General features: G+C 39.6%; 4 protein-coding genes and 1 long non-coding RNA gene across 21 annotated transcripts; 2 read left to right on the plus strand and 3 right to left on the minus strand.

The window, feature by feature from the left end:
- The first annotated feature begins 9,993 nt into the window (after positions 1-9,993).
- Positions 9,994-80,814, plus strand: HHIP (hedgehog interacting protein). The gene is made up of 13 exons (XM_040065726.2): positions 9,994-10,260; positions 17,310-17,505; positions 24,599-24,755; positions 25,590-25,791; positions 58,888-59,039; positions 59,489-59,662; positions 60,489-60,632; positions 61,500-61,621; positions 63,680-63,803; positions 64,606-64,736; positions 65,327-65,408; positions 75,539-75,687; positions 77,959-80,814. Exons 1-13 carry the CDS (start codon positions 9,994-9,996, stop codon positions 78,150-78,152), a joined length of 2,094 nt encoding a protein of 697 aa, XP_039921660.1. The 3' UTR covers positions 78,153-80,814.
- A 27,931-nt stretch (positions 80,815-108,745) lies between these two features.
- LOC120753468 (uncharacterized) lies at positions 108,746-132,874 on the minus strand. 2 transcript variants are annotated; one of them, XR_005701102.2, is made up of 4 exons: positions 132,714-132,874; positions 132,357-132,486; positions 117,682-117,803; positions 108,746-108,851 (listed from the first exon to the last, which is right to left on the minus strand). It is a non-coding gene; the product is annotated as an uncharacterized LOC120753468 (long non-coding RNA). The 2 variants fall into 2 exon arrangements; XR_005701103.2 differs by lacking the exon at positions 132,357-132,486.
- A 3,745-nt stretch (positions 132,875-136,619) lies between these two features.
- On the minus strand, positions 136,620-169,543 carry ANAPC10 (anaphase promoting complex subunit 10). Of its 7 annotated transcripts, none has more exons than XM_040065016.1 (5): positions 169,412-169,543; positions 163,088-163,204; positions 161,229-161,319; positions 160,378-160,498; positions 136,620-137,006 (listed from the first exon to the last, which is right to left on the minus strand). In XM_040065016.1, the coding sequence occupies exons 2-5, from the start codon at positions 163,200-163,202 to the stop codon at positions 136,776-136,778; spliced, it is 558 nt and encodes a 185-aa protein (XP_039920950.1). In that variant the 5' UTR covers positions 163,203-163,204; positions 169,412-169,543; the 3' UTR covers positions 136,620-136,775. The 7 variants fall into 7 exon arrangements, with proteins under 7 accessions (XP_039920950.1, XP_039920946.1, XP_039920945.1 ...); XM_040065012.2 differs by lacking the exon at positions 169,412-169,543 and adding an exon at positions 169,264-169,404; XM_040065011.2 differs by lacking the exon at positions 169,412-169,543 and adding an exon at positions 168,928-168,994.
- ABCE1 (ATP binding cassette subfamily E member 1) lies at positions 169,040-186,712 on the plus strand. Of its 4 annotated transcripts, none has more exons than XM_040065007.1 (18): positions 169,040-169,230; positions 175,819-175,987; positions 176,306-176,391; positions 176,896-176,993; positions 177,381-177,498; positions 179,356-179,493; positions 179,638-179,707; positions 180,783-180,879; positions 181,842-181,931; positions 182,509-182,630; positions 183,263-183,484; positions 183,921-183,980; positions 184,065-184,123; positions 184,303-184,413; positions 184,503-184,645; positions 184,734-184,856; positions 185,821-185,932; positions 186,177-186,712. In XM_040065007.1, exons 2-18 carry the CDS (start codon positions 175,885-175,887, stop codon positions 186,222-186,224), a joined length of 1,800 nt encoding a protein of 599 aa, XP_039920941.1. In that variant the 5' UTR covers positions 169,040-169,230; positions 175,819-175,884; the 3' UTR covers positions 186,225-186,712. The 4 variants fall into 4 exon arrangements, with proteins under 4 accessions (XP_039920941.1, XP_039920943.1, XP_039920940.1 ...); XM_040065009.2 differs by having other exon boundaries at positions 169,067-169,522; XM_040065006.2 differs by lacking the exon at positions 169,040-169,230 and adding an exon at positions 169,667-169,790.
- Positions 186,713-188,417: 1,705 nt separating this feature from the next.
- OTUD4 (OTU deubiquitinase 4) lies at positions 188,418-213,704 on the minus strand. Of its 7 annotated transcripts, none has more exons than XM_040065004.2 (22): positions 213,248-213,694; positions 211,629-211,712; positions 208,735-208,785; positions 208,381-208,427; positions 206,625-206,697; positions 206,069-206,150; positions 205,714-205,858; positions 203,753-203,810; positions 203,251-203,368; positions 202,960-203,024; positions 201,167-201,267; positions 199,785-199,909; positions 199,491-199,671; positions 198,758-198,923; positions 197,816-197,933; positions 196,088-196,143; positions 195,463-195,546; positions 194,734-194,872; positions 193,636-193,715; positions 193,446-193,560; positions 192,696-192,736; positions 188,418-191,050 (listed from the first exon to the last, which is right to left on the minus strand). In XM_040065004.2, the coding sequence occupies exons 1-22, from the start codon at positions 213,410-213,412 to the stop codon at positions 189,824-189,826; spliced, it is 3,321 nt and encodes a 1,106-aa protein (XP_039920938.1). In that variant the 5' UTR covers positions 213,413-213,694; the 3' UTR covers positions 188,418-189,823. The 7 variants fall into 7 exon arrangements, with proteins under 7 accessions (XP_039920938.1, XP_039920934.1, XP_039920936.1 ...); XM_040065000.1 differs by having other exon boundaries at positions 195,388-195,546; XM_040065002.2 differs by lacking the exon at positions 195,463-195,546 and adding an exon at positions 195,388-195,435 and having other exon boundaries at positions 193,446-193,715.
- Positions 213,705-242,267: the final 28,563 nt, after the last annotated feature.

Raw genomic sequence — 242,267 nt, forward strand, 5'->3', positions numbered from 1 at the left:
TCTAAGAAAGATTTAAAAAGAGCTGTTTTCTCAAGTAAGAATCAGAATACCCTGCAATGGTTTCTGTTTCAGAGCAAACCAGAACCCATGGCTTCCCCATGGCTCAAAAGTTAAGCGGTACATGAAACAATTTTATTGTCCCATCAATGCATGACTGAAAATATTCCATATTAATGCAACACTAACGAGTATAAAAATAAATGTAAGTATGTAAGTAAACAAATACTGTATAGATAGCTAACATCCTTGCACTCACAAGAAACAAAGTGCCAGCTGAAGTTCAGGTCCAGAAGAGAAGGAACTCCACAGTGAGGGGAGGATCAAGAGAGAACAAGGGGTTATGACTTTAAACTGACACAGGACAGGTTTAGATTGGATACAAGGAAGAAATTCTTTACTGCGAGGGTGGTGTGGCCCTGGCACAGGTTGCCCAGAGAAGCTGAGGCTGCCCTGTCCCTGGAAGGGGTCAAAGACAGGCTGGATGGGGCACTGAGCAACCTGATCTGGTGAAAGGTGTCCCTGCCCATGGCAGGGGGCTAGAACTGGATGATCTTCAAGGACCCTCCCAACCCAAACCGTTCCACGATCCTGTGATATGAATTTCAGGGGAACCTGTTGAATGGGCTCTGGATCAAGCCACAAAGGAGAGGATAACGCATATATGAAGGAACCTTGATTTCATTACTCGTTTTCCTTCTCTATTTTATCATTAATTGTCTTTTCCTTTTTTCTTTAGTATTTTTTTCAGTTAAAGCCAAATTTTATTATTATTCATAAATCTTAACATTCTAAAAAAAAAAAAAAAAAAAAGGTGTTTTACCTAGTTCTACCCATCAGTGAGTGAATTGGTGAAAGGATGAGAGACAGGATATAAAAAAATTCATAATTAACCCATTTAAATGCTACACCTTTTCAAAATTCTCTCATGCTACTGTGTGGATCTCAAGATACAGTGCAGAATACTATTCCAAAAATCTCTAAATTAAGGATTGGTAAGAAGGAAGCACAGGACTGAATCCCCATCAGGTTATTTTTCTAGAGGTGTTCTATTAATGTCCTACGACTCCCACCCTGTAGAAAAGCAGAAAGATAAATAACTCATAATTACTATGTCATTTGGTTGAAATTACATTTTTAACATTGTGTTCAAATCAGCTTTAAAACTCTGTCTCGAATCCAAAAATACTGGAAAATTTAGAATTATTACCTGCCCACTCAGCTCTGTCAAAACAATTTGACTGTGCAGACTTCCAGACCAGTTCACTGATTTCTTGGTACAACAGCACTCTCAGGGAACATGCAGCTGTCACTTAGAAGTGTTTCCCAAAGTTTTGTCTATACAGATTACCTCCTCCTGAGACATGCAAGTGCCCCTGGTGTTAAAGTTCAAACCCTTTGGAAAGCCACGCTTGGCAGAGCGATACACAAGCCTCCCAGAAGAACTGAACATTTGGTGTGAGGCTCTACTAAAAAAAACACAGGTCCAGAGAGAACAACCCACACAGTCCCTCTGCTCCTTCAAGCTGCCAGAGGCACAGGATTCAAACGTCCTCAGAGCCTTCCTCCCTTACATATATTCAGATAAGTTTATCATAAACAGTTCCACAGAAGTACATCTCAGACTGTATTAGAAAAAAATGACTGCTGGAATGAAGAATTCCCTCGTGAACATCCAGCTGACCCCTGAGCTTACAAAAAATATTGAGTGGCAATAGAAACTTATCGGACTCCCACTGATACTTGACTGATTTGCTGATAAGATTCAACAACTCATCCATGACATAGACTTTGTCCTGAAAACAATGCATTTCCATATTAAAAATCACTGAGTATCATTATTCCACTGCATAGGTCTCAAAAAATTCATCCCTCATTCAGTCAATACTGTATCTGAGTGGTGACCTATACCTACCAATCTTGTCCCAAACATAGAAAGTAGTCTATAACTTTGTATAGTCCCTGGAATGCTATGACTCTGTTTTACAGTTTAAGCCCTATTCTAAAAGTTAAAAAACTGGAATAGTGATGACTTTAAATCATCTTTTTACCCAAATTAAAGCCAAATCTCTGCCGTAAGGGTTAAGTACAGTCTGTTTACCTCATTCAGACAACATCTAGTCTGCAGTGACCATTCCTTGGGAAATTAGGGATTCCCTCACATCTGCAATAAATTATATGCAGAAGTACAGCTCATCCTTAAAGTTCGTTTGATAGTGATTGTAATACATGCCTTAGGTTAGGATGGAGTGCTTAACTCAATCACTTGATTATATGAAGAATTTCAGACGCTGCAGAAGCCAGGCTGCATATGGAAGTTCTGGGATCGAGGACAACTCACCTGGAAATCAGGGCTGCTATTGTTCATATCCTACCACGGGCAGACAACGTTCATAGGGAGAACGCTACTATCTAATGGAGAAAGAAACATGCAACAGACTAGAAGGAGTTTTCTATTAGAGCTGTCCAGGAACAGATGGTTCCAGCATCTGCTATTGTCTCTCCTTATCCTGGGTAATTTATTTATTTTTTAAAATGTGGTTCGGCCTTAAGTTCAGTCAAAGTTCATCTGGCATCCACATCAGTTTACATCTTTATCCAAAGATCTTCTTTGTTCATGCATCTTACAGTCAAATGAAAGAAATTACTCACACACTGCCACCTGTGTGAGAACCTACCACCTACTTAGATTTATTTCTCACCAAAGTTAATGGACTCTTTACCTCAAGGTTTGAAGACTTTAGACAGTCCAATCTATCTTTGGAGACCACATTCCTGGCAGAATAGTATCAGGCTGCAGAACCAGGGAGTCCCAAAACCTGATGGTTTGAAAGTACTCTGTGCAGCTGAAGCATCTTTATGGCCACATCCCAAGCTATGGCCAAACGAGTGCTGGCATTCCCTTTTAATTACTGTGAACCTGAGGATTTTTTTTTTGCTAAAGGTTCACTATTGTACATAATCAAAGATCCGTATGCTTGAAATTTGCTGTGCATCACAGGAGTGGGGGGGGGGGGGGGGTGGGCAAGCATGTCAAACTGAGTGACTTCAGTGATGCATTCCCAAAGAACACCCTCTGTAAGAATTAGCTTTTTACAAAATCACCTGCTTCCACCAGCTTTTTCCTTACATGACTGGGACTCAGCCTACAGCTTTTATTCTCTCCAGACTGATCTCTGGTAACACAATGTTCCCAATGCTCTTTCAGGGAAACAAGATGGAAAATCTTGTTCTAAAGAAAAAAGAGGGTAAAATATGCAGCCACAGGTCAGGGGAGGCTGGACAGGCACTTGGAAATGATGGCCTGATGTATGTAGGACACTGCACAGAAGTGCACTCTAGGCTGCAGAGCTCATGCGTGATGCCAGAAACGTGAGGCAACGTTCGGCACCACTCGGAATCGCTTAATGTGGCAGAATGACGGACTTGGGGCAGGCCGTGAGCACAGGGCTGAGGATGAGTGTCAGGTGAAGTGCTTGCCCCATGTGCCAGGGCTCTGAGTAGCTGTGAGAACAGTGCACCAAAGAGCAATTGTAATAGCGCTGAACTCCTTACTTCCCAAAAGAGAAATTATGGTACTGAACTAGAGACATCTTTCTGAAAGCTGCATCACACATACGAATTGGACACATGCTGTTCCAGAAAAATACGTGGCAATGGCTGCTGACTCCACTGTTATTTTCCACCTGTGTGAGAACAGGGTTTTTTTATTGTTTGAAAAGTAGCCTCAAGTTAATGTAGCATATATGCCTGATATGCACCAATGCTGTACACAGTGCCTTAGCAAGTATTATACAAAAGCTACTACAAAGAACTTCCCCAAGCTTCCATGTCTAATAGGAATTGACTCACACTGATCTATGGAACAAAGGGAAATGTACATGCACTGCATCAACACAGGGAAAACCTGTGGGATCCTGTCTGACATCCCAGTCATTGGGCAGCTCACAGCAGAGCCTCATGACCACTTACTTTTAACACTGCCAGGGAAAAATTTCCATCCCCACAGTCAGCAGGCTACAAAGAATACTAAGCATAAATGTTTAGGTCCATTATTTAGTTCTGGCATGCACAGTATCACTTATTCAGAAAGACTTTTACTACTTTGGTAAGTATTACAAGTGTTTCAGAGTTCCCCTGTTGACATCTTAAGCAAATTGTTCCTACAGCAAGTTATGGATACTTCAAATACTGGAGCAATGCACAGCATGCACGTGGCTTGTAAACTGCAGTACGGAGTGGGATTACCACAGTCCCTGGCAGGAAAGAAAGATTTTTCCCACAGCAGCTTCCTTTGTCTCTTTGTAACACACATAAATAGAGACTCGCTGTTGAGGTGAATTACAGCAGGTAGTGAAAGTATGCCGGCTCAGGAGGGCCTCTTGAGTCTTCATTCCCTCACAAAATGCTTTGCTTTATCTGCCTCCTAGTTAGACCAGCCCTCACTGCAAAACTGAACACACGTAATTGAAGGTTTGTGCTAGCAGCTGACGTGATGTGCTAAAACAATCTGCAGGTCTTAATCCCTGATGAGCCAATCAAGTGGAGTTAACATCAGTCCAATGCTGCTTTTGTACACAGACGGGAATCAGGGTTTTTTGAAGTCTCGTGTAGAGAGAAGACCCATTAGTTTACAGACTCAAATGATCCAGGTGGCCTCAGCTAGGTTAGGAGATTTCTAAGAGCCATGGGGAAATCCGTAGTAAAGGCATACCCTAAAAACCTTTCTGTGACTGTCTGGGCACCTATTTCCCATAAAAAATATCCTAACAAGTCCTGTTCATTCATGCCACACCAGCTTTCACACCTTATATTTGTGGTATGCAAAGACAAGCAACATGTTATTCTGAACCCCATGAAATGATGTGGGCTATAGTATAGGGTGGGGAGAAACAACCAGAAATGTTTTGACCAACTGAAAAAATTCTCTTACATCACAAACAGAAATATAAGCAAAAATATAATGGTTTTATAAACTTCTGACTAACCACAAGACACTTCAATGAAACCATTCCAGCAATTTTCCTTCTTCATTACCGGAGGAGCTGCTGCAGCAAGTGGACTTGTGGAGTTCACAGCTGTGGGGAACTCCTGCCATTAACACTGTCCCAGAGTCAGAGTTTCCTGACATTTCAGTTCTCTGCCCTGAAGCCACAGGAACCCCAGCCCCAGTGATGCAGCCCAGAGCCAGAAAAAACTCTCAACTTCTCTTCTAATGGGACTCTCAGGACAGTTGGGCATTCACCCAAAAAAAAGCCAGAAGCACAGGGGCCCAGACAGCCAAACCTTGAAACTCATGCCCAAGTCCTCATTCCAAATTTCCAGATTCCGGTGTTTCTGTCCATCTAGCTGACAGAAAACAGGGAGATGGGAACTTGAAGTTTCAGGAGCCACAGCTGAGGCAGAAGCCCCAGAGCTTGGGCTCTCAAGCTTGGTGTTGTTTCAAAGCAATTTAAACAAAGATTTTCTGCTTTTCTCTCTAAATGAGACATTAAAATTTTCAAATAAAAGGCTTGCCTTTTTTTTTTTTTAGAATTAAATCTGGAAATGGAACTCTGGTTTTGAGCATCTACAGCACAGAATCCATGACCGAATGTTTCTTACTGATCTGATACAGAGTAATCCAAATAAGACCCCAGAATTTTAGAATATTTTAAGTTGGAAGGGACCCATTAGGATCATCAAGCCCAGCTCCCTGCTCTTCATAGAACTACCTAGACTGAAAAGGAATCATTGGCTTCGCAAAATACCCTATAATTTATACAAGGACTCAGTGAAAAGTGTAATGGTAATGAGATATGGAGATATTTCAGCCCCAAGTAAGTGGTTCTGGACAAAAAAAAAAAAAAAAAAAAAAAAAAAAGGCTTTTTTCTCTTTAGAAAATAAATATGCTTCAGAAGTTCAACTCAAATCTCAAATTCCAGCTAAAACAAGAGCAGAGTCACTCTCCCAAGAACTGAGGTCCACCTGCTTTATCTAGTTGTGTTCTTGATGCACAGGGGGGATGCTCCCCTACTAGCATCTGAAATACCGTAATTTCTCAAAATCTCCTAATTTCATAACATCACAATTTCCAAGCCTGCTTCAACACTGCAATATTCATCCTCATGGCATGCCAGGTATTTGGCACCAGCGTGGAAGGTTGGAATTTAGCCCTGATGAAAACACATCTCACACTACATGGGAAGTTAGGTGACCACATGGAAAGTTTCCCTGTGAATCACAAGAATATGTAAATCTGTGCCATCAAACAACATCTGTTGGAAGTTTAGGGATAATTTGATGCTACTGTTTGTTTCTATCAAACCTGGTGCCATGGAATCACTTTGCCCAGCTTCTGCTCCTATCTGCAAACTCCTGTGGCAACTGTACTTCCCAAAACTGACTCTAGCTGCTACACGTAACTACACATTTCCTCTTTTGTTCGAACCGCTGGGGAGTTCATGGACCTAGAATCATCGAATCATTAAGGCTGGAAAAGGCCTCCAAGATCATCATGTCCAACCTTTGACTGAGCACCACCACACCAACTAAACGACAGCACTAAATGCCACTTCCAGTTGTTTCTTGAACACTCCACAGACAGTGAGTTCACCCCTCCCTGGACAGTCTGTTCCAAAGCTTTAACCATCTTTTCACTGAAAAAAATTCTTCCTGATGTCCAACAGGTCTTCAAACCTGAAAGCAAGTTTCTTGGTGCAGCTGAATTCCCTTGAAATATACGTATAACATAGAATAATTTGAGAAACAGTAAGTTCAAGTGCCTGCCACAGTCAGCCTTACACTCTGTCACATTCGATCCACACGATACAGGTACCCAAGGAGGTATCATTAGACACATAATAAAACCAATTAATTAAAGTAATGGTGTAGCTAAGCACAGTCTATTTATCTTCCAGGGAAAACGAGAAGAAAATCTAGCTACATTCTAACAGTGTGGCAGAAACAGCTTCCCTTTTTAAAACTTTCTACCCCTTTCACACATAATTGCACAGTAACCCAAAGATTCTCACTTATATCCTACAAAGATTCTCATCTACATCTGAAGACATAACAGAATTTATTCAGCTCACTTATGGCATCATCGTGTTTAATTATTTCTAGTAATGAGCTTCACGTGACAGAATCCAGGTTGCCTTAAAAAACTGACGTGCTTATTATGCTTATTTCCTATGTGTATGTTTTCACCTTGTAAGTATTCCCTTATCTCTGTTTATCAGAGGCTGGAAGCCACCTGAAGTTAACACTCTGAACTGGCATATACTAACACTGATCTTAACTTTGCATTATTACAATTAAAATTAAATTCTGTGTCAACCAAGAAAAATACTTCATTAGAAAATAAGCCAACTTGTACTTTTAAAGAGTGGAAAGGAACATTAGATTTAATCAGGTCTTCCTGCACAGAACCCTGAGAATTGGCAATTTTTCTATGCAGAGGTTTTAAAGAACATTCAAGCTTATTCAAGTCTTGCTTATAAATCTTTACATCACCCCATCACTATAGAGCTTGAAATCTTGAGCACTTTATATTATACAAGGTCAACAGTACATTCCACAGAATCTCTGGGAAATGTCTCCATCATAGATCCACGTAAAACTTCTGTGTAGAAACAGCTGTTCACAAACTGTCAGTTCTTTCTTAGTTTAGCAGCTTGATCTAAAGCCCATTTTGGGAAATATTTCTCCGTCTAATTAATAGACCTCAACCTCACCTCCTCTGAGAACTGGTAGAGATACTTATGCCTACACAGGGCAAGAGACACATAGACCTCCTGCTCTGTCCTTAGGGCACAGTTCTGCCAGTGTAACCCCTTGTGAGGGATCTGCCTGTGAATAAAGGTGATGTTATTATGATGCTATTATTCTGCTGTATAACAGAATCACTTTCATTTCAGAATAATCTACGAGTACCCCAGAGTAATGGAAAGGGCACAATTGTTGTAGAATTGTACTGCTACACTGCTCATGGAACAAGTTTGTGTATCGCAAAGCAGAACTCTTCTCTAAAACTACAAAGCGAGGATACTGTATCACAGGAATACACCTTTATTTCACTCACCAGCACGAGCGATGAAGCCCAAGGTGCACCACAGGCCTTCCTTACTCGTGTGGATGTGGCTCAAGCCTTGGCTGGGAAAACCTTCGGTCAAATGAGAGTCAGGGGCAAGACAAGAGGTAGTCATGAGTTGCCTTCAAAAATGCGCTTGAAGGGAGAGGAAAGAGTCTTTGTGTCTACTCAGTAATTTATCTGATGTGCTATTTATCCATGTTAAAGTCCTATTCAGTTCAGTGTGGCTGTTTAAGAGCTCAAGTGTAAATATGAAGAGATCTGCTTTGTTTGGCGATAAACAGGAACAGGGCCTAGTCGGTTTAGAAACACCACTGCACACGAGGAACTCAATGCAATAGTTCTTTCCCTTTCTCCCTTAAGGAAGCTCTTTGGGTACACCCCAATTTTCCTTCAATTTCTGGGATGAGCAGCCACTTCCTGGTAAACACGCCTCTGACTTTGTTTATGCAGCCGCCCTTCACCTCCAAGTCAGCGGCTGTGGCTGCACCTGCACCTCAGCCACCTCTGAGGGCTTATCATGGGCTGGGGTTCCCTGGGCTTCCACCTTTTTCCTCCATTTCACCCGTCGGCCTTCCCTTTCTGGATGGCTCACGGCCCCACAGGCGCTTTCTCGCCACCAGGCGCCAGGCACTTGGATCCTCCTGCTCTTCCCGCGCACCGGTCTCCCGCTCTGGGCACACCGTGAGGACGCCCACCGCTCCGCGCGCCACTCCCTCACACCACCGGAGATGGCCGCCGCGCTGCCCTCGCCGACGCGCTGCACCTCGGACACCGCGCCCGCACACACCAAGGCTCTGCCAGCTCTCGGCACCTCCGGGACAGCCGCCGTGCCAAAGGCCCGCTGGGAAAAGCCACCGGGAGCCGAGGGCAGCTCCCGCCGTCGACGCCCGCCCCGCGCTTGGCCCCCCGCCTCTGGAACCTTCCGCGGCGTTGGGGACGAGCTGTGGGGGCAATGGGCGGGAGCGGGCGAGCGGACCCCGCGCCGAACGCCGAGGGAGCCCCGCTCGGCCGTCGGGGGCGCAGGACCCACCTACGGCGCCGGCCTTCCGCCGGGCACCGCCGCCATCCCGCCGGCTGCCGCCGAGACGGGGGGAGCGGGAAGCCGCCCGCCCCCTCCCTCTCTCCGCCGGCCCTCCGGGAGTCCCGGCTCCCGGTCCCCCGGGGGAAGGGGGGCGGCCGGACCCCCCGACGGCGGGGATCTCCTCGGGGCGGGGCCCGCCGCCGCTCCCTCCCGCCGGGCGCGGCCCCCGCGCCGCTCCCGCTTCCCGGCGGGCCCCCACGGGCGGCACGCGCGGCCGGTGGATGCCGCCGGGTGACGTGCAGGGCGCGCGGTGGCAGCACCTCCCCGCGCGCCGCTTAAAAAGAAGAAGAAAAGAGGGAGCGAAACATGAGAGCCCGGACGAGCCGCAGCCGCCGCCGGCAGCAGCAGCAGCAGCAGCAGCAGCAGCGGAGGGGGCATCTCCCGGCCCGGCCGCCGCCGCAGTCCCGCCGCGGGGACACCCTTCCTATGGGACGACAAGTGAAGGGCTGCCGCCGCCGCCCGCTGCCCGGCCCGCCCCGAGCCTCGGCGCTTCGGCGCGGCAGCGGCAGCTGCTAAAACCTGTGCCGCTCGCACAACTTCGCCGGCTTCGAGCATCCTCCCGCCGGGGGCTCGGGGGCTCGGGTCCCCCCCGTTCCTGCCTCCGAGCGTCCGCCTTTTTGGAAGAAGCCGGGGTGGCCGAGGTGCCGTTCCTCCGTCGGCGCTTTAACCGCTACTGTTATTATTCTCCTCCAGACTTTCCCCTTCTGGGGGAGGGAGGTGGTTTCCTGATCTGAAGTGCAAAGAAAAGTCAGTGGGATTCCCCTCCTTCCTTCTCCCCCCACCCACCCCCCCCCCCCCCCCCCACCCCCGGTTTGGGTGCATTCACACGCTCCCTCAGGCATGATGCTCAAGATGCTGCCGTTTAAGCTGCTGCTGGTGGCCGTGGTCCTGTGCTTCTTCGAGGGGGATGCCAAGTTTGGGGAGAGCGGCGCCCGGAGGAGAAGGTGCCTCAACGGGACCCCGCCGCGGCGGCTGAAGAAGCGGGACCGGCGGGTGCTGTCCCCGGAGGCCCCGGGCGGCGGGGAGGCGATGTGCCGCGGCCTCTACCCCCGCCTGTCCTGCTGCTCCCGCTCCGAGGCGCAGGGGCTGCCCCACGCCGAGGCCAAGGTAGGCACCACCTGGGGCTGCGCCGGGCTTCGGGGGAGCTTTTCGGTGTTGCGTTTTGTTTCAGTTTTATTTTATTTCTGCGCCGAGCCGCGCACCGGCCGCGGACCTGCCGCGTTCCCACGCGGGTGGGGGCGATGCCGCGGCGGGGGGCGGCCGCTCCCGCCCGGGGGGCGAGGGCGCGGCGGGAGGGAGCGGGATCCGAGTGCGGGTCTGGCGCTGCCTCGGCGGGCGCGGGGAGCCGGCGCAGGTCCGCGCCCGGAGGGGACGCGGGCGCCCCGCGGGGGGAGCGCGGTGCCGGCTCTACCGCCGGCTCTGCCTCCGAGTCACTTTTTGTCCGCAGCGCCCGAGTTTCTGGCGGCGGCCCCGGCGCCGGTCCCGTCCCCGTGCAGCGGGGCCGAGCCGCCCGCAGGTACCGCCGGTGCCCGGGCGCGGCTGCGGGGAAGGGCGGGGGAGCCGGGCGGGCTCCCGGCAGCGGCAGCGGAGGGGCTGTGCGCTCGGCCGGCCGTGCCATCCGGCTTGGGTTTTTTTTTTCCTGGGGTGAAAAATCGTGTCCGGTTTGCTCCACACGCTTACTTCGGGAGGGGGTTTGGATAGCGGCTCGATGCCGGTGCGTACCAACATTCCGTGATCTCCGGCCGCCTCGGGGCCCGTGTGCTACTCACGGTTCCGCGTGTCGGCGCCGAAAGCCCCCCGAAGTGTCCGCGGTGGAACCCCGGCCTCCCGGCTCTGGCCCAGGGCCGGTGTCTCACCAGGTGCCGTGAGGTACTCTGCCTTTGCACATTACCTGGCAGCCTCTCTGCCCAATTTCGAGCTGCGGTCATGTGAAGGGAAGCACCTCCTCTGCTCACCGATTTCTTGAAATTGTCGAGTTCTCTGCATCCTTTAGCAAGTTAAATTCTGCTTATCAGCCTGTTGCTTAGATTATCAAACGGCTGGGTACCTAACCAGGCAGGACCCTGTTTGATAAGCTAAGCTGTGCTGTGCTGGCCAGTGATGCATCCAGGGGTACGCACAGGGAGGGAAGTTGCTGAATAGTGTCATTAAGAATCACTGCACATGAAATAAACAATCAGGTGTCTTTTTTTTTTTAAATTATTATTACTTTTCCCTTTCTTTCCTTTTTTCTTTTTCTTTTTATTTTTTAAACATTTCATCCTCCTTTAGGTTTAATTAAGAATTCCTCAGTTACAGCTCTCTAGTTGTCAAGGTCTGAGAGACTCTTGGAAAACTTGTGTTTCAGTCTTGCTGGCCCAAGCATAATAAAAAAAAAATACCCAGCCTGAATCGAATTTTTATGCTCAGTTCACGGTAGATTTCACTCCATTCTCATGTAAACAGCTTCTACGAATCAACATATGTGTCTGGGTGGTATCTCTCACTTTGTTTTGTAACAAAAAGCCATATTGCATCATTTAATTTGCTCAAGTCATGCAAATAGGAAAAAATCAATAGGACAAAAAGGGGTCGACTTATCCTCCTCCCCACTAAACTGCTGCCCACACACAGAGTCCTGTTGCTTATGGCAAAAGAATAACAACAACACCATTGTGTTTGTTAGTTGGTTCACTAATGGGTGAAACTGGAGAACATCATTCTCCTTCAGTCCCCAGCTCTGTCCAAATGTTCATGCCTTTTGAGGGAGCATTTGTCCTACCCCCTCTATTCCCAGATGATTGAGAACTGTCTTACTGCAGGTTTTCAGCTGCAGATCTCTCTTTATTCATACCATATGCAGCAGCAGTTTGAGATTCAAGGCAGATATATTTCTTCATGTTGTCTAGAGACAGTGTCATTAGGCTCCTGTGTGATGATTGAATTAAACTATAACCACACACAGATAACCTGAAAGATCTAGCTGGGTAAAAAAAAAAGAAAAAAAAAATAGAGAGAAAAAAAAAAAAAAAAAAAACAGAGGAAAAATAATAAGGACTGGGAAATGTGTCCTTAATTCACCCTGTTTGCAATGTCCCGGTGGCATATATGCTACTGAGATTATTCAGTGCTTGGAGACTCTTGTGGTAGTTGGTTGAATGCAATAAACTGGAAGTTCAATTTTGGTTAGTTTTCCATCCCCAGGCAGTTGAAGTGTTTATTCTCTTCTTACTATTACTTTAAAAGATCTTTTAATTCCTTTTCAATGTGTTTTTTTCTTACTGACGGTACTAAAAATCTGATATAAATGTGAGGAAGTGACCATATATGCCACAGTACCTACTTCTGAGCTGTTGAACCAGTTTTGTATTTTCTTTAAAACATAAATTACATTTTTAAAGGAATGCTATTTTACAGGGTTGTAAAATCAGACTTTTTCACCAAAGATTAATTTTTATGAAACTCACAAATCTGCTTTATCATATCTGATAAAAATATATGTTAAAAAAAAAAAGGTCAAAATATATGTCATTTATACTTGACAGAATGGGGTGGTCATTCTGTAAAAGACATGGCAAAGTGTTATGGTATACGTTTGAATGTAACTTTTCTAAAAGCACATTTTTAAAACTCTGTTCTACTACAGTTCCCAAACCAGCTCTTTTAAGCTCCATCATCTACCTCCATGATGGAGTGGCCATGCCACTAGCAGAAATCTGGGCACTGCCATCTTAAAGAAAAAGAAATTAATTGGCAATGCTCAGTAGCCATTACAATAAAAGCTTCTTGGTTAAGATGCTGGGTCTGTGAGAATTTTGGACCAAATTATTGATCTGTGCTTATAAATGAAAACACCACCTGCAGTTTTGGGAACAACAATGGAGCTACCGTAAAGAGCAGATACAACATTGCACTGGCTCAAGTAAAATATCTGTGTCCTGTTGTTGTTATTTAACTCTTCTATTCTTCTGGCAGTATCCCTTTGTTTATGAAGGGCTACTACATGCCAGCCAAACATCATAATACCGATTTTTCTAAAAGTTTGCTTACAGCCTGACAGGCAAAGAAGTCCTCTCTACCTTGGATGGTTTCACAGCCAAGGCTGTCAAGGAATGGGTGAAAAGTAATTGTTTTCAAGTGTGCCCTTTTACAATCATTTGTTTGCTCAGGCTCTTTCATGAACAAAGGCTATTGTTGAACACATCCAACTAAACAAATAACTCATCTTGGGGTCCCTTTAACAGCTGCCTTAGTACAATGATCTATTTAAATATTACCCTAAAATTGAAACTGAACTCTTTAATGACATAATCCAGCACTATAATACAGAAGAGGCATATGTTCAACTCAACAGCTGAGCAATCTCGTCAGCACATGATTTTTAGACGTAAATGCTTGTATATCAAATATGGCTTAATGCAATCACTTATTTCACTGGTTTTTTCCCCTTCTGTTAGTATAAAATTCTATTGCCTTTCTCTAACTAGGTAGGACAGAGTACACAAAACAGATGACAATATTAGCCGTAAGGAATTTATGCCTATGGTGTCATCTTCTGTTTCTTCTTCTTTGCACTCTTCCTTCTGTTGATAAACCAATTTAGTATGCTGTGCTTTCCTGTACGTTCCAGGATTTATCTTACCTTTAGTCTACCCATTTTACTTTCATGTGGCTAGAGATTAAAGGCTGATCTTACAGATGTTGTAAATTAGTCAGCAGCAGGCATAATCATTATTAGGCATGTTGCAATAAATGTTTGGAAGTTTTACATATTTTCCAGAGCGCAGTTAGTTTAAACCACTGTAGTTTGATGGTTTCACATACGACTTTAAAAATTAAAGCAGGAAATTAGTTTACGTTTCTTCAAAAGACCAAAGCCATTGTCAACTTTAAGGTCATTTTCAAAGTAGACATCCAACAGAAAAAGCTTCATTTAAATAAGTATTTCAGAATCTGCTTAGAACTGGTTTAGTAGACTCCAGGATAAATACATTATCAATTTACTGAAATTCAGAATAGAGACTTGTCCTATCTCCAAGCCAGTACAGAGTTACACATCAGACCTCACACAGAGCAAATGTTACCACCCTATTTTGCTTGAGCATTCTCAAAGTTAAGTAACATTGTACTTGATTTTCAGATAATTGATTGACTCCCATTCCTTAATCTTCCGATTAGCTATTATATGACCAAGATTCATTCCAGAAATTACATGAGGGGGTGAATTCCTGTGGTTAATTCCTGGATAGCAGCTGCTCAGGGGGATTAGGATCCTTTTGTCTTAACTTTGAGGACTGAAATGTTGGCAAGCCTGTATCACCAGGCAACGTCAATTACGTTTTCCACAAGAAACAGTAAATTAGCTTTGCCATCCTGTAATTTATTTTCCCCCACTCCCTGTTCACAATGTGTTCTGGAGTCTTCCAGTAGAAGTAGAGTTTTCCATCTGTATCTCTGTGGAGTTAATTCAATAAACACACTGAATATTTACCTAGTAATACCTTGTGTTTACTTGTACTTCTAAACACACCATCACAGTGTTACCACAAGAAAGCCCGAGATGAACTCCCTGATGAAAACTTCTGAGACTTCTGCAAACCAGGTGGTACTGCTGCATGTAGGCAGGTCCTGTGAAGGGTCTGCACTCACAGTCCTTTGATGGGAGCACCAAAACGGGTCATTTCATCCGTACTTCAAGAGACAAGTGGCACCATGTTCTTAAAAAGTGGCATTTATGGATAGCAGTTTTGGTCATCCCCCACTGGCTTCAGACTTTGTCCTGTTTGGCAGCCAATGACCTGACTGCATTATACAGGCCCCCTCCCTCTATCACAATCTCAGCATCCCTTAGGAAAGTCCAGCTAGTGCAGAATGTTGCCTCAGCACCATGAATTGCATGAATTGCAAGTATGTCAAATCTCTTCTCTACTACCTGGACTGTAACCCTAGGCAGTATTCAAGTTCAACATTTTAGTTGTTATGTACTTTGGTTATCGTTTATAGTAGTTATCATTATATTTTTAGCTCCCATCTTCAAGATTTACCATATCTAGAACAACATCTGAAACTCAAGAAAGAAGACTAAGGTTAAGAATTCTATGAATATTACGATGGCCCAAATGGGCAATCTAGCAAAAGGAATCTAAACTTTTTCAGGAGAGAAGATTCTGTGGCCACAGAAAAAATTCCTGAAAGAGTTCAGGACTAATGCAAATCTTTTGCCATACATGCAACATGCAATTAATTGATTACTGTCTTAAAGTTTTTAAAAAATAAAGACAAACCCTTTACAAAACATGTGAGACAATTATGTGCTAAAGAAAGGTTTGAGGAAAGAGAATAAGCTATATGTGGCAGATATTACTTGCCTGCAGGTGCTATGAAGCTTAGGATAGCTTGACAGCAGATAGTCTGAAGAACAGAACATTTAACGCGTTTAGTGATCCTGGCAAACCCGGAGGAATTCTTTTTGAAGCCAGTGGCAGCACATCCAGAATAACAGTAGAAGCCAAATGGTGTTCTTCTAATCAGGGGTCCAACTTCCAACATTAAACTTTAGTGCACATTTCAGATGGTCTTTTGACAATATATATATGGTAAGACTAAATTTTCCTGGATAGTTTGCCTTCTAAATTAAGGTTATTTTGAAAAGGATGTTGTTTAAATGTGTGGGCCATATATTGTATAATATTTTGAATACATATCTGTTTGAAACAGTTGAAAGTGCATTTCTCTCAAGAATTTGAGGTCTATGTAATTATGCCCCATAAATAAAAAAGCTAAGTTCAGACCTGTGTTATCGAAGTACAGCATCCTAGAAGAGAACTGACCTATGAGACAGCAGACTTAAGCATATCCAGAGTGTTCTGCACTAGATAACGTATTTATCAAAAGTAAATTAGATAATTCCCTTTAACGTTACATGGTGAGGGAATGACATTGGAAAATCCGTCTGTAAATCAGCTCAGAGATACAAACTATAGAAAAACTAGCAATGTTTTCAAATGTGTGATTTGCAAATATTTACAAATTTCATACATGTATTTACCACATCAATATTTCTTAACATAAATGTCCTACAGTCTCTGTTTATAAGTGCATTATATAAATAGCAGAAAGAACCTGAGCTTTGTTTTTGCTCTGGATCAGATTCAGACCCTCTCGACAGAGAGAACACATTTCCCACTGCCCACCATTGGGATGAATGATCAAAAAACAATCCATGTGGTTAACAATAGATTAACAAAGTGCACTGCATTCAAAAGCTAATAAAGACAACTACGCTGTTTTCCATTATTTTTCATGATTTGATGACATTGCACTCCTTAGGCTCCTGTGTTTACTTCAACACATCATTAGTTGTGGTTTCATGCCTCTTTAACTGCTATGCATACATTATATATATATATATTTTTTTTTTTTTTTTTTCAGGACAAAGTTACAGTTTCCATATTGACACAAACAAGACATTACAAATTCTACTTTTACACTTATAATAGAAAAATATGTCTGAAAACATATAGGGTTTCCCACCTCCAAATAGTGTGCATTAGAGAGAGCAAAAAAGCAGAATAGCATTTAAAGCATAAAAAAATCCATGGCACCTGCTGAATTCCACATCAGTCATTTCAGCAGCCAGGCTGTGGTGTCGTTCAAGATACACCTATTTTACAAATACCTAGACATGATTTTCCTGATGTGCTCTGATGGGAGAATTTTAATTTTTTAGTCCCTAAACACTTGGGTAGGCCACCTTACAAGTTAGGATTTTAGGTATTACTTGTAAGAGAAGTGGGTAGGCCTGCTGCTATAACTCCCTCATATAAATGATTCCTCTAGTTCATCTAGTGTGATGGCAGGCACGGGTCCTTAAAATAACTTGGGTACTATTATTCTTATCTGAGAAGCAAGCTCAGATAGGAAATCTTATGGAAGATTCTGTAACAACCCTCTATAAGAAATCAGAGAAATTAAGATCTCCTTGTACCAATGGCATATTGTACATTTCATAGTAATAACTTTTGCACCTCCAAAACGGTGACATGAAAATTGATGCACTGATAGTAACTGTATTGGTTCCACTAGCATTGTTCATGGCATTAGGCCATGCTATCTTTCTTTGTGTGAGATGGGGACACAGGTCACAGGTTTACTTGTCTCTGGTTTGTGGCTTGCAGGTCCTTTCTGTTACCAACAACACAGAATGTGCGAAGCTACTGGAGGAAATCAAGTGTGCACACTGCTCACCTCACGCTCAGAACCTATTCCACTCACCTGAGAAAGGGGAAACTCCTGAAAAAGAACTAATGCTTCCCTACCTGTGCAAAGACTATTGTAAAGAATTCTATTATACCTGCAGAGCTCACATACCAGGTAAAACTCACAACAAAATATGGGGCTAAAGGATGTCCTCATATGTTCATATTGCCTGGGCAGTTTACGTCCAGCTTTTACCCAGGAAAAATCCCCACTGATATCCAGGGGAACTTACCCAAGCAGGGACAGAATGTCTTCGCAGCAGATCTTGTGTGGGGAGGTAAATATTTCGAGGGCTTTCTTGCCACCCTCTTGTTAAACTCGCCATGAAACACACATGGTTTGATTGTTGTCAAAGGCACCTGAAACTATTACCTTTGCTCAAATACTAGTGTGTTCATTCTAATCATGCAAACAAGCAGCTGGCCATCCAGAAAGCTATTCTAAATGATAGATTGCTTTAAAATGCAAGAAATAAAAGGTCCTGGCTGTTTGCTGTAGCCTCTAAAAGCTGATGAGTAGAGTGTTTTTTCTGGTTTTGTTACCCTAGAAACTGATGTTTTTTCCACAGAGTTTAAAGCCCATTGAAATCAAAGGGTCTTATTTGATAGACTTCTGTGATCTTTGAATCAATTCCAGTGTGCTGTTAACAACCAAATTCTTAACTTACCCAACACTTCCTCACTGTATTCAGTGGAGTTCGCTGGACGTAACCAAAAGCAGAGTTTGCCCTGTGTTGTCTGAGGCAGTCACCAAATGTGTGCTATCACTTGTAACTATATCAACAAAATAACCGCAGAAGATGGCTCTTCTAGAAACGCTCTCTAAAGACACTATTATGTTAAATAACATCTTTGGTATTCCCAATAGTAAATTATTTATATGTTTAAGACTGTCATTTTTAAACTATGCTTTTTTCCCCATCCAAACACTACTTATAAACAATGCCACACAGGAGAAAATAATTAAATTGGTTAAGATTGCTTTTTTCTTCTTCTTCTTCTTCAAACTAGCAACACAGACTGGAAAAAAGGACTTGATAATGACATGAAAAATGAATTTGTGAATAGTCACTTTTAACATATGAACACAGCTTTGTAATATAATATAAACATATCTGAGTAAAGGGGATAGTTTAAGTGGATGGGATTTGGAGGACGGTTTTTTAATTGCATGTGTACAGTGTGTACTTGTTTTCTCTGAAACCCCAAGAGTGCAGGCATTTTTTTGCAGTGTTTTCTTTATTGACTTGAGAAAACATTTTGAATTGACTTACTTTTTCCCTTTACTGTGGTTTAACATGTATCTCAACCCATTCAAATATGAAAATATTATTATTGTCTTTATAAACTAAGAGATGTTTCTAAGGCTTTCTTAAACCAGCTGTTTCTTGCTCTTTATCACATTCCCCAAAGCAAAGCAGAATAGATCATAGTTGCCAAGACTGCCTGCTGAAGAGCGATAACAGATTAGATATTCTAAATGTTTGGCCCATATAAGAAGTTGGCACAAAGACATTTTTGACATGAGTTTGTAGCTAGCACAAATGATTTTCATATTCTGCAGAGCGAGACCCTCAGAGTTGTTTTGCGAAATTCTGTGTTTACAAGGAAACAATTTGTTTAATTGAAAAAAGTGAAAGAGGGAAAAGGGGGAAAGAAGGAGGAGGAGGAGGGAGGGAAGGAGGGAGAATGAGAAAGGGCTGAGCAGCACAGGAGCTACAGCCACAGGAACCTCGCTCTCCTCAGATCAACATATGTGGTGACGAATGACAAATTTATTTTTCTACAAAGTTTGTGTATATGTAAAACTGCTGAAGTGCATCAAGATGTCAAGTGCTTTTTGTGACCACCCAGGTTGCCTTGAAAGATAACCAGATGAAAGCATAACTTTAGCACTGGGCAGAGCAATGTGCTTTGCAGGAAAAGGGCTTACATACTTTAGCATCAGTTAAAATAGGATTTTTCCTACATCAATCAGATGCTAATAATTGTTCTAAATACTTGTCCTGAAAGTAGGTTGTACTAACAAAAACTTGTTGCATGCTTACATCCACCATCAGGATTAATTTGGTGAGCTGGCCAGTACTCGTGGTCGTTGATACCTATTCTAGGATTTCCCAAAGGTATTCATTAAGATTCAGGTTTCTCTTTTTGAGAAGATGGCCTGTAGGATTTTAATAGTTTCACAGTCTTGTTCATTCTGAAGTATAAGTAATTAAAGTGACTTATTTGGGGGTTCTGTTTTCCCTGTGAGACCTGGATATCCGTAATATTATTTATTGCAAAAGAAAAAAAAAAAAATAGTAAATGTGGAAGCTATATTTTCAGCTTAGCCTGGAGGATTTTACAAAGAGTTGAAAATTAACAGGCCCCCAAACCCAAGGTCTCTGGCAATGATTCACTGTGCATTTGTAAAAATGTCAAATAATTACTCTTACTCCATTAGGGAGTGCTAATTGTTTCTGAACACCAATACAACGGAGTTTAAGGAAATTGCTGACTACAAAAATAATTTTATCCCTTAAGTCCTGTGTAAATGAGAAATATTTTTAACATTTTAAGACAGCAAGCATATTTTCTAGGATTGAAATGTTGACAGTACCTATTAACCAAGAAGGCTGAGAAATTACGTATCATTTTTTTTTCATGAGTTATCTTCAAAAATTCATTTATTGTCCTGTCTCCTGCAAAGATGAAAACTCTTGCAGATCCTTGGTCAGCTCTTTTGAAGACAGCAGTTTTCCTGCCAGTTATGGCTGTATCAGAACTTCCACTGACTTCTTTAGGAATATTGAGAGAAAAAGTGGACCCTATTCTTTATTCAAGCAGAATAGTATCAGAAGCTGTTCGGATTGTATAGATGAGCGGGAGGGTGTAATGCTTCATGAAGACTTTGAGATTAGAGCTTCTCTGCTTCATTCCAGATAACTATTCTGATTATTTTTCATCTAATCTTTACTGCATGCCTCAGTTTAAGGGTTGATTGAGACACTGGAGTTAAGTGATTTAATGAAGTGTCTTCAGTCAATATGAATTTAAAGTTTTCTGTTTCCACAAGGGAAGACTGTCTAATATTTATTACTAATATAGCTAGTAAAGGAAAGCACAGCTGGTTCTGCCTTTAGACATAAGCAGAAACTTGATCCGTGCCGTTGCATGTGGCATATTCTAAGGAACAAACCTGTGCTACAGCCATGATGCCATCCAAGGACGTGGGAGAGATTTTGAGCTATCTGGCCTCCATTATTTTCATTGGAAGAAATGGGTTCCAGATGATTGTGGGTGAATTCAGATCCAGGCCCAGATAGACATTACCAGAACAGATGTCTGATAGGATTTTTCAAGCACCAAACAGGGTGTTCCAAAATGCTGGAATTCTAGCCTGAAATATTGGAGATCTAAGAAATTCTACAACTCACAGAGCACTTCCAGAAGTTCTAACATGGCTGATTTATAGTCACAGTCAACATAGTCAACCTGCAGAAAAAATAGTAGTGGCTGGTAAATTTGCTGCTGGTAACAAGAGCGTGAAGGGGATCAACCCTGGCCCTGCCTGTGTGCAGGAACCTGCGGTGTCCAAGCAGGACAAGAGGGTCACCAGTCCCTTGAAAACCAGTTGGACATGATGTCACCCACCAGTGGACTTGGTCCATTTTGAAACAATCACGTCTTTGGTTTGGTTTTTACTGGCAGTTGAGAAGAGAGGAGAACGTGGGGGTTTTGCGAACAAATTCACATCTAGCTGTCAAAGGTGCAAATCAGATAAAAACCCCCAAAGGTAAAAACTGCTTTGACACAATGTTGAACTGTATGCTCAAGGTCACAGCAGAAATAAAGCAGGTGAGCCTGACTTCCAGATGTCCTCAAAGGCAGTGCAGGTTTTCTCAGATGAGTGGATGATACTCCATCCTGTGCACAGTGCAAGCTGGACTTGCTGCAAAGACTGAGACGTGCTATCATGGCACTGGAGCTGTGTGTCAAAGAGAAGAGACAAGGGAATGGCTAATCAGGGAATCTGGCAAAGTGGAATTTGCTGAAGGTGGGATAGGAAGAGAGATACAGTGTGAGGAACAACTGGCTGCAAATACAAGTGGAGAGAGGAGGTGGGGATCAGCTGGGAGCAGTTTTCTTTTGAAAAGGCTTTTAATCTTGCAATTTATTCCCACAGTGTTTTATAAAGGCGAACACAGAAAGCCTTCACTGTAGCTGCCTTAACTGAAAAGCCTGTCGTTGGATTCTTGTTTGCAAGACAGAAAGTTTAGCATAGAAATGCAAGCCTGTGCAAAATCTGACACTTAAACATGATGTTTAATCATCCTTTGTGATTTCAATTTTCCTTGTTAACACAGGCATTGCTCTGTCAACACGTACACAGCTGGTAGGAAATTTGTAATAATATGTATGAGTCTTTTAAAATAAATTAGTAAGTACAGGAATTCACACAGGACCAAGGGTTGCAGTCCCCATTACTTTTTTTTTTTCTCTTTTCTCCAAACAATTCTAGTGCTTAGGGGCACTTGTCAGGGACCATTCTTCTGGACACTGTACAAACTCTGAACAAAATGGAAAACTGTACACTAAAGAACTTACAATCTAAGCATGAGAAAGAAGATAATAAATGGCTACAAGCAGATAGGAGAGTAGAAGAAAATGTTTCTCTAAATGTCCTCAGTGAAGCTGTTAGTATGTTAAATGGAGCATATATAACACATGGAGATTTTTTTCTTCCTGAATTACTATGGTTTTATAGAACAAAATAGCAAAATTCCACCCTTAAAGCACAGGTGAAACTGTATTTACTGAGGTTACATTCCTTCCAGTAATGCAACATTTTTCATAGTTTAATTCTTCTAACTCCACTCTTTTACAAGCATTTCTAATGAAAGTGGTTCATAAGCCTTATCCTTTCTTAGAATCTGCTGCTGGCTTTGCTCAACAGCAAAAGGCAACTGCAGTGCACCATCCACTTTAGTGCATGATAAAATATTTCACGAGGCAAAGGGATTGATCTTACATATAAGAAAAGGCATTGTACTGGTCAAGTGAGTTTGCATCTGATTGTTATTTGAAATGGACAAGTACCAAGTGAACCACCTAATCACAACCTGCTCTGGGTTTCCCTGACTAAGATGACACTCAAGCCAAGAGAAGTTTATCTTTAGTAAATAGTAAATGGTATACTTGGAAAATTCTAGAAATTCTTAGTAATCATACCCCTCTAATTTGCTATTGCATTTTTTCGAATGACCCACTGTGCCTAGATAAATAAATTATTAAGGACAAACCCCTGTATTCTTAAGTCAAATATTTCAACAGCAAGATCTTAGATTACCTTTGATTTTGGCATTATATTTACAAGCCTTGGAATACTACTCTATGATTATATCAGAGTTCCCCTTCAGTTGTTCCACTTGAAATGACATTTCCCATTTTCTCCAAATAACTACTATAAATTAAAAGCAGCTCCTCAGAGATGAAATTTACTGAAGCTCCAAATCACGGTAATTAAACTTTTACACCACAGCACACTACCCTGTGTTTCCAGATATTATTTCATAGAAATCAAAGGCATGCTTTCTCGTGTCATTTTTCCAATATTTTTAAAGGAAGATGTATATGAAAAGAAGTATAGTTGGGTGGGAAAGTCTTTTCACTCCACAAGAATTCCGGGATCCAAAAATTTTCCTATTCCACATAAGGAAGAAATTGAACTCTTTCGAAATTTTCCATGAAGAAAGCCACAGAGAGACCACCCCAGGATAGCTAATAAAGTCGTTGTTAGGACATTTACTTGGGAAATGGGAGACTTAGGGTCAAACTCTTGCCTGACAGATGAGGGGCATTGACCTGAATATTCCTCTTCCTAATGAAACACCCTAATTACAAGACATTGGAGTATAGTGATACAAGGTTTGCTGTCTGGCCTGTCTTTTTCATTTAGACCAGAAGTTTGAGCTTGGACCAGAAACATTATGTTAAGTAAAATTTTGTCAAAACTGATAATGTTTCTGAAAAAGCTTTGCTTGTAAGGAATTGGCATTTTCCAACGAAATACATCTGTCCCCGATCAGTTCTCGTACGTTGTGAGCCAGAGTTTTATGGCCAAGATCTGTGGATTACTGCATCATTCACAAGTGGTAAAGCCATGCATAAATTAGGCCTCTAATTCCAATTAAGTGCTAATTCCTTGTGTCCTGTGAGTTATGTCCTGGACTATAGTACATCCTAAGACAGTTGCCAGTAATGCAAACAGGCACGAAGGTAACTTAAAACGTATTATCTTAACAATGTTCTGGTAAAATAGTACATGTATAACTAGCTAGATTCTGTCCTCTTAGATTTAATACTCCTGATTAAAATCTGGGTAGAAATGACTAGAAATAGGTCTGTGAACAGAAGTGGATATTTTTTTTTAATGTCCTTAAACATAATGCAAGATAGTAATAGCAGTAGTGGCAGGGGTTTTTTTCAAAAGCTCTCATTTTATCAACTTTGTGTTTCTCTGGGTCTTCAAAGACCTTCCCATTTTAACCTAAACCCAAAGGACCACCATTCATCCAACGCAGCATGAGACATATCCCCCTTTTCAGGGGATGGGGCCGAGGAAGTAGGCTTCACCATGGGACACTGCTCAGCTCCTTTAATGCTGGGAGTCAACCAGAGGCCAGCTGGATGCCAACACAGTGCAGTTTCCAGCACTGCTTCCCACTCTCACCTCTCCAACCAATGTCCTTTGCTGGCAGCATTCCACAGAATTTTTACTGCATGTCTTTTACCAGTCTTCACTGAGATTTTGACTAAAATTAATCATTATTTTAAAAAAGTTAAACAGAAGCTGGTCAGGCTATTTTACAGCAGCTACTACACTTGATTTATAGGGTTAAAACTAGGGAGAAGTGCGTCACAGCCTCAACTCTGAACTTTGCCTCTTAATTTTTTAGTGAGTGAACTGTTGTGTCATTTTGAATGAAACTTAAGCACACTGAAAATGAGGTTTAATACAAATACAGATGAATAAACTGTAAATGGCAATGCTTAGTTTGTGTTTATACATTCGTGTTTACTCAGAGCAGACTATTTCTGCAGATAGCCCTTTGTTTAAAATGACCCCTTTTTCCACTATAATCTATTTAAAGATGAGTTTGATGACACAAAACTGCAGACATGACAACACACTAAATATTTGTATGCTCTTTTGCATTTTTAAGGTTTCCTCCAAACAACAGCTGATGAGTTTTGCTATTACTATGCAAGAAAAGATGGTGGTGTGTGCTTTCCAGACTTTCCAAGAAAACAAGTGCGAGGGCCAGCTTCTAACTCCCTGGACCACATGGAAGAATACGACAAAGAGGAAGAGATCAGCAGGTTCATAAAAATAAATGCTGTTTAATCTGAAAAAAAAAAAAAAAAAAACCAACCTAGCAAAGCCTGTGGTTTTCAGAGTGAAACAGCTCAGTGTGTGCTTATGCTGAGCAGCTGTGTTTTCCAGATGTGACTTTCTTTTGCTGCTGCTAGTGTACGTCAAAAGAGAAAGTTACACGAGCTTCAGCGCTTCAGTACCATTTGATATTTGCCTGCTGAAAAGGTGTTAGAATCCTGCTCTGATCCACCCTGTGGGTCTTGGTTATTGTCCAGCCCATGGATCATTTGTAGTTCTGGGCAGTAATCTGTACCTAAATTTAATATTACTAAACAACTAGGTTATTAGTAAAATATTTATGTCCCAATCTTCAATTTATTTCATTTGAGGGTGGGGTTTTTTTTGCAAAAATAATTAAATTAGATTATTCCATCATAAGTCATCATTTTAAAATGGATTTTAGAAGCCAAATTTTATCCAAGTGATGAAATTTACTGTGTTTATTTTATAGTAGAAATTCTGTATTTCTAAATTATTCTCTTCTTTTGCCATTTTTCCCCCCTCCCATTGCTCTACATATTGGATCTAAGTTTATTTAATGTTCTTTTTTTTGTATGCAGACCAAATTTTCTTCAAGTGAAGCTCAAGCTGATTTTCTGTATTATGTGCTTGCATACATTCAAGAAAATAATTTATATACATTAATATATAAAAAATGTTTTATTAGACACCTGTTTTTAATATCATTGCAGAGCAGTAATTTAATCTTTTAGGGACACTGTTGTGTCAACAGTTACGAGAAAGAAGAAATGTCTCACTATTTCTTTAAATTTCTTTAGAAAACACAAGCACAACTGCTTCTGTATTCAGGAGGTTGTGAGTGGACTGAGGCAGCCCGTTGGAGCAGTTCATTGTGGGGATGGATCCCATCGCCTCTTTATTCTTGAGAAAGAAGGATACGTGAAGATTTTCACTCCCGAAGGAGACATACTCAAGGAACCTTTTTTGGATATACACAAGCTTGTTCAAAGTGGAATAAAGGTTGGATTTTATACTTACCTCTACTTTTTTATATTTCAGCATGTATATGGGAGAAATGGGAAGAATATTTTTTAGATATTAATTAAATTTAAATAACAAAAAAGAGTAATGACAAGAGACACCACAGTTTTTTTCTGGCAAAGAAGTGAAAACTCATAGTGGGAAGGGAAGACAGCAAACTCTCATCAAACTTTTTTCTTTCCCTTCATTTTTTCCTCATCTTAAATTCAAATGAAACTATTCAGCACCAGCATTCCACAGCAATATCTTTGTATGTTCATCCTTTGGGCTCATTTCCACCCCACTGAATTAAGAAGAGTTTTGCTGTGATGCCAGTGGGAGCAAGTTTGGCTTAGGGCCTCCCCTGCCCTCTGGGTGCTGGGTGATGCCTGGGGAGAGCTGGACACAGGAGAGGCCTGGGAATGCTCAGGGATGCCCTGGAGAGGAGCAGAGTGCTCATTCCCTCTTGTCTCGATCCCAAATGTAGCACAAGCTTCCCTGGGTGGGAGGCTGCTTTAAAACTGCATGTATTGGAGGGGCACGTAAAAGTGACTGACCTGTAAATTCAGACATGAGGGTTGGTGGGATGAACAGCTTCCACCCTGTTCACTGGGAACACTTTCATAGTCAGGGCAGTGAGTGGGGAATGGGCACTGATGGGAATATGTTGGAAGGTGCAGGTGAAAATTTACGTCTAATTATGGGGTAAGTACCAATGGAAAACTCATAATTCTGTTGGAAGATATTTTACTTCTGGCATGCTGTCAAATGTTCTTCCACGTTGATTCCCTATCACAATTCAGAGTGGTAATGCAAGTAAAATTCAGATATATAAAGAAGTTTTAAGTTGTAATCAGCAAAACATAATCGTTATGCCTAGAATAGTCAGGACTATGTACCAAAAAGCCTTCATGGATGAAAGTTATATTGACATGCTCTTGATAGAGGGATCTAAATAATAATTGTGACAAACTAGATCGATTTGAAATGCATAACACATGGTAACTGATAATTTTGTTTCAGCTATAAGGGCAAGAGGCCAATTAAGATAGAATTTTTTGAGAGAAAAATCTCAGAGGTTTTTAGTGTCTGTTGAAAAAGAGAGCAATAAACATTGCACCTTTTTCAGGAAAAAAAACCCACTTTATATGATTATGTATGTTGCTGAATGCTTCCCTTTCTGCCCCTGCAGATAACCATTCTGTTCAAGATATCCAAACAACAGGGACTTATCAGGGATGTTTTTGAACAATCATCTGTTTCATATTTCTTAACCAAAAGTTCTGATCATTTGTGGAAAACTAACAGTGAAATTTCCACAGAACTCTTATTGGTCCCAAAGAAACCTCTCTCAAGGAAACTTCTACAGCTGCAACTTAGAGACAAGGCTAAATGGAAAACTGATTTTCCATGCTTCTGGACAGGCACTAACCTGCTTGATATGATTCGACAGGTACCCTTAGGATCAGATTCAACTTTCAGTTCTGTCTTAAATCCATGACGTGATCTTTTTAATCTATTCTAACCATCACATAATGCTCTACACTGGATCTGTTTCAACTGTAACATTTTGTGTAAATAATTTGATGTTCTAAGCTAGAAAGTCTAATTCAATTCCCTGAGATAACAGTCCAGTGACTGAGGATAATTGTACTGCAGCATTGAATGCAGACTGGCAAGAACAGAGGCTTTATGTACTTTGCAGGTAAGGAGAAAGGGAATGTGCCTAAGAGCCCAGCTCTTAAACAGAAGGAGTAAAGAATTTGTGGAATGAGTACATTACTTAAAATAATAAATAGATCAAAAACCCCAAACCCCATATAACCAAAACAGTAGTTTTAAAACAAGGCTTCTAAACATTTTCACATTTATCTTCTGCAGTCTGATTCCTATAATCGTTGTCCATGGTCCCTTACCCACAAGGATGGGAGAACATTGTGGCAATGGCAGCATTGTCACTGCTTGATGGCGTATTTGGTTTTACTTACCTGTTGCACACTTCAATACTAGAAATCAGTAATGGAGAATACTCTGTGGATAGATGATTTTCCAGCAGGCAGTGCAGAACAGTCAGCAGTTTAAAAAACCCCTCAACAAACCGCTATGTAAAACACTGCATCCACTCGCACAGTGCAAACAACATGGAATGTGTCCTCTATGTTCACTCAAGAAACATGTGTAGTGCCAGAATTTGAATGTGCACACTTTAAATGAAGCAAAAACTGCTCACCTGTTTTCCAGCCTCAGAACAATAATAGCAAGAAAAGGCAAACAAATTTTTTCCCTAAAAAGAAGTGTAAAAATTTTCTCTCTTATACTCAAGTGTCTGAGAACAGCAGCTTCTGCTATTTTCTTTCTGTACAGAAATACAAACAAATACTTAACTCCAGTGACAGTAAAACCAGCAAAAATACTTTTTCAGACTTTTAGAGACATATGTTGTACTCAGTAAATAATTAGAATAACGATAATGACAATGTTAATGCTAATAATGCAGCTGTGGTTGAATCAAGGGTAATATAAATTTATGCCTCTGAGAATAATTTTGGACAGCTATTCCAGTAAGATATTTTTAATGCCAATAGATGGAATAATATAGTGAAGGTTGATTTTGTCTTCTTTTTTTAGTGTCAAGAGGAAATTTAGCAGTAATAAAATCAGATTAACTCTGATCTTGCTAACATATTTCACTCATTACAGCACTGGCGGTCAGATAAGGAGGAAAACATTATACAAAAACAGAGGAAGAGAGGTGATTGCATTGTATATAAGTCATGCTTCCTTCCTAAAAAGATGCCTTTTTGTTCCTCTAATGGATCTATTGGTCCCTGTGTTGATGAAATTCATTTGGAGCCCCTAACATTGCTGTGAGAGAGTTTGTAGGGTTTCTTCACGGACACTGCTGCCCTAAGCACATCAACAGGATTGTCTGCACTTGCTTCTTGTCCATCACTCCTGGGAAGGTCTGTGATTACAAATAGAAAGTATGAAGAGTGGTACAACTCTTTGCCTAAGTTTTACTGGCCCATTGGCTTTTAATGCTCATTGAAGTCAGTGAGGTTCTCTGTTTGAAAATTATTGCTGCAGTGCAATTACTGACAGTTACATGATTTAATTTTAAGGAGTTCAAATTAAAAAGGAGCAGCAATGACTTTATCTGCTGCCAGTATCTCAGAAGGAATTAGCACAAATGTGCAGAAGTATTTTGTAACAGAGATAGATTCCATGAATGGATGATGGTGACTTGTGCTTCTTGGTGGCCCTACTCAAGAGAATATTAGATGCAGGATTCCTGAAGATTAGGGGGAAAAAGAAAAAAAAAAAAAAAAAAAAGCTTAAGAACCAATTTTTCTTTGCACATCTCCTAATTTCTAAAACTTTTTGACAGCACAGTTAGCAGGAATGCTTTTCTGATCTTCTATTTTTTAACTTAGTTGTTGGAAGCCGTGAATGGATATTAATCAAGAATTTGCTAATTCTACCTCTGTGGCCTTCTCCCATGCATTTTATGTTACCCTGGCTACATAAATATTGTAGTGTGTGTGCATGGATTGGGCACTTGGCCAACCCCCTCCTGTCACCCCCTCCCCTATGTTAGGAATGTGGTGACAAGAAAAAGCCACGTACCTCGGTCTTGTCTCAAAGCTGAGCAAGAACATGAGTGAGACATGGACCTGTAACTCATATCTAAGCCATGCACCTGGCTCAACTATTCAGGAATATCTAGCCCAGTGTAGTGGAGAAAATACCGATTCTATCTCCTTATATATTAACGTACCCATTGATACTGCGAACTATCCTGAGTGTACACAGAAGAATGAACCTTTTACCAAAAAAAAAAAAAAAAAACCCAAACCCCCATATAACACCCAAACTAAAAGTCTGCTTCCCTGTTTTGGTGATTTACTGCTCCATTATGTTGCGGTGAAGAGAGTTGTTAGTTGCAGAGTAACATTTTACAGTTCTTCCTTCAAAGTTATGTTGCAAAGACAAATTTTTAATGAAAATATTAGAACTCATTTTTCCTTTCAGTCTGATTTTCACTACTGTTATTTTTTTTTTTTTTTCTGTTTTAAGTTATTGCCAAGCGGAAAAGAGGCAGAAAGTTGAAATGAGAAGCGATTGAAATAATAATGGTGACACTTTAACTGGCAATTAAGGAGATCTTAATCAATTATCTAGAAAATTTAGACCTGATGTGTCTGAATCTATTGTCAAAATTTAGGCAAAATAATTAAAGGCTCCAAAAGTACCATGCAAATCTGATTTTATCCCATAATGCACACAGCAGGGGGGGAAAAAAGTGTCAAAACCTTCCAAGCACTTGGATTTAATGATTTCCTGGGATGCAACAATGCTGAATATGCTGTTATTACAAGATCAGTCCAGTCACCTTGTACTCAAGATTGTATCTAACTTACAGAAAAATGGTCAATGTTGTAGCAGTTTAACTTTTTATACTCCTGTGACTGTATTTTATCTTACTACCTGTATTATTTCATAGATTTGGAAACCTTTAGGTTAGCAGCAGTCACCATAAAATGTAGCACAACCTATTACATCAATTTTCACTTATTTTCTTCTCTCCTGAGCCCAAAAACCTGTATTGGTGTAAAATATATTGGTCTAAAATATATTGTTCAGAGGGGAAGGCATCAAGGTACGGTTTGGCAACAACAAAAAAATTAGGAGCTTACCACTTCTCTTGGGAATTAAATGCTATAATCACCTTTCAGGATACTTTCTGAAAAGCTAAGCTGCAACTGTTAGTCCTTAAATCATTTTTGTGGTCCTTTCTCTATAATCATTCAACTTCCCCAAATCCTTTTAAAACTAAGGACCTCAGAACTGTACAAAGTAGCCAAGTTTACATCTTACTGCTGCCAATGGTAAAATCAAGTCCCTGTAGTTAGAAGGTCGTTTCCTACTTATAAATCCATCGACTGAATGAGCTCTTTAGGTGTGGAATTGTAGCGGGACTTCAGGTTCAGTTGTTTGTCATCTCTGATCCTTAGGTTATTTTCAGTTTAGTTCTTCTTTTTTGTTTGTTTGTTTTCTTTTCTTTTCTTTTTGATTGTGACTAAGCTCTGGTGCAGCTCTGGTGTGTATCTGCTGGCTACAGGGTCATAAATTGTGCAGCCAGTAAGAACGGCTGCACTCTGCTGCCCTTTGCCTCACACAGTGCTGAGAGCAGAAACCCCTGCAAAATGGGTGTTCTGAAATTGGCCATTATGCAATTACCACTTGCACTTGTGTAGAGATTCAGTTATTTTTATATTTTTAGCTAGTAACGAAATACTTCTCCTGCATCTCATAGGAATACCATGATAAAGGGCAAAGTCTCCGAGGAAGGAAAGGGCAGGGCAGGGGAGGGAAGGGAAAAGGGACAGAAAATCTCCATTAAATGCTATCAGAGATCACTGCAGAGAACATATGAGTTAAACTCAACCTCTATCACCTTCTTCTCTGATCTAAGACTGCAGTTTTCCTTGTCAGAAACACTTAAACAGAAACTTCCCCTAAATACTAAGCCATAGTCACCTTCTTAGTTCATCTTGCTTTCAAATTAATATCAGTAAGACTACATCATGTGAGTTTTTTAATTACCAAGGGGTTTTTTTAATGCTGTATTCCTATTTAATTCCTTACAAATATTTTAAGAGTCAGTTCTCTTTGCAGGGAAAAAAAACTCCATAGAAATATCTGACAATCGTTTTAAGTGTATGCTCAGCAAATTTCCAAGTAATAGCCTCTAGATGAGTTAAAAGTTAGATATGTCTCTTACTGTGCTTTGGTAGTTTTTATACCAGAACACAAATGCTTTCAGTCCCCCAGAATCTTATTAATGAGTGATCCAGTGATTCAAGTAGGAACTTTCTGTGATGCCATGAAGACTGCTGTGGAACACAGCAATTCATATGCTCAGTGTAAGATTATGGAAGTAGACTGTCAGGCATCAAATATGTTAACTGTGCTGCTCTGAGCCAATTATTCACGAGTTTCTCAGGATCAAATGAGCACCTGGTTGCCACAGGCATCCTTTTGACGGAATGCATGATTAGTAGTGAAACATCCACTGTGCCTTCACATTTGTGTCAAGATACTGGAACAGAGTGCCCAGGGAAGTGGTGGAATCACCACCCCTGGAAGTGTTCAAAAGGCAGGTGGATGTGGCACTTGAGGATGAAGTTTAGTGGTGAACATGGTGGTGCTGGGTTAATGATCATAGAGGTCTTTGCCAAAGTTAATGATTCCATGATTCTGTAACTTTTAATCACATGAATATGTATTACTCAGGTCATTCAACATATAATCAAATAATTTTTTTTTTTTTTTTTTTAAATTGCTACTACCTCCAGCACTGGAAAAGCTTGTTCCAAGAAGCTTGTAAGAGGTTGTGCTGACTTTGCAGTGAGTGGCGGCTACAGAAAAGTGCAGTAAGCCAGGGATAAAACCCATTTAAGACTTAGTGTGGAAATCAGATTTTGTTATTTGCTGAATTGCTCAGTTCTGTCACTTACAAAATTTCTCACATACTCCTCTTGACTGGATGTGTACATTTCTTCTTGCATCTTGTTGATGCACAGACAGATCTAAGTTAATAAATACACTGTCCATTGATACCCACAGGATTTATGTTACTGACAGAATACCCACAATTCACATAATTAATGCTAATCCTTCCATCTAAGTCCAGCAATTTCAATTTATTTTCCTCTGAACACCTACATGGAAATGGAGGCTGAAATCAATGAACCTTTCTTGAACTTTTTGCCCTGACATCACAACAAGCTGTGCTCTCCCTCACTAAGCACTAGCTTGTACTCTCCAACAAAGGTTATTTGCTCTCTGCTGCCTTGAAAGCCAAACTTTTAGTGGCTACTAAATTCGGGACCAATTAGTCCCAAAAGACATTATTTTGATGTATGGAGAGAAACGGGAGCAGTGGAAGGTTGTATTTCTCTCCGGGCTGCACTGGAAGGACAATTAAGAGATCCTATTTGAATTTCTTCCTTCTTCAACCCAATGGGCCTGCAATTCTTCAGAGTTATTCAGAAACAAACTATGAAAACTCTGGAAAGTAAATCCCCATTGTTCTACCAGAGCAAGCTCTCTTCTCTATATGAAGAATAGGGATAGTCCTCTAAAAGAAAAACATTGAGGCACAGAACATAAGTATGACCTATATTCTATGATGAACAAACAAAGAGTTCATTTTAATTCCATTCTACAGTGCTGCACTCTATTTGCTGTCCTGTTCCTGTACTTCTAAGAGTAATGAAATGGTAAATCCATGCAAGATATGTGCATAGGCCCAGGCAGGGGGGAAAGGTGAATAAAATCATTGGCATATAACAGTGATACATTTTGGGGTATTCTTGGGTGTCCTCACCTGTCTTTGGTGAGAAACTGAAACACTACATTGCCTTTGTTGCTGCAAAAATGACAGACCTTGGATTTCTTCTGGAGACTGCAGAGGGAAGTGATGAAGACTATTTTTCAGCAGGTGAAGTGCGGGTGAAGTGAGGTCAGGTCACAGGACATGGCGGTTTCTCAGTCATCCGAGAGGTCAGGAGAGCAGCAGTCAGACCTGTGGCACAACAGACATCATTTTTGAGGCCACAGCTCACCTGTGACCTGCCCACTAGGCACCACAAATAATTGCTTCTAAATGTCTTGACATAATTGGAGCAGAAAACTCAGAAGGAAATAATGGATAAGGTGTGCAAATGGCCAAATGTGAAAAAATAAGGATGTTTTAAAGATTGACCACATAGAATATCATTGGTTATAGTGACCTTAAACAGTAACAATACAGACACAATGCACACAGCACAACAGCCTGCATGAGAATTCAGCTTTCATTATGAAAAGGAAGACCTTTTTTTTTTCTTAATCAGGGATAGGTTCTTTGTAATTTTCGAGAGGGTGATATTACTGTTGTGAGGACTTAAAATCTGTGTTCGGAAACTGTAAAATACTGGTTTTAACCAAAGATTGTATAATGACAGTGAAATGTGCCTGGATTTCTCATTAACCGTTTGCAAATTTTGGTTCTAATCCTAAGAGGGGCACAACAGGCCTTTGAAAGAGATTGTATCTTAGCACCACCTAGTTTTGTTGAAAATAAAGTTTCTTGCCATCTAAAATGCATGTGCCAAAAGCTCTAGAGACCTCTATTTTTGTGTGAGAGACTGCACCAGATAACCATACTCGAGCTAGCAATTGTGGAACAGTGCAGTGGCTGTCAGGTTGTAAGCTGACCAGATGAAGAATTGCCAGTTTATTCTAAGGAAATTTGAATCAACAAAACATAATCGTTTCTGTTGATTTTGGGCAGTGTGTCTCAGATTTGAGGAGCTGAGAGGGGAAAGAAGATAATACTTTATCATTTTACATGCACATGTGTAGATTTTAATGTTCTGTGTTTCCTTGAGAGGAATCCCATGGTGCCAATTAACCTAACTTATTCCAAAACAATTCTCTGTTTGGAAAGAATAATTTTCATTGTGGGTGTTCCATGAAATTGTATGCCTCATACCCTGTTATTACTGAGATGTGTGCAGTGCAATTGAGAATGCCAGTTTCTTTTCCATGCTCTGTATAGATTATAGCTGTATCCCACACACAGTGCTAGATAATCCCTACTTTAATTTTGTTATGTGTACAAATCCTTTTTGAACATTTAGCGGTTTAAAAAATGTAAAAATCCATCATCTTCTGAAACTACATTTGTTAAAACCAAAAGCTGAATTTAGAAGTGATCAAAACCAATGAATAACATGGCAATTATCTAATTAAAAGGAAATTATTGCGTTTGCTGAAATATAACAGGCAGATCATGATAGCCAACACAAAATGGCAAAGAAGGAATAAAGTTACGCAGAAAATTCCATGGTTTTTAGCCAACACAGTTTCAACCACATGTTTTTCTTTAATGGGAGGAGGTTTAACAGTCCACTTAGGCTCCAGGATTCATCATCCCTTTAAGCCCTTGGACACCCCGAAAACTGTAATGAGGTCCTGAGAATCCTTCAGGGAATCCATGGTGAACTGGAGCGCTCAAAACCAGTCCCGTGTCCTTGGGACTTCTCTGCACTTTCCTGTCCCTCAGAGCTATGGTTTCCTTTTGTTATGTCCCTTGCACTGTGCCACACGGAAAAAGGGTCCTGTGTTTGTCTTGAAAGAGGTGAAAAATTGAGTAACACATTTACTTTCATAGTTGATACAGCCCAACTGCTATTTCTATATATATTTCCCCCAGATGCCATAGAACAATTTTCCTTTATATCCTCTTACACACATTTTCTCACAAGCTCTTAAGTCTTATTCCTTAGACAGGATCAGCAAGTTGGGTTGAGGGAGGAACACTTCCTCCAAGGAGCACCAGTATATTATCATGTTTTCCACCCATTTTATCCCCTCTGCAGTAAAAGTTGGACAAATGATCTGCCCCTAATTAATGGTTTATATATAATTTTAGCTTTAAAAAGCAGTCAGAACTAATTTTTCCCATTACCAAAAACATAAAAAGCTCCGAAAGATGAAACCACTTAGTAGCTGACACTTATTTTTCTTCATTGTCAGTGTCTGCCTACATTCTCATATTGCTGGAATTTTTAAAGAAATTATTCCATAAATCTCAATAAAGTAATATTCTCTCTTAGATTTAATTTGGAAAATGGAATATACAATCTGTGGGAGAGAGGTCTGCAAAATACTTTCAACCATTTGTTCTTAATTTATAGCAGATACTTTTTAAAACCTTGATCTATCTTCACTGGCTTTGGATTGCAATCCCTACAGCTGAATTGCAACAACTTTAATTTATGTAATAATCATTATTTTTATGCTAACTGAATGCCTTGAAAAGAAATGAAAGAGGGAGCAAATTGCCCAAAAACTTTTATACTTTGGCATTCTTGAAATGTTGGTGAATCTCCATCAGCTGTATTCTCAATCACTGTAACAGCCCAGAGACAACACACAAGTGGTGGTAGATGCATGGATCTGAGGGACATTGTTGTGTAAATGAGAAGAGGGTTTTTTAAAAGCAAACCACATAAGAAAAGTACTTACTTGAGCTCTTCCTTAGAGAAAATACATACCTGTCCATAACAAACGGGATGCTTAATTGTTAGCAATGCATGTAAAATGATGTTGTGCACCTCACAGAGGCCTGGTCGATGATGTGACCAAGCGCTATTGACTCTCTTTATCAAGGAGTTGACCATGTCTGGGCCCTTAAAACCTTGAGCACTTTAAAGATCTCATCAAGTCAATAGAATCTCAGAGCAGAAGAGAGGCGATGTGAAACGGTGGCAGCTTCCACTGCTGCTGTTTTCTTTCCCCATAATGGCCTTCCAAGATACGACAGGACAATATTATCAGGACAGGATCGCTCCAGTGACATTTTGAGGGAAGGAGCAAGAAGTCAGCGCTCTCATGTAACAAGCAGGTGTGTGCCTGTGTAAATAAGGCAGAAGATCAAATAAACCTTAACAAGCCACGTACGAGATTACTCTGCTTTGCCCCTACAGTGACTTACTGATCACAGTCCTGCCAAACCCAGGGTAGTTCCAAACTTCGTGTCCAAAGTCTGAAGCAGCAGATAAATCCAAAAGTAGGGAATATTAGGGAACTGCCTCACAGAAAACAGTCCCTCTGGGATTTTACCACTCTGCCAGTTCTCCCTCACTGGGGAAAATCAAAACTATTTCACGGACAGGATCCATGTTTCTCCAAAGGCCTGTGGGGCTGGGAAAAATTTACCGTAGGTAAAAATTGGATCAAACCCTTTATTTACAAATGTTTGGTAAAGAAATGTGTAATGGATTACTTAATTTAAGAGTAATGTCATCCTTGAAGCAGAAGCATTGAAATTTGAGGGTTTTCTGTAGTTTAGTGAGTCAGCGTTTTGTAACTTGCAGCATTTTACAGTTCTTGCAGAGATACATTCTCCTTACAAATTATATGGTCCATTAATTTTTTTTTTTGTTTTAAAATGTTATATTAAACTTATATGGTACAAATAAAAAAACAAAAGTAACATAGTTCTATGCCATTCATATAATCCCCTTTTTTGTATAAAATGCATGTACATTTCATCAATGTATATACATTTTATTTTATTTTACCATCTGCATAAATATTTCAGCTTCCAGGACCAAGTGTTCTAAGGGAAAAAAAGGTAACAAATGACTAAGTGAACTTCATTTGCTCCTTACTAATCTGGTAACTTCTGAAATCACTTTATATGAATGGTCAACCCCCCCCCCGCCCAAACAAAATGCATGAAAGAGAATTACTCTCAATCTGAGCAGAACTAAAGTTACTTTTAATAAGGCCTGAAAATTCCTTTATTCGATAAAACAAAAATGTGACATTGACAACCCATGAATAATTTAGGTGAATTGAAACTTAATGAACTTAATGAATGATCTTTGGTACTGACTTTCATTTATTTGATTTCCTTAAGTGTTGCAGTTCATCAAAGCAGAAATTACAGGTGATTTCATGAAAGTGAAGAGAATGTGTTATGCGTGTGTTAGAAGTTCTAAATACGCAGCGAAGGGGAGGTTTTGTGGGGGAAAAAAAAAAAAAGAAAAAACAAAAAAAACAACAACAAAACCCACAACCAAACAAAACAGCTTCAAAACTGAAGCACTGCTTTTTAAAACAGAATCCGCAATGTGCTGATTTGGTTAGCAAATGTGTATGGCCACTGAGCAGTAAGCAGTGATAAAGCAGCAAGTGCAAAGGGTGCTGCTGTGTTAGAGTATCACTCTGTCTGGAGTATTCAGAGAAGCTCCCAAGGCTAGGCTGCACAAAACTTGCACTTCTTCCATTATGTCTCCTTGTTTTCTGTGTGAATTCTGCCCATTTACAAAAAGGTAGAATAGTGTTTTCTTAATGCTGTCCTCAAGCACACAGTTCTTCATTTGATGAAAAACTAGTGGAATTAGGATTTGTGTTCAACTGATTAAAGGTCTGGGTCCATGATACTTTGTTTCAGTTCTAGCTGTTTGAAACTTTATCGTCTTAATTTTGAGACTGAACATACACTGTGTTGTTCTAATTGCACTGGCTTTTTGCAAAGAACTTTGTACTGTATTCAGCCAAGTTACAGGGTTTCCAAGATCATGGTCTTGGCTCAGGATAAATGGAGCCAATGAGCTAAACAAATTCCTGCTTTCTTGGTTCTTATAGTACGAGAAAAATGGAAAGAGCAGGATACTTTTACTGCTTTGTACTAGAGAAACAGTCCTGGAAACTGCAAAAATGTAAGTTAGCTGTGTTTATGTCAGAAAGACACACTATTTTAAAAATTATTTTTAGCTGTCTTTCAGAGTGTGAACCACAACTTATAACATTAATGAAGCAAACATTTCTTTCTTGGAAAATTTAAGAAAAGTTTGATTTAAGATAATCAGTTTGGGATTTAAAATAAAGAAGAAATTGAGTCTAGTACAGACCAAATACTGTGTTCTCATAACATGTAACATGTAACAGCTCTATGTTGAACGAGGATACACACGTCTATATTTGTTTCAACTTCTATTATTGAAAATGCTTTTGTAATGAGATAGATTTTAAAACTGAGGTTGAAATAAATGAGTAATGGGAAAAAAAAAAAAAAAAAGAGAAGGGATTTCTAATCAGGAAAACAGTGTACATTCTTTCAAAGTCATGTTTATAAGTTCAGAGAAGCAGTGGATCTAGTTCAAAGACAAGCCACATTTCAATCTGCTTTTCAGAACCACCATATAGTTCACTACTAAGTTTGTTTTCAGCTGAATCTTGGCCCAACAACAACAACTGATTACTTGAGCTACATTACTGGGCATCATCATGGGCTTTCAGTTGTAAGGTATCACAATTTCTATGGAATACTGAAAGGGCAAACCTAGTCTTGATGCAGATCTTGAGCAAAACATATGAGTTGATTCAGGAAGTTAACGTGGTTGAGCCACTAACTAAAAGCGACCATAATATAATTAAGCTCAACATCCTCCCGTGGGAACCTGCCATAAGGTAATAATATTACAGTACTTTTCAAAAAAGGAAGATTTTTATATTGAGGAAGTTAGAAATAGCCTGAAGGGGAAAGTTAGGAAATTAAAATCCATAGAAGCAGCATGGAGGTTCTTTAAAAGTACCTTATTAGACTCGGGGAAAATATGTATATACTGGAACAATCAGGAATCAAGAAGGTGAGAAATATTATGAGGTACAAGGGAATGTTCAGGCCCCCCAAAAATAATAATCCTATCATAAAATGGAAATCCAACTCAAGTGGCACTAATAGAGCAGAATATAAATTCAGAACACCAGAGTAAGGGTTATATCCTGCCATTGTTTCACTGACAGAGTAAGTAGGAGTTTCCCATAAATATTCATGGTAAAACAACATTCTGAGGTTTGGGAGGAAATTGAAAGGACAAATAGGGAAAAATACAGAGAATTTTTAAAGACATCATGATAGAAGAACTTCCTCAAGCTAGGTGATGATCTTTGGCAGAGGCTGGTTAGGTGGACCAATGGAGTATAAAAGCAAAAGATACAACTTGATTTCTTTCCATAAGAGAAACTGAAAAAAGCAAATCCTGTAGTTGGTGTTTAACATCTGCTTCTTCACCTGTAGGATAAGAAGGGAGGGGAAAAATGGAGGGAGAAGAGAAATCGTGGAAAGCACCAGCATAAATTACCCTGAAAATAAGTGCTCTAAAGCACAAACTGAAAATTTGCGTAGTTAAGGTAATAAAGCTGTGCTATTTGTTTTTACAAAATTTTATCTTTGAGTCTGGCTTTAAAAGGGCTCTGAAGGTCATGCTGCAAATAACAAAGAAGGGAGGACAAAAAATCCTAGATGAAAAATTAGGAGAATTGTGAAATTAGGGCCAAAAAAGCATCTTGTCTAGATGTTAATTTCTTGCTACAAACACAATGCTGTCAAAGAATCTGTAAGATAATGAAGAAAAAGTAGTTTATATTTCTAGAAGTTTTTATTTGGTGTTTCTGAAGAAAGTGGTATGAGAGATTGCTGCTCATGCAATAAAAACACCCTGTTGTGGTTCTGACTGCACTCAGGCCAGAGCTGCACTATACCAAAGCCTCTGGACGTATCTCCAGTACACTTCTAAATTAGGAGTGAAAAACAAGTAGAAGAAATAAATAATACATATCTTTAAAATAATTTTAAAATGTGTAATCTTGTATTGCTTCCAGAAAATCAGCTGTTATTTTGAAAAGTTCATAACTAAGTGTCAGAATTTGCTGGTGATACAAGATTGAGTGTGTTGGAAGGAAGTCCAGAGAAATTTTTTTAAATATAAGTAATGAAATGGCATTGTAATTCAATATAACATAAAGAATCTTTCAACACACAAAGAGCTCTCTCACCTTATTCTGTTCTGTCCTGGAAAAAATATAAGAAGTCTCAGCAACAGCTCCAAAAATCTAACCAACTACAAAAAAACAGGTATTGAGCAGTGTGTAAAAGAGATACTTGGGTAATGAACACTATCACTATTTAACTCAGCAGCATCCTCAGCAGCACAGCATGATACAATTGAATAAAATTGTACTGAAAAGGGTTTTGATGGCATCTAAAAACAAGATCTAGCAGAAATAGGTGGAGTAATATATTTCAGAGAAGGCAATATTGCCTTTTCATTCTGTTTCTTCTTTGATGAAAAAGTTTAACAAATTGAATTGTCACACTTGAAAGGAATGACATTTGAGCAACATAATCACTTGTCTGTTACATGCTGCTGCTTAGATGGTTTCGATTCAGCACCAGCTAATGAAGTATTCGCCTGCAGCTTTCCTGCTACTGTAATTTATTATCCAATTGTTTACAAAAAATACAGTGGCCATGTAGCTGTCCTGATAGGGAATTGGGCCATCTGTCAATAAAACTGGATGCAGGTAGGTCCTGTGTCTACTGGTGTGTAGCCTATAGAACAATCACTTTTAATCTTTGCTTCAGAGTCCTTGTCCAGAAATAATGTAGTGTTAGTGTTTGTTTTCTGTGTGGGACAGAACCAAGCATCTCAAAATTAGCTTTTATGTGAAACTTGAGGTATGCTGCAAATCTTGCTGACTTGATAACTCATTTAGGCTACCAGATTCACATGTACAGGCGGGTTTCTATCAGGGCTGGATGAAATAGAGAGCATTTCCAAGAGTAACTAGGAATTGTCAAGGTACACTTCTGGGGAAGCTTATAAAATTACAAAATATTGGACACATTATACAATATTACAACTAAATTTAGAGAGGCATCTTTAAAGGCACATATAAAGTCGATGGTCCTTGCTCACGGAGACCTGGTATGCTACTGCATGAAATTAAATATTGTTTGGTAAAAGGGACTCATTGCTCTGTATAGCTCAAGGATATTATCCAAGATATGCAAATTACAGATTCTAATCCCTGTCATGAATCAAATTCAGAATTCCGCTCCTCATTTTTAGGAAGGTTGTTTGGGAACCTTCTCAGGTCAAGAGTAGAAATTCTAGTGAAAACAGAACAAGAAAAAGAGAAAAGGACCGTAACAACAGAACAAGTAGCTTGATCAGTTAACTCTTTAGATTTGATGCCTGAATTGTTTTGCTTTTTTTACCAAGTAGGGTTTTCCAACAATACCTACCACAGAAATGTTTTATCAAAAACCCTAGAGAGTCACAGACAATGATGACATTGGGGATGTGATTCCCTAATTTCATTGGCACACTTAACTACCCCATTTCAGAACAAGGTCCCGAAGCCGCCTTCTCCCTGGGCTGAACAAGCCCCACTCTGGAGGCCTCTCAGCAGAGGGCAAGTGCTCCAATCCCCAGCCCCCCTTCACTGGACTCACTGCGGTACAGTGACACCACTCTGGTGCTGAGGGGCTGTAGAACTCAGAGCTACAGGTGCAGTGTTCTCCCTGCAGCCTCCCGAGTGCAGAGAGGAGGGGGGAGGACGGGTTTCTCTGCTGCCTGTGCTCTTGTTAAACAGCCCAGTCTGAGGCTGGTTTTCTCTGCTGCCAGGGCACTCTGCTGGCTCGTGTTCAATTTGCTGTCTGCCGAGACCCCACACTCCCTTTCAGCAGATCTGTCCCCAGCCAGTCAGTTCCCTGCCTGCATTGTTGCAAATGTAATGGGATTTGGAAAAGAAAAAGTCTGCAGGAATCTCTATCTGTAGTTCTGATTCATTCCTTCTGGCTTGTGCTGTCCAGTCAGAGGTAGTTCTTCCCCAACACAACGAAGATCAAGGTTTCTGTTTAAAAAGTAGAATCTAGAGATAGCCCCCCTGAGATATCTCTTATCCTTCAGTCCCTCTTCCCACCATAAAACCCATCAAGCTGCTTTAAACACTGTAAGGTTTAGAACTTCATATCAGGCTGGCTCCTCTCTGTCTTAAGAATTCCTTTAATTCCTCTAACAGCAGTATTCAAACGAAATTTGCCAAGTGTATGGATGTGCATTAGAGTTCAGGAATAATAGATGCTGTGATGCTGCTGACTTAATGGCTGTGAACTGCAGATGTGCATAGAAGGGTGTGAAAGAAGCCTCACCACTCACACTATTTGCACTGAAGACTGTCCTTTAAGGGGTTGATTTTCAGAACCCTTAATCACTGCTGTAACCAGATACTTAGACTTGAATATTTATTATATACGTAAGGCATTAAATACTTATTGTGATTTATAGCTTGGGTTAGGATGTTATTTTTAAATAAGCCATGTAAAGTACCTTCAATCCTGTCCATTCACACACGCATGAGGCAGACTCCAAAATCATGAAATTGGCTTAAAAAGTCCATTTGAAAACAGGGGGAGTGGAAATTCACTGCCTCCTTACATTTTAGTTTGATTTGTGTTCTCAGACTTCTTCCTGCAATCAAGAAGTCTGAAGGTTTCAAATTAAAAAGCTGAAAACCTACTTGCAGTGCTTTATTCTACTAATTTCAGCTTTCAATACACCTCTTATACTTCGCAAGGCTTGTAATTTAATTGCACGCATTGGCTACACGACATACTAAGATGTGTGCACACAGCTATGTAGCTGAAAATTCCGCAACATAATGAAATATTAGTTGTAATTAACAAGAGACTGGATTGCTGACGCTATTTGGCGTGCCTGCAAACGTTTGAGCCCACATTCCTTCCATACAGTCAGCTCTGACAAGGGTCGTAAGTCCCTCGTGCAGTGGGACTGTGGGAAGAGCACATATGGGCAGAGAGCAGGGGAACCTGCTGGTGTTCTGGAGAGTGTCTGCTTTGTTTCAATCTTCAGAGCAGAAAGGGCAATTTTCATATTACACTTATTGCATTTTGTGTGTCTCTGGGAGATTTTCCTCTATCAGTTCCAAGAACAATTGCAAGGAAATATTTCTTAGTTTATTAATTTGTAGAGGAAGTGAATTTACCACTTTTAAATATGTTTAAGCAGTTACATTTTTATTCCTCAGATATAGCAAACTGTGTATAGCCTGTCATTTTTTCAGAAATTTCTGTTCTTTTTCTCCTAGGGGTATATGGTTTCTGTAGCTTTAGTGAGGCTCTACTAATTGTTATATACCTCATATTTCTAAAGAAGAAATTATGTTTATGTCAGCTATTTTTCTTTCAGGAATTGTTCCATTCAGTACTCAAGTATAGATTGCAAATGCGTGAATTTCCTATTCTTTGTTGGTGGGGAGGGTGGGTAAAAGAAAATGTAGGCATTTATCAAGGAATAATATATCAGTGTATTACAATATTCTGACAACTCTAGTAATTTTTTCTACTCTGAATTTGAATAACTTTCACATTTAGCTAATGTCCATTCAAATGCAAAAGTGTAAATAATGACATCATTTGAAACAGATGCCCGAGTCTTCCAACAACAACAACGAAATCAGGAATAATGAATAATATTTACTTAAATTTCAAGTTTATATTAAATAATGCAATGGACTATTTGAAAAAGGTGTCAGGGGCCTTTGGATTAAATTGGTTCACATCATTTGTGTACTGCATATCTTTGAAAGACAACTTGAAAGATATAATCCCAGTTGATAACTCTGTTACAAATTAACTCAGCTGGTGGATATTTGTCTAAGGACAAGGATGCTGATGAGCCAGTCATGCTGAAGCAACCAAAAATGAGTCCATGAGTCCTCTAAAACATTTTTTGAGTTTGATTCCAAGAGACCAACTGTGATAAATGTGTATTTGTCACATGGAAGGGAAAATTGTTTCCTATGTAAAACAATTATGATGATGCTTATTTCTTTGAGAAGAGAGCAATGCCAAAGAGCGTGGTTCCTTTCTTCACATGAGCCCTAAGACTCGGGACTGAAACTTTGGTTCTTACAGATGATCACATTTTTGAGAAATTGCTACTGCTGTACTCCTATCATTCCTGGACTGTTTGGGGTTTGGCTTTGTTTTGTTTCAAACAAGCTACAAGGATGTCTTAACTTCAGAGAAATTTTCTTAATGAAATCCATTCCACCCACAAGGTGTTCTCTCTAACAAATGGGAAACATCACTAAATTTAACCCAAAGTCTGAGCATATGGAAAGCTACATAGATGATGTCAGACATTACAAATATTATTTGTACTTGCTAGTTTACTTCAAGGGAAATTATGAGAATGACATCATAATGATGACTGACTAATTTTTATTAGTGTTTTCTCTCTGAAACTCTAGACTTAGAGTTATAAAGAAAAACAGCTTTTAAAATGCCGTATCTGTTATTCTTTTCTAACACTTTGTGATTTTCTTATTTATAAAAGATATTCATATTTTAAAATACCATAGATACTATCAGTTCTTATTCTACTCCTTTGACATGTCAAATATTTCTTGTCAAAAAGAAAAAAAATTATTATTTAATGCTCATAAAAGATAGGAAATGATCACATCTTCTTTTAAATTAATTGCTGCTTGGGTTGGCCTACGAACCTATAAACTCTGCTGGAAGAGTCGTAGCTAATTTCTATACAACAGTTTCTTACTCTGGGAATGAATTATGCTGATGAAGGGGTGATGACCAGCTTAGGAACAGCGATATGTTCCTGCAGTCAGCAAAGACAAATCACAGGGTGCCACAACTTTGGAGACATCCAAAATCCACAGAACTCGTAGAGCTCTATTGTACAGCAAGAAAGCCGGTGGTGCAGGGAGGGTTACATAAGTACTTTTTGTAAAGTTCTGTCGGGTAATTTTGCTGAGGACCTCTTACAGAATTAGCTCCAGCTCTGCAGGGCTGCTCAGGCACTCTGTTCTCTTCAGAGCTGCAGACGGCAGCAGCCAAGGACCCCAACAAAACCGTGTCTCCCACAGCAAGGCAAGAAACATTCCTCAAGCCCAAAGGACACCCCTACAGGAATACTGTGAGAGTCATCAAGGGATGAGATACGATGATTCCAGTCAGTAGGGACTCCACAACTAAAACCTGGCGGGTGGCACAGCAAGCCAGAGAATTGTGGAGAATACCCCTCCCTATTTTTAAGAACTTAGTACCACCAGACTGCAGTCCCAGGCTCTTTACTGAGGATAAGATTAGGCCACAACACCACAAATCTCCATGACCATATTAGCATCTTTCTCCAAATGCTCTTGGCCCATTCAGCACCGTGTTTATGGTTGACCTCAAAGGCAATGGTCTTATCAATGTGTTCATAGATGTTATACACATTAGGACCTTTGTTGATCTGTGAAGACTTGTTTTCACGAGAAATTAATATTTATGGCATCACAGTGCTTATGCACTTTAGGATACTTCAAATGCTGTGCCCCAATGGAGCCACCGCATTCATGAATTAATTTAATATGCAAAATTCAAGGATGAATTTAGCATCAATAATCCCTGCCAGAACTGCATATTTGGCTCTGACTTCTGGCATAAAGTGATGCATCGTCAGTCCCAACCCCTATGTAGTTATATTAACATTAGGTGTGCAAAGGCAAGGTTCACGTGACTCCCATGGCTGAGTTAAAGTCCCACTGGTAAAGCTTTTGAGAAATTGCCCCCTCTCAGTCTCTGTCACCCTCTTGCCTTAGCAATGCCGAGTGAGTGTCTAACTGCTCTTATTTCACTCCAGTGCAAAGCAAATAAAGTTCAGCCAATAACTAAGGCTTGGTACCATCATAGAGTGTTACAAATTTTTACTTCCAGAAAATTCAGCAACATCTTCCATAAATGATGCGTATGTGAGTTCAAAGATATCCCAAAACAAGAGGTCTAGGTCGTATCAATGGCATCATTCAGCTCAGCACAAAAGGAAAGTTAGTTCTGGGACTGATTTGCAGAGCAGTTCTAAAGAGAGCTACACCACCATGTAATGGGCCTATGCTCCAAGGAATGCTCCCCTAACCAGCCCCATTTGCAAATGATTTTCAGGATAAAAATGAATAAATGATCTGTAATAGATAATAAACAGCTAATCATTACATCACACATACCACATCAGTTAATATAGATACATTTATTAAACCTCTTTTATATATGACTTAGGTTAAAGCATTCTATTTTATCAAGGATTCAAAGGGATTAGAATTTAATTTGTTATTTTAGTATACTATACCTTTAAATTGTTGACATATAAGTTGTATAAATAGAAACACCATAAATCTCTTAAAAAATGTACCATAAATTTTTTATGTACGACCTTTAAGTAACAGCAGTCTGTTGCATAACTCTGCAGGGGAAGTCACATGGTGGAAACCTCATATTTCCTTAAATTTATGGTTGTTTCTTGGTGGTCTAAAAGACTTCTTTCTTTTTTTTCTTTTTTTTTTTTTTTTCCTCTAAAGTTGTAATCTTAGTAAATTGTTTAATGTTTGGCCTAATGCAGGTCAATGTAAGTTCTTATTTAGATTTATAATAGGAAATATATAATGTCAGATACCAATGAAGCCTAGCTAATAAAGTCAAGGATACCAGTGTTATGTTTCATTATAATGATGTGAAGATAATGCCTTTAGCTGCATAACCACCACATTAGCTACAGACCATAAAATAATCTTTATGAAATCTCAGGGTAAGATTAATTAAGAGAAAATTCTCCATTTTTTCCTCCTCAATCAGAAGCAATTTTGATTGATAAATCCCCTCATTAACATTGTATCAGATCTCATTTACTGACACCAAAAATCAAGTAAACACTGAAGGGGAGAGAATTGGCTGCCTCATGTTATCCTGTTTTGCCCTAGAAAAAAAAAATCAGTGGAGTTTGGGCATGTGCCTAAATTCTTGCTGAATTAGGGCCTTATGAAACAAAATTTTATATTAAGGTAATGATCATTGCCATTACTTAGAGGAAATTTTACACTTTCCAACTCCAAAGGAGTTTCGTTTGCACTCAGAGCAGTGTTATCAGCGTCAATAGAAAAGGTCTGCCTCAAGTTAAAACATACAAGTGAATATAAGTTGCGTGAACAAGAAGAAATTATTAGTGGTTTTCCACCTCCACTGAAATCCTCAGAATCCAAAACAGGAATTTACAACACTTGGCAGAATAAAAATTAAACCCCACTCAGAAATGTCAATATTTAAAATACGTAGTACAACCATAATTTAATGAGTTCTTTAAAAATACACGCGGTACATACACGAAATGCAGTTTTCAAACCCCTTTTTCCCCAACAGTGGAACTGAATGTTGCAGGCATAACAACATTAGTTTATTCTTTACTATAAAATAAATCCTTCTAGATAGATCAAAGACCATTTATTTAAGCCTTAAGTTATGCAAATCAAACGTGTGCACTGTTTATATCCACTCGTGTTCCACTTTTGGGGCTACAAAAACAATTACATTTGATGAGAGTTTAACCTACAAGGCCAAGGAAAACTGTGTTCACCTAAATGCTGGATGCAAGCGTGAATATGTGCATAACGCATAAGCATAAACAGCTTGGAAAATCCAAGCCCTGCAGAGCCATAAATCCTCCTCTGAGAAGCAGATGTGCAAGGCAGATGTGCACGTTCCACAGGAGATGCAAGTGAAAGCAGTGCTTTGTGTGCCCAGCCTGGCAAAGGATGAGCGCAGGTTTAGACTGGATATGAGGAAGAAATTCTTGACTGTGAGGGTGAAGAGACACTGGCACAGGTTGCCCATCAAGCAAAGATACCCAACAGTGTGCCTTCAGTGTCTTAGTAAAGTTTGGTCCAACAGACTTTGGTCATCCTGTCTAAAGGTCTCAGGTGCTATGCAAATTCAATGCCTACTGAAAAAGAATGGAACATAAAAGAATGAAAATTCTCTTTTTCTCTTTTTTGTGTTCAGACTTCTGGATAAGCACTAAAACAATTAATACATTTAAATAAATATCTCCAGGAGTGCTTAACAGTTAGAAATCAGATATGTCAAGAATCTGCTGAAAACCAAATTAAGACCAAGATACAATAACAGCCATTTTATGGTCATTGTGTGAGCATTGCTCAGTTAAGGAACAGGCAATTTGTAAAATTAGTGTCTTTGAGTCTGGAACAGGGTTAATCCAGAATCTTGACAGACATGAAAGACTAGCAAACCTTTTATTATCTCAATACTTTCCTTCAAAAAGAGCATTTAGAGCATGAATTTAGAGGAAGGACCATAGTACTCAAAGCTAGTCTGGAGCAGAAGGCAAATGTGCACCAAAAAGAGAGTCTGGAAGTTTTTCCTATCCATGCAAGGCATTCATTATCCTCACAAATAACAGAAAAATCAGCACTGCTGGGGCTTTCACAAGTAGATGAGGGTGTCAAGGGAGAGGCAAAAATCCATCCCGCAGGCAGCGAGTCTTAGGAACCTCAGAATGCTGGCAATGGCCTCGTTAGAAACCAGAGAGCCTTCCTATGCCAAGAACAGACACTAAAATCTCAGACAGTTAATGCAAGAACAGGATAGAGAGGAGTGAGAATATTCTGAGATTTTGAAAACATACTCTCACCAAGTGTGGACTGAAAGGTTCTCAGAAAGGGCCAAATGAAATATTTCATTTCAGTGTTGACATTTTTTTAACTAAAACTAATTTCTAAACTGAAAACAACTCACTGAAATAATCAAAATTCCTACTTTTACACGTACTAGAACTGGATGTTTCAAGAATTTCAGAACTATTTCACTTTTTGCCCCTCAAATACAACATGTGTGACAAGCAAACCTCCCTTTCCATCAGGGAAAGTGGGGGCTTGGACAAATCAGCATTTTCCAACGCTGTCTTTATTCAGAGAGCTTCCAGCCATTTGCACTGAAGATATTTTTCATAGTGCTTTACTGGTTGTCTTAGGACAAATGAGTTCTGAAGTTCTATGTCTGCATCAGCTATTGACGCACACAAACATATTCCTCCAATTATTCCATATGCATGCAGTGCCTCACCCTATTTCATTTTTATAACTGTGCATGCTTAACACATTCCTTCTTTGCAATGTCCAAAACTATCTTTGCATTCTCAACAAGAAACATATTTCTCATTCACACATCTTGGGCCAAACCCAGATGGTATTAGTTTCCTACAAGGGTATTTCCTGTATGTCTGAATTGTCAACACGGCTGTGGATTGCCATCATTCTCCTCTTATATACAGATTCTAGTCATGGAGAGCAAACCGTATATCCTCCACCACCCTGGTTTTTCCACTTGGCACATTTCATACAAAATATTCACGTCTCCCTTCAAAATATTAATATTTTTCTCACTATTTTAGTTGAGAGGTAAAGACAAGACCTATACGAGGGATCCACAAAAAATGCTCGATTATTTTACCTTCCTGAGGTGTTCGCAAAACATCTGTGGAAAATATCTGGATATCTCTGGATTTATTTACTCCTCGTTTTCAGGTAGCTGGCAAAATACATCTATTTTTTTTAAGACTTACTGAAAGAACTAAAATAATTTGATTGCTTAAGGCAACCTTTAAAGCCAAGCTTAACTGCAGCAGGGCCTTTCTGCCCTTGAGCTGCTCAGCTCCTGGGGCACCAGGAGGTTGATGGGACTGGCAAAAAAACAGGGAGAAAAATCCTTGGGCAGTATCAGAGAATTCAAATGCATTTTTCTTCACAGCTTCTATTCAGTGCCTTTTCAGAAATGTGAGGGTTCAATGCTTAAATGTGTTTCTGACCCAGGTAAAAAATATGAGGCACATGCATGATTTTTGTTCAAGAAATGCAATCATGGCCTTTTTTGAATTATTTCTGGCTGCATTTTTACCAGGACTCCAAAAAGCACTGTCCTTATATTTGAAGGAGTTTAATTTTATATAATTAATTTATATAATTTATATAATTTTAATTTTAAATACAGTTCCAATGCTCACACTCACACGTGGAAGCTTAAAACTCAGTAGCAGATGCTGGACATCTAAATGGCTTTTCTGTTTGCATTTGTGCCAATACAACAAGAACATTTACTTTTTGGAAGAGCTGAATGGCCAAAGAACGTAGGTATAAACAATTTCAATACTGAAAGCATTGTGATAGCACGGTGGCCTAGCCTTCACCCAGTAGTGCTGTTGTATATCTACTGGTAAAATCCTGAAGAATGCTTACAGAGCTTCTAAATACGAAGTCTGACTTTGCCCATTATGTTTAGCTTAATAATTACTGAGAAAAACAGCAACACATGCAGCCAGCATTTGCTTTGAAGATATGACACGTTATTATCAAAACTATGCTGAATGCTGTTGCTAAATATAGGCTGAAATATGCCTCTCCATGCATCCAGATTTCAGAGTCCTAAAGTTCCTTGGATGTTACAGAGCAGAACAGCATTTGCTTTATCGCTAGGATTTGCTCACATATTATTTGGCAGCTGAAAAACAGTGCTATGTTCCCATCTTTTGGGGCCTTCAGGCAAAGCCTCACATTCTATGTGAGGTCTCTGCCCCCAGGAGAGAACCTCAGACAGTATCATAGGTGGAATATAAGCAGCAAATGCAGTGAGACTTTTCTTACCCTTTCCGTCTCTCTCCTGTGTTTTTATGCTGCTTGAACTTCTATCCTTCAAATTGTCTCTCACTCCCCTACTAAAAACCATTCAGATAATGCAATTCTCCAGTTTCTTACAATAATAAGAAAAGGAGATCTGAAATATCATGCAGAAATCACTTTAAGGCCTTTCTTAAGTACCTTCAGAGATTTAGTGACTAAAGCCAGAAACTTGCTTAAGAAATAACCTTCAATGAAGAAGATTACTTTTATATTTACACAGAAGATGAGCATCATTTTGATAAGCCACGGAACTCGCTCCTCTCTCCAAACAGTGACAGAGCTCACAAAGGCCACAGTTTAATCCAGGTTATGCTGCAAACGTGAATGACTATCATGGTAAGACTTGGCAAAGGAATACAAACGGTTTGGATTGAAAGAAGCGCCTCTAGCCCTTTATCAATCTCTGGCTAAAGCTATCCTATTGAAGGTTGTTTTGTTTTGGTTTTTTTTAATTCTTTTAACCATTTCTTTTGCAAGATGCAGACTGCTAGCAACTTCTGGCACTTGCTGAGCAAGTTTTAACATCCATTAGCATGCAGACAACAGTAAGGACATGGAGACCAATCTAAGCAGAAATCTAAAGCTTTTTTCCTTCAAGCTGCTTGTGGTTTTCTGTGTTCTCCCCCAGCCCCACAATATTTAAGTACATAGCTCATGTGAATGTACTGTTCCTTTTGCAACCAGACAAAGCAAATATCTGCTCTAATAGGTGACACTTCAGCACTGAGAGCCAAAGGAGAAAGGCAGAATTGTTTGAAAGAGTAATGTCATCATGGCATATTCCCATTTGCATCCCTCTTTTTTGAAACTAGCTATTTTTAATGCCTACAATTAGACAGATCAACATTTCTGGTTTTAATTTAATGCAGAGAGTATGATAATTACTGTTATTCTGTTCTGAATTATAACCCTAAATTTCCATATAAAGTGGTCACGGTAAAACAGCATGAATTTGTTTTCGATTATCGGAGTATAGAATTTGTTGTAGGTTCGTTCATTTTACATAAGCACTGTCAAATTTGCTCTGTGTCACCATACATCCTTTTTTTCCCCCTCTCTCAGCAGAAAAGGAAATAAATCTTATAGCTCATTTAAAGTGCTGTAGACTTTTTTGTGGACATTTATTAAAATTAGCAGCTCAGGAAGATCTTTGCATGGTAGTAGGATTTTTATTTTTCCATGGCATATTTTATCCATAGGAAGGACAAAAGTGACAGCAGTGATTGGCTGAAATGACATGCCATAAAAAAAAGCAACTTACGTATTGAATTGTAATTTTTAAGAGTCTTTTGACAACTCTCTGGAATTAATGTGTATTTTAAACAAAATGAAATATTGTACAGAATGTGCTACTGAAAAATAAAGATAAGTTCTATATACATAGTGAGGGAAGGAGAGCACAGCCAGAATAGATGGCTGAAAGGATCATAGTCAAATAAGAGCATTGGTAGAGCAGCAAGTCACTAATAAGACTAATTTGTATTGCTTGCGTGTTTACAGAAAAATAAAGTCAGATAGCATCAAAACAGGATGTACATTTTAGAAAGTCATTCTTGATTGGAAGAGGTAAAGCCACAGTTTTGGTGACTGGAAAAAAGGATTATTAGTGTCATCGTGTCATGCATTTGTGAATGTTAATGGAACATAGTCTGTTCTCTGTGGGGCATCATCTGAGCCAATTTTATTGGGCTGCCCGCCGAAAGAGAGTTGTAAAATTTGCCTTTATCACAGAAGTGGCGTGGAAAGGTGGGTAAAGCTTCAGAGCAACAGAAAGGAGGAGGAAAAGATACAAAGGTCATCAAGCCTATTCTCCCCTATTAATGAAGGATTTTAATGGTCAGTAAATTTCTGAACACTTACTGCTTTCTCATTCACTGGAAGGAAGCTTTCTGGCTTTCCTGGAAGGGTAATTCTGCAGCACAATAGACCTCAAACCAATGCAGCAGAAAACCTGTCAGGGAAAGACAGTCTGTAGTGGAAGAATGCTGAAGAGGAAAAGTGTAGGAGAGCAGATATGCCAAATAAATAAATAAAAGACCAGAAAGTGGAGGCGTGCCAGGGAACTGAGAAGGAGCATGCTTATTTTTTACCTTCCCATAGTGGCCTCCGCTGGTGAACCACTCACTGAGTTGCTGGTGGAATGTAAAGCTTCCTTGAAAATAAATCCAGCTGGGGACAGAGGTGGAATCACCACCTGTGTTCCCAGAGGATAAATGCTGCTTACAGCTCAAGAGGCCTCTGTGGTGCAGGAAAGTGTGTAATTCACACCTTCCTGAGCCAGCTTTACTGAATGCAATAATCATCTGGTCTTTATTTGAATCTCCCTCTTCCGGGACTGATTTCCACTGTCTTCTGTTATTCCAATTCTCCTAAAGCAGTGCAGTACATAAAGTTTCTCAGTCCAGATGCAGACCTCACATGGGCTCATGGCCACCTCCTTGCAAGCACACTCGCAGCCGTGTGTCACTCTGCCCAAAACCTCTCAATTACTGGCTGGCTCTGGGCAGTCTCAAAGCTTTCAGCTGCTCCCAACCAATAACTGGGAGAGTTGCACAAGCAGGATTCCTGTTGTACCAGAAGAGTGTGAAGGAGGCAAGCTGTGGGTTTGTGTTGGGTTGGCATCTGCATTTATAAGTTTCATGTACTTTCCTTAGGAGGACGGGAAGAAAGAATTGTATTATCATTTGGATTAAACTAAAGACTTGCCCAGCAGAACAGCAAAATCTGGAGTTGAGGAATTAAAAAAAAATAAGTACAGAGGACTAGGACTAGAAGTGAAAGGTCCTGCATTTAGTGACTGGTATCTTCAAAGGACTGTGAAGGTAAGGAAAAGAAAAAAAATTATCCCCCCCATGTCAAAGTTTTATCTTTGCTGCAACAGAAGAAGAAAAAAAGAATTAGGCTTTAAGTTCTAGTGCTATCAAACATCAGAACACAAAACTTTGTGATGGATGCACTTTGGCCATTTTCAGCTAAATCCTGCCCTGCACCTAACTGAATAAAAAGCATCTCTAACTTCAGTAGAATTTGTGCGCAAATTCCAAGCCAGAGTACAGCCCTTAAAGTATTTCTCATGTATAAATTTAATTGTAAAGCGTTCCTGTTACCTCAAGTTTATTTTAAAGTCAAGTATTAAAATAGTGCATTTGTTGAAACCAGTAAAAACTAATGAAAATGTTTTTTAAAAAATCCTTAGATAACTGCAAAGCCCTTTATAAACAAGGAAAAAAGTGAAGCTCTGCAACACAAGAGGAAAAAGGAAATGCTTTGGAGATAGGGTCTAGTATGTAGACCATACTGAGCCATGACATCAGTGTAATTATTTTCCCCTGAGGTAAATGTCTTATGTTACAAATCCTTCCCTTGCCAGAGGCCTCAGGCCCCACAGATAGCAAAGCACTGGAGTCCTCAACACCCAAGAGGTCTCATAGGAGCTCTGCTCCTGCAGCCTGCCTGCAGCCCAGACAACCTCTGCTCCTTTCTTTTCTGTGTTTGCTGTATTTCCACCAGTCAGGGGCAATTCCCTCTTGGGGAGCTCAGAATAGGTGGTGCAGCTTGAAGGGCAGGGTGTACCTCTGCAACAGACCTTGGCAGGCTTCTGCTTCTGCTGGAGTCACGTTTCTGTCCTGTGCCGGGGCCAAATTTCCAAAACATGGCAATTAAGCAAACACTTCCCACTGAGAAGAATACCTGACATTGATCTTCAGCCCTCCTGAATCTCATTCTGAAGAGTTCAGATGGTGCTGCCTGATAAGAGATTGTACCCTTCACCCATGTTTTTTACAAATAAAACTCCTTAAGATTACTTGCTAAGGCATATTGGTTATGCTATTTATTACATAGGAAATAAACTAAATTAAAGGTGATTATATTACTTCAACAACTTATGCAGCATTTGTGCTGTAAGAATAGATGGAAAAAAAGATATAAAGATGTTGGAGTTAAAATATTAAGTCAGTGTTGAATTTGCATATTTTAGGCACAGCCCCTTTATAAAAGGTTGTTACTCCATTCTAACATGAGAGTGAGTTTGTCCAGACAAAAAAGTCAAGTATAAATACCATTCTATACCATATATATATAAAAATACCATTCTATACCATATATATATACACATCATAATAGTACTGTTAAGTATAAATACTGTTATTTTATAAGTATTATATAAAAGAGTGCATTTCAAAACCAATTTTAAAGGAAAACTTGGAATATGCTGCCTACATTGTTTACTATTAAGCCACACAGAGCAATGGAAATAAATGGTCATGTCTGGTTTTGCTTACTAGCATTAATTACTACTAAGGATATGTAATTAAGGGTCATACTTACAATATGATCTATTTAAATTAAATAATTTAAAATACCAGTTAAACTGTTCCTGTGTATTTCTCTGTATTTACTATATGTAATAACACATATATTGACATAATTAAACGGCAGAAGGTCTTAAAAACAAGTGCAGCGTATGTTTTACAGAAAAAGTATAATATCTTAATAATATAATAAAACATTTGTCTATAATATCAGAGGTATACCAGAATACATTTGAAAGCACCCAAATTGGAAGCAGAGCCCACTTCTAATTAGTGCTTACATGAAAATAGCAACATTCCATAAAAATCCAGTATTCACATGCCTCACTTCCACTATTCAGGTGCAGGTTACTTCTAGTGTTAGGTCAAAATACAAAATGCATCATTTTGTGCTGTTGTTTAAGATTTTTACAAGTGTAAATATCTTGTAGCAGAAATTACAACACAAAAAGAAGTATCCGAAATATCCTTCAGTTGAGAACACATACTTCTGCAATATACTTTCAGAACTGACATAATGTACCTAAACAGCCCTTTAAAAATTAAAAAAACAAGGAAACACTTTGTTTTAATGTTTACTTGGCTTTGTACTGACTTTATGGAATTCTGATTAAATTATTTTCATGACTGTGTTCTTACACTAGACCAAACTGGGGTTTAAAGGTCCAAGGTTCCTGACCCAAGGAAATCAGTTTTGAAAGAAGTGTGGAAGGTGTCACAGCCATGAACAGGAGAGGGGAGCGTTCAAGCTACAGAGCAGCACAGGCAGACATCGAGAGTGGGAGCTGCCAGACTTAGTTACAACACAAATTTCTCATTGGCCCCAGTCCACAGTATGTTTAAGTAATTAATACTCATTTCAGCCAACCATCATTCTTTGTCTTCAACAGACATCCCAATGGAATACAAAGATTTGTCTCATTCTTCTTACCCTTCCTTATACAACTGACAAACATTAATGGTTATTCCATCAAATAGTGCTGAGCAGAATCTCATGCAAGCTGCTTTGTCATCTACAGTTTGTTGGTGTTGGTTTCATCTAAAGGGAAACTTTCAAAAAAAATATTCAATAACCTTTTGAGCTGCCAAGAAGAAGATACAGATGTTTGACACATTCTATCCACAGGAAAGACTGTGAAACCTGGGATACTGGTTTCACATCAAAAGTCCATTGACAAAAAAATGAAAGTGAGGAATATTCTATTGAAAGTCTGAGATTTTGTACATAATTATTCTGTTTGATAGCACTAAAATAGCTACTCCTAAGGGATTTTGCTGGATATCTCTCCATTTACCACACAGCGTTATAAGACAACACTACAGAAAACTATATACTTTCTAGCACATGGAGGGCACTTCAAAAGATATGGAAATTGTGGCAGGGATTTGGTTGGGAAGAACAGGTTTGCCAGTTAGTGATGAAGTTGAAAATACACATGAAGAATCAGTTTCCAAAACCAGGAAAACTAAATATGGGAAAACTCTGGATTTCTAGTTGAACATGAGCCAACTACTGGCTTGATCCTGCACTGATTTCAGTATCTTGGAGGGATATTCACAAAGTTTTAATTAACTGCATGAGTAAATAGACTTTTTAGAACAAAATGTGTCTGACTTTGAAAAACAGCAGTGTGAAAACAGCACTTTTCAAGAAGCAATAGAAAAAATCCATGAAGTGATACTCTGCTCTCTAACAATCATGCAAGACAGCAATGAGTAAAAGTCACAGCCTGATCCTACAAATGCAACTTGCCATAGTTACTACCTTGCAGGTCCCGTGTTTCATTCATTTTTCAAATTCTTGCTTCATGTGTCCTTCATTAAAAGCTCTTAATTTAATTTTCACCTGTTTATGCTTTCAACAGCTTCACTTTCACAATGAGACGACTGCCATGGCATCAAGCACTACATAAAATCTTCAAGCTCAGTAACAAAAAGATCTTTTCTTACTAATACTTTCAATAACTCACCTTGCATGGCAGACCTAGTGTGACTCACTGACATTCCTGGGCCCTTAAATGAGTTGAACTCATCTCTCAGGAGAAGAAATAGGACTGTCTTTGTCTGGGCACAACAGATAGAATCATTCATCAGGAATCTTTGAAATATGCCTTTCTGTTCCCAAAGCAACTGATTTGCCTCCCTTTGCTTCAGACTTTATCAGAGCAACTTGGTCAAAACTCTTAGAAACTCAAACAATAATATCTACAATCAGTTCAGACTCAGCTGCAGAATTATTTTTGGCTCATAAGGGAGAAAGAGCTGGATTGGCAGTCCCTTCATCCATGATGACTGCAACTGATTTGGCAGCTCTGACTAGACTTTCAAAACTAACCTCTCTGATAACCCCCTGAAACTAAATTTTTCCAGCAAACAAACTAGCAAATTTTGTCTGCCTCTAAATTAGCAGGATCCAGATTTCATTGTACAAATCTGTTTGTATGGAAATCTCTTGACCTATTTACATCTCCGTTTCTGACTCAGGTTTCTCTTTGGTGGTTGTGATTAAAAAGGAAGTACGGCAATCACGTTGAATTAAAATAAATTAAAGCTGTGCACTTTCCCAATTAGGCCCTTTGTGGGATGACTTTCAACAGGAAGAAGTGCCCATCCATCACTCTGAAGTGCAAATACATTCTAAAAGCTTCATTCTCTCTTATACTTTCAAATTTCATAATTAGTTATCTTGGGTGTGGTTAGAGTTGCAAAACGTTGTCTCCTTATGGGTGCAAAGCTGGAGCAGTTGAATCTACAGCAGAGTCACTGGTTCTAGTTTTGGAGGTCTGTCCTGAGTCAAACCCCAAAACATCTGTCACCTTGATATTAATTGAAATTTTAATTGAATATTAATTGAATTTGAATTGTTTGCTGTGTTTATTTCTGTGCCTCAGCTTCGCACCCTGTATTGCCTCAGCAACAAATGAATCTAAGTTTTATTCTTCATTTATACAAATACAGATTTAGGCATAGTAATAGTACCTACATTTTTTAGAAGCTTTTTAGTAGCCAAAAAGAAAATAGCCTTCAATTTAAGTTCACAGGGTATTTGCATTGTCACAGTACATTACATGGATTGGATGCTTAACGTATAACTGTACTAATCTTCATGGCAAACATAATAACAAAAGAAAGTTATTCTGAGATTTTTCTATTTTTATTTTTTAAAAAAATAACAAAAAACCTTTCCAGTGAGGGACCACATGTAAAACTATGGTTTCTCTGCACACAGACCAAGGCTGCTTATTACCTACAGTACACCAGCTATGATGAACAGACCACCATAGTTGTGACAACTGATGTTGCTGCCTCCAGGGTAAAACAAAGGTTTACATATTACACAAGCAATTTAACTGTTTTCTAAACATATTGCCAAGACAGTGGGAGTTGGCAGCCAGCACTATGTTTTAGGTTTTGGATACTTGGATTAGAAGTGACTGCTGATTATAGACCTTTTTATTCGTCTTCTACGAATTACAAGCAACCTAGTAACCCAGCAAAGAATCCTTCACAGCACTTAAACTTGTCTTCATGGCTTCCCAAAGATTACATACACAAATCACTCCACAAAAGTGGCGTAACAGTCTTGTGCATAGATAACTACAGAAGGCAATTGTCTTGTTCTAACTCTTAAAGACTTCCCCAAAGTGAAATGTTTTATAATCCTTTTTGTGCAGTAGTCAGGAAAGAAAGAAAAGAGTTTGGGCAAAGATTATCCACAAGAAAGAAACTTTTTTTTTTTTTTTTTTTTTTTTGGGTTCCAGCTGAAACACAATAAAGAACATAATTAACTTCACAATTCTTTGTGTTTTTCATTTGACTGCAGGGAGGAGATGAAAGAGGACTGTTAAGCCTTGCATTCCACCCCAATTACAAGAAAAATGGAAAGCTGTATGTGTCTTATACCACCAACCAAGAACGGTGGGCTATTGGACCTCATGACCACATCCTTAGGGTTGTAGAGTACACAGTATCCAGGTACCAGTAGAAGTCTAAAATTAACAAACTCTGTATTTCTCAGCAACCTCTGCACTTTAGTATTTCTGATTTCTAAAATGAATATGAGGTTTACAATGTATAAACTTGGGCACCTGCAGAAAAACTATTGCGAATTTTATTTCAAATGATAGTTTTGGAATGACAGTAAATTCACTGGTTGTGTTTTTTTTTTTCTTGTAAGACTTTTTTTTCAGTTATTCTGTAATTTTTCAATTACAATTACTTCCTACTTATTGTGTATACGCAGCAAAGTAATTGTTTGCGAATGCTAGAAATTTGAAATTTCTCAGAAATAACTGTTAGGCATTTTCCCACCAAGTTACAACATCCACATCTCAAAGTATTATTTGAACGAGTCAAGTGTATTTTCAGAAAGAAGAAGAACGATAGTGAACTGTGAAAACTGTGTTCATATCTTTAACTTGCAGGAAAAATCCACACCAAGTTGACATGAGGACAGCAAGAGTGTTTTTAGAAGTAGCAGAACTACATCGAAAACATCTAGGAGGACAGCTGCTGTTTGGCCCAGATGGTTTCCTATACATTTTTCTCGGAGATGGCATGATCACTCTAGATGACATGGAGGAGATGGATGGTTTAAGGTACAAAAGCTACCAGTGGATAGACTTCTATTATTGTGCTCAAAGGCCTCTTTGGCTCAGCAGAATTGCAGGTGCTCCTGTGGTTTTTAAAGTATTTTTTAAGTATAAGGATATACTCAAAACCCAGACCAGAGGGCAATTGTAGTACTTGGTTTTAAATTAATGGAATGGAATTAATTTTAACATCACATCTTTTCATGCTTATGAAGAGAATTTTGGTGATCTTCTTCTACTTCTCCTTTCCTCCATCACAATCACAAATATAAGTTAAAACATTTTAGTTTCTCCTGTTTCATATAACGAGAAAATTCTGATCCTCACAAAAAAGCATCAACATCTCCATTCAAACAATACGTTTTTTTTCTCACTTGCTTTCTATATAATTAGTTTTTAGATTGTATTGTGACTAGAAATCATTGAATTCAAGAGAAGGATCCAAAGTGTGAGCAAAAAGCACTTTGTAATTACAAGGTGATTATATCCATAGTTACTCTAGATGACACACAGCATAAAAGAGTTAGTAACCTTATATTTGAGGCCCTAATCTTGGTGTTTGGAAAGTCGTTCTTATGATCAAGTTGCTTCCCAACAACATGGTCAGGGGCATTTTAGTCTGCACTTAACAAGGCACGATATTTGCCAAACTGAATCTTTGACAGCTCTGCTAGTCTTCTTCGGACTTGCATCCACCATGAAATCAATCTCTATGTGATTAATCAGTAAAGTGGGTCGTTTATTTTGCTGGTTCACTCTAGTACTATATGGATTAAATCTCCCAGTAAAATACTTTCAAAAACCCAATTATTTTACCCTCCAACTCTCTCAGTGATTTTACAGGTTCTGTATTGCGCCTCGATGTCAATACTGACCTGTGCAATGTCCCTTATTCCATCCCACGGAGCAACCCACACTTCAATAGCACAAACCAACCTCCTGAGATTTTTGCACATGGACTTCACAATCCAGGCCGGTAAGTAAGTCTCAATTAAACTGAAATTACTCTGGAGCAGACACTGTTTTCAACCAGGCAGCAATATTTCAATAGTAAAAGCACTCGTGAACTTTTTGAGTCTTTCACTCCTCCATCTCCACACATATGTCACAGTTAGAAATAAATGTACATTGGCAAAGGGGAAAGAGAAGGGCATGCACAACTACTACAAGTCAAGACCAAAATGACAGAATCAAAGTATAGGATTTTTACTTTTAATTAGTAATAAAATTACTACCTTTGTGAAAGAAAAGAGCTTAAAGCAGAGAAGTGGTAAAGTGCAGCTGAGATGGGAATCTTGACTGGGGAAAAAAAGGCACGTGGAAAACAAATGAGAACATCTGGTGATATCTAAACAATAGCAAGGAGGAGAACAATGCTTTAACTAAACAACACATAATTCAGCAAATTAGGTGGGTGGTAGTACTGAAGTGACATTTAAAGTCATGCTTTGAAAAAAATCAGAAAGTCAAGTTGTTCAGATAAGGACTGGATTCTTGGACTTTTTAATACTCCAAAATTCTTACACCATATAAGTTCATTTAGCTTAAGGCACTATACTTTTCAGGTGCTATGGTGCAGACTACATGATATCACTATGGAAATATAGGTTTTTATTCACATGATATAGAAATGGTGTAGAAATGGGAAAGTTGTATTATCTCCTGTGTACAAATCTAACACATTTCTCAGGTATTTTGGCTCAGCATGAAATAGGACCCCCAAATAAGTAGGCACCACAAAGAAGCAATAACACTTTAAAATTTAATGCTTCGTATTGATAATTATATGTTAGGAACTCACCTTTCTCATGGATTTTCTCTTTTTGTTGTTGTTGTTTTAAAGGTGTGCTGTGGACCGGCACCCAACAGATGTAAACATCAATTTAACTATACTTTGTTCAGATTCAAATGGAAAGAACAGATCTTCGGCAAGGATCTTACAAATAATAAAGGGCAAAGACTATGGTAAGTTCTATCCAGGGTAAAGCTGCTGGCAACAGTCAGGTCCATGGAATAATAAGCAGAAAGAAGAGAATACGTAAAGGCCTGTATGGCCATGATAAGAAACTTACAGCATAGATAGGATAGACATCTGAGAAAGAAGTGAAAAGTTCTGTCTTTACAAGAGAAAACTTCCATGTAGAAGCGGATGAAAGACGCAGGCCAAAACCAAATTGAAATGACTCAACTTTGTTCTTGTTGGTGTAGAATATCATGTAAATGAGATTTAACAAATTTGACAGTTGCTAGTCTGTCAAAGATCTCACTGTTGCTGTATATTTTGGCTCATAAAGAGAATATTTTGGAATATCAGGAAATGATGAAAATGTATTCTTAGTCTCTCACAAATAACCTTTTAAGACAGAGAATGGAAACCTCATGTAATGTGCCTCTTATAATGGAAAAAGTGAGATAGACAACAACAGACCACAACCAAACAGGGAAATGACTGAGCTCTGTTTAAATGTTACTAAAAATAAAAAACTTAGGAAAAGGCACTATGCTACTAGTTCATAATGAATGACTAGTTTAGATTAGATTACAAAGAGATAAATACACTCAATTAGGGACTTTAAAATATTGAAGTGCTTCATGCTCTCTCTGAATCAGTATGAATGCCAGTCACAATTTGTTTGATGTTTAACTGATACTCACCAAGGTCCCTTGCTAGTTCAGGCAAGCCAGGTAACACTTCCTCTGAGCTATCACCTGCCTTGACTGCCCATTTAGTAGCTTGTAAATGCCTGATGGTAACATGTGATAAATGCCAAAATGTGTAAAGGCATTGAGAACTGGCCTGTCTCCTGGAATGTAGCATTTCCCTTTCTAACTCACATCCCTAGGTTCTCCCACCTGTACTTCTCTTAAAAGCAACGCAGCTGCGCTGGCTGGCACAACAGTACACAATAGCATAATGCAATTGTACTTCTTCAGTTATTGCATGGATTTTCTGTGTCCATTTTATAAAAGCCAAACCAAAGAATAATATTTGGTTAACCACTGCTCCAATGGAATTTTGACTGCATCCTTACTGCAGAGTAAACTAAGCAATATTGTGTCTCTCCAGAGAAGCTTGCCAATATTAATACTAGGCTGTGGGTCAATGGCTTCAATAAAAAGAGTTCGCCATCCTTTTCTCCCCCATAAAATTTCAGCTGTAACTCATGTAGAACAGTCTGGGAAATGCATTTATCAAAGACTTGCAGATAGCCCTCTGACTAAAAAAAAAAAAAAAAAAAAAAAAAAAAAAAAAAAATCCCATTAAAAAAAAAATCCCATTAAAAAATAGTCTACTGCCTGTGGCTTTTTCTAAAATTATGCAGCTAGCATGTCAAATGGAGCCAGCTTGTACCCTAAGCAGTATTTGATTGCATGAATAGGAACATGTACACTGAAACTTCCTTGAAGAATTGTTTGATAGGACTAAAATCTGTGATTTTGTGAAATAAAAAAGGGGAAAAAAAGTATAGGAGTTGCAACTACTACAGCAGCATGAAATAAATTACCGTGAGAAGATACAGCCGTTAATAGCAGTGTTTTATGGGATATAACACACATACCATGTTTAAAACTGTGATTTGGAAAGTTTCTCAAACCATTGAAAGGATTTCAAAACTAATTCTACTGAAAATCACTGGAATTTATGCACTTGACTCTACAGTGAATGGGAGTTATTTTGTTCCTGAAGTTCAGGAGATTCAGTCTGCAGACTGGATTGACATGCAGAAATTAAAAGCAGCAACCACACCGATTTCAATGGAAATCCAGCCTAATCTTTATGTAGTTTTATTCTCCTGGCTTCTGCACAAGGAAGAAAGCAACTATAGCCTCTCCTGTGGAAATCTCTAATGGATCATTTCACAAACAGTCTTCGTTGTAATTTTCTGATTTCTGGCAGCACACCTTGAATTCTGAGGAATCTTTCAATGGACTTAATCTCTTTTCTCGAAGCAGTAACATTTTCCTAAATGTGCATCAATGTGAAAAGCCATATGATCTAATGCTACGGTAGTTGCTTTTCAGAGAGCGAGCCCTCACTTCTAGAATTCAAGCCATTCAGCAGCGGGTCCCTGGTCGGTGGGTTTGTGTATCGGGGCTGCCAGTCGGAGCGGCTCTACGGAAGTTATGTGTTTGGAGACCGCAATGGGTAGGTTTCGTGCAGCTCGCGCTTACACACAGCCGCGCGGGAAGTGCGCTTTGTCCCTCGGCTGCCTGGATAGAGCCACACCGACGGGCTTGTGCATGGTGTCACTTGGCCAGTTTAGCAGCATGGTAATGCAGATTAGATTCTAGATCTGGGAATACAACAGCACAGCGTTCCAATGGATGGTGACATCCTTGGAAAAAAGCACAGGACATCATAAAGATGCCTTTGGAAGGCTGACCTGAAACAGAGATTGGACAGAGCTAGAGAATAAAGTAGGTATTTATTGAAAAGCCTCCAGCATCCACCTTGGGGAGGACAGGAGCCTGACCAGGGCTACACCCAAGGTGGGCTAAGAATGATCACAAAAATGGCCCACCAGTCACGAGGTCTTACACTTTTATAAGTTTTGGGCCATTTGCATATTGGGGTTTAATTGTCCAATTACAGCTTCACGTTGGGAGGTCCCATCCTTCTTGTTCCTCCCTTCAGTCCACTGTTTTTGTGCTTTTGGACTGAAAGTTGTCCTTGGCCTCCAGCAGGAAAAGGATTTGTTTTGTCCCCCTGCTCTGTGAAGAGAGCTTACTGGCACTTAATATGAGGCTCAGAACTGCGTCCCTGGGCAGCACAGAATCTGCAAATACAAAAGCTAAAACTTAAGGCATCAGTAGGACAAGGAGCTGCACAGATGTATCTATGAAGCTACTTGCAGCTTCTAAGAAATGTTTACTTATTTATCTGGACAATGAAAACTCTCTGTTCAAAATGTAATATAACATTATTTTTTATGTGTTTTTGAATGTAGAAATTTTTTAACACTGCAACAGAGTCCTGCAACCAAACAGTGGCAAGAGAAACCCCTCTGTCTTGGCAACACTGGCTCATGTAGAGGTTTCTTTTCAGGCCCTGTCTTGGGATTTGGAGAAGATGAATTAGGTAAATACTAAAAGAATTGTTCTTAAATTATAAGGCTTATCAGTAATTCCTGCTGAAGTATTCGTAATTATAGTAAATGTTTAAAAAGAAGGCTGTCTGTCCTTTGCCAAATCTGTCTACATTGCTCTCAGCTACACCTCAGCAGCCTTGTAGGAAGAACTGAGAAGAGATTGTGCTGCTGGAAGGGGCAAAAGTCTTTATTGTGTCTCATGTGCTGTGAACCCTGTGAACACTATGACACAACGCATAAAATACTTGCTTTTATTTCCAGCATTATGGAATTAAGGGGCAAAGATATTGCGTGAGCAGACTGACCCCTCTTCTCCCTTCCTCACCAATTTAATTTTTTAATCAATTCTATATTATATGAAAAAAAACCTCTCGTCATAGATTTTTTTTTATGTTTTAGCATCAATCGGGGGAAAGTGCTTATATAAATTTTCAATTAGCAAATGCTTCTGTTGTATATTTCAGGCTTTCTTCTGAATTTTTTTTTAATCTAATTTGGCAAATACAACCAGATCACAAATGTCATGTATTTAACATCTTAGGAAAGGAGAGGTAATTTATTGCACTCTTTTCCCTAACAGGTGAAATTTACATATTATCAAGCAGTAAAAGTATGACACAGCCTCACAGTGGAAAACTCTACAAGATTGTCGACCCAAAAAGGTGAGTATTGCACTTCTCTTTGGGATCAGCCTCTCCTTCAACAGGTTAAAAACCAGAAGGTAACTGCAGTTCTCTTCATGTGGCTGAATTATGCAATACTGACATGCAATAAAAAGAAAAATTCTCGATGCAGGGAGCTCCCTAAAAGCAAATGTTCCAGCAGCAGCAAGCAGAATAGATTCACTGTCTCATAGGAAGTGAACGTCAGAACAACAGTGGGGTAACCAGCACTAACTTCTGGGAATTTTTAATTTTGACACTGTGCTGAAAGCTGTCCACTTTCCCACCTGGATGTATTCCGAGCATGTTTTCATAGAGAAGCAGACCTACTTAATGTGGAACCATATGGACTGGTAAAAGATGCTCCTGGTAGTTCTGAAGCCAAATGATTTGTAAGTACCACAAAAAGTTATGCAGCATCAGTGGAAGGCAGATGCTGGAATTCTCCCCAGTGCTGCTGCTTCCTCACCTGCTACTGTGGTGGGACAGTGCACAACAGGAGCTGTTCCAAAGATCAGCACTGTGTGACAATACCTGTTTTGTGTACTAAAAAGCAATCACAGTCCTAGCCAGTGTCAGTATGACCATAATTAAGCTCAAAGGGCTTAAGTTCAGTCTTTCCCCAACATTTCTTGTGTTGTACAGGAGACACCACCGATGGACAATAATAGATAGAACTCAGTTCTCAGTGGGTGTGAGTTGTCACTGCTTACTAATATACAATATCCTTCCGTATTCCTTCCATTACCTGTCTCTCCCTTGGCAGGCTTGGAGAACCAAGAAAGGAAATCCTCTGTCCTTGGACTCTGTGCCAGAAATACACAAAATTCTTTAACAGTTCTTAAAGAACTGTATCCAAAGGACTTATAAATCCCACTCAGGTGATTTATAAGACACTGAATTAATAGGATTGTTCTAATTATTTAGACTAATTTACCAGTTGTAAAATGAGGATAAATGAAAATTATCAAACCAAAGTTCCTCAAGACATGATCTTTGCAGAGCAGCTGGAGGTATGAAAACATTAAGGAATCTGGAAGCACTGCAAAAAGCCATCTCCCAACATGACCTCGGGGCCCCAGCAGCAATAAGAGCTGATGACAAGCAGATAGATACTCACTTTAGCTGGGAGAATACCATGTTCTTCAAGGTGGATCTTGCTGCTCTATCAGACCAAGTTCTGACATGTAAAAGTAGCACATCCATCCTGCAAAAGTATCAGAAATCAACACAAAATGAGACAGCCAACAGAAGTAAAGTTTGTTGTATAATTACTTTGACCCCATCATACCCTACAAAAGCAGCTGCCTATTTGTTCAGCATCTACTTCAGCATGTTCCTCCATGAGTATCAGATACGGTCAGACTTCCATTTTTGGCTTTGCTGTTAAGGGAGGAATTTTTTTTCTTGTCAAACTCAAATTCTAAACATTGTTAGTAGGATAACAGGGTAATACAACAAGAAAATTGTGGCATTGGATGCACACTGTACTATAAGTGACAGCAGAGTTTCAGTGTTTTATAATTGTACTATCCCAAAAATACAGCAAATAATTTGGAAGCAGATGTTACTGCAGGTTGGTGCAGTCTGTCAGTCAAGGTTATTATGTATGTTTTATTTATGCTTTCTGGTATTGAAAACATTTTTTTAGAACAAAACTTGCCATTCTTCCTGGGATTGTTTAGTCTGTTGGTGTATGGTTTTAAGTGAATTTTACACCCTAAATCCACTATTAGTATCTAATTACATGGGGCTGCCTTGCTTGACCTCAGCTTTTTGTTCTTGTTACCTCTTCCAGTAGGGTGGTCTTCAGCTGACATACCTGAAAGGCCAGACCTCCCATTGCTGCACTCACGGTTGGCTGTTTTCATGCATGGAAAAGGGTCAAGACTGTGTTTGGTTACTGGTGAAAGTAACCAGAAAACTCTAAAATACTTTTGTAAATTGGCACACAGTTGAAATTAAACAGAGTGTGGCAAAGGGATATAGTTTTTGGTAACACTTCTCAGAAATATGGGTTAATTTTCATTCAGGCAAAGTTTCGAGTCTTCTTGTCTTTCAGTCTCATACCATTGCAGCTTTTAAGAGAAGGATAATGAGTGACATCCACAACAGAGCATTGCAGCTCTATTTACCATTCCATGTAAAGTTCATACCAACCATGTAAAATACTTAAAAATTTCATGGCTTTGGCAAATGTTCATGTAAAGTTTTAGTAAGAAAACATTGTCATTTACAAGATAATATTCTTTTCCCTGTTAATATTTTGTTGCTTCTCCTTGTGGTGTGCACTATACCAATACAACAAATATTCACATAAAAGCTACCACACTAAGCTTTTTAGAACATAAAGTAAGGATTCTACAGGTGGGCCAAGAGTAGCAGGTAAAAATAAAACAATGAAAATATTGATTTGTTGTGTCTCAGAAATTCATTACTTAGTAAAAACTCCTGTAAGAGGTGGCCCCTGGCAGACCTGTTAATTTGCAAAGAGAATCTTCCATGCCTGGGGCAGTGTAGAAGAACAGAATTATCATTTCTTATGGTAACTCCATGCTGGAAATTAACAATTCCTTGCAAACCCAACCTTCTTCTGCTACTGGTCATTTGTAAGCTGCTGCAAGCTTACAAAATTATTCTTTTATTTTAAAAAATAAACATTGCATGAAGGTTCAGGATTTGATTTATTTTGATCTTTTTAGAATCATAGAAACATTAAGGCTGGAAAAGACCTCCAAGATCAGCAAGTCCAACCTTTGAGAGGTCGCCACCTTGTCAACTAAACCAGAGCACTGAGTGCCCTGTCCAGGTGTTTCTTGAACACCTCCAGGGATGGTGATTCCACCATTTCCTTGGGCACTCCATTCCAATGCTTAAAAACCCTTTCAGTGAAAAAGTACTTCCTGATGTCCAACCTGAACTTCCCCTGGCACAGCTTGAGGCCCCGTCCTTTTCTCTTGTAGAAAAGTACTGCATAATCAAACATAACCATGACTCCTATTTTTCTTGTCTCAAATGTAGCTTAAGACAGAAATCTCGTATTTGGGTATAGAAAAAAAAAAAAAATCTAATTAAGTGGGCAGGTTGAAACATTAGAAGAGCAGGAGCTGAGGGTAATCCAGAGAACCCTTTGCATTAGCCTTCAATGTGCAGCAATGGGAAGGTCCCATCCTAAAACAGTCCTTCAAGTGTAACAGAAATGAGGTGTTAAACTGAGGTGATATATGACAAACTGATGAACATGATCAACATGGAAGTTCTGAATCCCAAAATTATCAAAGCAGTTTGAAATACAGAATTCTAGGTACCACAGTAAAACTTTTGTTCAGTTCTTCCAAACGCTTCATATCAATAACTAGATAGACTCCCACTGAGAGCACGGAGAAATAATCCTTCTCTTTGTAAAAAGGTTGTTATAATGATATATTAATGCCTGAGAGCTCACAGACAATGAAGTGATTAAAAAAATATGTGAGGTGCTGCAAAATATAGATACACCACATATTGCCAAAAATCCCATAGAGAAATGAGTATAGCCAATAGCATGTTTAGCTTTGAGAATGAAGCAGATGTGGGAAACATAAAATTGCAAGCACATAAAACCAACATCGGGCACATTAGTTTAACTGGCAGTTAAGAGAAGTTCTTAAGTTAAAACTGTCTCTGAAAAATATATCCATAGTTTGATGATTATCAAAAAAAATCATTACCACCACTTTCCAGGGACTGGAACTAGTGAGAAAGGCTTATGTTCTACTCAGCTTTTTAAAAGGTAGGGTTAGTCAGATATCCTGAAGGTCAGTGCAAATACTAGCATTTTAAAAATCGATTTTGTGACCAAAACCCAAAACGTTTTGATTTTATAGTTTTCTAATTTCTGTTTCATAACTTTTCTGTCGTGTTTTCTGTTTCTGAAAATACGTACTGATATCAATCACAAAAGTCTTGATGAGCTGAAATGAAAGAAAAACAACTAAGTAAACAGTGATGCAGAAAATGTGTAGACGTCAAATGATTCCAGTTAGTCGATAACAGAGAAAATAGGAGACAAACCCATTAGAAAAGAAGAAGTAATCATTTTTTTAGCATGATGAGAGGAGAAAATCAACTGTGAAAATTAATATTTAAATAAGTAAGATCTGTTGATAGATCCATGAAGTCTGTAATTTAAACATCATTACTAGACCAAGAAGTAAGAAAATAAACTTTGGATGGTAGAAGAACAGCCATAAAGAGGCTCTGTAAGTCTTCTTTTAGAGTAGTTATATTATGATCACTTTAATTTCTAAGGAAATTACATATAAAAGGAAAGCTATCCAGAGAAGAGTCTAGAAATGACAGACAATGCAAAAAGTTTTCCTTTTGAGAGATGTGCTGTGAAGTTTTAAGCGTGAAGCTTTAAGAGTTTGCCACCATCCATACAGTAATTCCAAAGGGGATGAGTAATTGCTTTGACCAGGATGGCTCACTAAAACCAGCAGGTGATTTTTATGGAAGGGGGCAGAGCCTGAGTAAGCGTTCCTGCACACAGAAGAAGATTTCCTCTTCCTCTCCTTGTAACACCTTATAGATCTGGATTTCAATGTGTTTCATATCAACAGCCGGAATAGCTGCTTCCCGTTGGATTGAAACTTGAACTTGATTCAAACCATCTCACTCCTCTTTCATGCCCCTCCAGAGTATATAATTCCACTTATCATCCTTTCCATCATCACCTTCCGGGATTTCCGCTGTCGGAGAGCATTTCCAAACAGACTGATTTCAGACACGAAGGGACAGTATCTAGGTCATACCTCATTTTGATGCTGTTCAGGCTCTTTAGAAAACCATTAGTGATTTGATTTTTTAATATGAGTCAGGAGCGTTTGGTGGTATGACAGAAGAAAAGCATTTGTGAAAGAGAAGCTCTGTTTGAGACTTTAATTCCTGTGGAAATGGAAGCACCGTTTTAGAGTAATCTGCATCAAGATACTCTGTTCTGATGGGTTATAGATAAACTCCAAAGCTCCTACTGAAAACTCTCTGTAGAAGGAGCCAATTTTGATGGTGAATGCACTCACCAACCCAGGTGGGCCATATGATTTCTTTCTGTTCAGAAAGTTACTATCCCCTAAGTCATTTGAGGGAATGGAAAGCCAGAATTAATGTCTAATTATGTTTAGTTTCGCCGGAGCATGCAAAATTCTTATCTCATTTACCTACCCACATGCAGTTACTATTCCCACAAGAGACACTAAAGAGAAATTAGAGCTTTTTGCGAATACCAGTCTAGAGAGTTTCACTTTACACAAGTACTTCACAAAAACTCCTTTGTAACCACGATGGAAAAACCTAAGGATTTTTTTCAATCACATCACAGCTCACTGACTGTAAAAGTTTTTGTTTTGGTTTCTTTTTTTTTTTTCTCGTTTTCTTAAAGTCTTTCTAGCGTTGGCTATTAAGGAGTTCTCACTTTTTATCACTTTATAAGGAAAAAAAACCAGCTCCGTTTATCTTTTGCTTATTTTCTGGAGCCTGCAGGAAGCCTCTGCCATCCTAAAGAAAGTCACACATAATAGAGCAGCTTTAGCCCAGTAAGCCAGTCGTTCCCAATTCATCAGTCAAAGTGTTATGCAAGTGGCCCCCTAAATTGATAAATTCCCACAGTGCCTGTTGACCCAGCTGCCAAGTGCTCATGCAGCAGGTGTTGTTTTCATGACCACCCTGACAGTAATACAAACTGTTTAGCAGTTGCATTGACCTCTTAGCTATTAACATTGATACAGGCTTCACTAGGGACTAGTTTTCAAACATGACAGAATTTCTTAAGACTAGAGGTCATGAACAAGTATACCATATAAGAATAAATTTGATATGCTGCTGAGTTTAAATCTTAAAAGCCATGAGTTTTTTCCACATTATTCCCATGTAGTAAATCTGGAGACAAGTAACGAGCTTTTGGCATCTCTCCCAGGACTAAAGGTATAATTTTAATTTTAGAAGCTGTACCTGAAGAGATGCTATATTTATTCTATGACAAGTAGTGAATTTAGGTTATGACAAGGAGTGAAGCAAAATTATTTTTTCTTGACATTTTCCCTTATAAAGGAAAAAAAGCCTCAACAATATACTGTGATATACTTAAGTATCATTCTAATACCTGAATCTTATGTGCAGGTAGTTGAAGCATAACATTCCATATATGTTGTATTAAGATTTCTACAGCAGTCTCTCTTGCTTGAGTCTGAACATCCAGGAATTTTGTCTGCCTTTTTTTTTTCTCACTTTAGTAGGGAAGTAGAGATTTTTGATATTGTGTCAAAAGCCTGGTGGAGGAATTGTTTTCTGGTCAGTACCATTGTTTTACTGCTGAGTTTGGCCCTCCATTTGCATTGATTTATGCACGTTTGAGTTACAGATAGCACATACAGCAACTAAATCACTCTGTGTGTTTAGTGGAGCTGCAAAGAAATGCACTAAAGAAAGCATGAAGTCCTGAGCTATGCCAGGATGAGTTTTAATCTATTAAAGCAAGTTGGACTTTTATATGCTTCTAAACAGTAGAGGCTGCTTTCTTCTACTAGCTATGGTAAGGCAGCAAAAATTATTTTACACACTGCACAGTCAAGAATTCCCAGCTCACTGCACACGTCAGCGAAGGGATCCAGCGAGGCCCCAGCCCCCGGTACAACTTTTCCTCCATGTTCCATACATTTAGAGTTGTTATACAGTTTCATGAAAGCCTGTTTTAACAAGCAAGATATACTGTACTGTACTGTATATATGAACAGCTCTTTAAGATAACTAGAATTGTACAGACCATATAAATAGTCATTATCAGCTACATTTTTGGCTGACTTTCTGCGGACCAAATAGTGCTTACTGTAACAGTAATCAAGCTGTACCCTGTAGAGTTTTATAGATTGAGGGATACAAGGAAAAAAATTCCCTCCATCCCGGAGTGTGGCTCCATCTATTCCCCTCCATTTTCCACATCAGGAGACACAGCGAAGCACTGGTTATATAAACAAAGTCACGGTCCTGTCTAAGTGTGGGAGAGATCAAGTCCCAACAGTCCGTTTCAGGACTCACGTTATCTTTGCGAGATTCACTTCAACTTGCACTGAGCCTGAACATTTCCACCCCTTCCAAGCACTAAGAATGCAAATTGTGAGCGCTGTGGGGCAGAGGCTTTCTCTTGATGCGTTTTGGTCCCAGAGCAGCGCTCAAATTCTGAGAAAGAAGTGTGGCTTTTCCCAGAGCACAGCTAAGGAAAACCAGCAGTTCTCACACGCAAGGATTGCACTGCAGCTGCATTTGTATTCCTCTTCTCCTGAGGCACCCTGCCAACCAGAATTTTTTCCATCTTTGTTTCTACTCCACCCCGCCATTAATAAATATTATCCAAGGCTGATAAGTGCAAGTTCTTGATTGATGGTAGAATAAAAGGCAAGGTTATATTCACAAGTACCGAGAGTGGTAGAAAACTTTAAATCATAAAAGTGACCAGCCATGCTCAGCTGGATACAAAAAAAAGTGTGACTTCTGCCGTCCTAATTGCATACAAAAAGAACCATATAGTATAGCACTATCATCGATAAACACATCTATTAATAAAATAAATCATTATCTTCCCGAATAAACTACCTTTGTGACTTACGAGGTCATTCTTTGCTAAAGATATGCCACTGGAGCTTTTTTCCAAGAGATGCTCCAGGAGCCTGAGGTTATGCTTCCTGCTAAACACTGTACTGTAGTTGTGTTTGAGCCAGAGAAAGAGAAGCCTCCCATTTAAAGTAACTTGAAATAAATGAGCTTTAAGTAGTGACAGATAAAGAATGTTGCATCCTATGCAGTTGGCTATACAGAAATAATTTGAAATGTAGATTTTTTTTTTCCCAGATGTAGGAATTAGAAGATAGATCTTTTTCCTTTTAAATCTGAGCAAGTCTCCACTGAAAATCATATTATTTTCTAGAACCATTTCCAAAACAACATTTCATGCTTTTTAAGCGTAGGAACTTTCTTAACCAGATCATATGTAATACGCTCATTATTCTTTATAGAACTGGAATTCCTTACAGGTCAAAAAAATAATGCATTCTGTTTAAAAGACAGCTGTGGAAATATGTAAACAGTAAAACTGAAAGGGTTTCAAATATGCTGCACCAAAGGTGTCAAAACATGTTTCAAAGCCCTTAAATAATACAGGACCTTCAGTGTGATTCTCAGAAACGCTTTGGAAACCAGGGCTTGGTGCTTCGCTAAAGAAGCATCTAAACATTCTTTCTGTCCTTAACATCTTTGGGGAACCAGTTCTTGTGTGTAGATGTTTAAATAATCAGAGTAGTAATTAAGACTGAGCACAGAAAGTGCTATGCTGAAACAAACCAGCGGGCCTGTACAGTATTACTCTGTTTCAAGGAAAAATGCAAGAAACCCTGTAGTGGACCATTAACAAGATGCATGTCAAAATGGGAGGGGGAAATGTAAGCCCAGTCAGCTAGTGAGGGACTTAGCTATGAATGCTTATATTTTAAAAAATTATTTTTACCCTATCTAATATTACTTTGAATGGCACAGAAATATCCACTGTGCACAGAAATATCTATTTAAAATCCTACTAGAACATCGGCTTTAGATATCTTTTGATATCTTAGTAGCCATGAGTTCAGCTAGTTAATTTTATTTTCTTTAGCTTAATTTTTTCACTTGATGTTTCTTCTGATGTTGAAATAGGAGATAAAAAAGAATGCAAATTTTTTTTCTCTTTTTCTTCTGTCATCGTTTTCCACACCTTCATCATACCTGCTCTTTCTCAGACCCCCCAAAATTATCCTTTCCTCTGCACAGGAGCATCAGTCTAGGAAATTAATATGTGACAGAGTAATCAGTGCACAAGCTGTTATTCCAGCTGTCTGCATATAATTGGGGTGTTAATACCAATGTCAGTATAATGAACAATCTATTCTATTCTATTCTATTCTATTCTATTCTATTCTATTCTATTCTATTCTCATAGAATTTTGTTTTGGCTTGTTTGGAGAGATTTCTCTAAGCTCTCCACAAAACTATTAGAATCTCTTTCCTGCTCATATCAAGCTTAGTATGTATGGCAGTAGTTATGATGATTTCCTTGGAAATGAGTAATTTTGTATTTGTCACTAATTACCCTAATTTTCCATGATGCTCCTATTCAATTACTTGATTAGATCACTTGGGAGATATTGACATTCTTTTCCAAACTTGTACCTGTGCAACCAAACCTACAGCAGAGACAAGACATGGTACCTCTACTGGGAACCTGTAGCCTTTGGATGATCCTATCATCCTAACCAAAACATCCAGTGTCAGAAATATTCCAAGTCATCTGAACCAGAATTTCCTTTGTGCATGCATTCCACAGAATCACCTGATGACGAATGGCTGAGTTTGGAAGGCACCTCTGGAGGGCACATGGTCCCTGCTGAATCAGGGACTCCCACTGCCAATTTCCCAGACAACATCCGAGTATCTCCAGTGGCGGAGATGCCACAACTGTCTGTGCAACCTATGCTAGTGCTTGGTCACTCTCAGAGTGAGAAAGTCTTTTCTGATGTTCAGATGCTTAAATAAGCATCCAGAATGCACAATCCAAATATCATTCCATGGAAATACGGAAATAAAAAGCTGGCAGAGCTGACAGAGGAAATACTTCTGCAAAATTATAACACGTCATAATGCGTGACATAAAACTTGCTCAGGTTACTCTTCCCTCTTTCTTAGGGAAAATCTAGATCAGCTAGAAATGCAAAAAAAACCTCCACCATCAGATGCTGCCTGTGATAAGCTGGCAGCTTTATGAAGATAAACCTTCAGCAAGCTGGTTTTGGCAGGTTCATGCTGCAAGAACTCTCAAGAACTATTGCTTAATCTTGTGGAAGATCTCTGAAGGCAGTTACATGAAATAATAGCAAATTGCACCGTATTTTTCTGTACTGTAACATATCATTTCTGGTCTTATTGCTTTTTCTGAGGAAAAAAGAAATCTCATGATTTATCCCACTGATAATACTACAGCAGAGAATCAGGCCTTTAATAAAAAAAAATCAAAATTTTTCTTCTCGATCCTAACTTTTAACTCTTTGCTTGATTTGTATGGTTTTATTCAGGCCTTTAGTCCCTGAAGAATGCAAAAGAACAGCTCAGCCTGCACAGATACTGACATCTGAATGCTCAAGGCATTGTCGGAATGGGCACTGCACTCCCACAGGAAAATGCTGCTGTAATCAAGGCTGGGAAGGAGAGTTCTGCAGAACTGGTTTGTATACAGATTCATAACAACAAGTGAAAAGAGCAGTGACGTGTCATAATTGGCTTTTCATTGTTTGCTCAGAGAAATTTTCAGTCAGTGTTGATCAATATATTGGCCTTCAGTTCTATTTCACAAGCTTCAGGAGAACAGTAAGTCTTTTGATGAATGCAACTGCTAAAACACCTAATGCATTTTGAGCCAGTGCAGAATGCAGTTGATAGCATGAACATGACAACAGTACTCTTTTTTTTTTTTCCTCCACCAAGATTTTCAAATGAAAGGAGATGCAGTCAATACATGTCCTTTGTTTGGACATTCACCTTGCACTTGCAGTATTATCACTGTCAGTGTCAAAGAGAGGTGACTTGTCAGGAAAGATTGTAAATCAGAACTGCAGGTCTCCATCGCATCTTTTGCACTTCACTAATTTAATGAAGATATTTTAGTTTTGGTACATTCTTGCTTTTGTTCCTACCAAATGAAAAGGCTCCAGTTTGTTAAAGAGAATTCTATCAACCTATCACAAAACAGCTAATAATCAATGTCACTGTGATCCATTATTACAGTGATTTCATCAAGTCCTGTCTTGTTGCTTTAGCTTTTAAAAGTCACTTGGAAAAGTGACAGTGATCAAACTAAGATGATGGGTGTGCCAGCCAAGGGCTGAGGTGAGCAAGCCACAGCTGTGCCAACACTGTCTTGGAGGCTGTGGCTCTGTCTGAGCCGTGTCATTTTGGCCAGTGCAGATGTTCTAGTGCCAGCCTGGGTACCAGGAGATGTTATCACAGAGATTTTATTTCTCAGCATCAGTCTCTGACTGGGTGTATTTGGTCAGAGAGTTTGACCAGATGCCCACACCAAGAGATGTTAATATTGTGGAAGTAGAACGCAAAGACTAAGGGAAAATGAAGATCCCACAATGGATCATGGATAATTGAGGTTGGAACGGCACTTAGGAGTGCTCTGGTGAAACAGGGTCCAGCCTTATAGGCTGGAGTGTAAATTTCAGCAACCTCCAGGGTTTTAGTGATGAGCAGGAGTGACTTTGGAATGAAATAAAATTGATTAATCACTGATAAAGTATCTTACTGAGCAAAGATTCATGAACTGACCATCTACAACACAGCAACGAAGGCAGGTTAGAGACACAGATGAGGTAATCTGGCCAAATATCCCAATTTCAATTGTCCTCACTTTTCAGAGCCTTCCTGCATTTAGAGGATGAGGCTTTGTCAAACTGGAATTTAAAAGTAAAAAAATGCCTCCAAGATGAGCATAAGTGGGTCTTGAATAACCTCTTTTGTTTGAAAAATCACAGCTTTATGATAGATGATTTGAAGGACAGAATGAGCAAGAAAGCCACAGAAAAGATGTAGACTAAGGATCCCACACAATTGGTAGGGATGATCCAAGTTAAACCTCAAGCTACTATTGTAGTTTAAATTAAAAAAAAAAAATTGTAGGAGGTATGAGTTTCCCTTTCATGTAGTTAAAAACCTCTTGGATAAAATCAAGAAAACCTGCATTTCTATAGTGTATTATAAATATCTGTAAATCCATATTGAAGTTCATTACAATAGATAACATTAGGCTGCACAACACCTGCAGAAAAAGAAAGATATATTATATACCTTCTGTATATCACTGTTCTGTGACTACCCCAGAAGAAAATACTTCCACAACTAAAGTTATTGATTATTAAATTTGGTAACACAATCTAAAATAGGAGCCATATTTGAAAAACTGAAGCGAGCTGATTAACCTAGAACTCTATAGATAAATTGTCAGGCATCTGCTAAGGAGGGGGGAAAAACTTTGAAACTTATAAAAATGGTTGGAAAAATACCCTGGCTCTTTTTTCTCCAATAGGAATTAAATTTTGGTCCCAGAATTAAGTACACTGCTCAGCTGTAGTCTGCTTTGCTAAGGCACATGTGTAGTGCAGAACCCTGAGTATACAAAGGAGCCTGAGATTCCTAAATTAACCCTGAATATGGGAACTGGACATTTCAAAAAAATCTGTTATCTGAGTTTATCAATCTTTCCCGAGTGACATCCTCACAGTTATACAAAATTACTTCCTCCCCCTAATATTCTAAAACTTTTAAAAAATAGGTTTCCAACACTCCTAGTATTTCATCCTTTCTATGTTGTTTTTAATTTATATGCTTTATAACAAGCGGGTTAGAAAGCTCTAAATGAATGCGTACGGTTATCTTTTTATTTGGTGTGTGATGTTCTAAACAAATTAGAAAATCACTGTTTTTTCACCCACAGCAAAATGCGACCCAGCCTGCCGACATGGAGGTGTCTGTGTAAGGCCCAATAAATGCTTATGTAAAAAAGGCTATCTCGGCCCCCAGTGTGAACAAGTGGATAGAAACATCCGAAGAGTGACAAGGGCGGGTATTCTTGATCAGATCCTAGACATGACATCCTACTTGCTGGATCTAACCAGCTACATTGTATAGTTTCTGGGACTATTTGGAAACTCCACTTTCAACGGGCATTTGTTTTGAATCCTGTCATTTTTGAAAGACTGTTATCCTGCAGCAAACACCGGTGATTTGATTTACTTTATTAATTTAAGTGTAATATCCACCCAATGTGCAGAAAAATCCCTTGTATGTGTGTAAATATTCCCACACGTCTCCACAGACGTCCCGATATCCAATATGTGCACACATACACGCGCAGCCGCTATCACAAATACGGTTTTGCAGAGAGTGGAATCTTTTTTAATATTTATTTCTTCATGAGAAATAGTTTACGAAGCAATTCCACTGTAAAACGCATTTTCGTCAAAGGACTTTCCTGATGTCTTAATGGATTCTTTGACATCCCAGAAATCTCGTTCCTGTACCTATCAGATTATAGCAGTGAGAAAGCAGTTTCCAAACATCGCTGTATAAACTGCTGGACTTAATAAAATCCAGTTGTAACAGTTTCTAAGGTAAACTGAACTCCATCATGAGACAATATTTCAGAACTGCTTAATGCATTCCTATCTAGGCAATTCATTGTAAGACTGTAACCTTCACTTTCATCAATGTAACTCTATTACAGAATGTTATTTCTTTATCTAGCATAGATGCAAAAATCTGGTTATCGCAGCTTAATATCAAGATTGTTTCAAGTGTTTAATAATTAAATTATATTCGCATATTTCAAAACCAGTCATCCTAGAAGGTCTGCTTTTTATCATATATTTTATTTAACTATGGGCACTGGGTTCATGTTACATATTTATATTATTTTATTTTATTTTTATAATATAGACATCACCTAGATGAGACAGCTTTACCATGTCCTGTAAAATACTAAAGTTACATTTTTCACCAGCTTAATTGGGAAGACTGGGAAAGAGAGAGCAAACACACGCACACTTCAATGTGTTGTGGATCTAATCTAGGAATGTACCCTTGTGTCAACTTGTGTTCATTTACACCAGATGAGAAAAAAAGCAAACGCCTGCCAACCTTAAAAAAAGTTCCAGCATGTGTTAGAAGTGTCCATAAAGCGATTTTCACTGCAGCAGGGCAGTGTAAGAGGTGATACACAGGCAGACTCTGCCAGTGCCACACTGAACGGGGCGTCCCGGGGCCAGAGCTCACACGAGCGCGTGCTGCCTGTGCACGGCATCACTTGTGCAAAACCTACAGCAGTTCTTGCCAAATGCAGCTCTAAATGCTCCTTGGAGAGCCAATGGAAAACCGAGGCATTGTAAATGTATCAATAAATGTGGTGTACATGCTGTAATAAGGTATTAATTAATTAATTAGATGTATCTGCAGAACTGGTGCCCTCTTATCTCCAGCTCTACTGGCAGTTTCTTTGTTTACTACTTACCAACTATCAGGTTTCCTTTTGCACTACCTGCAAACTACCTACTGCAGCTTTTACAAAATCTTGCCTAAGAAAAGAAAGCAGAGCAGCCCCAGTGTGCACATCCTGTGGTCCTTCAAAGCAGCTGCTTACGCATCAAAGATTGACATCACTTTAGACAAACAGATCTAAAAGACTTTCACCATGTTACTCTCCAGTAGTAAAATCATCTCTCCAGGGCAGCAACACACAACAAACTTTCCCTTACAGAAATTTTTCAGTGTTCATTTAGCGAGTATTAAATCTGAAATTACAGCATAACCGATACTTGCATTTCTGTGTCTCGCACATTCCAGCTCCGAGGAACAATTACATTTGCCTTCCATATATGTTTGCCTGGGTTTCGAGTGACCTCATGCCAAATGGAAATTGGTTGAGAAATCTTGGTTAAGTGCTCAGAGAACAATGGTCTGCATTAAAAAGTGCATGCATAATTTTGCACAATGTAGATTCAACTGACAGTCCATTGAAAGACATCTTGGGATTAAATGAGCATGAAGACCAAATTGCCCTCTCACCCCAGAAAAGGGTGGTCCCTTATAGTCACACGAACACTTCATTGGCTAAGCAGTGTGACCAATCTTAAAATGAACCCTGTGGTAGCATCTGTAGGTTAATAGCAGCTCTTTGTCTCCGCTGCTTTCTGCCTTTAGTCTTTTCCCTGAATTCCATCACAAAAAGTTTTACAATTAAAAAATGTCCTGACAACCATTTTTGTAAATTGACCTTAGCATCTAATCTTTCCTTATTCAACGTGGGTGACAAAAATGTGAACTTCTCATGAATGAGCCAGCTGTCTAAATCTGTCACATAGCACGGTTTTATTACGCTCTTCATAATCAGCAAGGCAAGAAAGTCGCTGAAGTATTTTAGCAACGTTTAAATATCTGACAGAGATAACATCTTTAACACTTTCTTCAATGAAATATGTTTAAAAATAAACCCAACTTTAACTCCACTGTGATACGTTATTTTCAACAACCAGCTGGGAAGATGTGATAGTTCTTTTCTCACTGTTTGTGCCTTAAAAAATACCACAGATGGCACCTAAATTGAAGATTCACAATAATATATATATGCCACAGTCATGCAGAGAACAGAAAACAATGATCCTGGAGTTTTGATCTTAATAATAAAGATAATTTAGTTTAGTAGTGAAATCCAAAAATGAAGCTCCAGTAAGAGCTAAGAATTAAATTTAAATCCTGGCCGCATTCAAATCAACAGTAAAAAATCATATCAACTGTGCTGCACCCAGAAAATCACTTTCAAAATTAAGTAAAATTTAAGCAAAATTCTTCAGTTTGTTTTATGTAAAAAAAAAAATCTGCTCTGAGTCATTCCATAAAAACTTCAAAATTAAGAAATAATCTAAGTGAAGTGTAGAGGGAGAGGGGAGATAGTTTGTGAAACTGTTTTGATTCATTTTTAAATCATCTTTTTTTGTGTGAAAGCAGGCAACTGCATTAAGCCCACATGTTCATAGGAAGTCCCAGTGGAAAAGAAGTATTCTCATAAAAAAAAAAAAAAAAGGAAAAAAAAAAAAAAAGACACAAAAAAATCCTAGCTGCTTATTTATAAAAAGAAATTATACTATTAAAAAGAGTGAGCAAACCCCATGCCTAGCCACCCAAGATGCTGATATAAAAAGGGCAACTGCAGTAATTGCCCTGAGAATTGGCATACAAAAAAAAAAAAAAAGAAAAAGGGTCTGTAGAAAGCCTGTTGCCAGTTAGGTCATTCTGCAGCCATTCTCACACAACCTCCGAGAGTGTCCCAGAATAAAACTGAGCTTATAAATGAAACTAGATAAATGAGGCAATTAGATAAGGGCCTCCAGAAGGGATTTTATGTATGTGTTCAAGTTGTCTCTGTCTCTGTGTCTCTCTCTCCTAATCTTTTATTCCATTCATTTCTTCCTTTATCCGGAGATACTGCCTCTCTGTTCCCAACACATTGTACATTTCTAGCATTCTTTCAGCCTTCCTGCTGCTAAAGGAGAACAAACGTACCTGTTGCAAGAAACATGACTGTCGCTCATGCCTGCTAGTGTTAAACCCCTGCTTTATTATTTTGGGACAGAAAACTCATCTTTCTCTTTTTAAGTGCTGCTGATCAGAAAGAAGGCATATATTACTGGAATATAAGGAAAACATCTTTACTCCATAGATAAATGGGGAGACAAAAAAGATGTTATGCAAAATCAGCTCCAAATCGTTTCACTCCATTTCAGAAAAACAGTAAACTCATTTTTCTGCTGCCCCCAATAAGAAATACTAACTCAAAGCCTCCCCCTCTGGGACTAAATTTCTTCTGTTAACAGAGAGGGACACAGATCCAAACCCTTTTTACCTTTAAATCCTCACACGTTACTCTATTTCATGCAAATGAAGTGCAAGTTAGGTATAAATAAGAATATAAATTCTGTATCACTCACTTGTCCACATTTGGTTTTGCAGCCCCTTCCTTTCTAGACCCACAGCAAACATCAACAATCCCTGTTTGCTGCAAGTGTTTATTGTTTATTATTTTTGAAAGTGCCTGACAGGTGCATGCATCAAAATCTCCCCAGCAGGCTGAGGCTTTTATCATTTGGTCAATCCACAGAATTTTGTTATTTTATAGTGACTTTGGGCACTGTGTCTTAGCTGGGCATTTACAGTTCAGGAGTACCAGCCTCACACAGCTCAGGCACAGACAGACTGAAGCTGGAGGAAGGCAGAAATCACTTCAGTCACTGTGCTTATCACAGAGTTACCCACTGCAATCCAGTGATCAGATGCCTTAACTGAAAACCAGAATGATATCCCTGGCACGATGAAATGTTGTTCAGTAAACTGTTGAAAAGCTGTTCAGTAGACATTTTCTCTAATTTGGGTTGAGAAACAAGGACCTTTTCCTGTAAAATTATGCAAAATGGAGACGCCGAAAATGTGAACAAGTAGTTCCACAGGTGTAAAGCTGCACTATTGTGAAAATGAGTATTCATACATGTAATTCTACTTGCACCCATGAAATAGGCATTTGTAAGATTAGTTCTACGTGGAAAAAACAAGTCCAAGCACAGCCTGTTCTGCTTATTTCTCCTTAATCATGTAAATTCTTAAAAGATATTCATGCATTTTAATTTACTATCCTTTAGATTATCTGCATATCAGTTTAGTTAGGAATTATGCCATTTTGATCTTCTGTCCAATTTAAAAGGTGCCCTTTATCTCGGAAAAAAAAAAAAACAAAGGAAGCCAAGTGGTAAATAAAAAATAATAATTTTCGTTTTGCAATGTTAAAAAAATAAAAAGTAACATTCTCATAAAAAATGCAGCCAACCCTTTAAATTTGTTTCAACTCAAATTTGCAGAAAATTTGTACCAAATAATCTGGGTTCTAACTATAAAAACTTGATAAATATATATTTCCCTAAGTAGTTTCAGGACTAAGCGTTTCAGAAACATTGAAAACAATTTAAGACTGTTTTACTGAAAAGTTTGTTGTTCTCAACAACAGAGTAATCCAGTGAAATAAGGCACGTACTTTTTGGGATATAGGTGTAAACCAGCAGAAGCCACCTGAAAGCTTAGTACAGGATTACTTTAATCTTTGAGGGCCTGACTCCAAACCCATTGATGTCAACCGATAATCTCCTATTGACTTCATTAGTTATAGGATTAAGTCCTTAAAAGATATCCACTTAGCTGGCAGAAGATCTTAACTTCAGACATCAGTGCACACATGACCTCTCCGTGTCTGCATCTGCAGCACTACCCCAATGTTTTGTGGAATGAGAGTGCAGACCCAGCCCTGCAGAAAGCCCTGCAGAGCTTTCCAATCCTCCTGGGCTTCCTTACAGCTATTGCCAGCATTTACACAAAACCTGCCTGACTTCTCGGTATTTTTTTGAAGTCCAGCAATCAGCTGGTGTGAAAGCCGAATGACTTGCCTGCTTCCCTAAATACTGCAAAAGTATCATCTAGTGATCATTCTATGCTACAGATGTTCACAAAAATGTAATATTCTGGCTCATATACAAATAATGTGTGTCTTTACCTATTGTCTACTGCACACAGGCAGGCTTCCATAAACCAAATTGTGAGACATTTTTGCACAGACAGCAAGCTGCATTACTGGAGAAGAGTTGTGTGAGATTTTCCTATTTATTTTCATTTTGTGAAGAAATAAAAAAGTAAAAAATATTTTAAGTGAAAAACTGCTTAAACTCCCAGGAAATTTTAGAAAAGCAGCATCAGCTAAAGCATGTGAATACACACAATGGCTGTGCTCACAGTATCCTTGGAAAAAAGGCAGAGAGAGTTGGCTGGTTTGGAGACAGCTTTTTTTATGTAGGATACATTTTACAGTAGGACAAAAGGGTGTTTTGCATCACAAGGCAGTAACAAACAACCCTATTTTCTGAATGTTCCTAGGAGGAGCTGCTTAAAAGGAAATGTTCTAGGCAGTCAAAACTGGCGTGCAGAATGAACTTAATTCATATCAAGACATACTGAGAGCAGAAACCACCTGGTATTAAGTCACCAGATGTAGCTTGTAGTGGTCTCCATTAGTACCAGAAGCAGTAACCTTACCCTGTGAATTATCCAGAAATGCTATTAGCTGTCCCCCACAAAATATACTGCAGAATTAAAACTTCAATTTCCCTTTGAGAACAATTAGATTGTAATTGGAGCCAAGCAGAAAAGGAAATCACAAAACTTCTGTCACTCGAGAACATTACTGAAGTGGAATTCCCCCGTTCAACTAGTTTTATTTCACAGTAGCTGTCAGGTATTGTATGAACATTGGAAATGTGGGAAAATAGCTTTGAAAATACCACTCAAACTAGGTTTAAGCATCTTCTATAAACTGAATTATACTACTAAGCATATACAGGCACCGATCTAGCTGGGAGCACACAAGTAATTTTAAGCATATGAGCCTCACTGAAGTCATGTGCTTAACATTATTAATATAATTAAGTGCTTTCTTGGCTTGAGACCTTACAAGTCTTTGCAAGTCTACCTACACTGACTCCATATGCTATATGTGCATTTCTTTTTCGGGAGACAGCAGGACTGAAGTTCTGAACAAGAGAATTCAGTTGCTGTCTGTCACAAATTCTATATAACCTGAAATAATTGCATCTTTGTGCCTCCACTTCCCATCCAAAAATTAGTGAAATCAATCCTTGTAAAGCGCTTTGAGCTCTTCAAATGAAAAGTGCTATAAAAACTACAAATTATTATTATATTATTGAACACCATGTATGTATACACACTATTATGTAATATATAATATATGTATAATGCATATAAATTCTAACAAATGTATTTGTGTAATATCTGAGAAATGGAACAGTTGTATCTGGAAGTGATAAATACATAGAGTTGGATTTATTGTTAATCTGTGGATTTAATGATTTTTTTAGACAAAAGGATGTTTAAGTGTATAATTGCTTTCCTTAATTTAATATATTTATGTAAATGCATGCCTGAAGTTCTGATTAGATAGTTATTCTGTGTCCCTTAAGCTAATAAAATATATTAAACTTTATCTTACTATATAAGGTACACCTGCTGCTTTAATTTTTGTTGGTGTTTTAACATTTTTTATTACTAAATGCATAATTTAAAGTTCATGAAATTTTAATTTTAATTGGCTCTTTGATCTTTGCAGTAAAAGCAAAAGGCCACCATTTTATATATTCTTTGAAATGTACATTAGTTTTATTTATATAAATTCTAGGATGCCTTCATAAAATGTGACTGACCACTGCTATTATTTTTGGAATGGGAAGTTTGGAATGGTGTTTCCTGGACAGAAAATTAAGACATCTCTATTGAAAAGATCCCCATTGCATGGCAAGCAGTATGTGAGTGGACACACAGCTGGAACAAGGGGATTTCATGCCCAGGCTTTGGAAGTACAGATATCTTGGAGAATTAGTTCATCAAAAGTGGGGGAAACACTGGGGTCATTTATTTGTTGTTTATTTTGTATCTTCAGAGGAGCACGTCGTCAAATCAACGTATGTTAAATTCAGAGGTACTGAAATACCATTTCCAGTGCTTTAAATGAGGGCCATAAAACATGGGTGCAGAGTGGAATTCTTTCCTTTTCTCCCCATCACAGGTTCTGTTCCATTGAACTCAACACCTGAGCATACACATGGGAGCAGGGCCAGCTCCATAGATCAGCCCCCTGTGTTTTATGATACAAGGGAGCAATTAATCATCACAACACTTAAATGCAAACTACACTTGCATCTGGGATAGCAAAAGCCAGTTGGGACAGGGAGAACTAAAGAGCCAAGGGCTTCTTCACACACTAAGTTTACTCTGATGGTGTGAAATGCTGTTGGATTGGTCTCACATTTAACTTACCTAAAGCCTTTAGCCTGCCCTGTGTTTATTTCTTAAACTAAAGAATGAAGCATTACCAACTCTACAATATTGATCCTATCTCTACGTTTCAGATTGAAGCCAAAATAATCTTGAAATTTTCAAGAAATTGTTTTTCCATTTTTCAGCTAGCCCATTAGTGATATGGGCTGGTGGCCAGCCAGAGAACTAGGATCCAAGGAAAATTTGAACTTCACCCAAATTTGAGGATATTTGGAAACTGTATTTTACTTCAGCTTTTCAATGAATAAATACAGCAGTTGCAGCAGTGTTCTTTTAAACATATTTTCTTTAAAATTTTCTTCATTTGAAGAAATGCTCAGAACAAGAAAACAGCTGAAAGATGGAAAATAAACAATAAAGAAATCCATGAGGACTGTTTTGATTTTTCAGTGGGACCTATATATTCATATAGAGAGTAAAAAGAGTTCTGTGAGTTTTGTACATAACTACAATAAATACAGTGCAGTGAGTAGCTCTGGTGACATCATGAGTCACTGAGTTTGTTCTTGTAATTTACTAAGACATTATGAAAACCCACTGACATATTTATAAGCCTTGGAATTAACAGTTACCTTTCATTCCTTTTACAACACAGAAGACATGAATTTTACTTAGAGAATTATATACTCAGCTGTGTACAGCAGGATTGTAACTCTACCTAGAGCTTCTGATGATATCCTAAACCTGAAGGGCCAAATTCTGAATCCGCTTTTGGATTTACCAAAGGAGGTATCCTTGGCCTCTCGAGCAAGGCTTGTGTGGTTTGCCAAAAGCCAGCAGAACTTTCAAAAGGAATCCAAAGCCTAAATGCACAATTCAGGAACATTTCGTGTTAGTAATAGTTACTACTCATATATTTGATCAAGTATTTAATCACTATTCTCAAAATACATACTTACAACAATCTTCTGTCTTTTAATTGCCTTCTTTTTATTTCCACATACAGCTCTGTTCCTTAAATCCTTAGTTCTTTATTTGTTTTCCTATAGACATCTCCCTTCTGTTGCACTAAATTCATGTCATATTTACAAGTGTTTCATGAGACTGATTACGGCATAAGTGGTTTTTTTTTCTGTTTTACTTTCATGAAAACACTAAGTAATGGATCAGCCCCTGGTAAATTAAAAATGCACCACAAGTAAGTGGGGTAGAATCTTTAGGATGCCAAAGAATCATTTTGGTCTGTGTGGTTGGGTTTATTTATTTTGGGGGAAGGGTTTGTTTGAGTCATATTTGATGACATGTCTATGGATGACATACGTCTCTGGCAGAACTGGGCAAAGTGGGACATAGCTTTGGTTTGGAAAACCTCACTCAACAGTGGCTTCCTTGTTTGCTTGTTTTGGGGTGGTTTCTGGGGGTTTTTTTTAGTTCTTTTTTTGTTGTTGTTTATTTTTTTGTCTTTCAGAGCTAGGACTACTCCTGGGTTTTGCGTGAATTCCAAAATTTTGGGCTAAAACGGCAGAATGACTGGCTCTTACGCTGGTTCAACATTCAAAATTTCAGATATTGTCAATGTTTCAGTCATCTTCAGCTGTTGCTTAACTTCCACTAGCACAAATTCACTGATAGCGATGTCAGGCGGTGAATCGGGCTAAGCAGTGGCTTTTCCTTTTCACTCATTTTATCTCACTTTAAATACATTTCACTCAGAAGTGGCTGTCACATCATCCCACAATGAAACTGGTGTCATTATCCCAGCACAGTTTGCTCCAGTTTTACACACTGGAGCAACTTCTACGTGTCTCACCTTTCACCGTGCACATTTGATTACTCAGACTGAGGGAGGGAATGTAGGAGTTCTGTCCTTCATCAGAGCAAGAGGTTTGTTCTCCTTTCAGCATTAGAAAATTGGGATTCTGTGATATAGCAAGCCATTTTCACTTCAGGGAGAGGGAGCATACACGTGAATCAAATGGCTGCCTTTGGTTCAGGAGATTTATAAAGAAGAGATCCAAACTGCACAAACTCTCCTGCAGTGGAATTCGTGCTTTCCTGGTCAGATGAATAGAACAGGTGCAGACACAGCTTCCAGGCCTTTAAACTACACCAGCCCAAATAAATTACAGCTACGGAGCATGTTCAGCAATTTCAAGCAAACATTAGAAATGCAATGCCCCTGGTGCAGATAAAGTGCTTATGAAAAAGGTGGACGTAACATCTGTACTGGCACAGAACGCCTGTTCTAAAGTAATAGCTGCAAAATGCCTCCTATAAAGCATAAGACTGTTAGTACAGCTGCAGCTTTTAATAGCTATTGAATTTCTTGATCAGGGAGGCAGGTCCAGAGCAAGGGAAATGGACAAGTGAAACTATAAACTGCTATTTTACACCTATGAATGTAATATCAAATAAATGTGGCCGAACCCACTTTTATTTTTTTAAGAAATTCATCCCCAGAGAGCCTCGTGCTAGATCTTAGCTAGCAAGCCATCAGAAGGCACTTATGTCAGCCTAACCCTGAGGTTTCCAAGATGTATAGCTGTGCAGCCTACATATATATATGTATATATACCTCTTGCTTATTATATCTGTAACACAAACCTGCAGCCACACACACATGCCAATACCTCATGCATCATTTCTGCACTTACTCAGAGCTATTTGGTTCTAGATCGATGCAAACGAGCAGTGAAAAGCTAAAACAATAGGCAGTTTTTAAGATAGTTCTGCAAGAAAAAATTCTAGTGAAGTGACTGAGTTGCACAGACTTCAGTATGGGCAACAGGATGCAACCAGTAAACTCATTACCATGCTAGCTTATTAAAATTATTCCAAAAAATACAGCTGTCTGGCATTTTCTCAGGTTTCTTATTTAAATACCTTAGTAATAAAATGAATTCATGTCTAGGAGGGCCCTGTAAATTACTAGATTCATTTTTACTTTGCATTTATAATTACAGCTTTTTGTTTCTGATGGAACTTCCACGGAATAATCAGATTTTCAGTATGCATATAAACTGCACTTTAATATTTTTTAAAGTTTTTTGTCTTGCGCATTCTTCATGTCTTCTATTAGCCATGAAATTAAATCCCTCATATAATACTCAGGCAGCAATGGCTGCTGAAACTGCAGATTCACCCAAAATTACCCCAGATGGAACACTCTGAATACTCACAGAATATTCTTAGTTGGGCCCACAAGGATCACCGAGTCCAACTCTTCAGGAAAAGGCCCATATGGGGATTGAACTCACGGCCTTGGTGTTGAGGTGTCTCAAACACAGATCAGACAGGATTGGTTTGGTTGTTTTGTTGTGTTTAGCACCACTTTTTCCCTCCAAGAAGACAGCAGTTTTCAAGCTGATGTGTGTGTGTCCCAGACCCTCCTGAGTCCCAAAGAACAATTCAATCTACCCAATTTCCAGTACTACTTAAATATCCTGGCACTTGAGCTCACTATGTTTCTTTTAATATGGCTAATTTTTTTTTCTGGCTGGCATATATGCTCAGAAGTACCCAAACATTATGGAGATAGATAATTATCTCCTAAAAGCAGTGCAGGATAAGACATACAACTGCCAAAGCTTGCTTGAAACCTTGGAGAATCCTGAAAAGTTAGTCATCGCCAGCACCTCAATTAACTTCATGGGTGGTGGTGCCAGTTTAATGATAAGAACACCACTACGATTCACAAAGAGGTGGATCTAACTTCTGGTTACTTCCCAAGAAATTGTTTTGACTGCAGTTTTTCTGGTTGAATCCAAGGTACAGTGAAGCCAGAAGTGATAAAAAGCAGTGGATCAAAAGAAGAGAGGGAAGAGCAGAGTCAGAATCTTCTGGCCTAGAAAGCTTATTTGAAAGTGTAAATTAGCCCACTAAATTAATCCTGCTAAGCAATTTAGATATACACGCTCGAGGAAGCAGGACTGAGTGCTCCAGTGCCTCCTTCCAGGTGAGTCAAACTCCCTCTTCTGCCTCTATGCTCTGCTTTTCCAAGTGGTCTGTTTGCAACAGGCAGCACTGACAATGCTGCCTCTTCCACACTTCTTCACTTAGCCCTCACTGGGACAGAGCACCTCTGAAACCTCCAAGAAGTTTTGGAAAAGAATTAAGGGACAAAACCCAAAGAAATAATCAGGGATTTTTTTGATTATTACTATTTCAGGAATTATAAAAGCCCCATTTCATAGCACAGGCAGAGCGTCTCCTCCACTCTGGTAAGAGCCCACCTGCAGTGCTGCATTCAGGTCTGGGGACCCCAGCACAGGAGAGACATGGACCACTTGGAGCAGGTCCAGAGCAGAGACACAAACATGACTGGAGGGAGAATTTTTCTATGAGGAAAGGATGAGAGAGTTGGGATGGCTCAGATGGGAAAAGGAAAGGCTCTGGCGAGACCCTGCTGGAGTCTTTGAGCTCTTGAAGAAAGACGGGAACACACTGTTGGAGCAGGGCCTCTTGTGATGGGACAAGGGGCACAGGTTTCAAACTGAAGGAAGGTCCATTTAGATGAGACATGAGGAAGAAGATTTTTCACAAAGAGGGTGGTAAAACAGCAGCACGGGTTGCCTGGAGAAGTTGTGAATGCCCTATCGCTGGAAATATTCAAGGCTGGACAAGGCTCTGAGCAGCCTGCTGCAGCTGAAGACATTCCTGCTCATTGCAGAAGGGTTGGACTGGATTGCCTGTAAAGGTCTCTCCTAACCCAGACTATCCTGTGACTCTGTGATTTACAGAGCTGAGAAGACTAAACAGAAAAAGCACAAAGCCATCACACGAACCACTAAGAAAACAGTGCCAACATAAAAATTACCACCTGAGAGCTACAAATTTTTGATTTTCAAAATCCACCTGCCAGAGGAGAGTCACAGAGTAGATCCAGATCTGCTGATGTCCACAGGAGCTCTGCCTGTCCTTTCAGAGCTGCCAGCACACCAACTCAAGAGATTAAAATCTGATGAAGCTGAACAGAGACTTCAAGAAGACAAGTTCAGACAGCAATGGGCTTCAGTGGAGCACATGACTATCACTGTGAGTTTTGAGCTTCAGTCCCCTGAGAAATAAACACTCCAATGAAAAGCTCAAAAAGATTTGCCAGATTATGGCAATGAGACATTAAAACCGCACAGGATTATATGAATCCTTCCATGCATCTTTTGAACAGGTAACAGAAAGCGCTGAAATGTTTTCTATATTATAAAAGGAAAGCAAAGTCTTTGCTGAAGTTTTGAGTGACTACTGAGTTGAACAAAGGTCTGGAAGACAGCTTTGAGTCAGCTGGACTATGAGCTGTAGCCCAGTGATGGCAATCAGGAAGTCTGGGGCAGCAAAGACACCCCAGGTAAGCCTGTGAAGCTCTGCAGGACTGTTTTAAGTGCGACCTGTACCCGAAGTGCTTACAGACACCTCATTCAGAAAAGTATTCTGGCTGCTGCAATCACTGTTAAACGCAGCACAGACACAGCAGAAGGCTCATCTTCAGTGTCATTACTCATTTAAGCAGGACCTTCCAGAGATCAGAAGATGATCACTCAAATTAATAGGGATGGATTAATAATTCATATTAACCTTTTTATAAGGAGTAAAAAGAAGCAAATGAGATTCTGTCCTCTGACTGTTTTGAAAGCTGCCTGCTCAGAAAAAACTTTCTTTCAATTATCTGCAATGGGATTATTAGCAGGTTGTCCTCAGTAAGTTTCTTCTCAGAAATAGATAATGCTGATAAACTTTCCACAACAACTATAAGAGACGAGCAATTTTAAACAAGCTAATATTCTCTGCATTGCAAATATTTAGATTAACATAATCAGGGTAGCGATTAGCACTCCTATAAAATAGGATATTGTTTGAAGTAAATATACTGGATTTTGCCCATGTAAAATATTTTCACCAATTTCAATTAAATGCAAAATGCATCTTCTGCCTCAATTTCCTGCTATTATAAAATAACTGCTCCATTGCATTTCAATCACACAGATAGGTTAGCTGTTATTACTAACCAAGTGCTTTTTATGTGGTCACAAAAGCATAAGGTTTGGCCTTCTTTCTGTTGATTCTTGGTGACCAAACATTTCAAGAATTATTTTGGGTACAGGACAGTTTTGCACACACAGCATGTAAGCTGCTTAACATAAAAGAGAAAAGGGATCTGCAGGCCCAAATCCTGACACCAAGTGAAAAGAAATGAAGTTTAATACCAAAAATCTATGATGTGCTGTATCAGGTATGTATCCTTATGCACACTAGTGTACTTAACTCTTGAAATTTTGCATGCATAAAAAATATACTTATTTGTAAAATAGAGAATCCTTAAGTATCAGCTATATATGTACAAAATATACATTTATTAAAATACATAAAAGTTATGCCTCAGAAAGGTAGATGGTTCTACATATTAAGCCTAAGAATACATCTGGAGGGGGCAGTCCCATCTATCAACATGTGTGAAAATGTCTGGGAGTTGAATTGTTATTCAAACAGAAACATTACAAAATGCATTGCAGAAGATGCTACCTGCACTGTCCCATTCTCAACATCAACTGGCCATTACATCACAGATGAGAAACCAAAGCACACGGAGCAGGGGGCTTCACATCCTAAAAAAAAATTCGGCTCAAACTAATTTTTTCAGCTTGCTTCTGTCAAAGAATGATCGCAAGACTTTCCAAGCGATAAACAGGAGAATATTTGATTAACAGGAATGGAATAAAACTCCGAGAAAAGGAATTAGAACATGATTTTAAATTCTTTGCATAGAAAAATGATGTCTGAGCAGCGTTGAATGTCTGGCTTTTATTTCCTGATCCTGAAAATTGCCCTACTTGCCAGCTTTACAAGTATAAGACATTGGAATGAACACAGAGCATCTGCTTATGGATTTTTAAATTTCACACATATAATATCTTCAGAATCATATCTTGACAATAAAAAGATTCTTTTCATTCCTGCCTTCCTATGATATGACATGACAGCCTCGCCAATGTTCAGAATACAAGAGTGTCCTGAGTTATTCAGCACAAATGTGTTTACATTTTTTTTCAGCATATCAGTCACTTGCAGTAGCTTTTTCTTTCTCTCTCTTGATTAGTACATATCCTAATGCCTCAGCAGCCCAAACATGAATGTGAATAGATAAGCTAAAACCTGAGAATTTCAAGAGCAGTGAAGTGCATGCTTTCACCTCTCCCCCTTTTAAAAGTGTCAAATGCTTCCTGACACGCTTGGGTCCATGGAAATGGAACATATTTTCTCATTACATTAATTAATGGGTCTGCTTGGGTGGTATAGTTCAGTATAAATTTCCTTTAGTATTCTGTCATACCTAAAAAGGATCTTATTTTTGTGATGTCTTTAAATTTTTATGACTTCTACTCTGTTTAGTCTGTGTGTAATCCTTCTTTTGAAACCTAATGTCCTAGAAAATCTGCAGGTTTCTCTCAAAACTGGCACACTCTGTAGTTTACAGTCATTTCTTTTTCTTGCCTTCTTAGAACTCCCTGCAAGTCCTTAAGGTGTAGTTCACAGCTCAGGGAATTTATGATTACATCTTCAATGTGAACCCAAGCACTGTGATATATTAAACCTGACAAGATGCCGTTCATTAATCTCTGAAATACGGCCAGGTGTGATGTAATGAGGAGAAGCTTCCAGCTCAGAGAAGCCTAACACAGCTCCCAGCTCAGCTTGATGGTGGCTTCCTTTACCTCATCTAGGAGAAGGACTGCCTGGGTGGGGACTCTCCTGGAAGCGTAATTCCAGAAAAATGTGGTTTGGGGAAAATGAGACAGGGTAAGCTCTTGCCATGCCAGTGCTTCTCAAACAGCTCAGCTTCTGCTTCCTTTCCATTTTCAGGTTAGAACACTAACTTGGTCATGCTGTCATGAACCACAACTTCCCAAGGAAATAGTTTGATGGGCTGGAGGTACATTTTTGTGTACCAAAAAAAAAAAAAAAAAAAAAAAAGGAGCATTTTAAATATTGGAGTCTCAGCCAGTAGAGAAAGCAACAGCAGGCTCGGAACACAGAACAGCAAGTGCTACAATTTACACACACATTATATCTTAATTAAAACAATGCTATAATTTGGCTGAGACAATTTTTTTTTTTTTTAACTGGATAATTGCATCATTTCAAGACAAAAAAAGGGTAAAATCGAACCAGAGCAAATATAAGGAAAAGCTCAACATTTCCACATCATTAATTGAAAGCTCAAAATAAATTGATAAGTGTTATAACCCAATTTTACTTCATTAACAGCACATGGGGAATACATATTGAGTAAAAGTAAGACTTTGAAACTCATCCCTGTTACGGCATCAGAAGAGACTTTGTGAATTAAACTCATATTGCTGAGTTGAAAAACAAAGGGGTGTGTTTTTTAAATACGGAAAGAACGTGTGAAAATAAGTTTTTATACAGTCCATGATTTAGCATTTTGCATCCATGAAACATTGAAGTCCACATCCTGAAACAAGTTAGACCATTAAGTAGATTTGCTCTCTGCAAATCATTACCAAGTTGGTTGTTGCAACAGTGCAAATCTGGTTGATTTTCACAGGTTACTCGATTTGATTAATTTTATGCAGCCACAAAGATAAATTTTGAGAACAAAGATAATTCCTACTATATCTACCCTGGAAACAAAAGACAGATCTTCTCAGAAATATAAGAATTTGGGCAACCTTTGTACTACCTTTTGAAACTTCTAGGAAAGAATGCAGAACAAGACTAGCCCTGCATTTTCATCTGATCATGGACAAGTTATGAGGAGAAGGCTCCTCTTTTTAACTAGTCTATTTTTTTTTTTTTTAATTGTTGTTATTATTACTGTATTAAATGTTCTCTTTATTTCAGAATAGATTCTTCCTAGCTCTTCCTGACCTCATCCATGGACAAAGTGAAAAACTCAGGACAGAACAGTAAAAAAGATTGTGGAATGGGTAACAAACAGATCGGATAGCCTGGATTTCTATCCTAACATGCAAGGCCCCAGTCACTGAACACTATCTTCAGAAGAGAAATTAGATCAGGGTATAGATAGGAATACACAGAAAAATAAAATTGTAAATGTCTAAAGAATTTACTGTATTTGTGCTCAGGACATTCAACTATTTTTTTGCAAATATTCCGGCAATTTACTTTCAGAACTGATTAGGCAGATACTGATGGACATTCCCAGAAAGTGAATCATGTACTTGAAAACACACCAGATTTTTAGAATTGTATTCACGCATTAGATTGGAAACTTTCCTTTTGGCTATGTTATTTATCAAGCTAAGTTTGAAAATTATATAAGTACTGCACCGATTAGTTGGTTAATTATCACAGAATCACAGAAAGGCTTGCGTTGGAAGAGACCTTAAAGATCATCCAGTTCTAACCTCTGTGCCATGGGCATGCACACCTTCCACTAGACCAGCCTGGCCTTGAACACCTCCAGGGATGGGGCATCCACAGCTTCTTTGGGCAACCTGTGCCCCTGCCTCACCACCCTCACAGCGAATAATTTCTTCCTGTTATCTAATCTAGACCTGTCCTGTTTCAGTGTGAAGCCATTCCCCCTCTCCCTGTCACTCCATGCCCTTGGTAAAAGTCCCTCTCCAGCTCTCTTGCTCTCACCCTTTAGGTGTTGGAAGGGGCTCTCAGGTCTCTCCAGAGCCTTCTCTTCTCCAGGCTGGACAGCCCCAGCTCTTACCATTAATTTAACTATGTATCTCTTATTTAACTACGTTAATTGAATTAAACATATAAAAATATTAAATGACTCACTCCAAGCACTTGAGAATATCTTAAATCTTCAGAATTACTTTGAACTCGCTCACAAAGAGAAGAAAAGGTGATGCACATCAAATTAAATATCCCACAAGAAGAATTAATTTAGCAACGGTCAAGGTGTGTTGCAACTTCCTCAGTTAACGTTGCATTCCTGCCCTGAGTTAACATGACATCAATTCTGGATCAATTCCTGCCTTGCAAGGTAATTTGACACAGGAGTTCTTGCTTTTGCTAGAGGTGTGCCACCAATGCTTTATCCTGATCTGCCTCAGCCTTCCCAGACTGGTCTCTATTGCAGGGAAGGCATTTGGCAAAGCAAGAAATGTTTCTTGTTAGATAAATATTTAAGAAAGCAATAGCTGTGAAACAAAAGTACTCCAAAACTGACACAATATTCACCGCATTTGGACGGCTTTTTTCCCAGCAATAGCCAGATTTAACACACTTCAAAGCTAAGAATAAAACCTAAATTCTCTTGATGCCTGGCTAACAATCTTCACCAAACTACTGAACCCTCTAGGCCTCTTTCTGTACTAAAGCTACATTCGTTGAAAAATTCATTAGACCCAAGCATGATGGTACGTCTGTGGCCAATCATTTCAGGTAAAGGTGGACCCAAACCCATTAGTGAATTAGTTACTTAATCCCAGGCTGTGTAAAAACTTGGATCCATCATGAAAACAACCGGCAGAACAAGTCAAGAATAGATACTCATACTCCAGGAAAAACATTACAGCGAAAAATCTGTCCACAAAAATGACAATTACAGAAACTGGCTGCAGCCTTAGCCTTGCAAATCAGGAACTATTTATGGTTTCAAGCTGAAAGGGAGAGCAGGTTTAGATTAGATATTATGAAAACATTCCTGACTGTGAGGGTGGTGAGGCACTGGGTCAGATTGCCCAGATAAGTTGTGGCTGTCCCATCCCTGGAAGTGCTCAGGGCCAAGCTGGATGGGGCTCTGAGCAACCTGGTCTAGTGGGAAAGTGTCCCTGTCCATGGCAGAGGGTTAGAACTGGATGATCTTGAAGGTCCTTTCCAATCCAAGCCATTCTATGATTAATTCTATGATTCCATTCCATTCCAAATGATACTGAAGGAATTTGAAGGCTTAGATTCCTTTTAATGCTTTGAAAACATTAAGATTTATATGCTTTTTGAGACACCAAATTACGTAAGAAGTAATGCAAGAGCTACTCTAAGCCAGGTTTTCCTCTCAAAAGCTCACTGATACATGGGGAATGAAATCTACAACTGGTATTTTGTATTTCCACAGTCTTTATGCTTCCCCTGCAGCAAAATAACGTTCTGACAACCGTGTATTCATCAACTATCTTAAAATATATAATTAGGCAGTAACTCAGAATACAATAAATTATTGTAACAATTTAGGCTACTAGTCAGGAAAGGGATTCACACTTGATGGTCTTGGAGACTGTCAGAAATATCCTTTATCACTTAAAAATGTGACTATTACTCCAGATTCCAGAAGCAAAAGGGCAAAACCTCTGTGAATTCTTGGTCTCTTGCAAGAGCAAGTGACAAGCGTTCTCAAAATCCTTCCAATGCTACAGTGTTTCCAGTGTCATTGGCCAACAAACCTAAATCTCAGCTACAGAAGGAAATTAAGTTTTAGCTAATTACCTTTCAGTAGTGCTAGAGCTGTTGTACAGATGCTTTATTCAGATCAATTAATAGTAAGTCAACACCACCTTCTGCACATAAATTCTGCTGTTAATACCAGAAATAAACAATATTCCCTAAGAGTATTGACATCAAAACTATTCTGTCTCCCTTCTTTTTCTTTTTGGTACTTGACTAAAAGTTCTGAGCCAAATTTTATGTTCTAAAATTAAATATTGACACTCAAAATTTATACCCTTATGTCACCTTCTACTCAAATTTTCAGATAACTTCAAAAGGACCAATTAAATCTCTAAATATATAATGAATATTAGCTACATCTTACAGAAAAGAAAGCAAAAATATTTTTGATGCTGATTTTTAATGCTGACTAGTCTAAGGTCTGGAAACAAACCATTTCTGTTCCTGGAAGACTATGAATATAGATTCTGAATAACAACCACTAGGTTCAAAAAATATACACTAAAATAGTGCTCAACAGATGTGGAAAAAACATGATTGGTATTATCCAATAGCTACTCCTTCCTCCGCGTTACCTCAATCATTACTCTATCCTCAGTTCTGTGTGAACATCCACCACTCACAGACATATTTTATGGAACAACCTCTCTTTACCTGAAAACAAACCCTGTTCTTTGCAGAAGCCTGTACCACTCCACTCTGCAGATTCCCCCAGAGCACAAATGCATGACTTACAGAAAAAAAAAAAAAAAAAATTGAGATATTTATTCATTTGTGCTGGCACACCTGACCACACTTTTCAGAAAGTTTAATACAAAACCCCAGGCGAAGCAGAAGGCTTTTCTAAACATCTGTGGGAGTCTGTCATACCTATGCCCACAAACTATTTGCCCGTTGAGATATCCAAAAGCTGTCACGGTCTTTAAAAAGTCAGCCTCTACTGAAACAGAATCCTTCTCTAAACAGAGTGGGAGGTTAACTGATTTCACTCTATCTGCTTCTATTCTTTGATTTTATCTTTTAATATTAATATCCTTGAGACCACCCATCAGCTAACCTGCTTTACAAAACTTACTGCCCAGTTATCTGATCAACAATTGCAGTGCGGCAGAACTCTTCAGAAAGATGTATAAAGTAATTATTTAATTACATTCTTGTATCATGGATCATTCCATTTGATTCTTTTTTTTTTTAAATCTAAATATTCAAAACAATATTGTGGATATAGGTTGATATTTAGGATGGTGGCACACTTTAGCACTGAGCCCAAGATACTTAAAGCCAAGTAGTCCTATTCAGATTAGTTTGCAAATAGTAAGCCCCAAATGTCTTACCTTTGGAACTTAGTAAAAAAAAATATTCATCCTCTTTAAATTTTGAAAACTTAATTTGATGTGATATAAAAAGAATTCCTATGCAATATACAAGATTTACTGAATGACCTAAAGTTAAAAGAGAATGAGAGGACTATTTGTGGTGGACTTGGTAGTGTTAATGTTTGAACTTGATGATCTTAAGGGTCCTTTCCAACCTAAATGGTTCCATGATTCTATTTTTAAAAACTCTGAGGAGAAAACAAACCGAGAACCATTGTTGTACCTCTTCATCCTATATTCCATGTGCCATTTGTTTCGGACAGATTCTAAACGAAGCAGAGCTAAAATGGAGCGTTGCTAAAGTTCTGCGAAGCCTCAGAAGATTGTGAAGCAACGGCGGTCTGCATTACAGATATTAAAATAGCTGACTTTTCCATTTGGACAGCATACTACAGTTCAAAGCATAGGAACACACTCTGAATGCATAGCTGCTCTGGAAATGCGCCTCCGTTGCAGGGAAGGAAATATGGGATTAATAACATTCACTCCAAGAGCAGAATTTATGACTCGTAAAAGCACAAAACACATGCTATATATTGATTAAAGAAAAAAAGATCCATCCAGTCTCACTGATGTGTTGTGAACGCCATCACCGAGTCCCCAAAAACGTGCCACCTAGTGGAGCCTGTGCCCACGTCCTGCACTCCAGGAACAGCCAGATCTGCCTCCGGTGCCTTCTGCTACCTTGCCTGGGAGAACTGCTCTGCATTTTCCATTCCTCTCACTGCAAACCACCCGTCCTCCTCTGCCCTCCCTGCAAAACTTGCTCTGCTTACAATTTAACCAGATTTCTAGAATATCTACTACTCGTTACTAAAAACACCTAAATAAACCCTGAACCAATACCAAAATTAGTTGAGCACAGAAAAATGTGCAAAAAGAAAAACTCAAATGCAGCCCTTTCTCTGCTGTCTGCCTAAGAGTGGAACCTCCATGATATATTATTCCAGTATAACATTTTTCCAATATAAGATATTGCTGATTCCTTTGCCCTAACCAGAAGTAAAGGATTGAGATGATGGGAAAAGAGCTTTACACTGCTAAACAGGAAGACAGACACATGCATAACTCACATGCCTGAGCAAACAGCTGGGAAAATTAATCTGGAGACTGAAGAAGGCAGATGAGACCAAATAACATCCAATTTCAGCTACCTAGAAGAGAGTAATTTCTGAGTCTAAATTCTACATTAATATGCAATTTTCCACAAGATGATCTTATTTTCCAAAGATCCTGAGCACTTCTGATGGCAATACTATAATTGCTCCTATAAATTTATAGCGCAAACACAATCACCTCCACCTTTCACCAAAACCTAATTGATTCTTTTTCCTTGAATTTGAATACCAAACTACGTAGATTCTTTCAATCCTATGTTACAATTAAAGAGTGGAATTAATTTTTTTATGAAGATAACTGCATTAATTATAGGGATAGTCCAGGACAGAAGGCACTATGGGAGGAAACAAAAATTACATGACTTCAAAATTATGCAAGTTATGAGTTGTATACGCTATTCAGTTAAAAGTATGAAGTTTTCTGTGCTGAATCTCTCTTAGAAGAATAATACAAGACATGTTCAGAGATCCTAAAATACTCTGAAAGTTATGTGCCCTTACTGTTTTCTAATTGCAGGAAAAACTGAGGGTACTAAAATAACAAATAACTGACAGTGAGTAGGCAATAAACAAAAGAAATTTCATTAGAAGTAAAAAAAAAAAAGTCCAGAAAACATGAAATACATTTACATACAGAGATCCTCTAGCAGCTGCACCAATGTGCATTTCTAACAAGACCAGACCCATATAGACCTTAGAAGAATCACCTAGAGACCTTTTTTCCCCTCTCTTCTTCAAAATTAGTTGTAAATAAATATAACAGTGAAGAAGCAAAGGAGCATAACCCACCCCCCCAGACAGCACTGCGTGGAACCATTGAGACTCTAGTCCAAAACACTACCAGCACAATTACATATTTTTGGAAAATGTGTAAGTATAGGCATTGCTCTACCAGTCAGAGATTTATGGCAGTGCACAGGTTTCTAACACAGATCCAGTTTAACAGTGCTCTGTTAAACTCTCTGTTTGTGCTTTGAGAAGGAGCAGCCTGTCCAGAGAAAGCAGACTAGGTTTGCTGATAACAGGGGAATGCAGGCATTTCAGAAGACATCCACATGTTAAGATCATAGGGATGGATATTAAGATATTAAGCATCTGCTGAGGAAAATGAACATCATCTAGATTTTTATCATGCCGCCCTCTATACTATGGTAAGGCCCAAATGCTCCACTGAGTTGCAGCTGCTTTATCTGAACAAAGAAAAAACCAACCAAAGATAAATTCTTGCCAGGTATCCAGTCTAAAAGACTCAATTGGACAAAATGCTTTCACACTCTGAAATAAAAAGAAAACCCCTGGAAAAGAAACCTTAGTTTTCTCAGGTGAGACACAAAGACACACCTCCTCACCCCAAGATACAGCATGTTCTGGGAAACAAAAATAGGCTATATTTGTAATTCCTTGTAAAAAATAAGTTCAGGTGGGTATTTTTTTTCCCTTCCTGTTCCCAAAGCCTATGTGCTTCTGCTGCCAGGACCCTAGCTTGTAGATTAGAAAGGTAAAATGCTTTCACCTTAGGCAGGTGCAAAGATTTAGAAGTTATTCTATAATCTCATGGCAGCTGCAAATTACCTAACTAGTCTAGTGAAGATAAATTTCCTTTGCTCCCACTTTGCCAAATGGTGATTTCCTCTTCTTATAACAATATTTGGCATTCTGGTCAAAGTATGAGCAGAGCCACAGCATTTCAGATGTTTGTGCAACTCAATTTTCTCTCACAAGAAATTCCAGATTCTTCAAGTTTGTGTCAGCTAGGAAAAAAAAAAAAAAAAATCTAATCTAGAATGAAGAGCCAATTTTAACGAGAAAGAATAAGCAAATTAGTCATCACACCTCTAATGGTTTCCCCATACACATGTTCCCTGTGTTGTCCCAGCCCTGTCCATGACCACAGCCAGCCCGTGAGAGTTCCACTGCAGTGAGCCTGGACCAGAGCATCCATCAGGAATTAACAAGGGATGAGAAAAGCAACTGGTAACAGTTAAAGCAAGTGTTCACAGGCTGCTTTGAATGGGTTGCTCTGCATTCTTTTGCAATGAACAGGGAGAGCTGTGATTGGCTCCATATGACTGGCAAAGGTGATGATAACATGACTTATGAGCAACCTGCCACAAAAAGCATTTATCTTGCAATATATGAGGTGTGCATGAGGAAAGATGCTCCTCTAGAGGCACATCACACAGTAGTTAAACACACAATTTAGTGAGGTGATTATAAAATCACCTCAATACTCATGTAAGCAAAGAACTTCCGCAGCCACCAGGCAATCACAGGTATCAGAGCTGTGAAGCAAGGAGTGGATTTTATTCAATTCCCGCTTTTAGAAACAAACCTCTGTTAAATAATCTCAGACCATGAAAGCAGCACAATATGCCAAGCCAATGACACAGGTATCACACTGAGAGAAAGTGACAGAACTTTTCAAGTCAAAAGGAACAATCATGTTATCTTCCTGCTGCGTGGCACATTACCACAAAGGTCCCCTCTTGGCTTCTTCTGTTCTTTTCCAGTCAATTGCAGCCTGGATTCTCTCTTACTCATTGCAATTTTGGTTGTTTCCTCTTTCAAGTTAAGTTTCCAGATGTTGCTTACCCAATTTTCCCCTGCCACACAGCATCCTTGGCCTGAACTTCTCCACCATTCCCTTCTTTGTTTCCCCGCACCATTCAACTCACAATCTAAGTCAAGATTTTGAAACCTGTTGTAAATTACATTAATTGGCAGCTCTTTCCTGCAGCTGTGTGCATTTCTTAAGACCACATACTTACAGGGCTGGGGGGGTGGTTCTTTTTTTACCTTCTTTGGACAAATTTTATACTAAACCAAATTGCACCTGGTTCCAACACCAGCTGAATAGTCATGTTGGTACCTTTCAGGGGTCCTAGCAGGGACAGGTTTATAATTATTTTGTTCAGTATTCAAATGGGAGAGAGTTGTATCAAAAACCAATGATGAAAACAGGAATATGCAGAACGTGCTTGAATATTTCATGCTATCTTAGGTAGCTCATCATTTTTTTCCTACATGCTGAAGGCAAAAATACATTAATGAATAAAGAGCTTTAAAACTCGTGAATCGTGAGGTTGCCTGGTAAAAAAGTGAGGCTGCATGAGCATGGGCAAAGAGTTTTATTAGCCCTGTTAATAAGGAAAGTTTCTATTTTTATTTAGAATCAGTTTAACCCACATAGTTTAAAAAGTAATTATTTAGAAAATAATTTAGGTTACCTTAAAATTACATTTTTATTAATTTCCACAGTTCATTTTATAATATAGCCTCATAAATTTAAAAAAAAAAGAAATCCTGAAATTATTCAAAGAAAATATGAATAAAATCTACAAGTCAGACCACAGCACTGTGGTATGCCAAAATAAATCCCTGAATCTGTCCAATATCTTTGAGTCCTAACAAAATTATTCAAGAAAAGGTACTGCTTCTTTACATAAGCACTACAAAAATCAGTGAATAAAAAGTAACTAGGAAGAGAAAATGAGAGGGAAACACATTTGTGTTTAGATATTATTGTGACTTATCCATTTAAAAGTAGGGAAAAAAAGCCCCTAGCCTTGTTGAAAAATGAAAAAGTGACATCCAAATATTTCATTTATAGATATATCCGAATCAGAAAGTTCAAAACCACTGCAGCAAAATATCTGTAACCAGTAAGGTCATCTGTAGAAGACACATTTACTCTGACCTCCAATACCTCTTCCCCAGTAGAGCTGGCCAGTCTAAAATCTCGATTGCAAATCCAAGGCACACCTGGAGTCACGCAGGGAAGCTAAAATTACCTCCATCAGACATATCTGAGGCCCCAGCAGCGACATATCCTCCTGTATTCAGTGAGGCAAAGGAAGCCCTGCTCTTTCCCATCTCTGTGTCCCTGTTGCCCTTTCCCTATGCTCTGTATTAATCTGGCTCTCACCTTTTTTCCCTTTCCTTCATCACTTTTGTCTCATTCAAAGAAAACTACAATCGAGCTCAAACCAATGCTGTTCCTTCGCCGAGAGCACTAATGGTGGTCTCCATGCAGCCACCAGTCTCCCCAAGGACTGGAGGAACAAGGTTCCCTCAAATCTCTCTTCTTCTGCCAAACAGATTCTAAATTAGTCAGTGTTTTTTTGTTGTTGGGGTTTTTTTGGTTTTTTTGTTGTTGTTGTTGTTTGTTCGTTTTTTAAAAATCACGTGTTAAATTGTGAATAGAGTGAAAAATGTAGTAAGTAATGACTGTCTCCATGCATAGAAAAATAAATTTCAAATACTTTGCGGCTGCATTTCAATTTCTGTTGGCTTTACTAGACATTGGAGGGTAAAGAGGTTGACAAATAGCTTTCTTTTTGTCTCTAGTAGAAGAACCATGCCACCTGCTCCAAATCCTACAGGTCTTTGAGCTGTGAGAGTCTATTGGCAACTTTTGAATGGCAGCATACTGACCAATTTACAGATGAAGACTAAAACTCATGCAAAATTAAATAAATTAATCTCATTTGTTTTCATCTGTCTTAACAACAGATTTTGTTCACATTTCCTCCAAGAATATACATTATTAAATTAAGCCTACAAATGCACTATCAAAACAAGTACACATGTCACTGATTTAAATCTTCCTACAGACTTTTTCTGTATCTTGCTGTGTTGCCATGTTTCTACTACAGAGTTTCAGACAGGATTTAAACTGATGAATATTTGAATGCAGTGAAACTCCACAGCATTGGACCAGCAGGTCTGGTGATGCTGCCCACAAAATAATGTTCTTTAAAAATTACCCTGTAACAATTAAATGAACGTGTAATAATACAGAAATTACATGCATCTTTTAAAGATTACATACAACACCCTGACAAGCCAAACTTATCTGAGGTTTGTCAGTGCCCCAACATGGCTTTACAATGATTCACCAGCCTGCTGGCCAATCTATAATGAATTAAGAGAGCTTCAGCTGCATCCAGGGTTCAAAACCACTTGGGTTCAATTATCATCCAATCAACTAATAAAAAATATAAATATTTTTATTTTTAAAAACAAACTTGCACTATTGATTGGACTGTGTGGTTTAAATCAGCTATGGAATTTGGACAAACAAATAAGAACCATTTTACATAGCCAGCTGCACATCAAAAGTAATTTTGCAACACAAAAATTTTCTGGCCAGACCTGCCTTTCAGACAGTTATAGATCCCAGCGGAGGCATGGGAAGACCAGAGTTCAAATTCAGTTTACTATGGCAGTTCTCCCAGCTCTGAATCTCAGCCATGTGACTGGCAATGCTTACTGTCACCACAGGGGAGTCTTAAAAGGGAAAAGTGGTAGCTCTGACATTCAAAGAAAAAGCAAATACTACCATACAAAACTCGTGTAAGAGTAGAATGTTTCTCAGTTGAATTTCAAGTTCTTTCTTAGCGTTGTGCTGGTATCTCATCGTTGCTAAAGAATGACTGCAGACAGATACTATTAACCTGGAAAAGTGCATTTAGCACCTTACCTGCCCCACTGAGCACACCCTGAATAAAGTAGATACACCATGAGGAAAAGGCAAGAGACACAGTAACTTCACCTACATCAGCAAGCAGTGTTACTGAAGTCACTCCCCTACTTACAGAGCAGATACTACACTGACAGCCTGAGAACCCGACATCCCTGTACAAATAGGCTTCTTGAGAGTTTCTGTTTCAGAATTGCTTTCGTTTGGGGCTGTGGATAGAACACCACTAGAGTCTGGAGCATGCACTCCTGGAGTACAAGTTTCTCTTGAAAGGAATCCAAGTTTTTGTCCTCTGGGACTCTGCTGTGATACAAACAAAAATGCAGCAAGTGGAGACTACGGTGAGGTTTGTTTCAAAAGCACACCCATGATCTGTAATAAACATGCACCTGAGGTTTAAAAGCATTCCAGGGGAAACAAACCAGTACCTATTATGATCATCCTCAAGTCATAAATATTTATCATCACAGCAACATATCCAGGTCATGGATTTAATACTTCTGTGCCTATCTTAATGCCAATGCAATATTTGGAATGAATACGTGGCTTTTTTTTTTTTTTTTTTTTGCAAACTTTTCAAGTCCTTTCTTCCCAAATCCATCATTATATCTATTCTACCAATCCCTATCCTTTTGTATTTTTCACATTAATGGTAATTTAGGGAGACTTCTTTCACAGAATCACAGATGAGTTAGGGTCAGAAGGGACCTCTGGAGATCATCCAGTCCAACTCCCCCACCGAGGCTGGGACACCTGGAGCAAGTGACACAGGAATACATACAGGTGGGGTTGGAATGGCTCCAGAGAGGGAGAATCTACAACCACCCTGGGCAGCTGTTCCAGTGCTCTGCCACCCTCAGTGTGAAGTCCTTCCTCAGGTTTAGGTGGAATTTGTTGTGTTTTGGTTTGTGGCCATTGCTCCTCGTCCTGTCAGTGGGCACCACTGAACAGTGTCTGGCACCATCTTCTTGGCACCTGCCTTTGAGATATTTATGTGCATTGCTGCGATCCCCTTCGGTCTTCTCCAGCCTAAACAGGCCCAGCTCCTGCAGTCTCTCCTCGTAAGGGAGATGCTCCAGCCCTCTCATCATCTCTGCAGCCCTTCACTGGACCCTCTCCAGGAGCCCCTTGCCTTTCCTGTGCTGAGGAGCCCGGACACAGCGCTCCAGGTGTGACCTCACCAGGGCCGAGGAGAGGGGCAGGATCAGCTCCCCCAGCCTGCTAGCCCTGGTCTTCATGATGCCCCTCCGGATACCACTGTCCCTCCTGGCTGCAAGGACACACTGCCAGCTCATGGTCAACACATCATCCACCAGGACTCCCAGATCCTTCCCTGCCAAAATGCTCTCTACTTCCTGTCTTCTTCTGTCAGCTTCTTTCAGTGAATTATTTATACTGAATTCAGCACCACGAACTTAAACATACAAACTACACGTTTATACCAATATAATTGGAGTATCGTTAATCAATCTGGAGCCAAATAAGGGAGCCCAGGCATTGTGACTTACCCCTACAAAACATTTCTTATGTCCCTATACAACCGGAAGCAACATGGAGATTGAGAATTTTTAGGGACCAGACACAGACATAGCACCACTTCATAACCGAGAAGTATCACAGATGAGGAGTGACAGTAAATGTAAACTCAGGATACTGACATCATTCAAACTGTGCTGGTTGGTTGTGACATCAGCTAGTCCCTACTAGAGTACCTAAATCTGGCCAGTGCACAATAATAGCCCAGATGAGTATAATTGCTATTATCATAGAAGCTTCTTGAGAAATCAAAACACAGCATAATAACGCAATAGGGATATTGTAATTTGTGAGGGAAACCTATGCAATTCTGTAGTTGATTTATCTTTCAATATTTGAGGGCACTAAGTATCCAGCTTTCTATGCCAAAAGCAGATCAAACATGAGCAGATTGACAAGATACTTCTTTTGGAGAGCAGTTTTGGGGAATAGTCACCAGGACTGACACAAACAACCTCTCTTTAGGTGCCTTGGTTTTACTCACTTGTACAACTGGACATAATGACCTTTTCTCAGCTTTGGCACAATGGTGATTAAGCATTTAATCCAAACCTCTGGCAAGCTAATAAGCATTGCTAATCACAAATTGGAGGAACTGAGGAACAGGCTGACCCTGCAACAAGAAACATCATATTTAACCTCTTCTGTCACTCCTGAAAATCTGTAAACTCATAAATGCAAAGTCATAAACTATAACAAAGGATTACTGTTAGTGAACAAGAAAGATCCTTTCCATCCAACAAGTCATTGAGGTTCTGTGCAGGTCTTTTCATTGCCAATTTTATCTTGACACTTGAAAAACAAATGGAAATAATGTTGGCATATAGCTGCCAATTTTTACAGCATACACACAGATTTGAAAACTCCCTTTCAACTATCTTCAGCTTTGTAATTTTTCAATAATTCAGCATCATTCTCCACCAACAATACAAATGTCATTGACACATCTCTTTGTAAAATCTGTCTCCAACTCTGTAATACAGAGTCAGTGACAGCTATGACAAAATGGCTTTGGCATTTAAAGGTGGTTTTGCTATCAAAAGTGCACAACGGAACAAAATGTTTCAAGAGGATCAGACAATACAGGAATTTGTCGTCTTTAGATCACGTGTGACCTCCAGTCAGGCCAACCCTAGCTGGTGTGACAGTGACTCCCACAGAACAGATCGGTGTTTTAACACCAACTATCAGTTAATCACCCGTATCAACAGAACTACTGCTATAGTTGCCAGCATCTGTGAAAAAGCCAATCAAGAGCTCAAAAACTACGTGGGACATGGTATTTTTTTCAAATTATTTTTACAATTTATTTTAAATCTTCCCTGCTGACGGCACTGCAGCTTAAGGATAAGAACATTTAAACTCGTTTCAACAAGCTAACTCTAGGAGGAGAAACAATTCTGTCGAGGTATCAGCAAGCATGGCATTTGGTTAATTATCCTGCCAAAAAGCCTAGTGATTAGCTTAGCTAAGTGCCAAAAGCAAGGAACATTGTACAAACACTGCTATGTGTGTGGAGCCCGTGCTGTACAGTCACCAGATTACAGGGCTGCTGTCAGCCTGCTACGTGCGGGGCTGAACTGGGTCTGTGTGGCAAGGCTTTGGTACAGGGCTGGCTTCTGTGAGGAGCTGCTGTGTGATGGAGCCAGTGCCAGCCTGGCTCCAGGATGAGCCAGCCACTGGCCAAGGCAGCCATGGTGCTAACGCCTCTGGGAGAAGGTATTTAAGAAGGGGAAAGCGCTACGGCGCAAAGCAAATTGCAGCCAGAGGCTTTGAGAGAGGAGTGAGAATGCATGAGAAGAGCAGCCTTGCAGACACCCAGGCTAGTGAAGAAGGAGGGGCAGGAGGAGCTCCAGGTGCCAGAGGTGGGATTCCCATGCAGCCAGTGGTGCAGCCCAGAGTGAAGCAGCTGCATCCCTGCAGTTCATGCAGGTGGACCATGGTGGAGCAGAGATCCACCTGCAGCCCATGGAGAAGCCCCACAGGAGCAGGTGGATGCCTGAAAGAGGATGTGACTCTGTGTGAAGCCTGCACTGGAGCAGGCTCCTGGCAGGACCTGTGGAGAGAGGAGCCCACACTGGAGCAGGTTTGCTGGCAGGACTTGTGACCTTGGGGGACCTACACTGGAGCAGCTCTTGAAGAACTGCAGCTTGTGGGAAGGACTCAAGCTGGATAAGTACATGGAGAACCGCCCCCTGAGGGAGGGACCCCACAATGAAGCAGAGAAGGACAATGAGGAGTCCACCCCGAACAGGAAGGAGCAGCAGAGACGAGTGATGAAGAGCCTGCAACACCCCTTCCCCATCCCTCTGCGCCAGTGGATGGAGAGGAAGTTGGGAATCAGGAATAAAGTTAAGCCCAAGACAGAAGGAAGCTTGGGTTGAAGGTGTTTCTAAGATTTTATTTTACTTATCCTACTCTGATTTACTTGGCAATAAACTGAATCAATGAACCCAAGCCTTGCCTGTTTTGTCTGTGACAGCAGTGGGTGAGTGATCTCTCCCTGTCCTGACCACCGCCCACCAATTTTTGCTGTATCTTCTGTCCCCTGGCCTGCTGATGGAGTGGCTTGGGTGGGCATCTGGCATCCAGCCAGGGTCAACCCACCACAAGGGTCTAAATTCATATATCAAATGGTGGAAAAGCTGGTCTACATAAGATATGTGCACAGAACAGAATAATGAGTTTTGGCAGGACATAATTGCAATTGCTGACATAATTGCAATTCAAACCTGTAGTCGTACTTTTTAAAACCATTTAGGAGATGTATTTCTGATACATAGCTTATAGATAAAATAATAATTAAGCTATTGCTCTCCCTGCATTATTGTCACTTATTTTTAAAACAGCTGCAAAATTTCTTTTCAAAGAGAAAAGCAGTGTGCCATTTTTACCCCTTGAACTGGGTAAATTCTGGAAAACATTACAAACATATCAAATGGTTTCTTTGCATGTTTTTCACCTAAATGAAATTTTCAACATATAAAAATTGCAAAAGTTAGAAGGCAGTAGGTTCACTTGAAGGCTTCTTCAAATGCTTCCTAGCTCCAGCTACTCGGGTTCCATGCAGTACAAATTTTTACCTCTGATGAGATTATATTTCAATGATAAAGCCTGGCAACTGCACTAGAAAAAGCTATAAAGACAAGAATATATCTCACAAGACTGTAGCCCTCAGAAGGAATTGGACTATTATTCTACCACAAGTAGGCAACTACCAATCTGATTGAAAAATAAAGTATTTCATTTATTTTAAACAAATCAAAAATGACCCACTAAGGAAAATGTAACTGATTGGGGTTTTTTTAAATTTTCTTGTTGGGGTATTTTCTGTTTAAAAAAAAAAAAAGCATAGAGAAAAAACATTTTTTGTTCACAAAATATAAAAAGAGTATATCGTTCTCCACAGTATTTCAAATTCTGGTTTTAGTGGGCAAAAAAAATAGCTTACATAGGGAGTACTTAATATTCTTCTAGATTAGAAAAGTCCCTGCATAGAATCAGGTCTTCCTAGTTCAATGCCAACAGCCAAACCAAGCCTCCATGGGAGCAAAAGGGCTGACCAAGTTATTCATAAAGGCAGGAAAGACAAACTTGTTAAAGGTTAACAAAGTTATAAGGAGGAGAACATATTCTGATTCATTCCCCTGGCTGCACCACAGCCGAAGGCACTGCTGTCCTCATGGGGAGAGTCAAAAGACACCAGGCTTATAAAAGCCCAGAGGGCTAAAAGTGGATAACAACCAAAAGTGATGGCTTGAAGCCATTAGTACATTTCCTTCATTTGCAAAAAGAACTTCAATATGTGCTTGAAATGCTTTGTTTTAATTTGTTAGCTGTTCTGCAAAGATCTCTTGATAATACAGAATTTTTCCACAATAAATGTTGGCCAGAACAAGTTTACTCTAGAGTTTTACTCTATCATTGAGCATTTACAAAATAAAATAAATTTAAATACGTCAGGTTGGCCAAACGCAAACCACAAATCAAAAAAACCACCAAGTAGGACCATCCTCCCTGCCAAAGCTTAATGTGACCTAATGGGAGAGCTGTGAGAGGTTAGAGTTGGTTTTTTATGTAGCTTCATGTAATATTTGGCAAACCAAACGGGCTGGGTCAGGACTCCTGATCCTTAAGCAAACATTTGATGTAATTTTTTTTCACTTTTTCACTATAATAATACTCTGCATTCTGCCCTCCTATGACCTCAGCCCCTTTTCCCCAGGGTGGGTCGGATTTAGAACCTCCTTCTTCACTTACGAGCGCCATTTGAATCAGCCCCCTTCCAGATGTGTTTCACCTCCACCCACAGCAGGCCCTGCAGGTCCAGCAAAGCGCAGAGAGGGAAAGGAGCACGGGGAGAAGGAACCGTGCCCTGGCAGCACATCAGTTGGCTCCCAGCTTCTGCCTGAGTTTATTATTCATAGCACTGGTGGGAGGGCAGGGGGCAGGGTGACTCACACAACATCTTGTCTAAATTGAAAACCAATACCAACCCACACCCCTGCAGCCGAGCTGTGGTGGGTCACCGTGGTCAGCTCTGCTTCCAGGGGCTGTCTGGGCCCCAGGGATTTGCTGCTCCAGGCTGAGCAGGTCACTCAGTATCGCTGAAATGGGAGAGAACAGCGAGTTTCTCTTTCCCTCCAGCGCCTTCAGAGAAGTGACCTCCACTGTCTGTTCTCTCTGAGAGAAGTTATTTAATGCTTGTGACAAAAGTGAGGGTCAGTGTGAAGTTACTTGAAATATTTTATAATTTGCATGAAATATCTAGAAGACAGTATCAACCCCAGCCCCAGCACCCCAACTTTGTGCTACCCTAAAAATATATAAAATTAAATAACCATCTTAACCATCATCCATCCAAGTAGGAAAAGGAATGTTATTTAGCCTGACCTCCACAATATTTCAAATGCAAGTGGACAAGAAAATTATGTTCCTAACTACAGATTGAAAGAGTAATGTAGTATGGCAGAAGTAAGAGGTATTTTCTTTCAGGTACTGCCATCAAGAAAACAATAGTTTAGCTGTATTGGATTCAAGAGCAAAGTATTTGCCTAGCAAAGTAAGAGTTAACATGTCTTCCAATAGTATTTTAAACCAAAAATTCCAGTGTTTCTGCCTTCTGCCACCATTAGAGAACTTAACTACCTTGGAATATGCGTGTATCTTCAACAGTGATGATAAGACTTTTCTCACTTGTGCTGCTGTCCGGGCTTTCCCTGTTTAACAATCCTCTGTAATCTCACCTTCTGCTTGCCTTCTTGTGCTATTTTTGATGATCAAACACCTAATCCTGTTGTCAACACAGCCTGCCCTGAGGAGGGCAAGAGCGAAGTAAAAAACTACAAAACTCTAGCACCTGTCCAGGTGCTCCCAATGAACGGGGAGTTGGGATGAGGATCCATCAGCGCTAGCCCAGGGCTGCCAGGGCACCTGCTCAGCTGAGGAGTGATAGGAAGCACCTGGGATGCTCGAGGTTGTTTCAGCCACCTGGAGCGCAGCAAAGGCAGTGAGGACAATAGGAAATGTCCTGTCGCTATGCTGCAGCTTGTACCTCCCAAGAGCTCCTTCCCTCTTGGGATCCAACAGGGAGGTGATGCCCCATGTTTCCTGCTCAAGAGTGCCACAGTGGCCCCAAGCGGTAAGGAACGAAAACTTCACGCAGAAACCTGCGAGTCTTCCCGAGGCGCAGCCAAATCCAAAATTGAAGGAATGTGTGACAAAGCTGCCAAAAGTGTGACACTTGGCAGCTCTCCCAGCTGCCTTCTACTACTTCCCTTCTAGCCCCCAAAGTATCTGGGATGTGAGTAAGGGGCAGTCTTAAGTAGCTGTTGGCCCTTTCCCACTGCAACTGCTTGGAAGGACTCTTGGCTTCTTCAGACGTCACTGGGTTAAGGTGGAGAATTTGGCTCCTGGGCCCTCTGCCCATTCCTATTCAGATGGTGGAAAGCAGCACAGGAGATGGCTGGCTCCTCCTGAATTGAGGAAAGCTTCTAGCAAAATTAGGCTCCTTTCTTCGCAAAGCTACACAGAAGAAAATAAAGCAACAGCCAAAAATCTCTGCCCTCGCTTTCTCTGAACCCCAATGTCAATTGGAGTTAACTCCCACTGAACTATATTCCAGCTAAGAACAGGAATATCTCACTCTGCTCCACAAACCAGTGTCCCCTCAGAGGTACACACCGTGCCTTCACAATCTTTTTTCAGTACCTTCAATCCTGGAACACCTTGGAAGTGAGAAATGTTGTCTTTAGCTCTTTTCCTTGTAGATAGGACACTTGCACTTCAACAAAGTCACAAAAGCCGTAAGTATAGAAAAATCTCTCCCACCTCACTCTTGCTTATAAACTCTTTTCATCTGGCTAAAATTAAATTAAAATTATTTCTTCACAGTTTATATTGATATTTCTAATATTTCATCTCCAGGGGGGGTAAAAACCCATTAAATTACCAAAGTGTTCCGTATTAGGTTACGCTCTCTACTGAACTGAATATCTCACGGACTGCTATCCATGTAAGGATAATTGTGTTTCACAATTGGGTTAACATTAAAAAGTATAATTATGTGTCAAATTTTACCCCAAAAGTTGAGCTTTGTACAAAGATGCAGGTATTCAACCAACACTGCAGCTACAAACCAAGGGAAAAGGATTATTTGCACACACAAGAAACAACTCACAGAGGAACAGAATAAAAATGGAAATATATTATACCTAAGCTATCACAAGGATAATTATTCGAATTATAATTTCAGTTGGCACAGATATATATACACAATATTTATAAAGTGTTTGAAATGTGTGAGCAATGCTTTCATATCCTACTGATAACTTGGAGGGCACAGGCATGCAATTAATTACGCAATTCTCCAGAGGAAAAAGCAGCACCGCATGGTTTCAAGTGAACTCTTGCAGTTCTTTGGAACATTCCATCCTGCTACCCATCTGACACTACTGAGCTGAATTTGAGATATCTGACACACAAAGCAGATAACCATAGCTGGCTATTTTGTCTTTTTTTTTTTTTTACAGCCCAGAAGATACAGCCTGATGTAGGGATTTAGGTTCTTATCCCTCCTGAGGCATTGGGATCATTACAAAGACCTCTCAGGAAGCTGTAGGCCAAAGTAAGACCATTTGTTTTACATGACCAATGTCTTTGACTACTGGACACTCCAAATTTAAATGTGTTTCAACATGAAATTTTTAATTGCATCTAGTCGGTGTGTTTTTAATAGAAGTTGTCTTAACAGGGAACCATGAGGAATTTAGTTTAGTACAGGAGATAGTAATTTCTGCTGGAAAGTCCATTGAAGACTATCTATGAAAACACACACATCTTTCCTTTCCTAGAATTCTGGGGTTCCATTTGGGCCTGAATGCCAGAAACCAAATGTTTCTTTTCCTACCTGTCATCCCTAAAGAAGCAATCATACAAAAAATTGTACAGAATTTTAATTTTCCTCAAATTTCTGTGAATGCAGCCACTTTCCATCTTCCTAAATTGAGAGACTTCATACAAAAGTTAAGACTGTTCTTTCATAAAATCTTATCTCCATGATTATGTCCCTCGCAGCAGCACAAGTTCCTTAGGAGCATAACCCCACTCAAATACTCAAGCACTATTTGCTCATCTGCTCCTGCATCTCAGGAGCCATTTCCTTCTGAGAGAAATTTCAAATGGAAAATTGGTTTTCTCAGTCAAGATCTGACCACTGAGCCCTCCCTACAGTGTTCAGAGCCCAGCAGGAAGTTGCCTTGTTTGAAGTGGAAATTAGAAACTGGAAAGAGGGAATAATTTTCTTCATGCATGTATGTCTTCCCTTGGTTCTCTTTGAGTTACTTAGCTTAAAATGGCCATCTGTTTACGCAGTAAGATTATTTTTAAGTGTAGGGTTGAGGTATCTTCTTTCACAAATTTTGCTTCCTCCATTTTAAAAAGAAATGGATTTTTTTTTTTTTTTATTTTAAGGAATGGGCTACTTGAGCACTGCCTTAATGTAAAGGGAAGACTTCACTGGCCCAGACTCAGGTCTCTCATGAGTTAGTGTTTGATATTCAGTGGCCCCCAATATAAACCTTATTGTATGGGTAGTATATCAGCACAGAGCAGAGATGCTGCCCAAGAATTCAGTTTGTTTTAGAGCCCTGAAAAACACCACAGTGATCTTCAAAAAGTTGCTACTTTCACCACAAATCAAGGAGGCATGGTAACCCCAAAAGAGGATGGAAGCACTGGTCATCATTCCATACGGAATGGAAGCACGAGGGACAGAGAATAGTAATTTTTTAAGTGTACAGAACGTTCAAATCTGCTTAAACACAGGGATTTTGTAGAATAGGATTAGTGAATGAAACCTGCTGTTCTACACATCCCAAACAAAAGTAGTTCAGTGACACAGTGGTACCATAATTGCATCAGGGGGCCTGTCAGAAAATTATTGAATAGCTGAAGCATTAGGTATTTTAAAATTTATTATATTTTGTGACCAAACTGGCAACTGCAGAGGGGTTGGGACTACATTACAGTGCAATAAAAACCTCATAAAACATTTAAACAAACTCACACATCTGCAGAGAGATGGGAGGTATTATGTAATGCAAGTCATTGCTAAAGTCACCTCTCACCCTATGAGCTGCTGCAGGAGCAATGTTCACTATAAAGTACCTCTGTGGTTTCTCACTCTGTCTCACTCACTCCAACCCCCAAAACACACTCAAGCACCCTCCTGCACAGATGCTATTTACAAAAAGGACACCCAGGGTTTGAGTGTGGTTTGGTGCATTTTTCAAAACTATGGGGGGGAAAAAAAAAAAAGTTGAAAATAAAAACTGAAAAAATCTGGAATTATTTTAGTTTCAAACAAACAAGTGTAGAGGCAAAGAAGATCCAAATCTCATTTCGTCTTAATCCCCATACTAAGGAGGTCTTGGATACAGGTCTTTCCTTTAACTCATATCTAACAACCTCCAGAGGATTTCACTGGATTTAATAAAGAATATTCCTTGGACAAATTCTTGACCTACATCCTAGGCTGGCATTCCTATTGTGTTTGTTCTTAGAAAATTTAACAAGAGCTCTACAGCATTCCTTTTGCAGATTGCCAGAGAGCTTATGTCTCAATTATATGCAAATGCAGATGATAATGTGTGAGGTAGGATCCACAATTTCACTCAGGGGACTACCTCAAAACCAGTCCAACAATCAACAATACTCCGTCCAAACCACAAAAGACAATGAGAGATGAGTGCTTGGAATGTTTTAAAAGATTATGGCCGCCAAATTGTTTGAAGGCAGTCAGGAATGTATACTGAGTTCTCATTAGAGTTCCTCCCTGGCTGCTCTCTTCACTGCAACATATTCAGATCAGCTCCCAGAAGACCCTTGATGAAATATTAAGTTACTGAGCTGGAAAAAACAAATATCTTCAAAGTTTCATTTCTTTCATTCTTGATTTTGTACTGACCTACTCTGAGACATGACACAACATGGGATAAGAACACTCTGCAATGCAAAACAGCATAACCACCACCTTTCCTACTATTGAAAATAGCATTATTTTTGCCAGCTGGAAGCTGAGCAGAAGCTTTGTAAAATGCTGAAATCCTTTGTAGCCTGGTGGTTTATGTGAACAGATATTATCTTAGAATACTGAAAACTTCCATCCGCTTTGTTGTTAACTTGTTTCTTTTAAGCTTTTATTTCCTAACTTAAAATTCACATTTTCATGGATAAAGGTGCAGACCAACAGCATCTATAACCCAAACTGTTAGCAGTAAAACCACTCTAAGTAGCATTATATGCTTCATCTTCCTCTGGTAGCAGCATGCCATTAGTACGAATATTCCAGCACAGGATAAAGAGAAAGGGATGACTGAGTGGGAAAAAAATTCTACTCATAATGATAGGCTGCTAAATTATTCCCAAAGAATCTCTTCCCAGCTTTAAAAACATTTTTCAGAGCTATCATGAGACGAAAGTATTAAAAAAACTGCTGAAGTAATCTAAACTCTAAATAACTTACCTACATCTCTCCCATATATTATTTGAATAATATATTAAAAGGTAAATTTACGCAGTGTCTCTTGTTTACCAGCCTACCATAAAATCATGTTGTGATCACGGATTGGAGAAGTTTTGAACTTTTTAATATTTTGGAAGAGACCTTGAAAAGAGTTCCAGTTTTATCAGTTTATCTAATGAAACCAGCTTAGCTCTCCTATGAGAGTATTCCCCTTAAATCCCATACAGTGCAACCCCATACAGTGTAATGGAAAGCTGTTCAATGAAGCACAGAACCCACCTGGCTTCGGGAAGAGCAATCTATAGGGGATATTAGGGATATCATGTCTCCATGACACCACAGAGTGGTAGGTGCAACAATGTTCAAGGAGGAGAAGCATTGACCAAATCTACTTTTGGACTTCTGACTGAAGACTTTTCAATGTCTGCGATTGGTAGAGCTCAAATTCTCCTCCAGTGGTTTTGAAAGATCAATATGCACTTCAAAACTACACTGTAAGACCTCATAAAATAAGCTCCTGGTCTTACAGTTTTGGGAGCTAGCCTAGCTGGACTCTGTAGGGAATGTGTTATCTCTGCTTAATCCTTTAGGCAGATCACTGCCAGCATGGTTCCCACAAGAATTTAAAATAGTTCAGGACTAGTCAAAGTTTATAAGGGCATTCAAGGAACCACTGTGTTGGTTTGGGAGTACAAAAGCTCAGCACTACTGTTGCTATCTGTCCTAACCATCTCTTGGTATGGCTGCTAAGAGAGTGCTTTGTGTCAGTATTTTATGACTGTCTCTCAGCAGTCCTGCAGTTCCATATTAGGCTTCTGTCCAAAAGGAAGACTATGTGTACAAAACAAAAGCTTTAAATTACCTTTGCTGACGTGAAAAGATCTGGAATGCCAGTGATGAATTAGATGCGTTCTAGGGTCCATGTAATTTTTTGTACTGAAAATTTCAAATATGTATATAGATGCACATTCTCCAGCTCAGTACCTGAAAGCAGTTATGATGAATGTTTATGAGAAAAGAAAAATAAGAAACAGGCAAGCATAGCTGATACTTCCTGGATACATTGTCCCACATCTAGCCGCGTGTGACTTAAGAGTCTTTTTGGGCTACTCATGTCATCCTGCATCCTCTGAATTCAGCAGATTATGAATTTATGATGGTTCCAAAAAGGAAAGATATTCAAATTAAATAAAGTCTTAAAAAAAGAGAAGTATAGTTCCAAAATTTCAACCCACAACAATTTAATTTAGAATGTGCTGTCAGCTGAAAAGTGTGTTAGCTTCAGTGTGAGACAGACCAGTCGCTAAAGGTTTGGGTAGCTGAAGCACAACACAATTATTACAGTTTAATTAATTTTACAGTAACCTATGTTCGAGTTATCTCAAAGAGTTGCTAACATTCCTAACAGACAACAATCATGGTGTGTTTCTTATCAACAGATAAACTCCTGTGTCATTAAAATGAAGTTAATTGCTCATTGACTTCCACTTTCTGTTGGAAAGGCCACTTTTTAAAACTTTCAGTGCAAGCTCAGTAAGTTCCTCATATCCCAAAAGTAAGTAAAATGGTATCTTTAGTAAAGATCCTCTGACAGAACTGTGTCTATATTTATCTGATTTAGAAACAAACTCTAACTTAACATTCTCCCAAGCACAGAAAAGTGAAAGTCATTTGATATTTGAGTACATTCTAAAATATGATTAACAAATATCTATCAATAAAAATTGCATTGGTTCTTCTAGGACAGAACATCAAGGAGTTGCGCCTTAGAGGAACGCACAATCCAAAGTTTCACAGTAGCACAGTACTGAAAAATGCATAAATAGCATTTGTTAATCATGAAACATCGGTGAAGCTGCTAGAATGAAAAAAAACCCAACCCTGAGAAGTGACATCACCGACAAAAACAAATACATAGATATTCAAGGAAAATGCACTTTTCTCTAAGAAGCTTAATCTCCATTAAGTGAGCGATTTTGTGCCTTATTAAGACAACAGAACTCCCAAATACAGAGCACAGAGGAGCTGTAGATTTCTTTCAAACGAAATGACTCCAGCTACTTATAGAAAATTGGTCAGCCATGGTTTTTACTGTGCACTCAAGAGCAGAGAGAATCCAAGCACAAATAACAATCTCACTGTTAAAGCAAATGCCATTTATAAGACTGTGTTTTACTAAGTGTAGAAATCACACAATGTAGTTTAAAGGCTATTTTACAGTTTTCTTGGAGGAAATAAATCACTGTTCTCAGTGATCATTCTTATGTCACTGATGTGCAATAAACAGCACAAGAATGTAAGACTGCTGTACCTGATGTCCTTGGCTGCTGCAAATTATAGTAATTCTGGGTCAGTCAATGAAGCCCCTTCAATTGACATAACAGTGTAAATCTAGAGTCAACTATGAGAAATCCAGTCTAGCTTGATATTCCTTCAACTGTGTATGAAGTGATAACTAAATGAGTACATGTAAAATTAATATACTTCTATAGGCATATATAAAAGAAGTAAGGACTGGAGCTGATGACTTAAAATGTCTTCAGTCTTGTATCTTTATCATTACCCCTCAGAAAAAAAGTTTCCATGACTGTGATCATCAAACGAAATGCAACAATTTTGGTTTGTTTGTGAATCAGCAGTATTGACGAAAAACAGCAACAAGTTTAATTATGAATTCTAATTTTTGGTCTGTCTGATTGATTGAGAACCAGACAATTGGAAGGATATCACAAAAATATTTTTGTATAGAATAATATACTAGTCTATTAAATACAACAGCCTGAAAAAATGCTTCAAAATATTAGATATTTCTATTGAAGTTGTCTGTGGGATTTTTGGGGCTTTTTTAGATTTTTCTTCCTTCGTTTTCCACACAGCAGAAACATTAGAAATTCTACGCTTAATGACAGAATGTCAGAGGACACGCCCTCTTGGGAGAAAATGAGTTCTGGAGGCATCACCAGCTAAGTCTTACGCTTTCAACAACTGCTCATTACTCCAGTTAATCCAAATCCTGAATTCTGACCTGCCAGAGAACAGCACGTCACACAGCCGAGGGGGAGACGAAAATTCAGTTTTCAATACAAAGTATTCAGTCTCACCCCACGTCCTAGCAGTAACTGGAGCTGTTTCGGCAGCTGGTGGCTGCTGTGCCCGTGTGCCCACACCATCTCAGTTTTCACAAATCTTACTGGAATTTGAGCAGAGGTGAGGCAGGGGCCACTCTGGTACACACACAGGAGGAACTAACTTCTATCTGGCTTTTATGCCTGCATGAATGTGCTACAGTAGTGCCTGCTGAGTGTGTAAGGGAAGTAACACCTGGAAATTCTCCAGCTATTCATAATATTACTCCTCTATCAGAGGAGGCCTGACTAAAGATTTGGAACAATTGTCTTGAAAGTGGACATGAGAAAAGTCTACAACCACAGAAGCTTATCCAAGTAACAATTATGCTTCAAGCTTCATTGATACAGATAGTCGTAAATGAAGAAAATGTAAGTCCACGTTCTGACTACTTCATTCCTGTCAATTAGACTGAATAATATTGACACACCAAATTCTGTGTGAGTGATGTGGCTAAATCCCCACTGACTCCAGCCCTATAATCTCAGTCAGCCTGATCTCCCGCAGCAAGAAAGTGGGATTTTTTAATTATTTGTTCTATTCGTACATAAAAGGTACAGGACAGATGATAAACTGGTAAATGCAGGCTTATCTAGCCCACTTGGTCCAAGAAAAAGCCATCTGTACAAAAAACTCCTCTAACAAGAGACTTAAAAACTCTTAGTTGGGGATTAAATGGCTAACTGTATTCCCATTGCCCTTTAGAAGCATGAGAAATCCAGGAAAAGAGGGTGGAGTAAGCTGAAAAGAAGCTAGTTACTCAAGGACAGTTTATGCCAATTCAAAAGAAAAATTAGAATTCTTTCCAAAAACAGGGAGTTTAAGTGAAAGTCACAATCTGTGTTTAGACCATTTGTGTGGGATTTCATGTTGAGGAATGTGTTTGTTTAGTTTTCAGGAGAAGCAGCCATACTTACCGTAACCCCAGAGATACATGAACTCTATTAAAACACATTTCAGTAGCACCGCCCAGGAATTACCACTCCACAGCGCAATTTTGTACAGAGCCACAGTACAATGGGCCTTTCCTTCTTCCCTTTGAACATTTCTTTCTCCTACAAGTAGGGCTGTGGGGACCATCCCCAAGATCCATCCTTGAGAAGGGTTTTCTGTGCTTTGGCTTCTGCTCATCTAGAGATGACATCTCACTTGTCACTTTAGTAACATCAGGGCTCTAAATGAAGAAAGGGTCCAAAAATTCAAATTTGTCCTCCCTTTCCCAGAGCTTGCAAGACAACAACGTTGAGCCTGAGTCTCAATAAACATAAGGAAGTTGTCACAGAGAATCAGAGCTATATCACAGGAGGTATTCCCTGAAACAGCTCCCAAAGGTTTGCTGTTTTGCCAGCCAGTGGAAACCAGAGTTGCAGGCTGGCTATCTCAGTTCCCTTGGCAGTGTCTGGTGAGAGACTTCAGGAAAGAGTCCTCAAAGGGAACAAGTTGAGCATGGAGCCATGTAAGACTCACCTACAGCGAATGCCTTGGAAGTGGGTTTGCTTTACTGCTGAAACTAGAATATGTTAACGCAACACAGACAGAATTCCAGCCAGTAAACCTACACCAGCAGTGGATGTGCTGTGGTTTCCAGCAGGGATACGTCAGGACTGGGGTGCAGACACAGCCAGCACAGTCCGAGATGGTGGTGCAGATGTGCTCCTCCCTCTGGACTGCGGAGGAAAGTGGAATTCCAGCTCCCTCACACACCCACCACCCATGTGCAGGGCCAGGGCTCGCCAGCCTTTCTGATCCAGTGATTTCAACCCACATCTATTGGGTCAGAAAGGATGCAAGAACGAGGAAAGCAAAGGGAGGAGAACAGTTTATTGATTTTTCATGTTTTGCTGACTTGAAGGAAATGTTCATCAGGCCAGCAGAGGGAAGAGAGCACAATTTTTCTTAATTCCTAGAGACGTGCCCAAACAACCAGACTAGAGTATTTTCCTCTGCTCGTTCATAAACACACACACACCAGTGACTCATAACTGCTAATTAAAATCAGATGTGGGTGATTCCATAGATAGCCAGAGGAAATGAACCAGTGAAAATACTGATCCTATGGTTTTCTGGCATAGTCAGATAACAGAGTGGGCATTTGGAGATTAAAAAACTGTTTTAAGAAACAGAGGATGGCTCTTATTTAAGCCTTTAAAAATTGACTTTGTGACCAAGGCCAGAGCTCACATAGATACAGGAATACATGAAATTCCTGAGGCTTCTCAGGGCTCAGAGGAGCCCAGGGAAAGATCTCGGCAGGTTTTCCGGTACAGGTATCTCTCGGAATTTCACGCAGCTAAACTCCATTCCAAAAGATGGAGAAATTTATCCCTGTTGTTACACCTACTTTATACAACATTTCTGCCAAGTTCTAAATTATCACAGGGGAAGAGAAAGGTTTAACTACAGTGCCTGAAGGGCCATCAAAAAAATAGCAAAATGGAGCATTTTTCTGGCGTTCTTAGGCTCCCCTCCCACGCGCACATAAAAAATAATCTCTGATCAGGTGAACAAAATCAATGTGACATTAATAGAAACTCAGCCTTTTCCTATTTTTGGAGGCAAAAGAGCATTGTCCTCTCTCTTCAAGACAAACTGTCATAAACTGGACCCACAATAGCTTGGCTTTCAGAGTATTTTACATTGCATATGTCAATACTGCTTTTATCACTAATTGTATTTTTGTATTGCAGAAATTTTATTTTTCTCTTGGATCCTTATTTCCCATAAATAACTTTCTTTAAGTTATATATGGCTTCATATGTGCTGTGCACATCCAAATAACAGAACAATGGGTGACTCACTCCTTTTCTGTCATGAGATTGAAATAGATTCTGCATTTCAAGTCAGGAGAGGAGTTGACTTGGTGCAATTTGCCAGAATCAATCTCTTGTCTTACTTGGAGTTTGCCATCATAGTCCCCCTCACCTTGTACCAGGATCTGGGAGATATCAGGTATAAGAGAAGGCATAGTTTGTTAGCTTTCTGTCATACAGGGAATATTTTTCCCTGTGAAAACTCCTACTCCTCAGTGTTCTTGGTACTGAAAGGCTCCTCAGCAGGATGGAAAATACAGTCTTTGGCTTTGGTACAGATTTGTTTCTTCAAGTTTTGACTGTGCCTCAGTTTTGATTGTCCATAAATGTCAAAACTAAGCACCTATAATGTTCTGCACGTTTTATACTCTCTGGACGTTTTGACTTCAGAAAATCTGACACCATTTTATGACATGTAATAGTTATTTCCAGAGCAATAAAAAGAATTTTCTACTCAATAGCCACCTCTGACACATGGAATAAGCCTCGAGCAAAATTAGGTCTCTGATATATCAATACAATGTATTAAGTAGAGATTAATGAGCTTGATCTTAGTCTTCAGGTTAAATAATTGATGCACTTGCAACAGTCTTTCAAGACAGCTCTGACAAATAATGTGTGTATTATTTATTGATAATTATAGTTGCACTGCTGACTTTTAGGACATTGATTCTGCTAAACACGTATGAGTAACAAAAAATGCAAACTGTCATGATTTAGATTAGCGTGCCAAGACTAAGCCATTTCAAGCATAAGCTGAAGCATTTGCTATCACAATGCTTTCTGCACGGTCCTGCAAAGTTCTTTGGAAGAATTAGAAACAAAATAATCACACAAATCCTGAAGTTGTAATTTGTGATTAGAAGCAAAGTGCTACAAAAACAGGAGTCTGATTTTTGCCTCCCTACAATAAGAGGAAATGGCAAGTGTGTGTTTAGGGAAGATGCAAAAACTAAAAGTCCGCTGAGTTTCTTTACTAGTCATAAAGGTATTTCAACAACTATTTCAACTTTCTGTCATTTTATAATACACTAAAAATAACATATAAAACCACTGTGTTTTGAGGTTTAATGAATAAACCACTGTAGAAAGTGCTGTTCATCAAACATAATTTTCACTACACACATCTCTTGTAACTTCCTGTGTATCAGCCAGCGTATCCCTTTACTCTTATTCACACAGAATTTTTTGAGAAGGATAGAGCACAATGGTATCATGCTGCCTCATCCACTCATAGCGTTAATAAAATGTTAATGCTGTAGCAGTTTTTAAAAAAAAAAAAGTTCTGGTTCTAACCCTTTGAGTGGAAGAGCCCTCAAGCACGCTGTCATTGACAAAACCCCCTGATTTTGAAAGTTAAATTTTTCTCGTTAGCAAGGTATAGCCCAACAGTGCCTTTACTGTAGTCTTGCATGAAAATAATAATTTTTCTGTACTTTTCCTATGACAAATTTATTTTTCCTATATGCTTTTACTGGCTGGTGCAGTTGGCATGGCTTGACTGACAATGAGCCAGAAAGATGTTGAGTGTAGGGAAAACTCACAGCTCTCTCAGCTGCTGGCACAGGGGAGGGGGAAGAGCATAGCAGAAGTGATGCATTCAAGCACAGCCCTGTGAGTTAGCATTCCCTGCCTGCCAGCTTGGGAACACTGCTGCCAGTGCATGCAAATGCAGATTATTCAAACCCCTGTAAACTAAGAGAAGGTGTTGGAAACTAACTGCACAGAAAAACATAGCAAAATGTTGTAAGTGTTCATCAGCTGCGTGAGCAAGTGTGTGCTGTTATTTGAGCCCAGGATTTTAAGAGGTGAAGTCAATTTGCAAATTAAAACTATCGTGCTTAAAACAAAACCTACTAAAGGATGTCTAGAGCACCTGTAATGTTTTACTGTGTTTTGTTACCAGAACAGACTTTTAGCTCTATTAGGACACCAATCTGATGTATTCTTATCATTTATGAGAACACCACTGGATCACAACACTGTAGTTGAGTCCTAGGGAGAGCACCTTAATAATTCTATGTGGTTATAGAGTCTGTCAGGTGATACAATGCCAAAGGAAATAGTAAAGTTGGTGGTACTGAATAATAAATTTGTATGTTAACAACTCATCTTAAATCTCCAGAGTCCCAGTTCACTACTACCTGGACATTAGTGATTTGAAGATATCACTACCTATGATTTGAGTTTTAAGATGACATTCAAAGAAATTTTGTGAATTTTCATCCAAACACATGAAAAGGAATCAGGCTCTTCTGATTTTTAAACAAATCCTAGTTATGCACATGCCTTCAGAAAAGTAAATTAGAAAAAGCTCAGGAAATGAAAACACATATTAAAGAATTATTATCATGCTTTGTAAAAAAAGAGGAAAATCCCTTTGTCAGATTAGACAAAAGTAGTTCTGAATCAATGAAGTTGAATGACAATGCACACGTGGTTCTTCTGATCTAAGAAAGCCCAGAAGACCTAAAAATGACACAGGACAACATTATAAGTGATAGCAAAAACATACAAGCATGATGAGCTAATTATCCAGTCCAACAAATGCCCAAAAACTCTTCTTCTTCTTACTTCAGTAAGCTATGAAATCCAGGAAAAAAAACAAAAGCATACTCTAATGAGAAGCAGATACCAATTCCAAAAGAATTTATCTCAATAAATGCTAAAGCAGACATTGACAATAGAACACATACATTAGGAGCTCAAGCACTTTCTTTTTGGAATCTGTGATGAGAGAAACCAAAATGAATATGACACTCTCTGAGTGGCCTAGGTTTAGCTGTAAGCAGTCTTGGCCAAAAAGTGCATTTAATAGAGTATACCTAAGATCCAGTGCTGCATGTATTTGAAAAGGAATGGCAGGGAGGAATACAAAGAGATGTTCTGCAAACACAATCAAGTAGATACCAGATCTAGAAGCTGAAAAGCTTTAGAAACTGCATTACTTGTGATATTTTTGAGAAGCGGGAAATGACAAGTAGGTTCTGTGGCAAGGAGTTTATTTTAATGGAACAGCAGTAAAAGGAATGACACAGTGGAAGCATTTTGTGTGGTCCTGTTCATATTTTCACTGGATGGACAGAGTGCTGATTCCACCATAAGCTTTTATTAACAGCCAAATCCGACAAGATGTGATTTTAAGCTAAAATATATACATATATAAATTGTTTATTATTTAAATTTCAAAACAAGCACAGCATTCAGACTAAGAATTAAGCTCTTGCCAATTTTGTAGAACATAACACTACGAAGGTTATGTATCAGTCTAAATATTTTCTCAGTGTACTGTGATGAGAAAACAGTTAGGGTCTTTTCCCCTCCCCCTTTCTTAAACATACTCCTTCGCAAAATCTTGCTTTTTGGTGTTACTGAAATGCAATATTTAATTATCAAATCATAATGTTTCTACTCAGTTGGCTCCACGTTCTACACAAGTTTTGCCAAGAGCAAAAAGCTGAAGGACTTAATCACAGAAAAATGTACAAATGGCAGCAACAAATAAATCCATAAGGTCCATTTAGTTCAACAACCTGTCCCTGCCAGGAGCCCAGGGAAGCAGCCACTGGGTTCTTTGATAGTTTCAAGCACTTTCTAGTGCTTTGGAGAGTGCTCTGAACAGCAGAGAAAAATCTTCACCTTTGAACCTTACACACACACACATTCCTTTTCCCACATTTGTTGTCCCCTGTAGTCACTTTGTTTCTTCAAATTCTTGTTTCCCTTACTCTTTTCCAAGCAAAAGCTGTTTGGTCCTGTTAGGGCTTGACAGCATCCTGCTCCTAGAAAGGCACTGGTATAGACCAATGCCAGCAAGCAATTCCCAAGGGAACAGTGTAGGAGGACAAGCATGGTATTTCACACAGTACTCCAGAAATCTCCAACAATTTATGGCCTTCCTTTTGGATTTCATATTCTACAAAGGATTTTGCTTCCAAGAATTTGTTCAGTCCTGTCTAGAAACTACACAAAAGCTTAAAATGTCTCCAACCTGCTTCAGTCAGTTTTAAGCTACACAGCTTAAATAGAGCTTTAAGAACAATATACTTCTATTTACTTTGAACTTCTGCTGACATAATGTGATATCTTCTCTTTTTTTTGTACTGAAAACACAAAGGGAGAGGGAATCAAATCAGTCCCTCCCCACTCCACAGCATTCATGATTTTAATCAGTTCATTTGACAGGGCTCATTTTTTAGCAGGCTGCTTTTGAATAGGTGCGTGAAACAAGGAATTACATTCAGAGAAGGGATTTGTCTTGAGGTAGCACTCCTTTCTAACCCAGTTCACCCACCCTGATGGTAATAGGAGCTACCATGAATCAGGTGGGGAGACACCTTCTGTGCCTTAATTATCCACCAGGATGAATAGACTGGCTTGGGTTGGTTGTTTTTTTTTCTTTGGCTAGGGTTGTTTTTTTCTTTGGCTGCTCTTCTTTTGGGTTGAGTGCTTCAGGACCACCAGAGCACAAAAAGGCTCCAGATGATCCAAATTGTCTTTGTCAAACACTTTCTTGCTTTCAGCAGAGCTTTTGCATTTAGGAGGTTGAGTTTAGAAGCTCCTGATAGCCCAGATGTGCACTGGTATTTGAAGGCCACACAGATATTCGTACTTTGAGACAGTCAAGATGGTTGAAAGGTCTATCTGATACAAAGAGAACCTTGCATGACAGAAAAAAAATGGCTTTTTAACACTACTTAATAGATTTGGTGTGCTACAGCCTTACACCAGGAATCAAGAACCATCAAATAGCCCCCAAAAAAGCCTGCAGTAATGAAGGTATGCCCGGGTTGAAACCCACTGCAAATCTAAGGGGAAGGGGGCAAGAAAGAAGAAAGAAAAGTTAAATAATGACAGAGCTTGAAAAGCGAGAGTGTGAATAAGCCTGGCTCACACGAGCAGCCCAGGAGAACGGGGCAGGAGGAGTTACTCTGCTGCTTTTATTACCATACAGACTGCACACTGGGGAAGCAGATTCACAGCAGGGTGCTGCAGACAGTGCTAGGTTAAAACTCTCTCAGAGCTCACCCTGGGACACTGCTACTCCAGCACAAATCCCTCCTGGAAGCTATAAAAAAAAGCATGAAAGAACAGAGATATTTTCAGTACAAATACCCTTGGCAGGCTGTACCTATATAGAAAGATACTTCAAGCAGACTGGGGAAGCAAATAAATGATTTTAAAAACTCCTAGTCTATAAACCCCAAATAAAATTAGCTATTCTAATGTACTGAAGCTTAGCCAGTTTCTGCAGAGAATGAATTTTATACCAAATGGGAAGGTCCACACAAAGTGACAAAAGCACATTGCCCAGAAGATGCTATTTGGTGAAATGTGAAACATTACCCAGGGTTCATTCCCTCTCACAGATCTCTTCCGAGTTTCTCAAAACTTAGCCAAATTGCAACTCTGTTAGCTGAAATTTCCCATACCAGCTGTCTGCCTCAGGCTGAATTTATTTTTGAAAACTCCAGCCAAAACTATTCAGCCATTTCAGAGAAATACTCTCACAATCTTTTATTTGGAAACTTTTAGCACTCGAATGCTTTAGAGTTTCTGAAATTTGATGGGAACAGAGAGAGAGCAGGATATATACATAGAAACATTTATTAAAATCTGCCCAGTTTTGGCCAAGCCTAAAAATGCACACCCCACAGAACAATCCTGAACATAATCCGGTGTGAAGCTACGGGGCAAAGTCAACATTTTGCTGTAATAGCTGCTTTCAGGTATTGTATCCCTGGGCTGGGTTAAGTATTATAACCAAAAGCAGAAAAATCTCTCCCCTGTGCTCTCAATTAATCTCATCATCTGTGACTTCAGCAGGATGGGAAGAGAGCTGACAGGGAGAATATGTATTATGCAATGTGGGGAGGAAGCATGTGGTATTAATTGGGACTAGCTGGCAAAGAAAGGAAAATCTACAGGATTAGTGGAGGGAAAATGGAAAATTAGGGGATTCGGGGGGATATTGAGAAAATGAGTAGTGGGTGAGAAAACATATGACTAAATAAGATACAAAATGCTGCCACAGTAACTGGGAAAGGGACAGGGAGTTCTGGGGAAGGAAAATAGGGGTTAGGGGAAAACTAAAGCCTAGGGTGGAAAAGTGCTCGGACTTGGGGATGAGACTGGGCCAGTTTGAAGAGTAGGGAGGAAGCAAGCACTGCAAATGAGCAAAGCAGGGTCCAGACATGGTAACTTCTAGAGAAAAAAATTAGGGCTGCCATCAGAAGCCAGAGAAATCAACTAATTGAATGTAAAATTTGTCCCCAGTGAGTGAATTACATAGTTTTTAATGGAAAGGTTTCTGGTTTTTGGGGATTTTTTAAGGTTATCCCTTGAGCTGAATAGAATGAATGAATGATGCAAGCCTCTGCCTTCAGCAACACCTGAGAACGCCGGGTGAACTTTCACTAACACTTTGGAAAATCTGAACCAGAGCTTTCAGAGTAAATCCTCCAAGAGACAATGAGTGATCACCTATGAAAATATTCAAGTGACTTTGCTAGAGTCATTGTGTGGGAAAATAAAGATGGAATCCAACTTTCCAAACAGCAATCTGTCTTAATCACAAAACCATGTCCTCCCTTTCTGCAAGGCTTCACCTCATTCACTCCATACTTTTCAAATTTCCAGAAGAGCTAGAAGTAATAGACTCCTTTTGCTATGTTATTTTGATTCACTCTTAAAATAAGGGGAGGAAAAAGGAACACATAATCATATACAAAAGACAGCATAAATTATGGGAATGGCAGGATTGTACAAACTATTTGGATAATCCTGACTTTTGACAACATAGATTTGCCTGTCATTACAAATTTCCCAAGACATGTATATCAATCTTTTTCCATTTAATACTCAAGAACTGATTCTCTCCTGGCTTGCACTGTTCCACTGGTTTAATGCCTTTGCCTTATGCTAACATGAGTTAATTCTTCTATCTGGAAGAAATGAAAACTTCATTATCTGGAGGAAAGCAGTCTGAACAGCCATTTATACACCAAAAAAAAAAAAAAAAAAAAAATTCTGCGTCATCCAGGGATGACACAAACACTTTGTTGGTAAATATCTTAGACAAATAACTTCCTGGTTTTCTGGTATACCCAGATGAACTTATCACCTTTTAGAAGTACAACTACTTGATAAAAAGCCTTCATAAAATATGAAAATGAAAGAAACAGACAGAAAAATCCCATCACAAACAAGGAATAATTAAAAGCACATTGTTTGGTGGTGGTTTTTTTTGGTTTTTTTTTTTTTTTTTTTTTTTTTTAGTATTCTTCCTTAACCTCTTCTTTCCACCTGTGATAACAAACACCACTTTTTTTTTATTATTACCTACTTCATTGCTTTATTGGAAGGCCTTAAAAATTAAATTGAATAATCAGAGCATGGAAACACAGTAGAATTGGAAATCTGGGATGCAGCAACATCTGAGAACATGTGCTCCCACTGAGATTTACATCTCTACCTACTACAAAGCTTTAGGATAACTTGAGACTTAGTTGAGAAGCGACAGAACATAAAGACTCCTGGCTTTTCAATAAATTAATGATAGAAAATCAAACAGAATGAAGATATACATAACGTGTACTGAGAGATGAGCTATCCCTGCTAGAAATTAACAATAGCCTGGAAGATTTCAGTAGGATTTCAGTTTAAACCTTTGTCTCACTAATATTCCCACTGATTTTCCAATGGAAAAATGCACCTTTAGAAAGTACTGTACTTCTCCCCTGTCAACTGCCAAGTAATGGGAAATAGTATCAGTTAGAACAGATGAAGAAGCATTACATATGAAATATTTAAGACTAATCTCAACTAAAAGTAGAATAAGCTTTAGTACTGAATACAAGAGGTCACAGGATCCTGGCCTAGCAGTAGATCCTATATTAAAAATCACAGATAAAAACATTGCAAAAAATCAAAAATCACACCCAACAAAACATGAGGATTAAATGAAATACAATTGAAAGATTAAATTATATGGGTTTATTCATTCTTAATAGAAATTCTCTTCAGAGATGTGTGCCCCAGATTAAAGATTCTACTCTGAAGCACCAAAATGAACACCTCTTTATTTCATACCAATTTTCAATGGCAATAGAATAACCTGAAGCAGTTGTGTAGAAAAACAGGTCAAACCTTTGCAAAAGAACAGTAAGCTCACCTTTTACTTGAAATTTCTAATCATCTTAAGCAAAGAGAGAAACATTTTTAAAGAAAATGCACAAAAACAGAGAATAAGACAATTCCTTTCCTGAAGTGTTTTCTAATTAAAATGCCCAGACATTACTTTATCATAAATTATTTGCTTGTCATGGTAATGTTTTCTTAGGGTGAATGAGACTTGTTTATAGAAGCTTTCCTCTCTGCTGCTTCACATTACGGATTATATGCCAGTACAAAAATATGATAAATACTGAAATGAAACAGCCATTAGGAATTTTGTTTAGATCATTCTGCAAGCTAGACATTGTCACCTACACAATATCAGTCATATACTCGAGGATATTAAATACTCCAAAAGTGAAGTGTTGCAGAGCTCTGTATAAGCTGTCATCTTATACAAGGAATTTTTACCTGCTAATTGTAAAAGACTTCAACAAATTACTTGTTCATACTACATTGCACTCGTATGGATTTTAATTTTGTATGTTGAAAGAAGCATTTGAGAAACTTCCAAAACTTCTCCAGGTTTGCCTCTTTTTATCTATCTAACTGGGAAGTCACTGATGCCATTTAATTTCCTTAAATTAGAGTATTAAATATGGGCTAAACTGTTCCCCTACAGTTATTTATAATTATAATAATAATTATATAGTTATTTATAATTAACAGCAGTAATTCACTTCAGTGGGATCAGAGTTCAGGTATTTAATGTTTCCAGTGATCCCAAATTTACTTTCTCACTTCATATATAATTATGTCTGGATTATATCTTCTAACAGCATCGAGTATTAGCATCATTTTCATTACCTGGGCTTTAGGGTTGGGGCTTTATTTTTTTCCATTCTTCCATTGAACTAAAGCACGCTAATACTGTTGACTGCTGCAAGAGAGGTTCATTCTTTGGTGCAAATGGAGAAGCTGTCACAGTCAATTGTTAGGCTGACGTAAACCAGCTCGTTGAAATGTCAGCCCGGAGTTACAGCAAATATGTCACGTGAAGGATGACTTTCAGTTTGCTTCCACGAACAATGTTTAATGATGCTTTATGCAGCTTTATAAAAGCACCTTAACGCCTTTCTGATCTAAACCAGAACACTTAAGTATTCCAAACCAACAGCAGACCACCCAATACCTTTGCCTGGAAGCCTCAGCAATCCCATCTTTAGAGGGACATACTCTGTCCCTACTACTATGTCCCTATACTATGAACATTTTAATTGCATTTAGATTATTGTCTCGTGCTCCTGCAAAAAACTATTGCATTTAATTAAAGAAGTAAAGTAATGTGGTAGTTAAATATTAAATAAGCAGCTATTTTTGTGTTTACATGCAAAGGAATGCAAAGCATTCTTATAATCAATGTATCAGTGTTAATTAACCATTAAGACAGAATGACAAAATTTAGGAATAAGAACACAAAGCTTACCAGGAATTAAACAACTCAGGTTCTGAAAGCACAGCACTGTAGTCCTTGTTATAACCATGGGCTCTTCAGAGCCCCAAACCTCTACTTCCCCCATGCAGGCAAGCACATGCTGAGGTCAGTCTGAATCACCCTGTGATCTCAAAGAATTGAGATACATTCTCCTAAAGCTGCAGAGCTTACTGGCAAACTCAAGAAAAATATCCACTAAAAATTACCTCCATAATTCATTGACACAGCAAAACACAGTAACACTATAATGACCATTTATTTCATTTAGGCCTGGCAGAACAATTAACTCTTTGTATATTACTAAGCAGACCCATCCTGAAAATACAGGTCATAGAAAAAGCCACTCACCATTTTGAAGCAAAGACGCACATTTGTGGTTGACAAACGGCCAGAGTCTCTGGGAGTTCCTGAGAAGTTTACTAGAGTAGCTTCTGACTCTCCCTTTTTCTTTACAGGGTGTAGTGCAATTCAGCTCTGATTACTAGGTGCAGTCTTATCACCCTGACTCACTTCAGGTGAGGTGAGTTGCCTGAGCACCTGTTTCACTTGCAGTTCTTGAGTCCGGGCAATTGCAACTCTTGCTGGCTGCTGCTGTGTGAAAGGTGGGGGTTTTTCAAGCAATGACCCAATGCCTAGAGCTGTGGCTTGCCCTCTTAGGTGAGGCAACAATTTGCCTTCCCAATATCTGGTAGCTCTCCATGGTCCTTCTCTCTCTTCCATCACTTCATTCATTATGCCCAAGTTCAGGAGGTTTTTGCAAATCAGTAGTGGCAATCTCAACATGTCTCTCTCTAACACAAACAGATTTCAAGCCTGGATAATGTTTCAATTACTTCCCTTAAACTGTTTCGACACAGGTGAAGAAAAACACGTACCAACAGTAACACTTCAGGGAGGTAAGATCAAGCACCAAGGCTCAGCTGAAGAATTTCAGTAGTGCATCTATAGTCAGAGTGCTGGCAAAAGAATCTCCCCTACAGACTAAACCAGAACAGCAAAATTCAAAATACAGTTTAAACTTTTAAATGGAATTACATACAGAAAATTGCATTACTGCAAAATTTGTCTTTGAAACAGGATCATTATCTGAAAATCAGCATTCACAGTGAAAAGAGAAGATAGACAGTGATGATATGGCTTCAACTTCCAGCTCTGCCAGAGATTCCCTATGTGAATTTAAACAAAACCTAAATATTTTGCTGTTCTCCATTTTGGAAACCAGGAGCAGCAAAAATACCTCTTTTCTCCCTCTCCTGCCATCTGCCTTTTTTATTTATACTGTGGTGCTAAGAAGACACACAGACATGACTTAGTCAAAACACAGGTACTGTCCCTCATTTCAACAGGAGTTCCTCAAGATCCTGGTCACTCAGTTACCTCTCTTCTTAGTGTCTGCAGAGGAAATAAGCTAAAGTTTAAATAAAGGAAGGTTTTTACACTTACACTGGGAATCAAATTTCTGTTCTGTTGGCAGAAAGGCCTAGTGACCTTTCAAGAAAAGGTTTTAACCCCCCTAAATTACTACTGTTTGAAGTGATGAGTCAGATCACTGCCAAGTCATGATTTTTCAGGACAAATACATCTTCCATTTTGTCTGTCATTTATTCCAATATTACTTGTACTACCTGATATTTATCAGGTGCTTCTTATACAAGAGAAAAAGAGAAAGTGATAAAATTCCAGGCAACTGTGTGCCTGAAAACAATGAGCAAGAAGCAGCAGCTAAACACAACATACGTGTAAGTAACTTCCTGAATGACTTGGCAGCCCAGTTTGTTTATCCCAGTTCAAATACTAAGTACTACACTCATACACAAAGGCGGCAACTTGCTTTATTTTTCAGACACACTCATCTAGGATCTCATCACTTAAAAATCAACAGCCTGATGTGACCAAGTGCCAAAAATGTTAAAAATCAAATGTACTTCCACAGATGTTAAATACCATTTCAATGCAATGTATCTACAATTGTTACAAAACAACACAGAAAAGATTTCATATGGATTTAGAATGGCCACTGCACTTGTTTTCAAGTAAGTGTAGATTCCTTCCACAAGAGTAAAGCTCAACATAAACCAGTTTGCCATGGGTTCTTAAAACCACTTGAACACAATCTGTAATTTCAGATGAGCAGGATAAGTAGTCAAGCTACATTTCAGCTTATTCAATGACGCTGCCAGAAATAACAATTCCAAAGTTTTGACACAAATGCTGGTCCCTACCCTGTATGAGCACTGATGTCCTGAAAAAAAATCAATAAAAGCTAGAATAACTCTAAAAAGACCCAAAAATGATGCCTACTGATGGCAGGACAGAAATAAGAACAAGACTGTGCACACAGGTTTGTTTCTAGTTCACTGGATAATGTTTGGCACAGAGCAGTATTAGTCCAGATATCACTTGCAGAGTGACATGTATGAAAAGATAAATGTTACTGACCAAAGCACAGAATTACCACAGAATTATCTGTGGTTGAACCTTTAAGCAGGAAACAGTGGCTTGATGCAAAGCTAGGATGGATAACTGCCATCTTAACTTCTGGGAGAAAACCAGGAAAATTCCATGCCTAATAATGTCCTTTCTTAAAAACAATCCATACCTTACCACAAACAACTAGATAAATCCAGGAGAGGCTTATTGTTTTTTTAAACAGAAGAATATCAAGTAGACAACAAAAGTAGATAATTTGCTTCAATTAAGTGAATAGGAATGTACAACTCCCTGACACTATGTAAGAAAATCCACAGAAGTGATGGACTAGGTGAAAGGCACAAGTTCAGCCAGCTTCTGCTGAACAGGAATTCTGCACTTGATCCATCCTCTACAGGGAAAGGTAAAGTACCATTAAGGTCCTCCTGAAATGATTGAATCCACATTTAAATAGAAACCTCAAACTAGTCATGCACTTCTCTACAAGGTTCTTTATCAAGAAATGCCCTTTTTAATGACCCTCCTGAATACTGTGGAATTCAGCCACAGATAAAACTTCTCAGTAAACAACAACTTCACCAAGCACATAAAACAAATTTCAACAGTTAAATCTTCCTCCTTCACTGACAACCTTCCTATTTTCCTCTATTTTACTTCCTTTCTCCTCTGCAGGAGGATGTATCATTGATTGATGAGCCTCCATCATAATTAGCCTTTTCTTGTTCACAATTAGGAGTAACAAAATTTTTCCTTGGCTGAGATTAGTCTGGATTGACCATCAACTTTCATGGTGCTATGAGGAGGAATGGGTTTGATCAGTACTGAACAGGTGCTTCTTATGCTGTATTTTGTACTTCAACAACCTCTAAAATCTACTCCTTTTTTAAAAAGATTGAATAACTAGTGATTAGATTGTGAAACATTAGTAGAGTACTCACAGCAAGCAGAGAGAGCACACATTTTCCTTGCAATGCCCTTTACTTTAAAACACACATTAAAAGAAATTAAAAGAAATCTGTGCTCTGAACATGAGATTACTTGTGTTACACTTGAGTTCCAAGTACTTTGGAAGGTGCATTGGACCACCACATTCATTCCTACCTTGCTGTTGGATGCCAGAGCATTCCTAAATTGCTTAATTTCAACAACTATCATGTTCTAGATGACCTACACTTAGTGCATCTATATTAATGTATATACTGTGTTGAATAATTTGGAAAGATTTGGTTTTCTTCATGTCATTGTCATCTTCACTGCATTATCAGTCACTAGAACAGGCTCCCCAGAAAAATGGTTATGGCACCAAGCCCGTTACAGTTCAAGGAGCATCTAGACAACATTTAGTCATATGGATTAGGTTTAGGTAGTCCTGCAAGAAGCAGCAAATTGGACTTGATGATCTTTCCATGTCCCTTCTAACTGGAGATATGCTGTAATTCTATGATTTACTTTGCAGTTACAAAGAAGGTTAAATCTATGCACATGACCACTGAGCAGAAACAACGCTCTAGAGAAAAGGGTACAACACATTAGCATAAGCAATAACTGGAAAATACTACTGGCAATGTCTTTAGATCACGTCTGTTCAAGAAGAGGAGCAACTTTTTAAAGAGCAATTTTTACGTAGAGGAATGAAGTATTTCCATGCATGATCATTAGGGGAAGAAATCACCCCCAAAATACCTGTATTATATCAAATTAATTATCGATTCTCACCCAGTCAAATACATCCTTTGAAGAGCACCTGGATTGTTTTTTCCTCTCTTCGAAAGTACAAGAGCACTCAGACTCCCAGAAAAAGAAACAGAATTACAGACTACAACATACTGTTCCACAAGATTATCTTTATTTCAAAATTGTACAAAGTAAAAACATAAAGATATAATTACACTGAAATAAACCCCGCTCTTTAAGTACCTGAATACTTCAGCAATGATATAGTAATGAAAAAATACCTTTATTATTCCTCACGAGGAAATTTTATCTGATAGAGCGATACATCATGAAATCGATTGTTGTACATCTGGGAAATTTACCAATGGAGCTCTCCTCCACGGGGGTGTACACTTTGATTTGCCTCATGTGAGTGTCTCTCCCGTTTTGGTGATTTGCCAGAACAGCAATCTGGATCATAAAGGTGCGAATGGGCTTCTTGTGAGTGTCTGTGAGAGGAACATGGATCCAGCCACTGGGTTCCACTAATTCCAGTTGCTGCCAAAAACAAGACAGAGGAGCAAAACATTCAGAAACAGTTCACATACTTCATATAAATGATCACACATTAAACCCATTTAATAAAGCAGTCTCGTTAATCAGATTTTAATTACTTTTTCAAATTAATTTGAAATAACAGAGCTGAATACTCATAGCTAATTTACTGCTCATGTAAATGTATACAAATTAATTTGGTTGTCTAGAGCTCTGTTTGCTTTTGCCTTTCAGCATTCACTCCTAATTTTTTGCCCTACTCTTAAAATAAAAATCAATATAAAAGAATACAGACTTCAGTTTAACTTCAAGAAAGTGGAAGTGCAGCATTTGGACCTTCTTACTGAAGATCAATGCTCAAAGATGACAAAATATTAAATTTTAAATTTTTAAACATTTTAAATTATTTTACCTAGGCACCCTGAAGTACAATATACTAGAGTGACTTCTGTAGGCAACTAAAGCACATGAAGTTCTGGGTTTTCAGAAATTCCTTAGATTATTAGGGGGACTGGGGAAGAGGAAAAGATAAGGAGGTAACAGAGGAAGGTAAGAGAGCAAAAAAGGATAGGATACCTCAAACTTCATCTCATGTATCAAGACAGATGCCTGGCCAATTAATAATTGCTGCACAGCCATTAAATCACATTCTACTCACATCTGACTTGCCTTTTATACAACATGCCCAGTATGATATAATGATTTTTTTTCTTTTTCAGTTTTAATCCTACACAAACCAATGTCAAGGCAAGCAAAGAACAGCATTTTCTTAACTCTAAACCACATCACTGACACAACAGATCACTGAAATCAAGCTGGATGCTATGCAGAGCATAGTAACAGCTTTTGTGCAAGGTTAGCTGCCCAGCTTCAAAGCACAGCTCAAAACACACATGGAAGAGCACACAAGTAAACAGAAGTCTTGGGGAGGAAAGAAAACAAAACACAAAACAATTGTCCACTTGCAAGTGGGTTCACACAGCTAAGCAAATAAGAGTGCTGTTCTTTGCAGCTGAGATCCCCTAAGGAAGATGTATGTGCCTTGAGCAGCTCAAAATTCCCATCTTTCTCCTGAAAATCCTGCATGGCACATCCTGGCAAATGCCTTGTTTATGCTGAAGTTTTCAAAAGACCCATCTGAGAGCTACTGGTTCAGAGGTAGCAGACACCCTGAGAAAACAACCCAAGAAACAAGTATGACAGCTTGATGACTACTTCAGCTTAAAGTAGCAAACAAAAAAATCTTTCACACCTCCACCTTAAAGAAAGAACAAGAAAAAATACCCAACAAATAACCACAACCCGAAACTCTCCACCAATGCAGACTATCCAACAAATTATTTCCAAAGCATTAAATTCACTAAACCTTAGCAGCAAATCATTTCACTCTGGGAGCTAGACATTTCCACAAACACGCAGTCACTTATTTGTTGTAGCCTTGTCCCTTTCAAAAAACTTTAAAACTCTAATTTTTTTTGCATAGGAAACTTCAGGTAATGGCTGACTTTACAAAGGGATGGGAAAAAAAAGGATGTCATTGAAGCAGCTTTACAAAGGGCAAATTTATCATGGGGAGGTGGCAGTAAACAGCTTGAGCAAGGATGCTTTCCATCTTCATAGTAAACAGAGGAGGAGGATCCTCCTAACACTTTATTCAACTACTGCTAAGGTCAAGTGACTGTGATTTTGAAGCGAATTACAAGGCTATTCCTATGAGATAGATTAGTTAACATCAAGTAACTTTTAGTAAAAAAAAAAAAAAAAAAAAAAAGAAAGATAAAAGAATGGCATGTTTTTCAATGCTTTGTTTCATCCCTGTTCAAGGGAGGTGGTTATATGCTCTATTTATAGCATGTCATTTTCCAGTCCTGCTACAAAGACAATCAGTTTCTCCCCAGCTCTTTCTAGAGAGGTGGGACAAGTCATTCCTCCACCTGTAAAAGTGGCAACTGAGGCATTAGGTTAATTAAAAAAAAAGGTTCCCTAGCTCCCGATGTCAAACTTCACATACTCTGGTTTTTTCTACCTTAAGCTAAATACAGGATTTTAAAGGAGATTTAGCTCCCAATAAGTTCACTTGCAGTTCTGCATTTCTGCAAATGGATACAAGTGTCTCAAGCCAGCCACACCACAGAGTCCGAGCAGCCACCTAGGAACAGTCACTTGAGTGCCTCTTGTAGAAACACCACGACTGAGCACAGACAGCACACAATTCATCAAGCACCACTGAACTGTCTTAGCCACAAAGACTTTTCTTTCATTTCTCCAAATCTCAGCTTCCCTCACCCCACATTTTTCAATGTCCCTAAGAGATGAATACACAGCTTTTACTCATACAAACCCTGGACAAATCCTCAGGATAGGCCCCTTTCCCCGTTCCAGTCAAACAGCTGCCTCTTGGACAAAACACACAACACTTGTGATGAAGTTGGAGGCTACAGGGTATTAAGTGCAATGTCAGAGCCGGACTTCAATGTTTGAAAAAAGTGAGCTCTTGATTTCTTTGATTTCTGCCCTCTAAATAACATTCCTCTACTGACATTTGAGTCTAATCTTTTTTTTTTTTTTTTTAATTGACGCCCACATAGTTCATTTAAACCTCGATACCGACTCAGCTGCTGAGGTTTAAATGCAACAAAACCAAACCAAACATGCAGTCGAAAAGGAAGTATTGTTTTGCCAGTACGATACATGCATTTTCTGTGACCAAAGGAATGGTATAAACCAGACACACACATTCTCCCAAGTTCTTCTCCTCCACATCTGTCATGCTCTTTCAGATGAGTGAAAGAGTTTCTTTTTCCAGAGGGCCCAGGTCCATCACCAGGGAGAAGGAACAGGACATGGGAATAGGCAGAGGAGAGACAAGACACAATGCTGCCTACTCCTAGCTCGATGTCAGCACCCAGACCCAGCCATCACAACTCCTAGCAGAAGCGGGATGAAATATGCAGCTCTACTCTGCCTGGAGCATTCCCAGTGTGAACAGAATCTAAAGGAAGCTTACTGTGAAGTCTCAAGAAATTCCTATTAAGCTCATGCAAATGGCAATCTTTCAAAGCCTTGTAAACTGGTCTGGAAATTTGGGTGGATTTTTACAGGGAGGCAAAAGGCACATCCTCAACACAAAGGCTGAACTATTGCCAAATTTCAAACCCTTGCTTTAGAGCTTGGGGGCACTGGAGCATCAAAGAAGGACAGCAGAATATTCTCACACAAGCAAAACAGCATACTTTTCGCTAGCCTTATTCTTGGAACAGAACTGCTTTGGCTGAAACTTTCAAAATATTCAACCCAAAGCAGATATCTGACATGGAAAAATCTGTCTGAACTGGACTTTGGCAAAAGTCAAAGTAACCAGGAGTTAAGCCTTAAAATGGAAAGGGTCACACAACGTTAAGTACAGGTGGCACTGGCAGCTCCACCCATAATAAATACTATACTTGAAACCCATTTCAGTTGACTTTACTCAAAGTCAAGCTTGTTCTTCAAAAGCACAGACCACTGTATATACACATAGACACACACATACAGACATATTTATATTTCACCTCAACTCTACAGCATCAGTCCACTACGAGCAAATACCAGATTAAGTTTCCTCCTGTATTTTTAATCTTACGTAGATCATTAAGACTCAGTCATAATTAAATGACTTCAAAGAAAGTTTTAAAAATCAGCTTTATTACTAATCACCCAAGTGAAATTAAAATTTCAGAATTTCTTTCTGGTATGTGTTTTTTCAAGATTTTTTTTTTTTTTTTTTTTTTTAAGCAAAACGTAGGAATGAATCATTGCAAGTTCAGTATTGGTAACTCAGGACAGTTCCTGCAGCTCTAGACTAATCTTACTGTACAATATACTAAAAGCCCAGGGTTTGTGGCTTTTTTATATTTGCTTCTAATACTATAAATTTTGTGACAATTGGAAAACAAGAAGATCTTGAAAGTCAAAATAAAAGAACAAAGGGATAAAAATTGATACGGAAAAAATCACTCACTTGTCCTTGCTGCTGTTATACTCTAGCTCTTCTGCTTTCTCTCCGTTGCTTTCTTATTTTTCCTGTCCTCTGCGTGCTACAGCTTTACCTATGGACATACACTTCCAACTTCAGGAATCCACATTATTCGGAAAGCCAAAGGAAAATTAATGTTCTCAATGGAATTCTCCTCCCCAGCCTATTTAACAGCCCTTTTTCTTCACTTTATTGTACAGTCCAGAGGTCCTACAGAATTCCATACATATTTGGCAAGGCTACTATTGCAACTAATGTGAGTCCTACCATAGAAGATGCAAACCACACAACAAAATACAAATTAAAAAAATAAAAAAAGACCAAGGCAACTTGAGGATACGCTTCAGAAAGATGACTGAACACAAGACGAGAGCTTTTAGGAGGAAGCTGCTTCTACAATCACTAGCCTCTTTATAGGCTAGGAAGTTATTTACCCAAAGAATATTTTTCTAGTGTATTAATCCTACCTAAATTGAATATTGACCTCTTTTCCATACTCAGTGATATTTTGTTTACATTCTGTGGTGTCTCCAAATGGCATATAACTCTAGTACTAGCACTACTACTAGTACTTCTACTAGTACTGCTACTTCTACTAGGATTACAAATGCAACCCAACTTTTTGGCTATATTTACTAATGCTTTCAAGGCTAATGTCCTTGAAATAAGACATGACTTTTCCTGCCCTTTAAAGGCAACTTTTGTGAAGATATAGAGAGGAAAAACCTCACTGTAAGTAGTTTCACATTCAGTGTAATTACAAACACATCCCAGATGTATGCTAGACAGGGCTCCCAGCTCAGGGAAATAGATATATTTAGGAAGAAAAAGCAGCTCATTTTTTTTCCTCTGGGAAGCACGCGCAGAAGAGGACCTATGTACTGACAGAAAGCTGAGAATTCTTGCTGCCACCACAGATTCAGCGTAAAACACGATTCTGAGATGTTTGTACCTCATCAAATTTTCGTTTCACCAACTTTACTACTAGACTGAAATGGCTGTGAAATCAAACAGCATTTGATTTTACTCCTACTTTTCTCATAAAAAAGTTAAAGCTGCTTTTTGTTTTAGTGACTCAGCCAACTATGAAATTAAAAGTAGTGGCTAGACTCTTCTTCACACATATAATTTTGTCTCTCTATGTGCTTAGCTAGTTCTTACAATACAGTTTTTATTAAAACCTAAGCTTTTCAAAGCAGGTGTTCTCAATAAATACTGTATTCTTCCAAGCAGCAGATTATAAAGCTAAGTTTCAGGGAAAAGTAATGCTATATTCAGAAATTAAATATTTATCAATACACAAACTTTCCCATGTAGGAAAATGATTCTTCTTGTTTAGCCATTGTTTTTTTACATCTATCCAAATATGTTTTCACAACAACTGGCAAGGAGAAAGAAGGCTGGCTCAAGTTCCAAAATTTTGTTTCCATAACTGCCATGTGCTACCATTTAGTTACCAGGACTAAGAATCTGTGTGCCTCTGCATAATTCCAAGTACTGGAACTGTCAACACATGAAGTAGCAGAGCTTGGGCTTCAGCCATCACTTCACTTAGGAAGGAAGAGAACCAGTTAATAGCAGTGATGCACCAGTTCCAGCAGAAAAAATGAAGCATGTCCAAAAGAAACTTGGCGAGTTCCAAGTGAGCCAAAGGAGGGACACCACATTAGCAGCTTAACAGGGAACACAGCAACAGGCTCAAAGGACCCACTGTGAAGAGCACACTTGTGTGCTCGGATGAAGCAACGACCACCTAAGGAGGTGCCTCTGTGGTCTTAATCAGCCACCTCCTTAAACGGTCCAGAAATCTCATTTCAGTCCATTAGGCAAGAGAAGTTTTCCATTCTTTTAAACAACAGTTCCTGAAGGGTCTAAAGGAGCACAGTCCATCCCAGGAAGAGTCAGCTGTGGATCTGGGTAGACAGTTGCAGAATAAGCTACATTAGAGTGAAACCTGCAAACATTAGAACTTCCTATCTTTTAGTATCCTATAAATTCATTGTTCAAATAAAGTGGAAAAAAATAAACTTTGGGAAGACTGGAAAGGTTGAAAAAAGGTCCAAAAGATCTTTGCAAGAAGTCTTGGATCTTTTGGACCTTTCAAGAAGTTTTATAAACCTTCCTTCAGACTATTCTGCTCCAGATGAGAACACTAAAAATTAATCAGTGCCCACGTGTGTTAGAAAGTTGTATGCAATTAAAATAAAGACAACTAAACATGCAAAGCAAATTATAACGAATATGTAGAAAAAGAAGAAAAGCAAATCCTTGGTGGGTCAAGGATTAGTATTCACACTGCTCAAATACAGATTCTTATACTGCCTTTCCAAATTTCCTGTTTGGACTACTTGAGCAGCAAAAATAGGTTGGACAACGTCAGTGGGTTGTGTCCCACTGCTGCTTTTTGAAGGGAGAAGACAATGCCAATTGAGCCATGTATGATGCAACCTAAATTTCATTTGGCAGAATGACTCAACAGCCAACTCATGAAATAGTCTCAGCTGACTGGTCCATTTTGATATTCTTTAGAATTGGGTGTCCTGATTATCATTTCCCCATAGGGTTAAAAAGGAACCCTTTTATTTGATTCTGCTGAAAACCAAGGCAATACCTTCTAAGATGCACATAGTTGATTCAGGCAGAATTTCAATATTACAACAGGAATGAAGTTACAAAGTGTTGAAATTCAATCCATGGAATGGTGAACAGGGAAAGGCAGCTTTAGGAATGCCCTCACAGTCTGTCTTTGAAATCTGCTGAAGTCAGATGAAGAACACGTGAGAGGACAATAGTTAAGTCTAGGACATGAGGGGGAGCCCCTGATGAGTAAGGGCGCACACAAGCCTACTCTCAAATGGAGGAAATGGGCTACAGTGGCACACACTGTGGAACACCAAGAGCTTTAGGACATGGATTCACGGGAGACACAGCTCTTTCAAAAGCACCAAGTGATGAAGAATCCCACATAAGGATGCCTGCAAAAGGGTCAAGGCTGTGATGAACTGCCCACATACAAAACTCCTGACAGGTGAAGTCATGGATGGTCTGGACATGTGTGGAGGGGCCCCTGTCCGTGGTACTTAACCACCACCCTGCCCATCACACTCCCACCTCTGCATCTGCTCACAGCACTTGCACAGTCAGGTACATCCAGCCTGACAGACAAAATAAATAACCTGCCAAATGCTCAACCTCTGTGAAACTGTCAGCCAGAACTGTCTGACTCAACTGCAATTTCACAAAATACTGTCTGCTTAACTCTGGGTGGCAGGGAAAAAAAGCAAAAGGAAAGGAAAAAAAATTGACAACAGTCTTTGAATACTTCATTCTCTAGAATGTGGCTGAAAACAGCTCTTCATTCTAGAAAATTTACCTGCAGAAACCATCAGGAATTTGTCACAGACTGTTTACTAGGAATGTCTCTCTGGAAGAAGGAAACACTGTTTTCCTATTTGCTGTGCCATATGCACTTTTTTTTTTAGTATATTCTGTGAAGAACAACGCATAAGCAGCTCAACATTTATTACAAAAATGCATACCTCAACATATATATATTGCTTCAGAGAAGGACAAAAATGTTGAACAGTCTTGGACAGTTTGCTTTTCAGTCCTACATTTTTGAAGTCCTATTGTTAAGTGATGTAATTTTAACTTTCACATAATACTTTATGCTGGACACATCCATAAATTAAAACTCATTAGAGAAGGATTGCTATGCTGTGTATGCTTTAAGTGGCAACCATCCTAGCCACTGGAACTTCGGAAAAAAAAAAAAGAAACCTTCTCCCTGTCCCTTTGAAAAGCAGAAAGATCCAACCAGCAAACACAGAATGACAATGCAGTCTAGAATGGAGTTTCATATGTGCAAGTATGGAATTAAGCCTAAAACTCCAAAGCAAACCTTCTACCCACACCAGGAAGCTATCTAAGTTTAGTTCGGTATTAGCTAAAAGAGATTTCATCTTAACAGGAATCTGCTGCTCCAGGAGGAATACTGCCTCCAACTGAAATCAGCCATAACAGCTGTGAAATTTTGGACCCCTGGTTTAAAGAAAAATGGGTTTCATAACTCTTTTAAGAAGTAGTCAGGAGTGAAGGCAAATTACACCCTAAGTGCAGTAGTATTCTCCTGCAGGGACCTAATCTCACGCCACAGCTGCCACAATCCACAGGAATGCCATACCTTTGCAATGGCACTGCGACTCTGAGAAGATTCCTGGTATCAGGGGAAATCCTTCACGCCTACAGGGACTTGGCTCCAGTGTGAACCTGTTACTTCCCCTGAGCTTGGTAGACAGCACACTGAAGATGAAAAAGCTACAAAAAAATTCTTGAGCTTATACCCTGGAGTGGTGACCTGGCTGACAGTATCAAAAAACAGGAAATGCAGCCCAAAAGAAGATTTCTGCCTCACTTTGCCTATTTCCGGTACCTAAGGTGGGTCAGGTTTTAGTTGCAGACATAGTGGAACAGACTGCATCTGGACAGTCTGGCCTTAAGAATGAATGGTAGAAAATCCATGGTTCGCTGCAAGTCTTTTCAAAATTCCAGCATTCAGAAAGAAGAATGAAGGGCTTTTTAATTTTTTGGTTTTTGTTTTTTAATACCACAGCACTTTACTACACAAATTATCAATAGCTTAGAGTATTGTAGACAAAGATGTGAGAAAAGAAACAGCACATTTTAAAAACCAAAAACCAACAAAAAAATTACTACAAAATATATAGCCAGCACGGCACATTTAGAAAGAAGCACAAACCTCATTTAGTGAAAACAAATGTTTCACACCTTTAGGGAAGCATTTCAAATTGAAGTTTACCTTGCTGCAATGTTTCCTCCTTTTATGGACAAGGAAGTAACTAAAGAGGAGACCCCATGTACACAAGGTAACTGTCTAGGGATACTTCTAAGAAGGAATCAGTCATATGCTGACCAACTGATACAAGTAACTTTTGGAGGGCTTTTGAAAACCCTCAGTAACTTTTACCTGATCAGAAGCTTAGGAAAAAAACCCACAACTGTCAAACATCCCATGTTCACTCAAATAGTACCACCGGAGTTCAAAAGTTTTTAGTCATAACACAAAATACAAAATACAAAATAGTGACAGAAGTATCAACACCCGCCCCCCACCCCCCCCCAAATCTGGTTAAGTATATGGACTAAGGTTTTCATAACAATGGAAATAGGACACAGGGTTCTTTAAAAATACTTAAGGCAATACATCACTAGCACTTTTATTTAAGTTTGTATCTTAGTCATAAATTTGAATTCTCACCCCTCAAGCACTGAAAAGCCCCAAGATTTCCCTGTACTGAGATATCAAAATCTTAGCCTTCCCTTTAGAGCAGCACCCCCCCAAAGTAAAGAAAGACATCATCTCCTACAACTTCCAGGTGCTCTCAGGGAAGAGAGTAGAACTTTAACTACCTACTGAAGAGAGGCAGGGGAAACCAGCAATGAAAGAGCAGACAGCTACACAAAGAGAGCAGAAACAGATTGAAGTGGTCTAGTGGAACGTTCTGCTGCAAAGAAATCTGAACGTATATTTAAAAAACCACTCTGAAGCTCAGGTGAATTTGCATTACAAATGGAACTGCTGACTGGAAAAATGGGACAAAGCAGCTGCCTTTTATGAAAGGTAACAGAACAGGCTGAACTTGCTGATCTTAGAGGTCTTTTCCAACTTAAATGATTCTATGGTTAACACCACAGAATCTTCCAAGAAAGGGAGTATACACAGAATTTTCTATGAGCGAGAAACAAGTGCTTTGAACAATGGCCTTATACAAAGAACCTTAAGGCAAATAGAATGAACACATTAAAACCTAGAAGATAGCAAAGCATAAAGGGAGAAGTCCTACGAATTTTTTTTCAAACTAGAGCTGCTGGGTACAAGCAGGAACAATATAAATTTATTCTATGGGCGCACTGCACAAATTGATTGTAAATGGAAGTTAAGGTTGGAAAACATTTCTGGGAAATAACTAATTTTACAAAGGGGCAGAAGTTTGCAAATTCAGTGAAAACTGTATTGCAGATGTCTGCAGTTCCCATTTCTCCTAACATACATAATGGAATGATACTATGTTTGTGTGAAAGCAAAAAAAAAAAAAAAAAAAAAAAAATCACCCAGGTCATAATTTACCTTCAAAATTGTTTAGCCATATCCAGGAAATATGTCTAGACATAGCTACAGTTAAATTATACAAAGAAAGAATTTGGGGGAAAGAAAAAAAAAAAAGGAATATTAAAGATTTAAGTGTCTGAAAACTGGCAGCATGGAGTTAATTCTCTATCAAACCACCTCAAATAACTTAGTGACAATAACCTTGTGACCACATTTCATGCCATGCACTTTGCATCCCAGAGAATGCAGAAAATTAATATGAGAAATGAACAAGGGTAACAAAAAAGGGAATATCACGATATTTAAAAATGGTCCACAGGAGTAGTAGCAGCCAGCTGCTAGCTCTAAAGCACTTTTTACAGGTGAGGAGAAGAAACTACATCAAAACAAACAAAAAAACCCCTCACTGCCCTCGCTGAGAAGGGCTATTACTACACATTGAAGAGAACTAGATTTCTGATCCTCTACCAGAAGACAGGCCCACAAAACTGCACGACTCTAACTTTTTGCCTGTTACACAAGACTGGTTCCTGACTGACTTTGTCAGGAAAAGACTGGAACAAATTATACCTGAGATCTACCAAATTAAAAAAAAACTCTACTCATTCTTTACCAGCAAGAGGACAAGTTGTTGCTTCAAGACATGAAAAGCATTGGGGTTAAGGGAAAGCATTTCTCCTGGTTTCACAGGAGTGGCATGTTTCTGAGAATTACAGAGGGTTGCCCCTCCCAAAAATCAAGGAATTTAAAGACCCCAAACCTCTGTAAATAATCCTCAAATGCTGCAGAAGTACAGTATGCAAACATTTCTGTGTCAGGATAAGGAGTCCGTGGATGCTTGGTAAAGGCAAGTGGGGCAAAACCTGCTAAATTTCAAGATTACTCAAGTGCGTTGTAGCACACAATAAACAAATGCAGAGTAGCATTTCACAGGATCCAGACAGTAATGCTCAGCTCAAGGAATATTTACTCATTGGAAACAAATGCAAAAGACTGCTGTGAAAACTATTTGTGCAGTGGAGAGTGTCATCTCAGAAAGATCCCAAATTCATAAACATGTCTCACTGGAGATATATTTTCATATGAACGAACATTAAATGAGAAGAAATATATCTGTCAGAGGTTCAGCTGGATACTTTTATGTGAGCCAGAATATACTTCCATAAATTTGAAAAGCTGGAATCATAACTGTTGCCCAATGGAAGCATTTAATTTTACATCCAAACAGAATTTCTTTAATGTACTGGAACAAATGCAGTAGTTTTTACCTTTTGCTTGTGTTTTCTTACAAATCAATAAGAAAGTGTGTCTGAAAAAAAAACCACAAGGCTTTTTCTACTGTTTTATGTGGAGCTCAGAATCTAGACTCTGCTTCTTTCAATCTAGATGAATTTTATTTCTTGACTTCTTTCTGGGAGTCAAAGGTCCCTCAAGTCACCATTCACTCAAAAAAATGTAGTTTAAACAGGTATTCAATGGTGCTATACACTGTTGGGCTAATGCCTCCCTTGCTGCATCTCTGCTACAAACAGCATCTGGAATAGCCTTAGTGATACATCCTACAGACCAAGACCATGAGCTCTTCACCACGAAACCTATAAGAATCAAAATAAAATTACATCCTATGTATGCTCCTGAAAAATGAGGGGGCAGTGGAAAACAAAGCATGAGAATGAGATAATTGAAAACTTGTTTACCAGCAGGCTTGCTATTTACCAAGTCTAGAGCTACTGTGGGGTGTCATCTTACTGCTTAGCAAAGTGCAGTCAACAACAAGCAGATGGAATTGGATTGCAAATCTATGTGACTTACTGTATATCTACAAGTCCTGTGGCTACATATGCTCCTCTGCCTTATTTATTTCTGCTATGCAAGTAAATCTAACTCCTCATGACAGTATAAAGAAATAGAAGAAAGTCCACAATAGAAAATCCTACCCCAGCAGTGCCAGATTTACCAAAAGCTGATTTATGAAAACCTCTGTTACACATGGGGACCAGCATAAACAGCAGAGACCTGGTCAAGGAGAGGGAAGCCTACTTCAAAATTTTACTACACCATTTCTCCTGATACTGAATTGCAACTCTTTTTGAAAGACTGAAAAAACAAAATGTGATTTGATTTTTACCTTATTAATTATGTTCAACAACATCATCTTACTAAGAAGTAACAAATTAATCTCAACTAAGAGAAACAAATTAGGATTTTCTGCATTTACTAGTAGAAATAATCCAAAACATCCTTCATACCTACAGTTGATTTTCTTCTCTGACAGATGCAGAGGGGGAAAAATAATAATTAAAAAAGAAGTATTAGGGGCTTAGCCACATGATTCACTCGAAAACTGTGACTGAGAACAGAATTCATAAAAAGCTTTAATAAAAACTGATCTGTTAACATTCCTTTAACATGAAATGTTAACAAATATAACAGTGTCCTAAAACACTCCCGAATTCATTCTGAAATAAAATAGGACTGTTAGATAAACCTGCTTTAGGAACTGGATGAAGGCAGCTAGGGAGCACAGGCCCTCAAGCCAGACACATATGCTACATTATTATTCTCACTCCATCCTCTCCTGTGTGCTTGCACAGAAAATGGAAAAAGCCTGGGAAAGGTTTTTCCGATTTAAACACATGATCTTGGTTATCTTATGACAGATTAAGACAGAGAACAGCCCTCAGAAAGAAAAAAAAATTATACTTCATATCTATAGAAGCATTTCCATGCATTACTTGAGATAAGGAACAGGATAACACCACATTCAATCCCTTCCCACCCAATAAAACTTAGCAAAGGATTGAATTTAGACCCTGGGTAGCAGCGTTCTCATCAAAGCCAGACGCAGACACGGGATCTCTGACCAACATAACATTTCAGTAATCACGGGAGCAAGACCTCCCTCTGGGAACAACTGCCACGGTGGTAGCTCTGAAGCAACTGAGTCTCTGGCTCCAGAACACTGGATTTGTTCTAGATCTCTACCACCTGCCAGGTAGCATTTTCTTCTGAACACTGAGGATTGCTTTGATTTACCACATCAACAGAATTCCTTTCTAGAACTACTTTCCTAGTGACAATGTGAATAATCTCAGCTTGCCACTAGAATGTTAGGCTTCAGAAGTCTTTTTAAAAAAAGGCTGATTGTAATTATAAAATCCCCCCACGTACCTACATGAAATGCACTTGTTCCTTTATCTCTACCTGAATTTATGGAAATTTTTGGTTGTTGTGTTTTGGCACTGACTTGACAAAGCATGACACATCCAGTGCATTTAATGGATTTGCTTTGGGGTTTTTTTAATCCTAATTAATAGCAGCACCTGATAACTTTGCCACAAGGCAGTATGTACTACAAATATCCAAGTGTGACTGCGTTTGTACGGATGCAAACAAAGGTATTAACACATGGAAGCCACACATACAGAGAATAATAAGTGGTGGGCAAATTGGCTCCTAATATCTTCTAAATTGGGGCTACTTTTCTCCACCCCACTGCCAAACTGTTGGTTTAGCAAAGGGTGGTGAACCAAGTCACAGGAGGTTTCCAGCTCCTGGTTCTTATAAGTTGTTCAAGTGAAACAGAAAATGAGATGTGCTGTGCCAGCTGACCAGCAACAGTTGAGACGACAACATAAAACTTTCTTAGGTATCCAGGAAAATTCCCACTCCTTTCATATCTTTTCTTAGGCTTAAACCAAATTAAATGTTGACTGCTGGCTTTACTCTTTGGAGGATTTTAATACTATGCTAGTAGCAGCATCCAGAGGGATCAGAATCAGTCTTGGATTTGAACTTGCTGCATGTATTTAGCAGTTCGTAAAAGTCTGAAAATATCTAGTGCTCCCTCCAAGGATTACTCCACAGTTAAGTCTATGAAGGCAATCAGGTAAATCAAAGATGATCGTTTATAATTCACTGACTTTATCCTCCCAATCCTATTTCACAGTGTAGAAAAAAGCAGCTTAAAGGCAAGAAGTTTCCCAATGGTGAGCAACCTCTCCAGAAAGAGGAAAGCAGGAGTGAGTGAGCAGCATCTTCCTGTCAGCTTTGACACAACTGTTTTACATCCTTCAAGCAAAAGACAGTGGTGTGACTCCCACAATGTTTTCACATTTGGAATCCAAAACCAGAGGAGATAATTTTGGATTATTCAGGCCTGGGAAACTTACAGAATGGGAAAGAGCATGACTATAGAACGTGGTAGGGTAGAAAAAGAGAAAAATGAGATAGAAAAATAGCTTTTTATTAACGATTTCCATGCAGTATGCAGGGCCCTTTACTACAGAAAAATAAAATTTCCCTTCCAAATACAGGTCTGCTGCACTTTTCCAAGATCTCCTTCCTAACATGCCACCTTCTTGAGATGAAAGAAGTATCCCTTGTTCCAGACAGTTTCTTCAATGATACCTATCTCCTTGCTCTGCTAAATAACTGCAAGGTCAGGTGTCTAGAGTCCACTTCCCCAAAAGTCAATAAATGATACAGCCAGCCAACAAAGACCTTCATTTTCCCTAGGTCAAACCCCGAAGCCTTATGTGACCAGCAGCTCCTTCAAACACCCAAGTAAAAAGCTGTATTAAACAGTTTGTCTAGCAGGGTCTCCCATCCTTCTGCCCAAGTGCAAGACAGATCAAACACAAGAGATAAAGTAGATGTCGCAACATGCTCCAGCTTGCAAGTGCACAGGATCACATGTTTTGTAAACCACAGTTCAAGTGAATTCTGATCAGCTGAGGGGTTTCACCTGACTGAGCACCATGAAGATGTTCTAGAAGAGCATCACACTGACACCCACCATAAGCTGTAATGCTGGAGGCACTTGGATGTTTTAAAATGTCAGCTAGACACCACACTTGCATTAAAAAAGATGGGGGAAGGAAGGGGTTAAATACTGAAGTAGGGAAACTAAGTATGTGAGTGTCTTCTGTCATGCTGTCACCTCCCCCTCCATCCACCCACCTTATTCCTCACTCCCATGTTCAGTCTTTGAGAGAATGCTTAAACAAAGTGCACCGAGTTCTTTCTTGCTACAGTTTTTAGGTTGCCAAATCCCTGCTTGCTTCTCTTACTTCTGAAACATTAATGATTATCTGCAAGAAGTATCTAGTGAGCCTACACTGGTAAACTGTAATTAGAAATCCCTACAAACTTTGAAAAACCATTGACCAACAAGTACCCCAGTACACTCTCCAAACACAGAACCTTTATTCCAACAGGAACTTCCAGTAAAAAATGATGTGTGAACAGCAGACACTGATGTTCACACAAGCTTACTGCATACAACCCAGCAGGCGATTTTTCTGGGTTTTTTGGATTATGCCCCGGAGGTGCTGGCACAATGGAATTTCAATACCATAACTGCTTATTTCTCTGTGTGCCAGCCTCTGAAATAACAGGTAAAATGGAAAAAAAAAATACACATAAAACAAACATTTTCTTTTTCAAAATTACAGGAATCACGAAATGAAATGTTTTTAATTCTCTAGTTCAAACGATGTAATTTATAACCATGACACAAACAGGGAAGAAGCACAAAAGAAGGGAAAATACAGAAATAACATAACGTTCCCAAGGTTCAGTTTACAAGGACCTCACACAAAGTTTTTTTTTTGCAACTCTTACTAGAAACAGTATTATTTGCTAAAAATGCAGTAGCTGCCAAAAGCTATGATCCATCTAAAGCAAACATGTTTAAGATGGAAATAGAGTGTTAATGCTGAAGAAAGACAGAATTGAGTATACAAGTTTTCTTTTTAAAGTGTGGAAGCAACTGCAGTACAGAGTTAAGTTTGTTTTTCATCTTTCTGAGCAAAAATTGATTGCATTTGCAGATAAGCACCCAAATTAGAGAGAAGTGCATTAAGACAATAACAGAAGTAATCAAATTTCAAACTTTCTAATTAAACCTCTTTTTCCTGCAGAAGGTTATTGGGAATTCAACACTAGCCTTGGTTCACATGATAGAACAATGGGAAAATTTTCCGAATGGTTGAACGCTAACCCTGACAAGTGTGGAGAGCCAACTACAATACATTATATGGTAGCATAACCTGCCACCCACGTTGCTGAGAGAACAGCTTTCAAACACATGCACCGAGCTGTAAAACCACAAAATCCCTTATTACACATTGTCCCTTACTTAAGGTGAAATACACTATTCCCCCCCGCCTCCTTTTACAAATCTTGGTGGGTTTTTTTTTAAACCTTCATCTCTGAAGTTTATTTAGCAGCTAACTAGACCATTTTTCAGACTTTATTTTCCAAATGCCATTTTTCCTGTTTTGTTTTCTAGCCAAAATAAAATCATGTTTTTATAGTACACAGTGAAGCCTGTTGTGTCTTTCACCATTGCTTTTTTTTTTAATACTACTTCCACCTGTGTGATATTATCCAAACTTTTAAAAGGAAATGTCTGATATATGACTAATTCACTTGTGAAGACTTATTTCTGGAGTGAAATATTTTCCTTTTTTTAATGGGAAGATACATGACTCATCATTGGGTAAAGTAAAAAAATGGTTCCACCAGGCTTTTGATTGGAAGACCAGATATTCTGATATTTACTGCAATTCTTTTCCACAGTTATGCAATCCGAGTATGTTCGAAAAGATAAACTGCCACAGCCTGTGTGGTTATAGACACTGGCATTCATAGAAGTCAACCATTGCTGCAGAATGACAAACACACTCCACCCTCATTACAACATGCTGCGGTTACCAGCCAAACACCTTTGCCTTTTCTGAAAAGGCTATGTTATAATAAAAGCAGACCAGCAAAACAAATCATACAGAGACGGTAAAAGCGGTAACAACCGGTAGAAAACATAACTCTGAATATGGAAAGTGAACTACTTAATGACTTGAGGAATGCATATAGCCTCACGCTGCAAAAAGGAGCCCACTGAAAACTGCTGGTACATACAACTTTCTTGGTTAATGATTCCCCCCTCCTGCCCCCTCCCACTGCACATGTCTGCTGCCTGAATCATTGCATTCCAAGATAGTTAGAGGATATACACAGTTTCTTCAGGGGTTTTCAGTTGCAACTTTGCTGGCAATAGGAATTTTATTTGCAAGTGTTTCTTCTACTGACAAGGTCAATTAGTCCAAGGAACGATTGGTTGTTCTGTCTGATAGCTCTGTGTATTTATTCAAGCAAGCACTTTTATAACCCACAATTGAATGCAGACAGTTACCCTTGTAAACACGACTGTCCGCTGGGATTTTCGCTACATTTTGAGCATGTAAAAGAAAAACATGCTTTTCTTCCCTCATCCTGATAGCACATAAGTTTGATTACAACTTGGAAATTTCAGGGCGTGAAGGGCATGGGGGCTACTGTTTTAAATAGATACGATCTACTGTACATCAATATACATATTTGGACCAATTCCTAGAAGCTAAAGAACACAGAAATTTGACTGATCACTCTAAGAGCTCTAAAAATTTGATAATGCTATCAAAGGGAGACAGCTCAGCATCTCTGCTCTCTCCAGGGATTAAAAAGAAAAAGCCATGGTTTAAAACAAACAAAGCTATATGTAGCACTAAGGGCTATCGGCTACATAAAATGCTTTCACAAAAGCCAGAAGCACAATGTGCGTGTGTATGTAAATCAGCTGCAGAAGTTGGTAGAGTTAAAAATAAAATTAGGAAAAAAAGAAGACTATTCCACAGCTCTAGCTAGAATTTTTGTACATAAGCAGCACGGCCATGGCACTGGCAAAATGTGCAAAGAGGAAAAACGACAGACCCTACTCTCACAGAATTTTTATTGACACATACATGTGCTCCCTTCACCATACAGGTGCTCCATTCCCTTCATAATGATATCTTTTTGTGGAGAAGAGGTCCCTCATTTATATTAATTAGGAATGGTAAAGGAGCTGGTCTATTGGTACACTGATCTCCAACTGAAGATTGAAGTCTTCCTTGAACAAATCTTTCAGGGATATAGAGAAGACAAAAAGCTACCAAGGAAAACCAGCAGTTTTTCCCCTAACTGAAATGATTACTGCTCTACAACAGTAGTATTATCCTACATACTCCAAAAGAGTGCTAGAGAATATGCTCACCTGAATTCGCAGTTGGTTTTCAATATAAAAAGTTCAAGCATCTGGCTCCTTCCTCTCACACACAGAGCACTATGTGCAACCTGCTCATGTCCCCCAGAGAATTTAAAGTATTCTAATTAGAATACAATAGTGAAAGTTTGCTTTAAAGCCAATGAAAAATTCCCGTTTCATGCTGGACGACAGTTTATCTGCACTGATAACATACAGTTTTAAAAATCTGAATTTTTAAGCCCCTAGTACCAGAAGGATTTTTACAGAAGTAAAATATTTAACAAGGATTTGGGGGAAATCTTTTGAAATCCTCCTACTAGAACTTCATGCACAGAAAAGAGATGAAACAAGGTAATCAAACACTTGCTGAAGGAAGAGAAGGTGGTGGTGTGACCCAACAGTGGCCTTCCAGTACCTAAGAGAACCTACAAGAAAGAGGAACAGAGACATTCCACTAGGGCGTGTAACGATAGGACAAGGGGGAACGGCATTAAACTAAGGTTTAGATTAGATATCAGCAAGAAATGCTTTACTGTGAGGGTGGTGATTTTCCAATTTATTTTCCATGGCGGAACTTAAATGAATAATCATGAAAAAGGTTGTAAGTGCAAGAGAGGCTGTCACAGATACGCAACCCTCAGTGCTTCCACGCACTCCTAGGCTCTCTGTATTTGAGTTCCCTCGAGGAAAGCCCTGTGCTTCATCAACTTGCTGCCTTTCCATGGAGCTCTTGCCACACTGTTTCACATGGCTTTTCCTCTGCTTCAGAAAGTCAAGTCAGACTGACAGAACTAAAAATACAGGGCCTCTTTAAGGTACCCTTGCCTAATTGAGCCCTTCTGTGGCAAGAAAAGGTTGCTTCATAGATTTGTTTTTGAATGCTCAGGTACGAAAGAAAAAATATATCTTACATGCAACATGTACCGTGCCATAAAAACCATGCTTCATTTTCTTCTACAGAAAAGATGCTTATTTCTCTTAAAATACTATTTCATAGCAAGGTAAGATTAAAATGCTTAACAGTTTTATAGTGTGTGGGCCAAAATAATTTTTCACTGTTCTACTAGCTCTAATGTGGACCTCCCTATCTGTACACACACCTCATATGCATAAAAGGCTATTTCAATAACTGCATTTTTCACAACTGCACAGCAAACTCTGCTCTGATGTCTTACTACTACAGTATCAAAGGGCAGGAAAATTGTATTCCTGTTCATAATTTCCACAGTTTGAAGCATATATTAGTTATTTCCACAAGCACATGAATGATGAAAAGGTCATATCACCTACGGTGATGATGATATTGGCAGGGAGCGCTGATGTTACATCATTTAATTTGCCTTCTTTTTGTAAAGATGAGTTCATGTGAACATCCCAGTTGGGGATTCACAAAATAGCCTCTGCTGGAAGGTGGAAATTTGTACGGAGTATAAATGGAAATAATCCTGCTTCTGAAATTTGATCCCTACCCTTGACATCAAACACAAGGCTGAATAACTAACCAATAACAGTGGAGCATTCTACTCCCCTGCTTTGCAGATTTCCAGCACCAGTAAATTTCCATGAAAGGAACAGGTCCTGTGTGCATCTTGATGAAACAAATCCATACTCAGCCAGCAGCAACAGCAAGACAACAATCAAAATGAACAACCAGTGTGACGATCACATCTATGGAGCATCCTAGAGACAGACAGGAAAGACTAGAGATTGAAATTCTATAAAACTAAAGTTTACTCAGGCTTTTCTTAGCATGAAGAATAGCTTGCAGAAAGTAGACTATTTTTAATTGACATTCTAAATCCAAGGAATATTAATGGTCAGAAATGCCTCTTTTCTTGAATGGAAGAAAGAACACAGAGGAATGGTTTGTAACCAAAATACCTGAAGCCCAATCAGAAGTCTAAAGGAGTAATGACTCAGTACTCCACCTTCAGTAGAAAGCAGTTTAAAAGGCACCTTAGAGATGTTTGATTAGCGACTCACAAGAATACATCTTCTTGGCTGATTACCTTGCAACAGCCCTATGACAAGCTACTATGTCCTCACTCATCAGGATCTAAGTTTATTCCACCTGCAGAAAAACAGGTGAAGGTCACTCACTGATGGATTTCAGAAAATGTCTGGCTAAGTCCAACCTCTTCACTACAGTCCCTGGACACTGCAGGAGTAAAGGCATTACAGTAGGGTCACACTTCCTTAAGTGCCTCTTGGAAAAGCCTCCCAGCTTGGGCATTCCTCCAGTTGGGAGTTCCCCTCTCTAGTGCAGAATGTCTCCAAACGGTGAAGGAGGAGCCCTGTCCGTGGTGCTCAGCACAACCCCACACCACCAGGGAGGATGCTGTGCTTGTACCTGGTTACTAAACACCAGCCGGGCCAAAAGGGACAGAAAACAAACTGAAAACAAACCAGACAGCGGTCCAAAGGAAAAGCAAACAAACAAAAAACAAACACCTTTGATGGCTCACGTTGTTGCCATCAAAGGTGTATTTAGACTAGAGGTCTTCCACCTGAGTCAGTGTAAAGACCCTGCATTATAGGCTGATAGCAGAAATCACTGAAACTACAAGGTGTGTGTGTGTGTATATATATATGCACATCTAAATGTCTCAGAGAGGTACACATGCAATAAGCAGGTGAGCATCACTTGAAGAGACTAGAGATCTCTCTCAGACAGCATTTCACTCATATCATGAAAAAGTGTAATAACTTTAATCATATCCTGAGGAATCTGAATGCTGTTCCAAAAATGCCTCTACAGACTATCTTGTCCATCCAGACTGTTTGTACCATCATGTGGGAAACCCCATGACTGGAAATAAGAAAATATTTGCTCTCCAAGCTTGACAGCTGTGATACAACGGCACTTAAGTCATAGGAGAAGGCTGAGTGCACACACCTTAACTGCAGTGAGCAGGGAATAATCCTGCCAGATTGCAAGGGCTGTTCTCACCCTTACGATGGAGTACAAACGAGGGGGAAGAAACCTTTTATTCAGAAAATAAATTCATCTTAGGTTCCAAAACAGATATGCAAACATACTAGAATACAAACTAAAGCTGTTCTTATATTTGTGACAAAGTTTAGCCTAACAGCATATTGCATTGTATTGAAAATTAGACCATTAGCAAAGAAAACATGTTCATTAGACACTGTGAGTTGGGCAAGCATCCATGGAAAAATATAAAATGCTTTAGCCTGATTTTCCACCCAGTTAATCAGTACTGAAGCCAATGGAATCATTGTATAATTAAGCAGATTTCTATAAAGAGCTCATAACAGTTCACACTGCTTTAATAATCTCCCCATGTGTCAGGGAAGCTGAAGAAAATTTTGGGACTGAAGGAAAATTCAAGAAACAGTATCAAGCAGTTTAGGAAATATGAAAATTGACAGCAACATGTAACATCATGGTGATGACAGTCACAAGCATTTTACAGCATCGGTGTATTGTATCTCATTAATAAGAAGCATGACCATATTTTCTCCTCAATTTGGAAGCAAAAGAAAAGCACATGAGCATGTGGTATGCATAAGAATTACTGCCATGCATCACATTATAGTCACATTCATATACCATAAAAAATGCTAGTAACTGGTATCATACAGAAGTACCATTTTTAACTACATACATTATGCATAGAATCCCGTGTTTGGCAAGAAAAGAGCTAAAGAAATACTGCCTGAGACACTGGAGAAAACTAATGCACTTGTAATACTTTTATTGCTTTACAGATCTTTAATATGTTAATAACACACATACCCTCAAGAGTAAGAGCTTACCACTGTATGAGAAACTTAAGTTAGGCAGTGAGTTGTCTAGTGCTGTACTAAGCATGACTACAGAAAGGATAATAATCATTTAGCTATTGAAAGGGCAGAGAAAAGTGCAAAAATCTAAGTGATAATTAAGGCAAACATTGACATCTAGTGGACACTCGGGAAACTGAGCCGCAGCCTGAGCGGAAGGGATCCAGCTGCGTTCCTCAGACGCTGCGCAGCTCCCAAATCGCTATGGTACAATTAGGAAGATGGAAAGGCAGAATTTGCAGCTGATGAAAGTCAAAATGACGTGGTGATTCATTTCTTCCAGAAGAATATTTAATTAATTAAATTAAAGAAAAATAAAACACCTCAAGAGATTTCCATTTAAGATTTAGGATAAAAGCATACATCAAAACTTGAGAGGACATCACAAATTACTGATAGGATACAGATGGATACATAATGCTAACAGACATCTCTATTACACTTTTTTTTTTTACTCCCACAGCATCTACAACCTTCTACTTACAACTTGCTCTCAGGACTTTGAACTGTTGTGAATGAAAACCCAAGTGAAAAAAATAAAAATCCCAGAAGTAAAAATTCAAGACACCATTTAGCACAACCCTTTTCTCATCACCCCAATCCTGTTATTGTAACACCTCCCGTATAAGGCTGGTACGTTAAACCTTCCCAAAATACCAGCCAGTAACTGCTCTGCTCCAGAAAAGAGGAATTTGAAACATGAGGCTACCCTGAGTGAGAATGAGCAAAGATACCTGCTCATGAGTAACCCAATTAGTTTCCAAGGTGGGCTTCTACACCAAGATCATGGATTATTTCAAATCTGCTTTTACTGTTAACCAAAAGGTAAGCAAAACTAAGCACTCAAAGCAACTCAAGTCTTATCACAGTTCTGACTAGAAACATCACCATAAAAAACACACTGGATTTGATCATTTTATAAATAAAAACACTAACAAAACACTACAGCTCTGTCTCACTCAAAATCTTTAGTTGACCTGAAGAACTGAAAATTCGATTTTGCTTCATATTGTTAAAAAACTGCATCCCATCCAAAAATTTTACATCTCAGTGACTGTCCAGTATTAAAAAGAAAAAGATCAGAAACAATATTCAAAAGTAAAACTTAATTTATGATCATATTCAGTTATAATGATGTTTGGTAAAAGAGTCTGATGAAAAGAAAAAAAAAAAACAGAAACCAGTCTACTAAATTTACAAGGTAAAAACTAAAAGCAAACACCAAAATAAACCCAGCCATTTTCCCCCTTCAAGCACAATGCCATATTTTACCACCAAAAAACACTTTATAACATCAGATGTCCTAACAAGAGAGAACTGGTTTAAGACAGAATGCAAAACATCATTGACCTACCCGGATTTCCTGGAGATTATGAAAATTATTTCCTACTCTGACAGAGATTTTGCTTGGAGTGTAACTTTCATCAGATTTGTAGTCTGCGTAAATACATAAGGTCTTCACTGTTGTTTTTCTTCTGCAAGAATCAACACAAGCTATGTAAGCATCATAAAGAAAAATATTCAGGGTGAGTTTGTTGCTAGCTTGCAATAACTAAGGATTTAAATGTTCTGAAAATTAATATAGTGATTCATAAGAAACTTGCTGTAAGAACTAGGTGATTTTCCACACTTCATTATGCACACAGTTGATTTTCACTATTCTCCTTTGCCTGCCTTCAGACATGTCAGTATACCAAGAAACAGATGCCAAATAAGCACTTGTACATAATGAAGCTTAAATTAGGCTTTTCAAATATGGTGTCTCTTATTAGACCAAGGCCTTCTCAAGAAGGTCAATAAAAAAGGGGGACAAACATCTCATCTCAAGTTTGGTTAAAGAAAAACTACTGAAAGCATCCTACACAGGGTGGAATAATAAAAAAAAAAGATTTCTGAAACTCATCTGTTAGGTTACACAGGAGTCATCTGCCCTCCAGGCAACACAAAAATCAGGACACAAGTCACATGAGTAAATGTGATGCTGTCACAAGTGACATACCATTAAACATCTGTTTTCGTTGATTATTTAGGCATTTAGTGATCATAATATTTGAAAATCTTATTTTTAGAAATGCTATCTGCCTTCTTACCAGTTGGGTAACAGAACTTACCCAGGAGTTCTTAACACATCCAAAATTCCTATCCTGGTGAATCAATACAAAGTTACACAAAGCACCCTAACCCACAGGGAGTATATTTTAATACCTAAATTGGATGTTCACCAAATGAGGCTGTGATCCATCTGACTGCCAGTAAGTTTCTAGATTATCATCTCGTAACTGATCCACTCCAAACCCTAAGAAAAAGAAAATGTGATCATCTTGAACATCCCATTTCTGTGATGCAAATGTAGCTCTTCTTCAACTGTTACAAATTAAGGTCTCCCAAGTTATAACATATCAGAAAATATTTCTAGACATCCAAGGTGCAACTATGCTTTTCTGACACGAAACTGAAATAAGGCAATCTGCACAAGTTCAATACTGTTGAGGTCTGTGGGGTGCAAATCCATGTCAACGTGTCCTGAGATTTCAAGTGGTTAAGTAATAATTCATATTGGTTGCCAGAGCAATAATTAACAGTTAGACTTTTCCACCTCTTCTGTAACTTAACTGCTGAACGAAAGAAAAATCATTAGCGTTCATTATAAAATTTTAGCCAAACATAACTTTTTCAAGTCATGTCCTGAAATATTTTTGCTTTTTCAAGTACTAACTAGATGGCAAAAACAGTATTCCTAAAGGTTAATGCCATCACATTTGAAGAAGCAACTCCAGCTTTGTATTTTCTATTCCCTATTATCTGTCCTTTTACTAATCACATCCTTTTATTGGTTGTCCACACTACTTGTAGTTCTAATATAGCAGCTGAAGTTTAATCTGCAATAAAAAACTTCCTTCAGCCTGTTTAAGCAACAAAACAATGAGACATTTTTCTCCGATATTCCAGGATTTCAGACCAAAGTCATTCAGCCTAAGCACAATATTGTGACATAAAGGGATCAGTGACTCTAGGCTGCAGCAAGACAGCTAATCAATTCCCAATAGGTATTTCTGAAATAGCAACTCAACCACCCCAAAAGGAAAGAATACAGATTTTCAGATATTTGGAGCAGGTATCACTAACTGCATCTCAAGACCACAGGTTCATTTTTCTTGCAGGGTTTTAGGGCCACTCTGTAATGGCTGAGGCCACACAAAGTTACAAAGTTCAGGCAGAACATTTAGGTCACCCAGCTGCATGGTCATCCACAGTTAAAAATGGAAGACACCCAGGCAAAATGTCAAAGCATAGAAACAATTTCACTGTGCTGGGTGTGATTCTGCTCACATGGCTTAGTTTGTTCACTGTGTAAATTTAAAAAAAAAAAAAAAAAAAAAAAAAGGAAAAAGGAAAAAGTTAAATATAAACTATGTAAGAGTTCTGTTTAGTTCATATGAGATAGTTCCTCATAGCAGGATTTCTGACACAGTTCTAACTTTCATACTCTATCACATATAGAGAAGACCAACATTATTTGCAAAGATTACAACCTACACCACAGCAGTTTTACTGATGTGGATGTGATACCTTAGGAAGGCTGACCTGAAACAGAGACTGAATGGAGCTAGAAAATAAAATATTTATTGAAAGGCCTCCCAGGATCCACCCAGGGCAAGACAGAAGCCTGACCAGGGCTGCACCCAGGGTGGTCACAAAAGAAAGATGGCCTCAAGGTCACAAGATCTTACATTTTTATAAGTTTTGGTCCATTTGCATATTGGGGTTTAATTGTCCAATTACAGCTTCAGGTTGGGAGGTCCCATCCCTCTTGTTCCTCCCTTCAGTCCACCACTGTTTGTGCATTTGGACTGAAAGCTGTCCTTGGTCTCCAGCAGGAAAAGGATTTGTTTTGTCCCCCTGCTCTGTGAAGGGAGCTTACTGGCACTTAATATGAGGCTCAGAACTACATCCCGGGGCAGCACAGAATCTGCAAATATGAAAGCTAAAGCTTAAGGCATCATACGTCTTCCTCCCAAAACACAAATGTACATTCAACTTTCTGCATCATTGTTGTGATTTACCTGGCTTACAGGATGAAAGAGACCAGACTGCTTGTGAGCCTATTTCTCTAACAGTCCCGGTCCTCTCTAACTGCTTTGGATCAGCACCAGGTGGGGTCTTGTTTGGGGTAGTCATTTCTAGTGAGAGAAAACAAGCGAGTTAGTTGACATTTTTAGCTTAGGATTTTGTTTGGTCACATAGTCAGTTTAATTCTTTGGCCTCACACTTTTATAATAGCCTACAGAATATGTGGTCTATACATATACACACGTACATTTTTGCCTGTCTGTAAAATGTTTTATTTTTATATATCTATATAAAGTAATATGTATAAATATATAGAATATATATGTGTAATATATCTAAAAGGTTCAACATATATGTAAATTTTGTGTCCTTAAGAATTCAATATATACTTGGAACATTCATAAGGCATACTTTATTTGTATCATTCCAATTTATACCTACAGAGTTAATCAGGGTTTCAGAATTTGGTTTTTACAGTTCTGGTTTTTAAGAAATTAAAATTTAAAATGTTGATTTAGTGTCTAGCAGTACAATTTCATTCTCTCCCACAGATACACTTAAAAGTTCTCTTAATCTACAAATTCAGAAACTAGAGCTAGAGATGCTTCTCCCCTAGAATAGGAAATAGGAGTTTAAACAAACTGTATAATTTGTAGCAATTGGTTATAGACACATTTATTCACAGACCATTTCCTTAACTTTACAATTTCATCTGGAATCATTAACTTGTGACTTGCATTGCCCGAGTAATCACACTGAAGTCTCAACACCCAGACTATCACCACATATACAACTCAATAAAGTTGGGTTTTGTATAATACAGAGCACTTTGCTATTTCCTAGGAAGTGGCTTAAAATACTTTTTTTTTTTTTTTTTTTTTAAATTTCCAAAGAAACATAAGTTCCACAAAAAGAACTACATTAAAGCTTAAAATTAAACAGAACACTAAAGAGTCAGGGAATTAGAGCTGACCTTTGCTTACATGCATGGCATCAAGCCATGCCCTGCTAATCTCAGAAAAAGTCTTCCAGTGCCTCTCCCAGACAGCAAATAAGGGATTGAATCAGGCTGGGACCCACAGGATCCAGGCCTTACCCACTGCAGAACTAACACCAGGCAGAGACAACATTTTCTATGTACCAATGACTCCGCAGCTAAAAATTCTTTGTGGGACACAGGAAATCTGAATTCTGTAGTGCACCAAACACTTTCTATTGGCCCCTGAGTATTTTCTTTCAATTTTTCCAACATAAGACTCGACACAGATATTTTACCTGCTCTCTCATACGCAAGGCTGCAGTCCTAACTACCATAAACAAAATCTGAAGAAATAATTGCATGTGTAGAAAAATCTAAATACTGACAACTGCAAGTGTCACAAAAGGCTTCAGACAAAATCCTTGTTCAAACACCATGCTCTCAGAAGAGAAGTTGGACACTACACAGCTAATCCTACAGATGTCATATATATATTCACAAACATATTAATCTTAATGCCATCTAAATAAAAAAAAAACCTTGGGAGAAAATTGCAAAACATTTAGTTCACAGCTACTTAAAAACAAACATTTTTCACAGAATGGTTTAGAGTGGTGGAAGGGGCCTTTAAAAATCATTTCATCCAACACCCATGCTGCACCAAAATTAAACTATGTTTTTGTTAAGCATTGGGGAGACTATTATCCTGGACATGTGAATTTTAAATCTCAAATGTCCTTCAAATGTCCTTCTAATCCAAACTCTGTACATTTTTTTTTTTTAAAAAACTTTTGTGACAGTGAACTGAGAGGTTGAGTTGCATTCGCTTTAATTCTCAGATTTACAGACATCAAAAATAATGTTTTTCTGACCCCTAAAAATACATAGAAAATTCAACCTCATGAATAAATCTAAATTGTTCACTTGAAATTCAAGTGATTACAACTCAAAAACATCATAGAAAAAAACTTTTCAATATTATCACCAGGAAGTCTTGACATTCTTTTAAGTTCAAGAGAAAACAAATGAAAAACTCCAAATCCTACCCTTAAGACACAAGGACTATGCAAACATCCCACCAAAGCCCACCAAAATAAAGTAAATCACAGACATTACATTATTCGCTCAGATTACATCACAAAGTTGATTACACATGCTTTTAGAAAAAATTACTGGAATTTTCAAAGTACGCAAAATCCCTTAAAATAACAATGTTGAGATTTCTTATAAGCTTCAGCACACACAGCGAAGTTCTAAATAACTTTATAATGCAAGACTTGTATTGCACTGGTTCTCAAATGTTGGAGGCATTACATCTTGGGGATCTGAAACGTACAGCAAGAAACACCATTCAAGTTTCCTACTGTTTTAAACTGAGCTTATTTCTTTCTATCTAACAGGAAAAGCTTCTCAAGCCCCAAAATTTCAACTCCAAACCACTGCTGGCAAATAAATCAGCCACATATTGTGTACTAGTGGTGAGAAAGACTGAAAATTTTCAATGGTTGAACTAAATGCGTCAGATTTTCATGACAGAACTCCTGCTCAAGAACAATACATTCTGGATAGCTCTGCTGAAGCTCCCCAATATTCTCAGAACTTTAAAATCTGAAAGCTGATAGAAGTACTAAGGAAAAACAGTGCAGCAACAGGCCAGCTCACTCAAGTAACACTTATGGACATTTTACTAACAGAAGTAAAAGTACCTCATTTTAAATGACACATCAATACCTAGCTCTAAAAGGAATTTAAGTCACCTAATAAAATTTTTCTTTGCTTTTTTAGGCTGTGTATAAACCCGTAATTTTTTTAGAAGGCCTTCTCCTTCACACGTGCTGAAAAAATGGAAAGACACACTGCATCTTTATAAGCACTGCCTGGAAACGTCTCTGATTTTCCAATTCAGTTATTCCAAAAGATCATTAACAGGCTGCTGTTTCCTTATTAACAGTGTGAATATGTGAATGTCTTAATGACATGATCAAGGCCACAATTTCATTTTGCCATTTTCCTCTCTGTGGTTTGCGCATCCTTTGATCAAGATAAAGCAGCAGCTTTTTTCCCCCTCCTTGAACATTTTATCTCTCATCTTCCTCAGAGAAGTTCTCTCTTTTCCGGGAAACATCCCAGCCCTGTGAAGTAACAGCCAATTGAAGATGGTTTAGCAAGCACAGTTTATGAAGAGAGTGAAATGGATTTAGATAGTTGGACAGTCTGCCTTCCCAGCCAGGTTGTTCCCAGGGTACCAGCAGGAGACACTTCTGAAAGGTGCACACCTGGAAGCAAACCCTTGTGTAAGCACACAGCCCACCCAAGAGGAGATACTGAAGGATACATCACGGGCCTTTCCTACTAAAGCTCCAGAAAAATCCAGGCTCAAGGAAACCTGCAGATTCCAAAGCAGTTTTCCCCTATTAAAACTTGTAATTCCACCACGTTGTATGCACAAAACTGTCTAAACACGCACCTGTAAGGGCCCCCGAGAAACCTGACTGTGCCTGAGAGGTGCCTGTCCAGACATTTACTTCTCCAGAAAGAGATTTGTGGACACCCAGCTTCAGGTGTCATAAACCTAAAAGCTAAAAGTTTCCCTTTAGCATCCAAATCAGGAATCACCTTCTAAAAACAAGCATCTCTTGATCAACAGAGAACTCAAAGACTTGTTAATCGCTGGCCTCTAAGTAGCAACCCTTCTATTGATGAGGGCACTCATCAGATTTGCACATAGTTTCTTCTTTTCTAGAGTGTCTATGCTTTCAAACCCCCCTCACAAAGTGTAATGAATCTAACATTCTTGCAAAGTCTAGGTATTCAGCACTATTGTTTAAAAAGATAACCAGACGATTTTAGCTAAGGGCATTTTCAGCAGAGTAATCATCTTCCTTGTCTTTTTATTTCCTCACACTGTTAATTTGATAAAGCAACACCTGGGTAGTTGAAAGAACATAATTCTCAATTAATATTTGTTTTACTATGCATTACAGTGCTCAAATGCAGTATAAATGCCCAGTATATTTTGGGATACTGTTTGCTGTTAGCTGCCACCCTTTCCACTAACCAGGCCTTTGATTTTTTATTCCTGTGCTCTGTTCCTTCCTCAGTTCCTGTTAACTGAGCTTAGTTATGCTGATTTCCAACTTGCCACCAAGCTTCTCAAGAAGGTTTTTAATTCCAGCCCTTAGCTGTACAGTGCTTGCAATCCTTTTAATTCAATGTTCCACATTACAGGAAAGACTGAAAATACACTCAAAACTGAACTCTCCAGGAACATGCTTCATGACACACCTGTTTAAAAGTGAGTTAATTACAAGTCAGGTTCAAAAGCTCTTAAAAAAATGTTTTAAAAGAATTATTTTTAGACCACACTTCAGTAGCTGGGACAATGGCAGAAATCCTGTAAAACTCAAGACAGACTCCTCATATTCCCTCCTTATTAAATGCATTGGCTACTGTAAAAAAAAGTGTGATCCAGACTAATGTCAACAAACCACACTAGAATATTTCCTGTGTGCACACTGGTTTTAATTGTCCTCTACTTACTGACAAATTCCTTTCCCAAACCACCTCCTCAGAATCCTTCAAGGGATCAGAGATCATCTACCTTTTCTCTCTTCTTTAAATTTTTTAAGAAGTATTATGCTGATTGCATTCCAATGAGATATATATATATTTTAGCAAATATCTGACTACAGCCTTTCTAGGAAAACTGAACAAAGGCTGCAAAGACAACTTCAGCATTTTTGCAACATCCATAAGATTGCTTTTCCTTTTCTTAACAGAAGGGAATTTCATACCTAAGATTCCCTGATTTTCTTAACTGCACCACTCATTTTTCTACTCATTTACAAGCTCTTGTCCCTGCTCTCATTTTCTTTGGCTGGACCCTTCCTCATCTAAGGTCTTTAAAGATCTCAAGATAGATTCAAAAACCAGCTTCTCACTATGCTGCCTGGTTTTTTTAATCAGATGGAAGAATAAACACCAAAACTACTAATAATTCATTAATATTTGATAATTATAGTAAGCATTCAGCAGCACACTATTTCAACTAGCTCACCTGGACATTTGATCCCTCCGATTATTCTCTCAATACAACTTTAATAAACTTATTATTGTTACCCTGCCTCCAGTGCATTGCTTTAAACCTATAAGCAAAAATTACTAGTCTTTCATTGTCAAAAATGCATTTCATTAAAAAGAAAGTCAATTAAGAGAACTGATTTAACAATTTTATACATATACATAAATTAATCCAATTATCAACCTAAAAAAAATACTTTTTAAAAAATATATTTTCGTGAAAGCCCAGATTTTACCTGGTAAGACTACAAGCTGTTCCTTAGAGAAGGCGAGAACGTTTACAAGAAGCGTCAAGTGTAAATATTAAGTGGAAACTGCCGTGAAAACCAAGAGCAACCAGAGGATGAAGCCGCTTTGAAAAACCAACTGGTAGCCACCCCCCCACGACTTGTTTGTAGGGCTTGCAACTAATATTAATTACATTAATTATAATTGTAGCAATTACAAATAAACATGAAAATTACCCAGGTTTACAACACTATGTTACAGCCGCGTCCCCCAGGCCTACAAACCGCTTCAGCATCGGAAATAAAGCAGCAGCGGCACCTACTCACGGCACGGGCCCCGCCGGATCCCCAGCCCGGGCTCCGCTCTCCGGCCGCGGGGGCGATGCGAGACCCCCGCACGCACGGCGGGAGAGACCCGGCCGGGCAGCCCCCAGAACCGGCGCCAACAGGTCGCCTCAGCCAGCCGAGCTTCTGCCCGAGCTGGACCTTCTTCTTCCTCCTCCTCCTTCTCCTCCCCTCATGGCCCCGGCAGAGGCGCAGCTCCCACCTTTCCCACCTGATCCCGCCGGGAACAGCCGCCGCCGCCGCGGAGGGCCCGCAGTGCGCGCGCGCCGCCCCGCCCGCTCCCCCTCAGGCGCCGGGGCCGCCCCTCGCACGGCGCCATGGGCGGAGCGGGGCCGGCGGGCGTGCCGTGTCCCGGCTCCTCCGGGGAGGGAGCGAGCCCGGGACGCGCTCGGGGCTGGGTATGGAACTCGAGTTCCCGAGCGGGGCTCACGGAAAGGCTTCCCCACGGGAGGGAAAGCGCGTCGTCTCAGTGTTTCAGGTGCAGATAACACGCTGCCCAGGGCAGGTAAAGGCTAGCAAGGCCATTCTATCTTGGTACCTTTCGCCTTGTATCAGTCCCCGGGCGTATCCGACACTGGAGTTCGGTTCCTAATGCCGAAACTGCGGTGGCGGAAGGGAATGGCAACACCTTTCCTTGAGGAGAGAGGCACACGGTCGAACTGTTGCTGCTGCCCGTCACCACCTACCCAGTGGAGGTAGAGGCCAGCGAGACCTTTCTGTCCTGGGGACGCGGCGTACCGACCCGGGGGCTCTCCTCGGAGCGGGGCCGCCGCCCGGCCGCGCTCCCGGTCTCCATGGTGAGGAGGGCCGCCCTTCCCTCCCCGGCAGTCGCTGACGAGACCCGCCCTTCCTTCCCTCCCCTCCCCTGCTCGCCGTGGCGCGCGCCGAGGCCCCGCCCCCCGGGCCCGACGGCCATCTTGGCCGGGTGGCGGCGGCGGCGCGACCACGTTGCGCGCGCGGGATCACCGGACGCCGTTCCCCCGGCCCGGCGCGAGGGCGCCGTGCGCGCTCCCCGCCCTCCTCCTCCTCCCCCCGGGCCCCGCCGCACCCCTCTCACAGCTCCCGGTAGGTAACGCCGGGAGGGGATTCCCACCTTCCCGCACAGGAACGGAGGCGGTAGGGAAGGGGCCCCCCTCCTCGTACCGCGCTGCCGGCCCGGCGGCCGCCGCTGGGCTCGGCGTGAGCGGCGGCCTCGCCCGATCCACCGTGGGAAAAGGGTCGGCTCGACCGCGCCCCGCCCGGGCCTCAGGGCCGGAGGCTCCCGGGGGTCGGGGCTCGCTGCCGGCGTGGGCACGGCCCGGGCCGGCGCTGCCCGCACACGCGGTACGTCATCCCCGGCGCCTCGGGTTTTGTGCCAGCCGGGGTCAGAGGGCGCCGTCCCCGCTGCCGCTCCCGGCCGCGGGAATGGCTTCCCTGCGGATGCAGGAAACGGGGAACTTCCTCCTCGGGGTGGGGGGGAAAGCCGTATTTTGCCTTCTTTTCTGGGAAGCTGATATCCACGTGGGTGCTTGTGGGGCGGTGAGGAAACCAAGCCTTCTTGCAGGTGCGATAAGATAGCGGGGTAAGGCCGCTTTCTGCGGGTGTGTGTAAAAACAGAAGAACTCGGCAGGGCTTTTCTCAAGGACCATGATGGTGTTTCCTGCCTGGAATGCACTTGGACGCTTCACCTGCAAATTCCCGTGACAGTTTTCACGCCCTGATTTAAGTTTCCCTGCTGTGGTTCCTTCTGTAAGCTGCAGTCCTAAACCAGTGGTCGTGAAATACTTTCATTAGTTTAATTAGGTTGCTAATTTATGGGTTCGTTCTCACGCATTTCACTTCATGTTAAGGGGAAATGTTACAGATTCAACGATAATTAACGCTGCTCAGCACAAGCTGAACACACCCACTCGTTGTGCAGCGTCAGTGTATTTGACCATATGCTTTCATGTTAACATATTTTCTTATTCATGTCGTGTCTTATGAGTAACATAATGATTTAATACAGTAGGGAAATCTGGGACATGTCTAAACTTTTTTTTACATTACATTTACTCAGTTTCTAAAACAAATGTCAAAACCTTAAGCTAGTTCTTGTATCATTTACTATTGCTTCTGCTTTGATGCTTACAGATGTAGTGATCTCCCACATGCAGTTTGAAAATCTGTTTTATCTTTCATTTTAATTTTCTTTGTGTATTCTAGTTCTTGGCTTTCTATGTAGTCCGTCAGCAAGGGAATTGAGAGGCAGTTCTGGAGCTTGTTTTCAATGGCAGCTGGAAGTGCTGCTCATCCTCACTTCTTTCCAGAGCATTTCTCTCTGAGGTCTGATGCTAGGTAGTTTTATTAAATGTTCTCTGGTTTTGTGCAAAGTAACTAAAGCATGGCACGGTTCTGAACCCAGACCTTGCCTTCGCATCTTTCATTGAATAGTCTCTGGTTCTGTTTGGTCTTCATTTACTTTTAATATTTTAACTTTCCTTTGTTTACATCTGAATAATTCATTGCAATTACAAATCCTTCTCTGCCATAATTGCCCTGATTTAGTAAATTATAATTTAGCTCTAATGTCTGTGAAAGAAATAAATATTTTTAGTGCAAGCACATTGCACTGGTTCTACAGATTGTACATTGCTGTCGCCTTCTGTGACAGATAGCAGCGTCTGTTATCTGGTCTGCATGTGGGCTGTTGGTTTGTTTTTGTGGTGGGTTTTTTTTTTTTTTTTGTAATCTGGTGTGTTAGGGTGTGCAGCAGCTGTGTCAGACAGCCTAAGAATGCTGACTTGGAATGCTTGTGATAACATGTTTTGTGTCTTTATTTTGAGACATGTTTGATTTTCATTATTATTATTATTAAATGATGTAATTGAACATAATGGGCAGCTTTTGGCTTCAATAAGTGATACTCACAGGGTTTTTAAGGACATTTTCTTTTTTCTCTAGCCAGCAGTTTTTAGTTATTCTCTCCTTCCTTCATCTCTGTTGCCAGTTCATTCTGGGAGGATTTTCTGCTGCCACACCATCAACATTTGCTAATTCAAAACAGCTGTTTACCCCAGTAGTTAGGAGCACGTTAATATTTTCATTCTCTGTTTTTTGTTCTGTTCTTCTTGATATGGAAAGGAGAAGCACAGTCATGAAGTGAAATGCTTCCGAGTACCAGTTTCTCCTGCCCCTAAAGTGCTGACTGCACTGCTTGGTTACTGGTGTGTTGTACTGTAACATTGCTGATCTGTGCTCAGTGTCCTGAGAGTTCTACATCTGTTCCTTGGAATCATCAACCATCCTATTCCATATGTTAATTTAAATGCCACTCAGCTGACTAGATGTAAATATGTAACTTGAGTTCAGTCTGGGTTTGGACAGTTGTGTATTTGTTTCTGAGTTCTAGGTAGATATTATTAAATTTTTTTGTGGACAGTTGTCATTGTAGACATCAGCACAGTCCTGGAAATATTGCAGAAGTTACAAGAGCCACAAATATATTTTTTTATGAAAATGGTTAAGACCACTAGAGAGTTGGATAAACTGATGCTTCTGTCACTTTAGGTGGGAGATGTGTGTGTCTTCATGCTGCTTCATTGCTTCTATTCCCCCCAACCACATACTCTAATAAATGCTTAGTGTACATACTTAATTCTCTGTCCCTTTCAAAACTATTCACCACAGATGGGCATTTTCCTGTGTGAGTATTGAGAAAAAACCCAAACTTGGGCTGTTTTATTGCTTACCAACCACAGTCTGATTCAGCAGTGAGTGTAAACTTCAGCCTGATTATCCCGCCAAGACTGGAAAGCTTGCTGTGGAAGTTGACAAGAATTGCTCGTTTCGAGCCACATTTGCCTTGGTGTTTGAGAGCAGCCCCGTCCCACTCTCCTGCTTTGGAGCTTCAGGCTAAAGCCCAGCTGGAAGGGTGGGTGGCTGAGGGGAGATGTCCTGGCACTGCCTAGCAGGGACTTGGAGCAGGGGCTGGGCAGGACAGCCTGCTGAGCCACGGTGGGTTTGGCTCTGGGGCTCACCTGTGCAACCCACAGAACTGGTTCACTGCTGCCTACAGCGCCGGTGGAAGATCCAGAGTCTGCTCAGGCCTTGCAGACAGGTCTCACCCACATTAGGCACTTCCCTTGGGAAAACAGAGGGAGTGATTCACCCCCAAATACTCCTCGCACTGTAAACTGTGGGATTTTAGTGAAAAGTGCTGCAATGTCTTCCCAAAGAATATAATGATGTTATGACAGCATCCAGTACCTGTCCAAAAGAAAATTACCTGACTCCTGGAGCACCTTTATAGTTTTCAAAACTAAGGCTTGCAGTTTGTTGTTTTCTGATGTTAAAGTGAGTACTGCAGACTCATTATTCCTTGTCTGTTGGCCTGGTCTGTGGATGCAATTTCAGTGTTCAGCCCTACTTTGTCAGTCTGGTCTGACAATACAGAACTGTTGAATCACTTTTAATTTTATTTTTGATATTCTGTCATTATTTCAAAATAGGACTTTCTGTCTTAAGAAATTTAAAATAATAAAAAAATGAAATATAAGGAACTGCCACAGTAAGGTTGACAGTGTGACTAATAGTTACATTTATTTGTGGGTGATAAAGAATATTTTTTGACATTAGTTTAAAATATAGGAATAAGGCTACCACTTTTAAAAGAAACCGCTTAAAATATTTGTAGCTACAGTAGTCATGGACTTAAGGATACAATAATGTCTGCTTTTCTGACCTTTGCTGTTGGATGTCCATCTTCCTGATATTGCAGTAGTATGTGGAGGAGTCCTTCCAACTGAACTTTATAGAAGGGTGGAGTTTAATATGATAAATGTGCCATACACCCATTTTATTCTTGCTTCCTTCAGGAGTTTGCAAGTCACAACCTTTCTTTATCCAATAGCCGTATGTAGTAAATATAGTCTGTAAACCACTGCAGGATACTTTGGTTTGGTGAAGCAAAGGTGAGCTGGACATCCAACAGAAAAAAACTTCCTTTAGTTAGAAATGTTGGAATCCTTTGGATGCAACTACACCTTTGCACTGTGTGGAAACCTGAAGTGTTTCCGTACTCCTTCCCAGTTATATCATTGAACTGCTGATACTGCATTGAAATGATTTTGAACATGCATCATCTGTGGGGCTGCCATCCCTTTATTTAGTGAGATGGAAATAGCACTTCATGGCATTTATTTTTACCAAAAAAAAAGTGTCATCTCTAATATCTTAAAATCTTCCAAGAGCCTCATAATTCAGTTGTCTTTGTTGTTCTGGAGCTGGGCGGCGTTGTCCTTAGGTGTGCCTTGTTCATAGGAAGATAAAAGACATTATTATTGTTATTTTCAGTATTATGGGCAAAAATACTAAAGGAAATATAAATGCACTTAAAAACACATTCCACCTTTTTTTTAATCTATCAAGACTTAAATTTCAAATTCTCTGCCCTTCCCTCCATTTGCTGCAGCTGTGCAAAATCCCACTACAATCCAGTACTTGTCAATGTACATTACAAAGAGCTAAGCAGGGAAAGAGGGGCTTATAGAGAGGAATACAAAGTCATAATTTCACTTCTTTGCATGCTTTTATTTGTGATTTTGGATGTATTTAAACATCTTGTTTAAATATCACAGAATTAGAGAGTTTTTTAGGTTTGAAAAGACCTCCAAGATTATTGAGTCCAACCATTAACCCAGCGCTGAGCTCTAACCTGTGTCCCTGAGGGCCACATCTACATATCTTTTAAATACCTCCAGGGATGGTGACTTCACCACTTCCCTGAGCTGCCTGTTTCGATGCTTGTCCACCTTTTAACAAAGATAGTTTTCCTAACATCCAGTTTTCCTAACATCCAGTCTACACCTCCCCTGGTGAAATCTGAGGTTTGCTCTTGTCCTCTTTGTTATTTTGGAGTAGAGCCTCATTCCCCACCTTGCTATACCCTCCTTTCAGACAGTTGTAGAGAGTGCTGAGGGCTCTCCTGAGCCTCCCTTTCTGGGCTAAACACCCCAGCTCCCTCAGCTGTTCCTCAGCTCTGTGCTCCAGACCCTCCCCAGCTCCACTGCCCTTCTCTGGGCTCACTGCAGCACCTCAGTGACTTTCTCTACTGAGGGGTTCAGAACGGGACACAGTGCTCAGGTGTGGCCTCACCAGTGCCCAGCACAGGGGACAATCCCTGCCCTGCTCCTGCTGGCCACACCATTGCTGATCCAGGCCAGGCTGCCATTGGCCTCCTTGGCCGCCTGGGCACTGCTGGCTCATGGTCAGTCACTGTCACCAGCACCCCCAGGTCCTTTTCCACCAGGCAATTTTCCTTACACTCTGCCCCAGCCTGTGGCACTGCCTGGGGTGGTTGTGACCCAAGGGCAGGACCCAGCACTTGGCCTTACTGATCCTCAGGCCCATGGATCCAGCTTGGCCAGATCCCTTTGCAGAGCCTTTCTATGTTCTTTATAAAGAATTTTACTTACTGAAATCTATTATAGGTATTGATGCCATATTAGGAAATTCAGATTGTAACTGTAATTATTCAAATACTAATGAAACTCAAGGTTAAGGAATCAGATGTCATCATGAATGTCTGCTCACATTGCCTGGTTTACTTTTCGTATGCAATTACAGATTTTCACTTTGAAAACTGGTTTGCATTTTACACTGTTTTAATCCTTTAATACAGAATATTCACATACAGTTTATAAATGTCTATTCTAATCATATCCCTGGAATAATAGTTGTAGTCACAATTTGACATTGTGAACAAGGGTGCTTTATACAAGGCACCTTGTATTTGTACAAAACCTGAAATTTGGAGCTGTATGGATTCTTATGTTCTTACTACATACTTTTTTTTTTGAAGCATCCATTTTCAGATATAATCATAATTTTATTTTTACACTGGAAAAATAGTAATGGGATGGAAAGTTGATGTTAAAAATTTGTGTGGTTATCTACACATCAGTACCCTTGTTATTTGTACTTCACTCTGCTGTGTTGCTTAAAGGAGGAAAAAATCAAATAATTTTGCATTTTTCATCTCTGCACTCCACTAGCAATAACTTATGGTATGTCTGTTCTCTGTGCTGTCAGTAACATGGTCTCTTACGGTTTTTTTTTCCTTTCTTTCTTTAAGGGTTGAAAGACTCCCACTACTCCTTCCTTATAATTGGTGTATGTGTTTAACCCTAAATTGTGCATTATGGCAGACAAATTAACAAGGATTGCTATAGTCAACCATGACAAGTGCAAGCCAAAGAAATGTCGTCAGGAATGCAAGAAGAGTTGTCCTGTGGTGCGAATGGGTAAGAGATACAATGTAACAAAGCAGTGAAGCAATTTGAGATGTTTTAAATTAGTTGCTAGAAGGACTGAGCTTTTTATAACTGATAGATTTTCGTGTATCATTGAAGCTTTTTCCCCCCCCCCCCCCCCATAAAGCCTTTAGAAATATCACTAAAAGAACGAACAGTTCTTAGTAATAATGACACTTTCCAAGCCTCTGGGTAATCTGAAGCTTCAGTGAACGTTAATCAGTTACATGTTCCTCTGTGGAATTTAATAGGCAGGAATTCTGATTCACCACAAATTTTACTGACCTTATCTTAACTTTTTTTCACCAGGAAAACTTTGCATAGAAGTCACATCACAGAACAAAATAGCATGGATTTCAGAAACACTTTGTATTGGTTGTGGTATTTGCATCAAGGTAAAAATTAAACAGCTTTACTTAAAGTGCTTAATTTTCCTTATTTTGCTATTACATTTAGTAATGCATACTGTAACTTCAAAAAGCAGTTTTCTTTCCTGGACTAATCAGACCAGTTTAACTTACTGTTTATAGAAAGTGAAGAACAATGTCACTTGACTGACCTAGTTGGGTTGCAAGGTGTGGATTTTGTTTGTGGCATTGTTTTTGCTTGGCTTTGTTTGGATTTTTTGTTTGTGCCTGTAGACACCTAGCAGGAGAAAGATGTTTTTTGTGAAAGGTGGAGAATACATGCAGTGTGCCTTACTTGTGTTTTACACTGACAGTGTAAATTGAAGACTATTAATTCGAAAAATGTCATCTAGAACTTCCTTGGCGGGTTGACCATGTAAAGAAAACTTGGTAGAAGTAATTTAAAAATGTAAATGCACAGCTGGGTACAGTACAAAACATTTTGTTAATAAATTGTGCGCTCTAATAATCTGTAATTTATTTCAATTCCAGAAATGTCCTTTTGGAGCCTTGTCAATTGTTAACTTACCTAGCAACCTGGAGAAAGAAACAACACATAGATACTGTGCCAATGCCTTCAAACTTCACAGGTACTTTATTTTTCAAATATCAAAGAGACAAAAAAATCCGAGTTTTTGATAGTGTAAGCATAATACACATCAAAGTGTTCTTGGTTCTTACCCCAGTAGCTTCCTTTTAGAATGTTAATTACATTTTTCTTGTTAAAAAGTATTATAATGAAATAAATTAGCATTAGGGACTATTTTACAGAGCCCCTATTTAAGAGACTGCCCTTAAATATTTCTTATGCTCTTCTATTTTTAAGGAATTTGATATAATTTGGGTTAGATATTTGCAAGCTAACGAAGGCTGTAATAATCATAAAGTCTGAAAATGGCTTGCAACACTTCCTTGACCAGAAAATGTTGGTGTGTGATGGCATAAATGTGACACAAACTTATCAATGTTTTGTACAGGTTGCCTATCCCTCGTCCAGGTGAAGTACTGGGATTGGTTGGAACCAATGGTATTGGAAAATCAACTGCCTTGAAAATTTTAGCAGGAAAACAGAAGCCAAATCTTGGCAAATATGATGTATGTATCAGCAGTAAAATAGAGTTAGCACTTTAAATAGCTGTGTTTATATTTTGGACTGAACGTTTGTATCTGTGAATGTGATAGGTTTGTGGGGATGTTGGCACTTTGTCTGTTGACAGCCAGTGACTTACTCCACACAGGACCAGTAGTAGAAGGTTATTGCTAAGAAAGGTTTTCTTGCAAGTTGTGTATATCTCTCGAGAGAGATAAGGGTACTACCTGTAATTGTAACTCATAAAAGATAAAAATCAGAGGTAGGTTTCTGTCTTGAAGTCAGTCGCTGAAGGGTTTGGGGTTTTTTTAATACCAGTCTTTTAAAAATGTCAATTTTTTTCTCCCTGCATAATTTACCTGTTCCCATCAGGGATTTCCATAGCCCAAGTATTGTAGTTTCTTCTAAGTTACCTTTGTTTTTTATCTGAACAGCTCAAGTGTCTATGAACACTAACCATGTATCCTTGGGATCTCTTAGGCATTTTTATCTTTGATTCTTTTGAGGAAGATTTCTCACCAAGTATGTTGTTACTTTAAGTTGTGATTGAAGGTATTTCCCACTGTACACTTGAATATACTGAGCTTTGAAAAATCCTTAATTTATGCATGTTGCTAGTTACTTGGAAATAAGACTTTTTGAGAACCAGACTTAAAACAACTTGCTGGTATTCATAGGAATTCATAATCCATTTTCCTATGTGTTTATTCCAAGTCAAACTGCAGCCAGTGAGCAAAATATTTTACAAGGGCATCTTTACGTAGCACTACTCCAAAGAGTGAATGCATTAGAGAAAAGGCATAAATAATAACTGTTAGGACTCCTCTTGGCAGTATTTCAGATGCTGCTTTCTTACCTTCAAATTGCACAAGGACAATTGAATTCTGATGCACGCTTTTATCCTTTAAGAAGCACTTGTAAGAATAAGTGTGTTCAAACTTTCTTCAGCAGTTTCTTTACCTGAAAGAATAATGTTTTAATAAACTGTTCATTTCATGGCTGCTACCTAAAGCTGCAAAGAAATAATCATTTCCCAACTACATTTTACATTCTCTTTCAAATCTGGTTTATATTATTTTGTGGACTTCTTGTTTCAGGTGGTTGTATTGCAGAAATAGCAAAACTTTTGTCTTTCTGAATGTGTACTTAATTGAATTACCATGCTTCCAAAATCAGACTTTGCTGTGTAGGGGCCATATCAGTATGACCACAGAAACACATGGTATGAATTGAATCTTCCATGTTGCTTCTGCTCTAAGACTGATGAAGCATTTCCTCTGTGTATTTGCTTGGTTTGGAAATATGACTGTGTCAGTCTGATTCCATACTGTTTATCATCGAAGTAATTAACTCAGCACCCCTCAGAGTAGTACAGCGTGCAAGGGGGGACTTTTTCCTGGGTGGTTGCTCTGAATGGTTCCTTTTATTTTCAATTTATCATTTTTCCTTTGTTTTCTCCTTCTGTTTCCTTGGAAATGTTTACTAGAAGCAGAGAAAAGTACCAGATTTGTTGCATCTTCTGTGCAAGTTTGTGCTTTTATCATTCCAGTCCTTTTCCTTTCAATTAGCTGTAACAGATAGCTAATGAGTGTGGGTACACTAATCCATTCTGTCATTTTCCCCATGAAGTTATTTCAGTTCAGTAGCTTCTTAACTGTGCAAATTTAATTTTTTTTGAAGGATCATGAAACCCGGAAAAAGAAAGATCTCTAAACTTTGTTTTTAGAATGTTTTTGGGGATTTTTTTGGTGTGTTATCTGACAAGCATATTCTCTTTGCCTTATTGATTGGAATTTAAAATTAGGGGTTTTTACTATATTTTTAAATGGTATAAGTAAACCCAGAGTTTAATTTTGTTACAGGATCCACCTGACTGGCAAGAAATTTTGACTTACTTCCGAGGATCTGAATTACAAAATTATTTCACCAAGATCCTGGAAGATGACCTGAAAGCTATCATTAAACCTCAGTACGTGGACCAGATCCCTAAAGCTGCAAAGGTGAGACACTTCATGAATTAACAGAAAGCTGGGAGCTTCTTCTGTAGTAGTTCTCATGTGTTTCAAGGTTTTATTTAGCAGCATAATTCAGGACTCTCTGAAATTTTTAATGTTGGTTGAGTTTTTTTATTATTTATTGTGCAGGGAACAGTGGGATCAATTCTGGATAGGAAGGATGAAACTAAGACACAAACTGTTGTATGTCAGCAGCTTGGTAAGTAAATTTGTACAGTCAAATTTTAAAGCATTTGAGAAGTTCATATTTACTGAAACAATCAACTTGCCATAATGTGATAGAACATGTAAATTATACCAACTCAAAAAAAAGAGAGAAGAGTTAAAGGTACTTTAGTGTAAAGCCTGCTGTAATATAAATAATACAAATAATACTTTCTGGTGGCAAACTGGTTGATACATGTTAGTTAACAGAATCTAATGCAATTTCTGTTTCATAGTAGAAAGTGCTTATTTTTAAATCTGGGAAAATTCCACCTAACATCTGCTGCTCTTGCTTGCTCACAAATGTGGCAAAATCTGAGCATCCCCCTTGGGACAGCCGCTGCATGTAAAAAATGTTACCCTAATATACCACACTCCCCCCAAAGCTTGTATATATCTAATCTTAGTGGGAGTAACGCTGACTTCTGAGATTAATACAATTAATAAGAACATCAGCATAGTCCAGCCCTAGTAATGTTTTGGAGGTGATTAGTATTTAGTTGTTCCTAAATTTATTTTTTGCTAAATTCACAATGGGATTCTCTTTGGTGGAACTGGGTACTGAAGGTGGGGCTGCCATTGAGCCACCAAGAACGTGGGCCTTGAGTCCTACTTAATCTCTTAGTGACACAATCTATTGAAATGTGGTGTTCATTAAACTGCTTAGAAGATCCCTGCTTCACCCATCTGCTGTAAGGTTTGAGGGACTTGATTTTCCTGAAAATCAGAACTCTTCAGCCAGGTCTGACAAGAAACACTTTCAGAACTGGTATAGTTTCTTTGAAGGGCCAGAAATCTTTACTAAATACATGGTGGAAGAAGAAATAGAAATGTAATCCTGCAGGGTAAGAAGCAGCCATGCAACTAATGCTGCAGAGAAGCCGTAGCTTGCCGTGACTTGGTATTAGTAGTACAATACTGATGCTGTATAAAGTGAATGCTTATTCTCCTTCTGTTTTGTTTTCCTCTCTGTAGAATGTTTGCTATGTTTGTACATGTTTCTGTAGGTAATAAAAATGTGCATTGTTGTGTTGGTTATAACATAACTAAAATTAAACACTTATTTGCAGACTTAACACACCTGAAAGAAAGAAATGTTGAGGACCTTTCAGGAGGAGAACTTCAGAGATTTGCTTGTGCAGTTGTTTGCATTCAGAAGGCTGATATGTATGTTTAATTTACTTCTGTTACGCATTGCTTCTAATAATCTGTCTCAGAATATGGTCCTCAAATTTACACTTATTCTTAGCAATAATACTTTCATTTGAAATACTGAAAAAATTTAATAGTTGTTAAATAATGTTTAAAAATTACTAGAAGAACAACTTTTGCCAACTCATCAGCTGAAAGCCATATTTACTTCATGTGTCATCTCCGGATACTGTATACTTTTATTTATCTGAGTGGAAATAGCTTATTTCAGAAGCCAGTGTTAGAGTTCAGCACCAAAACCTCTCCCTAATCCCACTTAAACATACCGTGTTGGGCAGCACACCTCTCTTAGCCTCTCTGAATGAGAAAGGTACAGCTGCCCTGGACTCCAACATTTCCCCACCTCTTGGAACTTGAGTCCCTCCTGTCCTGCCTTGCAAGCGGGAAATTACTGTCTAATGTTTCCTGACTCCTTGTGACCAAGAAAGCAAGATCAGAAGAGTTACAGGGTTTGGGGGTTTTTTGCTGTTATGGATTTTTGGTTGGTTGGTTTTGTTCTGCTTGGGCTGCTGTTTTTTGTTTGCTTGGTGTGAATTTCAAGTGGGTTTCCTTGTTCAGTTTTCTCTTTTTGGAAGATGTCCTTCTTCCAGTCTTCTACAGTATTTTTGCACTTTTCAGTTCATGTTAAATTTAAGGTAACTCAGAGTGAGTGCATGGGAATCCTAACTGCTGATTCTTGTAACTTTTGATAACTTTGTCAGAACTTTTGGCAAAGCAATACTTAACTCACTTTCACGTGACAGTCTATAGAGAATGAAGGCAGGTGTGCACAGTTTTCATTTTTTGTCTCCCTTTCTCAGTATTAATAATGATAATTTTTATATTTCCATGTATTTAATGATTGAAATGTTAATATTATGTTTGAATAAGTAGAAGGCTTGCATTCACTAAGACTTCACTCTTCCTTTTGGGATTAGCTTCATGTTTGATGAACCTTCCAGCTACTTGGATGTCAAGCAGCGCTTGAAGGCTGCCATTACTATCCGGTCCCTAATAAACCCTGACAGGTAAATACAAGCTTCAGATGTTTTGCCAGGCTGTAATAATGTATGAGTGCTTATAGAGGGAAGAAATATCCAGTCCATTCCCTCAGCAGTGCTCACTTCTCAGTATGGTACACTAACACATATTTCAGATATTCCAAGTCAGTAATCTTTTGCATTTTGGAAACTTACTTCCTGTAGTTTCTTGTCCCGTTTCAAAACTTTGTTATGAGGATGGAAAGCTATTGGTGGTTACTTTTCACTTGAATATTGCTGTTTCACCCCTTTCTCACCAAGATTTTTTTCTTAAAATGTGCTAAGTATTTTTCACTCAAATCAATCAGCATCCTTCCACTTACTGTACATAAAGAAGCTGTCAGTTTACAATGAAGATGGACTTTAACAGTCATGAGATTATTGGACAGTTTAAAAAATGCTTGTGAGAGATTTCAACTCTCTCCTTTTTTAGTATAAAGTGAAGAAACCTTATTAACTAAAAATCATGTTGATAGCTCTTGTTTATGCAAGACTAGAGTAAGAAAAGAAAAGAAAAATGTTTTGCACTGAAGTAAAAAAGCATCTCTCTGGCTCTGTTTTTCAGGTACATTATTGTTGTAGAGCATGATCTAAGTGTGTTAGATTATCTCTCTGACTTTATCTGCTGCCTGTATGGTGTGCCAAGTGCTTATGGTGTTGTAACCATGCCTTTCAGCGTCAGAGAAGGTAATTCTTGCCATATTTCTCTTTTTAAACATATTCCAAAAAGACAGCAAAATGCCAGTTGTCTGCTATATAAACGTGTCCTCTTCCTGCTACAGTTCAGCAATGAAAAAAACGGTTTGATTTCTTGCAGAATTTCTGTGTTACATGATACTAAATTTGTAACTCAACCCAAAACCCCTTTTTCTCTTGCTGTGGACATCATTTTGATACTTGCAGGTGTTTTGTAAACAGTGGAGTTACACAAAAGACCCTATAAGTAGTAGAGAAAGGGCAGGAGAGAGGTTGCCCAGTACAGAGGTACGTATTGACCCCACTTGTAGTACTGAGACTCAGTAAAAACTGGCTTTGAGAGAATGGGTGCAACAGCAGGAGTTCTTTAAACTCCACACAACACTAGCACTGGGTTTTCAGGAAGTGCTGCTCCAGCTATTCTGTAGTTTAGTAAGGCTTTTCTTTATTCAACTTGCATAATGTGCACACCTTGAAGAGGAAGTCTTGTTGCTTCTTTTAACATAAGATTTAAAATCCAGCATTCTCATTTCCTGAATGGAATTTGCAGCCAGGAATTAAAATTAATCTTGGTTTACTTTGTTACAGACCTCTTTTAATGATCTTTTTTCCTCCCATCATAGGCATAAATATTTTCCTAGATGGCTATGTTCCAACAGAAAATCTAAGGTTTCGAGATGCATCTCTGGTATTTAAAGTAGCTGAGACAGCTAACGAAGAAGAAGTTAAAAAGATGTGTATGTACAAATATCCAGGAATGAAAAAAAAGATGGGAGAATTTGAACTATCCATAGTAGCTGGAGAATTCACTGATTCTGAAATTATGGTGATGTTAGGGGAAAATGGTAAGTGCAATTTATGTTGTAAACTGCTTCTCCAGCCCTGAATATCTCCTAAAGCCCTTCTTCAATTTGGGAGCCAGCTTCAAAATTATTGGGTTTGAGTCAGGTTGTGCTGCTTGTTTCTTGGTGAAGAATATCACAGCATGAGTCCCCTGATGGGGGGAGTATGTGAAGTTACTGAGTGTTAACAGTGCCACCGTGTTTGTCTGTTACCCCGTTCTAAAAACTTAGGTGGCAGTTTTAAGATGTCTCTTCCATTTGCAAAAGCAAGTAGCAGCAAGTGCTGGAAGCTAATAGAGGAATTTTTAAAGCAGTCTAATTTTAAAATGTATTTTCTTTATTAAATAGTCTTTGTTGTTGTATCAGTGACTTAATCGTTAGATTACTAATTGTTAAATTACTAAAAAGAGATTAATGCGTAACTTGAATTTTGTTTTAGGAACTGGCAAAACAACATTTATCCGAATGCTTGCAGGAAGACTTACACCTGATGAAGGAGGTAACGTGTTATACCCAAGGTGAAACCGATTTTAAGGCTACTGGAAATTCTCTTGTTTACATTATTAATTTTGTCTTTTTATAGGTGAGGTCCCAGTCCTAAATGTCAGCTACAAACCACAGAAAATCAGCCCTAAATCTACGGTATGTTTCAGCCTTATTTATTATTGTGTTTGCTACAAAATGCACAGATAGAAATAATTTTACGCCTGTTTTATAGCTGTATGTATTTTAGATAGATTTTTTTTTTTTTTTTTTTAATTCTGTTTCTGCTTATTTTCTTGTGGAGCATAAAACTGAAGAGCAGCATTTCCTTTTGCTAGGGAAGTGTCCGTCAGCTGCTGCACGAGAAGATCAGAGACGCCTATACACACCCCCAGTTTGTAACTGACGTGATGAAACCTCTTCAGATAGAAAACATCATTGACCAGGAGGTATTAATTGCTTGAATGAACATCCTCATTGTCTCAGCTCTCAAGCTGTACCTGAACTAAGCTTGGCCTTGTGTCCCCCATGCCTCCAGGTTCAGACGCTGTCCGGTGGTGAGTTGCAGCGTGTGGCGTTAGCTCTTTGTCTGGGTAAACCGGCAGATGTTTATCTGATTGATGAGCCCTCAGCATATCTGGACTCTGAACAGCGTCTGATGGCTGCCAGAGTCATTAAACGGTGAGTACACGTGGGCAAGGAACTGAAATTTGCAGTAGTATTACAATGAATTCACATAACTCTCTCTTCTTTTTTCCCCTCATTTCAGTTTCATTCTCCATGCTAAAAAAACAGCTTTTGTGGTAGAACACGATTTTATCATGGCCACATATCTCGCGGATCGTGTGATTGTTTTTGACGGCATTCCTTCCAAGAACACACTGGCAAACAGGTAAAATGTTCATTGGGATTACTAAGCAAGATTGTCATCCCTGCCTATGGAAATTTAAGCTGCATCCAAGGTTGCCCCGAGGGTTGTGACTTTTCTTTTGAATCGTGGAACGATGGGATTCTCACTTACAGACTGCCTAAACCAGAGTGGGGCAGGATTGGGGAGCATAACCAAACCCTCAAGAACGAGACCAGCCTTAAGCAACTGCATGATGGCTAAATTACAATCAGAAGAGATCAGGGAATAAAAAAAGTACAATCTGTAAACCACCCTTCTGAAAATAACTTTGAGATGAATTAAAAGAAAGCAGTGTACTAATGGTACCTGTATGCAGAGATAGTGAAGGGCAAGTCTTGACACCAACATGCAGTGTGCTTTGTTTTACTCTTTCAGAGCTGTTCCTTTTGATGTCTGCTTTTGTTCCTGTAAAAAAAATTATGTAGATTACAGAGACTTTTTGATGAGCAGCCTTATCAGAAACCAGGCTTTTAGAACAGTGAGTACTTGGCACAAGCCAGATGAAGTGAACACATTGGTCTGCCATCCCTTGCTACCCTTGCTTTGGTGGTGTTCCTTCCAAGAGCACACATGTTGGAATTCAAAAATCACAATCATTCACTGATATTGAGAAAGTTATGTTATGATCTTTGTTAGATTTTGTTTATGGTGCAAGTGTTAAGGGTTTTTTTCCCTTGAATGTAAGTAAGTGTGCCAGCACACACATGTAGATAAAAAATAAAAAGAAAGTAAAGGTCACAGCTGGAAGCCACAATGAGACACTACTCACCTTTCAGCAGCATGAGACAGGGTTTGACTAAAAATGTTGCACATCATGGTGTGTCAAATACAGCTCACATTTGCATTTCCAGACCTGAGTGAGCTCAGGATGGAGATCCAAGTTGCCTGTAATAGTATGATATAAGTCTTCTGAAAACACAGCTAAAATATTCTTCTCTCTTAACAGTCCACAGACTCTTTTGGCTGGAATGAATAAGTTTTTATCTCAGCTTGAAATCACTTTTAGAAGAGACCCCAACAATTACAGACCAAGAATAAACAAACTCAATTCCATCAAGGTAAGAGAGGAGCACCTTTACAGTACAGGAGCCATTATTGTTTAATATGTAAGCCAGATTTTAAGATATGGAACAAAATGAAGATTGACAGGGTAGTTCTGCTGTGCTGGAAAAACAGCACATGAAACTTGTAAGAATAATAAGGGAAGCAGAAAGGAGTTTAGATAAGTGTCTTTTATTTCAGCTGTGTTCAAGTCTGCTAAAGACTGCTTCAAGTAATGGTGACCTTTTTTCTCTTCCCAAGGATGTGGAACAAAAGAAGAGTGGAAACTACTTCTTCCTGGATGACTAAATATTGAATCCCAGCATCTTTTTAACTGGCATCTAGACTTGCATATTGGAATCTAAACAGCTGTGATGAGATGGCTCAGATCAGGTTTTAGAACAATTAATCTTTTGGAGCTTAAAATCTCTTGCTGCATTTAACATCTGAGACAGTAGCAGTAAACATCCTAGTCTGAGTAAAAACTGCCACTTTCTATATTTTGGTGACACAGCCCTATTTTCAGCGTAATAATTTCAAAATAGATCACGTTGAAATTGTGCAAATGGGTCTCCTGATTTTTCAAAATTTAAGGGAGGTTTTCAATTCAATATATCCTACTCATGTACCAAGTACTGACTGAACTTCCTCATTTTAAAATAAATCTTTGAAGCTGTTTTCTGTATAAGAGGGAAGTTTACTAAAAAGGTCACGCTACAGGAGCGACTCCTCTTTTAAAAAGGTTGAAGCTCTCTGTCTGAGGGTTTCAAAAATAAAATATCCACCTAACTTACAAATCTTCTGTGATACTGCAGACTTTCTTCCATTACTAATTCAGAAGTGTGTATATCTATTTATATCATGTCACACACCCTTTTCTCACACTGGAGTGTTCACAGAAGATGCACTACAAAGAATGTAAAAGGTAGCTACACCCTTTTTTAATCATCTGTCCCTGTGCATGTTCTCAGACCTAGTGAGATGAAAATAATCAGTGAAACAGTCTTAAAGAAACATCCTCTCCATCTAGCCAGCTCACTCTTCCATGAAGTTTTTATAAGGCTAAGATGCAGAAATTACTTTTTCTTAAAGTAAAATCTTTGATCCTTACTATGACAAAAAAGAAAGTAAATTTAAAAAACCATGTTAAAAACCTTCTTTCCTATACATTAAAGTCCTTCAGGAAAGCAGAAGGAAAATTTAAAGGTTCCTGGTTACTTAAGCAGACATGTAAAAACAACTTTTAGCTATGTATCTTAAAAGTGAGGAAGGGTATTTTCCATTCAACAGTTCTCTGCCTTCATTGGTATGTGAAGAGCATCATGAGAAAACGTAGCTTTGGTCCTTGTTTGCATTTTTGCCTCAGAAGCTACAGAAAGGAGGGGGGGGGGGGGTGGTGTAGGGTTTTTGCCATTCTGTGTGTTAGTGACACGATTATTTCATAACCTTGGCAGTACTGAGCATTATACACACCCTGTGTCTTGTAGCAGCAATGCACCTGTACTACACCAGCAGAGGGACTCCCGAAAGAGATGGAGCTATTGAATACATCCTTACACAACCACCCTGGTCAGACAAAAGCTTCCAAAGGCTGATGAAACTTGTTCTCCCCTGCACAGCTTAACTCCCTTTGGACTGGAGTTGTGCTATATTCTCTTAATCAGTTGTAATTAGGATAAGGAAAAGATGTGGTTCAGCTGTGTTACAGCTCATTATATGCTGAATATTACATTTATTAACAGGAGGATCCTGCAATCTAAAACATCTTGCCCCAGGCCAGACGTTGGGCCGATCAGTCTACTACTCACTCCTTCAGCAAGAGATGAAACCAGACTTACTTGATCAGCATTAGAGGAAATATATCTACACCTTCCAGTCCTTCACTGTCCTAGAGTAGCAAGGCAGTGTAGGCCCAGCTGAAAGAAGTTGGTTTTTAAAAGGAAATTCTAAAAGCACATCCCTCCCAGTTACTGCCATGCCTCTCTTCCCCAGGGTTTCCCAACAAATTTCCCTAGGAAGTGTTACTGCCTTCATTCTTGTAACAAAGCTCGTGATGAAGTACCTGCTCCAAGACAGAATGACAAATTTGGGGTACAGCTGGAGGTGAAAGTTTAAAATTCACCAGTAAGCGCAACAAGCTAGCCCTCTTTACATCTTTGAAAGGAGTTAAAATAGAGAAATGCAACAGTAACAACAGTTAAAGTCCTCGGTGCTTGCTTCATTCTCAACCTGAAAAAGTGAAGATTGCCTCTTTTGAAAGCCTCAAGAGATTTCTGAGTGACAAAGTATTCAGATTAAGAAAAGAAAAACCAAAAAGCCTCCAGCACGACCCCTACCCCTATGAACAAAACCCCACATTCAGTTTATGGCTTCTTTTTGTTTGCTGCTTGCCGCATTCTGTTCATCATTCTGCTGCTTACTATAATTGTCTCTGTAAGAACACCACTTCATTTAATGCCATTGCAACAGGTTTAAATACATAAATATAATTTAGAAAGCAAGTGAAAAGACAAAACATTTATTTTAATTAGAGTTTTATACATAGCATGCATCTGAAAACGAACTCTTTATCATGTAACTATCATTCTGGTTTCCGCACCAAGGGTGTGCAATCTCAGACACAATGAATGGGTACCATTACCTACACTACTGTATACAGAGATATAAAAATATACACAACAGTTCAGTTTTACAGAGTAACAGAGCTGAGTGAATACTGTGCACACTGCACTCTCCGAGCCTGGACAGCTGAACATCCAGACTGCAAAGGCAACAGGAACACTGCGGAGATCGTAACCGGGCTCAGAAGAAACAGCATCAGAACTCTGACACAGTGTAAAAATATAAGGCAGAAGCCACTTTCTTCTGAATTGTAGGGAAGAGCAGAGCACACTGAGACTCTCCATTCCTGCTTTTAAAAGTAGTTCCAGCAAGGAGTTGTACATGCAAAACATCAACAGTGCAACAACAAAAGAATACTGAACAGTAGCTCAATCGTACAAACTTAAAAAAACGTAACACGTACTTTATGCATCTCCTCACAAAATATCTAGGATTTGTCAGTGCATTAGTGTTAAAGTGGCATTAAAAAAACTTCTGCTATTATAACAGATGCAGAATTATTTTGGAAATGCATAGCATCTACATTTTTATTGTCTTTGTAATTATTCAGTTGGCATAGGCACCATTCTAGTCACACCAGCATTAAGAAGAACTCGTGGTGGAAACAGCCATTCTTATCAGTTCACACACAGGTATTCTTGACTGCTTGTCTTGATTTTGATTTCAACAAATAAATGCTTTTTAAAATTCAAAAATATACCCTATGATTATGAAAAGAACTATATACAACATACCTAAGACACGGGGTTAGCTGGCTGCCGTATGTGTAACACACAAGAGAAACATTCAAGTTTGACAGATATTTTTTCTTTTTGAGATGAAAGGCCTTTGGGTTGGAAGCATATCAGAGACAACAGTGCAGTAGGCTGAGAATTCCTTTAGCTCAGTTCAGAACTAAGGCATTGTATGATAAAATATACATTTATATTTGGTGCAATGTTACTGTCAATTTTAGAATCTAGATCACATCAAATGCTGTCATTTGTCACTCTAGTAAACACATACCCATTTTCTATCACAAACGCAAAATTTTTGGGGAAAAAAAATTATCGAACACTAAACCTATTTTTTTTTTTTTTTTTCTAATTTGACATTGAAGAAAAACTGCTAAGCCAAACAAACTCTAGAATCCCCCCAAAAACCCTATGGTAGGACTTAACACCCTCTTAGTCTTTACTTGCCAAAAATTAAATGTATCATTGAACTTCACTAAAAAGAAATTAACATTTTAAACTGCTACTTCAAATTACTTTTTGCTTCTTAAATTTCCCAATTATCCACTCATTTTATGCTTGCTGCCCCCTCTGATTATCTCCCAGCGCTGCCCTTCTCCTGTCATTCCTATATGGCTGCCCTCTAAAGTTTCTCTGATACTGGTAGCCATCATCTCTGCTTCTGCTGGGTGGTCCTTTCCAGGCCTCCTCGTTTCTTTGGAACTGGTATCCTCCCCTGCTGGAATAACCCCTGTCAGGTCTGGGCCTTCTGCCTCCTCCGTAAGTCTGGCTATAGAACTGCTTGGATCGGCCGCTCCTCAGCATGTCGGAAACCTCAGTGTCATCTTCAGAGCTCTCTTCCCTCGTTCTCTGGGCCCTGCTTTCCGTCTGCACGTTCCCAGCGCCCTTGGACTCCCTCCCTTTAGCAGGCTTCTCCTTCCTGCCGGGAGTGCCAGGTTTCAGTTCGTTTTTGGGAGGTTCTGCCAGCAGCGGCTGTGTGCTGGGCCCTGCCGTCGGCCTCTCTGGGCCCTGTGTCTGTGGAGGGCGATGCTGCTGCCCGGCTGCTTTCTGCTTGGGAGCGGCCGAAGGACAGGTTTGCTCCAGCTGAGGTGCCCTGGCTGAAGTGTCCTTCGGGGTCCCCGCAGCAGCCACCGGGAATGGGACGGTGTTGGAGCCGCCGCCGCTGTTGGTCTTCTGGAGCTGCTCTGCACAGTTCACTCCAGGAACTGGAGGGCTGCATTCTTTGCCCACGTACATGCTGGCAGAGGTGCCAGCTGCTGCCTCTTTGTCCTCAGGTGACAAGACAACATTGGGTCTCGCTACCGAATTCTCAATGAAACCCTGAACTGGGTACCCATACCAGAAGTGAGGAAAGAAAGGAGGTGCTATTGGAACGGCTCCAAGAAAGTGATTGTGTCCAAAGGGCGGCTGCGGAAACATATTTTTCCCTCTCAGGGACTCCTCGTAGTTCGCGTGAAGAGCTTGCGCTGGATTCTCCGGCTCGACGCAGACCTGTCCTTGACTTTCCGTCACCTGAGCTGAAGGTATGATCAGAGGCAGTGATGGAGATCTCTCGACCTGTGGAATCTGACCGTTGGACCTGGCCTCAGTCTGGACAGCAAAGTGCCTGTTTGGTCGTGCAGTTTCGTTCTCGTTCGGAGTGGGAGCAGCCTCCTGGAACCAAGGGTTGTGCGGATACACAGGAAGGGACACGTTTGGGTACATCCTACAAGCAGCTAAATAGGCCTGGTGCAGGGGGTACAGGTAAGAATGGGGTGCCCACATGGGACAACTGTATGCCTGCAAGACAGCAGGGAAAAAAGAATTAAAAATCAGTTATTTGGTCGTTTGAATGTTCAGAGAGACATAAAAAGCACACCGGTCATTTATCATTTTGAAACAGTTCATCACAGGAGATAAAAGTTAATTTTCTTTACAGTGACTGCCCTCAGTTCCAAATCCTACGATTCTAGGATGGTGTTTTTATTTTTTGTTTTCCTTCCAAATGCAGTTGAAATGGGCAAGTTATGACCAGTAAGAAAACCGTATAGAAATTGTTACCAAGTTAAGGACAAAGTAAATCGAGCTCTAGCTATGTGTTTGAAGAGAAACATTTCAAACTCATTTTCCAGAATCACACTTACTAATTGGCAATTTCTTCTACTAGACCTCACTTTCCAAAGGCCACAACACTGAAGTTGTCCACCTCAGGTGGTGACCCTTCCCTCTTCTCTACTTCCACATTAACGAACTGAACTCTATAGAACAGTCCCTGGAGCAAACGATCCTGAAAAGCCCAGGCAGACCTCCTTTGCTGGTGTCCCTTCCCTCCCAATGTGCAGTGGAAGGGTGTGGGCACCAGCAGGGCAGTGGCTGGAGCAGAGCAGCAGACAGACCGTGCAGAGGGTATTTCCCAGGCCTGCTGAACCCTGTGACACCAGCGAAGCAGCACAGCCACTAGAACGTGGGCTGGGACCAGCAGATGGTGCTGAATCACCAAAAGGACAGGCTAGATCCTAAATAATCCACAGTAGCAGTAAGGATAGTCCCAAGCACGTCAGCTTTGGAAACTCATGCTGTTCAAATGCTTTGTGGTGACACTTGCTAATTAATGACTTACAGGTTTCCTATTAAGCACAGAAACTTATATTAGGCAGAGGTATCAAATTTACATTGGAAACTGCTGAATATTCCCGCTTTCCATGCTCAGACACGAAAGAATATTGTTGCTATGGCCCATGTTTGATGAAATAAGCCCAAGAGCTCTCAGCACCTTGCCCCAAGCCGTTTGCCTGACACAAGGAGTAAGAAGGTAAAATGGAGCATTTTTATGTGCAGAAGGGAGAAGTAAAGCAAACAGCTAGTCCTTGCCAAGCAATGGAAAAACGTTGGGATTTGACTGAGCCTCTTTTCCAACCACACACAGAGATTTGCACCATATTTACACATGCACACATGCTGCTATAATTACTGTGAAATACTGTAATCACTAACCTGAGCAGAAAGGACAGACATGCAGGTTATTAAGGAAGGGTCCCCAGGGAAAGATTTTGGGATCTGTAGTGCAGTGACTTGGCCAGTACACAGCCAGGGCTGCAGTCTGAGTGCATTTTCTTATTCCCTGTCACGTCATCTGCAATAAGCATCTTCACTCACGATTTATCTCAGACTTTAAAGCACAATTTGCTGGCTGTGCAGCCACAGTTGGAAGCCAAGAATTCTCACTATGCTGTTGACATGAATGTAATTTCTGCTGACTTGAACTGCACTGTGGACAACTGCTGGAATCCCAGTTAGCAGAACACAAAATAAGTACCTCAAACTGGAAAGATGGACTTGAAGTGTATAACTGCAGCAACAAAACTCCTGCACTCCAAGTTCCAACAATTATTTACAAGTGATTTTTATAACAAACATGGAAATATAAGTAAGTTTGAAGACCTACCTTCACACCAAGATTGAAGAAAAATCTAAGAATATTCTTATCTAAAAAAAAAAACCAAAAATATTTATGAAGACCTAAAATAATTTAATCTGATAAAAAAACTGCATAAATTTCCATTCCAATGTTCCGTTTCAGTAGTGAACACTGGTATTAAGTTATTGCTTGCATGTCTTCAATTGATTAGCTGGGGTTTTTTTGCCACAGTAAGATATCTAGAACGCAACAGCAGTTTAAATTTCAGTTTTAACAGTCTGTGAACTTCTAGTTCTTAAAGAAACAGTTCACTAAACAAACACCACCATGCAGTCAGACATGAGATGTTCTTTATGGGCATACCTTGCATTCATAATATACCAAAACCTGTATCTTACCAGATCAGTAAGGAAATGCTCAACAGCCTCCAAGCTTTTAAATGACGTGGGCAAACCTATTACTCTGACAGGAGTAGTTCTCCAAAGATAATCCTTCACAGGCACAAAACCTCAAGTTATGGCAGGGCAAGCTAAGAACCACAAAATGATCCTACCAGATTTCCAGGTGCGACCACTTGAAACAGTCATGATGTTGGCAATGCAAACTAAAGAGTTCCAACTCTATTCAATATTCCCTCCCACATCTTAAAATCACAGAATGCCAACTACTGGATCTTCTGACAAAGAATGACAACAGGACCAAAAAAAGTTGTGTTTATCTACATTTTAAGAAAAGAAGATCTATTAGGAAGAATGGTGTAAAATTCAGACTTCTCACCTTTAGGTAAGTCTTCCCCAGTACTGCACAGGGAGTAAGGAGGTGCAACAGCTCTTTCTCCCTTTTCATTAAAAGGGAATCCAGGGTATAATGGATCCTGGTAGGGATTCAGAGTCTGAGGCAAAGGCATTAAAGGCTGGTTAACTGCTTGTAGCCACACAGGAACTCCAGCACCTGAAGCAGATGTTACCTGAGCCTGTGATACAATAGAGTCAGGTCCCGTTGCTGGTCCTGGCATCAGTGAAGAAGCAGGTATTTGAGTTGGAATACCTAGAAGGAGAACAACCCAACATACATACATACATATATATATATATATATATAAATATATATATAAATAGAACAGGTATCAGTGCATATCTATAACTATATAAATAATCACAAACCAAAAGACATCAGAAAAGCAGGATTCAAAATGCAGAGAATAGTTTTCAGAAAGAATGAAACAAGTAAGCTAAGCTTTCCAGAAACAGCTAAACTGATCTGATGTTTCTTTTTAAAATTATGAATGCCAGAAGGAAATAGGAAGGAGAGAAAAATGGGAGAAATGAAACTTTTATGTGAATCCCTGAAGTTTTCATTCTGACTAGTCATTTAGAGTCAACTCTGAATCTGAGCTTAGATCAGCTTGGCTCCACCTTCCGTCACAGACACAGACAAGTGAGACAGGATTGTGACTGTCTCATGTGAACAAAGCAGGCTGACCTTTCTGAAAGCTGGTTCTTGTACAGGAACAGCAGTGTGACAGAAAATGCAGCACCTGATCTACGGAGCACTATTGATTCTAAGCTAACTCCACAGACCACGAGATATGCACAGCACACAAAAACCCATTACAGGCTTTGCAGCACAGGTCCAAATGGATCTCATTCGCTTCAGACATACAAGCCCCAAGCTGAGTCCTCAGTCAACCAAGGAGCCTATTACTACATGAGACACAGAGCACAAACACTTACCAGGTTTCAACATGCTGACAATATGTTCTACCTTAAGCAGATCCTCAAAACTCAATGCCACCCCACTCAAGAGGGAAAATGGCCAATTAGGTACACAACCCACTTATACCTTCAGGTTCGGAATGAAGCAAACTGTACATGCAGGCAATCAAAGATCTGTTACAACTCTCACTAGCTTTCAGCAGAGAGAAACGACATTCCTATGAATGCCTGCCTTTGGAATGTGAAATTATACGAGACAGTATCTCCTGGGGGTATCTTCAACTTAGTAAGAGAGTTAAAGCATTTTCCAGGGTTAGTCATTTCTGATTAATGTTAGTATTTCTGCAAACCTGCTGGTCCATATGTTGCTGGCTCACTTGGCCAAGCTGGCACAATGGCTGGTACAGAAGGCACTGCTGGAGGTAAATGCACCTCAGAGAAGACTGGGGAGGGTGTTGGAGTTACACTCGGCAAGCACTCGGTCAGGTTCTGTAAAAACAAACAAATCTAAATCCCATCGTGGCTGGTGACCCTGCTGACTCAGTCTTACCTGGACTACTACCATCCCCACAGGGAAGTACTAACCAGGAACATACCCCAAGAAATCTGAGCTGCATCACTGTGTGGGGAGCTCTGCTCTGAGCTCTGTCAAGCCATGCCTGTACCACAGAGCCCCCAGAGCTGGAACCGCCTTCTCAAGCTTTACATTTAATATCTCCCACCCAAAAGAAAAGCCACCCCCACAAGCAATTACCAATAACCTCAGAGAAACCTGAAAAGGAAAAGCTAAAGAATTTAAAGGGAAAAGCACAGCTACCTTGGTAGAAAGATATGAAATAACCCCACACTCAGAAAAGAATAGATATACTTTTACTTTTCTATCAAGGGTTGTCCTTTTACAATCTTTATGCTAGACAAACAAATTCCTAACTGTAAATATGTTATTTTAGCATTATCACAATAGAAATGACTGTGTAATTAAAAGCCAGTACTGTAATACATACGTGGCTGTGATGAAGCTCCCCTTTGTCTGAAGTCTCCTGACTGGAAAACTTTGAAATCAAACAAACATTTCTTACTTGCTCAGCAAGAATCGGAGAATCTGTTTTTACTTGTTCCAAAGGAGATGAAGCTTTTGGATAACTCTCATCTTGACTATTCTTCTAAAGCAAAGTTAGAAACAACATACACAGCTAGTCTAATAGTAAAATTAACTTTACAAAGAGTTATTCACAAACAGTAAACCACACTCCATACAAAGTGGGCTAAGCACCCACCACATATTATACTAGTATGACATTTTGCTCATTGAAAGGACAGCATAAAAGCCAACAAGGGGCCATGAATCTTCACTGAACTTCAGAGCTCATGGTCTGTTAGCACAGTAACTATTAGCAAACATCAAATCTTCTGTAGTCCCATTATACTGAAAGTACAGACTGTACTAAGCAATTACAAATCCAGATTCGTAAGTGCTCTCGATAGCCCAGGTTTGAGGACTCCGATTGCAGAGAAAGACTAAGTATAGGTTACAGGGCTGAGGAAAGCTGACAGAAATACAAGCCTCCAGCCTTTGGAGTATTTCACTAAAAGCTGTAAAGCAGCAGCAGCAATCACAGCTCTAAAGGCAGCTATTGCTCTGCTAATCATGTATCAGAGAAGCAATAACATTAAAAAAAAATTTGGTCTTTTCTTTAAGATTACCTCAGATGAATTTGGCTCAAGCTTCTGACTTAAGTGGATCTGCCTGGAATTTGACTCTGCAACACCAAGACATAACCTAGTAAATGAACCATTACACCACTTATGGCCATCACAACTTAAGCCAGTTAGTTTGTCTTTCCAAAATTAAACTTTCAAAACCAAACCTATACCTTCGTATATATTACTTCAGAAAACTTAAATTTCTATTTTTACCAAAGATCAAAGCATCCTAAAACAAACAGTTTTTTGGGCAGTAACAGAGCAACTACATCAACCTGGGTTCTCCAAGCTCTACAGGAGTTCTTTACTGATGGTTTGGAAACCATTTCAGCGATGTTTGGGGAAAACAGGAATGAAATGCAGCTGTCCCTTTAAATATATTCATCCCAATTTGCTCCTAATGAATCAGAAGTTTGTACTTTGCTTAAAGTGAAAGTGCTCTGATTGGCATTTTTATATTCAACTTTTAGGATAACAGAAGCGCAAAGTCTTGTCTACTTTTGACTGAGTAAAAGCAGTTTAGAATGTTGCAGTGGATTAAAAGATCTCAAAAAGTTTTCAGACTGCTGCACCAAGTTTCATTTCTCAAGCACCAGCAAACACTTTGGTGGGGAAAACAGTGTTAAAAAACAAGCATGACGTAATAAGATCTGAACAAGTTCTTCACATTCTGGCTTATGTTCAGACCTGGCGACCACTGCTTGTTAATCAAACTCATGCCCAGATTATCAATAGTAGATGTAGATTTTAAAAAGCTTGTTATGTACTCTGTCACAACTAGACAGCAGTATAAATGGAAAGAGTATTGCTTTTGAGAATTCCTGCCAAATCCCTGGGCAGCAATAGGAATCCCTAAACACTCAGAAGGAAGTAGACTTGGTTCCCAATGGATTATTAACCTAGTTTCACAAGAGGCAATGCAATCCAGAGCGTCACAAAAAGCAGAGAAAGCTGGGCATGCCATGCCCTTCAGCCAAATCTATGACACTGGAGTCTTTACTTTCTCTCCAGCTTTCTCTACATGCGCATTCCTTAAAAAACATGAACATTCCTTTAAAAATTCCTTTGCAATTAGCAGAGATTTACTAACTACCTCCTCCTGGCACCTACAGCTTTCATCTATTACTGCCACGTTCCACTTCCTCACAGAAGAGGAAAAGCTTTAAATTCATGAAGAGCAGCTAAAGTGTTGTAACTGACTGAGGGGAGAGAGAAAACACAAAGAGAAGTTTTTGACCATGTGACAGCATTTTCTACTGTAAACAGGTTTGTTTTTCCAACCCTTCTGTACACCATCTTCTCCCCTTCCTGTACCACGGTATGCTAATTCTTAACCATGCCACAGTGAATACTTTTACCTGCTTTTCTCATAAATGACTCTTAAGGCTCCTCCCACTGGCACTTTCTGCCACACACTCTAGAATTTCAAAAGGATCTAATTTAGGGTACCTCTGGTAAGTCTTTTAGTTTCTCTCATTTCTCTTCCCATTTACTACAAGTATCCCAGCCAGGAGTCTACTCTCTCTGCCACATTCACAAAGCAAGCAATGCACTTTCTTCACAAACCACACCCTTGCTACCTCCAGCCCAGTTTGGTACTGCTACTTAGGATAACTTTTCCCTCGTTGCCTAAACAGATGCCCCATCTTGAATAATTCTGAGGCTGGTAACAAAACCAAACAAATAAACAAACAAACAAAGCCATTATCTAAACGCATTTGGTTTTACCTTTCTCCTGCTCCTCCACCTCTGCTGTCCACTTGCTGTTTCTTCTTTCACTATTCGAGAACTTTTTCTGGCTTACATTATCCACAGTCTGTGTAGCAGCCTGACAGACTGACTGGTTCTGAAGAAGTTGACAAAGGCAGAAATATCACTTTATGTAATCAGTCCAGTGACACTTTACCATCATCTGCTATGATACTATTCAGCCTTCAAGACAAACAGTATTTATGTCTGTGACAGGCAGAAAAGGGAATGGGGGAGTCTGGCTCAGTGTCCTGCAGACTCATCCATTCTTTCTCATTCACTGCTACATTTTGCCAACTGTCCTTTAAGAGCAGTCACGTCACTAAGCTGACGTGACAAAATCTGTTTCACTCAGACAATATATCACATCCTCCTGCAGGTGAGCAAATACAGCAAACTGTTACTGCTCAGAGGGAGAGCAGCCTCTGTCCCTTAAGCTTCAGTCTTTCACCTACTCATTCTTCCCAGCCTTGTTCTTGTTTCTGTTTGCCCGAGGATTTAAACCCAAAAAGCCTCACATGTTTCTAGAACAAACCTACGTGGAGAGTAGCTCTTTACCCATAGGATCTCCTCACTTCCCTGGATGTACTGAGACTCCCACCCACTTTCATTAAAATTGTACCAATAGAACGATCTCTCCAAAATCCTACAGCTACAAGATGCTCATGTGTTTCCCATACTTACAAGGCTAAAGCACTGTGTGGTGGATGTTCAATTATTCCCAGGATAAACTACTATGTGCATTTTCTTATCTTTAACATATAAAGCGTTGTAGGTACCTGTATTTCTAATTACAAAGCTTAATAAATATCCCTCACTTTTGAAGTGCAGCGTGATTCAAGGACAGCAAACCAATGGCTAAGGAAAGGCTCGCAGACAAGCACGGACAGTGCACTGGTAATTACAAGGAACAGAGCATACATTGCAAAGAGCAGGAAAAGCTTGTTCATCCCGCTGCTGGATCTCATAGAGGGAACGAGACTCCTCGATGGCCTGCTTCTCCCGGCGCTCCTCCGGAGACAGCCCAAAGTAGTTACAGTCCCTGCTGCCGTGGCTCAGCTCCTCACCTCGCTCGCGCTCCGCTTTCCTGGCAGGAAAAAAGGAAACGGCATCGCTTGGACTAAGAAACTCTGGATCAAACCCGCTACAAACTTGGGAGCTAGGAGGAAGAAAGAAGATGCAATGATGGAAACAGAAACACTGCTGCAGCAGCCGAAGAAATTAAAAAGTCACTACCAAAAAATGCAGTCAAAATGGTCTTCTCACACTCCTTTTCAAGTGGTAAGTCAAAAAGCAAAGCAGTCCCCTATAACAAGTTCAGCAGAAGCTGAGGGAAGATCTTAGCCAAGCCCAAGAAGCACTTACACCATTATTTCAGACCTAACCAAATAGAAAAACAACTACAACAAAATCCACACTTAACATCCGCTTCGTAAGAAAAAAAATGTGGCTTTGTTGGCAGCTTCTGCCATGGAAAAAAAAAAAAAAAAAATTCCCATGCTTGCATTTATTCTTAAGGACTTGGGACACTTCCTAAGAATTCAATGGCAATGTATTTCAAAAGAGTATGCTGGAAGCTTCTGAAGCAGGCACCTGGGGTTCCAGAAGCTCAGCCAAGCATTCAAGCCGAGGCAGATGCTGTTTGCAGTTTTACCTTGCAGACTGGGAAGGATTCCTGCCCGGAGCTTTTTGCTCAGTTGAGGTCTGATGAGGTTGGGGCCCAGAACACAAGAACTGGTGCTGTCTGGTTCCCACAGTATGCTGAAGTCGAGGAGGTAGTGCTGACTGGGGTTTGATTGACTTGCTCTGATTCTTTAGCCCTCTGCACTCTGCATCTGTGATAACATGAAAACAGGTAAGACTTTCGTTTTAATCATTTTTTTAAGCTCTTTGGGACAAAACATCTGACAAAGAAGATTCTGCCACACAAAGACAGGGACAGTCCTACCAGGCTGAGCATTCTGCCCCCACGTTGGGTAAAACTTTTTTATCTTCTTCCCTGGCACAGTGTTCCAGCCCTCCATAGGAGAGGTCTGTGGAAGAGGTTTAAGGCTCTTCAGTGAAACAGCATGCCTGCAAAACAAGGAATTATGGAGGGAAAAATACCTTAGAGGACCAGACTGGGACTTGCATAAATTAATAGCACATGTTCACTTATACTAACAAATCTTTCCATTTTTAAGAACATTGCATTCAAAGTTCTTTGGTTTTATGATTCAAGCAATGTGTAGAACAGCAAACACATTTTTTCCCTCTTTTTACATAAAACTGGTAAGTTGACACAAACTTATCCAGTAAAGAATGAATGATGAGCCATTTGTGAAGTACCTATTGTAATGTCTTCAGGGCAGACAGAAAAAGGGAATGGTCACAAAAAGCAATGTACTTAGATAAGAGCAATATACTCGGATTAATTTGTTACGGACACTGCAATAGGTGCCAAAGTTGAAAGATATTACATTGATGGTGTATATCCCCAGAACAACTAATGCCTTGTTAAGTGAGGATGCTGTAGGATGGTCCAAACTACTGTTTACATTATTTGAAAGGCAGACATTCAAACAGGTTAAACTCCAATTTAAAACCCGTTCAAACTGCAAGATAATCTTCGTATCTTGCAATACGTTTTTTTCAAAGGAGATCACATGAGATGAATGGGCATCTTTCTCATTTACCTTGATTGAAAGTGTTTCCTCTTCCCAAACTACAATCAATGTGGGGTTGTTTTGACCCAGAAGTCACAGGACTTCCAGCAGAGCTCAGGACGTCTCAAACTGCTCTCTCCCTGCCCCCTCCCCACAAACAGAAAAACCCACCCCACACAACCAAAACCATCAAATCCACAACAACTTTAAACACTTTTTTGTCCCAGGTAGGGCAAAGATGATGCAGATCTAAACAGCAACTTGGCACCCTCTGTATGAAATCAGGCAGAGCTACCAGAGGAGCTCGATGCTTCAATGCACCTTTCAACGAGAAAAGCTTGTCACAAATCTAGCATCTAATTATTAAGTACAAGCAACACCTTATTAGACTGGGGTCAATCTGTTTAGGATTGAATCTTGTGCACAAAAAATAAAATTAAAATGCTATTAATGTAGTTACTGTTCTACTCTGCAAGTAATACCCAGACTACTTGGCACTACAGAAAGTATGAAGTGAAAATCAATTTTTCCTTTTTTTAAATAGTATGCTGTTTTCTTAAAAAAATTGTGGTAGTACTGCTCCAAGTAAAGAAACAGATACATTTCAGGGGCTGAAGTTAACACTGAACCAAAGTAATGCTTTGTTCAGTTTGGTGCTCCCTTCCAAAAGAAATTAAGCACTCACTTTGCTCCAAGCTCTTCTACAAATACAACAACTGGCCCATTCTCTGAAAAAACTTCTTGAATATGGGCATTATAAAATTTCCCATTGTGGTCTAAGCGCACCTGTAAAGAACAAGAGTAAGAAAAAAATGTGGATTAGCTCCAAAGATGACTGTGAGAAAAGGTAACTCTTTAAGATATCAACAACGTTAGGAACAGGACTTTTCCTCTGGACAACAGAAGAGCTGAGAAATACACATCACAGTTCAGTAAATTAATCAAAAACCAATCTTCAATCCCTACTGCTTCTTCAGAAAGGAATAAAAATACTATTAAAACAAACACACACACACAAAACACTAAACGAACTGCCCACAAAGAAACAGCTTGCTAGGGAACACTACTTAATGAAATATGCTTTTCAAAACCACATGAGAAAGTTAAAAGCAATCAGGGCAGCCAGGCTTTTCAGCTTTACTGAAAATGCTTTCTCTTGCAATAAAACTCCAAGCTTTTCCCTATTAAAATCCACTTCACTTCAGTGAAATGTAGTCTAATTAGGAACATAATAAACACCAATTACTTCAGGAGTTATTCTTCAGAAGGTTTTTTTAAGAACAACCGAAAAAAGTTCTTTAGACACGATCACAGTGTTACTTGTCTGACTGGCATCCTATGTTCTTAAAATTCTTCTGTTGAATAAAAAATAAATTTCCTCATGTTTCACTACAGTATTTGGCTTTACAGTTGTATTAATTTGGTCGACTCTAATTTTCATTATTCACTTCATGTTTTCTTCCCATGTTTTTATACTATATATTTACTCTCTTGCCACATACATATAAAATTTGACAGAGAGAATATGTTAATTACCCCAGTGTTTTCTCCTAATAATATCTGTACTCTTCAATAAATACTACACATGACAGCCTTAGGTCTTAAATGCAAATTTTAAGCCTGAACTATTAAGCAATAAATAATCAACCTGGAATTAGGTTGATTTGGTTTGGGGGCTGGGGGGTTGAGGGCTTGTGGCTTTGTGGGGTATTTTGTGGTTGGGGCTTTTTTTAGGTTTGTTTTCCCTGCAGTTTAATCACTATGGTTGATTCCATTACACAAATAAAAAAAGTGCACTGAAAGAGCCCCTGTGCTCCATGATTAGCCCCAACTGAACATTTGATCATTAGTATTAATAAATTTAATAGATGGCCAAACGTCCTAGAAAGAAACACGTTTAGCCGAGTACCACCAGCTTCATTAACACAGTTACGGACACTAATCTACAAATCGAGAGTTTAATAGCAAACCTTGCTTCTCCTCAAGCAGCAACACTTAATACAAATCTTAACAGAATTTGAAGACTAATTGTGTAACAAACTTGCAACACCCTGAGAAGAAGTATCACCCAAGACTTAAAGATCTGCAGTAACTAAACCAAGCTGTACTTCATTACTTCAAAATACTGAGATTTTATCAAAGCCAATATACAAAGAGTAATCACTATCTCCAGTGTCAAACACAAATACATGGATCTACAGTTCCATGCTTAACCTTGAGGCTCCCAGTCCTCTTATTACATATACTCTTGGAGTTAACCTTGTGGGTTTTAATGGAGCAAAACTGCACTGATCAGCTGTATGTATGCTGTAGGTCATGAACACCGCCAACAATTAAAGAACAAGTATATCCTCAGCTAAAGACACAAGCCAAGAGTATTTAGAAAGTAGCAATATCAAAATAGTTAACATAGAGAGAAAATGGACATCTTGAGCAAAATGTTAATGTGTCTGTAAACTATGATTCAATATTACTTACTTGACATTTGTCTCCAATGGAGTATTGCATGCCAGCAGCAATAGAGAAATCTTGTTTTTGCTGATCTGTAAATACAGAAGCAGTAATATACTGTTAGTTTAAATATACCAAAAGGATTACTTTCTTGATGCAGTAAAAATGCAAACCAGGTGTTCAGGCCCTAAATCTGCCCACTGACCCATGTGAGGAAAACCAAACTACACCCAAACTGCCACTTGCATCAGTTCTTCAGGAGGGCTTCACTTCACACAGCTTGCAAAAGCTACAACTTTGAAGTATTCTGTTACTCACCCCATTTGGATTGGAGCCAAACATCGTATTCAACGTTTCTGTAAACCAAGGGATCAAGCGATTTCAGAACCTTTTTAGGCAACACCAACGAGTTGGGATTCCCATTGCTCTCAAGGTGCTGCATGGAACAGAACAAAGTGCTAAATGGTCAACTACAGACATGTGCAGCTTTGCATTTTTCAATCACAGTGCTCAAGCCTTGTGCTGAAATATAGAAATGCTGAAAACACATAAGAGCACACAGAGCTTTGGAAAAAAAAAAAAATTAAGTGGTGTTCTTTGAATCGTGCCAGAACAAATCTAAGAACTAAGCGGCACTATAAAGGACACTGTCCACCTCTGAGCACATCAAAAATATATATTACTTTCCAAAGAAACAGGTAGATTTTAGGATATTACATGCTAGGAAAGCTATTAACTCAAGAATCTCTCATGAACACTGAATACTAAAAAATATAGCCGAGTACCAGTTAGTAGAAAATAAATCTCAACGGATAAATACCTTGTTGCCAGAAAGAGACTTCATTCCATTCGTTTCACTAACAGTTGCAGCTTTACTTCTGTAATAGGACAGAGGCAAGTCAAGTTTCCCTAATGAATTACAGCATTACTAAGGCCTGAAAATCAGGTAAGACACATCTAAAAGGGGATAAAAATAGTGACACTATCATACTTTATATGTTTTCCTGACAGTAAGCACATCAGAATATCTTCATCTCTTAAAGTGAAAAAGCTGTCTAAAATAAAAACTGTGTTTTTAACTTACTTTGATAAAGAAATAAGATTTTGGATTTAAGTACAAGTTTTAGGAAGTCTATCTTATGTGTGCTTTGTTGTCACTTGAAAAAAAAGAGCAAGGGGTGGAAGACCAGAGAAATGAAAGTCCTCTTAAAAGTTTTGAAACTACATGAGGAAAACATTTCAAAAGGAGACATAAAAAAAAAGGTCAAAACCAAAACTGACTCCATCAGTTAACTTGCATCACGCACTCTAATTTGCTCTTATTTTCTACACCTGACATCACTGGAAAAATACTTTCCACAAAGAAAGCCCCAAGTATTTTTCCTACAGCAGTTGTACACAAATCTCAGCATTAACTTCACCCAAAACTATTGCACTTACTAACAACATAATTGAAATTTTTGTATTTATAAAATGAAAAGAATCTTCTGGAAAACTATCTGATGAAAAATGCTGAAGCCAACTTTAAGACAAGCAAAAGATTTAGGACTTCATAAACTCAGCAAAGTGTCTGTAATTTGTGTTAACTGGGTCAAGAGTCACATACACACACACCAGCCCCTGCATTACAGGACATATGGTTTAAATCAAAAACATTGAGGTCCACAGTCTCCAGTGAGCATATGACCTTATTTCCAAAGGTGCTAAGGAGGTCAGCAGGATATTTTCTTAGGAATCCCAAAGATACAGGGTAAGGCTACTGCATTTGAATCTCAGGAAAGCTCCCAGAACAGAAAGGAATAAAGAAGATTTCCATTAGCTGACATTTAGCTATAATAATTGTTTCCTGAGGAAGAAATACTTTGTATTTTAATTGGCAACATTCCCTAGTATTTTTTTTTTTTTTCAAAACACAAAAATAAGCTAATCCCTTTCCCAGAACAATTTTTTTCCTGCGATGATTTCCTTCATCTTCCTTTCTGCTGTTTTCAGCCTGTGGGAGAAACCAGCTCCCAACAGCTCAAAGAACTTCTGCCACATGCCACAGAGCAGAACCCTAGGGGAGCACTGTAGCAATCAGTGGGAAGAGGGCACAAGATCACTGATGCAGCATCACCTCCAGTTTCAGTGGAATTTCATACAAGCCAGAGTTAAGAACCCTATTAAACAGAAGAAAACCTGCCAACACCTATGTGCAAAAACGGCACTGTGAATGACTGATTGTGCAAAAGGAGTCAGGTCAAAATCTCAAAGCTTGCTAGAGCATCCAGCAAAAAGAGTATTAATCCACTTCTTTATGATCAAGATCAAAATGGAGCAAGCTATATCTGTGTGTCTCCATTAGCTTCACCTCAAGCAGGTATTCCAGCCCCCAGATGTGGAAGGAGGCCACACAAGTTGGATCAGATTCCTGTAACTCTACTCAGCTGCAGAGCAAGCCAAGTCATTCTCACAGTCTGCCATGCCAGACTGGCACACTGACAGCTCTCCCAGGGAATCCTACTACTCTAAACAGGAAGAGGCACATGTTGCAATGGCAATAATCCATTATGCAAAGAGACTCAAAGCTAGACTGCAGGAAGAACAGAGGAAGGCCAGAAGCCTCTCCTTAGGTAAGCGAAGATTTGCATTCCTTCACACTTCTAACCCTATCTCTTTGTGCTTCTTTTCTTAGTAATTTTTAAATGTTTTCAACCCTGACTCTGGTTGAATTCTACTAGCCACCAGAAATTCAGAAAACTGTTAGCATGCGCTCACAGGCAACTTTTCAATTTCATTTACCTGTAGTTGTCATCCTCTGAATCCGAAGCAGACACTTCACTGCTCCCATTACTTTCCTCTGTCACACCAACAGCACTAAGTTCTGCCATGATTTTCTTTACATCCATATCAAACACCTTCTCATAGAGCAACTCGTACAGCAGAGCTGGGAAAGAGGAAGAGAAAGGGGAAGAGTAAAATCAGTTACCACCTAAATTTTTATTCCGCCACTTTAGAAGGTAATCATACAGGCATTGACAACTCAAACTGAAAACGACCGTAATAAACTTCCATAGAGAGCCTTCTCCTGAAACCTAACACTGATAGCTTTAAGATTTTTGGTAAAAATGTTTTTAACTAACAGCTTAATACTTACACTGGCACAGAGCAGCCTTCTCTGCATACTCTATGGGATACACAATATCATAGTGGTTTCCATTTGAGAAGCACAGCAATACCTATTAAAAAAAATCACACAGATATTTTAGGCTTTGCATCTCACTTGATTACTTATAAGCACTACCTTTAAATTCAATTTAAGGCACCCATATATGCTTTGTTATGTCTCAGGATCTCAATGTATCAATAAAACAATCAAAATGTTTATTGGATGTCCTTTAAACCAAACAGAATTTGAACAAAAGCCCCCCAAAAATAATTAAGACAGTGGTTAGTGCCTGAAAATTGGTTTTTACAGAATTTTGTATTAGTAGGAAGATATTCCACGCCCTAAATACATCCCATCTACTTAAAAAGAAGTGCTCCATGTATTAACAGCACAGCTGTCTTAAACATGCACAAAATAAACTGCTAAAATTGAAGTCTCAGAACATTTCATTGTGTTGAATAAGAAAAGCCACATGCAACCACTTGCTGTTTATAAAGTAGTCTTACTTCAGCCTGTCACAATAGCCATATATTTTTTTTAATACCTTATCAGAAAAGCCATTTTCAGTTACACGTGAAGGAGAAGCATTGGGCTCCTGGTATATTATGAAATCTTTCCTGGGGAAAAAAATAAAAAAGTAGCAGTTAAGAATTTATTTTAAAAGTAGTATCAATAAAAATTTGAGCACTGAAGTCAAATTCAAGGAAGGTACATAACCACAGAAAACACCTAGGGGTTTTTCTGCTGTAATCAATCTCTGTCATGATTTTAAACTTAAATATTTTCTCTCTCTCCCTTTCATCCGTAATGTTCTCTTAGAGTTCTTTGCTTAACAACCTGTCACTTCCTTCAACTTCTTTCTCACATAGGCAAAAGTGTTATCAGTCTTGCAAAATAATTGAGTATATCCACAGTTTCTGGATTAAAAAAAACAAAACAAAACATTTTACAGCTACTCAGAAAAAAGCAATTCTGAGAGGAAAAGAAGACCCACCCACTTCAGGGAGCGAACAAAAATTTACTAGATAACCAACCTATACCTGTGAGAGGTCTGAAAGTCACTTATTGGAACAGAACAGGAGATTCTTATTCCCTTTAAGTCCTGTAGCAAGCAGGAGACAGAGCAACTATTTCCCCCTACCTCCACCACTATTCCTACTTCCCCTGAGACTCTAAATTGCCTTTTCAATAGAAGCATGTCTTCCCAAAACAAGCAGAGTGATGACTACTCGTGTGTTCACCTCTGCAGTGAAATACTACATAAGGGTTGCATCTGTGCCACAAAACCCTCCTGATGCCTTCAATGGGAATTTAAAAAACCCGCTATTATCAACCAGGATTTGTCTCTATCTATTTATCAGCCCTGGATACTAGTGTGGCGTGACTGCAAAATGAACTATTCCTATTTATGAGAATACGTTTCTCAGGGCTTGAAATACAACAGTTCATGACCATCCCAGTTTGTGATGTGATTAAGCATCCAAATCTGCTGACTTAAACTGAGTTATATCCCTCTACAACCTGGTCAGTGTAACCATGAGACCTTCTCACTAAGCCTCTTGAGCCAAGCTTTGCCCTGACTTTCAGCTCAGTCCTCCCCCATCCATGCAGGACACGCATCTCTGAGCTGGCCCATTCGCCTCACAAAACGCAAAGATCCAATTCCATGCCATTTCCCACATGTAGCACTCAAAAGCACCCAAAGGTAATATTTAACTAGTTTGATTCTTTCCTCTTACCAGCTGTCTCATCCACAGACAAGGCCATTAATTTACAGCAAACATTTTGAAATTCTGAATTTTTAATGGGTTTATAAACAGCAGACAGTGAAGATGCTGTGGATTACTCACTCCCTTGCACAATAATTAGAAAGCAGTTATAAATATCAGAACAATGTTTCTCACTGCTTTGTGAAGAAAGATTTAATATGTAGGAAATGGGCACAGCTCACACATGAGCAACAGGGTTGCTTGGTGAGAAACAGAAGAAATTTTAACAGAAAAACTAGGATATTAAAATTAACAAAGTACAAACTGTATGAGATTACCCACAACTGGCTGTACAGGCGAGATACATGGCATTATTGTAAACCTCTATTCACATCTCAGATTAAATGTCATTTTCTAAACTCACTTTTCTATTTTTATTTAATCCCTTGACAGCTGCAATTTTCAAGTATATTTATAATTTTACAGAGGACTATGGTATGGTATAACATAATTCATCTTTGCTGTTCCAACTGATTTACTAGAAAAATAACAGAAATTGTCTCAGTAAAACATACTGAAAGGTTTTCTTACTTGTACATAAGAGAAAGGGCACTTATTTCTACTTGTCCAACCCATTCCTGTATTGAAAACAAACAAAAAAAAGAAGTTCAAACAAATACACAATTATACCTTCTCATAAACAGATCAAGAGATGTAAGAAATTATTGTTGAAAATAAATCTATGAATCTGGAGTTCAACAAGACATAAAAGAACAACTCCCCAAATCATTTTACAGTAGAGAGTGCACACATAAAACTATATATTCACGTAATTCAAAGACCTCTTAAGCCCAATCAAAAACACTTTAGAGAAAAACAAAATCCAATTAGCCACCATCTTCAACTAAAGTACTTGCTTTCTATAATAAATCAAGTTTAACATACCTGTGGATTTTCCAAACTTTTTAAATAATCTTCAAATGGCCCCTCTATGAACTGTATTAAAAAAAAAACAAAAACAGCAGTAATTAGTCATTTTTAATAGTGCAGCATATGGAATCCCCAATCTGTGACCCACTGTACCAATTGGAATGTACCACTGGAAATGGAAGTCTCCCCTGCCCTCAAAAAGCTTACAACCTAAATATAAAGGGATGTCGAGATGAAGGAAGGAACAAACACAGAGGTTGGCCTTGCAGAAAATAACCACATAAACAGCTTTCCAAATCATCCCACAAGTCAAAATAAACCAAACAAAACCCCCCAAAAAGGCACTCAGCAGCCAAATGAGGAATCTGGAAGAAAGCAAAGCTGATGTCATGTAGATGTTTCTGGGCAATTCATCCCAGGCATGCAGAGCATCACTGAAGAGAGGAGCTGTGGACTTGAGTTCAAATATCTCATTAAATAAACAGCAATGGACAATCAGAAACAGGAATCACATTTCATAGTATGGAAGCAGTGGTAAGATCTAGTACAGCCAACTCATGCAGCACTTTTTCCTCTGTTCTGGATCACCTCAAACTGTTTTTACTTTCAGCAAAGGATGCAAACAATCAGGCTACACCTCAAGTGCCAGCCCAGGAAAGTGATCCTTCAGCTGCACTCCCTAACACACATGAGGAGGCCAAATTCACATTGGCCAAGAGCAGAGAAAGATGCTGCAATAGTTGAGACATCTTAACTTCAAAGTGTTTCAGCCACGCTGGCCACCAAGAGGCTGCTTTTAAAAATTTCTCTTTAGTCACAATCTGCTTGATTTACTTGAAATAAAGATCCACAGAGAGGCAAACTAAGAAGGAAATCCCTTTATGAACTTGAGCTACAAAGCTGCATGGCCTCTCTACCCACAGTGATTAAGAAACAAATAATAAGGAGAACTGTGTGGAGTAGTGAGATTAAGAAGTTCTGCTTTAGCCATTTGGAAGTGAGAAGAACTAACAAGCCTGGTCCAAATTTTTATTTTAGATAGAAGCAATGGGGTGTGAAGTTAAAAAAGGTGGAACAGCCAAACATGATCACAGACAGCAGTTACTTTTTGTGTCAAAATTAAACAACCTGAAGATAATGCACAGAGGAAGAAAGGAAGGACACCAGTAAGTTCTCATAGGAAACTGAAGAGTTAGAGAATGAATGTAACACAGCAGCAATTCAAGATAACACTTCAGGAAAGGCTGAGGATAGAAATGATGGTAGTAGCTACATTCCTGAAATCTTGGTTATAACAATATCATTGAAAAGAAAGACACAAATTCAAGCTGAAATTATTACAATAAACAGAGAGGAGAGGAACTTCAGGAAGCACCACCCTGTTAATAGAGCATAACTAGTGAGGAGGCAGCAAGTGAATGGCTGAACCAGGAGATTAGGGAAAGAGGCAATTCTTGTTTGGGTTTTTTCCTAAAGAGAGATAACAGTGGTGTATTCCAGACAGAAAACACAAAGCAGAGCGAGAGACAGAGGCAGCAAAGGAAATCAGCAAGCTGAAGCGAGGTACCTGAGGGAGGAAGAACACTGGGAAACAAAACCAAATATGAAACACCTACTCTCACAAGAAACTTTAAAAAAGCAGACTTTTCAGAAGGACAGCAAAGATGGACAGAGGAGAGGTCATACCTTGGGATAATGTCTGAGGGGGGAAAAAAAAAAACAGCACTGGGACCAGGAGTTTGGATGAGAGAGACCAAAACAATACTAAAACCAGCTAGGGCTAACAAAGCAGGGATGGGAAACAGCACACACTTTAGAGTCAAAAAGGGCATGGAATTTCAAAACACTACACAATGGAACAAGAGAACAGAAGTAGAGAAGCAGATATTGGAGTGAGCAGGGCGATTCTGGAAAGAAAGGGATTAAAAAGTCAGCACTGAAAAAATGAAGTAAGAAGAGAGATATGCAAGAGTTGGAAATAACCGGAAGGAGTCAAGTCAGAGCAGCATTGTCCCAGAGAGATCTGCTTTTATATCATTAATTCCTGGTAACTTCCACATTTGAGCTGAGGGTTCTGGCTCAGAAATTACAGCACAAAGACACACCCTTGTGCCCGCTTTCCTTCTCTTCCCTATGCCAGTGCATACCTAAAACAGTCTTTGTCTTTTGGGTCTGGGTAAATTTAGAACAGAAAAAGAGAGTAATAATCTTCCAGTAGCAAATCCGTACACCTACTCATTCCCCTTTTGTCTTTCCTGGAAATCAGGTAACAGTATATACACTAGAACCCATACAAACACAAACAGAAGCACCACTATTGATTAATGCTCTTTTAAGAGGAAGAAAAAAAGGAAATTGTAATGTTAACTCTGACAGCATTGACCAAGTATAATGAATATCAAAATATTTTACATCCATGGTTGATGAAAAGCTTAGTTACAGATGTTTAGGGGAAAAAACCTACAGTGCCAATGCATAATAAACTGCAGACCCTGAAAAAAAATTTTCACTAATCTCATCAGTCAAATCCCTTATACATTGGAAAAGCAATTAATTAGCGCAATAAAAACATTTTATGACTTTTATTAAAGTAGGCATTATACTAAACTAAAATCCAGATTATAGCAGCTTCACTATAGACTACTGAAGATTAAGCTTGCTTTTCAATTTCTTCATGAGCCTTAAAAACTTCCCCCACACCACATCACTCCAGTCCAAGGAGTACACAAGTCTCTCCAGGTTATGAAAATGAGTTACTACCACATATGTGCAAATTAATTAAAATAGCACCAACTGGTATTTAGCTATGATGACTATTGCCACAAACATAGGGAGGTGCAGAATATGCCAAAGTGGAAGGAATAAAGTACCTTTTCTTAAATGCTGACAAAGAAAATGAAAATACTTACTGCTTCAAATTTTTCCCTATTTTTCCGAAGATAATCTACACAAGCCATCCTAACATCAATGTGCCGAGACTGAGAGTGCAACACCTACAAAGGGAGAAAGAGAACAAGGTGACATTGGATCTCAGGAGTTTTGATGACAGGCCACAAATAATTAATGCCTGCTGTCTAAACACAGGCTTGGAAATACTCTAGTTTTATTTTTAAGAATATTTAATATGCATACTCATTTAGCAGCAACATCTTCAGGCAATTCAAATCTCAATTACTTAATAAAAAATTAAGTAACTGCAGAATTCACAGGTTTGCTAAATTCAAACCTTCAATTTTACAAGGATTTACGAAGCAAATGAGCAGCACTTATTGTTAATCTTTAACTGCCTCCTTTGTAAAGGACTTCAGTAACTGAAGGAAGTTAGAGAAGGAATGGATGAGGAAGTCACCTACCAACACGCATCCATTCAAACGGAATCCAACCAAGTCTCACAGTACATGTTTACCTTCTCTTCCAGAGGCCTGTTGCCCAAACACTTTTTTGGAAGCCAGGAATTGAGTTCCCAGTATGACACCTGCATTCTACATCCTGCTCAAATCTCTACTGGGAAACCATTACTTTCATCACAGATTCCAAGTTATCTCAGTACAACGTTAAGGAAGTTCCAGACAATTTAAGCTACAGCGTCTCTTGCAGTCCTTACACCCCACGCTCAAAATAAATCACTTCCAAATTCAGTTTTTTCCAAATGAAGAGTACACATATTAGACCAAATTTGCAGATAAACACTTAATAGCTCTGAATTAAAGACCTTACTTTCTAAGAGGTCATTTCCAACCTAAATGGTTCCATAATAAGAATGAGATGTTTAAAATGTAATAGCTGAAAAAATTCTATTAACACTGAAGTGTAACAGAAACTTTCTATGTATTAATTAAAAAGTCAGGATAGCTATATATATTATATATACATATATTCCCTTGAGATAAAAAAAACACCCACTTCCAAACAATAGTGTTTGCTTGCCTGAACTTATCAATTCAGTGGGGAAAGGAATTCTTTTTTAAAAGTGATCTGTGTATAATTAGCACAGGAATCTGGGTTCCCACAACCAGAAGCACCAGAGCTCCCACTGCTGTTTGCTTGTACCTAAGACAAGATGACGCTGTCGCTTTTTTCCTTTAACACTAACACTGAAATGGGGGAGGGGAATTCAACAGGAAGAACAGAAAATAAATTTCTCACTTTCTCTAATTTTATAGTCAACTAATTAACAAAAGTAAGAACGCGGCTTTTCAGCTCTTTCCATTAAATTCCTTTTCCCAGACAACCTCATACCCAGCAGCCGTATTCCTATCTTGAGACCTTACACTGAAAAAAGCTCTGAGGAGGCGGTGGAAGGTCAAAACAGATAAGGATTTCTTGGTGGCAGGAGGCAGCTGTACACACGTAACTTCTCTCACTTCGCAAGGCGGAAATTATTTTAACAGAATCACGGTTTTCACCGGGACACGACTGCATTACCTCAACCTATACCTGTCTGCGTTTTAACGCTAATTACCACCCACTAACGAGATCCACTTCCCATGCTTTCGTGAGAAGGAGCTTTGTTTATGTAACCGGTTACCTGCTCGGCCACGGCCCTGAAGAGGCAGGACCCATCCTTGGCCACTTTCTTCCTGTACAAGCCCTGAGATCGCAGGTAGCGGTCCATGGACGTGTCCCCGGGGGCGTCCCCGCCGCTGCCGGGATGGCTCTGCTCCCCTCCGCCGGCCCTGCCCGCCGCATCCATGTTCACCGAGGAGAACGCCGCACCCCTCCTAGTCCCACATGGCGAGGAGAAGCCGCGGCGCGGCTCCGGGGCCGGGCACAGGTGCGGCGGCCGGAGCGGGGGGCAGCGCTGGCCCGCCGGCAGCCGCGGGAGCGGGAACGGGAGCGGCAGGAAGAGCAGCAGCCGGCTTCACGTTGTCCACTCGCATGTGGGGAGCGCGCGGAGGAGCGGCAAAGTTTCCTGCGCAGCCCGGACTCGCGGCTCCGTCACCGCCGCGGCTTTCCCGGCTGCCGCGGAGGGCCGGGGGCGGCTCCGGCGGGTCCCGGTGCCGCGGGGAGCGGGCGCGTCCCGGGCGCGCAGCCGGCCTGCGGGCGGAAAACAAAAGGGAAAGGAAGGACACGTGCGGCCCGCCGGGAGGGAGGGAGGGAGAGAGGGGAGGGGAGGGCGCAAACAGGAGCGTAACCTGGCGCTTATTTTCACTTTCAGCCCGGGCGCTGCTGGGAGCCGTAGTCCCGGAGGAGGAGGAAGCGGGAGGAGGCGGATACAGCGCCCGGGGCCGCGCTGACAGCCTCGCTCCCGCGCAGGATCATTTCAGCGCTTCTCAGTTTTGGAATCAACACGGGGGAGGTGGTTGGTGAAAAACTCAACGCAAGCCGGTAGCGTGCGCTCGCAGCCCACAAAGCCAGAGGTGTCCTGGGCCGCATCCAAAGCGGCGTGGGCAGCAGGGGATTCTCTCCCCCTCTACTCCCCTCCGCTGAGACCCCACCTGGAATACCGTGTCCAGCTCTGGCGCTCCCAGCACAAGGAGGACATGGAACTGTTGGAGCAAGTCCAGAGGAGGCCACGAAGTTGATAATGGGACCGGGGCACCTTCCCTACAACGACAGGCTGAGAAAGTTTGGGCTGCTCGGCTTGGAGAAGGCTGCATGGAAATCTTACAACTTTCAGTCTCTGAAGGAGACTTAAAAGGAAGCAGAAGAGGGACTTGGAACTGCAGTCATGGGACAAGAAGTAACAGGCTCAAACTCACAGGATGGAAATTCAGGTTAGCTATTAGGAAGAAATTCTCCACTGTGAGAGTGGTGAGACACTGGAGCAGGTTGTCCAGGGAGGTTGTGGATGCCCCATCCCTGGAAATATTCAAGGCCAGGCTGGATTAAGGCCTTGGGCAACCTGGTCTAGTGGGAGGTATCCCTGCACAGGGAAGTGGAGTTGGGACTAGATGATATTTAAGTTCCATTTCAACCCCTTCACGTCCTATGATTTTGTCTAAAACCTAATCCACAGAACGTGGGGTTTGTGTGTTTAGTTAGGCTTTGTTTGGTTTGGGGGTTCCCCCCCCCCCCAACATATGAGATTGTAGGATTACTTTTTAACTCCATCCACTTGCAGGAAAGGAGATGAAAATAAAACAGAGATAGTAAAAGACGGCCTAATTAAAAATGGATTTTAAAAAGCCACAGCTATTCACTACTTCTAATGTATCACTTCTCTTGTATGCCACTCTTAGTTGTAAGAAGCCCAAATATTTGCATAACAATTGCATGATTAAATTTTGCTTGGCATTGTAAACAGGATTTAGAAGGTTTTGATGCACAAAACGAAATAAGAAAGGACGCTCTTCAAACGTGTAAGGCAGCTTGAATGGAAACCCTGATTTTTACTTTCAGCTGACAGTAATAAGCCTAGGAATGGTGATGACTTGGGATCCCTAGGTAATAAGAAGTAACTTATCTAATAAACACGAGTTACAAGCTAGCCCAAGTCTAGTGCTCCACCTGCTCCTTACAAGCAGCATCACACCATCCTAACAGAAGTTCAGGTTTGCCAGAAAGGAATAAGGAACAAATGCCAGCTCCCGGGATCTCTGTAGACAAGGAGAACACGAAGTGGAAGAAGTGAAAGCAAAGCCCTACCCACAGCCAAACCCCCAAGACACAGTGAGCTAGTGAGGCAGCACAGGGGTGGATGTTTTAGACAAGGAAGGGGATAAAAATACCAGCAAGAGGCTGGAGGGAAAGCTCCAACTTCTCCCCAGAAGATGGGAAAGGTCATCGAACAAGACTAAACTATAAACAGTTGCTGCCACTGACTCAGCTACTACACTCACTCAAGGAACCCAGGGTAGCAGAGTCCTGCAGGTGAGAGCTGCTTCTTCTGTAGATACAAGTGATTTGGAAAGATGCTTCTGAGACCCGTCAAACTGGTGTCCAGTTACACAGTTTCTTAGGAATATCCTATTTTTTCCTCACTTTATTTGTCATGTTTAGAGGCAGAACTATGCTCTAATATTTAACAAATCTGTCTCCTCATATATTTCAGCCTTTTGTCATTGTGATTCCAAAGGCTGGTGAGGGGAAGTGCAAATGCTTTTCATCGCATCTATTAGACTCAAGAATGCCTATATACACCAGGCCATTCAGTATGTGACAGGATGTAAATGTGGCTCTGATAAGTGAATACACAGAAAACAAGAGCATTAAAGTCATCTAGTTGTCAGTGTTCTAAAATCCTGCTGTTCTGCAATCAGCCACTGAAGCTGATCGAGTGATGATGACCCACAGAGTTTTTTCCAAGTGGTGCTATACAAGAATCAACCCATTTCTAAAGAGGTTTCGTTCTCAATGAAGAAATCTGCTCCATACAGATATTTGCTAAGGCTCAAGGAGAAACCTTGCACCCACCAAAAGGCACCTGAAACACCTCAGCATTAAAATAAATGCTCCATCAAGATAAGAATGACCAAATTATAACTCAGGAGTTATTACAGATGTTCTAAATAGAGTTCCTGCAGATGCTCTGATTAGAGTTAATACAGATGTTCTGATTAGCCAGTAGCTTTATTAACACTTTCAACCAGCTCTTGTACCACGTGCAGCAGCCCCAGCCACGAGTTTCTCCTCTCACTGCCCATACCCTGAATCAGCCCAGGAAGCTGACTCAAGCTGAAAATATTTTTTCAGGGGAGAAAAATAATAATAATAATAAAAATAATCCACTTTATACCTTTAAACCTAGCTTGGTTTTGCGATCCAGGTCACGGCCTGCCTGTCCCGACACCTGGGCCAGGAGCCCTGTGGAGAGCCGCCCGGCGCTCCCCCGCCTCGCGCGCGCCCTTTCCCGGTTCGCCACGCGCCTCCTCCCACCCGCAGGTCGGGCACGGGCGGCTCGGCGGGGCGGGCCGGGGACAGGCACCCGGCCCCGGGCGGCCCTCCGGAGCCGCGGCCGCTGCCCCGCCGTGCCCCCCCGCGCCCGGCCGCCCCCCCGGCTCCGGCACCGCCGCCGCCGGGGCCGCGCTCCCGCTGCTGCCGGCCCACGGCACTTACCGGCCCCCTCCTCCTGTTCTTCTCCCCACGGGTAACGCTGGCAGCGGCGGCAGCGCCTCTCGCACCTCGCCCCTCCGCGGCCCCGGCACTTCAATCTCCCGCGGCGGCCGCTCCGCCCGCGTCGCTCCCGGTGATGCGCCCGCTGCCAGCCCCGTCCCGTCCCGTCCCGCCCTCCCGCCGCGCCGATCCCCCCCCGCCCGCTGTTGGTTTGTCCCGCCGGCCACACCTGCGGCGCGCACCATTCGCCGCGCGGGGGGCGCCGAGCGGAGGAAGAGGCCGGTGGGGAGCGCGCCCGGGCGCCGGGGCAGCGAGCGCGATGTAGCGCTGGGATGCTGCGCTGGGATCCGTCCCCGATCGGCTCGCAGGAGCCGGATGGTGCCGAGGCGAGCGGCGGTCGCCTCATATCGTCCTCACCCGCAAGGCCCGTAGTGGTACAGCCGAGGAACCTCTCCTTCCCCTCACGCAGCAGGTCCCAGGGAGGGGCGGGCGCTGCCATGTGCCGGCGCTTCGCTCAGCTGTGCGGCGGCGGGAACGCCCCGATCCTCCTGTGGGGTGCAGCGCGAAACGTTTCTAAGCATTTTCCCGACGGGTCCGTGTTTTCCTAGCGAGGTAACAGCCCGGGAACAGGTGCGGGATAGGACAGGGGACACCCCGCGTCACGCTGGCCGCAGGGATCACGCCACGGCCACACGAGTTGGAGGGGACATCCCACAGCCACAGAGGTTGGGGGGAATCATCCCACAGCTACACAGATTGGAGGGGACATCCCACAGCCACAGAGGTTGGGGGGACATCCCACAGCCACACAGTTTGGAGGGAACATCCCACAGCCACACAGGTTGGGGGGACATCCCACAGCTACACAGATTGGAGGGGACATCCCACAGCCACACAGTTTGGAGGGAACATCCCACAGCCACACAGGTTGGGGGGACATCCCACAGCTACACAGATTGGAGGGGACATCCCACAGCCACACAGTTTGGAGGGAACATCCCACAGCCACAGAGGTTGGGGGGACATTCCACAGCGACACAGTTTGGAGGGAACATCCCACAGCCACAGAGGTTGGGGGGACATCCCACAGGCACACAGTTTGGAGGGGACATCCCACAGGCACACAGTTTGGAGGGGACATCCCACAGCCACACAGTTTGGAGGGGACATCCCACAGGCACACAGTTTGGAGGGGACATCCCACAGGCACACAGGTTGGAGGGGACATCCCACAGCTATACAGGTTGGGGGGACATGCCACAGGCACACAGGTTGGAGGGGACATCCCACAGCTACACAGGTTGGGAGGACATCCCACAGCCACACAGGTTGAGGGGACATCCCACAGCTACACAGATTGGAGGGGACATCCCACAGCCACACAGGTTGGGGGGACATCCCACAGGCACACAGGTTGGGGGGACACCCCACAGCCACAGAGGTTGGGGGGACATCCCACAGGCACACAGGTTGGAGGGGACATCCCACAGGCACACAGGTTGGAGGGGACACCCCACAGCTACACAGGCTGGAGGGGACATCCCACAGCTAGCTGTGCTGCCAGAAGGAGAAGTTGCTGAACTGTGCCCTCGGTACAGTGCGTGCTGCCACAATAACTGTGTATGTTTCTGAAATGTAGCCATATCCAAAGAGTGTATTCTCATATTCCATTGCTTTTCCTTGGAGATGCTCTAGCAGACATGAAGAAATATGTGAAACGTTTGTAAAGCAGTAGCGGGACGGTTGTGAGAAGAGTAAGCAAGTGTGTAGCAAATTCAAATTCAATTTTTTTTCCATTGACTAAAAAGCTTATTCAGGCTGGGAACTCAACAGCAGGGTGGCCAGCAGGGCAAGGGATGGAATTCTGCCCCTCTGCTCCAGTGAGAACCCACCGGCAGTGCTGCATCCATCTCTGGGCTCCCCAACATTAAAAGGGTGTGGAACTGTTGGAGGGAATCCAGAGGAAGGCCATGGACGTGCTCAGAGGGTTGGAGCACCTCTCCTATGAAGACAGACTGAGAGGACTGGGTTTTTTTCAGCCTGGAGACGGTTCTGGGAGACCTTACTGCAGCTATTCAGTACCTAAAAGGGGCTACAAGAGAGCTGCAGAGGGATTTTTTACAAGGGCCTGTAGCAATAGAACAAGGGGACATGGCTTTAAACTGAGGGTAGGTTTATATTAGACACTAGGAAGAAATTCTTTAGTCTGGGGGTGGTGAGGCACAGACACAAGTTCCCCAGAGAAGCTGTGGATGCCCCATCCCTGGAACTGTTCAAGGCCGTGTTTGATGGGACTCTGAGCAACCTGATCTCATGGGAGGTGTCCCTGCCTGTGGCAGAGATGCTGGAACTAGAACCCTTTCCAACCCAAACCCTTCTGTGATTCTGAGTCAGCTGTCCTGGCCATGCTCCCTCCCAGTTTTCGTGCACTTCCTCACTGGCAGAGCATGAGACACTGAAAAGTCCTTGACTAAGGGTAAGCACTACTTAGCAACAACCAAAACATCAGAGTATTTTTCTCATGCTGTATCCAAAACAGAGCACTGTACCAACTACTTAAAAAAATAAAATGAACTCTATCCCAGGCAAAACCAGGACATCGTGGCAGAGGTGTTGGAACTAGGTGATCTTCAAGGTCACTTTCAACCCAAACCATTCCCTGGTTCTGTGATTCTCTGATCAGCACTCAAACACATGATCAAGCCAAAGAGTTTAGAGGGCATTAATGAATAAATACTTCAAGCTAGCTAGCATGAATATTAATAGTGGTGATAATGCCTGATGCTTAAGAGAACACAGTTTAAAAAAAATAAAGAGGGTGATCTGGGTAGAAAAAAATATTTTAAGTTGCCTGTTTCCTTAGTGGTCCATGATGAGATTTGTGTCCTGTCAAACCCCAGCCTGAAAGACAAAGAATGTTAGAGTTTGAGTTGTCCCAACCCCTTCTGAACTGGATCTGTACAGCCTTTAGTTTAATTCCTCCATGATACCACTTTATTTATGTATGTCTGTGTGTGGACAAACTTGGATTTAGTTCTGATGATGGGGACTAAACCTGGATTTCATGTCCCTCATGCAGAATAGAGGTGCAGTTATAGCAGAAAATAGTAATGGTTGCATTATTCCTGCGTGCTATTTATAGCTGACTGCATCTTTGTGCTTTATGCATCAGCCGAAGATTGTACACTCCCAGGATCTGCATTCCTTCAGTACCTCTCAGGGAACTACAAAAATGTACCCTGCTTGACTTTGAAATAATTATTCCTCAAAAATTTAGTAGTCATGTAACATTTTGCCTTCTGGAGAGCCTTGGTCAAGGCTAGAATTTTGAAATATTTAACACCACATTGGATTCAAGGTGCTCAACATTCAGGTGGGCAGCACCTAAAAAATGATGGGCTGATGGCACAGGCAGCAGCTTAATATCTCAGCACAACAGAGCAAGCAAAAGAAGGGCCGGGTTGAGTTTGTTGAATGAATTCCTGTGGGAGCAACTAACTAACATTGTCCCACGTAGCATGAAAAAGACAGGATAAAAGGGTGACACGATGGTCACACTTCTTAGTTTTACCAGAAGTGTTTTTTATGCTGCTGTGGAAGGTGTATCTTCAGCTTCTGGGCAGAAAAAAAATCCCATTGCAGTCTCTAATTTGGGGAAGAATACTTTTTTTGGTTGATTTTTTTTTTTTTTTTTTTTTAAAGACAAATGGTTCCCATTCAGCATAAGGCAAATGACAAAAAGCGTGTTGTGGTAAAAGCTGTTCCTTCCACCCTTGAGGAACACTTCCTAAACTGTCTTGAAGATGTTGGTCTGAAGATTTGTAAAGTCGGGAACTGCTGAGAGTTGAGGTAAGAAGGTATTTGAGGTAAATCGAGGCTTCTAAAAGCTTTCAGAACTCGTGAATGGTTGTACTCTAAGCACATGAGGAAGGCGGCATAACCACATCCATTTATGTTTTTAGAGGCATAAAGATAAAACATGAGTAATTGGCTGTGAATTGGAGGCTATCCCTTCAGGTAATGTGAACGGGTAGATACATTGTACTAAAAAAGTACTCTTTCCGCACTTTCTTTATGCTACCAGAGCTCTGTGTGGGGTTTGTGTGGCAAAGTTTTGGCAGAGGAGGCCCGCAGGGGTGGCTTCTGCTAGAGGCTGCCAAAAGCTTCCCACACGTCCGAGGGAACCAATGCCATAATCCTGTTTACAGAAGTAACTGTGTGACTGCAGCTAGAAAAAGCCAGGAGTCTGGCAGCATTGTTTGCAGAAAAAATATTTCCTGTAGCTTGGAATGAGTAAACAGTAACACTTCGGAGGAGTGCTTTAAATCACTCTAATGAAAACCAATGAAAATTTGTCTTAAGCCAGTGAGCAGAAACGTTTGATTTAAATGATTGTTTATATTAAATTACAGTTGTATTGTGTCTTAAAGACTGGTTTTTCACTGTTTCACAGCACATTAAAATGTGCTGATTATTGTCTCTGTGCATAATTCACCGTTTCTTTTTGCTAGCAAAGAGGATGTGTTATAGTTACATACATCTGAGACATTTCAGACTTTAACATAGCATCTTAATTTGTACATACATTTCACTATTTGGGAAGATGAGGACTGTTTAATTTTTTTTCCCCCCTAGGTAGTTATTACACTTTTACTTGTGGTTCATACCAAACTCCTAGTGGATAACAAGGAGAATTGAAAGAAAACAGTGAGAAAAACCCTCTTTATAGTTGCTTTTAGTTGAATAAGATGACTATATATGTATTTGATCCTTCTTCTTAAGGAGAATTTCTAAATGTGCTTTGCATTGAAAAAAAAGTTTTATTGAAAAAAAAGGAAATATACTTGCAGGAAGAGAATATGACTGGTTTGATCACTCAGTCGTTCTTGTGTGTAGAACTAGTAGAGATCATCCTGAAATCTCTACCTCTTTTTTATTTATAGATGGAAATAATGAAAAAAAAAAAAACAAAACAAAAAACATCAGCGGAGGTCATCCATTTAAGTGAGCTGGTTGAATGAACGGAAATGAAGGAAATACTGCCACCTTGCTTGCAGAAAAGGGTGCTTGTCAGAAACTGGTTCAACACTTCAGCAAACCAAGATTAATCCTTCAACAGTTTGAACAAAAAGTCCCTATTGCTTAATAATACTACTTCTGTAGTTAGTATTATTATTTTGTTTTGCAAAGCAAACATGTTTAAAATTAAATTTTAAATCAACCAACCTGATTGATTTTATTTTTTGTTATTTTATTTTAGAGACCCAGTGAAGCTACCAGGGAAGAACCACTTGTTTTTGCCTTACATTTAAGTCAGGTAGAAAATCAGAATCTTCCAGAAACCAGGTACTTTTCTTCATATGTAAGGTGACTCTATGTGACTGAAGGAGCCTGTCTTTTAACAAGGCAGGAAAAAATATCATTCAGATATATGAATCTCTAATATTGCTTCAGAATATTTATTCTTTGATGTGTTTTGGAAGGAGCAGCAATTCGTAGCGCTATCAACTTTGTTTAAAGTACATGCAAGCACATGAAATTATATTCATTAATAAAATCAGGATAAGTCATGTTACTAATAGAGCTCTAGTGGTAAATAGAAAAAAAAAATACAAAGAGATGGACTTTGTAGAAGCCAATCTTGCTGAGTAATAAGAATGTATTTTGGCATTCCGGCTCTAGCCTTGTGTTGTCCCAGAACAGGTGAAAATCCGTGGCATTTGGGAGCAGTGGTTTTCCTCCGGCTGCTAAGGCCGGGACCGTGGGCTGTAGTTCAGCTTTTGCTCGTTAGATGCCAGTAGCTCCCCGGGTATTTTCTTCCCTGGTTTTTCTGCCGTGTTCAAGTGTGAGGTGAGGGCACAGCAGGGACTTGGGACTGGTGTTTTGGTGGAGGAACACAGGCAGTGCATTCCATGCATGCTGTCCGACTCCAGAAAAACCCCAAACACAATTTCCCTCCCCCTAAAAAAAAACCAACAAAACAAACCAAAACCATGCCACAACAGAAAAAGAGATTTTTGGCTGAAAATGAAGGGTGCAGCCCGGCTCCAGAGCACAGGACTAAATAATGTCCATTTCTCTGAGCTCAGTCTGTCCCCAGCCATTGCACTACAACAACTCTGAGGTGTAAATAAAGCAGCAGGGGATTGTCAGGTTGTTCTCCCATTTATTCTGCCTCTGCCAGCTGAGTACAGGCACAGAGATGCGCTGTTTTGCTGGCTTGATGCCACGAGAAGCTCTTTGTATGCATTAGTGGCTCCCTGTGCTGTGGCAAGGTCAAGTCCTACTGTTGATGGGTGCAGGGACAGAGTTGCAGCATCTGCTTGTGATTAAGGTTATGCAAAGGAGTGCCACGGATAGCACACCGCTTTGCTGAAGATACCACTGTGTTCCTAGGTTTTCTCAGTGGCTGCAAGTAATGCTCTTTGAAACTATAGATTTCCCACATGCTGTGTTGCATTTCAGGGGGATGCAGGCCTTCTGCACGTTTTCAAGTGCAGCATTCACGTGCATTTTGTGTAAGAGTTAGTATTAATTCAGCAGATGATGACACTTTGGGGCATTTGAACTGTGTGTGCCTCCACTGCGGAATGTTCTCAGTGATAAGCTAAATTAACTGAATAATGCATTAACTGAAAAGGAAAGCAATTAAGTAAGGCTGCCATAGTTAACAATGGCATCGTTCCTCCTTAACTGCAGACCTTTTAAGCCTTTTTCATCTCAGTCTCAATGCGCAGAACCTCTTGAACAAGAGCTTCCCTATCCATTTTGTAGATGAGAAACTGGAACAATAAAATTTGATGAAGTGTACATGATCACGGAGGAAGTGTCTGATACATCTGGAAATGAAGCCTGGGTGGGTTCCTGATCTCTATTCATGTGCCTTCACTGCCGCATTAATTTTTCCATTTGCTGTACAGCTTTATATGGTCATAGTGGTGTTGCTGTTTTTCACAAGACAGTCTGAGCTGGTGTCCAGATTTGAACAATGGCCATGACAACTGTTTTCTCTTTGATAAAGTACCATAAAAATGCACAGTGATTTCAAGCAAGCACATGTGTCAACAAAGAATGCAATGCCTCTTCCTTGACTTAAAAGTTTCCTTTGTGAGCATAGAGTTCAGACTTCACAGGATGCTACTCCTTGGACTTCCACTGTTTTTTCCAAAGTCATTGAGGCTGCAGCTATATAAGTGAAGTCTGAATTTTGCCTTCTAGTTTCAAAGTAAGCATTTAATAACCAAGTAGACATCGGAGTGTATTTGGTGCTGGCTTTTAACCCAATGATATGCAGCACTGCAGTTGAGGAGGCTTTCATTGCAGCTATGTCTCAGCTTGACTTGTGAGGTTGCTAAAGGAGTATCTTGTTCTCGTGCCATATTTGTCTTGCTCTTTTTTTTTTTTTTTTTTTTTTTTTTTTTTTGTAATCTCTTTGCTTTAGAGAACAGAACCAGACGTAAGCATCTGTTTCTCAATGAGGTGGGGTATTTTGGGGGGATGTGGAGGTGTTTTCACCCTGTGTTACAGATGGTTTCGCTAAAGAACGTAACAGTTAACTGAGTTGCCCAAGGTGATTCAGCGAACTGATCAACCTCCCTGAAAATGTTAAACTCATCTGGCTCCTTGACTTTTAAACTTGTCTAGCCACTCAATCATATTGGCTCCCAAATGAAACGAAACTTTGGGAACTGGAAGTCGCTTTTCATACTGTCTAATTGCCATTCTTATGTGGGAAAGTTAGTATAAAAATCCTGCCTGGGAATGCTACCAAAATTGTTTTAATAATGTTAAACAAACTCTTTGCATCAAATAATTTATTATCTGTTGGGAGTAATTCACACAGAGTATACATAGGAAAAGTTGAGCACTTTTTACTGGACCAAAGCAGGAGTGTGTGAGGTGATGCTGTATTGATGAGCCCAGCAGAAAACAGATGCTGTTTAAGAAAAAGACAACAGTTTCTGCCAGTATGAAAACAAAAGGGGAAAAATTCTCTCAGAAAAGTATCTTTTCTTGTATAATTATTTTAAAAGACAAATATTTCCAGTTACTCAAATTTTTTCTTTCCAACTATTATTCAAAGGCTTTATTCTCTCATTGCTTTTCCCTTTCCCATTCTTTCTGTTCCATTTTGGAAAGTGTTATGATGACCATGACAATTTGAGGCAGTAAATGAGGAAAGGTTTTGTGAGGAGAATCTATTATTAGACTGATAGAGTGGTAGCAAGTGACCATACTTTAAGGCACAGGTGTGATCTGAGGAAAGATTTGTTTGTTCAGTACCTTATCTGTGTTTGTTACTGTGTCACCTGGTGTAATAACAGAAAAAAACCCAAAATTCTTCACTTTTATTTTCCTTTTGTCTGTCCAATTTCTCTGTCCATGCTTTGTTTTCAACTCTGAAAACAAATGGTGAAAACAGATGGAGAGATAATATGGAAAAGTTGAATAGAAAGGGAATGCTAAAACTTTTTTCTTACTTATTCACGGAGCAGGGGGGTATTTTGCCTGTGGGAGAGGGAGATGACTTCTAATAGCAAAACATTACTTAAAAACAAATGAGAAAATGCTACTGCATAAATAAGTTTTGCATATAAATTTATGTAAGACAAAACCCATTAAGTGGAAATGTATACCTCAATTTAAAGTTGAGCTTGCATCTTTGTGTTTTTTTAAAAATACCGTTTTATTTTGCACACCGACTTTTAAAACAAATTATGTGTATTTCAGTCTCGTGGCTTGCAATGTAGCTACTGATGTAAAGGTATTTTACCCTCATTTCTTCATATTTCTTTTCACTTTCTTAAAATACAAACTGCTTTATGTAAATGCTTCTCTAAATAAAAATCTTTCCTCATTCGCTAATAAAGGGAAGACAATAATATATACACCAAGAAGGGTTGACATAGCTGTTGCATAATCAACTATTCCAGGATAACGATTCTTGCTTGGATAAGCTTTTCCAGAACAAAAAATTGGTTTAGTCCAAAATAATAAATCTTTTTCCAATGTAGAATTACTCTTCACTCATTAGGTTCTTATGTGCTGAAATCAAATACTCACCTGAGAGTAGGCAGTTCAACCAAATAACCCCTTTGTAACAAATATTTTACTTCATTTTCCTGGAGCAGCTCTGGTAAGATGTTGGCATCCCAAAGTTTTTGGACAAGGGGAAATTATGTAAGTTCTGACTGAAACAAGTACCTGCCTAGCTCATTGTATCATTCCTGACTCACCAAGACATGCAGCATGGAATTTCAGAAGTACACTATTTGGGAGATACTTCTCTACAACAAAACGTTATGTTTCAGGTGGAGATTGCTTGACTTCTTGTTCAGTAACACTCACATTCCATTCTCTTCAACAGTATTTACTCTAGCAACAAACTCAGCTGATGTGTTTGGCTGGCACTGTTCATTTCTGCTCTGAGTCTGGGCCACTGGAATTTTTGACATTTCCAAAGGGGTTTCCAGGGGTTACAGACTCAGAGCCCTTCCTGCTGACCAGCAGACCATCATCTCATCCAGATATTAGTCCAATGCTCAGGCAGCAGGGTGGTGACTGAAGAAGACAGATAGTGTCTTCTCCTGCTAGATTAATCACATAATTGTCTGTCAAATTACTCAACTTTCCTCCACTGGCACTGGAACTGTGACTGTCTCTATTCCTGCCAAAGAGTATTCCCCTATCTTTGGCTGTATTTTAAGCTTTTCCAACTTGTGCAGGCTATCTCTGCCTATTATTTTTCTGACATCATACATTTTGCTGTCAGTAATCCTGCAACACACAAATAATTTGTTTTTTATGTCTGTAATTTATGCTCCAGAGTTGAGTAAATTGCTGCAGTTCAGACCCAATCCAAAGTCTAATTAAGTCATTGGAAACATTCCAGTTGACTTCACTAGGCTTTTACATCAGGCCTATAAGTAGTACTTGCCTGCAACTTCGTCAGAACTTATAAAAGACAAACAAAGCAGAACACTTTTTTGCCATTCCTAGTCACAAAATGCCAAGGTAATAAAAAAGAGTAAAAAAGAATCAGACTGTAGTTTAAATTCCAACTCTTTCAGCTGCTAGTCTTAAAGAGTGCTTCATTCAATAAAAAAAATACAATAAGAAAGCTGCTTAAGCATCATTACATTGAAGGATGTATGTAGACGTTTCTTTGATTTATTTCTCGGGTTTTTTTTTTTTCCTTGTATTTTAATTGCCTATTTAGTGGATTCTACATCATGCCAACACGAGTAAATCTCTTGTGATTGATAAATGCTACTTTTATTTTCAAAGTCTCATTTTATATGTTATGGAGGGCAAAATGCTGCAGCTAACATCAAATGTGTGACTCACTTGATGAACGAGGAAAATGAAAAATATAAGAAAAAGAAATCAGTATTTATTATTTCTTCCACAGAATCCAGGTAGCAGTGTGAGAAACAGGGACTCCTGCTCCTCCTAGTAACTGTGCTAAAAACTGTGCAAACTGTTAAGCCTCTCTTGAAAAAACTGAACTTGAAATGTTTAAAAGAAAAAAACCCCACCACACTGATTTTTTTTCCCCAGGGGTGCAGCAGATTCTGTAAGGTAAACAAGCTGCAGCACTGTGCTGTGGGTGCAGGTGGCTAATTAGTGCTCATCCCTATCTTTAATCCCAGGGGAAGGGAGAAAACCTTTCAAATCTCTCTATCAAAAATGGATGCAGTCAAGCTTGAAAGGAGGCCATGACAAGCTGAGTGTAGAAGCTGCGTGGAACAGTTAATTCAATTAGACCTTTAATGCAAATATCTTTGGAATACAGTTGCATTTGCATATCCCTCGGCTAGGACTTAAGTCAATGTTTTTAATACATTTTTCAGCATCCACTGAAATTAAATCAGTTGAACATTTGTGAAATGTAACTTCAGCATCTAGAAAACAACAGATTAAAATACCATTTATGAACTAAATGAAAAAGAAGATTAACTGAGTTTCAAGGTGCCAGGGAAGAATCTGAAGAACCTGCCAGAATCCAAAGAGCTGGATTCTCACAATTCTAAAAAGGTCACATAAGGTCAGATTCACAGATTTAATTAGGTATCTTATTTCCTTTGGGCTTCTTAGTGATGTTGTAAGGATCTGGCTCCTAGCTTTGCAGCTCTTGGTTCTGTGGATGTTTCTCTCAACAGCATGTCCTCAAAAATAGAGAAAAAAAAGGGGAGGAGAGCTTTTAGTGTTGGATCAGCTCTCTGCTCTGGTTTATTATTCAGCTCCACAGACAATGGCAGTAGAACAAACAGGGCGTGGGCACAGGCGTGGAAGCGATCAGGGAAGAGGAAAGGGGCTGGAAGCACTTAGCTCTGCCCGTGTGAGAAGTGGCCTTGGAACCAGAGAGCCTCGTCTCTTCAGGCCTCATCTACGCCACAAATTTTTCCAAGCAAAGTTGCCACGTGTTCCCACACGAGTTTGTGAGCTGGCAAAACAGAACCGTTGCTCTGGGTGAAACTTCCCAGCCCTCAGCCACCAACCACTCTGCTCATGACAGAGCAGCAGTGGCATCCAGGAGCTCCTGCCCCTGCTCATAGCAAATATTTTTTAAAGAGTCACCCTTTATACAGGGGTGCACATCTAGCAGCACCTCTTCTGAGCGGTGGTGGCAAAGCATTCTGGTTATACAGGTAATACCTACTCACTTTCGTTCCATTTTTCTGTGGAAGTGTGAGCCCTTTGCAGCCAGAGTGTTTGTTACCGGTAGTACACTGCAATAATCTTTAAATGCTTTCTATCAGGTAAGTCTTCCATTTAAAGACAACTTCTAAATCATCATTATCAAGTATGAAATACCCGAGTTTAAAAAAAGAGAAAACATTTTCTCTTCCATTCACATCTGGGAATGAGAGGAACGAGAGAAGAAAAGGAGTTTTCTCTCTGTGAGCAGGTTTCCAGAATTTAATTGCACTTGGTAGACTCCTCTATTGGTGTCGTAGCACTTACACTGTGCCGTGGCTGATACTGCATTGCTTGGTAACTGTTTGGACAGGAAAAACAATACAGTAGAGAAGCAGAAACACCTGCAGTAAACCAGCTTGGTGCACGCAACAGCAGGAAATCCTTGTGAGTGCAACAAGTGCACGAGGTAGATTCCATAGCAAAGAAGCCAAAACCCGGGTAAATATTTTGTGCTGATTTCCTTACTCAAGATTGTTGGATCAGTTGCACTCTCCTGTGTTTAAGCCAACAGCACATTTCTGTTCTATGAACACTGACAGTGGCAAGTGGTTATGCAAAGAGATCCTCACCAAGGAAAGCAGCAAAACTGAATGAAAGTCTGTTCCTGTCTCTCACCTCAATGTCCATCAAATACCCTAAATGGAGAGAATGGATTTCTTTTTAAAACTTTATTAGTTGTGTGAGGAATGTCTGCTGCATAAATAGGATGACTGTTTGCATCTTGAAACTGGTATTGTTTTGCTGCATCAGTTCAGTTCTAGAAATGCTCACACAGGAGCGTTCTAAGTCCTCACAATGTCCTTATTTAGTGGAAACTTGGAAAACTAGGCCATGATATACAAATGTGCATGTCTGTACAGGCTAGGCTAAGGCTTTCACGAGCTTCTGATAGTAATTCTCATTCTGATGGCAGCTGCTGAGAACTTTGTGGAACAGCAGTCCGATTTGGAAAAATAAGACCAAAGTATGCATAATTTCAGAATTAGGAAGGCTTCTGCTCTTGATTTACCTTATTACCCTTCTTTATGCAGTAGTATCAGTAAACACACTCTCATGATAAATTTCATCTCAATCATAATGAACGTGGTTCTCTCTTCATCCTTGATTTTAGCTATATAAGCCATTATTATCAAAAGCACAGAAAAAGCGAAGAAATCTTTTCATATTTCTTCACTGGCTCCATCCTCATCAAAATATGTTATTGCTGTAATATGAATATAATTTTCCCTGAGACTGTAATTTCTGAAAATTTTAAGTTTAATATTAAGACCTCTTTTACACACTGATCAGATTTGCCCCTTATTTTACCTAAAAGCCCTGATTCTGTGATTATATAGACGTAAAAACCTTTTTCTTAAAAAATTTCTAAAAATCCTTTACAAATTACAGTAGCTATTGTTGATAGATACGGGATGTAACACTATGGAATAACTATTTTATATGAAGAAAAGAGAAATAATGAACAAACAATTCAACCCTGCAGCTCTTCTTTACTATCAAATAAATCTTTTCGTATACTTTCAAACACCGCTTCTATCTAGACTCTGCAAAATTTGAAAATAATGTAACTTTAGACTGAGAAATGTAGTTCCTGTCAGCTGTAGTGAGAATAATGTACAGGAAAAGGTGATGTAATGATCATATCACTTACATTATTCTCTCCCTAATGAATAATCTTCCACACTAAGGATGAGCTCACTTACTATTATTGGAGCCACATCTGTAGGCCACAGCACGCTGCTGAATGTAGCAGAGTTTGGATGCTGTATGAACTGCCTGTAGCTAACACTTTTCATTAGAATTGCAAAACCATTATATGGACTACAGATGGAGCAAATTTTTCTCATGAGGAATCCGGCAGAATCAAAGAAACAAAGCTTTTATTTGCCGCAGTTGTACTTGGGATTCATACACTTCCTAAGCACAGCTATGTCTTTCTTTGAAAACCAGTCCCAAACTATTATTAGTTTGAAACATCTAAAACATGTGATGAAAGTTTTCTCTTCTTATTTCAGCCAGAGCTCACATGATTAGTATAGTAGTCTAAGTTTGATTTCAAACTAAGGATAGAAAACCTTCTGTTTCCATTCCTATTCCTATTTGTACCTTCAGTGCAGACAGTCTGTGTGCTCAGTTGTGCAACTGTGTAACTGACTTATGTAATGTGCTTTCTGTAAATGATGAATCATATTCTTATTTATACCTGGTAATATGAGTACGGCTGGGAGTCAATTTGGAACTCAAGAAATAACATCATTAAAGCCACTGAGTAATGTAATTCAGTATTACAAATGTCTTGAATACACAAGCTTTTATTAATATTAATGAAGCAGGAATGGACAAGGAAGAACACAGCGTGTGTAGAAAGTCTAAAATAAATAGTGTGTCCCATAGAACAGGCACATTCCCTTATGCCATTCTCCTCATGCATCTAATCCAATAATTGTTCTGGGCTGGAAAACATTTTAGGCTCCGATTCAGGAAAGGGTTAAGCATGTGCTTAAAATGACATGTGTTTCTATGTGTTTTGCTAAGTGCAGTACTAGGAGCAGAACACGACAGACCAGATTCCCTTTTTGTGGTGGCAGTGTGTGTGTGCGTCTGTGGGAGCAGGGTTTCTATGGATAACTATAAATTTCTCATTTAAGCAAAAATAAAGTTTTCTCATTTCAGTGTTTTGGCTCCATACTCATAAAATCAGTTAGAGAAGTCAATTTTCATAAAAATTTTTGAACTAAAAATATATCAAGGATTGCAAAGGAAACTTGAAAACCATTCCTCTTCCAAATACGGTCCTAACACTAGGATCTTCCCCCTTAGCCAAACCACCTGTCATCACAATTCCCGAACTAGACTTATGTGTGTGTGCCCCCACGTACACAGGCAACCCCTTGTGTAAGCAGCAGTTACACGGTTTCAGATTTGGGGAGTTTACCTCCAGGGGCAGTGCTGGCCCCCTCAGGCTCCCCCACACTGACATTGATGTCCCCATTCTCGACTCCTCCGTAGCACTGGGGCTCCTGGTGTCTCCTTGCAGAATGAGCCTGGGCTGTCCCTGTGTGGGCAGGTGAAACAGGGGAGTTGCTGGCCTGATCTGTGGCCCAGATATGAGGCTCTGTGGAGAGTTCTTCCCAGCTGCTGGAAGCTGGAGCAGCTGGTCACATTTGTGCTGAGGTTTGCACCAGCCTCAGGCCTTGCCCAGCTGGACTGTGCTAACAGAGAATTCCCGGTTTAGATTCAGCCTAGGAGGTACCATAGCTCCTTGAGGACTGCCTGCCATCTATCCCTGTGGTTATTTGTGGGAATGAAGCACCAACAGCTGGCATTAGTGGAAGCTGGGCCACTCACTGTGAGAAAGACACTGGAGCGAGTCCGGAGAGGGGCAACAGAGCTGGTGAAGGGTCTGGAGCACAGGTCTGAAGAGGAACAGCTGAGGGAGCTGAGGATGTTTATCCTGGAGAAAAGGAGGTTCAGGGATGACCTTTTCACTATTTTTTCACATGTGCCTTAGAGGAGTTTGGAGCCAGGTGGGAGCTGGCCTCTTCTCCCAAGTAACAAGCGTCAAGACAGCCTCAGGTTGTGCCAGAGGAGGCTGAGATTAGACATTAGGAAAAATTTCTTCCCCAGAAGGGTGGTGGCAGTGGTTCTAGGCAATGGAACATGCTGCCCAGGGAAGTAGCAGAAAGTGTCCCTGGAAGTGTTCAAGAAACATATGTATGGTTGTGCCACTTAGGGTCATGGTTTAGTGGTGGACTTGGCAGTGCTGGCTTAACCCTGGGGCTCCATGATCTTAGAGACCTTTTCCAGCATTATCAATTCTGTAATTCTATAATCCTATGTCTAGAAATTCCCATTTGCTTACTGAACTTTGAACTGCACTCATTGCAATGCAGTGACATTTTGTCTTCCTCTCTTATGCTTAACTGGACATCTTTCTTCTATCACTTCCATCACAAAACATTTTAAACTTTCATTTTTGGGACATGGATGTTTCTTCTAGATTTACTAATTGGAGCCCACGATGCTTGCCTTGACACATTTCATAAACATTTTTTATGTTCTGTTTCTATTAGCTCTCTTTCTCCTAGCTGTCTCCTCACCATTTCCTTTGAGAGGCATCAAGATTGTTCCTCTGCCCTATTTCAAGACCTGAATAATTCTACAAAATTAATGCATGATGTCAAGTATGGGTAGAAATAAGCCATTATGTCCCTCATCACTATATTAGTCATTGATTTATTCAGCTCACTCTCAACCTTTGTGCAAATATTTCACTTCTTATAAAATTTCTGTCTGTTGCTATTTTTAGTGGATAAACATCAGCCAACAAGATAAACATTTCCATTCCATAGTATGAGATAGAATGGAGGAAAATATATTTGGTTCCTCCTATTAATTTCAGTTGTCCAAGTGGTTTTTTCTTTTTTTTCTCAGTGTTTGTGTCTAGTCTTTGCCTGTGTGGACATATTTCCATAAATTCTAGAACAAGACAGTTTTATTCTGTGCAGTGCAACACCAAGCGAAAGCATCAGCCAGTGAGTAATCTTCCTCTCTCTCAGCCTGCAAAATATTCAGAAGTATATACGTATATATGTACATTTTTTCACTACAATATATTTTCTCAGGGAATGTGAAATTTCTGTAATTGCAGCAATGGGCACAGTAAAACAAGAGTACAGATGATTACAGTTTTCACAAAGTGAATGGAAGTTTGTTTTCCCATAATGCAGCAGGTAAGGAAAACACATAAAACCTCTTTGTTGAAAAGGGATGATGTTTCCACATCTTTTACAAAAAGCACTTGTTTCGTAGATTTTTTTAGTTCCACTAAAAAAATCAGGCCCATGAAGGGTGAACTGAATGCAAAATAGAAATAAAACTCTTTACTGTAAAGAAAACAGTAAGGGGGTAGAAGTGGAGTGTTCAGAGACACTGGTCAGGCTGCTTTTGTACCCTTCATTCCTGCTTCAGCATTTACTGCCATGCCTCATTTCCTCTCTCAAGGCTGAATTGTCTGCAGCAATCCTTGAAAGGGACTTTTTTTCTCCTTGGTTTGAAATTTTTGAGTCAATGCTTAATAAGCTGGTGAACGACTTGCATGAACCATGTGATGAGAACGTGTTTCCTTAGGAGCATCTGGCATTGGAGTATCTGCCATGCAATGTGGAGTTGTTTGTCTGTTCAGGAGACTGCTTACTGCCTCTTATGTGATATTGTAAAAGAGTCCAAAAAGGAAGATAAGTCATTGGAATTCTGGTGTTGCTATACAAAGAGAAGTTCTTTCAAGCATAAAAATTAGGAGTTCAGCTTTATTTTCTTTTTTTTCCCATAAGAATCCAGATTAAATTAATTTCTGAAGTAAATCCAAACAGTTTCATTTGAAAATCAGATTGAAAACCTCGACATCTTACATGACTTAAATGCTTTCTTGTTTCATTTGGGTTCGACAGACTACAAGAGTCAGACACTTTTGTGTTCGTGTTTCAGTGAACACAGTACTCAGGATAAATCAGTATTTACACATGAAGTATCTTCACAGTTAATGTTAAAAGGCAGATACTTCTGGGCATAATCATGGTTACTGGTTATCAGTGCAGAGCAAAACCTTGGGACAGCTAGGAGAGAAATGAGGTTTGGCTCAATGGAATACTGTTATCCAGGCCAGATTTTCCCTATTCATCTTCCATTTCAATCACAGAGTGATACAAGATGTCTCTTTTCCTAGTATGGAAAATATATCTGTATCCTGCTTACATACATGGAATCCACTGAGCTAGGACACGAGGGATACAGTGTCCAGCTCAGTCATGCAGTGTTCACCATAAGGAAATTAAAACTGGTCAGAGAGAGAAAGTTTTCCAACCATCTCTCTAGGGCACCTAAGAACTATTGCAAATCATCCTACTGTGTTTTCTCTGTCTAATATGGCCTTTTTGCCCCAATGCCACTATTATGGATATACAAGAAGATACATTCTAAGAAGCAAAATAGGAAACGCCTAATGAGATATTTCACAACAACCAAACAACCCACTGCATACCATTCTACAAGCTAAAAATTATCACATTTCTAATTTCAATAATTTTTTTCAAGTTGTGCAATAATACAGGAACAGATTTAATTTCCCAGTGAAGTAGCTTATTAGAACATCTGGTTTTACACACAAAAGCTGTGAGTGAATATTAGCTTTGAGTTCTACTTTTTCCAGTGTTTTGAAATTCATATCTAATGTATAAATTGTACAGAGGATGTTTTATAGATTTTATTTAGCCTAATATATAAATTTGTGATTGATTCTTCAGTTTGCTACTGGTAGACATCCATTTGCCATCTTTGAGAACAAATGTTTCAAGTATCAGAAAATTAGCTGTAATTTTAGCTGTAAAATACACAGCTAAACCCAATATACCAAAAATACAGATATTGTAGCCACTGTTAAAATTCCCTTTATTACAGATAAGTAATCTGGTGCACTTTTCTATTACTATGATATATTCTGATAATTGTAAGCTTAAATATATACATTTCAGTAGTGTTTTTCATTTCACATTCCCTTTGTTGTAACTCTGCCTCTGACTCAGAAAGGATTTTTGAAGACAACAGCACTAAAATTCATGCAGCTACTGAAAACGTTCTCCTCTCTCCAGCTGCAAAGCTTGCTGCCTAATGCCAGAGAATTAATAAATCATGCAAAAAGGACAGTTAAGGAACAATTTGACAGCTTAGGAAGCACCGTCAGCCCCACTGCCCATGGGCTCCCTATTGATGTCTGCTTCAGTGGCACAGCCCAGGGCTCTCACCAGATGTGATCAGCCGGATTTCCCACTCGGGGCAGTGGGGACACAGAGAGCCCATTCATCCCTCTGCACCGAGCATGGGCAACTCCCACCCCCCCAGGCAGATCCCCAGGCAGCTCAGAGCCCCATCTGGTTGCCATTTGGATCATGTGAACCCAAATATTATTTGAAATGACTTCTTTCTTCTTTCACTAGGCCCCATTGTTGTGATGAGACATCACGGCTGATGTGAAGCCCAGAACTTATTTCATGTTACAGCATTAGCAGCAAACAGTATTGTGAACTTCTTCTAGCCTTCTTAGAAGCTTAAAGGAAGCTTGAACGTAGAAACTGCCAAATTTCATCAAAAGTTTAGATAAATGGATAGATTAAAGTATCTGTAAGATAATATATTTCAAAAAAAATCTAGGAAAGGAACTGGATAATTATTGACCACTCTGGTGAGCAACATCGAACGTAGCTGGCAGTGAAAGGCATCTGTATTGTACTCTGGTGTTTGATGGGTTATACCAGAATAAGAACAGAAGAAATATTTCCATCCCTGGGCAGCAGTATCTTCCACCTCTCATTTTACAAGTTGGCACTATATTATAGATTATGATAAATGGGAGGAACTAAGCAGATTTTCCAGATACTTCTCTGACTGTCACTGCCTGTAAATTATGGTACATTAAGTAGTATTTAAACTAACTTACATAATACCAAGTTCCCCCAAATTTTAATCAATTTGTCAATGAGATTGCTGTAGAAATAGATCTGAAAACAGGAAAACGTATGATATAATCAGAAGAGAAATGAGTCATATTTACTGCCCTGAGGTCTAGGCTGACCTGTTGACACCATAAACTCAAAGACCTTAATTAGCTGGTCAATTGTAAAATGCATCTCTTGGTACATGTGGAGTCTTCAGCTGTGCACAAAAGAAAAAAAAAAAAAAAAAATTACATCAGCCTGATTTGGTTATGAAACCAAAGGGTAGGATTTTTAAGTAAGAATTTTAACTAAAGGTTAACTGGAATTACTTGGATTTAAAAAGTGAGACTTTGTAAATATAGGGATAATTATAGTAGTCTTGTGTGAAGTCTGAGAAACAAATGCCTTCTTTAAAAAAAAGGTGAAGTGAGGACCAGAAATAAAGGTTTACCAATTCAGAATTTATCTACCTTAGATCTTGCATCTAAACACAGGAAAATCCTCAGCACTCCAAGTCCACTACAGGTAACAGTAGTCTCCATACAGACAAGGAAAGCCATAGTCTGCTTGCATAAAGCCAAGAAAAAGTCCTGAAATGTGTAACTTGAAATCAGAACTGTCACCACCAAGTTTCTTCAGGAAAACACCAGACTTCAATTCATTCCCTGAATACAAGCTCAACAAGTCTGCTCTTCACTGTGGCAGATCTTGAGCTAGAAGTATCCTGTTATCAGATGAAGCTCAATGCAATAGAAAGCCAGTAAAAATACACAGGGTTTGCATCAAACCTAATGCAAAAACTCTTAGGATGGTATTCCAATATAGCCAACTCCCCATCCCAATTCTGATGTCAAATTTCATTAATTCAACCCTATCCCAATCCTAAACAGTATGTGCTTTCATATGGTGCCTCAGTATATGATGCAGTCTTGCATATTTAAAGACTTAAAAGGCAGGATTAAGAACTGGTTGGCTCTTAGACCTTTAAATATACCAGAGTGTTTCAGAGCACTCTGCTAAACTGCTGTGAAACTTCAAGCACAACTAAACTCTGTTACACCTCACTGCTGCTGGTGCACTTAATAATAGAATCCTCAATCCTGGCACTAGCCTAAACTCAGGGGTGGTGCTAAAAGGAAAGGTCCTACTCTGCCCCAAAGTGTACATTCCCACAGCCTCCCTCAGGCTTGACATAGTCATTGGAGCAGCCAGGAAACAGGCCAGATGACAAAATTGATGTGGCTTAAAACTGTCTCACTAGAAGACCAGAATCCATCACAAAAAACTAGTGAGCTGGAGTAGAATCCTTTCTGTATCATATAATGATCACATGGGCTTTTTAAGATATAGGCTGGAAATCTTCCTGGCAAAAAAGGACCTGGGGGTGCTGGTGACAGTGACTGACCATGAGCCAGCTGTACCAGGTGGCCAAGGAGGCCAATGGCAGCCTGGCCTGGATCAGCAATAGCATCACCAGCAGGAGCAGGGCAGGGATTGTCCCCTGTGCTGGGCACTGGTGAGGCCACACCTGAGCACTGTGTCCCATTCTGAACCCCTCACTAAAAAAAGTCACTGAGGTGCTGCAGTGAGCCCAGAGAAGGGCAGTGGAGCTGGGGAAGGGTCTGGAGCACAGAGCTGATAAGGAGGGAAGTCATGGAAGTCCCCTAACTGTGTGGAACAATGAGCAATGGCATGTGAATAGATCCTTATTTTGAGAACGTTGTTGCAACATAAATTTGTTTTAAAAGGCACTGTAAATAAAAGAATATTATGCAGAGGCCTGTAAAAGCATAATTCATAGGACAAATGTTCCAAATGAGTTAATGTAAAAAGTGACCTGCAATATTAGATCATAAATGAAAATGAACATATAGAGACTTGTCTCCAACTACTCCCAACACCAGAATATGAGACACTTCGGCAGAGGCCTATGCAAAGAATAATCTCTCCTCCAAAAAGCTCAAGATAGTGATAGTGGGAATCCTACAAGTCAACAGTGGGAACAGACTCATCAGTATCTGTGTGGGCACGCACAAAGTCTGTCTGTGCTAAGCTTGGCTGAAGCCACTGCTATGAGTCACTCACAAATTTAAACAAAAAGTGTTGTGGAAGATTAAACAGAGACTGAATAAGGAGTTCGCAGTCTTCACCATGTGTATTTAAGATCCTGTTCATTTTACTACAGATTGACAACATGAACAAAACAAGGGGGCATTTAACAAGTGTTGAAGACAAACGCCTTCAGTGTTCCAGGTTTTGCCTCATTCTCCCTTCTACTCCTTGCAGCAAACTGAAGGCATCTAAAATATTTTGTTTAAAATAAGTGTTTTCTCACCAAAATCTCTCTTCGTATTTCACTGCAGCTAACTATGTTGGTGTAGTAGAGAACAAAATTTAAGATGTGTTGTTTGGAATGCTTATTGACAAATATTTTGAAAATTTAGGTCTCGTGCCATCTTTCTTCCTTACTGAGGAAAGCAGAATGTTGAGAAGGGATATCTCCAGATTTGTTGGTGGAAAGACAGTAAGATGGGGCATTTCTGTCAGCTTTATATAAACCAAATGGGTAGAAAGCAATAGCAAGTGATACAGCAGCTCTGTTATTCTGTTACTTTACCAGTAGTTTCAGAAGAAACTGCGGGAAAAAAAGGATTGACTCTTCACCCTTCCTATTCTGGTTTTATAGATCTCTGGTGTTCAAGGCCTGGTACTCATTTTTCAGAAACTGAAGCTTTCTAGGTATCTAGAATAGATAAAAAATAAATACAGTTTCATATACTAGAAAAAGGATCCTATCTTCTTTGCCTTTTAGGTGACTGTCTAGTTAAGTTTGTACTTACGCTGTGGATGATTGTCAGCTGCTCCTCTGGAAGTAACAAATGCAGGAGATAGTTCGGTCATCTTGTAAATTAAATTACATTCTAGTTAGCTGAGATGTGACACCGCCAGTATACTGCAGGACATAATTCAATCCGATTTCATTTTTCTCCTCTTTGTGTGCCACTTGTAAAATCCAGATGTATTGCCGAGCTCTTCAAACACATTCCCAGCAGCAACACGAGCTGAACAAGAGCCTCTCATTCCTTGACAGACTCCTCAGGCAGCTGCGTGGGTGGCTTTGGAGTTTCTTTGTGGTCTTTCATGTGGTTGAGTTGCTGATGGGCTGTTTTGTCTGCTTTGCCCTCCTGGGTATCAGTTCCCTTTGATTTTGAGGAATTTACACATCTTTATCCATCTGAGGATACGGTTCTGTGTAAAACTCTTCTAAATTATGCAGAATCCACTTCTTTGTCAGAAAAGTGTATCTTCTAAATCCATGATTACATGGATAACATGGATTACAGTGGGATTGCATAAAACCTCGAAATCTGACATTGAACATTTGATTTAAATTATTTATTTATCCATTTATAGCAGGCATCCTTAAAAAGCAAAACCTGATTATGGTTTATGAAATATCAACAGAGAAACAGGAAATAGAAATTAAATTTTTTCCTCAGAAGCTTCTCAAGCAAAATTTTGTGACTGCTGTATCCAAATAAATCATATGTTTAAGACATGTTGTTTTGTAGCAACCGAATGGCACTGAATTGTGATTTTTAAACAAACTGTCAAAATTTTAAGAGTATTCTTGTTCTTCCTTTTTTGTTGGTTTGTTGTGTTTTGGGGGTTTTGTTTGTTTGAGGTTTTTTGGTGGTTTGTTTTGGGGTTTTTTATGACTGGCTGCAACTCCTGTCTGTGATCCCAAGAGTTTAGGGGCACTGTTCCTCTCTACCTGGCTGCAAAATAGTACCATATGTAATCACATTCCCTCTTACATTGGCTATTTCCCTACACAGTTAAACCACGTGGTTACAATGCCAGTAAAGACTTTTTTTTAATAGTTAAGATTAGTCCTGGGCTCCTGAAAATCTTTGCTTTGAGCTGCTGAAGTGTGACAAACTGTTAGATCTAAAATCTTGGAGTGTTTCTCACCACTGATAACCTGTTGCCACTCGTTGCTGAGCTGGGCACTGTTTTTTTCCCTGAGGGTGGCTTTTTGTCAGGGAAGTTTTATCACAGCAGGGCTCCTGACACAACAATGTTTACCGTGTAGCAGGAACAAATAAGTGCTCCTGGCATCTGCAGATAAATATGGAGGATGTGAACAGCGATGACAGAAGGAGAGCGTATTTATGATAGCTCAGCTAATTAGTATGATTAAATTAGAAACAGATGGGATAAACTGCAGCATACAGTCTAGTATTTTTTCTTGACTCTGAGTTATTTTAGTTCACGTGATATTCTGAGTGAAATGGAAGAAGCCTCTAGACTGAACAAAGCACACTGTTGTAGTAAGTAGGATGACACAGTACATCTTTTTAGCACTAACTCCTAGGTTTTATTGTTCTAAGTCTTTATGATCTAGGAATACAGGGAGCTCCCTGACAATACAAATGGTAGCAGTGAGCATGAGAATATGTTTATTTCTCCCTGATAGACTTGCTCTTTTCCATCACCAAAACTTTATTTTGGAGCTCTGTTAAAATTATGATCCCATAAAGTGGTTTATATTCCAAACATAAATTTTCAATATACTGTTTTTAAAAGAAAAACTCACAGTAAAATAAAAAACCCTACAGAACTGATATTGTAAATGACCACATAACACATCTCTGTCATAACAATGGCCTATCCATTAACTGCATAAACTGGAATTCATTGAAAGGGTTGCAGCAAAAAAGGTGGGTTGCAGGTCTGCTTTGATGTGCCAGTGAAGTCAAGGCTTATCCCTCTCCATTTCACATCATGGAAAATTTGTCTGATTAAGGTGAGTACAGGTGAGATCTACCTGGAGGTAAGTCTGGGGCAATGCTGGCCCACGGGAAGCAGGCAAAGCTAAGGTGACAATTGTGTCTATTTCTGTCACAGATGACACAGGCTGCTGCCTTTGTTCTCCGTAGGAGTAGTTTGACCTTTTGACCAAATCTATCAGCCAAATCCGTGATAAAACACCGTTGAGCTGAGCATGGTTATTATAATTTGCTGCTTGCTAGGCATGGTCTCTTTTCCTTTCATGGAGCAGTGAAGAGAGCAGGGAGGAAAAATGGGATCCAGAACTCATTTCTCTGTGTGAAAGTGCCTCTCAGTGCTTCGTCTGATAAATAAATCAGTTTGTACTCTGCCCATCCACCCTGTAGAAAGGAAGTGCCTTAACCCTCTCTCTGGGCCTAAAAGAGATGAGGTATGTATGAGAATAAGAGAATCATCAGCTGCTACATCAAAAAAATGGACAAGAATTAGTAGAAATGTTATACTACAGTGGTTCTGTCTGTATTATTTCACCATCTACCAGACAGACTGTTAAGAGAACACTGCTTTTCAGTAATGGTGCAAGGCAGTTGGACTTGGATCTGTCAAACCATGGCTACATGAAATATTCAGACACACCATCTGAGTCTTCATTTTTCAATCTGTTGTGGTGTTTTTTCAGGCAGATGTTGTGAATTAGCTATAAAAATATTAAAGGCAGGCAAAAAATCCCTTCTGATAGTTTTGAGTGTGATGTGGAATCCACACAGAGTTGCTCACACAGACACTGAAACTAATATGACTCAGCAAAGACCCTGAAGTAACTTGAAATGATTTTCTGCTGCCATTTGCCCACTTCTTGACTTACAGCCTCAGCCACACATCTCATTAGCTTCCCAGAAATCTGTGAAGTATAGAGCTCTGATGCTTTCCCTCAGCCACAATGAGATTTGAGTGCTTTAACCATTAGTCTCCTTTAGCACACCAAATAAATACAGTCTGGTGAATTTGAATTAGGAGACTTGTCAATATAGGATTGCAGCACCTTGGCAGTTACATTTTAGAAGTAAAATTCCTATGATGCACATAAAGGACTTCAAGGAAGCCAAAATTTTGCTCTGTCTTTTAAATAAAATTGACTGTATCACTGGTGAGTTATCAAGTGCTGCTTATTGAACGCATAAAATACTGTCTCCAGTTATGGTAAAACATGCACACAATTTTAATCAATATTGAAAGTGGTTATTGAGAGGATTTTGACTGTATCTGCTGACAGATAAATGTGCATGAATAATGTACACAGATAGGCTTTTACTGCTCTGCCAACTTTCTCTTCTATAAGCAGAGATGCAGCCAATAGTAGCTGTGCAGAAAGCAAGTTTTTGCTCCTATTGTCCTGAATTGTTTGTATATAAAAATCTAATAAGCACAGTCCAATTCATGGTCTTCTGCTCAGCAGCTACATCAGTGTGGCCATATGGTTAAGGAACTGAGTTTGAGCTCTGTGATAAAATAACACAAACTTGTTTCCAGCCTGATAACCTGCGGGCACATAAAGCTTGTGATAGC

This window comes from Hirundo rustica, chromosome 5 (assembly GCF_015227805.2).
Source record: "Hirundo rustica isolate bHirRus1 chromosome 5, bHirRus1.pri.v3, whole genome shotgun sequence".
NCBI lineage: Eukaryota > Metazoa > Chordata > Aves > Passeriformes > Hirundinidae > Hirundo > Hirundo rustica.

Bases quoted from the DNA above. Each gene is read 5' to 3' on its own strand.
- ANAPC10 (XM_040065016.1), bottom strand. From the start codon at position 163,202: ATGACTACCCCAAACAAGACCCCACCTGGTGCTGATCCAAAGCAGTTA. The intron at 160,499-161,228 runs GTATTAAAATAT...TGATTCTTGCAG, and splicing joins TTGGTGAACATCCAATTTAG to AAGAAAAACAACAGTGAAGA. The intron at 137,007-160,377 runs GTAGGTCAATGA...TGTTTTTGGCAG, and splicing joins ATAATCTCCAGGAAATCCGG to CAACTGGAATTAGTGGAACC.
- OTUD4 (XM_040064998.2), bottom strand. From the start codon at position 213,412: ATGGATGCGGCGGGCAGGGCCGGCGGAGGGGAGCAGAGCCATCCCGGC. The intron at 195,547-196,087 runs GTAATCTTAAAG...ACTTTGCTTTAG, and splicing joins TTGAGCCAAATTCATCTGAG to AAGAATAGTCAAGATGAGAG. The intron at 193,716-194,733 runs GTTTGCAGAAAT...TTCTCCTTCTAG, and splicing joins AGCAACATATGGACCAGCAG to GTATTCCAACTCAAATACCT.
- ABCE1 (XM_040065007.1), top strand. From the start codon at position 175,885: ATGGCAGACAAATTAACAAGGATTGCTATAGTCAACCATGACAAGTGC. The intron at 179,494-179,637 runs GTGAGACACTTC...TTTATTGTGCAG, and splicing joins AGATCCCTAAAGCTGCAAAG to GGAACAGTGGGATCAATTCT. The intron at 185,933-186,176 runs GTAAGAGAGGAG...TCTCTTCCCAAG, and splicing joins ACAAACTCAATTCCATCAAG to GATGTGGAACAAAAGAAGAG.
- HHIP (XM_040065726.2), top strand. From the start codon at position 9,994: ATGATGCTCAAGATGCTGCCGTTTAAGCTGCTGCTGGTGGCCGTGGTC. The intron at 61,622-63,679 runs GTAAGTTCTATC...GTTGCTTTTCAG, and splicing joins AATAAAGGGCAAAGACTATG to AGAGCGAGCCCTCACTTCTA. The intron at 63,804-64,605 runs GTAGGTTTCGTG...TTTTGAATGTAG, and splicing joins GTGTTTGGAGACCGCAATGG to AAATTTTTTAACACTGCAAC.